At 48.5% G+C, this 283,611-nt stretch overlaps 4 protein-coding genes, 4 non-coding genes and 3 pseudogenes across 11 annotated transcripts in view; 9 read left to right on the top strand and 2 right to left on the bottom strand.

Annotated features, from left to right (window-relative positions):
• The window catches only part of GRK5 (G protein-coupled receptor kinase 5), a 133,582-nt gene extending 44,908 nt beyond the window's left edge, over nt 1-88,674 (bottom strand). Inside the window, exons 1-2 of the mRNA XM_049764467.1 lie at nt 88,494-88,674; nt 14,118-14,213 (exon numbers count right to left, since the gene is read on the bottom strand). Of these exons, the coding sequence (XP_049620424.1) occupies nt 14,118-14,213; nt 88,494-88,545 (148 nt within the window). The 5' untranslated portion in view covers nt 88,546-88,674. The remainder of the gene's footprint in view (nt 1-14,117; nt 14,214-88,493) is intronic.
• On the top strand, nt 79,569-79,687 carry LOC125995154 (5S ribosomal RNA). Its single transcript, XR_007490744.1, has one exon. It is a non-coding gene; the product is annotated as a 5S ribosomal RNA (ribosomal RNA).
• An 18,818-nt stretch (nt 88,675-107,492) lies between the features above and the next one.
• Nucleotides 107,493-120,551, top strand: PRDX3 (peroxiredoxin 3). Its single transcript, XM_049764524.1, has 7 exons — nt 107,493-107,567; nt 109,711-109,846; nt 112,413-112,554; nt 114,200-114,335; nt 116,210-116,313; nt 118,602-118,767; nt 119,710-120,551. The coding sequence occupies exons 1-7, from the start codon at nt 107,523-107,525 to the stop codon at nt 119,761-119,763; spliced, it is 783 nt and encodes a 260-aa protein (XP_049620481.1). The 5' UTR covers nt 107,493-107,522; the 3' UTR covers nt 119,764-120,551.
• A 2,271-nt stretch (nt 120,552-122,822) lies between these two features.
• Nucleotides 122,823-140,125, top strand: SFXN4 (sideroflexin 4). 2 transcript variants are annotated; one of them, XM_049764512.1, is made up of 14 exons: nt 122,823-122,905; nt 123,676-123,741; nt 125,645-125,719; nt 131,317-131,343; nt 131,652-131,706; nt 133,399-133,424; nt 133,768-133,821; nt 133,906-133,962; nt 134,090-134,155; nt 135,567-135,642; nt 136,311-136,426; nt 138,314-138,399; nt 139,079-139,196; nt 139,876-140,125. In XM_049764512.1, the coding sequence occupies exons 1-14, from the start codon at nt 122,867-122,869 to the stop codon at nt 139,951-139,953; spliced, it is 939 nt and encodes a 312-aa protein (XP_049620469.1). In that variant the 5' UTR covers nt 122,823-122,866; the 3' UTR covers nt 139,954-140,125. The 2 variants fall into 2 exon arrangements, with proteins under 2 accessions (XP_049620469.1, XP_049620470.1); XM_049764513.1 differs by lacking the exons at nt 122,823-122,905; nt 123,676-123,741 and having other exon boundaries at nt 125,706-125,801.
• An 11,182-nt stretch (nt 140,126-151,307) lies between these two features.
• On the bottom strand, nt 151,308-257,487 carry DENND10 (DENN domain containing 10). 3 transcript variants are annotated; one of them, XM_049764502.1, is made up of 9 exons: nt 257,426-257,487; nt 168,009-168,205; nt 165,299-165,378; nt 162,146-162,294; nt 160,083-160,194; nt 158,828-158,928; nt 157,543-157,650; nt 153,882-153,976; nt 151,308-151,943 (listed from the first exon to the last, which is right to left on the bottom strand). In XM_049764502.1, the coding sequence occupies exons 1-9, from the start codon at nt 257,481-257,483 to the stop codon at nt 151,767-151,769; spliced, it is 1,077 nt and encodes a 358-aa protein (XP_049620459.1). In that variant the 5' UTR covers nt 257,484-257,487; the 3' UTR covers nt 151,308-151,766. The 3 variants fall into 3 exon arrangements, with proteins under 3 accessions (XP_049620459.1, XP_049620460.1, XP_049620461.1); XM_049764503.1 differs by lacking the exon at nt 257,426-257,487 and adding an exon at nt 171,042-171,099; XM_049764504.1 differs by lacking the exons at nt 165,299-165,378; nt 257,426-257,487 and having other exon boundaries at nt 168,009-168,109.
• Nucleotides 153,016-153,113, top strand: LOC125995439 (uncharacterized; annotated as a pseudogene).
• LOC125995558 (small nucleolar RNA SNORA22) lies at nt 177,864-177,993 on the top strand. The gene has a single exon (XR_007491059.1). It is a non-coding gene; the product is annotated as a small nucleolar RNA SNORA22 (small nucleolar RNA).
• Nucleotides 184,499-184,621, top strand: LOC125995215 (uncharacterized; annotated as a pseudogene).
• LOC125995547 (small nucleolar RNA SNORA19) lies at nt 238,626-238,759 on the top strand. The gene has a single exon (XR_007491049.1). It is a non-coding gene; the product is annotated as a small nucleolar RNA SNORA19 (small nucleolar RNA).
• On the top strand, nt 240,771-240,899 carry LOC125995542 (small nucleolar RNA SNORA19). Its single transcript, XR_007491045.1, has one exon. It is a non-coding gene; the product is annotated as a small nucleolar RNA SNORA19 (small nucleolar RNA).
• Nucleotides 257,488-263,219: 5,732 nt separating the features above from the next.
• LOC125995301 (uncharacterized) lies at nt 263,220-263,345 on the top strand (annotated as a pseudogene).
• Nucleotides 263,346-283,611: the final 20,266 nt, after the last annotated feature.

Below are 283,611 nucleotides of genomic sequence, written 5' to 3'. Positions count from 1 at the left end.
CTACTTCTTATCTTTTCTTCTCTTTGTGAAATGATCAATAAGGAATTTGGTGAAACATTCCCTCAGTTTATCACTTATATATGAACCAAGTCACGGGGATTGTAGGACTTGTTCTTGCAGCCCCTATATGTACCAATAATGCCACTTGGCATTATTCCTTGTTTGTATAAGCACATTAAAATGGTGAAATTCTATATATACAAATAAGTTCTTATCTAATAGAGATGGGAACACACAAACTTGTAGTGCAATTGGACCTTACACCCTGAACATTGACATAATACTTGGCACAGGCCTCAGAAGAATGGGCATTCTCCATTCACCCCTGAACTAGGGAAGCCACCTACAAAACATCCAACATTGTCTGTAACATCACCTGGAAGCAAGCCTCTACCAGAAAAGACCCTACCGCTGCTCTGACATCGACCTACTCAAAATAGACTTCCCTTAACACTGAGAAGACTTAACAACAATAATGTCCTGCTTACTAGACAGGGCTCTCTGCATTGCCCTTTAATTGTGAGGTGAAACTAGAGGATGCTCGACACCAGCCTGACTTCAATGTAGGATATGCAGATTCCAGGATCTTTTGCCAACAACAGAGACTGTTTGAAAAATAAAACTGTATTGGCACTACAAACAAGGACTTGGATTAGACAAACTATTCTGCGGGAACCTAGAGCTGGTCTTATGCCAGGAAACTTCAGGGGTAGGGTCTCCTTGTATTTATGCCCAGGCTTTTCCTTACCAAGTCACCCATATTTTGGTGGGCCTATGCAAACAATAATTGACACTCTAACACCGTTTTTACTTTGCTCCTTTGACTCTAAACCTTAAAAAAAAAAAAAAAAAAGCCTACTTAAACTTTTGAGGTTAACATAAACTAATATGCATATGCATGGAAATGTAAAAAATACTAAGCCTTCAATGTTTCAGGAGTTACACAAATATCATGGCTTTAAATTGCTTTGTGTACCCCTAAGAAATGTTATAATGTATATCTGGAGACTTGAGGGACAAAGTAATTGTACATAGGTTCTGTTTTATTTCTTCTTAATGTTCCTTGACTTTACGTTCAAAATTAAGGTGTCAGCAAGGGGATTTCTTCTGAGAACTCTGTTTATTGGTGATTGTCCTTCCCCGGTAACTTTACCTTGTCCTCTTTCTTTGCATCATTGTTCTCATAATTAAAATAAATAAATAAATAATTAAAAAATAATGCAAAATAAAAAAGAAAAAGAAAAAGAAAGGGGAGCCTGAGAACACAGAGGGGAAAGCCAGGCCCGCCTGGGGGAGGGGAATGGGATGGGGGAAAAAGCCCCCCTCCTCCAACCACACAGAAATCAGCGCCCTGCCTCTGCCACCCTTGTTTCATCCTTCCTCTCAACCAAACTGTCCTGTATTGCAACTAGAGAGAAAATCATCACTTTCTTTGCCTTTGTGTTGGGGCCTCACCAGGCAGTGCTCAGTGGCCCAAACCAAAGCACGTGACCTCCAGCCCACTGAGTTATCTCAGGTCCCTTAATTCTTGGCTGGACCAACTGAACTTTTGGCCCTAAACAGCATCTCCCAAAGTGGGTGATACCACGAGGCGAGGGATTTGGGATGCAATTCGCTTAGGTACAATTTGTGGGGTGCTTTCTGTTTATCGCTGAAAGAAGGGCGATTTCCAGGCAGGCACTGAGTGATTTGATTTGAGTGTTTTCCTGAAAACAAGACGTTAACCAAATTCAAAGCCTCCATTTCTTTTTTTTTTTTTTAAGCCTCCATTTCTTGGAGCACAGTGCTTGAAGAGTTCAGGTTCAGGAGTCTGGCCACACCACTTCCAATCCAGTTCTTCCGTGAGCAAGTCATGTGGCCCTGGGCGTGTCTGTCTTGATCAGTCCCTCTTGCTCCATTCTCTGCTCAAACACCATCTCCCCATTTCTTGAGCTCAGGTGGATGAGATGGCAAAGCTTCCATACCCTACACACAGTTACCATGAGCTTGACTTTCTGGGACTGTGGCTGCAGGCCCGAGACTGAGCATTTCGTAGGTATTTTTCCTGAACTTGGTTTTCCACAGACTCCGCTCTCTCCTCCCCACCACGGCCCAACCCGACTCAGCCTTGCTAAGTGATAACATCTGGGAGCCTAGCATTGGTGCCTGTGGGCTGAGTCCCCAGGAAACTCACAGCATATCCTCACCTGAAAAGTCGTCTAAGTGCTTGGCCCTGTGTGACGTGGCTCCAACGTCAGCAGCACTGATGTCTGATTAGCCCAGCCCTGGGGACGTAAAGGAGGCTGTGCCAAGGGCACGGCCAAATTCCATTCCAGCACATTCCACGGCCTGTCAAAATTCTTCTGCGCTATCAAAAGGCACACACATGCCCGGCAGGCAGCCAGTGGAGGTCTGTGGTCGGTTCATGGGTGTTCCTATGGGTCTGAAACAATGCTTGCTGTCAGGGGACATATCAATGATGTCTTGGCCAGGGAGTAATGTGGAGCCAGGGTTCGAACCTGGGTCAGCTGTGTCCAACCTGCTGTTCTAGCTCTTCGTTTTGTAGTTGTTGTTGTTGCTGTTTGTGGCCACGCTTGACAGTGTTTAAGGCTTACTATTGCCTCTGCATTCAGGAATCACTCCTGGCGGTGCTCAGAGGTCTATGTGGAATGCTGGACATCGAACCTCAGTTGGTAACATGCAAGGCAAGTGCACTCATTAGCCACTGTACTATCTCTCTGGCCCCTAGCGATTTTTGTTTTGTTGTATTGTCTTTTGTTTTTAGGCTATGCCTAATGATGCTCTGAAATTACTCCTGGCTCTTCACTCAGGAATTGCTCTTTAGTACTCAAGGGGCCAGATGCGATGGTGGAGATAGAACCTGAGTTGGCTGTGAGCAAGGCAAGAGCTCTACCCACTATACTGTCTCTCTGGCTCCTAGTGCTAGCTCTTTAGTCCTGAGGAAATAATTCTTGCTTGTTTTGGTTTGGGAGGATGCACCCTGATTTTTAGGGATCATTCCTGGCAGGCTTAAGCTAGAATATGGGATGGGGCCAGAGCGATAGAACAGTGGTAGGGCATTTGCCTTGCACTCTGCTGTTTTTTTAGGACGAATCTTGGTTCAATCCCCCCGTGTCCCATATGGTCCTCGAGCCAGGAGCGATTTCTGAGCACATAGCCAGGAGTAACCCCTGAGCATCACAGGATGTGGACCAAAAAGCAAAAAAATAAGGAAGATAGAATATGGGGGTGCCAGGGGCTCAAACCCAGGTCAACAAATGCCATACCTGCTGTACTATCAGTCTAACCCGCGTTCTGAAGAAAAAGAAGCTAACCCAACATTTCTTCTTTTTTGTTGGTTTTGCCCTTTTTTTTGTGGGGAAACACACTTAGTGATGCTCAGGTCTCACTCCTGGAAGGTCTCAGAAGACCATGTACAGTGCCGCGGATCATACCAGGTCAGTTGTGGACTACAAAGAACCTCACCCCATGACTAACTCTCTGGCTTTTCCTGACCAGATGTCTGTGAGGGACAACTATCCTCAGGCCAAGCCAGAGTGGTGACCTTTTGAAAACACAGGTTCCCAACAGAACAGGTGTGGCGATGAGGGGATGGCCGGCCCCCTGCTGTATCCCAGAAGGCTCTGAATGATGGAAATGTGTTCACAGAAAATGGCAAACTTGGCCAATTCAAAAGCAACTACTGGAAGGATTTCTTGACCTTAACAAAGTGGCTTGATAGGACCAGAGTGGTGGTGCAAGCCATAAGGCGTCTGCCTTGCCTGCGCTAGCCTAGGACAGAATGCTGTTCTATCCCCGGGCATAGCCAGGAGTAACCCCTGAGCGTCACAGGGTGTGGTTCAAAAACAAAACAAAACAAAACAAAAGAAAGTGGCTTGATTTGGCAGATGGTGACCACACAACCTGAAAGGAAACTCATCTCTCCCAGCTCCCCTGCCATGGCCCAGAGGAGTCCTGAGAAAGACACAGGTGGGAGGCCCAAGCTGCTTGGGGCCAAAGCCCCAAAGATTGACACTCAGCTGGGCCTGGAGCTGAAGGGGCTCTGCCAGTTGCCCAGTGGAAGGGCTGGTCCCCCAGCCCTCTGCACGAGTCCTTGCATATCTCCGCACACAGGCAAGGGGATGTAAAATAAATCTTTACACATGAAAATCACCCCACTCACGTATTTCTAGGCAGACAGGTCTGAAAAAGCATGGTAGTGGTGAAGAATTAATAACCAAGACAGTCAGGAAAGAATCATGGAGTCAGTGGCTTTTTACCTCATGGCATCTCTGAGCACACTAAGCTGGCTTTCTCTATTAAACCAATACCCATTCACTATGAAGGGAAGGTTGGGTCATCCAGGTGGGCTTGTACAAATCAAAGGAGAGGCTCAAGGGAAAGAAGATGTGGAATGGCTTTGTTTTGGATTAATAGCTGGATGTCATCTTACAAAGGAACATACTGAGGAAGTCCTGAGAAGCAGCAGAGATATGATCTGGGGCTGAGGGCACCGACACCGACCACACCTGACCCTGTTCAATCCCCGAACCTCACAGCCTTCAATCATGGCTAGGTAGAGACATGGGAGACTCTGAGCACCACCAGGCCAGGCACTACCAGTCCTAAATTCAAATCTGCAGTGGCTTCTGAGAATGAGTCTAGCTGGACAGTATGAGACCAAGGGACCATAAGCAGTAAAGCACTGTGGTACACACACACATTACATGCACACATTAAACACATGGCCACACACATGCACACGGCAGCTCAGCTTTGCAAACCTTACCTGTCACATAATTAAGATCACACCCTACACACACTCTTGGTATCTCTCTCTATTCTCTCTCCCTCTCCCTCTCCCACCCACCCACGCTGCATCCCCAGGCTAGCAGGGAGAGGAAGGAGTGAGGAGGACAGGTACCGAGGTGACAATAGGCCCTCCTGCCCTGAAAACCACGGTGGGCAGTGAAGCTAGCTGTGGCCTGGGCAGCCCATAGGGTCTCAGGTTCCCCTGGGTGTGGAGACATTGAGGGCCAGTACAGCTCCTGTGCTGGGTCTGTCCTAGTCATACAACACACTAGACAGGTGTCCAGGAGAAGGAAATGAATCTCCTCTCACCTGCAGGCCTGACCTCTGGCTCTCTCCTCTCAGATGAGGGTCAGTCAGTAGTGAACATCTGACAAGAGGGCGGGATTGGGTACCACAATGGATGACTCACGCCCACAGTGGAACCCCCAATGAAGTAGAAGCCGCATGCCCCAATCCTGGAGGATTGGGTAGCGCGAATCTAGAAGTAAATGCCAGAGGAAATAATCCACACAGATTAAAGGAAATAAAACAGGTTCAGAGATGGGGCTGGAAAGATAGCACAGTGGTAGGACATTTGCCTTGCATGCAGCCAACCCAGGACAGATGGTGCTTCGATTCCCAGCATCCCATATGATTTCCCAAACCTGTCAGGAGCAATATCTGAGTGCAGAGACAGGAGTAATACCTGAGCTCTGCTGGGTGTGACCCCCCCCCAAAAAAAACAAAAATAAAAACAAAACAAGGGCGGAGAGATAGCACAGCGGTGTTTGCCTTTCAAGCAGCCGATCCAGGACCTAAGGTGGTTGGTTCAAATCCCGGCGTCCCATATAGTCCCCCGTGCCTGCCAGGAGCTATTTCTGACCAGATAGCCAGGAGTAACCCCTGAGCACCGGGGTGTGTGGCCAAACAACAACAACAAAAAACAAAAACAAAAACAAAAAGCAAACAAAAAAACAGGTTCAGGAGGGGCAAGAGATAGCACAGTCGTAGGGCATTTGCCTTGCATGCACGACCAACCCTGGAGACAGTGGTTCGATTCCCAGCATCCCATATAGTTCCCCCAAAGCCTGCCAGGGGCGATTTCTGAGTGCAGAGCCAGGAATAATCCCTGAGTGTCACCACAAGTCTGCCACTCACTTAACAAGAGATACCAGCAGGCACACAAGGACCACCCCCTAGGGTAGAGAATAGGTAGGGGTAAGGGGCCAATCCAGTGTTACTTCTAGCAAGCACAAGCATAGGGATAAGCACAAGCAAAGAATTTATCCTGAATAGAGAGAAAACTAGTTAATCAGCATGGCCTGGCCTAGCCTGACCACTGACCCTGCTGACTGCTCCGCACCATGGTACCTGCAACAGTGCCAGACACATAGCACAGTCATGACTCGGAAACACTGCTGGCTGCATCTGTCTCTCTTTTCTTCAACCTGCTCGACTAGAACCACCCCATTCCCTGCCCCTCCTCAACCCTGGACATCAAGTGACACTCAGGACAGAGGAGGGATGAAAAGGGCTGCCTGCATCACAGGAGACACCCAGCAACATGCCCTGCCTTCTGCGCATCTCTTGGACAGCACATTCCTATCCAGAGGGAGGAAGAGACCAGAGAGATTGGACAGCCAGTAAGACACAAAGTCAAGCAGGGTTTGACTCTCGTGCTCCACAGGGCCCCCAAGCACCACCAAGAGCCAGGAGTCAGCTCTGAGCACAGCTGGGGGTGGGGGTGGGGGGGTGGTGGGTGGTGGTGGTGGTGGTGGCAGCCACAAACAAAAAAACAAAAGAATATGCTGAACAGGAGCTAAAGGCTGGTCTAGTTGTCTTCCACATGTCTGAGCTGGGCCCTCCAGCCTGTGGACAAAGCTCTGGATGAGATGGGTTAGTGGGTTTGGGGGAAGCAGGACCCTCCAGCACTCAGTCGGCTGAGAGTGTTGAGATCTGAGGGTGGAGGCAGCCCAGGGAGGGGACAGCATTTGGGTTATATAAAGGCACTCGCTGTGGCCCAGATCTTGATGCCAGCAGCCACGCCTGAAAGCTCCACCACCTGGCAGCTCCCTAGATTCCTGGCATAGAGCAAATGCTTAACAGATGAATGAACGAATGAATGAACAGATAAACTTAACACCAGCAGGACCTGGCAACGGAAACTGGGGGTGGAGGTGAGGGCAAGACAAAGGTCTGTCTTAAATAGGATTCGGAATCAGGCACCATGATACATGAGCACAGCAGGGATGAGGGATGAGGTGGGAGGAAGAAGGTCTCAAGCCTGGCCAAGCCCATCGGAACCTCTCTCAAGAGCTTGGGGTCGGAGCGATAGCACAGTAGATGGGAAGTTTGCCTTGTACGCATAGTCATGCCCCTCTGACTTTTCCAGTACTCCCTGAGGTCAGTTGGGGTCCAGAAGGGGAGAGAAATGGGGTCTCTGCCCTGGAGTAGACCATGGATTCAGGTAGTGGCTCAGGAAGCTGGCATTTCTGCAGCCAGGCCTGTTGGCCTCTACTTCCCTCTTTTCTTCTGTGTTGTTGGGCCACCTCAGCAGTGCTCAGGATTCAATCCTGGCTCTGCACTCAAGGATCACTCCTGGTGGGACTCAGGGCACCATGTGGAGTGCCAGGGATTGAACCTGGTGGGTCCCCACTGTAGTATAGCTCCAGCCCCCCAACCTCAGTTTACATGTCAGATGCTCTGACTTCTGCGCAGTCAAGGGGTAACGAAGGCAGAACAGGCCCCCGAAGGGTCCCGCATTCCCACAAGTGCACATCTCACTGCTGATATTTTTCCCCTTTGTTACCGATCAGTTCTATCCCAGACATGCCAGCCATGAAGGAGAGTCGATTTTGGAAAGAGAAAAGGAACTAAAGAGAACTAAGAAAGGGGCCGGGCGGTGGCGCTGAAGGTAAGGTGCCTGCCTTGCCTGCGCTAGCCTTGGACGGACCGCGGTTCGATCCCCCGGTGTCCCATATGGTCCCCCAAGCCAGGAGCAACTTCTGAGCACATAGCCAGGTGTAACCCCTGAGCATTACCGGGTGTGGCCCAAAACCCCAAAAAAAAAAAAAAAAAGAAAGTTAATTTCAGAGCAAGGATGTATATGGCAGATGAGAAGAAACAAACAGGAAGTGGAACTTTCTCAAGCTGCTGGGGAAGGCCTGAATCCCACTTCCCAGGGGCTCTTTGGGATACAGCTTGTCTGGCTTCTTTTTTAATTTGGGGGCCACACCTGGAGATGCTCAGGGTGCTGTGCAGTAGCAGGAATCAAACCTGAAGCCTCCTGCATGCTAAGCATGTGCTCCAGCCTTTGAAGCCCTGAACCATTTGTTCAAATGTCTTTGAACAGGGGCCAGAGGGATAGCACAGAGGGGTGGGTGTTTGCCTTGGACACAGCTGACCTGGCTAGATCTCCAGCATCCCATAGGGTCCCCCCAAGCTTGCCAGAGTGATTTCTGAGCAGAGAGCCAGGAGTAACCTCTGAGCACTACTGGGTGTGACCACAAAATCAAAAATAATTTTTTTGGCCACACCCGGAGGCACTCAGAGGTTACTCCTGGCTCTGGACTCAGAAGTTACTGTTGGCAGGAGGAGGACCCTATGGGATGTCAGGATGCCAGGAATTAAACCCAGTTTGGCCGCTTACAAGGTAAACGTCTTACCCATTGTGCTATCGCTCCAGCCCCCCAAAACATTTTAATTTAAACATTTCTATTGGCCCCCGAGTTATCCTTCTACCAAGTCTTTATTCTTTTTTTGTTTGTTTGTTTTTGTTTTTTGTTTTTGTTTTTGTTTTTGGGTCACATTCGACAGTGCTCGGGGCTCACTCCTGGCTCCACACTCAGAAATTGCTCTTGGCAGGCTCAGGGGACCTATGGGATGCTGGGACTTGAACCACTGTCCTTCTGCATGCAAGGCAAATGCCTTACCTCCAAACTATCTCTCCGGTCCCCCAGTCTTTATTCTTAACTGGAGGCTGAAAGAGACAGTGCAAGGAAACCAATTCCTTCCACAGAGACAGTGTGAGGAGGCCAAGACACCCCCACTCCCCAACTCAGATGCTCTCCACAGGGAAGAACACCCCAGGCTCAGCCTCTGAGGCTTCTTTGAGTCCTTGCTGCAACACAAACTGGTTTTTCTGTTTTCAAACAGTCAGAAAAGTCCTTCTTGTGCCTACAGTGCCCTGAAGCACCTGGCCAGGATGGACAACAAGCTCACCAGGTCTCCCTGAGCAATCCAGTCTAGTAGCATCAACAAAGGCCAGCCCAGAGCTAAAGACAGAACAATACAGGACAGAACAGAGGTGGTAAACAACCAAAGGGAAGAAAAAGAAAGGAGGAGAGGGGCAGGCATCCAGGCTTTTCAGGCTCAGCCACACACACCTGTTCTTCAAAATTACAGTGCAACAAAACAAAGCAAAACTAAACTAAACAAAAATACAGTGCATTGGCCCTAGTGCTAACACAGCAGGAGGGCACCTGCCTTGCACGCAGCTGACCTAGGTTTAATCCCCAGCATCTCAAATGGTCCCTGAGCATTGTCAGAAGTGATTCCTAAATATAGAACCAGGAGTAACCCCAGAGCACTGCCAGATGTGCCTCTGCCCACCTTCCCCCCTGCAAAAAAAAGGCAACAACAACAAAGAGAGCCATGTCATAGATTAGGTGTCTCTGTCTGCAGTCCCAGGACACTAAAGCCAGGTGGAGGCCTTGCCAAGTCTCAGACTCTCTGGCCTCGATTACTATGCTGGCCAGAACTGTGGTGGCAGGCACTGAGGAAACCGCAATAGAAGCCCCACCATCCCAGAGTGAGGAAGCCAGACCTGCCCAGATTGGCCACCTTTGCACGCCCTCCTCAAAGGGCAGTGTGGCCTTTGCAGAGCCGGTTCCAGATGGCCGGTGACGTCCCGCTCCATACCCATGCTGAGCGCCGCATGGACAAACCCCCAGCCCAGGGCAGCCAAGCATGTGGCCATGCGGGAGCTCGTGCTGGTCACCAGGGACCTCGTCCTGGCCTGGGCACTTGGCTGCTCTCAGCAAAGGTGACCCCCTGCGTTGCCCAGCCAGGCCCCAACTTGATCCTGTGAGCTCCAGCTGCCACCGGTCAGCTGACAGCCTCACCCTCCTGCTGCTAAATTTATCTCCCTCCAGGCCCGCACCCAAATGTGCCTTATCATGGTGCTGAGTGGCAGAATTCAGCCACCTTATCGCCCCAAGGTCGGGAATGACGCGGGCACCAGGACTCGGTTTCCCTGATGATGGATGCACCATGGGCCAGCTGGGTACTGGGTCACACAGGCCTCAGGCAAGGCAGTATTAATGCATCTACCCAGGAGATCCCCTCTTCTCTAGAGGAGGGAGAGCAGGAAGGGATCAGTTTGTAGCATGGAACAGGTCCTGTGGGTCTCTGGGAGAGATCCCCTGACTCCAGGGACAAGACTATAAAAACAGCCAAGATAGGAGACCCAGCAACCTTGAGTCCCAGCATGACTGCCCCGGCTACTTGCATGCGGCTGACCCGGGTTTGATCCCCAGCATCCCATATGGTCTCCTAAGCCTGTCAGAGGACCTGAGTGCAGTCAGGAGTAACCCCTGAGCATGACCCAAAAGACAAACAAACAAACAAACAAAGATTATATGTTTTCTTCTAGGAATGCCCCAAGGTCCAAAGCTCCTGACCCTGGAAAGAGTTAAGGCTTTGGCAGCCAGTATGCCCGCAAGGCCCACAGGTTTGCCCTAGTCCAGTCTCCACGGTGAGGGGACCCAGACACTGTAGTGGTTCCTTGCTGTCACCCACAATCTTTTGCACGTCAGCCTCACCAGGGGTGGGCAAAAGGCTGGGGTTTATTTTATGGCTTTTGAACGATTCCTACAGAGAGAATGCCAAACTGGGGAAGAATAAACTCTTTCTCTCAAGCCCCCTTCTACTCTTTATTTTTCTCATGAAAGAATAAAGTGTGTAATGAGCCTGAGCTAAATAAATAAAAATGCCACACTTCCCCCCCCCCACAGGACTCCCTGCGTCACTGAGAAATATTTGCAGACCTCAACAATCTTTTATCTTTGCGACGACGACATAGCTTCCTCAGTTGTGAACATGCTGAGAACTTCTTTGATTTGGCCTCTCCAATTATCTCCTTGAACAATTAGCTTATTAACTAATAGCGCTGATGCTGGCAGGCCCCTGGAGAGACTGCGGCAAAGGCCTTCCTGCTCTCACACTCTAGTTCCCTGTCAGGACTTTATCTAGCATCAGGGTTAGTGCCTGCGACTTACTGTGGGAGGAATGTCTGTCTTCACTGGGAAATCACAGGCTGAGAAGAGGGAAGGGAACATTCACTCAGTCACTTTATCCCTCTACCTATCCCCCGATTCATCCCCCTGCCCAGATTCCTACCCTGTCTCCCACTCACCCATCCTTTACATATCTACTCAGCCACTCATCTAACCAGTTATCTACTCACCACCCACCCATCCATCCATCTATCAACTCCATCCATCATAAACTCACCTACCTACCTACCCACCCACCCACCCACCCACCCATCCATCCATCCATCCATCCATCCATCCATCTATTCATCAACTCTAACCATCATGAACTCACCCACTTACCCATCCATTCCATCCATCATTAATTCACCCATTCATCCATTCCATCTATCATCAACTCACCCATCCATCCATCCACTCCTTCCATCAACTCACCAACTCACCCATCCATAAATACACCTTTTATTCATCATCAATTTGCTCCCTCACTCATTCATTTGTACATACATCCCTTTGTCATCAACTGACCCCTCTACTTACACATACACCAACTCACCCACTCATCCATCCATCCACCCATCTATCACCTACCATTATCTACTCAAGTCAACCAGTAACCTACCCACCTATCTGCTCATCCATCATTCATCTATCCACTCACTCATCATCCATCCATCATCCATCATCCACTTACCCAACCCAAACACATCATCCATCCATTTACCTATCCACCCATCACCCACTTGTCTCTGAGTTCATCCACTCACTGTGTCTACCACAAAGACATAGAGAGAGAGACACAGAGAGACAGAGACAGAAAAAGGTATGGCACACACTCTCATGGAAATCATACACAGAAATGCCCTGTATGTGAAAGAGACTAGGAGTGATGCCAACTTCCTCCAGGGACACTCCTGCTGGCTGGAGACCCCACACTGTTCTCCAGCTCAGCAACCTATTCTTCTTCCCCTTTTCTTCCATCCCTTGGGGGACTTTCTGGAATTGTGCCAGTCTTTACTTTTACTGTGCCAGTCTCCTGGGCAAAGCCATGCCTGAGTTCCTGACAAGCAGGAATGAGGTGTGTCTCACGGTGGGGTGAGGTCAATGAAGATGAATGTGTATACCTGTACTTATATGCTAAAGGAAGAAGCACCAGAGAGACAGTCCAGAGGAGGCTAAGGTGCTGGTCTTGCATGAGATTGACCCAGTTCAAACCCTGGCACCACATATGATCCCCAAACACTGCCAGGTGTGTCCCCCAAACACTGTGGGTACATTCTGTCCCACGAACAAAGATGGAGGGAGGAAGCTGGAAGATTTTTCCTTTAAGCACCTAAAGAGACTCTGCTCTGAGAGGAGCCTGAAAAAAAGGGAATGACCCTTTAGAGTAACTCATTCAATGCTGGAAACCAGAGGTAGGGGCTGGAAACCAGACTAGTCACTTCTCTGGGGGCCTCAGTACTGGGGTATGAAGGAAGTGGTTGGTGAGGATGGAGGCCTGGCTGGGAAAAGCTCCTGTCCTTGAGCATGACTCAGAGACCTGGCCAGACAGGAGGTCCCACATCCCTCCCCACTTGGGGGTGGAATGTGGGACCCTTGCGTAAAACTCCCTTGTCTGTGGAGGCCAGATGAGGCCTATGGGAAAAGGGTGCTCCAGTGCTTGGATGGGCCCCTGTGGAGCGACTCCTGAGTCTAAACTATTTTGTTTGGTTTGCTTTTGGTCCATGCCTGGCAGCACTCAGGGGTTACTCCTGGCTTCATATATCTAGGGACTATATGGAGTGCCAGGGACCAGTCCCATGTCAGCTTTGTGCAAGGCAAATGCCTTCTCCTCTGTGCTGTCTCTCTGGCCCCTTTCTAAGCTGCTCTGTTTCTACATCTGAATTGCTGGCTCAGAGTTAGATGTGGGGGTAGCAAGCTCATGTCAGAAATGCTTTAGAAGGGGGTCGGAGATATAGCATGGAGGTAGGGCATTTGCCTTACATACAGAAGGATGATGGTTTGAATCCTGGCATCCCGTATGGTCCCCTGTGCCTGCCAGGGATGATTTCTGAGTGCAGGGCCAGGAGCAACCCCTGAGCGCTGCTGGTGTGACCCAAAAACCAAAAAAAAAAAAAAAATGCTTTAGAAGGACCTTTCTAGCTTGCTTGCTTCCTTCCTTCTTTTTTTTTCTTTTTCCTTCCTTCTGTTCTTCCCTCCTCTCCTTCCTTCCTTCCTTTCATCCATTTTGGTTGTTTTTTTTTGTTTGGGGTTTTTGGGCCACACCCGGTGGTGCTCAGGGGTTACTCCTGGCTCTGTGCTCAGAAATCGCTACTGGCAGGCGTGGAAAACCATATGGGATGCCGGCAATTGAACCTGGCTTCATCCAGGTTCCACCACTGTGCTATCACTCCAGCCCCATTTTTGTTGTTTTGGGGCTACACTCGGCGGTGCTATGAGGTTATAATCTTGACTCAGTGCTCAGGGATCACTACTAGCAGAGACTGAGGGACCACAAGGAATACGAGGCATTGAACCCGTCAGCCATATGCAAGGCAGGCGCCCTACCTACTGAACTATTGCTAGAGAAATCCTTCCTTTCAACACTTCACTCCTTTCCCTTCTTCCTTCACTCTCCAGGCACTGAGCCCTGTTTGTGCCAGTCACAGTTCCCAGAGTGAGCCCCACAAGACACGGGGATTCCAAACATGAGACAGCCAGCTCTAGAGCTCTGAAAAGCAGGTGCCTGTATTTGTGATGGTCGGGGCCATTACTGCTCACAGCAACATGGAACCCCTGAGGAACACATAGAGTGTAGGCTGGGAGAGATGAGGACACATGGTGGGGGAGGAAAGTGACCGGGGCTTGGAGCTGAACCTGTCAACAGCAGGAAATACAGAAAGTGATGTGAAATTGTGCATGACCAGTCACAGAACCACTCGGTGCCTCAGTTTCCCCAGAGAAAAGTGTCACGAGCAGAAGCCTGTGATGACCAAGATTAGCCGCAGTGGCTCTGGCTGGGCCCCACCAATGGACAGGCGGGTGCTGACAGCCCTGTCCCCGCCACCCTCTCGGCCCCATGGTCTCACTCACCAATGGTCCGGCGGAGGTCTTCGCACTGGCTGATGTGTGGGAACTTGAGAATCTCCTTCCACTTCTTGCTTTTGCCCTTGCGTTTCCCTCCGCCCCCTGCAGAGATGGGGAGAATGAAGCAGGTGACTATGTGACGGTATGTGGGGGCCATGTCTACCCCGCCAACTGCCTAGTGGCTTTCTCAGTGGGGACACCCTGTTCCATGTTTGTACCCTGGCGCCTGGCACCGCTGAGCAATGAGGCCCCGGGCTCCCTGCTCCCATCAGTTCCTCCATGTGCTGAGTGGTTCCCAGTGTTGCCCACGGGACCTCCCTTGAGTCCTCTTCTTCCCTCCTCCTGCCAAACCTGATCCCTGAACCCCACAGTCATAGTTAAGTTGGAGGAGGCTATCCTGGCCTCTTGGCTCCCCGTCGGCACAGCTAGCACCAGATCCCATTAGGACAGCCCGCCAATGGGCTGGGATGTGGAAGGCTGTCAGGACCCTTCTGCTATGCCCACCACCATCTTCTGAACTCACTCTGAACCAGGGCCTGTGTGTGGACTCACAGAGGTGGTGCTCAGAGGTAGGGAGAGGAGGTAATGGTTCAGAAGGGCACATGCCCATGGGGGGGGGGGTCTGTGCCACCTGCAGATTCTTTCAACCCCTGGTGCCTACCACTGTGGCACTGCTGCTCCCAGAAATCAAGGTCTGGTCCTTGCCTCCCCAACAGTGAGCAAGATCATGGAGGGTGGAGGTGGGGCTGGGGTCACAGACACCCCAATCCCGTATCCAGAGCCTACAGCCACATAAGCCGAGCACTGAGCTCAAAAGGGAGGAAAGGCTGATTTCTGGGTGTCCCTGACTCAGCCAACACCAGTGGGGTGGGGGTGCCCCAGAAGGCTGGACAGAAAGGGCAAGGAGGTATGGGGAGAGGCCATGAGGGACTGGGTACCCCTGAGGTGCAGAGGCACAGGTGTGGGCACAGCCTCCAGGCAGGAAACTCCCCTGTCCCTCCCCTTCCCCACAGGTACTGCAGCCAGCTCTGGGAAGGCTTATGATGGGGGCTGAGGTGCTTTGGAGAAGCCAGAGGGAATCTCTTTGTTTCTGGGCAGGAACAGAGGTGCCCCCAGAATGACAAAAGCCGTAAATGGGCCGAGGGGAAGTGGGGAACATACCTCAGTCCCAGCTCCGAGCCATCAGGAGTGTGGCCATCAGTGTTTAGTCCCCTAAACCTCAGCCCAGGGTCTGTGGGGCCTGTGGGGCCTGTGGTATCTGTGAGGCCTGTGAGATCTGTGGGGTCTCTGGGGTCTGTGGTATTTGTAGGGTCTGTGGGGCCTGTGGGCTGAGGGCAGGGACAACACCTCTGGCCACACCACAGATGGTTTCCATCCAGGGCAGAGGCCTCAGCTATGACCACCAGGATCCCACAACCTCCAATTAGGAAAACCCAAGCCAGCCCAGGGCCCTGCTGTGGTGACTGGAGGTACCCCCTCACAGGCCCTGTACCCCCAGCTCAGTTCTGTAAGGAGACCTAGGCAGTGTCACTAGAGGGAACCTGGCATGGAGAGAGGGGCGTCTGTGACCCCAGCCCAGCTTAAGCTCTAGAGTTTCTGTCTTCAGAGTTAGACGCTGCCAACTAACCGCATGAGGGAGGAGAGAGGGCTAGTCCAGTGGAGACTTGTACCACACCCCACAGGGCTCCCAAGCCAGGAATGATGCTGATAACAGAGCCAGGAGGAAGCCCAGAGCCCCATCACCGATTATAGGGCAAAGCAGGCAGAGTCGGGGGAGGAGGGCCCTAAATGCTGCCATCATTGCCTCAGGGGCTCTGTCTGAAATTGGGGGACAGAGGCTCACAGGCCCTGTCAAGGCCCCTGCAGGTTCTCTGGCATCTTCACTATGCTTCCTAGCTGGCTCTGCTCGCTCTAAGTTCCCTCTCTCCACCCTCCCCCTGCAGAGTCAGGCATCAACCTAAGGTGTACAGAGGTGGCACGGGGAAATGGGATAGGCTCTAGGAGGGGACCCAATGTGTCTCTGACCCATGCTCTGCTGCCTCAGTCCTCCCCACCGCCCTGACGCACCCATGGCCCTTTTCTTGAGTTGAGCAGGAGAACAGGGTGTGTGTGGGGGGGTAATCTTGGGGCTGAACCCCGGATAACACAGAAAAGAGAAAATGGGCTGGAACCCAAAAACACAGAACTGGGAGGTGGGCTAGACCCCAATAACATGAAACCGAGGGAATGAACTGACCCCAGCAACATGGAATTGGGAGTAGGCTGGACCCCACATGAGCAGCTGCCCTGCCCTTCCCTCTGGCCCGTCTTCTCCCCTGGGCCAAATGCACCCTCAGAGGTAACACCTGCCAGACTTTATGTTTTTCCACAACTTGCTCTAGAAAGTGGTCCCAACCACTTTTACTTTTACTTTCCTAGTAGTTTATTGACACAAAATTCCTTCTACCATTAAACACTTTGGCTAGTTTGGGTTTGGGCCACACCTGGTCGGCCAGCATAGTACTCAGGGAACCGTGGACTATGAGGACAGTTCCGGTCCGCCCTTCCAGAAAACATGAGTGCCAGCGGTTTGAAGGAACATTTCAGGGCTTAGAACAGTCACTGCGGGGCCGGAGAGATAGCGTGGAGGTAAGGCATTTGCCTTGTATGCAGAAGGTCAGTGGTTAGAATCCCATCATCCCATATGGTCCCTTGAGCCTGCCAGGAGCGATTTCTGAGCATAGAGCCAGGAGTAACCCCTGAGCGCTGCTGGGTGTCACCCAAAAAACAAACAAAAAGAACAGTCACAGCACTGTGCTCTGGTTCCCTCTAATTCTAGAACATTCTAATCCCTTCAAAGTGGCCCTTGCTGGTTGCCCTGCACACACACACCCCACCCCTTAACCCATCCCTGAATTTTCTCGGGAGTCTCCACCATCCACATCAGCCCCTGCTCTTGACCACCTGCCCCTCCTCCTCTTTGCTTCTTCCCATCATCAAGAACAGACCTTGCACATAGTAAGTTCTCAATAAACTTTGGATGCAGACTGATGGGAAGGAAAGACCAGGGACATGTGTGTCCAAAGGAACACAAGGTCAGTCCATGGCAGAAATCTTTTCTCTCCAAACACGAGAATCCATCCCCTCCTTCCTGGGAAAGTGCAATGTGGAGCCCCCTCAAATATCTCCTTCCTGTGTAAAGATTCCCACCTGAGGGCAGAGTAGAAGAGCAAGACCCTTAAGCAGAGGAGGGGGGCTTCTATGGGTGCAATCTGAGACCACAAACCATCTCCCCAATGTCTCTGGCCACCACTGACTGACTGACTGACCCCGGCCTTTCCAAGGATCCTCTGGAGTGCTTGGGGAGGGCGTATAGACTCCAGGGTCAGACCCTGGCCCTCCAGCTGGGTCCCACGTTCCTTCATCCTGTGCATCCCCCTTTACTCTATTCTGTGTCTCCCAGGAGTGTTAGGGGTGTTCCCTACTGCTGGGAAGCTGACCACTGAGCCCCACAAATGTTGATGGCCTTCTGGAACTCGCCTTTCCAAGGAACCCCGTTTCCCAGTGTATTTTTGGGTGCTCTGGGTACTGCCCACCTGAGCTTTCACCACTGAGACAGCCTGATCACAGTGATGAACTATTCACAGCAAAGGCCCTTCTCCCAGCAAAGCCCAAAATTGGTCACTATTGTCTTCCAGACATTTGTGGCCTCAGCCATTCAATGGCAGTAAATGTGCTGGATAAATAAACAAGACAAACAGAGCTAACCCTAACCCTTCAGAGGCTGCTCATGACACTGGCATTTCCCGGTGAGCCCTTATTCTGCTCTGGGCACACTCAGAAGTCGGTGACAGGCTAGAAACCCCAGACAAAGCCTACTCAGCACCCGGGGTAGCCAAGCACAGACAATGGCTGCTGGGAGAGCCGTGTGGAGGTCAGGAAGAGCCAGGCGGCCCAAGGTCTGGTTCTGTCATCTCCGTACTCAAGACACCATGACACAGAAGGTTTATCCTGCTGATGAAAGCCCAGAAAGACCAAGTAATGGGATCAAGGTCACAGGAAGTAGTTGGTCTGGGATCCGAATCACTGCTGGTGCTTTTGGAAGGGAGGTCAAGGCGGGCCAGAGTGGGGTTATGGGGGTACAGAAAGCAAATGAACAAACTGAATGAATCCTTGACTTGCTTCGTTTGGGGGTAACACTGCTGTGCACAGGGCTTACTCCTAGCTCTGTGCTCATGGATCCCTCCTGGCGGGTTTCAGGGTGACTATGGTGCTGGAGATGGAACTGGATTGGCTGCGTGTACACTGGTGTCCTGCCCATTGTACTCTCTCTCCAGCTCCAAATCCTCACCTCAGTATGACCAAGAGAATTGGGGCTGAAGCGAAAAGTCCTACTGGCCTTGGAATGGCTAATCCAGGTTCAATTCTCAGCACCCTGGGTGGTTCCCAAAGGCTGCCATGGTGTGGGCCCTCCAGCCCCACATGGATGGGAGGGAGGGAGGGAGGGAGGGAGGGAGGGAGGGAGGGAGGGAAGGAGGGAAGGAGGGAAGGAGGGAAGGAGGGAAGGAGGGAAGGAGGGAAGGAGGGAAGGAGGGAGGGAGGAAGGGAGGGAAAGAGGGAAGGAGGGAAGGAGGGAAGGAGGGAAGGAGGGAGGGAAGGAAGGAAGGAAGGAAGGAAGGAAGGAAGGAAGGAAGGAAGGAAGGAAGGAAGGAAGGAAGGAAGGAAGGAAGGAAGGAAGGAAGGAAGGAAGGAAGGAAGGAAGGAAGGAAGGAAGGAAGGAGGAATCCGGACTCTCCAGTGGTTTATTTTTTTTTATTTATTTATTTTATTATTTTGTTTTGTTTTGTTTTTGGGCCACACCCGGCGGTGCTCAGGGGTTACTCCTGGCTGTCTGCTCAGAAATAACTCCTGGCAGGCAATGGGGACCTTATGGGACACCGGGATTCGAACCAACCACCTTTGGTCCTGGATCAGCTGCTTGCAAGGCAAACACCGCTGTGCTATCTCTCCAGGCCCTATCTTTTTTTTTTTTTTTTTTTTTTTTAATTTTTTTTTTTCATTTTTGGGTCACACCCAGCAGCACTCAGGGGTTACTCCTGCAAGCTTGGGGGACCATATGGAATGCCGGAATTCAAATCGCCGTCCTTCTGCATGCAAGGCAAACGCCCTACTTCCTTGATATCTCTCTGGTCCCTATCTTTTATTTTTTAAAGTCCTGCCTCCCTCCATTGGTGGTTTTATGTGCTGTCACTCCCAAGGGCACCCACTTGCTTGCTCCAGGGCATCTATTTGCTCTGGATGCGGGACCTGAGCCAGCACTGGCACACACGCCCATCACTCTGATGGATGATGAGCCCAAAGCTGGGCAAGCTCACACATGGGGCCACACAGGGCAGAACACATCAGGGGCAGAACTAAGTGTGGATCTGTGATGGGGCCTCACCACTAGACCCATCCCCAACCCACTCAAGGAAAGGCAGGACAAACAGCTGCTTCCCCAACTGTGGGAGTGAGGGAGGCAGGTTGGCTCCTGACAGCTCCAGAGCTGCTCCCACAGGCCTGAGCCTGTGATAATCACAGAAACACGTCACCACAACCTTACAATGCAGGTGGCCCCATCAACCCTACAATAACAGGTGACTCCATCACCCTTACAATGCATGTAACCCCATCACCCCTACAATAACAGGTGGCCCTCATCACCCCAACAACCTCAGGTTCCCTCATCACTCCATACAACATAGGTAACCCATCATCCCTAAAACCACAGACGACCTTGTCACCTCTACAACAACAGATGACGCTGTCACCCCTACAACCACAGACACACACCCACTTGGATACGACTAGAGGCAGCAGATTCCGGCCCTTCCTGTCCAGTCACTACCTGGGGACACGCATGTGCCTCTGCAGAGATGGAAGCGATGAGCCAGGGAGACTTGGCTCCAAGGGCTGAGCACTGGCTGTGCATGCAGAAGCCCCACTGCAGTCCCCAGCACCCTGAGCACTGCTCAAAATATTTTAAGAGAAAAAAATGTACAGCCAGGACAAAAAAAAAAAAAAAAAAAACCTCACTGCCCCAGCACTGGCCAGCCCAGTGGCCAGATTGAGACACTGAGAACGTCCACTGCCTGCTCCAGGCACCCCACAGCTCAAGACATGAAGCCCTGCCCCAAACCCACCCACCAACTTCTGCCACTCTCCTCTGCAGGCCCAGGGCACACCCCCCAGAGTCTCCCAAAACTCCCTACCACCCCAATATTTTTTACAATTAAAAAAATAGAAAACTCCACCACCACCACCACCACAAGAAAAAGAAAAAAAAAAAAATAGAAAACTGAGCATTCTGAAAGGAAAACAGGCTCCCGCCACATAGTTTCTCATGAGGTTAAAAATACAAGTCAGGGGGAGGGTTTGGTGTAAGGTCAGAGGGGAAAAGCCTGGTGTTTTTTTTTTTTGGTTTTTTTGAATCTTGGAAAAAAAACAGTTGCCTCCTGGGAGTTGGGGGGCTCTGTTCAAAGGGAAGATCAGGGGCAGGTCTAAGGCGAGGGGGTCAGGAGCAGGGACACCATGCTCCCCACCTGCCCCCCCCCTCATGGATGGCCAGACTCTCATACGTGTCTATGAGACAGGGAGATGCAAAGGGCCAGACACAGCAAAAGGCCAGGCCTTAGGTGTGCCCAGAGATTGCTCTGTGAGCCAGGCATCCTGGGGGGACAGTGCAGACACCCCGGTGACACCAGCAAGGTTACCCTTTACCTGGGCTATGGACCAACCAACCACAAAGACACCACAGGTTGGGCACAAGGTTGGGTGGGTCCTTTACCAGTCCCTATGTGTTTATTGAGCACTTACTACATGTTAGGGCCACGGCAGCTAGCAGCAAGACAGACAGACCCATATCTGCATGGGGTTTACACTCGGCGCTGGCTGTTCAGAGGCACAGGACTGTCCAGTTTTGTCCTTTGAGGGCTAGAATCAGCCCTGAACTGATCCCTGGGCTCAGAAACTCCTGCTCACCAGAGAAATTGCTGCATCTGTCTGCCTCAGTATCCCCTACAGGGAGACAAGGAGTGTGGGTCTTGGAACACCATTTTCTGGCCCTGAGATGTGAGATTGGTGGTAGCTAATAGTGGATGTTATTTATATGCCTTAAACTATAACAGATTCCATTAATACTGATATCAATATTAGATGCATTTTGGTCATTCTCCCTTTGTCTGCCTTCTTCTTGCCTTCTTCCACAAAGTGAGCCCTTTATCACTAGCAGCCATCAACTGCACTGGACCCAGGGGTGGGCTGAGAAAGTAAACCTGAAGCCAGAAAGATAGTAGAGGGGCCGAGGCACGTGATAGACCTTCTTTCTTCAATCCTGGGTACACACCAGGATTGAACTCTGAGCAGCACTAGGTGTGGCCCCAAACAGAAACAAATGGAAAAAAAATAAAATAAAGTAAATGTAAAATTGAGAAGCCTGTTCCAGAATCAGGAAAATAATAGAGTACACAATGCCGATGCAGACACTGTCCCTGATTACTACGTGGTGTGATCCCTGAACACAGAGCCAGGAGTAAACCCTGAGCTCTGCCGAGGTGTGGTCCAAATACCTACAAAGCAGCATCAGCGCATCCAGAGTCATGCTCTTGCCATGCCAAGAAGCAAATGCCAGCCCAGTTCATGCGCTGACCCCAATCTCTACAGCCACAAGGGAAGAACAGGTCTCGAAAGTGATAGTTCTTTGGGGCCAGAGAGATAGCATGGAGGTATTGCATTTGCCTTGCATGCAGAAGGACGGTGGTTCGAATCCCGGCATCCCATATGGTCCACTGAGCCTGCCAGGAGCGATTTCTGAGTGTAGAGCCAGGAGTAACCTCTGAGCGCTGCTGGGTGTGACCCAAAAAACAAACAAAAAAAAAAAGTGATGGTTTGCGACAGGCACCTGCATGGCAGGGTTGAAATGAAGAAGGGAGTTGAGTCAGCAGAGCTTGAGGAGCTCTCATTATTCCTGCCAGCCCCTCCTGACACCCCATGTAACTAACTATTGAAATCCCCAAACCACCTCCCCATCCTACCTGAAAATTATAGCAAGTTGCAAAGCAGAGGTGAGAGGCAAACTCCTAGGAGATGAAGAAGTTCACGCTTCATCTTCAGGCAGGAGGAGCCATGGGGGTCTCCAGGCTGTCCCCCACACACAATGAGGAGATATGGGGGGGGGCAGATATAAGACACAACAGCGGCCTTCTCTTGTGCAAGGGTCAGCCCCTTCAGAAACCCTTCAGTGTCCTGTGGGTTCACGGACTTCGAGAAGGGAATTGGTGAAAGGGGTTATTATTAAGTGACCTCCAAGTCCCCCTGATGGAAGAATAAGTCATTGAAATGGCACTCAGGGCTCCTGCCACTGGCCTCTCTGCAAGGACGTGAACATTTTCCTGAAGGAAAGTTTGAGAACGCCTGAGAAGAAGACAGGATGTAGAGTGAAAAGAATCTTTAAAATAATACTCCACATAATAGAGGGGCCAATAAAAATCATGATACCTCCATGGATTTATAGTCTGCTTTGCTCTCTCAGGGGCTCCCACATGGGTGACCTCTAATTTCAAACTTCAGGGGTAGAGGGTTTACCGGCCCATTTTGCAGAGGGAAAAGCTGAGGCCCTATCAGACTGGTTCCAGGAATGTCCACTAGGAAACAGAGATGAGGGCTGAACTCACTTCCCCCATCACCCCAATACCAGGACTCACTCCAGGACCCATTCTTCAACTCCTGATACTGAATGTGCCGATGCCAAATCATTGTCTCTAAGTGGAGGAGGCACATCTGGTGATGTTGCTGGGGGTGGGGGCAGGGGTCACTCCAGACAGTGTGCAGAAATCAAGGGGAGCCAGGAATTGAGCCTGGTCCTCCAGCTTGAAATATGGAGGCTCGTCCCCTGGAGCCATGCCCCCTGCCCCATCCTGACTCTTTTTTGTTTTTGTTTTGGGGTCACTCAGTGGCATTCAGGGGTTACTCCTGGCTCTACACTCAGAAATCAGAGTGGTAATGGGTTAAGCTGTTGGGCGGCTGCCTTGCATGTGGCTGACCCAAGACAGACCACGGTTTGAATTTTGACGTCCCATACGGTCCCCCGAGCCTGCCAGGAGCAACCTCTGAGTGCAGATACACTCAGAAATCCCTCCTGACCCCGGAGAGATAGCACAGCAGTGTTTGCCTCGCAAGCAGCCGATCCAGGACCTAAGGTGGTTGGTTCAAATCCCGGTATCCCATATGGTCCCCCGTGCCTGCCGGGAGCTATTTCTGAGCAGACAGCCAGGATATAGCATGCTGGGGCTAAAATCCAGGTCTACTGCATGCAAGGCAAAGGCACTAACCACTGGGCTATCACTCCAGTTCCAAGTCATCTTTACTTTTTGATAATGTGAGAACGGTGGAGTTTTGTGGGTGTTTTTCGTACTCCTCTTTCCACACCAGCATACGGGAATGTCAAGGCTGAACCTCAGACACCCGCAGCATGCAAGTCTAACCCATTCATTCTGTGTCTGGCTGAAGCCTCTGCCTCCCCTCAGCATTCACCTTCTCTTAGATCTTTCCACCACATGCTTGTCTGGCCAGCAGACAGTTCTCTGTCTAACACGTTTCCTGCGGTATGAATCCAACCCTGGTAACGGAACACTTCCCCACCGCTGTCAGCACTCCAAACCCCGACTCACCTTTACGGAAACCTTGTCCGGGCAGAGACTGACCACGATCCCTCCCTCACTCCAAGCCAGGAAGAGTTCTGGGCCCAGAAACTACCTTCTCACACCCTCCCTCCCGTGGCACATCAGGCCAATCCCAGAACATTTGCTGCCTTCCTCTCGGCTCTGCTGAGACCCCTTTTGAGAAAACACAGCAGCCCCGTAGTGTCCCTCTCCTGCCCTGGGCTCTGTCATTTCTTGGCTCCCCTATCCTGGCTTTCTCCAGTCCACAGCCCCAATACAGCACCGTCCAGAGCAGACTGTGATGTGCAGATCTGAGGAGCAACCCCAGTATGGCCAAGACATCGTTATTTGTAGACTCAGAACCTCTTTTATGTCTGAAACCTTCTAACCTTTCCCCAAGAACACACTGTACCTAGTCTGGGCTCCAGGCATTTTGCAACTGCCGCTGGCCAAAAGCAACACAGCTCAAAGCCAGGCACCCACACTGAGTGGAGGTTCACTGCCGCCCCAGGATAAGTGCTGGGATGCTGGAGCCCTTTGGTTCTCCGGGTATCCCTGGCCAACGCTCAGCCGACAAGTAGTTTCAGAAACTGCAGCCCTGCTCAGGCCAGCCACGCTGGCCTTGTACGATTCTCTTCCTCCACTTCCTCCTGCTGCCCTGCGGTCCGTGATCACTCAGTGACCAGCCAAGTGCACCCCAGAGCCCAGGCAGCAGTCCTGGATACAAGTAGTCATTGACATGTGACCTGTGCTGGATGCAATAAACCATAAGAGGGAGTGCATGAGATGGGGAGATTGTACCCAAGCTTGGGCATGTGCTTTGCATGTAGCCAACCTAACTTCAATACCTGGTAGTACTCCAAGCACAGCCAGGAGTGATCCCTAAGCACACAGCCAGGAGTAAGCCTGAGCACCACCAGGTGTTCCCCTCTTCCCACCAAGAATATAAGAAACTAGGGGCTAGAGAGGTGGAGCTAAAGATAAGGTGTCTGCTTTGCAAGCATTAGCCTAGGACAGACCATGATTCAATACCCTGGCGTCCCATATGGTCCCCCCAAGCCAGGGCAATTTCTTTTTCTTTCTTTTTTTTTTTTTTTTTTTGTTTTTGTTTTTGTTTTTGAGTCATACCTGGCAGTGCTCAGGGGTTACTCCTGACTCTACACTCAGAAATCGCTCCTGGCACACTCGGGGGACCATATGGGATGCCGGGATTCGAACCACCGACCTTCTGCATGATGAAAGGCAAATGCCTTACCTCCATGCTATCTCTCCAGCCCCCCCCCCCGGGGGGGGGGGCGATTTCTGAGCGCAGAGTCAGGAGTAATCCCTTAGCGTCAAATGGGTGTAGTCAAACAAAACAAAATTTAAAAAGTATATAAGAAACTCGGGCTAGAATAGCAGTGGAGTTTGCCTTGCACATGGCTGACCAGGGTTCAATCCCTAGCACCACGTATAGTCTCCTGAGCCCACCAAGAGTATTTCTGAGTACAGAGCCAGGAATAACCCCAGAGGACCCCCGGGTGTGATCAAAGAACAAAAACAGAAATGAGAATGCTCACATAGGATACAAAAAGCTTGGGGGGGGGGGAATTTTGCGAGGTGACTCTAGGGATCAGAGAGCTATTTCAGCAGGGAGGGCAGTTTCTCTCACCGTAGTCTCAGGGCAACATTGGGTCACCAGATTTGTGAGGCTTTGGACAGCAAAGTTCAAGGAAAATGGGTGGGGGCTTCTCCAATGAAGTAGGAAAGTGGGCCCGAAGAGATAGCACAGCGGTGTTTGCCCTGCAAGCAGTCGATCCAGGACCTAAGGTGGTTGGTTCGAATCCCGGTGTCCCATGTGGTCCCCCGTGCCTGCCAGGAACTATTTCTGAGCAAATAGCCAGGAGTAACCCCTGAGCACTGCCGGGTGTGGGCCCCCCCCCCAAAAAAAAAAAAAAAAAAAAAAAAAGGAAAGTAGGGAAGTGGCCTAGAGTCCCCTGGAGTAATTCCACCACTCCCCTCCCCAGTCCCAGCACTGCCCAGCACAGCCCCAACGAAAAAGCAAAGACAAAATGTGTTTGTACCATAAGGCGGGGGTGGGGATCACGGCTCTCCACAACGAGGACCCCATCACTACCAGCATGTCCAGAGGAACAGCAGGGGACTCCACTTCTCACATGCTTCCTTCTGCTTCTCTGCACCCCCCAAACCTCATGTGAGCACCCAGGCAAGCCTATACAATACCAAGTGTCAACCCTGAGCATCACCGAGTGTGGCCTCCAAACTCCCCCAAAAGCACAGATGTCCAGGCAGAGGAGGATGGCCCAGCCATGGACTGTCCTTGGTCCATCTCCACAATGATGAGTGAACCTCCACAGCTACTCAAGCTGTTCGTGCTGTATGAATAGCCAGACACCCCCACACACTACCAAACCAGTACTGACTGTGAGTCCATTTATAGAAAGCCAGAAAATGTCAACTCGTCCACGGGGACAGGAGGCAGGGTGGGTGGTTTCCTGGGCTGGGGAGAATGAGGCGGGGGACTATCAAGGGTCAAATGAGAACTTGAGGAGTGACAGATTAAGTTTACAACGTGCTCTGGGGATGCTCTCGCAGGCAAGATGTCCACGCTACCGTTTTATCTGTTAAGGTTTTATTGTTGTTGCTGTTGTGTTAGTGTTTGGGCCTCATACGGTGACTCTCAGTGTTACTTCTGGCTCTGCGCTTCGATTAGTCCTGACAGATTCAGGGGACCATATAGAATGGTGGGGATTGAACCTGGGTTGGTTGCATACAAGAAAAATGCCTTCCCAACTGTGCTATTGCTTCAGTCTCTGTTTTTAAGTTTTGGGGTCACAACCAGTGATGCTCAGAAGTTACTCCTGGCTCTGCATCTGGTGATGCTCATGGGACCATATAAATCCGGGGATTGAACCTGGTTGGCTGCAAGGCAAATGTCCTCCCTGCTGTGCTGTGGCTCCAGCCCAGTCACGGCTCCTTTCCAGGAAAGGCTGAGATTCAAGAAGGACCTACTCAGTCCCAGGCAGGGTTTGGAGCCACACAGAGGCCCCAACTTTCTTGCCACACATAGATACCAGGACCTGTACACAGCTAAGGCCTGGTTGAAGGGACCTCAACATGTCAAGGACCCAGAGACAACATCCAGCAAGATTCCAGCCAGGCCACCTCTGGTCATCTCAGCTCCTTCTGTGCACAGAGCTAGAACCCAGGGCCTCACAGTCCCAAACCTGTCACATCCCCAGTCTTTATGACAAATGACTCCATTCATTTAGCTCAAGGTTACATCCCCCAGAGGAGGCTAAGCCTGGTTCCCAGATCCGGGAGACAAGCCCTGGAATCAGACGTGCTCCCAGGGCACCCAGACAGGCTGGCAACACGACTCAGCTTCGAGTCAACCTCAGCACAGAGAACAACAGTCCATCTCTCGGGATCACAGTTATCGTTGCTCATCCTTTCACCTTCTGGAATAATATCTCTCCTCTCACTCGTGGGCTGCTCAAGTCTAGGTAAAGACAGAAGGAATATACCCAATAATGACCACAGGAGGACTTTTCCGACAAAATTTTCTGGAATATCATGATGGTCACTTTGAAAACCAAAACTCCCGATACACAGGGCAGGGACGTGGGCTCAAAGAGTCAGAGTGGGGCAGTGACAGGCATGGGGGGACATGCACAACAAAGTTCCCAGATGGGAAGCATATTGGCTCTGGACATAGCTAAGACCCTCTTATGCTTCCACACGCCCTCTCCGGGCTCAGCTTTCTCCTCCAGAAAAGGAAGCCTTTCATCCTTGGACTCAAACCCTTACAGACTCACCTTGCATTCTACTGAGCCTTGAAGAAACCCAAAGAGCCCCCAGGACCCACTCACAGGCATACTGGGGTCCAGCAGGAACTGAGGGGGGTGTATGCCTTGCTGCAAAGGCACCATTCCGTGCACAGTTCTGAACTCATGTGCAGGAAGAGATCCTGAAAACCCCAACAGTGAAGGGGCAGTGCTGAGACGGGGTGTCCACACTGGCTCTAACATGGCCAGATGGACCCCAAAGTGTCGCCGCCCTCAGTAAACCCCATTTAGTTACATACACAGTCCTCAGGCCCGCCCCAGTGCCGGCCGCATTTTCATCACCGTGAGTCATTTCTGAAGCCTTCCCAAAGCTGCCGTCCCAAGTTCCTGGCATCACTCTGGGCTGAGGAGCCAGGAAGAGCTGCCGCCAAAAAGCACAGCATGTCGTGACTTTCAAGCTGCCGCCGTGGCTACAGCAACATTCCTTCTGCCTGGGAGAAGCCGGGCCTCAGGCCAGTTCCAAAGGTCAGCGTTTATCACAGGAAATCCAGGCTTCGCCATATGTTTTTCTTCCTCCCTATCAAGTCTCCTTCCCGGAACGTTTAAATAAATGAAACGCAAAATGGAAAGGACGGGCTGTCTCCAGGAAGCAGTCACTCCATCATGGGGCACCAAGTCTGTCCCATTGGCAGAACTCAGGGGACCTCTCCCTGGTCCCCACCCAGTGGGGCTGAGATGCTGAGCACAACCACATCTCACATGAGGTCAGCGCCCTGCTAGGAGAGGCAGATCCAATCCTCTGGGGTCACTGGGTGTCATTAGGCTGACCCTAAGTCCCTCACTCCACTTGCAGAGAGAAGCAGGACAGACATTGGAAGCTCAAGAGTCTAGTAAGCCTCACAATCAGGTGGGATGATGCCACTCGGGGAGGGAGGCCCCAAGTACTAGGGGCTTCTGTGGTGTCTGCCCCATTCCTTCCACACCAGGCCAAGAAAAAGCCATCAGCAGCCCATGGGACAGGTGGGGAAACTGAGCCGCAGAAACCAGCCCAGAACCATGATCCACACCCCAGACCTGCTTCTTTGCTTAGTGTAATTTTGAAAACTGGATTCCCAAAGGACCAGAGCGATAGTTTAACAGTAATTCCCCAGCATCCTACGTGGTCTCCCACGTGCCCTAGGAATGATCCCAGAGTGCAGAGCCAAGAGTAAGCCCTGAGCACCACTGAGTGTTCCTCGAAACAAATAATCATCATCATAAACAAATAACATTTTAAATAAAACTTATTTTTCTCAGAGCTGGATAGTGTAATAAGGAGGGCTTGTACGCAGCTGACCCAGGGTCAATCCCAGCATCCCTATGGTCACCCAAGCATAGTTTGAGTGACTCCTGAGTGTAAAACCAGGAGTAACCCCTGATCATCACCAGATATGGCCTTAAAACAAGAACAACAAAAATGAATTACCAACTAGAGCCAGAGAGAACTGTATATGGCTGGCCCTGATTCCAATCCTGGCACCACACAGGGTCCCTAAGCACTGCCAGGAATCACTCCTGAGCCAAGAATGGCCCCTGAACATTGCAGTGTGTGGCCCCAAAGAGAGAGTGAAGGGAAGATTTCCCCTTGCCTTTCCTTGTTCCAGCTGGGCTGATGGGGCTGGCGGGCGACCACTTCAGGTGGAAAGTTCATATCTCGTCTGCTTGTAGAGCTGGTTGAGGGTCTCATGCCTAGTTTCCAAGCTCACTAGGAGTCGTGCCTCTAAACCGTGATGCCTGCACACACGTGACTGTGCCAGAGGGTAACGGGGAGGGATGGCTGGCATGTGGCTCATATCAGGAGTCTCGCCATCTCCAAATCCCAAACTCTTGTTTTGTTTTGGGGCTACAGCCAGTGGTGCTCAGGGCTTACTCCTGGTTCTATGTTTAGGAATCATTCCTGGAAGGGCTCATGGGTGTCAGGGGCTGAACCCCAGTCGGCCGTGTGCAAGGTAAATGCCTTACCCATGGTAAACTCCTCGGCAATATTGCTTGAGAGATTTCATCTTAAAATGGTCTTTTTGTATTTTTACAGCAACCTCAGAGTCAAGGAGAGGACCCCAGAGTGCCAGATCCCTGAAGTGTCCTGGGGGGGCAGCAGCCTGAACTGCAGAGCACATTCTGAGGTGGTCAGCTGGGTCCAACGATATGAGAGACAGAGAACTCCAAAACTGTCCTTCCTTCCACCCAGTAAAGAAGAAGCCCCCTTCCACTACCCCCAGTCAGAGGAAAGGCACCCTGGTGTCTTCAGAGGGCAGAAATCCCCCAAAAGCAGTGGCCTGGAGAAACCATCCTGTTTCCCAGACTTCAATGGCCAAAAGGTAGTCTCTAGGGCCAGGAGAGATAGCACAGAGGCATTTGCCTTGCAAACAGCCAATCCAGGACCTAAGGTGGTTGGTTTGAATCCCTGTGTCCCATATGGTCCCCCGTGCCTGCCAAGAGCTATTTCTGAGCAGATAGCCAGGAGTAACCCCTGAGTACTGCTGGGTGTGGCCCAAAAAACAAAAACAAAACAAAAAAAAAGGTAGTCTCTAAAGCAGGGGTCTCAAACTCACAGCCCACCGTTTGCGGCCCTCCGTACATTTTGTGGCCCTGCTCTAGAGGAATCTTTTTTGTTTTGTTTTGTTTTGTTTTAGTTGTTTGGGTCAGACACCCCCAATGGTCAAGGCTTACTACTGATTTTGCACTCAAGGATCACCCCAACTTTGCCTCTTGCAGCCCCCAGGTAAATTGAGATCCCTGCCTAAAGCCTGGATACTCACAGAATTTGGCGGAAGAAGGAAGCTCAGCGTTAAGAAGTCAGGAAATCTGAAGGAGACAGTTGTGTCCTGCTGAGATGGCTTCCAGGTCCTCTTTCGGGTTTCCCCCCCGCAGTTTAAAGGGTAGTGACAGCTGGGCATGACCATGGGCCCAGTCACAGACCCTACTGCCCAGTAACAGAACATCTCATAAGTAAGTGCGTCTGTGCTCAGGGATGCCTGGGTGTGCCCAGGTCACGGAGCAGAGGCAGGACCTGGCATCTGCTGGAGCCTGGAGCCCTGCCTGGCAGGCTGGTGAGTTTGGAACTGGTCCCTGAGCAGATGCCAGTGGCTCTCTGAAGCCTGACCCTTGGGATGCCCTCACTCACGATCTCCGCCAGCTCTGGCTTGTGAAGAAAGGAATTCACATCGGCTCCCTGAAAACGTCCAGAGATGGGGGTGATGCCTCAGCAGAGACGGAGATGTTGGAAGGTAACAGAGAAGAGATTTTAGATGAGTTTGGCTTTGGCTATGATATTTTTGTTTTGTTTTGTTTTGTTTTTGGTATTTTGGGTCACACCTGGCAGCGCTCAGGGGTTACTCCTAGCTCTATGCTCAGAAATCATTCCTGGCAGGCTCGGGGGACCATATGGGATGCCAGGATTCAAACCACTGTCCTTCTACATACAAGGCAAACACCCTGGTCCCGACTATGACATTTTTTGTTAATTATGAGGACGGAAGAAGAAAGGAATGGTAATGCCTACTGGTATTCAGGGCTTACTCCTGGCTCTGCGCTCAAGGATCACTCTTAGCGGTGTTCAAAGGGCTATATGGGGTTCAGGGGATGGAATCAGGGTTGACCTTGTGCATGGTAAGTGCCTTAATCTTGTTCTATGTCTCCAGAGCTGCCAATGGCATTTTAATACAATAGCAGAGATGCTGCCCTCAAAGAAATATCAGTAGGCTTAGGGCCAGACACTGTGTAGGGGGCTAAGGCACTAACTGCAGGCTTCTGAGATTGGTTTGATTCCCAGAACCACATGTGACCCCCAAACTCCTTTAGAATTCACACCTGGGGACAGAGCAAGGAGTAGTCCCTAAGAACCTCTGGCTGTGGCCCTAAAACTCAAAAAAAAGGAGGAAAAGAAAAAGGCAAACTATTCCTAAGCTGGACCTGGTTAAAATGATGAACGTTAGGGCTGGAGAGATAGCATGAAGGTAGGGCATTTGCCTTGCATGCAGGATGGTGATGCGAATCTTGGCATCCCATATGGTCCCCCGAGCCTGCCAGGAGCGGTTTCTGAGTATAGAGCCAGGAGCAACCCCTGAGCACTGCCAGGTGTGATACAAAAACAAAAACAAACAAACAAACAAAAAAAAAGACGAACTTTAAGCATTCAAGAGGCAATATCAAATGAGTAAAAAAATGATCCACAGACCAGGCCGAGGTTTGGGGGAGGGGGATGAGTTGCAAAAGTCACATCTCCAGAGCTGTTACCTAAATCAACACAAAAGTAACAACATTCACCAAGAGAGTCACCGGACACAGGCCATAGCCAACCAGGCTCATGCAGGAGGACACAAAAATGGTAACAAACAGGATGCATGCATTGTCCTAAGTCACAGAAAAGCACTGCGGGCTGGAGAGATGGAGAGATGGAGCAAAGAAGAAGATGCTTGCTTGCACGGGACCAACATGGACGCCATTTCAGGCACTATTTGTCTCCCCCGAACACTACCAGGAGTGACCCCAGAACTTGGGGGCTGAGAATAGCCCCTGAGCACTACCAGGTGAAGCACAGAAAACCCTTAAGATTAAATAAAAATAAAATTATCAGGAGAGGCTACGCATCTGCTGGAATAACCAAAATCCAAAACACTGAGCACAGAATACTGGTGAGGACATTGGATCACAGGAACACTGTTGTCATAAAAAACGCTGGCTCGGTGCTGGGGAAGCAGACAGGCTAGGCTGCACCACAGACCTCAGCACACCGACCTCCCCCTCCCATCCATCTAGTAATCACACTCTATTTTTTGTTTGTTTGTTTTTTTGGGCACACCCGGTGACACTCAGGGGTTACTCCTGACTATGAGCTCACAAATTGTTCCTGGTTTGGGGACCATATGGGATGCCAGGGATCAAACCAATGTCTGTCCTGGATCAGCTGTGTGCAAGGCAAACACCCTACCACTGCACTATCGCTCTGGCCCCACAATCACACTTTTTGACATTTACACAAAGGAGCTGAAGCCTGACATCCATGCTATAGTAGGTCAGATAACCTGGAGTATCAGCCAGCATGAAAAATAAGTTATCAGGGGCAGGAGCAATAGTGCAGCAGGTAAGGCACTTGCCTTGTACACAGCTGATCTAGGTTCACTCTTTGGCATCCCATGTGTTCCCTCAAGCACCGCCAGGATTGACTCCTTAGTGCAGAGCCAGGAGTAACCCCTGAGCACTACTGGGTGTGGCCCAAACCCTGATCTAACTCCCAAAACAATTATCAAGCTAGACAGAGAACTCAGCCAGCTAGAGTGCACCCTTTTTTGGGGGAGGGACCACATCCAGCAATGTACAGGGTTTATAGTCCTGGCTCTGCATTCAGAAATTACTCCTGGGGCCGGAGAGATAGCATGGAGGTAAGGCGTTTGCCTTTCATGCAGAAGGTCATCGGTTCAAATCCCGGCATCCCATATGGTCCCACGTGCTTGCCAGGAGTGATTTCTGAGCATGGAGCCAGGAGTAACTCCTGAGCACTGCCGGGTGTGACCCAAAAACCAAAAAAAAAAAAAAAAGAAAGAAAGAAAGAAATTATTACTGGCAGTGCTCAAGGGACCATAATTGGATACCGGGTATCAAATTGGGTTGACCACATGCAAAACATCTTACCCACTGTACTATTATTGCTCTGGCCCCTAGAGTGCATGCTTTTTTCACATGCACAAGACTCAAGGTTTGATCTGCAGCACCTATTGGTCTGTTCTCCCCACCCCAGCAATGAGCCCAGACTTAACCCTGAGCACTATTAGGTGAGGTCCTCCCCACCCAAAAAAAGAAACTATCAAGCCACGGATGGGAGCAGAGGAAATGTAAATGCATATTGCAAGAGAAATGAGGCTGAGCCCTGTCCCATCCAGCTGAAAGCCCTTCTGGAGAAGAAAGAGCCCTGCAGACAAGGGGCCAGGGTTGCAGAGCTCTGAGGCCAGAACCAGGGGACTTTCAAGGCATGAACATGCCCCACATGCAATTGCAGTACTGGCTACATGTCACTGCACAAGCATTGCTGTCCAGTCTCACACAGAGTCCTCTCTGCCAGGGGAAGAGCATCCTCCAAAGTGCTCTCTTAGGTCAGAGCAATAGCAAAATGAGTGAGGGGGTGTTTGCCTTGGTTTTGTTTGGTGGGCTCACACCTGCAGTACTCAGGGGTTACTCCTGGCTCTGTGCTCAGAATTGTTTTGGTGGTGCTCAGGGGTCATATAGGCTTGCAGGGATCAAACTCAGATAAGCTTTGTGCAAAGCAAACATCCTTTCCACTGTCCTATCGCCTGACCCTAAGGCTCTTGCCTTGCCCATGTCTATCTTGGGCACTGCCAAGAGTGATTCCTGAGTGCAGAGCCAGGACCAAGTCCTAAGATCACCAGATATGGCAAGTAAATAAATAAATAAAATAAAACAGGAAAAATAAAAGTGTGATCTCTGTACAACCATGCAGTGTCCATGAGCAAACACTGACAAGGGGTACATTAATAATGGTGGGGTCTGTCTCCAACTCTTCCACTCAACCTTTCTGTCAATTCCAAGCTGGTATAATAAAAAATTGTTCCAGAAGAAAGCACTTTTCCACCAGGAAACAAACCTCAAGACCAGAATCACAAAATGAGGTTTGAGGGCAGAGCAGGGAAGTGGAGCCCCCACCATGGGCAGAGAAGTGGCTTACTCATGACTAGGTCTGAGGTGCCAATAACAGGTACAAAGGGAACCCTGAAACAAACAGGGGACTGAACCCCAGCTTTCATGACCATCACCAAGGATGGCTACTGCATGAATATGTTAAAAATCTTTATTTTTCAGTATTTTTGGTTGTTTGGTTTGAAGACACACGCCCAATGGTACTCAGGGGTTCACACCTACCACAGCCCATATGACCACTGAGTACTGTGTGTGTGTGGGGGGGGTTATGCCCACACTTCTCACATCCAACATGTCACACCACACACACACACACACACACACACACACACACACACACACACACACACACCACATTGTCTCTCTGGCTCTTAAAATCTTTCTTTTTGGGGGCCAGCGCAGTAGCGCTAGAGGTGTCTGCCTTGCCAGCGCTAGCCTAGGACGGACCAAGATTCGATCCCCCGGCGTCCCATAAGGTCCCCCAAGCCAGGAGCGACTTCTGAGCCCATAGCCAGGAGTAACCCCTGAGTGTCACTGGGTGTGGCCCAAAAACCAAAAAAAAATCTTTCTTTTTTTATTTTATTGGTTTGGGCCACACCCGACATTGCTCAGGGGTTATTCCTGGCTCTGGCATCACTCCTGGTGATGCTAGGGAGATCAGATGGGATAGCGGGGATCAAACCTGAGTCAAAGCATGCAAAGTAAATGCCTTCCCTGCTGTGCTCAAGACCACAAAAAAAAAAAAGTATTTTTTTTTTTGTATTAATCTATTGGCCAAAGCCCAGCAGTACTCAGGGCTTACTCCTGGTTCTGTGCTCAGGAATTACTCTTGGTGATGCTCAGGGGACCCTGGGGGATGCCAGGGATTGGCCACTTGCAGGGCAAATGCCCTTCCTGCTGCACTATCACTCTGGCCCTTAAAAATCCTTTGAAAGACTCCTGTGAAATCGACTTCCTGAGGTCATCCATCCCCGAAAATCCCAAGGGACATGGGTGTTCCCCTAACCCCGACAGCCCTGGCATAGGCTGAGTGAGGACAGGCAAGGTATCCTGGCTATATCTCAGAGCCGCTTCCCCAAGAATCCACACTGGAGCCATCGTGTCCACCTCATCTCCCTTCATGGGGTCTGTAGGGCCGGCTTGAGGCCCTGATGACTCCTTGGAGGAGGTGTGGGTGGGAGGAAAAGTGGATGTGTAATACCTGAGGGGACTTAGAAGAGACTCAATGGCTCTATCAACTCGACTCCTGGCCTGGCTCTCCCCGCTCCTGCCAGAACCTGCCCACATGAACTCTGGCCCTTCCAGGCCATCACCCAGCTCTGGGGCCACATACACATGGAGGGGATCAGACCTGGGGACCATGGAGCACTCCTCTAGGACTTCCTGCTGTACACCCCGACTTCTCTAAGACTCAGGGCACTTCCCAGGGCCTTTCTCAGGATCCTGCGTGGCCTCTGCAGGGTCCAAGAGCAACACCTGTGATGAGGTTGCCCCCATCTCCAACCTCCAGGGGGCTCTGGGCCACACACACCTGGACAGCTTGTGACCATGTAACACAGCTGCCTCACGAGCTGAGTCTCAGAGGAGAAACCTGGAGAGTCGCCTGCCGGGGATCATCGAGCTGCTGTGGCAGGGTCACTCCTGTGTCCAGTTCCAGGCATCCCCTGCCAGAGAGAAGATCCTGAACCCTGTCCAGGATGTGTCAGTCCAGAGCATAGAATCCCTTGATCTCATATCCAACTCAGGGCTGTGAGGCAGGGATGGGTCCCGACAGGGTTTTTTGCAGTGCTCAGTGCTTACTCCTGGCTTTGCACTTAGGAATCACTCCTGGTGGACTCAGGGGACCATTTGTAATGCTGGGGATCAAACCTGGGTCTGTCGTGTGCAAGGCAAGTGTCCTACCCACTGTGCTATCACTCCAGCCCAACTCTACAGGGTTTCTTAGGGGTGACCAGGACACAACCGTCAGCATTTCAGGCCCCCAAGTGCAAACTATAAGACGAAACGGCCTAGCCAAGACAACAGACTTCTGTCTTCTCCCCAGAGTCCTCTCTACACAGACACAGGGCTACCCATACCCCCTACACCCTCCACACACACACACACACACACACACACACTGCTGAGCCTCCTTCCTGGTCTGAGCTTCCGTAACCCCAACCTCAGCAATGGGTAGGCCTGGGGTCCTGCAGGTTGTGGGCTAGTAACTGAGGGCCTGGTTTGCTCTTTGTCCAGTGAACACTGACAAGGGGACTCCAGATCTGGGGTCTGTTTACTGTGTCAAACAGGCCTTGAGTCTGTAGGAAACACCTGGCCTCCACAACGACAGGAGAGGTCAGTGGGGCGGCGGGGGGTGGGGGGGGGACGGGGACACGCAAAGGGAGGACAAGAGGCGCTGGCAAGGAGCTTCAGGCCTCCTAGTGGGGGACCAGCACCCACTAGGCATGGAGGATGGAGCCGAATGTGGTGCGAGGCTTCCAGCCAACACTACATCCCTGCCCCGCGTGGGAGCCACATCCGCCCGCCTGACCAGGAGGTACCATTGGCTGCTGGGCCACAGCTAGGCGAGTCCTGCGATGACTCCGAGATAAGATTACGGTTTGACATTTAGAAACCTTCTGCCCTATCGCCCCGTTCCAAGCAAGGGCAGAGTTCAAATTCCACGTGTGTATCACTCTGGGGGCGGGGACACCGTGTACCAGCTCCCCCCAGAAGAGATGGATTTTCCAGAGCCTTCTGGAGAACCAGGGGTAATTTTTTCTTTTGCATCAGTGTTGCCAGCTACAGGGCAGGGAGAGAAACGCCTGCTGTTTCACTTATGCAAACCCTTCTGAGCCCCCCAACTCATACCTCCCAGCAGGAATCTCCAAAGCTTTTAAGAAACACCTCTCCCTTCAATCTAGCTATCACCCAGAGTTCGGAGCCAGGAGGGTGTGCAAATTCTGTTGGGGAGGGGTGAACTGAGGTCTGGGAGGGGCAGGACAGACAAGTGAACCCACAAATGCCTGAACTCTTGGGAGGTCTGGGAGAGGCAGAAAGGAGCAGGGTGTGGTGAGGTTGCAGAGCCTAGGGGTAAAGGTCTCCCCCCTTCTCTGGTCAAAGCTGGTGCCCAAGCCAAGGGTCAGAGAATTGGGGAGAGGCTGCAGTTGTGGAGAACTGCCTCTAGGGAGGCTCCAAAACTAAGGGGATCACAGGTAAAGAGGGGTGGGGCAAATAGCAGGTTTAACAGGCAGGCAGGCCCTCTGCACTCCCACCCCCACCACTTTCAGGATCCACATACAATTCCAGCTCTGAGTTCACAGCCAAAAGGCAGAATGAGGCCGTGCTCTGCACTCAGGATGAGGCCAGAGTCTCAGCCTGGCCTGCCTGTGGGTTTCTGGACACACACACATCCTGGTAGCTCCCAGCACAGAGCGAGCATGAGACTGGCAGGCCCATAAGGAGCCGTGGGCATCAATTAAAGGGAAAACAGAAAACTGTGGGTTGGGGCAACAGTGCAGCATCTAAGGTGCTTGTCATATACATGGGAGACCTGGGTTCGATCCCTGTCCTCCCTTATGGTCTCACAGGCACCACCAAGAGTAATTCCTGAGTAACCAGGAATAATTCCTGAGCATCACAAAAAAAGAGGGGGGAAGGTTACAGGATGTTTCATGAAATCCCTCCTGGGAGTGGGGATTCCCCTCTCTGGACACCCACCTATGTCCATCCTCCGTCTCACGGGAAACTGGCCCTGACTATTGTCCATTGTTCTCCAGCAAGTCAAAGACATAATTTCCCTCTTGTTCCTTTCTAGACTTTTCTGTCAGAAGCCATTAGAAACCTGCCCCAGAGGGCTGGGTTGCCTTGGCCTGTGTCTGGCCTTGTCCACCCAGAAAGGACCTAACCACAATGCCCACCGGGGAGACAGGACTAGGTCCTGCCTCAGCTACCAGGGGAGCCCCCTGGCAGGGCACCCCAGAAGTGCAGAGGCTACCTAGAGATGGGGCAAAACAATGTTCCCCAATGGCTCCAGGGATGCTCACACAGTGGCCCTATCTGCAGGCACAATGACAATGAAAAGAGTCACATTCGGCACACCCTGGCCATGCCCACACTGAGCACTTAACAGGATCCTATGTGAGCCAGTCCAATGGCAGCAGCCTGAGAAGCAGAAGAAAAAAGAAGAATTTTCCCAGGCACCAGAGAAGCAGAAGATTTGTCAAGTCTGCTCTGGATGGGCACCTGGTCCAGGGCAGCTCAGTAGAGACTTCCCAATACTGAGCACAATTCTTGGCACCAGAAAACAGTGCCCAAAAGCCCTAAACCTGTGCTGGATTTTGTGGTGAATCGTCTGATCTCTGCCACCCAATTAACACAAAGCTGTCTGCAGGCTGCTCTGCCAATGTAGCCTCCCCATCTACCCTGTCAGAGTGGGCAGAAGATAGACAGTCAAGTGGGGGGCGGGGGGGAGAGGCATGCATGAGAGGGCTGCAGGTGTCAACAAGGGCTCAGATGAGATACCATCTCCTCACCCCAGTCCCTACAGAGGTTGAGCAAATCTTCGGGAGACACCGTTTTCCTCTGATACAATGATGACAATCTGGGTTGGGTTGGGTTGGGTTGATCTGGGTTTGGGGGCTACACCTTGAGGTGCTGGGCATGTTCTGCCAGCTCAGAGCTCAAGTCTCTCCCAATAGGGCTGGGGACCATGCAGTGCTGAGGCTCAAAACCAATGCCCCCCTCCCCACACACACACACACATACACAGAGCACAAGCCTGACTCTTGGAGCCACATCCCAACCCAGCAACTAGTTTAGGGATGTGAGAGGCAGAGGGGTGGAGCAGACCCCGAGCTCCACCACCACTTATGAAGCTGATCCAGGAGCCTTCCAAGAGGCTTTGCACACTTGGGCTTCCCCACTGCACAAATGACCCTGAGAGCACTGTGACACTCCGAGACTCACACCAACAGTGAGTACTGCGGAGCCTAGTGCCAGGCTGGTCAGAGAAGTGGGTCAGAGTGGCCCTGACAGGAGGAAAGGATGGGCTATTGCAGGGCAGAAACTAGGAGTCCTGCCCCCACATAAGGACTGTCCAGCCATAAGACTCAGAGGCCCCAGCCACTATTCTACATGACCTGTGCCACATGTGGGCACAAAAACCCAGGCAAGGGCTGGAGCAATAGCATAGTAGAGAAGGCATTTGCCTAGCACACAGCCAACCTGGGTTCGATTCTCGGCATCCCATATAGTCCCTGAGCATAACCAGAAAAGACCCGTGCTGAGAGCCAGGAGTAACCTCTGAGTACTGCCAGGTGTGGCCCAAACACAAAAACAAAAAACCCAAAGGAAAGGATCGGTATGTACCACTGGTGGCTCACACACAGCTGTGGTTTGACTGGCACAAACTGCAGAATCAACAGCAGATCCATCTGCTGGGAGTGCACGAATGGGGTCTGTCTCTGTTGGCGCTGGCAGCCATGAAGCACAAACAACAGCTACCTGTCTTCCCTAGTATGAGCAGTGGCAGGAAGAGAGCCAAGGCACAGGGAGGAGCCAGGAAATCAGAGGACCATCACATATGACATCACTGGAGCCCATCGGGACTGAGCTTCCCACATTTGCCAAGGCACAAGGGTGTGTATTTGTTTGGCTTGAGTGAGTTGGCATCGAGTTTTGGGGGGGCTTCTAAAAGTGACATTTCCTGCTGGAATCCAGCACCGTAACAAAATGACACACAAGGACCAACTGAAAACTCCAGGCGGCACCAAGCAGCTCAATTTTCTAACAAACTGAGCCTCATGGGGCATGGGGTGTGGGGCTTTAAGGAAAGCCTAGCAGGGAGCCTCAGTGGGCTGTTTCCCACCATCTCTCAGGGTATGTGGCCCAGGAAAGGGCCCTCCTGATTCATCGAGAACAACCAGGTTTGATCCTGAGTGTGCAAGGTAAGGGGACAAGAAGAAAAGAGTGCATGACAGGAAATGCAGCCTCCTCAGCCGAATGCTCAGACTTGTAAACTAGAAAAGTTAATCATCAGCACTCGATCGTAGAATAGAGCACTTGTCTTGCATGCAGATATCCTGGGTTCAATCCCGTCCATCCCCTATGGCCTCCTGAGCCCTCCAGGAATGATTCTGGAGCACTAGATGCCACCCAAAAAGCATCACAAGTTAGCACTGAACACAGGTTTCAGAGGGGCAGAAGTAGACGCAAGGGGCTACGAGCGACTGTTTTCTGTGAAATGTGGAGTGCAGTGAGAACTCCAGAGAGAACAAGGCTAGTTGCTGCACTGGGAGCAGGTGCTGGGATCTACTTAAAAGGGTGCTTGCATGGATGTGCAGAGAAAATTGTGGGTCTTTGGGTGGGTAGAGTCTGGAGGGGCCAACACCCAGCAGTGTTCAGGGGTTACTCCTGGCTCTACACTCAGGGATCACTCCTGGCACAGCTCAAGGGACCATAAGGGATGCCAAGGATGGGATCCGGGTCGGCCATATGTAAGGAGAAAACACTGCCCCCACTGTGCTTTTGCTCCTACCTCCAAATGGGGTCTTTTTTGGAGAGGCCACACCTGGCAGTGCTCAGGGGTTATTCCTGACTCTACACATAGGAATCATTCCTGGTGGGCTCAGGGGACCATATAGAATGCCAGAGATCAAACCCAGCTTGACTGCATGCAAAGCAAGTGTCCTACTCGCTGTGTTCTCCCTCCGGCCCCCAAATGGGAGGATCTTAAGTTACATCTCAACGGTCACACATGTGCTAATATGAGGCCCTAGACTCCATCCCTAAGTCCCCTGGAATCCCCAATAATAAGATACTTCAAGTCAAGTCTTATTCCCAGAATCACAGCAACAGTCTAAGAGGGGAAGGAAAAGGAGGGGCAGGGCATGGGGGAGGGGAGAGGGGCCCAAAGCCCCATCCCACCCCATAGGCCTTCACCTCAGGCAAGTGTCCCTAAGTCTCCTTTCTACAAAGCTCTGGGACAAGTGGAGGGCAAGGGGTCATGACCTCAGGCTCCAGGGGCCAGGCCCCTGTTTCTTCACCCCTGAAGACTGAAGAACCTGCTGAGCACCTTGAGCCACTAGCCCACTCTCCTGTGACCAGCATTTGTGACAGCAGAGCTGCCCTAGGCTTGGGGACTCCCTGCCTGCCTGCCACCAACAGGGCCAGGGAGCCAGAAACGCTTCAGGACATCAGAACAAACTGCTGTGGGTGATGCACCAGCCACCTTCCTGGCCTAGTCTGCAATTTCCACTTCTTTTCAAGTGAATCAACCATCTGTCTGGCCTAGATAACCTCCCAAAGGCCACTCTCCTTCCCAGATAACCTGAAGGCACTGGGGAAGGAAGGTGGAGCCAGCGGGAACATCAGCAGCCCAGGGCAAACAACTAGGGACTCAGCTGTCAGAGTCATTGAAACTGTTGGAGCATTCGGGGAAGGGGCAGGTTTTCCATCAGGGCCACAAGCTCCATTTTCTCTGCTCTGTGGTGGCTCCTACCCACTTCCACCTATGGCCTGAGAGTGTGAGCTGAGAGCACTCACGCACATATAGAACACACAGCCACATGGGCACACAAGTGCACATATACAAAACACGCACATGTATGCAGCCTACACACACCCTAGGCAGAGACTGCCGAGCCCGGAGCAAACATCTGGATCTCCCCTCCCCACAGAGACATTGAATTCTTAGGAAATTGAATCATTATTCCCAGAGAAGTTCACGTCTGGGCTGGCACCCACTCGCGCCCGAGTCGGGATGCCTAGTGCCGGCAGGAGACATCAGGCTACTCACTCCCCACTCTGCCCAAAGAGTGCTGATTCCGGAGGGTGCAGAGGCTGGCCCCAACCCATGAGCACACAAAGGGGTGAGGTCCTGGGGTTCTGCGTGTGCATCAAGCAGAAGTGCCATATGGAGGCCCCCAAGGTGTCAATTAAAAGTGGATGAGGTCTTGGACCACTGGTTCATAGATGGGGTGCACGGCAGGCTGGAGAAAAGCCTCAGAGCTGGGGTCATGTTTCCTAATGCCAGGTGGGATCTCAGACCCCCCTGATAGCTCCACCTCTCCCACTTTTCCTCAGGTTAGAGAGACCCCCCAAGGTCACTGCCGTCTCTGCTGTCACCAGTCTGTCAGCAGACTCAGAGCCTCAGCAACTCCCTCTACCTGGCAGGCTGACCAAGCAGAACACAATCTCAGGCTAACACCAGGCTGGGACATGAGCGTGAGGGTCAGAGAGAAGCTGGCCCAATCCTTCACCCTGGAGACTGTGGCCTGTTTAGGCCCCAGCTGCACCCTCACTCCAGCCCTCTTTGTTTGGGGCCACATCCCAAATCTGGTGATGCTCAGGTGTTACTCTTGGCTCTGTGCTCACAGGTCCATTTGGGATGCTGGTGATGTTCAGGGGACCACTGGGATGCTGGGGATGGAACCTGGGCTAGATGCGTGCAAGGCAAGTGCCCACCCTGTGCTATCACACCACCTCCAGACCCCTATCCCTGAAAGCTTGAAGCCTCTGGAGGGACTCATGAGCAGTGGAGGGCTGTTCCTTATGATGTGACGAACAAATCTTCCCTTGGACAAATTCTAGATCAAACCATCATCCAGAGCCCCTCCTACAACCTACTCCAGGCAGAGGAAAGTTGTCTGGGGTCTCCTCTAAGACCCTCAAAACACAGAACAAACACCTGGAGTGAGACCCCACCCAGTCCTGCCCCAGTCAGGAGGGCAGGCAAAAAGCACAGCTGGAAGGTCACAGCTTTATCTTTTGGGTGATGCCTGCCTGATCCTCAGGGTGACCCTCGGATGAAGGCAGGAAGTGGCTGGTTCTGGGCACAAGTGAGTTTCACAGGAAATAGAGGCAGGGGAGGCTGCAAGGTGGATGTGGGTGGTGGGTGTGGCTGAAACCACACCCTGCCTTGGGCCAGGCCCAAACCCCAACCCCCAACACACTCGAATGAGTACGTACGTACGCGCGCGCGCGCGCGCGCGCGCGCGCTCACACACACACACACACACACACACACACACACACACACACACACACACACACCTATCTTCCCTTGGGTCCCCAAAGAGCAAACAGGGACAGTCAGCATCCCTCCTGGGCCTAGCCCCAACCCCCAACCCCCAACACACTCGAATGAGTACGTACACACACACACACACACACACACACACACACACACATATCTATCTTCCCTTGGGTCCCCAAAGAGCAAACAGGGACAGTCAGCATCCCTCCTGGGCCTAGCCCCAACCCCCAACCCCCAACACACTCGAATGAGTATGTACACACACACACACACACACACACACATATCTATCTTCCCTTGGGTCCTCAAAGAGCAAGCAGGGAAGTCAGCATCCCTCCTGGGCCTAGCAGCTGCCCACACATCCCCAGAGCAGAGACCAGGTGCTCCGGCCTGCCCCACTACACCCTACACTACACCCTACACTCCAAGCCACAGGCCCTGACACTGACACCAGGAATGGGAGCAGAGTGCAGGAGGGCCACAGAGCAAAGCAGTGAACCCCAGAAGGAAGATAAAGGTCGGGCCCGGAGAGATAGCACAGCGATGTTTGACTTGCAAGCAGCTGATCCAGGACCAAAGGTGGTTGGTTCGAATCCCGAATCCCGGTGTCCCATATGGTCCCCCGTGCCTGCCAGGAGCTATTTCTGAGCAGACAGCCAGAAGTAACTCCTGAGCACCGCTGGGTGTGACCCAAAAACGAAAAAAAGAAAGATAAAGGTCCCAGACCTGAGGCCAAATCAGCCTGAGCCACCCTATAGGGTTCCCATATTGGGGTGTCATAAGGAATGGGGTGCTTCTGGGATCTGGTGAGCAGAGCTGCCAAAACATTCTACACTGCCCAGGACAGGTCAACCCCTCAGAATCACCAGTGACAGAAAGGCTCATAAGGCCCACCTCGGGTCACACCTTCTAGAAAAATATCTCATCTGCTCTGTCCTGCAGACCTCTCCCAGCCTGACTCTGTGAGATAGCAAAGCGTTGGGTTGGGGGGCAGGCAAGGGGGTGTTTGAGCACCCAATGTGCTTAGGGTTTACTACTGGCTTTGTGCTCAAGGACTCCTGGTGGAGCTTAGGGGACCATATGGAGTGTTGGGGGTCAAACCTGAGTCAGCCATGTGCAAGGCCAGCACCTTCCCCTTATCTCTAAAATAACAAGAAACAAGAGGAGAGTCTGATGGTATGAACTGTGAGGGAGTATCTGAGCCTCACAGGGTGGAAACTGGTTTTTCACCCGTTCCGATGGCCATGAAGGATCTGCGGTCAAGATGGCCCATAACTGGCACTGTGAGTTATCAGACTCCACCGGCCCCTCTGAGGATGTCCTGTCCAAATGTACTCACAGGAGTAGTTAGGAGACAGCACAACAGCTAGAGTGCTGGCTTTGGGTGCGACAACAGCAGCTCGATTCAGGGCACCACACCTGAGTACTGCCAGGAGTGATCCCTGAGCACAGAGCCAAGAATAAGGCCTGCATGCTGTTGGATGTAATCCCAAGACCCCAAAATGAAAAAAGTATTTATCATTGACTGTCTTCGATGCCATCAACAATCACACCCAGGCTGTCCTTTTTATTTTTGTTTTGTTTTGTTTTGTTTTTCGGGCTACACCAGCAGTACTCAGGAATCACTCCTGCCTCTACGCTCAGATGTCATTCCTGGTGGTGCTCGGGTGACCATATGGATGCTGAGAATCAAACCCAAGTCAGCCACATGTAAGGCAAATGCTCTATCCACTGAGCTATCTCTCTGGCCTCTCTGTCTGCCCTTTTTGTTTTTTTTTTTTTGGGGGGGGGGGGGCTCCACACCCAGTGACACTCAGGAGTTACTCCTGGCTATGTGCTCAGAAATCACTCCTGGCTTGAGGGACCATATGGGATGCCAGGGGATAGAACCACGGTCTGTCCTAGGCTAGTGTAGGCAAGGCAGATGCCTTATCACTCCATGTCACCGCTCCAGCCCCTCTGGCTGCCCTTTTAATGTAAGAAACTGCCTAAAAGATCTTTCAGAGTTAGTCTAGGGGTTAAGATGCCAAACCCTAGCATTAATTAAGCCACCAGCCTAGTTGACTGAGGATCACCAGAGGGAGAGCCCTGCCCACCCCCTTTAAAATAAGAAAAAGATCTTTGGGCAGAGCCTGTGTTTTGCTTGGACATGGACTCAATCAGGGAACAAGGCATTCCTTGAGGAAGCTGTCAAATGTTTGGCATTCCTCGGCGATAACTACTGCCTATGCAAGAGCCGAGAACCCAAGTTTGAAATTTTGGGGTGAGCCACGTGTGGTTGTTGTTTCTTAAGATCCATGAGCAAGGGGAAGAAAGCGAGGGGAGGAAAGAATGCAGACATTCGTCATCGAGCGCACACACAGAACCAGAAACATTCGTGCTACCCCAAGGTCAGAACTCTCAGGGCAAATCCACAAAGCATCATGGCAGACTCCAGCCGGAGCTCAGGGAGACACCCCAAAAAATGACATTCCCCCAGAGGGGGTCAGCCTGCAAGAATCACATCATCCTCAGCGGGCCTGAGCTGTACTGATGAGGACAGCAGGGCCTGAGAAACAGCAACATGCTCCATTACAAATCCTCTGGCCTGAGACAGAAATGAGTCGGCCAAGACGGCCTCACGCCAACCAAGCACGCCTGTATCCAACTTCATGTCCAAGACACAGACAGGAAGGCAAATAGAGCAAGGTGTCGGCACCTCCTGACTCGTTCCTGGGCCCCGGGGGCCACTGAAGGAGGCCTGCGGCAGAGGGCCGAGAAGAGGGTTTTGTGGGGGTCTCACAGCTGGGACACACCCCATGCTACCCATGGCTGCAGAACTCCAGAAATCTCCCTCACTTCTCAGAGTCCATCTGTTCCTTCATCTGGGCAACAGAGATGGGTGCCCCAACTCCAAGTGACGGGTGGGCTGGTAGTCTTGAATGTCAACACTACACAGGGGTCCCCCAGCCCTGCTAAGAGTGGTCCCTAAACAAAGAGGCAGGAGTGCACTGCAGGGTGAGCCCAGCCCCAAAAAAGGTGAGGGGTCTGAATGGAGGAGCTGGGCTTTCTGGGGTAATGGCCCTGAGGAATGGTCATAAAGGGTCATCATGGGCAGGAAGGGATTATGTGGAGTCCCTGCAGCCCTGGCTCTTCTTTGAATCATGAAATGCAGGAGAGAAAGTGGGCACCATGGGGAGCTGAGAAAGGGGAGAGTCTTTCTGAATGGCAGCAACTGATACTTCACCAACTGCCCCTTGGCATCATGTCCAGGTTAAAGTAAGGCCAGACTCAGTGTTGCTGTGATTATGCAGGTCACTTGCCTGACCCAAGCTAACCTGAACTGGGCTGTAAACATCCCAAGTGTCAGGGTCAGAGCTAAGTACAGTGTGGAGGACACTTGCCTTCTACATAGCTGACCCAGCACCCCAGATGGTCTCCAGAGCCTGCCTGGAGTAATTACTGAGTACAGAGCCAGGAGTAAGTCTTAAACATCACTAAGTGTGGCCCCAAAATAAAAATATGTATTAGGGTCAGGGAAAAAGTACAGGGGTTAGAAGACAAACTTGCCTTGTACATGGTTAACCCAAGTTCAATTGCAAACCACACATAGCACTGCAGGAGTGATCCCCAAGCACTACTAGGTGTAGCCCCAAACCTAACCCCCCCAAAATATATCCAGGAGTTGGGCTGAGGAGATAGCTAGGAAGGCTGAGTATAACCTTAGCCCCATGCTTGAATCCTGCGACCCACATCACATGGTTCCCCAGCACTGCAGGACCCTTTGGGGTCCTGGAAACTCCAAACTCCCAAGTGTTTGACATGAAATATCTCTCTGTGCATTTGCCACAGGGCAGAGAGATGCCAGAGATATGTGTTAAGTAATGACCCAAGTGGTGAGGGAGCTAAGGATGCTGAGCTGGGGATTATAAGCTTTCCCAGGTCAGGGGTCAGCAAATGCTTTCTGGAAAAAGGCAGATGGCAAATACTGTAGCTGGGCCAGATGGTCCATATCCCAACACTATGGCAGAAGCGGGCAAACAAACACGAACACAACAGGGCACACAACAGGCCAACAAATGAGTCTGGCTACAGCCCAGCAACACTTTATTTGGGGGGGGGGGGGTCCTGAAATTTGAAGCTCCTGTATTGCACGTATCAGGAAACATTATTTATCTTTTCTTCAACACCCCCCACAATCTTTTCAAAATAAGAAAAGTGTTCTTGGCTAGAGGACCCTCCAAAAAAAATAAATAATAAAACAGATTTGACTGCCTGAGGTCAGCCATGGCCCTCAAGTTTCTGTTTCGAAACCAGGCAGTCTAGTTCCAGAGGCATATGGGTGATCGATCACATGCGGCCATCACTCCATTTAATAACAAAGAGCAAGCAAGCGTGGAGAGAGAGCTTGACAAACATGTATTCATGACACAGACACTGAATGTTCTGTGAAGAGTTGCAGATCAGTGCACAAATCCTGACCTTATTTGTCATTAATTTTGGGGGAGTTGTTTGTTTTTATTTTGGGCCACACCCTGTTGTGCTCAAGGCTTTCTCCTGGCCCTGCACTCAGGAATCACTCCTGGCAATGCTCAGAGACCATATGTGGTGGCCAGGATTAAACCTGGGTCAGCTGCATGTAAGGGCCCTCCCTGCTGTACTATTGTTCAGGCCCCAATTTGTCAATTAAAAATACAATGAAGGAAGAGGGAAAAATACACAATGGGGGGGGGGAGGGGGAGATCAGAGAAATAGCATAGTGGTAGGGCATTTGCCTTGCTTGCAGCCAATCCAGGAGAGATGGTGGTTCAAATCCCGGCATCCCATATGCCCCCCCACTCATGCCTGCCAGGAGTGATTTCTGAGTGCAGAGCCAGGTGTGATCCAAAAAAACAAAAAAAAAAATACAACTAAGGGAATTTTTCTTCTTCTGGAGAAGCTTGTATTCTCTATTAAACAGGTATCTCTCATTTTCTCACTCTTCTATAACTAGATTTCTTTAAATAAAACCTATTTTGCTTCATTCTAAAGTGTACAACTGGGGGGGGGGGGGCGGAGAGATAAAATGAAAGTAAGGCGTTTGCCTTGCATGCAGAAAGACGGTGGTTAGAATCCCGGCATCCCATATGGTCCCCCGAGCCTCCTGCCAGGAGTGATTTCTGAGCGTAGAGCCAGGAGTAACTCCTGAGTGCTGCCAAGTGTGACCCCAAAACAAAACAAAACAAACAAACAAAAGAGTACACTGGGAGTAGGGGGAAAATTGGGGAGATAGTGCAGCAGATAGAACATGTGTGTTTTGCACACAGCCAACCCAGGTAATAACCCCACTGTCTATGGTCCCAGGAGAGATGCTTGGAGCTTAGAGCAAGGAGTAAGCTCTGAGTCCCACCAACTATGGCCTCAAAACAAAACAAGAATACAGGGCCAGAAGTGCCTGCTTGAGTATGCACAAGTCAGGGTGCATGAACCCCCAAGCACTGAGCCAGAAGTAACCTCTAAGCATACTAGGTGTGGCTTCCAAAATCAAAGAGAATAAAACTTTTCATGTATATACGTGTGTGTGTGTATGTTTACATACTTACTCATGTGCATACATCAGATCACAAAAAGAAACAGGTCTCACAAGAAGAACAAGAAAGCTCAGAGGTCAGAAGAGCAGGGTAGGGGTGGCAGGGAGGCAATTTGGAGCAAAGCCTTTGTTGCACGCTGTTCTGCAATTCTGAACCTTTCCCGAACGCAGCGTTGAATAACCAGAGAAGAAAATGTTGAGGTCCACGCGAAAAGACTCCACTTGCCAACTGACTTTGAACTCACAGAAATTCCATGTAGCCCCGATCTAAACAAAAGCTGGTTGCAATTAATGATGGCTGGACAAAGACATTCTTTCTGGAGAAAGAAACAAATAAGGTGCCTGAACTGCAGTAAATAAACACAAGGACTCCTTTCAGTTCAGCTCTCATCACGATTCTTTTAAGCACATCTGCTCAGACCCTAACCTCCGCAAGACCACATAAGCCTTCAAACCAAGGATGTCAGCTGTAAACAGCCTTCAAGGTTCTCATCAGGGTGACTGATATTCCAGGCGGGGCTTTTTGGTTGGCATAAACATGAATGTATGAAGTTATTTTGGATTGCTCCCCGGGTGTGCTCGTGCTGCAAGGGAAGCAGTGGCTGGGAAAAGAGGTTTCCTTTACTGGCCATGTTTTTTTTTTTTGTTTTTGTTGTTGTTGTTGTTTTGGTTTTGGTTTTGGGCCACAACCGTTTGATGCTCAGGGGTTACTCCTGGCTAAGCGCTCAGAAATTGCCCCTGGTTTGGGGGGACCATATGGGATGCCGGGAGATCGAACCGCGGTCCGTCCTACGCATGCAAGGCAGACACCTTACCTCTAGCGCCACCTCAATGGCCCCTACTGGCCATGTTTAAACCCAGCCCAGGTCAGTTATTCTTCTGGATCTTCCCACAATCACTTTTTTATTTGTTTTATAGCAAAGAACACATTCCCTTTCTGCAAGCCAGGTTGACCATTTTCCATTGCTCTTATTAAAATTCATCTCTGGCTGCTGGAATGTTCTCAAGAGTTTCTGTCTTTCCCCAGCCAGGGTAAGAGAGGCCCAGCACAGAGGTGGGGGAGAGGGGTCCTGCAGACCCCCAAAAGAGAACTCCATCTCCTCACACCCACTGCAAGCGCGAGGCTCCCAAATTCCATTTTCAGACCCATTGTAGATACCCCCATCTCTCTGAACCACCTACACCTCAGCAGCTAGGTGCAAAGGCTCAAAAGGGACAAAGATAAAGCAAGGGTGAGGAGTCTCCTTCCCATGGGAACTTCCCTGCCTGTGCCCATCATGGACCGACACCTTGTGTTTCCAGCCCCAAACTCAAACATAGCTGGCGGCACCCAGAAACCTGGAAACCTTGACTGTGTCTGTGAATCTCAGACACAGCAACCCCCCATTTCGTGACCTAAGAGTCAGCACTGTGGAAACTGGCAGGATAAAATGGGCCTGGGAGCTGGAGTGATAACGCAGGGGACAGGGCATTTGCCTTGCATGCACTGACCTGGGTTCAATCCCTGGCAAGCCATATGATCCCCTGAGCACCACCAGGAGTGATTCCTGAGTACAGAGCAGAAGTAACCCCTGAGCACTGCCAGGTGTGGCCCAAACAAACAAACAAACAAAGATAACACATGGGGGGTAGTTTGGACAAGTCTTCTTGGGGTGACTGATCTTCCATGCTGGACAATCTCCAGGGATGAATATGTGATAGAACTCTCCAGACCCTTGAAAAAGGGTAAATTTAGGCCGAGCGATAGCACAGCAGTAGAATGTTTGCCTTGTACCCAGGACAAACCCAGGCTTCCCATATGGTCCCGGTCCCCCAAGCATGCCAATTTCGGAGCACAGAGCCAGAGTTACCCCAAGAGCTTCGGGGTGTGGCCCAAAACAAAACAAAACGAAAAGATATATTTAGCTTGTCTTTATGAGGGACTCAACTCTGTTTCCTAACTGTCTTCCACCACATTGAAGGGACATTGGAGACCAATATACCCTGCCTGTGGCCAGAGCCTTAGATAATACATTAGGCAGAGTGCTTGCCTTTTGACCTGGGTTCACTCCCTGGTATCCCAAATGGCCTCTCAGGCCCACTAGGAGTGAGTCCTGAGCACAGAGCCCAGGGTAAGCCCAGAGAACAGCTAGCCACCCCCCAAATACTAGAGAGAACCTGTGTGTATGAGATATGAAAGGAACATGCAACCTGCTTGATCAATTCTGAGTGTCCCACATGGTTGATTATCAGAGGCACAAAGGTATGAGCAGAGCCCTAACTTTTCTGCATATGAATACATGAGCCCCATTTCCCTCCTCAGGCCTGGCCTGCCCCACTCACTACCACTCTTTTTTTCTGTTTCTGTGAACTTGACCAAGACAGGTGACCTCAGACCTGTGGAATGGGCAGCAACTGTTGTATTTCCTTAGCATAAAGTCCTGGTGCTGTAGTAAGTGGCCAGATCCCCTTTAAGGTTGAGTAATAAATGTCAGGTGCATGCTTTGACCAGTTTCAGCAAAGTTCTTCCATTCTAGAACATTCCACCTCTCGGCCATTTCAAGACTGCTACGGAGGTAAGTCAGATAAAGCTTCAGGATTCGCTGTTGTTTCTTTTTGGATAAATGCCCACACTGGGATTCTCCCAGTCCTAGGGCAGGTCTAGCTATAGTGTCCTGGGGAGCTTCTACCTCATTTTCCATGATGGATTTACTGAGTATGTTCCTACTCATGGTGCAAAGGGCTTTGTTTTCTGGCTCCAGCATCCCCACAGGTGTGCCTTTCCCTGATACCAGCGAGGCCGCAGCGACTCACCTGTTTATGTTCTTTAAAAATGTTTCTCCAGGGCCCGGAGAGATAGCACAGCGGCGTTTGCCTTGCAAGCAGCCGATCCAGGACCAAAGGTGGTTGGTTCGAATCCCGGTGTCCCATATGGTCCCCCATGCCTGCCAGGAGCTATTTCTGAGCAGACAGCCAGGAGTAACCCCTGAGCACTGCCAGGTGTGGCCCAAAAACAAAAAATGTTTCTCCAGGGGCCGGAGAGATAGCACAGCGGTGTTTGCCTCACAAGCAGCCGATACAGGACAAGGTGGTTGGTTCGAATCCTGGCGTCCCATATGGTCCCGGGTGCCTTCCAGGAGCTATTTCTGAGCAGATAGCCAGGAGTAATCCCTGAGGACCGCCGGGTGTGGCCCAAAAACCACAAAAAAAATTTTTTTTCTCCAAGGGCTGGAGTTATAGCATAGTGGTAGGGCATTTGCCTTGCACCCAGTCAACCCAAAACAGACCTGAGTTCGACCCCTGGCATCTCATAATCCTATATGGTCCCCCTAGCCTGTCAGGAGAGATTTCTGAGCCCAGAGCCAGGAGTAACCCCTGAGCACCACTGAATGTGACCCAAAAACAAACAAACAAAAAATCTCTTCAAGACATTTGTTTTTCAATCAGTTTATCTTCAGGGACCAGGGAGGGGCTTTTTCGTTTGTTCCTTAGTTTTGTCTTTTTTTGGCACCAAGTCTAGGACTTCCTTATACATTTCAGTTATAAACAGTTATAAACACAGGTTTCTTTAGAGTAGTGTCATGTGATCTTTGAAGTAGAAACATTTCAGTCACACCTTTATCACAGGTTAGCGCCTATCTACCAAGTCTACTTCAACAGCCATCATAAAGCTGCATGGAAACGCAGATGGGCCGCAGGGTGATGTCCAGGCTACGGCTGCTTGCAAGCGACCATGGAGAGTTGGGGAGTCACAGCAGAGACCACATGACTCACAGCCTAAAATATTTACTATGTGCCCTAGACAGGAAAAGTTTGCTAAACCCTGATTTATAGGATAAAAGTTTGGAAACATATGCCTACTTTGGCCCCAATCATAAGGTGACAGGAAGGACAATTCTGGGTCAGATTGTTCTGCTTAAAGCATGGTGACATTTGTCAATGCAAACACACTTTAGGGCCAAGTTCCTACTACATGGGCTGGTGACTTATGGGGAAGCGGGTCAGGCTGCTGGTGGAGGAACAGGCTTGCTGGTCTGGCCTCTCCTCTACCTCCTCCCCTCCTGCCCTGTGTTCCCTTCTCTGCTCCCTCTCCCCCTCCCCATTTCCTCCTCCTTCTCTCCTAGATCCCGCCTTCTGTCTTCCACATTCCTCCTCAGTCCCTCCTCCCCTCTCTCTCCCTCTTTCCCCCAGCTCCCTCCTCCCCTCAGTCCTCACCTCCTTCCTCCCCTCAAGTCATTCCTGGTGAACCCCCCCTCTAGCTGCAGTCATAAGGCAGGAAAGTGAAAGTGAGCCCCCAAAGGAGCCTTCCAGATCTTTGCAGCTGGCTTTCAAAGACACTCCTTTTGCTCTGGGATTGCAGGAGTTGCAAAGGGACCTCCTGCCCACCACAGAGATGTCAGGGGAGCCCAGAGGGCTGAGAGATGGGACAGAAAGAGCTCCAAGAACCTTCCCTCCATCCAGCACTGTGTCTGCTCTCCTACAGGGGCCAAGGATTCTCTCTGGTTGACGCTGCCTAGACCAGAGTCTTGCCAGCACCAAGGGTGTCCAAACCCCTCACCTGCCAGCCCACCCAGGTAAGAGTCGACTATTTCTTATGTTCCTACTTCATCTCTTTGGGGGTTTTCTTTTTCTTTTTCTTTTCTTTTTTTTTTTTTTTTTTTTTTTGAGCAGTGTTGTTGAGACCTCTGTCCAGGGCTACCTAAGTGCTACTCCTGGTCTCTGTGTTGGGCAGCAGTGCTTGGGGACCAGGCAGTGCTAGGAGTCAAACAGAAATAGGCTGTGTGCAGGGCAAGTATTTACCCCTGTACTTGCTCCCCATCTTTCTCATTAGGGAGTCTGGAAGCCTTTATCAGGGTTATCCCTCATTCACTCAGCCCAGGACCCCAAAGATCTGCCATTAGGATTGGCAGGTGACTGGGCAGAGCTGGCATAGGACAGGCAGGACAGGGAGGGCCCCACTTTTGGGTCCAAGAGCAAGCCTGACCCTACCAGAGATTACCTGTGTCAGCCCTGGCCCCTTCTTCCCGATTCTTCCCCTTGACCACACAGCATCCTGCTGTCCTCTGTGTCAGAGTATTTGTTCCCTTTTCAAGCTGATTGCAAGTCATAGTATTTGCAGGCTCATGCCTCAGGGAGGCCCAGTTCTAGATCCAAGCCAAAACCAGGTGTGAGTAGCACAGCCACGACCAGGGAAGGGCCCAGTGCCTAGCCCAGCACCTTATCCAGGGTCACTATGCTGGGGAGGATGAATGCCCATCAGGGCATGCCCAATGCCACCATCCAGCCCATAGAACCTGCCTTTTCCCTCACTTCACCTTGGCAAAAGCCCCGTTCCCAGAGCATCCTGTGATCAGCCGTGCAAAGAGCACTCGGGAAAACTGCGAGGAAAGGCAGCTTGGCCATGTGGGCAGTCACACTGCCCACATTAGATGGGCACTGACAGGACCAGGAGAGACCAGAGGCCAACCAACCCCAAGTCCTGAGACCTCAACATGCCAGATATTGTTCCTGAAGATCACCCAGGAGTGTCCTCACGGTGGGAGTGAAAGAGAGGGAGTGGTACAGGTAAATAACACCATTTAGTTGTTTATTTGGGGGGATTTAGGGGCCACAGCCAGTTGTGCTCAGGCTTAAATTGTGTTCTGTGTTCAAGAATCACTCCTGGTGGAGCTCAAGGGACCAACCTAGGGGGTGCCGGGGATCGAACCCGGACCCAGCCATGCACAGGACAAATGTCCTACCTGCTATACTATCACGCCAGCCCCTTTAATATTTCATTTAGTAATTTTAAATGTCGCCCACCAAAAAGGTCACAATAGATCCTGAATGGGGTGGCTTGCATGGGAGCTAGCAGATAGGAGGACACCCCAGTGGACACACTCTTTGATCCCTCACCTGGGCCCAGGCAGACCAGGACAGCAGGAATTTGACCCACGGACATGTAGCGCTGAGGGACCTAAAGAAGTGAAGGGACGGGGGACCGCTAGTACAGGGTAGAGTCCCAGGGACAAGTGGCAGAGAAAGGGTCCCAGCAAGGACTGGGGGTAGGGGGACAGGGCTGCAGGTGCCTATGACCAGGCCATCATGTACTGGTCAAGGCAGACAGCACAGAAATGGGGCCAGGGTCATACTCAGGAGTGGGGGACAGCTGGTGAGGTGCTGTCACAAAAAAAAGGCGCCTTTAGAACACATCTACCTAAATCGCACAATAAGGTTGAACTTCTTGGGCCCCAAGTGTGCATGTATGTCTCACAAGAGCTCAGTGATCAATCCACTGTTGTGTTGTTATTTTGGGGCCCCACTGGCATTGCTCAGAGGTTACTCCTGGCTCAGCACTCAGAAATTACTCTTGGGGGCTGGAATGAGAGCACAGCAATAAGGCATTTGCCTTGCACTCAGTCGACACAGGTTCAATCCCCAGCATCCTAGATGGTCCCCCGAGCCTAGCAGGAGTGATTTTTTTTTTTTTGGTGGGTCACACCTGGCAGCACTCAGGGGCTACTCCTGGCTCTATACTCAGAAATTGCCCCTGACAGGCTCAGGGACCATATGGGATGCCGGGATTCGAACCACCAACCATCCTTCTGCATGCAAGACAAATGCCTTACCTCCATGCTATCTCTCCAGACCAGCAGGAGTGATTTTTGAGTGCAGAGTCAGGAGTAATCTTTGAGTGGCGCCTGGTGTAGCCGCTCTCCCCCCACCTCACCCCCAAAAATAGAGGAATTACTCTTGGCTGGTGCTTGATCAACCATAGAGGGTGCCAGGAACCAAACCTGGGCTGGCTGTGTGCAAGGCAAGTGCTTTCCCCACTGTGCTATTGCTCTGGCCTCAATCCACTTTTGAGGTAACATTGTGATCCCATGGGGGGCCCAGAGCCTAGTCCTTGAAACAAGAGGAACCATCTCAGCTCAGGGGTACCCTCATGCCTCAGGTGGCACCTGCCTGTGTCCTAGAGCAGAGAGTGGTTGTAACCCAAGCCTCGGCCTGGCCCTGAGGGGCTCCTTAACAAAGCCCCACTGACACTCGCAGACACCTCAGAAGAGGCCCAAGGATGACCCCTGTGGGGAGCACTCCTGACCTATCGACCGGCTTGCTTCCGGCCTTCCTGTCTCCGGCGCCAAACCGGAACCCAGTTGGACTCACATCTGAAGGTCTCTTTCAACAGCCTCCGCTCAGCTCCACGCCGTAGTGGCCAGAGCACGGGGTGACTATCAGTCCCTCCTGCCACCCTGAGAGTAAGCACAGACCTTCTGAGCCTCAGTCAGGCCCCCCCCCAGTCTTGGCAGCCCTGACCTGACCTGGTGGAAAGATGGCGGGACCTCCCACTGCTTTCATCTCATGACTCTAGGACTTCTAGAGCTTTCTCAAAAGCAAAACTTCCTTCCTCTTTCCAGCAATAAGACTTATACCCAGGAGGCTGTAGAAGTCACTTAGCCATGAAAAGCAGATTGTAGGCCAGGCGTGAAGACTGTGTGTATACACTGTCCTCTGTGTCACAGTCTTTTTTCCCTTTTCCAGCTAATTTCGAGTCATAGTACTTGCAGGCTAACGCCTTAGGGAGGCCCAGTTCTAGATTCAGACTGAGACCAGGTGTGACCAGCACAGCCACCATCAGAGAGGGGCCCAGTGCCCTTCTTCACACAGACACACACAGATACACACACACATCTACACAGATCTATATGTGGAAAAAAAAAATACAGAGGCTAGCTTCTGGGGTTCTTCCCAGAGTAAAGCTTTCCTCTCTTCTTTTTATGACTGAAACCAAACAACAATCATGCTTGTAATCATGGTGCTTAAATAAAAATATTATTAAAAAAAAAAAAAAAAGAGCTTCCTCTCAGTCTTTTTTTGTTACTCCATGGAAGTATCTTTATTTTCAAATGGGGGCTGGTTTGGGGCCATCCCCAGCTATCTCAGGGCTTACTCTTGGCTTTGTGTATCACTACTGGTGGGGCTCAGCAGGGATTGAACCCACTTTGGCCACAAGCAAGACAAGTGCTTTCCTCGTTGTCTGATCCCTCTGTCTCCACAGACGTTTGGCACAGTCCTAGTGTGGGCCTTTCTAGGGAGGAGAGGAGTACTACCCAGCTAATGCCAGCCAGGAGAGCACCGTTGCAGGAGAATCCGACACTCCAGGCAGCAAACTAACCCAGGGTCTCAACACAGCTTGCCTTGGGGTCAGCAGCCCCCAGACCTGGCCAGCCTTGAACTAAAGATTCTCTTTGCTCCACTCACACCCAAGTCCATGCCAGCTCTGTGCAAATGCCCCAGAAGGTAGTGTGTCCAGTCAGGCCAAGAGCACCCCAAGGATCTTTCGCTACTAATTGATTTAACTCATTGTGCCCAGCTTATCAGGTTGAGACACTCCTCAGGCAGGTGCAAGTTGGGGTGCAGGGCTAGGGTGCAGGGCTCGGATACAGAGTTCAGAACAGAGCTGGTGGGAGAACAGGAGCAGCCCCATCTCCAAGCAGGGTCAAAAGAATCAGAGCCCTGGAATTTGGTTTTCAATCTCAAGAGGAACGCCACCCCACTGCCCCAGCCTGAGCCTGTCCAAAGTTTAATTGAGATCTTCAGGCCAAGCCTCCTCCCTGTGGGGGTTGACTCTGCAGAGCATAAACCCACTTGGGCCCAGGAAATATTCAGAGCATGAAACAGACACAGACACACAGACACAGACACAGACACAGACACAGACACACACACACACACACACACACACATCTATATATATACACACATACATAGGGGCCCAGGAAATATTCAGAGCATAAAACAGACATATGGAATCTACACACACACACCAGGAAATACTCAGAGCATCACACACACACAACATACACACCACACACACACACACACACACACACACACACACACACACACACACACACACACCCTACCTTTGAACCCCTAAGCAGAGTGGAGACAGCGGGCAGAAACCTAGAGGCACTATAGGCAGCCGTGTTCCCCCATTCCAGAACTATTAAGAGCTCACCCCAGAGTTTCCCAGAAGAACAGGGAACCAGCAACCTGAGCTGCCACTCACTCTGTCTAGGAATGTTCCCAGGGGTACAGGAAAGGGCCACTGAATGATCCATCCACCCATCTCCCCTCTTAAGGCACCGAGCCCCCATCCCATCTCCCAGAAGGCCAAGTATTCCCCTGGAATTGAGCATCCCAATTCCAACCTGTGTCACTCATCTTTGGAGGGACCCTCCACTGAGCTCACTGGGTGCTTTCTAAGGGCTCCCTAAATATTCCCACCAGTCCCCCGCCCCTTAAAAGAGCAAAATCAGTAACATACATCAACCTGAAGCCTGAAGAATAGGTAGGCAGAAATTTTGTTTTTTTGTTTTTTTTTGTTTTGTTTTGTTTTTGTTTTTGTTTTTTGGGCCACACCCGGCATTGCTCAGGGGTTACTCCTGGCTGTCTGCTCAGAAATAGCTCCTGGCAGGCACAGGGGGCCATATGGGACACCGGGATTCGAACCAACCACCTTTGGTCCTGGATCGGCTGCTTGCAAGGCAAACGCCACTGTGCTATCTCTCCGGGCCCAGAAATTTTGTTTTTAATGATCTGTTTTTATTTCCCAAGTGGCCCCATTTGCCAGGAAACTGCCATATGAAAAAGAACTGGGGGACACCCTCAAGAGCAGCTGGGGGGGGGGGGTGACATCTGTGTCAAGGGAACTTGGGAGAGAGGCAGGAGCAGGGCACTAGTGAATGTAGGACTCAAGTGTGAACCCTGCTCACCAGCCATCCTCAGATTTGGACTTCCTAAGGGAAACCTTAGTGAGGTACAGGGACAGGTGGGACCCCAGTGACAGATATGCCATTGGGGGGGAGGGATGTCTGCTTGCACACTGAGTGCTGTGATCTCAGCTGCCTGGGAGCCCGAGTTCCAAGAAATTTCCAGGGGCCAAAGATATTGTAAAATGGGTAGAGTTCTTGTCTTGCACATAGCAACCTATACATAAAGTCTCTTCAGCACTGCCAGGAGTAATTTCTGAGCACAGAACCAGGAGTAACTTCTGAGCTTTGCTGGGTGTGATATAAAACCAAAAAGCAAAAAAAAATCCAAAATAAAATTTTGCCTGCAATATGTCCCCCACATACCCCTCGGCCTACAACAGTGAAGGGGGTAAAAGAACGAATGAAAACAATCTGTACTGTTAACATTTTCAGCTCTTTTTCATGAATGAAAAATAATGAGGATTGGTGCTGGAGTGATAGTACAGTGATTAAGATGCTTGCCTTGAATACAGTTGACCCAGGTTTGATCCCCAGCATACTATACGGTACTCAAGCCTGCCAGGAGTGATTCCTGAGTGCAGAGCCAGGAGTAAGCCTTGAGAGTTGCTGGGTGTGACACACACACACACCCCAAATCAAGAGGACCAAACAGTGAGTTGCCCTCAGACTAGATAATCTCTCAGGCTCTGTGATAACCTGTGATAACCTCGGAACTAAGAGTACTAGTGACTGTCCCCAGGCAGGCCCAGAATGAACAAATGAACACAGGACCAACGGCCCATCCAAGACACCTCTCCTGGGAACCCAGGTCGGGGCCCTCTCTGGGACTTTTCCTGGGAATGAGCTTATTTCTTAGGAAGGAAATGAGCAGGAAATAGGATTCATGTGAGTTTATTTGATAGAAATTCACCCTCTAGGGGCAGAGAGATAGCATAGCAGTAAGACATTTGCCTCGCACACAGCCAACCCAGGATGGAAGTGGTTCGAATCCTGGCATCTCATATAGTCCCCTGTGCCTGCCAGGAGTGATTTCTGAATGCAGAGCCAGGAGTAACCCTTGAGCACTGCCAGGTGTGACTAAAAAACCAAAAAATTGAAAATTAAAAAAAAAAAAATTCACCCTCTAGCCAGCTTTGCTGAAACAGACCTGAGAGACCTACTGTGTGGTGCCCTCCCCCCCCCCCCAAGAAAACCAGTAGAGGCCCCTAGTGTGAGGCACCGTGCCCAGCTCACAGGCTCATGTGATTAGTGACCCCAGTACAAAGCCTGCACTGTCCCCATGACTGAATCAAGGTGGCAAGTGGGGACACGGCCTCAGACTAAAAACCAAACCAAAAGCAAAACCAAAAACATAACAACAACAACAAAAAAAAAAACATGTCAATCTCATCTCGGTCTGCGGTTTTGTATAAAGGGGGAAGGGGAAGCCACCACATGTGGGACAAAGCCCCACAGGGATGTCTGTGCACCTCCATGTTCCGCCCTGAGGAATGGGATAAGGCTGCCACAGGGCTGGGCCCCCTGCCAGGGGGAAGGAAATTGTTCCTGGGCACCATGGTTTATAGTTATTTGGGGTCTTGGAGCTTCACTGCCATTAAGTTCACTGGCCCTCACCCTGACCTTCAGATTGTTTGCTGAACAATCTTGAACAGGGATCAAGCTTTCAGAAGTGGTGTTCTCTGGAGGTCCTTTCGTGGTGGTATTCACACACCTGCCTACCCGGGACAGAGGGCCACACACCAGCCTGCAGTGCAACAATGCCAGGGGGTCCCACTAGCAGAGCCACCAACATCACACACTTGGTGCCCATAAGCAGTACAAGAGATCAAATTTGGGGTGTCATATCTGAATTCAGGGACTTCAGCTTCTGAGCCAAATGTCAGATGTGTATACTTTTTGTCTGGTTTTTGGGTCATACCCAGCAGTGCTCAGGGGTTACTCCTGGCTCTGTGCTTCAGAAATCACTCCTGGCAGGCTTGGCTTGGGGGACTATAGGGGATGCTAGAGATTGAACCCAGGTTGGCCGCATGCAAAGCAAACAACCTCCATACTGTGCTATCGCTCCCACCCTAGCAAATCATCCCAAATAGGAAGGGGCTTTGGGACAGCAGGGGAAAACAGAAAGAGCACTGTAAGAATGAAGGTTTTCAAGGCTGAAGCTATGAAGCTAGGGAATGTCCCTCATCCAGGGGAAGAGGAGAATGCAAGTTCACTTGCACAGGGAAGTGTACACAGCAAGGAAGCCCATTTGATGGGGCCCAGGCTAGAGGCTAGAGGAGACCAGAGGGGCCAGAGGGAGGAGACAGGGTCACTGGGGAATGTCATCACTGCACATCTCCACAGTCTGAGAGCAGCCAAGAGCAGAGTCACTGAGACAAGCAGCACCCAGCCAGGCTCTCTCAGCCTTTCAGAATCTTCCACTCCTCCTTTCCTGGTACATTTGAAAGACTTTTATTTTTTCAGGAAGCATTGAATGGGTCTGGGTTCCCAGAGAAAGGACCTCCTGGCTCCCCAGCCCAGAACCCAGGATCTAGGAGTTCAAGGTCCCACCTGGACCTAAAGCAGGCAGACCCTGACTGTGAACTGCATTAAGAAGAGGGCCAGGCTTGGGCAGAATCCAGGCCCATTGCTTTTTTTTTTTTTTTTTTTTTTGCCCATTGCTTTTTATTCCATTCAGAAAGTATTCGCTGAGGACCTACTGTCCCAGACGCCTGACAGAGCAGTAAGCTCTGTGAACCCATCCTTGGAAGCTTCTAGGCCACCAGTCCCCAAGTTTTCTTTTATTTCCAACAGCATATCCTAAATATAACATGTTTTCAAAAAGGAAAGTATCAGAAATTGCTCGAGCCCATGTGCCAGTGCCTTCATACACAAATGATTCATGGCTTTTTGTTATTGAACCAATGCACGAGTTTGGGGGAGTTTGAACACGTCTTCTAAAGGGCCCTCGAAAGGCGGGCTTGGCCTGTACCCTCCTCCCCCTCACAGTGGTGGTGCGTGTCCACATATTTTTTTCTTCTCTGAGGAAGAAACCTCTAGTTCACACAGACTAGATGGGGTGACTTTGTTTTACAATTTACTTTTTGGGGGGAACCACACCAGTGGCACTCAGAGGTTATTCCTGGCTCTGTGCTCAGAAATCACTCCTGGCAGGGCACAAAGTAATAGCACAGCGGTAAGATGTTTGCCTTGTGGGCCCGGAGAGATAGCACAGCCGCGTTTGCCTTGCAAGCAGCTGATCCAGGACCAAAGGTGGTTGGTTCGAATCCCGGTGTCCCATATGGTCCCCCGTGCCTGCCAGGAGCTATTTCTGAGCAGACAGCCAGGAGTAAACCCTGAGCACCGCCGGGTGTGGCCCAAAAACCAAAAAAAAAAAAAAAAAAAAAAAACCTTGCTCTCTACTCTGGGGTGGCCTCAAGGGACTCTATGAGATGCTGGGAATCAAACCCAGGTTGACACATGCAAAGCACATATCCTCCCCACTGTGCTAACAGCACCCACTTTGCCTCATTGTTGTATTTCCAGTTCCCTTCACAAACCCAAGGGGACAGGAAGCCACTGCTAGGCACATCCCTGGTTACAGGACAACAGAGGAACACAGTCTCTTCATCAATGACTCGTGTGTCACATGAGCATTGAAACCCTTTTCTCCAGCCAGCACTGAAGGGTAAGAGAAGGGATCGACAGTGGCACTGTGGAAGCAACCCTCCAGCCTCCCCAAAAACCCACCAGAAATGCTGCCCAAAACCAGGGCACTAGGAAGGACCCAAACTGCTTCCTTCTAGGCCCATCTCCCAAAATTGTTAGTCATAGAGGCTGGCTGCATGCTTCCTGCACCCAACAAGATGATAAACAAACAGACTTTTCCTGAAAACCAAATCATAATTGAATGACAGTTACCATCTGGCAGAGTCTAAAGTGTGTGCTATATCCACCAGGTTTTGTTTGGGATTTGGGGGGGGGGGTTAGTTTTTATTTTATTTTGGTTTTGGGACCACAGCTGGCTCTGCTGTGTGCTATATCCACCAGGTTTTGTTTGGGATTTGGGGGGGGGGGGATTTTAGTTTTTATTTTATTTTGGTTTTGGGACCACAGCTGGCTCTGCTGTGGATCAGGGATCATCACTCCTAGCGGGGCTCAAGACTTTATAGGATCAAGCCTGGGTTGGCATATTTAAGGTAAGTGCCCTACCCACTGTATTATGGCCCCAGCCTCTCCACTGGCTTTTACTCACAGACTCAGCCCAGCTCATCAGCCAATGCCTGTGTTCAAGGAGCAAGTTCAAGGCTAACTTGAGCAAGATGGTTAAGATAATCTGGGGTCAGGGCCGGAGAGATAGCATGGAGGTAAGGCGTTTGCCTTTCATGTAGAAGGATGGTGGTTCAAACCCCGGCATCCCATATGGTCCCCTGTGCCTGCCAGGGATGGTTTCTGAGTGTAGAGCCAGGAGTAACCCCTGAGTGCTGCCGGGTGTGACCCAAAATAAAAAAAAAAAAAAAAAGGATAATCTGGGGTCTTTCACAGACCAAAAAAAGGATAACTCAAGGTGAGCTCCAGTGGGGCTGGCAGGTTTGTTTTCCTAAAGGTTTTATTTCTTTATTAAATGAGCCCACATTTACAAATCATCATTCCTACCCCCCAAATGAAAGTATCTTGAGACTCGAGGAACTACAGATGTACAAGAAGGAACCCAGACCAGCTGTGTGCAAGCAAAGTCAACCCCTGCCCACTGTACTATTGTTGTCATATACCTTTAAAATCACTTTACTGGGACCAAAGAGATGGCGCAGCAACTGACCTAGGATGGGCCTCGGTTCGATCCCCCGGCGTCCCATAGGGTCCCCCAAGCCAGGAGTGATTTCTGAGCATATAGCCAGGAGTAACCCCTGGCTCAAAAAAAAATCAAGATAAATAAATAAATAAATAAAATCATTTTACTTTCCCTTTCACCTTTTCTAAGTTAATTAACACGAGTACCCTTAATTATGTCAATCCTGGCCCTCAGGTGATTCATGTTAAACTCTGGCTAATAAAAGTGGCAGGAAAAGAAGCTTGGCTGATTCAGTAAGATCCAAAACTGCTTGACAACCCCTGGCTGAAAATGCATTCATCCTGTGACTCTGCCTGATTTCTTGTGCAAAACTGCAAGCTGAGACCCCACAGAAATACTGCTCCAGCCCTTCTTGGTTTATCTAAGAAGGATGCACTCTTAGGCACAAAGTTCACATGCTTACTGTTTCTGGTCATCTCTTCAGTAAGAACAAAGACGTGTTGTTGGGCCATGCTTAGGCCATACCCAGTACTACTCCTGGTTCAGTGCTCAGGAATTAGCCCCAACAGAATTGGGGCGTTCAACCCTGGAGTTCCCACAATGAATACTCTTGCCCCCCCACCCCAGCAATCTTTCAGACCCCAGATCTCCTTTACACTTCCATGCTACATGAGTCCTTTATTTCATATGCTAGAATCAGGCTCTCCTGGTGGGCCCTAAAATTGTTTCCAGCTTCTTATTACAAAGACCCTCACTGAACCACATCCAACCTGGCAACTGTTACTGGTTTGGTTTTTTTTTTCCCCTTAAAATGAAACCTTAGGGGAAAATTTTTTTTTAATGAAATGGAATTGTTTTTAATGACATTCCTTAGAAATGGAATTTCAAGGCAAAGGGTTAGACAATTTGGAGACAAAGGAACACTCCTGCTGGTGCTGAGTACCCGACTGTGTTCAGGGAGCACTCCTGGCAGTGCTTGGGACGGAACAGGAGTCAACTGTGTTCAAGGCAGTTAACAGCCCTGTAGAGGGCTACACAATATTAAACATTTTGATGTATTCCAAAACACACACTCACTCTCTCTCTCTCTCTCTCTCTCTCTCTCTCTCTCTCTCTCTCTCTCTCTCTCTCTCTCTCTCTCTCTCTCTCTCTCTCTCTCTCTCTCTCTCTCTCTCTCTCTCTCTCACCTTGTACAGTAGTTGCCAATGGGAATGCAAGATGCCCCCCCACCTCCTGATAGGGATATGTCTCTAGCCCCATGCTCACTAATCTAAGATGCAGCCTCTGGGAGTGATTCTGCCTGTGAGTAGAATGAGAAGCAGCAGATCCTGATGGTCTGCTGGTCTAGTCACATTCCCTTTCCTTCCTTCAACTGCCTCCCTTTTTCCAGTTCCCCCACACCCACTCTCGCCCCTCCAGCTATAACCTGAACTACCTTGTCTATCTAGCCTGAAACCTATGACTCCAACAACTGATGCTTCTCATGGGTTCATCCAGTGACAAGAGGGGACGATTGGAATCATTCTTTGGGTTTGGTTTGGTTTCAAATCAGAACTGGTGGAGAAATACTACATCTCTCTACTGGTGGGCCAAGGAAGGTGGAAGATACCATTTCCCAGATTCTCGAGAAGTGGTGAGAAACAGTGACACAGGTAAGGAAGCCGATGGGAAGCAGAAGCTGGTGGGATTCAAGCTCCGAGCTGCTGGGGTGCTGAGGCCATCTGCTACTTGCACCATCCACCCTTCCTTCCTCCATGACACATCCCAGTATCTCCTCATATTTGCCAAGATTAGTGCAGACCGAATTTCTGTTCCTTGTACTCAGAACAGCACCCACATGGTAATCTAGTTTTTCTTATTATTATCATTCCCTTGTATAAACACCCCTTAGCTCATTTCTCTACCCTCATCTAACCTCTTTTTTCTGGTGAGATTATCTTCAACATTTTAAGATGACAGGGTCAAAGATAGTACAGGGATTAAGGCACTTGCCTTCCGTGCAAGTGAATTACAGCACCTGCTTTCTATGCCTTTGAACCCTGGGCTCAGAGCCCTGGAACTGCAGGGGTCACTCCTGAGCACAGGAACAGGCCCTGAGCCCTCCAGGCCCCACCCCAAACCCAAATTAAGGTTCTTGCCCCAACCAAGCTCTTTGTTGCCACCTCTGTGTCCAAGAATGGTTTCATTCAGTCAGATCTCTCTTTTTCTCATGCTTGTGGACCCAGACTACCCAGAAATATTCACTTAAGGGGCTGGAGAGATAGCACAGCAGTAGGTTGTTTGTCTTGCATGCAGCTGACCGGGGACAAACTTGGGTTCAATCCCTGGCATCCCATATGGTACCCCAAGCCTGCCAGGAGCAATTTCTTTTTTTTGTTGTTTTTGTTTTTGGGCCACCTTGGTGATGCTTAGGGGTTATTCCTGGCGCACTCAGAAACTGCTACTGGTTCGGGTGACCAAAAGGGACACCGGGACCATAAGGGATACCATAAGGGACCCCGGCTCCTCCAGGAGCGATATCTGAGCACAGAGCCAGGAGTTAGCCCTGAGTGCCGCCGCTGGATGTGGCTGGCCCAAAAAAAAAACAAAAGAAAAATTAAAATAAATAAAATTATAAAAAAAGAAAAAAAAAAAGAAAGCAAGAGGCCAGAGAGATAGCGTGGAGGTAGGGCATTTGCCTTGCATGCAGAAGGACGGTGATTCGAATCCCGGTATCCCATATGGTCCCCCCCAGCCTGCCAGAAGCAATTTCTGAGCGCAGAGCCAGGAGTAACCCCTGAGCTTTCCCAAGTGTAACCCCAAAACCAAAAAAAAAAAAAAAGGGCAAAAAATTATTCACTTATATATCTGCAAGAAAAAGTCCCATTACAATTTTTTGTTTTGCTTTGTTTTGTTTTTTGAGGTCACACCCGAAGGTGGTCAGGGGTTACTCCTGGCTCTGCACTCAGAAATCTCTCCTGGCAGGCACAGGGGACCATATGGGATGCCGGGATTCAAACCCGGGTCCTCCCTGGATCGGCTGCATGCAAGGCAAATGCCCTACCGCTGTGCTATCTTTCTGGCCCCCATCAATAAAAATAAATACCATTAATAAAATGTTTACTTAGGGGGCCGGAGAGATAGCATGGAGGTATGGCATTTGCCTTTCATGCAGAAGGTCATCGGTTCGAATCCCGGCGTCCCATAGGGTCCCCTGTGCCTGCCAGGAGCAATTTCTGAGCCTGGAGCCAGGAATAACCCCTGAGCACTGCCGGGTGTGACCCAAAAACCACAAAAAAAAAAAATGTTTACTTGGAATACATTCTAATTATGTACCATTAGGTACATGTTCTAATATGTACCATTAATAAAAAAATTTTATTTATTTTTTTGAGCCACACCCATTGACATTCAGAGGTTACTCCTGGCTATGCGCTCAGAAATCATTCCTGGCTTGGGGGGACCATATGGGACACTGGGGGATGTAACCACGGTCCATTGTAGGCTAATGCTTGCAAGGCAGAGGCCTTACCTCTAGCACCACCGCTCCAGTCCCTTATCACAGTTAGTTTTTTTGTTTTGTTTTTTTGGGGTTACTCAGGGGTTACTCCTGGCTCTACACTCAGAAATCGCTCCTTACAGGCTCGGGGGACCAAATGGGATACAGGAATTCGAATCACCATCCTTCTGCATGCAAGGCAAATGCCCTACCTCCATGCTGTCTCTCCAGCCATCCTCGTTATGTTTGTTTTGGTTTTGGTGTTTGTTTTTTTTTTTTTTTTTTTTTTTTTTTTTTGGTCTTTGGGTCACACCCAGTATCGCTCAGGGGTTACTCCTGGTCTATGTTCAGAAATCACTCCTGGCAGGCTCTGGGAACCATATAGGATGCTGGGATTCAAACCACCGACCTTCTGCATGCAAGGCAAATACATTACCTCCATGCCATCTCTCTGGCCCTTTCTCATTATGTTTTTTTAAATCAAAACCTTCAGTACGTTAAACTTATCATTTACTTTTTATTTTTGTTGTTTGTTTTTGGGCCACACCCAGCAGCGCTCAGAGGTTACTCCTGGGTATCTGCTCAGAAATAGCTCCTGGCAGGCATGGGGGATCATATGGGACACCGGGATTCAAACCAACCACCTTAGGTCCTGGATCGGCTGCTTGCAAGGCAAACACCGCTGTGCTATCTCTCCGGCCCCCTCAACTTATCATTTACTTTTAATGAGTATAAGGTTGGAATCAAAATTACCAAGCTCCCTCAATAGCATATTCCTCATAGTTTCTTTCTATTCCTTCCTTTTTTTCTTTTTTTTTTTTTGGGGGGGGGAGCCACACCCGTTTGATGCTCAGGGGTTACTCCTGGCTAAGCACTCAGAAATTGCCCCTGGCTTGGGGGGACCATATGGGATGCCAGGGGATCGAACCTCGGTCCTTCCTTGGCTAGCGCTTGCAAGGCAGACACCATACCTCTAGCACCACCTCACCGGCCCCATCCTTCTTCTTTTCTTTATCCTTTTCTCTTTCTTTTCTTCTTTTAGGTTTAGGTTACACCCAGTGATCTCAGGGTTCACCCCTGGCTCTTCCATCAGACCACTTTGATAGGGATTTGGGGAGACCATCTGGGGTGCTGGGGGTTGGTTGAACACAGCTGTCTGCTGCAAAGCAGCATCTTAGCAGCTGCACAGCATATTCTAAGTAAACTGACTTGAAAGGCTGACTTCACTGTGATGCCAATCTGACACACACAAGGGTCTGCAGCTGGATTTTGCTGCTCATTCACAATCTTAATTGCATCCCGAGGACAACGAGAGCATCATCTCGGGGTGATGACTGATACATGGGAGGGCTGGAGAGCTAGGATGGGGGTTAAGCAAAAGCACTTGCCTTTCACAAGGCCAACCCTGGTTTAGTCCCTAGCACCACATATAGTCCTCCTGAGCACTTCTGGCAGTGAATCAGAGTATAGAGCCAGGATTGGCTCCTGAGCACCATCGGGTGTGGCCAAAACTCTCCCCTTGGTCAAATAAAAAAAGACACAGGAAGGCAAAATCAAGCCTTGTGGACAGATATAAATCAGAACTCAGATCCCCATTTATTATTTAGATGTGAAGGCCACATTTAGTGATGCTCAGTTACTCCTGTCTCTGCACTTAGGAATCACTCCTGGTGATGCTCGGGGACCATATGGGATGTCGGGGATCAAACCTGGGTGGGCCCTGTGCAAGGCAAATGCCCTCTCTGCTGTGCTATCACTCTGGCCCCACTTCCAGCCCTTTCTTCCAGCTGCATTAACACAGGAAAAACGGAATCCCCATTGCACTGTCTCCCACCTCTGGGGCAGTGAAAGCTCCAGGTTCCCTATGAAATGTGACACCTGCAAAGAGAAAACAGTCCAAAAAGCTGCAAGCGATTGAAGATGTGTGCCAGCCCACAGGCCTGAATCATAAACCAGTCCGAGGGGTGCAGGGTCAGCAGGAGACCATCTCCCACCCTGTGTGGAGTGACTTCCAGCCCTCAGGATCATCTTTCCATCTCTCTTGTGCCGCCATGAAAGTTCATCGTTTTTCTCAACAATATTTAGGTATTGTTTTCTTTCACCAGACAGAGCACTGCATATTTTTAACCTTTTCAGGAAGACTGTCTATTAAGATAATGCCATGCAGAACAATTAAATTGTTTATTTTTGACTTTTGAATTTAATTTTCCTTTCTTTAACACACTAATAAAAATACTAGAACCAGACATTCGCCTTTCTTAGATGGCAGACACTGGCTGGTTCCCCAGGGGTGTTTTAGGTTCTGGTGCTCCCCCACCCCAACCCACCCATTTCTGTCATACATGTAAGCCCTCTTGGCTCTAGTGCTTTATTTATTTATTTATTTTGGGGCCACACCCAGTTGTCCTCAGGGCTCACTCCTGGCTCTGAGTGCAGGAATCATGCCTGACAGGAATTGGGGGACCAAATAGGATGCAGAGGATTGACCTGGGTGGGCTGCGTACAAGACAGGCACCTTCCCTGCTATACTATCTCTCTGGCCCCTGTAATTCTCCTTTTGGAATGACTTTCATTTTCCTGTTTCATCTTTGTTCTTCAAATCCACAGTACATCTTGTTAGGGAATCCCCACCATAGAGTGAGTCTGGGGCAAGGGGAGTCACCACTGAATTCAAGACTTAAAAAAGAGGGGAAGGAGGCCCCTGAGCTCCGAGGCTTACCTGAGCATTTGTGCAGTTCAGTGAGGATGGCTAAATGGCCAGAGAGAGCAGCACAGTGAGAAAAGCACTCGCCTTGCATATGGCCAACCCAGGGTCAATCTCTGGCATCCCTTATCGTTCCCCAAGCCCCATCAGAAATAATTCCTCGAGTGCAGAGCCAGGATTAACCCCTCAGCACTGCTGAGTGTGGCCCCAAAAAATCAAACAAACAGAAAGAGCAGCTTGGCCCTAAGCTCCCCAAATGGGTTATAAGCAGCCACACCCGTGTCAGCCCCGTGTCTGTTCCAGCAGCATGACTGTCGGCTGACAGGCTGTGACCCTGGACCAAGTTTGTTCTGCAACTTGAATGTGCTGCACAAGAAAAAGCAGCAGCTGGGGGGGGGGGGGGGACGACGTTTGGAGGCCAGACCACTGACGTCCCTTTCCCAGTAGGCATCACCAATGGCTGCTAATATTAGAAGAGCCCCCACTGCCAAGTGGGGTAGGCATGAGTTTATTCTGGAAGCATCCTGAGAGCTGAACCAGACCTAAAGGATTAGCACAATTCCTGGGGCCTGACCTGCAGGCTGGAATCCACCATCAGCAGTGGGGAGCCCCAAGGAGCTGGTGCACATCTACAGAAAGCCTTGTTTTATGGGTAAGGAAGTTGTTTCTCTGAGGCCTCTTCTGCACACAGGCATGCATGCGCTTCCTCAGTTGGCCACATCCCTGGCTGAGGGTCCATGAGGACAAAACCTTCCCCCCACCCCCAAGCTGTATGAACCACAGCTACGCAGGCACCTGCTGATTCAACCTGGTACAGTTTCCAAGAGTCCAAGTAGGAATTCGGGAAGGATCAGGAGTCACTCAGGGCTCAGAGGGATCCTCTGGATGATGAGGGTCCCTCTCATGCAAGTTAGTGCCTTATCCTAGTACTATCTGGCCCCCTGGGAAGTTTTGGTTGTAGTTTTTTGGGGGATTTTTTTGGTTTAATTTTGGTTTGGGTCCCCTTCATAGTTTTTATAAGCCAGATTTGCAGGTGCCTCTGATTCAGTGTATCAGGTATGGGGCTTGTGATATGAATTGTCCCCCAGAAAAGTTGCACGTACCCCCTAATCTCTAGAATCTTATACCTGGTGAGTTTGAATGGTGTGCCCCCCCCAATTCGCATTGTGATCACAGATACCACCTGAGGTCAGAGAGCTCAGGCAGCAGGTTAGACTTTGGCCTCCAGGAGAGGGGACATTTCTGGGATCCTAAGGCACCTGCGTTGCAAGACTCTGCTGGATGGTCAGTATAGCCAGTACAGCCAGTTCAGTTTGCGCCGCCAGGAGGCAAATCTAAGGTTTCAAGAGGCAGCCTGGGATCCCCTCGGGTCATGTGCTGAGCTCACAGACTAGATGCACAGACACAAACATGAACACACAAACACATGTATGCAGGCACATAGATATACAGTATGCACAAACACACAAATACATGGTCACATGAATGTGCAGATACACAGACACAATGATGCGTGGACACACAGATTCACTGATTAATGCCTAGACGACAGATGCAAGGACACACAAATAACCACTGGTCCCTGTGGAGCCCGGGGAAGAGCTGATGTACATATCCACTGGGTCATGGGAGGACCTCGATCCTCGAAGCTCAGCAGAAAAGGAAGGTCCCACCCAGTGCCCTGCACCCTATGTCCTGTGCCACATGCCCTGTGCCCCACACCCTATGCCCTGCACCCTGTTTCCTGCACCCTATGCCCTGAACCCTGTACCTGGTGGTCTATATCCTGTGCCATGCACCCCATGCCCTGCACCCAGTTCATCTCTGCAGTGAAGTGAACAGTACCAGGCACTGGTTTGATGCTATTTTTCTCTGGGCTTCTTTTTTTTTTTATCAGTATCTGTCACTTTTATTTATATTTTTATATATAAAATCTTTATTTATTTTTTTTATTTTTACTTTTTTTGGTTTTGGGGCCACACCTGGCGTTGCTCAGAGGTTACTCCTGGCTATCTGCTCAGAAATAGCTCCTGGCAGGCACGGAGGACCATATGGGACACCAGGATTCGAACCAACCACCTTTGGTCCTTGATCGGCTGCTTGTAAAGCAAACGCCTCTGAGCTATCTCTCCGGGCCCCAAAATCTTTATTTAAGCACCATAATTACAAGCATGATTGTAGTTGGGTTTCTCTGGGCCGCTGATTCCCGAGGTGGCATCATAGAAAGCTTCTCTAGAAGTAGCCAGAGCGATAGTACAGCAGTAAGACATTTGCCTTGCACATGGCCAACACAGGATAGATTCCAGTTTGAACCCCGGCATCCCATATGGTCCCCCGAGCCTGCCAGGAACGATTTCTGAGCAAAGAGCCAGGAGTAATCCCTAAGCGTCCCCAGGTGTGACCCTCCCCCAAAAAGGGAAAAAAAAGAAAACTTCTGTAGACAAATCACAAGCAAACGTTTAGTTAAAGTAACCTGAAATGAGCAGCTAAAAGAAAGGGGGCTAGAGAGGAAACTTCATGGAACCAGCAAGGTCCCCACCATCACGTAAGACAGTGGTCGACAACCTGCGACTCGCGAGCCACATGTGGCTCTTTACACTTTTAATTTGGCTCTTCTGTGTGCTGGGCGGCCACTCCAGGAGCGAGGACTCTGCTCCTAGCCTCTGTCAGTGCGCGCCCTATGTGGCTCTCAAAATAAATTTCAATCGTGGTTTTGGCGAGATTTGGCTCAGTTGAAAAAAAAGGTTGCCGACCACTGCCCTAAGAGATTCAGGGTTGGGGGGTCCCCTTCTCCAAGCAATGTCTTGTACAATGCCCAGTATCCAGCCCACGCCCTGAGCCCTGATCTCAACAGTTCCCAGGCAGTCCCAACGCACCGTTTCACCCAGCCTCTGAACAGCAGCTGCATGTCCCACTGTGTGACTGGAGGGGGGGGGGGGAGTTGATGCAGCTCTCTGTATCACAGGTGGATGGCGATAGTGCCACCAGGTCTTCCTCACAGGACACAGGTGGGCCCTGGGTTCCGGCCGGATTCACACATGCAAAACCCAGGCCAGACCAGATCTTTGACTACAGCCTATTTCCCTAATGGAGTTTTGACTATCGGGGAAGTGACTGAGAACAGTCCCTGAGGCTCCAAAAAAGGTCCCCTCACATGGCCTCAGGGGACTCGCTTTGCTTTCTTGTGAGGAAAATGTGCTATGGATACTTTGCCTGCAGGAGGTCGGGGGTCTGACTGCCTACCAGGAATGACCCTCCAGCAGAGAGTGAACCAGAAACAACAACAAACACAAGGTGCTTTGGCAGCTGAAGAAATAGTCCAGGAGTGAAGGCACCTGCCTTGTGTGCAGCCTCCTGGGTTCAGTCAGTTGACACTGCACAGCTCCCCTGAGCACCATGAGGTGTGGCAAAAAGGAAAAAGCAAGCAAGCAGGTTCCGTTCATTCCAGGATTACATGGCCTGGCTTCAGAACAATCACTGCGCTAGAAAGTGAGCTCAATTTTTTTTCTGGGCCTTAAGAGAACAGGACCCCAAAATAATCCCCGGCGGGGGTGGGGGGTGGGGTGGTGAAGCAAAAGTACAAAAGGTAAGGTACCTGCCATAAAAGCAATGGATCTGGGGGCCAGAGAAATAGCATGGAGGTAAGGTGTTTGCCTCGCATGCAGAGGGACGATGGTTCAAATCCCAGCATCCCATATGGTCCCCCGTGCCTGCCAGGAGCATTTTCTGAGCATAGAGCCAGGAGTAACCCCTGAGTGCTACCAAGTGTGACCCAAAAAATAAATAAATAAATAAATAAATAAATAAATAAATAAATAAATAAATAAATAAATAAAAGCAGTGGATCTGGGGTTGAATCCCCAGCAACTCATAAGGTCCCCTGAGCCCATTAGGAGTGATTTCTGAGTGTAGAGCCAGGAGTAACCCCTTAACACTACTGGATGTGACCAAAAAAACAAACCAACAAATAATACTTGGCACTATACAGCCTCCTGAGCATCACTGGATATTGCCTGTCCGAGTGGTCCCTGAGCACCACTGGGATGGCCACAGTACCCCTGACCTATCTCTCAGGCCTATAGAGCCAGGTCTAGGCCTACTAATGCTCTGCCAGAATAAGGCCATGAACACAAATAGCATCCTGCGCCCTGGACTCTGTTCCTTGTACCCTTGTACCTTGTGCCCTGAGCCCTGCCGGATTCCAGACAAGGGAAGGGGCTGTACTTAGGTACTACCCAAACCCCTAGGACTTTGTTGAGGGACCTCACAGAGCTGGGACCTGAGCCAGTTCTCCTGAGCAAGCAAAGCACTGCTCAGCCCCTCAAGCACCTCCCTGGTACCCAGCACTCACTTTGAAGACAGATTTTCAGACACAAAAGCCCACCCCGAGAATGAAATGATTGACTGCCCACTCCAGTATGCTCCTAAACACTTGCCCAAGAACATTTTGTTTCTCCTTTAGTTTTGGGACCACACTTAGAGATGTTGGGGGTTACTCCTGACTCTGGACTCAGTTATCATTCCTGCCAGTGCCCAGAAACCATATGGGATGCTGGAGATCGAACCCGAGTCAATTGCATCCAAGGCAAGTGTCTTAATCTGCTCCACTGCACTATCTCTTTGGCCCTTGCTCAAGAACTTGACTCTGAATTAAACCTTTCAAATCTACAACCCCTCACCATCATTCCTGAAAGCTAACCCCACTCCAAAAAAAAAAAAAGAAAAGAAAAATAATTAAATGCCAACAGCAGCAGCAGGAGCAGAAGCAGAAGCAACACAAATTAGGATACATAGCAGGCCCTGAGATAAAGAGCAGTTACCAGAATATAAGCAGCAACAGAAGTCTCGGCCTCCTCACCTAGCTTCCCCACTGGTCATCGAGGAAATGAGTTTTTTCCTGCTTTAATTTATAGTGTGCTATACGTGAGGGCGAATTAAGCTTTCATTTTAGAAATCCCTCTAATTGGATACCAGGGATGGGAAGGCTTCGGGGGCATTCCTGCCCAAGCCATGCTTAGTGGTTTGCAGAATGAGTGTGTGGTGATTATTATATATCACAGGACTTGGCAACTGCCCCATCATGGCGGCCTCTTCCTCTTCCTAGGGGCTTAGGGGGAACTGAGTGTTTGCGAAGGTTTCCTCTGGGTCCCCATACATTTCCCTGCCCTAATTGGATCCAGTTTCTCTGCCCAGGAGCAGAAAGACCATTTTTCTGGAATGGCTCCTTCTGTCGAAGGCCAGATCATCCATCACTCCCAGGTCAGCAAGTCTCACTGTTGGGGTCCTCCTAGGCAGGAATGGGAATGTGCAGGAAGGTTTTCTGTCCTGCCAGCAAAGGTCTGGGCATTGTCAGCAACTCTCCGACCATCCAGAGTGCTTCCAAAACCAGGCTGTGTGTCCTGAAGCTCCCTTGATGCAAACATTTCTCTCTTCCAAAATAAGTCCAAAATGCCATTTCTAATTGGGAGCTGGGGGTCAGTGGGGGCAAAAGGCATTTTTCTTTTTTTTCTTTTTTTTTTTTGTTTTTGTTTTTGTTTTTGTTTTTGGGTCACACCCGGCAGTGCTGCTCAGGAGTTATTCCTGGCTCCATGCTCAGAAATTGCTCCTGGCAAGCACGGGGGACCATATCTCTCCGGCCCCGGAAGGCATTTTTCACAGCTGAGAGGAATATTCAGAAAACATTTTCCCATGCGTGCCAGTCCCCACACCGAATCCCATCCAAGTCTTAGTCCACCGTCTCCTCTCCTGACTTCACAAGGCTGCTGCAGAGAATCTAACTTTCTCTGAGCACCTCTCCTCAGCCCCAAGTCATGAAGACACCAGATTAGTCAGATGTTTCTGGAACATCTGGCCCACACAGCCTCTATCCCACCCCCCACAACCCCCACCCAGCCCACAGGCCCCTCCCGGATCTGACCCAGCAGCTGTAGCTCCCAGCTTGCTGCCCAGGTCCCTGGCCCTGCCAGGGAAGCGGTTCATCCTGGCTCAGTCCCCAGCACCACAGAACAACTTAAGTGGCACCACAACAACCACAGGAGCCCACAGCCCGATCCCTCTTTGATGAGGCGGGGGTGAAGCCCAGAGTCAGTGGTGCTGGGGGTTCCTCTCAGCTCTGTGCAGGGCCAGGGGTGGAAACAAACTGGGCACTGCTTAACCCCTGTACTGTCTCACCAGGCCCGGCCCAATCCGTGCCCCCTCTCTCCAAGCCTTGGTCCCTTTGGGCGTGGAATTCCCTCTGGGGGTGTAGTGGGGGGACCTCATATCCCAGCGTGCTCCTGCTGAAACTAGGAAAAGATAGAACACAGCTCAGGCCCAGAAAGCTGCTTTTCCAGAACCTTCTGGGGCCCCTTCTCCAGCTTGTTTCTGTTTCATAAGTGGTGCCGTAACCCTGCCAAGACGGAATTCTACTTTTGGATGATGTTTCTCAAGCCCTTCAATCGGACATGCAAGCCCAGGATTCAGTGGGGCGCTCTCTGTCCTTTCAATCTGTCCCCTCCCTGAGAGGTGTCACCTTCTCTGTGGAAGCACAAAAGCAGCCCTGTTGTCCCCTTCAGGCCAGGCACAGGGGCACCAGCACAGCCAAGTTTTACTGTTGCGACCCCAATTAAGATCAGATTCTAGGTGGGGAGGAAAAAAAAAAGATCAGATTCTATGGGGCCAGAGTGATAGCACAGTGGTAGGGCATTTGCCTTGCATGCGGCAGACCAAGGATGGACCCGAATTAGATCCCCAGCATCCCATATGGTCCCCGAGCCTGCCAGGAGCAATTTCTGAGCACAGAGACAAAAGTAACCCCTGAGCACTGCCAGATTTGGCCCAAAAGCCAACAACAAATAATCGAACAAAAAAATCTTGGGGCCAGAGAGATAGCACAATGGTAGGGCATTTGCCTTGCACTCAGTCAATCCAGGACAGACAGTGGTTCAAATCCAGCATCCCATATGGTTCCCCGAGCCCGCCAGGAGCAATTTCTGAGCAGAGTCAGGAGTAACTCCTGACCACTGCCGGCTGTGACTCAAAATCCAAAAATAAAAGCAGGTTCTAGGAATGGTGATCAATTAATACCAATTTACACACACAGAGAGAGGTATCCACCAGTTGATGTGGCTTCAAAACACAAACTTCCACACAAAATGCAAATTTTCACCACTGAAAACATAAAGGGGGGCCAGAGAGATAGCACAGCGGTGTTTGCCTTGCAAGCAGTTGACCCAGGACCTAAGGTGGTTGGTTCAAATCCTGGCATCCCATATGGTCCCCCGTGCCTGCCAGGAGCTATTTCTGAGCAGATAGCCGGGAGTAACCCCTGAGCACTGCCTGGTTTGGCCCAAAACTAAAAAAAAAATAAATAAAAAAATAAAAAAAAATAAAGGGGTCTGGGTTCTTCCTTAGAGCCCTTCTGAGGAGGAAGAAGCTCAACTTTCTCTTGGGAGGGATGGGAACCTTCCTAAACCCCAAGGCAGTCATTCTAGTCTTCTGCTGCAATGCTCCAGCTTCCTCTTTTTCTTTTTTTTCCTTGGTTTTTAGGCCACACCCGGGGTGTTCAGGGGTTAATCCTGGCTCTGCACTCAGAAATCACTCCTGGCAAGCTCGGCGGACCATTATGGGATGTTGGAGATCGATCCCAGGCCATCCCGGGTCAGCTGCCTGCAAGACAAACGTCCTAATGGTGTACAATAGCTCCAGCCCTAGATTTCTCTTTTTTAAAAAAGGTTTTGGGGGTCCGGAGAGATAGCATGGAGATAGGGCATTTGCCTAGCATGCCTAGCATGCAGAAGGTTCGAATCCCGGCATCCTATATGGTCCCCCAAATGAGCCTGCCAGGAGCGATTTCTGTTTGGTTTTTTGGGGTTTTTTTTGGGGGGGGGAGGGTTACTCCTAGCTCTAAGCTCAGAAATCGCTCCTGGCAGGCTCGGGGGACCACATGGGATGCCGGCATCTGAACCACTAACCTTCTGCATGCAAGACAAATGCCTTATCTCCATGCTATCTCTCCAACTCCCCAGGAGCAATTTCTGAGCATAGAGCCAGGAGTAAATCTGAGCACTGCCGGGTGTGACCCAAAAAAAAAATTTTTTTTTGACATTACTCAGGGCTTCGCTTCCTCCTAACTCTGTGCTCTTGTTGATGCTCAGGGTGTGGTGATGTGTGGTGCTAAGGTTGAAATCAGGGTCAGCCACATGCAAAGCAAGAGCCTGACTGGCTGTTCTCTCTGGCCCACCCCTGTTTTTCTTAAATACAGAAAGCCAAAGCTGGAGGGAGAGAACAGGAGATAAGCATGAAGTTTTCTTACCATGACTCAGTTCAGATTTCCTGGTTCCCCAAGTGCTGTCAGGAGTGAACCCTGAGAAGAGTATGGAATAGGGGCCAGAGCGGTGGCGCTAGAGTTAAGGTGTCTGTCTGCCTTGTAAGTGCTAGCCTAGGACGTAACCCCTGAGCATCAATGGGTGTGGCCCCAAAATAGAAGAGTCTGGAATAGTCCCTAAACAGTGTCATGTATGAAACCCCCCCAAAAAAATATATATACATATATATATGCATTAATACATATATATAGCTGGAAATATAGTACCGGAGGGAGGGCATTTGCCTTGCATGTGGCCGACCTAGGCTTAATACCCAACATCACATAGGTCCCCTGAACCCCAATAAGTGTGATCTCTGAGCACATAACCAGGAATAAGCTAGAGCACTGCTGGGTGTGGCCCACAAACAAACAAACAAACAAAAAGTATACAGATGCATTTGAGTTGATTTTTTTAAACCCTATTTTTTGGACCTGAGAGATAGTCAATGTGCTAGAATTCTTGTCAGTTTTTGTTTGTTTTCGGGGAATAGGCCACAATGATGGCAATGCTCAGGGGCTCCTCCTGGCTCAGCACTCAGGAATTACTCCTGGCACTGCTCAGGAGACCATATGGATTGCCTGGGAGCAAACCCAGGATGGCTGCATGAAGGCAAACTCCTTACCTTTGTACTCTCATTCCAGCCCTTTGGGAAATATCTTAAAAAGGGCTTTGGCAGATTGCTTCAGAGCCCTCCAGGATTCAAGTGACCTCTGAATCGCAGCTCTGACCCCTGACTCCCTACTTTCCTCTCCTTTTCCCCCCATCTGCAAAGCCAGTGATTATTCTAATCACTTTCCTAGAGCACAGGGTGAGGTTGAGGACTGGGGGCACCCCTTCTAACCAGGAACAGGGAATGTTTCTGCTTTTCACTGTCTCTTCCTTCTGTTTCCTACAGACCCAGGAGATATCCTGGAAGCAAATTTCATCACTGTCTATGAGAATGACAAGGACACTGTGTGCAGTTCAGAGGCAGGGCAGTCATCGGTGGAGAGTGAGGATGGATCTAGGAGCTGCCAGGCACAAGTATCCCCATGTCCAGCAGAGAAGCACCTCATTGTCCCGGGGCTGAGCTGCTGCTTTCAGCCAGCTCCAAGGGAGGACAGTTATGTTTTCAAAAGCACCGGAAATTGTTTTTAAGTGGCTACAAGAATCCTGCCCCGGGGGGAGGGGTTGCATTTTAATTTTTTCTTTTGGTTTTGGGCCACACCCAGCTGTAGTTGGGAGGTGTTAGTCCTGGACATGCGCTCAGAAATTACTCCTGGCAGGCTCGGGGGACCAATATGAATGCTGGAGATCATTCCTGGGTCAGCCACATGCAAGACAAACACCCTCCCTACTATGCTATCATGCAGTCTCTGGGCTTATTTTTTGTTGTTTAACATCTTTGTGATCTTATTTCACTCTGTCCCCATCATTAGAAACAAAAGCCCTTACCAATGTTTTCTTGTGTTTTGAATAAATGAACCTTTTCGTTTAATTTTGGGGCATGGTTTTAATTTTGCGATTTGGGGGCCACATCTGGTGGTACTTCAGAGTGCCAGAGCAGTAGTAGAGTGGTGGGCATTTGCCTTGCACACTGCCAACCCACATTCGATCCCTGGCATCCCAGATGGTACCCCGAGTGATTCCTAGGTACAGAGCTACGAGTAAGACCTGAACTCGTCACCAGTGTGGCCCTCCTAAAATAAAAGCATGACCTTGTCTATGGCCATACCACCCTGAATGCAGCCGATCTTGTCTGATCTTGGAAGCTAAGCAGGATCGGGCCTGGTTAGTACTTGGATGGAAGACCGCCTGGGAATACCAGGTGCTGTAGGCTTAAAAAAAAAACACACATGTAGGGCCAGAGAGATAGCACAGCCGCGTTTACCTTGCAAGCAGCCGACCAAGGACCTAAGGTGATTGGTTCGAATCCCGGCATCCCATATGGTTCCCCATGCCTGCCAGGAGCTATTTCTGAGCAGAGAGCCAGGAGTAACCCCTGAGCAATGCTGGGTGTGGGCCAAAAACCAAAAAAAAAAAAAAAAAAAGTGACCTTGATGGTGCAGGGAATCAACCAAGCTCTGAGTTTGTATCATAAGCTATAAAGGCAGCTGCCTTATCTATATTCTCTCTGCCCTACTTCTTCGGCAATTCTGGTTCTGGGACACAACTGTACTGCTTGAGGGTCACTCCTGTTGATGTTCAAGGGGAGACTGTGGTGGAAGAGATGAAACCTAGATGATCCACCTGCTGAACATCTCTCAGGCCCAGGACACCTGTACTATCTCCTACTATACTCTCAGGCCCCACCCATACTTAAATATTTTTTTCTTTTAGAGGGGGAATTTGGGAGTTACAACTGGAAGAATTCAAGGGCTCTGAACAATTTCTGGTGCTGGGTATCAAACTGGGGTAAGTCACATGCAAGGTATAACCCACACATGAACTCTTGGATTTGTTCTTATTAGTAATACAATTGCTTTAAGATATCTTTAGAGATGACTGGAGACATAGCACTGTGGGTAGGATGCTTTTCTTATACAAGGTCAACCTAGGTTCAATCCTTGGTACCCCATATGGTACTCAGAGTCCCACCAGGATTAAGTCTTTCTTTTTATATATATATATATATATATATATATATATATATATATATATATATATATATATATATATATATAAATGTTATAAATGCTTTAATTGAATCATTGTGAGATACACAGTTCCCAAGTTGTTTATGATTGAGTTTCATATAGTGCCCAACACTTCACCAGTGTGAATTTCATTTCCTGCCATCAATGTCCAGTTTCTCTCTCTCTTTCTCTCTCTCCCCTCCCTCTCTCTCCCCCCTCTCTCTCCTTCCCCACTATGGTTTGTAATATTGTTACTGAAGTGGTACCATGCATATCACTTTATCTCCTTTCAGCACCCAGTTCTTGTCCAGAGTGATCACTTCCAACTCTCATTTTCACAGTGTTCCCTTCTCTGTCCTAACTACACTTTCCCCTGGCTTTTTGTGACAAACTACCTAATATGGATTGGTCCTCCTGACCCTCTCTCTATTATCATAGATATTATCACCAAATACCTTTTCTATGTATACAGGAATGATTCTTGAGCACAGAGTCAGGAATATATCCTGATCATAATCGCATACAGTCCAAAACAAAAACAAAAATTATTTGGGGCCAAGCAAAATGGCCTTTGCCACCATGTGCAAATAGAATGAGGGAGCCAGGGTGCAGAGAAAGACTGAAAACTCACCCACTTCCTTCCCTGCATGTCCACTGGTTGAACTCATCCTACTGTCCTCAAGTGTCACCTCTGATGCCTCTATCCACTGCAATGATATCGCCTTGTAGCCTTTAAGCTGGAAGCCCTATCCCTGTCCTTGGTGGACTTCCAGCCACTGCCCAGAGGAGTCCAACTTCCATCTTAGACCCTCCACTAGCAACCCCCTGTGCTGAGAAGCAGCCAAAAAGACTTGTTTTTGTGTGTGTGTGTTTTTTTTCTTTAGCCACCTACCTCCTAAAAACTTCCTTAAATTTCCAAAACATCTAGCTCTGAGGCCAGAGAAATAGTATAGGGATTAAGACACTTGCCTTCCATGAGGCCAACCTGGTTTGCTCCCGATGGTCCCCCAGGCACAGCCAGGAGTGATCCCTGAGCACAGAGCCAAGAGTAAGCCCTGAGAACCACCATGTTTCCCAATGTTTCTGTTGCCAATATATTGGCAACAAATATTCACTATTTAAATACCCCCTCAAGTTCTAGGATGCTTTTAAGAGCTGTAACAATTCCCCAATCTGGACTCACCAGCTCCTGTAAAGGCAGATGGCATCATCATGTAAATCATTTCCTCAGTCTCACTCAGGCATTACCCGAGTCAGAGGACCACACCCAGAGGGGAGTATTGGGCAAGTCACTACCAGACCGTCAGCTCCTCCGGACATGGTTCTAACAAGGATTCTCTGGGCCACAGGAAGAATCAAGCTTTGTCGAGTGGAGATTCTGACAGGAGGTAACAAAAGCTACTGCAAGACTCGGGTCTTGTGGACACTTATCTGATGGTGTTTAAAACTGGCTGTTGGATGAATATAAATCATCACTGGAAATCTTTCTGCAAGAAAGCCCAGCCTTCCGGGTGCCAAAGCAATAGTAACGTGGGGAGGGCGCTTGTCTTGCATGCAGCTAACCCAGGTTGGATCCTCAACACCCCACATGGTCCTCCAGGCCCAGCAGGAGTGATCTCTGAGCATAGAGCCAGGAGAACAGCCAAGTGCAGCAAAAAGAAAAAGACACCTTCCCCCCCCAAAAAAGCAAAGCCTCTGAAAGTGCCACTATTGATTTCTCTATCTCTGAGTGTCAGTGCCAAAAAGAAAACCTTGAGAAAACCAAAAGGCAGTTTCAGTTCCACCACCATCAGATTGCCTGAGTTTCAGCACAGGAGGTTGCTGGGGGAGGGGGAGGGGAATAGAATAGGGCAAATAGAAGCTAGACTCATCCTGCAGAGGCTGGAAGTCCACCAAGGACAAGGAAAGGGCTTCCAGCTTAAAGTCAGGCTCATATATGACAATAAAAGACCCCACCTTTATTTGGGCCCTGTAGCGGAAGCTTCATACCCCAATCCCAAAACATTGGAAAGACATGGGTCTAGAAGGAAAGGCCAACTCTGGAATTAATCCACACACCATTAAGGAAATAAAACAGGTTCAGGAACTTCCACACACAAGCCTTCCACTCCTGGGCCGGAGAGATAGCACAGTGGTAGGGCGTTTGCCTTGCAAGCGGCCAACCCAGGACCAACAGTGGTTTGAATCCGAGCATCCCATATGGTCCCCCGTGCCTGCCAGGAATGATTTCTGAGCAAAAAGCCAGGAGTAACCCTTGAGTGTCACCGGGTGTGACCAAAAAAAAGAAAAGAAAAAAAAAAGTCTTCCACTCCAATGAAGCAGATAGCTCATTGTGGAAAATCTAAAACTGAGACCCCAGAGTCTTTCTTAGGAAGCGCCAGACCACATTCTGGGGTGGAGAACAAGTGGTCTAAACCATCAATCCAAAGGATGCTTCCATCCAAAGGTGCTTCTGACCAAGTGTATCCTGAAAGGGTGGAACTCAGTTAACCTAACAGGGCCTCATCGCGTTGACCCTGTACTCAGAAAGGTAGGGAGCCTGGTATTTCAGGCCTACAGTGGAACCTCACCCCATCACCCTGTTTGGTTTCCCAGCAGTCCACTGTCTCTCCTCCCCTTCCCCATGCCAGCCTCTGGTAGCTTACAAGTTACTGGAGCAAATGCTGCTTGTCTATTCTGCTTTTCTGTGCTTGCATATTCTGCTTTCCTGTAAAGGCCGTCTTTCTGGCTTTCTAACTTTTCGGCCTGTTCCTCTGGTATGCTTAGGAAATGAGATCAAAGGCCCCTGGAACCTCTTAATTGATCAGATCTGGCAGCTCTGGCCAGGGAGGAAAGAAAAGGAGGGAAGGGAGGCCCTAGCAAAATTCTTATCGCCACAGGTCACTCAAATGTGCGGAGACAGTCTAGAAAGTCAGAAAACAAAACCCTCGAGAGAAGAGGCAGCAATAAAATAAAACATAGAAAAGTAACATAGAAAAGGCCTTTTGCAAAGCCTCTTTCTCACTGCTCTGACTTCAATACTAGAAGCCTGCCAATTTCTGAGATCCTGAAATGTAAATAGACAGACAGAGTTAGTCTGGAGCTTTTCTTGAAATGCTTAATCACTTAGCTCATTTCCATAAACGACATGAAGTCAATCTCTCTCTCTCTTTTTTATTTGCTTAACTACATTTTAGTGGAGAGTAAATCTAATGTTCCCAAGAGTTATCAAGTTGATGTTTTTTCACAAGACCAGGACAAATAAACAGCCTCCAAAATGCATTTTGGTGGTTCGAAATTTTGAGCCCAGATCACTATCTTTTACTTCAAAACAACTGCCACAAAAGTGCAATTTGCTTTGCTGCTTTCTAATTACTATGAATCACTTTTACTCACACCCACGGATATTTTCTATTTTATTGCTACATTCATGTTTTCCATTACATAGTTTATTATGGTAAGAGTTTGACTTCACAATGAATTTAGCAGCCATCTGCCTCCAAGAATGCATAATAATAACAAAAGATAGGCCCCTCATTCGCTCAGAAACACCGACAACTACAAATTCCTTTGGAGCATTTGCCCAGGGTGTCTGCCTTTCCTCAAGGCCTGTTTCTCAATTGTTTGGGACAAATGTGACTTTTACTTGAAAGCCACATTTTAAATTGTTTACAATGTCGTCCGTTAAGTGAACTAAATTAAATTCCACATTTGCCAATTATATTTCTCATCTGCAACCATTCACAAGAAGCTTCAAGTAAGAATTTTTACACAGTCTAAACCACTCAGGTTTTTAAGGTACTATATACACTTGATGTTAGCTAGATGACTTTCATTTCTAGATTGAAGAAGATCATTATGTGACAAACTTAATTTAGAAGAATGGTTTTCGGAGGCTGGAGAGAGAGCACAGCAGGTAGGGCATTTACCTTGCTCATGGCCTACCCAGGTTCTATCCCAGTACCCCATACTGTCCCCAAGCCTGCCAGGAGCAATTCTGAGCACAGAGCCAGGAGTAACCCCTAAGCGCTGCAGGGTGTGGTACAAAAACAAAACAAAAGAAAAAGGAATTTTTTGTGGGGGAGGGTTACATTTCAATGTAAGAAGGTATGTTTCACATGTAGGGGATTCCCTGGGTTTGGTCCTTGATTCCTATCCCCTTCAAAATTACTTGAAATATCTAAACACCAAGCAGAGAAAAACAAAAATGCTCTTCTCTCTCTCTCCTTTTTTTTTGTTTGTTTTTTGTTTTTGTTTTGTGGGCCACATCCGGTGATGCTCAGGGGTTACTTCTGGCTAAGCACTCAGAAATCGCTCCTGGCATGGGGGACCATATGGGACACCGTGGGATGAAACTGCAGGCCTTCCTAGGTCAGCCATGTGCAAGGCAAATGCCTACCACTGCGCCATCACTCTGGCTCCTTATACAGAAGCTGGAGGGACAGTCCAGCAAGGAGGGCACTTGCCTTACACTCAAGTCAACCCAAGTTCGATACTCAGCATCCATAGGTTTTCGGAACCCACCAGGAGTGACTACTGAGTGCAGAGCAAGGAATAAACTCCGAGCACTACTGAGTATGGGCCCCAAACAAGAAACAAGCTCCCACATAGATCCAAAGATAAATTCAGTAGTAATCCCCTGGATTTCATTCCCAGCACCACCAAAAATAAATTCATACATTTGAATTTATGTGCTCAAATCTTTCATAATAAAGATCCAAAAGAAAAGTGAAAGCATTTCTGGGGTTGGAGAGTTCAGCAGGCTGAGTGCATGTTTTACATGCCTGAGGCCCAGATCTGATCCTCTGCATTGCATGGTCCTCTAGCGGGTGATATAGGATTCCTGTTTTTTCTACCTAAATCACCCTGAACATCACCAGAAATGGCCCCAATCACAGCACTGGAAGTGGCTGTGAGCACTACCAGGTGTGGAGAAAACAACAACAACAACAACAACAAAAGAAAACACTTAAAATCATGGGTTTCCTCTGAACAAATGAAAGAGAAGAAATGCAAATTTCTCAGCCCATATTATCCCCTGAGCCCCATTCCAGGAGTGATCCTTCAGCACAAAGCCAGGAGTAAACCCTGAGCACCACTAGATGTGGCCCTATGGAAAAAAAGAAAAGAAAAAAAGAAATCAGCTTTCCACACAATGATTCCTTTTTCTAGCTTGAATTTGAGTCTCCTTACAGACAAAACCCTCTCCACTCAAAGGCATGGTCCCGGGGCTGGAGAGATAGCATGGAGGTAGGGTGTTTGCCTTGCATGCAGAAGGACAGTGGTTCGAATCCAGGCATCCCATATGGTCCCTCGAGCCTGCCAGGAGCGATTTCTGAGTGTAGAGCCAGGAGTAACCCCTGAGCGCTGGCGGCTCTAACCCAAAAACCAAAAAAAAAAGGCATGGTCCCAAGTTATTTTCTCACTTGGAGAAGACAACCAATCAAAGTCTCAAAGAGAAATGAAAAACCTCGGGCCAAAGCAATCGCACAGTGGGTAGGGCACTTGCCTTATACCATGGTTTGATCCTTGGCATCCCATATGGTCTACTAAACTGACCAGGGGAGTAACCCCTGAGCACTATCAGGTGTGGCCCAAAATAAAAAAAAAATAAATAAAAAAGAGAGAGAGAAAGAAATTAAAAACCTTTAACAGAAAAATAATGCATAAGGCACATTTTTAGACCCTCAATCACAGTGATTGGGCCGTGCCATACCCATCTCCAGAGTACCAGAATATCACTGTCCCCAAAGCTTCTGAGAAAAGGGGAAAAAATAATCTTGTTAATCTAACAAAAATATTATGCAGAAGCGATAATCCACTGGGTAGGGTAGGGTGTTTGTTTGCCTTGCACTTGGTCTACCCGAGTTAGAACCCATCACCCCATATGGGTCCCCTGAACACCGCCAGGAGTAATTCCAGAGCAGAGACACGGAATAACCCCTGAGCACCGCCAGGAGTGACCCAAAAAAAAAAAAAAAAAACCAACAACAACAACAACAAAATTAGGCAGTGCATAGCCGTGCATAAGAACTGGGAGGGAGGGGTTGAAAACATTTTGCCTTCTCTAAGCAAAACATTTTCAAAGAAGCCACGAATGGGGCAGGAAAGAAAAAGCACGCCCCGGGCGAACCAACCAACGGGTAGAGCAACAGATGCTGGGCAAGAGAAACCAGTGAGACTTGCAACGGCGCCAGCACCACCAAATCCAGTGATTTCACAACAAATAATTTCAGAATAGAGGGAGGGAGGGAGGAAGGGAGGGTGAGACCTAGCCCAGGCCCGACCCCTGCGCTGTGCATCCCCGTCCCGCCACTAGGTGGCGGCTGCTCAGGTTTCCAGCCAAAGCGGGGGCCCGGGCTGGGCCCGGGAGGGAGCGGGGTAGGGACTGGGGGTGCGTTTTCTCCACTTCTTTCCCCGCCCGGACGGGCGCTCGCTCTGCCCCCGAGTCCCCGAAAGCCCGTCTACCAGCTCCCTCCCATCTTGGTCCAGTTGGTGCAAAAGTCAGGTTGAGAAAACAGGAAGGGGAAAAAAAATACACAAAACAAAACTCCGGCCTTAGAACCTGAGCTCACCCCGCCTTTCCTGAAAGTGTCCCCCGCCCCGCAGGTTCCACTGGGCTGCGGGTGGGGACCGGACCTGGCGGCAGCTGCTGCGGCAAAGCAGAGCGGCCGGCCACGCGGGGACCCCGGGCCTGTCCCGCCCGCCGCAGGGTCACACCAGGGGGGTCAGGACCGACCCCGAAAGTCGCCCTTCCTGCAGCCGAGCAGGCGAGCGAAGGAAAACTGAGATCAGAAGGGAAACGAGGCACGTCCGCGGGCTGTCCCCCCAAGTGGCCCCGGCCCCGACCGCCTTCCCCTACCTTGGGTGTCAGATAGAGCCTCCGCCCACGAAAGGGGAAAACCACTTCCCCTTTCCTCCGGGGCTGCAAGCCAGAGCTCCAATCTTGGCAAAGGCGACCTTCCATAAATTCCAGGTGTTCCCAAATAGGCGTGTTTACCCGCGCACAACAACAGCAATAGTTTTTTCAAGCAGCATCTGTCCTGTTTCTGGCTTACTTTTTTTTTTTTTTTTTAATCTTTGGGAAGAGTTGATGCTTAAACATAAAAATGGGTAAGCTTTGGCTCAGATCCTTCACATACCTCAACTCTCTACTTGGTTATTTCCTACCAACTTAATGAGTTGCACCCCAAAACAACGCCTGACAACTCCTAGAGTCCAAATGCAACCCTTCAGCCTCCTCTTTCTCTCTCTGTCTTGCTCCCTTTTCAAAGGGGGAAAGAGTAAACCCGCTCCTGAAATGCTGCGTGGTTTTCTCCAGGCGAGCTGTTACCTTCTCTCTCCTCCACCCAGGAGCGGGGTTTTTTTGTTTTTCAAAGGCTCCGTGGGCTCACTGACGGGATTTCCCTAAGAACCAGTTCCAAACCGAAGGTTTCCAGCCAGAGAGCCTCTATCAACTCGGGGCTTGGCGCAGCCCAAGGGTTTCTGCGGATCCCGCCCCACGCAAGACTCTCCTAAGCCCAGAGCTCACACACACACACTCCCAGAACAATAATCCCGGGCTGCCTGGGGAAGAAAAAAAAATAAAAATAAAGCCATTTCCTTTGCAATGTTCACTCATCTCTTTCTTCCCGGAGGAATTGCATTTTTAAAACATTTTTTCCGACTGACCTTTCCACAGCTGCCGAGATGGCACGAAGCGCCAGAGCCGGTGTCTGAGCTGGAAAGCAGACGAGACGTCTCGGGCTGGATGTGCAAGTGTCCGAGACCGTGCAAGCTCGGCGTGTCCCCCCCGCACACACACACTCACACACACACTCACTTGGCCGGCCCGGGGCCCAGAGGTCCGGCTCCCGGCGCCCGCCAGGGCGGAGCAGAAGGAAGAACGCCTGGAGGGGGCACATCTGCAAAGCAGCCAGGGGTGCTTGCAAGGGGGTCTCCGCTCGCCCCCAGCCCGCTCGCTCCCCGCGGGCATCCCGCACACGGCAGCCCCGGCCCGGCCACTCCTCCGCCCGGCCGCCCGCCTCTTACCTTCCCTGGCTTTCAGCAAGACCGTGTTGGCCACGATGTTTTCCAGCTCCATTGACAGGTCAGCGAGGAAGCCGGCCGGCGGGGCTGTCAGCGCCTGCGGGTGCTGCCCTGCTGCTGCCGCCGCTGCAGCCGGAGCCGGAGCCGGGAGCCAGCAGCCCGCGGAGCCTCTACCGCCGCATTATTCCGCTCGGATCCCTCGGAGTTTTCTTCCCCCCGGAGCCCAGAGGAGCCGGAGCCGCCGCCGCCGCCGCCGCGTCTTCCTCCCTCTGTCCCCCTCCCCCCTCCCGCGGCAGTCTCCCCCCCACCCCCCACCCTCCGCGTTTCTCGGTCACTCCATTCTCCTCCCCTCGCGCTCCCTCGGATGCTTCAAGCCTCGGATGCTTCTCTGCCTCCCCTCGCTCCCTCCCGGGGGTGTGGTACTCAGCGGGCTCGGGCGGCCGCACCGCGCAGGCGCGAGGCCCGGCCACGCCCCCGCCTCCGCGCTCGCCGCGCAGGGGCTGCCGGGACTTGTAGTTCCCCGGGGTGGGGGCGGAGGTGGAGATGGTGGTGGGGGGAGAGCCTAGTTGGGACTCGGTGCAGGCGTGCGGGAGTGCGGGAGTCCCAGACCCGCCAGCTCAAGATCGGAGGGTCGCAGAGGGAAGGCGGCTGCGGCCTGAAGGCCCACCGGGGGCTAGTTGCAGCGGCCGGCTGGATCCCAGTGCCCCCTTCCCGTTCCAGATCTCAGACTTGCAGCACGCCCACCGCCCCGGGCTTCCTTGCAACTCGCCCCCCGGGCCGCCCTAGGCAGAGCTGGGATAAGGGACCTGCAGGCCACGGCCCCCGGGCACGCGCTGCCACGGTTTTTCCTCCCGGCTCCGTTGGGGGCTGCAGCCCCCCGGAAAGGCGCCGCGGTGGCGGACAAAGGTGCACTTTGTTCCCTCCCTGGGCGCCCAAGGGGTCCTGCCACCCCGCGCCGCCTGCCACGCAGCCCGAGCGCCACCCGGCGGGCGCTTGCTCGCGGCCCCGAACTCGCCGGGACTCGCGGGCCGGCGGGCGCTGCAGGCGTGGGAAGCTTTGGCCGGCTGGCTGGCTGGTTGGGGATGCTCCTGGCAGTCGGGCACCGGCGACTCGCAGCCCAGCCGCGTCCAGAAAGCCCCATTCCAGATCTGCACCCGCCTGGCTACCAGAAGGGGAAAGAGCCCTGCCCTCCATCCATCTCCAGGGCTTTCGGGGGGATGGGGTGGGGCGGGGTGGGGTGCTCGGGTCCCTAGGAACAATAGGGCCTTGGCCGCCCGCGGTTGGCTCGGCGGATATCCGTTCCGAAGGAGGTTCGGGACCTTCGCAGGGCCTTCGGAGGAAACCTCTGTCCCCAAGGCGGCCAGGAAGTGGTGGGGAGGTGCCGAGAAAAGGGAGAACAATTGCTGCGCATCGGAGAAAATAAAGCCCTGAATAGTTTCTCCAGGCGGGGGGCTGCTGATTGCATCCTGTTTCCTGAAGGAATCTACTCAGCACCTCCATTTCCTACTGCCCACTTGGGTTGGGGGGTCCCCCTGCTCCCGCGCGAGCGATCTTAGCACCTCTGTAAAGGGGCATTGGGCATTAAGAGTTATCTCTGAGGATGCGCCCGGAGAGATAGCACAGCGGCGTTTGACTTGCAAGCAGCCGATCCAGGACCAAAGGTGGTTGGTTCGAATCCCGGTGTCCCATAGGGTCCCCCGTGCCTGCCAGGAGCTATTTCTGAGCAGACAGCCAGGAGTAACCCCTGAGCACCGCCATGTGTGGCCCAAAAACCAAAAACAAAAACAAAAAAAGTTATCTCTGAGGAGGCTGGGGACTGAGCAGAAGATGCTCTTTCACTCCTTTAAAGCAACCGCCAGGCTTGGTCTGGGCTGTCTCTTCAGTGTACCCCAGGCCCAGTGTAGAATTGAGAGTCTCAGAGAGAGAGAGAGACAGACAGACAGACAGACAGACAGACAGACAGAGACAGAGACACAGAGAGAGACACAGTGTAGAATTGAGAGTCTCAGAGAGAGAGAGAGAGAGAGAGACAGAGACAGAGAGAGAGAGACAGAGAGAGAGAGCAGGAGGAAAGGAAGGAAGGCAGGTTCCCCAATTAGAGGTCACCTAACTAGCAGCCTACGATTTGTTGCAGCCAGTCCACACTATAAGCTCGGCAGTTAAATTCGAACCCTAGACTCTCCCTGCTGCCAAGTCGCCTGCCTGTTAGGCTCTTCAATATCTTCTATGACATTTGCATAGTCGGTAACCCTGGAAAATCCTGCCTGCCTCCATCGCTTAACAAAGACCTACCCTCAGAAAGTTAAGTGGATTGGTCCCATGTTCATTCAGTGAGTCAAAGCCCATCCATTCACTCCACTGCGGGCATGTCCGGCCTTCAGAATCAGAGCCGGGAAACATCTGGCCGAGGGAGGAGATGAAGATTTTATGGTGCCAAAAGGGACAGAAAAGGGCTGCATTCCCCCCCGGAAAGCACCTGTGAGTCCTGCCCTGTGCTGTGAAATGTGTTTGCATTCTCTCATCAAGTACAACATCCTGGTGAGATAGAAAACGGTTGTCCCATTTTATAGAAAAAAACAATCAGGCAACCAGTTAGAAATTGTTTGGTTTGGGGCCGGGCGGTGGCGCTGGAGGTAAGGTGCCTGCCTTGCCTGCGCTAGCCTAGGATGGACCGCGGTTCGATCCCCCGGCGTCCCATATGGTCCCCCAAGAAGCCAGGAGCAACTTCTGAGCGCATAGCCAGGAGTAACCCCTGAGCGTCACAGGGTGTGGCCCAAAAAAAACCAAAAAAAAAAAAAAAAAAGAAATTGTTTGGTTTGGGGGCCTGAGCGATGGCGCAAAGGTAGGGCGTCTGCTTTGCACGTGGCTGACTCAGAACAGACTGCGGTTCCATTCCCCAGCGTCCCATATAGTCCCCCAAGCCAGGAGTGATTTCTGAACGCAAAGCCAAGAGTAACCCCTGAGTGTCACCGGGTGTGGCTCAAAAACCAAAAGAAAAGAAGAAGAAGAAGAAGAAGAAGAAGAAGAAGAAGAAGAAGAAGAAGAAGAAGAAGAAGAAGAAGAAGAAGAAGAAGAAGAAGAAGAAGAAGAAGAAGAAGAAGTTGTTTGGTTTTGTGGTCACACCTCGCAGTGCTCACAGCGTACTCCTATCTCAGCTCTCATATGTGGTGCTGGGCATTAAACCCGGGTGTGCTATGTTCAAAACAAGCACCTCACCCTTTGTACTAGCTATCACTCAGGCCCACCAGTTATAAGTTTTATCACTTGCCTAAAAACACGCAAGTAAGATGAAGACCAGGGATGTGAACCAACCAACAGACAAGGAGTCTGGGCATTTGTTTCTGTCTAGTTCAACCTGGCCTGCAAGTAGCACTAATCTTTCCCCAAGGCTCCCAGAGGAACCTTCAGCGGTCTTGTCAGCAGGCAAAGCCTGCAATTGGCCAAATGCTGAAGCTTGAAAGGCTTCATGCCACCCGAGAGTTTCATTCCTCCCCATCAACTGCAGTCAGCACTTGGTCCCTTGCAAAATGGATTTGACTCCAGGATAAGCAAGTGATTAAATCTCATTTGACAAGTGGGGAAATTGCTGCTGGAGAGCAAGAATGGAAATGCACACATAAAGGAGGGGCAGACCAAGAGGTCTGGGAATGTGTCCTTCAGGACTCCTGAGATCCAAATCTACAGTATTGGCCTAGCCAGAAATTCCAGGAAAATGGGGTGATCTCCTTCCTCCTAAGGGCACCTGGATGCCAGCCCTGAACTCGCTCAGTCAGAGTTCAGACCATAAAAAAAAAAAAAAACAAAAAAAAAACCAGCCCTTCTGTAAAGTCACCAATCTAGCTATTATCTCCACCCTAAAACATGGCTCTGGTAGGTCTGAATAACCAAGAGGACATTCTGAATCATGCGGGGGACTGGAGTGAACCCCCTCGCGTGTCTCCCAGCTGTTAAGATCAGCAGGAAACAGCTGGAGAGGGGTTTTCATTCTTCTCTGATTCCCTCCTTCCGCATTTGCACTTGTGATGCCAGTCCCAGAGGGAGCTCTAAGCCGCTTTCTCCCCTGAGAGCAAAAAGCAAACTAGGCAGCCAGCAGCACACAATGGGGCAGGGGCCACCATGGACACCCACACAAAGGGCTTTAGAAACAGTGAGGTCAGGCATCTGGGCATCTTCCAAGAGAAGAAAAGGGGTTGGAGCCTGGAAATCTTAGTGCCATCACCTTTGCCCTCCCAAAGGGAGCCAGCAGATTGGGCAGGAACACCCTTACCCAAAGTCCTCGCTCTTGGATTTCCACTGCATATTTTTCTCTAAAGTAACGCCACTTTCAAACCTCTTACTCATCCCCACCAGTGGTATTTGTGAAATGTGAGTACTAGAAATATCACACTGTGGGAAAAACTCCTTCTCTACCACACGTAGAGCCCGAGCTGCCTTGGGTTTCCAGATGAGCTGGCCGGGCTAGGCCCTGGTGGGGGAGGCCTCCTGCAGACGCTGCTAGATGATGTGACTGAAGCCAGGCCAGGCTCCCAGCGTGGCAACCGGGCTGCCCAGGGTCCTATGTTGGGACCTTTCCTCCAAGCACCAAGAGGCGGATCCTACAGACGATCCTACAAAATCCACAGCCCAGCCAACCTTTGGGCTCTCCTGCTCCAGCTCATGATCCACACAGGACCTGCTGTTGGGAGGTCCCACAAGAGCCCTCATCTGTGATTTTTGGGGGTGGGGTTGGGCCACACCCGGCGGTGGTGCTTAGGGATTACTCCTGGTTCTGTGCTCAGAAATTACTCCGGGACCCGGAGAGATAGCACAATGGCGTTGCCTTGCAAGCAGCCGATCCAGGACCAAAGGTGGTTGGTTCGAATCCCGTTGTCCCATATGGTCCCCCGTGCCTGCCAGGAGCTATTTCTGAGCAGACAGCCAGGAGTAACCCCTGAGCACCGCCGGGTGTGGCCCAAAAAAAAAAAAAGAAAGAAAGAAATTACTCCTGGCAGGCTCGGAGTACCATATGGGATGTTAGGGATCAAACCTGGTTGGCCATGTGCAAGGCAAATGTCACTCCGGTCCTCAGCTTCGATTCTCAGTCCATGCAAGGGCCTGAGGATGTGGTGCTGCCTGGGCCCCACAATACTGGGGAATCAGCCCAGGTGCTGCAGGAACCATGTGTTGCCAGGGACCAAACCAGTGCTGTTCTCTAATACCTAGACTATCTCTTGACCCTAGTCAGCATTTTAAATCCATACCTGGACCTTTTCATTTTTCTTTCTTTCATTTTTTTTTGGAGGGGAGGCTGAGGAATAGCACGCCCAGTGGTACTCAGGATTTACTCCTGGCTCTGTGCTCAGGGATCACTCCTGGCAGATTCAGGAAGACTATATGGGGTGCAGAAAATCAAACAGAGGTCTGCAGTCTGCAAGGCAAGCACTCTACCCACTGTCTTATAACTCTGATTCCACACCCAGCTCCTTTATCCAATTTCCTCCCTTTCCCTGTACTCAGAACTCCATTCCTCCCCTGCTCTGAAAGGCAGCACCTGTTTAGACACGCAGCCTTGTGGAGGATGAAGGCTGGTGCCAGGGTCAACTGGCAAGGGCATGGCCAGGCTCGTCCTTTAGGAAAGTCTCTTCTCTTCACTACTGGAAGTCCGGAAATGTGTCTTTCAGCTTTCAGTCCCACCCCTAGAGGTCCCAGGAGGGCCTTACACTTTGCAAGCCTTACACCACACTGCAAAAATTTAGCAATGGCTGCTAACTCACAGAAGAGAGGGCATGACTCAGCCCCCCTGAGACTGCTGCCTTCTTCCATACCACTCAGCTAGCAGAAGTCCCACATTCAGGGTCAAGACTGGGCTCAGTGGAAGGGCATTTGCCTGTTGTGTGAAGCACTGAGTTCTATCCCCATCTTCACAAAATACCAAACAGTACAAACATTCTACCATAATCAAAGATTTTGCTTTATTTATTTTTTGGGTCACACCCGGTGACTCTCAGGGATTATTCCTGGCTCTGTGCTCAGAAATCACTCTTGAGGGCCAGAGAGATAGCATGGAAGTAAGGCGTTTGCCTTGCATGCAGAAGGATGGTGGTTTGAATCCCAGCATCCCATATGGTCCTCGGAGCCTGCCAGGAGTGATTTCTGAGCGTAGAACCAGGAATAACCCTTGAGCACTGCCGGGTGTGACCAAAAAAAAAAAAAAAAAGAAAAGAAATCACTCCTGACAGGCTCAAAAAAAACATATGGGATGCTGGGATTAAACCTGGTCTGCCACATGCAAGGCAAAAGTCCTCCCTGCTGTGCTATTGCTCTGTCCTCACAATCAAATATTGTAAAAGATGGTTGGGCCTGAGCAATAGCACAGAGCACCCCTGGGTATGGCTCAAAGACATAAATAAACAATCATACAAGCAAATAAATTAAAAGGTGGTGGTAGTGTGGGAATAGAGAGATAATACAGTTCTTGTCTTGCCAACAGAGGATTTGTTTTTTTGTTTGTTTATTTTTTGGGCCACACCCGGCGATGCTCAGGGGTTACTCCAAGCTGTCTGCTCAGAAATAGCTCCTGGCAGGCATGGGGGACCATATGGGACTCCGGGATTCAAACCAACCACCTTTGGTCCTGGATCGGCTGCCTGCAAGACAAACGCCACTGTGCTATCTCTCCGGGCCCGCCAACAGAGGATTTGGGTTCTGTCTCTGGCATCTCATACAGTCCCCCAAGTCCTGCCAAGAGCGATCCCTGCTGCAGAGCCAGGAGTCAGCCCAGAGCACAGACAGGTGTGTGTGGCCAAACAAAACAAACTACCCACAGAAAATATTAAAAGGGAAGGTAGGAAGTATGCATGAGGGTGTCAGAATCTGCATCACAGAGAACCTACAAGCATTTGCAGCTTCTGGAACCTCCCGCTCTCCACAGCACACCCTGCCCTCAAATCTTCCCACCTGCTATCAGCCCAGAACTAAACACAGTTTGGGGTTATTTTTCCCCTTCTCTTCCCTTCCTTGCCCTTCTTTTGTTCATTTGTTTTGCTTTGGTTTGGGTGGCACCCAGCAGTGCTCAGGGCTTACTTCTGGCTCTGCATTCAAGAATTACTCCTGGGGCCGGGCGGTGGCGCTGGAGGTAAGGTGCCTGCCTTGCCTGCGCTAGCCTAGGACGGACCGAGGTTCGATCCCCCGGCGTACCATATGGTCCCCCAAGAAGCCAGGAGCAACTTCTGAGCACATAGCCAGGAGTAACCCCTGAGCGTCACAGGGTGTGGCCCAAAAACCAAAAAAAAAAAAAAAAAAAAAAAAAAAAAAGAATTACTCCTGGTAGTACTCAAAAAACCATATGGGATGCCGGAGATCAAACCTACCAATCCTTCCCACTGTACTATCACTCCGGTCCCTTGTTGTCCTTCTTGTTGCAAGGCCCCGGGCATCACAAACTCTTGGTTCATCTTTAGTTCTGATGCTGTCAGGTCAGCCCTCTGTTAGTTGCAATATTCCAGAACATTCTGGGTCACACTCCTGGCCACTGTGCCTCCCAGAGCTGTCAGTTCTGGGAAACTTTTAGCTGTTTCTCTCACCTTTAATTGTAGTGCGTGCTTACATTTGCAACAGAGGTGTCACATTCTGTGGCCATGCTGGGCAGGATGGGGGATAGGGACCAGGGCTGTGATCCAGCTCCCAGGACCTGGCTCAGGACCCTCAGCTTGCAGAGCAGGTGCTGTTGATTTCTGAGTCATCCTGTGGGCCGCTAACTCTGTGAGAAAGGAAACCCACAGAAGCATTTCACATCAGTTTCAGATCCAGTCTACAGCACAAGATATTTACATTGCCTGGAAATCACGCAAGGAGATATTGAGATATTGGGTGTGCCGGGTTTGACTCAGTGTTGAGCAATTGGACAGATTTAAATGAAGGTAAGATGTTCAGACTGTAAGGAAATGACACTGCAAAGTATACAAATTAATTTTGCTCTTTAGGAGGCAGAGGAAAGACGGTCCCATCTTGGTAATCTCCATAAAAGTCAATGATTTCCCGTTAATCGGGAGAAGAGAAGGCCCAAACCATCTCTTAGAGCCTTTTATGACCCGCATCGATCAGGAGATACATTTCCTAGGCCTGTTCCATTTGCTCAAGCAGAGCAGCCTGCGATGTAAATCTGGATAGGGTCTTAATAGCAAAGGTCAAATTGATTCTACAGGAGGAAGGAGAGGTGAGCTGAACTGAAAGGCACACATGGGGAGTGGCCTTTGAGGCAGATGACTCAGAGAAGCCAGAGTGGAGAGTGCCTTCCGCCTTATGGCCTCAATCACACACTTTCCCTGGGAGACTCTGGACCTCATTATCTCTAAGATATTAGTACGGGGAGGAAGGGATCCCTCCATAGACTGGAGTGCAGGAACCTAGATTCAGTCTCTGACCCCAAATGATTTCCCTAAGTACCACCAAGAGTGACCACTGAGCACAGAGCCAAGAGCAGTTAGTCTCTGAGCACTGCTGGCCATGAACTCAGTGCAAAAAATTAAAATAAGATGGGTAGAGCCGGAGAGATAGCATGGAGGTAGGGTGTTTGCCTTGCATGCAGAAGGACGGTGGTTTGAATCCCGGCATTCCCTATGGTCCTCCGAACCTGCCAGGAGTGATTTCTGAGCGTAGAGCTAGAAGTAACCCCTGAGCGCTGCCAGGTGTGACCCAAAAAAACAAAAACAAAAAAACAAAAACAAAAAGGTGGATAAGTGGGGACTGGAGTGATAGCACAGCCGGGTTTTTTGCCTTGCACACAGCCAACCCGGATTTGATTCACAGCATCCTATATGTTCCCCCGACTCTAGCAGGAGTGATTTCTGAGTGCAGAGCCAGAAGTGATGCCTGAGGGCCATCAGATATGGCCTCTACCACAAACCCCCCAAAAAGTGGGTAGGGAGCTTGCCTTGTATCCAGCTGACCAGGTTCGACCCCTAGCATCCCATAGGGCCTCCCAAGCCTGCCAAAATAATTCTTCAGTGCAAAGCAAGGAGTAACTTTTGAACAATGCTGGATGTGGACCTTTGAGCAATGCTGGATGACCCAAAACCAACCAACAAACAAAAACAAAACAAAGGGCCAGAGCGATAGCACAGCGGTAAGGTGTTTACCTTGCACGCGGCCGACTCGGATGTGACCCAAAAACCAAAAGAAGGGCCGGGAAGGTGGCGCTAGAGGTAAGGTGTCTGCCTTACAAGCGCTAGCCAAGGAACGGACCGCGGTTCGATCCCCCGGCGTCCCATATGGTCCCCCCAAGCCAGGGGCAATTTCTGACCGCATAGCCAGGAGTAATCCCTGAGCGTCAAACGGGTGTGGCCCAAAAACAAAAACAAAACAAAACAAAAAAAAACCAAAAGAAAATAAAACAATAACAATAACAAATTCAGTAAGAAGGTTTTGTTTATTTGCTTATGTGACATGCTGGAGCTTCAACTTTGAACCCAAGGCCTCGCCCGTCAAGGCAAGCTCTGCTGCAAGCTACATCCCTAAGCCCATGAAGCTGGAACTGTCCACAGCAAGGCCACGGGTGAATGTGACTGTGACTGTGACTGTTCCCTTGACCTAATAGAAGGAGGCGGTCTCGCCCTCAGCTAGAATTCAGCCAGCTCATCACATGCCAAATGGAATCTAACCCCTCCTCTGAGTTTTGAAAGCGTCACGCTCCACGCAGATTGCTTTGATGACAAACACCTAAGAGGGAATAGAGTGTCTCATCTGCCCAATGGATTTGGGGCCACTTAGTTCCCTCCTGTCGAGGCCGAGGTGAGGGTTACAGACCTTGCCAAGGAAAAATGAGCTTGGGCAGAAGCCAGCAGGCTGGCAGGTCTCTGACAGGTCTTCATTCTTCTCCACAGAGCAAGGACGCCACCTAGCCTGACGCTGAGGAATTGCAGGCATTTCCCCAGCTCGGGAGCGGGTCAGCTTGTACTCTGTAGCCTACGCTAAACAGGGCAGGTGCCCTAAGAGGCCCAGGCTGCACAGGGAACTCAGCTCAGTCAGTATTTCCCCTTACTTCGAGCCCAAGCACTACACTCTATGTGCACTCAGGAATCCATCTTGGGGCTTCTGGGGAAGCTTCTTTTCATCAGGCTGACCCTGTTTTGGAATGGGAAACCCAGAGTACTGGACACAGATCAAAAAGCATCACTGGGGTCAGGGAACACCCCAGAGGCAGTGTCCCCCCCATCTTCCCTTCCACACAGATCATCAGAGACCATTTTCTTCTCTGTGTGTCACTCCAGAGCTAGACCTGCCCACCCCCTAACTGGTGCCTTGTCCATCCTTTGTAGACACGGATGGAAGGAGCACAGCCTGGAACACAATCTAGAACATAGTCCGAGCATAGCCTGGAGCACAGTCTGGAAGTGTCTGGCTTCCCACAAGACAGCTTTGCAGAACTGGCACCTGCCCTGAGTGCAAGATGCCCATTCCCTGTGGTCAGACCAACATTTATCGGTTCCATCCAGTAATTCTCATTTTCCCTCCACTGTCTTTCATTACAATGAAACAAGGGACTTTTTTTTATTTCCTGAGTCCCATGGAACTACAGCCCCAGGTCAGGAGAATAGATTGTGGAGAAAGGGAAGAACCAAATCCAGGGGTTCTTGGGGGCTTTTCCTGACTTTGCCTAGAAGTGATCCCTGGCTGTGTTTGGGGGACCATATGTGATGTCAAGGATTTGAATCAGGGTTTTGGCCTGATGCAACTACATGCAAAGCAAGTACCTCCTAGATCTCCTAGGTCTTCGGTCCAATATCATCTAATTTTAAAGAATGAATGAACACATACTTTTTCTATTTATCTTATTCATTTCCATGAAGAAAACTAATATTCCTGCCTATGGGGGTGAGTTCTATGGGTGTAGACAAATGCATGTACCATGTCATCTCAGAATACTCCCAAACATAATAGTTCTATCACCTCTGATTTCTCTTTTTTCTTTCCTTAAAAATAATATGAGGGGCCAGAGTGATAGTACTGTGGTAGAACCTGCAGTCAACCCAGGTTCAATTCTTGCCATCCCATATGGTCTCCCAAACCTACCAGAAGGGGTTTCTGAGCTGCAGAGGCAGAAGTAACCCCTAATCATTGCAGAATTTTGGCCCAAAAAACAAAGGAACGAAACACAAGGTTGAGGAATCTCAAAACATTTTGCTAAGTGAAAGAAGTCAAATAGAAAAGGATTTATTACAATCCCATCTGTGTAAGCTACACAGTCACATTTTTTCTTTTGGTTCATACTCAGCAGTGTTCAGGGATCACTCCTGGCAGGTCTTGAGGAACCATCTGAGATGCTGAGGATTAAACCTGAGTCTACTGTGTGCAAGGAAAGCATCCTACCCACTGTACTATCTCCCAAGATATGCAGTGGTTTCAGAGTCCAGAGTGCTAATCATTACATGATGGAACCACCACTCTTTAGTAGTTTTGTAGAGACAAATGTTTCTGGGCTTGGGGGGGATTTGGGGTTCACTCCAAATGTTCTAAGGGTTTCATGGAAATGTATGTAAGAAAAGACTGAACTACTTGCATACTTGGACTGGTATGGCTCTAGGTGTTGGAGAGATGATGTGACAGTCATTTTTGTTTTGTTTATTTGTTTTGTTTTGGGCCACACTTTTTGGTGCATAAAGGTTATTTCTGGCTCTGCATTCAGAAATTATTTCTGGGGCCCGGAGAGATAGCACAGCGGCGTTTGCCTTGCAAGCAGCCGATCCAGAACCAAAGGTGGTTGGTTCGAATCCCGGTGTCCCATATGGTCCCCCGTGCCTGCCAGGAGCTATTTCTGAGCAGACAGCCAGGAGTAACCCCTGAGCACCGCCGGGTGTGGACCAAAAAAAAAAACAGAAATTATTTCTGGCAGGCTCAGGGGACCATATGGGATGTCAGGGATAGAACCCCAGTCAGCTGTATGCAAGGCAAATGCCATCCCTACTGTACTATGTTTCTGTCAGCCCAGGACATGACAGGAACTGCCACCATAGTAATTCACTTTTTTTTTTTTTTTTTTGGTTTTTGGGTCACACCCGGCAGTGCTCAGGGGTTACTCCTGGCTCTACTCTCAGAAATCGCCCCTGTCAGGCACAGGGGACCATATGGGATGCCTGGATTTGAACCACCATCTTTCTGCATGTAAGGCAACTGCTTTACCTCCATTCTATCTCTCCAGCCCCATTATTCATCTTTTGATTCATCTTTTGGTCACATCTTTGCTCAATGAATGCCCTTAAATAGGAAGTGGCCCCAATAAGACACACAGTGTCCTTTATGTTTGCTTTGGAGCCACACTCTAAGATGCTGGCAGGCACTTGGTTCTATAGCTGGAAAGTGGTTCTGGGAATTATTTCAGGCCAGGGATCAAAGCGGGGGTCTCTTGTCTACAAAACTCATACTCAAAAGTCTGAGAGAGAATAGTATGGGTGAGGCACTTGTCCTGCATATGGCAGGCCAGGATTCAATCCCCTGCACTCTATATGGTCCCCCAGGCTACTCCAGGAGTAACCACTGAGCACAGCCAGGGGTGGCCCACACATATCCTGGCTCCAGCAGAAGAAACATGTTCTCAATTCATGGTGCTATGGCTTAGGCCCAGTCCAGTCCTCAGATGGCTTCTACTCACCAGGACCAACCAGTCGCATGTATGAAAAACAGACTCATGAGCCAGAGAACGTGAGAGGCACAGATGGCTCAGAGTAGACACTTGACAGTCTGGATGCAGGTTTCAAGGAACCACTAGAAACTGCCACTTCCTCTCACTATGGAACGAGCATAAGCCAGCACAGCTTGTCTGGAAGGCAATTTGGTAAAATGCATCAAAAATCATAAAATAGGGGCTGAAGTGGTTGTGCAAGCAATAAGGTATCTGCCTTGCCCGTGCTAGCCTAGGACAAACTGAGGTTGATCCACCAGCGTCCCATATGGTCCCCCAAACCAAGAGCAATTTCTGAGAGCATAGCAAGGAGTAATCCCTGAGCATCACTGGGTGTAGCCCCCCAAAAATCATAAAATAATAGGGCAGGAGTGATAGTACAGAAGGTAAGGCTCTTGCGTCGCACACAGCCACCTGGTTTTCATCCTCGGCATTCCATGTTGTCCCGTGAGCCCTGCCAGGATGATCCCTGAGTGAAAAGCCAAGAGTAAGTCTGTCCTGAGCATTATCAAGTGTAACTACCATCTCCAAATCATAAAATACAATTAGTCCTTGGTCTGAAGGGACAGTACAAGGGGTAGGGTGCTTGCCAAGCTTGCAAGAAGTGATACCTGAATGCAGGAGTAAGTCCTGAGTGCCATGATGTGTGGCCCCAAAACAGACAAACAAATAAAATCACACACAGAGCCCTTAAAGATCAACACTTTGGGGCCAGAGTGATAGCACAGAGACTTACACACTGCCAACCAGGTTTGATTCCTGGCATACCATCTGGTCTCCCGAGTCTACCAGGAGCAAGTCTGAGTGCAGAGCCAGGAGTAGCCCCTGAGTACCACTGAGTATGGCCCTAAAACAAACAAATATTTAACAAAATAACAACATCACTTCTGGAAAAATATCCCCAAACAATAGATGATTTACATGCAAATATTCAGCTAAAGGGGTGTATAAAGTTCACAATAATGGTTATAATAGAGCAACTTTTTTTTTTGTTTTTTTTGTTTTTTGTTTTTGTTTTTAGTTTTTGGGCCACACCCAGTAACACTCAGGGGTTACTCCTGGCTATGCGCTCAGAAATTGCTCCTGGCTTGGGGGACCATATGGGACACCGGGGGATCGAACCGAGGTCCATCCAAGGCTAGCGCAGGCAAGGCAGGCACCTTACCTTTAGCGCCACCGCCCGGCCCAATAGAGCAACTTTTGAAACAACTCAGTTTTCCACCCATAGTAGGTTGGTGAGGTAGATTATGGGAAAGAAGGAAGGAAAGAAAGAAAGAAAGAAAGAAAGAAAGAAAGGAAGGAAGGAAGGAAGGCAGGAAGGAAGGAAGGAAGGAAGGAGGAAGGAAGAAAGAAAGAAAGAAAAGAAAGAAGAAAAGAAAGAAAGAAAGAAAGAAAAGAAAGAAAGAGAAGAAAGAAAGAAAGAAAGAAAGATAAGAAAGAAAGAAAAAGAAAGAACAGAAGAAAGAAAGAAAGAGAGAGAGAGAGAGAGAAAGAAGGAAAGGAAGGAAGGAAGGAAGGAAGGAAGGAAGAAAGAAGAAAGGAAGAAAGAAGGAAAGAAAGGAAAGAAGAAAGAAAGAAAGAAAGAAAGAAAGAAAGAAAGAAAGAAAGAAAAGAAGAAGAAAGGAAAGAAAGAAAGAAAGAAAGAAAAGAAGAAAGAAAGAAGAAAGAAAGATAAAGAAAGAAGAAAGAAAGAAGAAAGAGAAAGAAAGAAGAAAGAGAAGAAGGAAGGAAGGAAGGAAGGAAGGAAGGAAGGAAGGAAGGAAGGAAGGAAGGAAGGAAGGAAGGAAGAAGGAAGAAAGAAAGAAAGAAAGAAAGAAAGAAAGAAAGAAAGAAAGAAAGAAAGAAAGAAAGAAAGAAAGAAAGAAAGAAAGAAAGAAAGAAAGAAAGAAAGAAAGAAAGAAAGAAAGAAAGAAAGAAAAAGGAAGGTTCTTACATATTGGAGAATTTAAGTGAAGTTATTCACTTAAATAACTGCAAAACAGGAAAGTCGTCAGAAATGACTAAGAAACCAAACATGATTTAAGCAAGAGTTCAAGGTAATAGAAGATTAGTTCTAAAACACAAAAGAACTCGGAGAGGATAAGTATCAGGGGCATTTAAGAAAAGGAGGCTGGTGGCCGGGCGGTGGCGCTAAAGGTAAGGTGCCTGCCTTGCCTGCGCTAGCCTTGGACGGACCTCGGTTCGATCCCCCGGTGTCCCATATGGTCCCCCAAGCCAGGAGCAACTTCTGAGCGCATAGCCAGGAGTAACCCCTGAGCGTTACCGGGTGTGGCCCAAAAAACCAAAAAAAAAAAAAGAAGAAGAAAAGGAGGCTGCCAGGGTGGGGGAGGGACAGGGCTGCAGATCTAGAACCTCTGTCCTAAAACTTTTGTTTGGTTTTGCTTTTTTGGGACACACTCAGCAGCATGCAAGGGTTCTCCTGGCTCTGGTTCAGAAATCACTCCTGGCAGGCTTGGGGGACCATTTGGGATCCTGAGATTTGAACCCAGGTTAGCTGTGTATAAAGCAAAGGCTCTACCTGCTGTGCTATCACTCTGGCCCTAGGGTCCTGCTTTCTTTTTTGTTTCTTTGTTTTTGTTTTTATTGGGTCACACCCGACAGTACTCAGGGGTTACTCCTGGCTCTGTGCTCAGAAATCACTCCTGGCAGGCACGGGGTACCATATGGGATGACTGGATTTGAACCATCATTTATCCTGTTCGGTTGCATGCAAGGCAAATGCCCTACTGCTGTGTTATCTCTTGGATAACACAGGGCCCTGCTTTCTTGAGTTTGAAACCGCTGAAGTCTAAGGGGGATATAAGAGCTTCAAAATTGCAATTAGTTTTGATAACTTGGGAGCTGGGGCAGACAGAAGAAACACAATGGTCAGGAGAGAGCTCAGGAGAAGCCAGGGGGTTGTGCGTGTAAGGGGGGAGGTGAGGATCCATGGATGAAAAGGAGCACCTTGGAGCTAGGGCCTACTGGGTCACTCCAGCTTCACAGAGGGTCTAGGAGACCTCAAGAGATGGGCCAGTCCTGGAGTGGGGTTGTTTGAACCTAAGATCAGCCAGTCCTTTCTTCCTCTTTGTGGGCTTTATGCATTAAGCATGAGCTCATTTAGCGGGGTGCTAAGGAGTGTCTAGGAGACAATGATGGGAGCTGTAGCTCACCTTTGAGACTCCTTTTTCACTAACACAATGAGAGCCTAATGGGGGTTAGTGGGAAAAGAAGTGGGAAATAAAAAGGAATGTCCTTTTTTTCTTTTTTCTTTTCTTTTCTTTTTTTTTTTTTTTTTTTTTTTTGGTTTTTGGGCCACACCCAGCGGTGCTCAGGGGTTACTCTTGCTGTCTGCTCAGAAATAGCTCCTGGCAGGCACAGGGGACCATATGGGACAATGGGATTCGAACCAACCACCTTTGGTCCTGGATCGGCTGCTTGCAAGGCAAACGCCACTGTGCTATCTCTCTGGGCCCCGGAATGTCCTTTCTTTTGGTTTTGGTTTTTCGACCACACGCGATGATACACGGGTTACTCCTGACTATGCGCTCAGAAATCGCTCCTGACTTGGGGGACCAAACTGCGGTCTGTCCTAGGCTAGTGCGTGCAAGGCAGCTGCCTCACCACTTGAGCCACTGCTCTGGCTCCAAAGGAATGTCCTTTAAAAAAATATTAAATTACAGTGAGATACAGAGTGAAATAATTAAGGAAGGATGTTGAAAGGAGATAAAGAGATATGTGTGCTACCTCTTCAGTAAAAATATTGCAAACCATGGTGTTTAAAAGAAAAAAAGCGGGGGGGGGCGAGAGAGAGAGAGAGAGAGAGAGAGAGAGAAAGAGAGAGAGAGAATGTCTGTTCCAGAGGCAGGCAGGGCAGAATAGAGAATAGAGGGCTGACAAGAGAGAGTGGTGGGGGAAGGGAAACTGGGGACATTAGTGACAGGAAATGTGCACTGGGGGCAGAGAGATAACACAGCAGTAGGGCATTTGCCTCGCATGAGATGAACTAGGTTCCATTCCTGGCATCCTATATATTCCCCCGAGCTGCCAGGGGCAATTTCTGAGTGCAGAGCCAGGAGTAACCCAAGTTCTGCTGGGTGTGGCCCAAAAACCAAAAAAAAAGAATGGTGTTAAACATTCTATGATAGGGGCCGGGAAGGTGGCGCTAGAGGTAAGGTGTCTGCCTTACAAGCGCTAGCCAAGAACGGACCGCGGTTCGATCCCCCGGCGTCCCATATGGTCCCCCCAAGCCAGGGGCGATTTCTGAGCACATAGCCAGGAGTAACCCCTGAGCGTCAAACGGGTGTGGCCCAAAAACCAAAAAAAAAAAAAAAAAAAAACATTCTATGATTAAAACACAATCATGAACAACTTTGTAATTGTGCAAAACAAAAACTAACTCTACTGTGAACAACCTTGGAACCACAGTGTTTAAATAAAGCAAATTATTTTTGTTTTTTTAGGCCACATCCAGAAGCGCTCAGAAATCGCTCCTGGTTAGGCATGGGGGTGGCATATGGGATGCCAGGATTTGAACCATCGTTGGTCATGAGTTGGCAACTTACAAGGCAAACACCCTACTGCTGTCCTATCTCTCCGGCCCCAATAAAGCAATTTTAGGAAAAAGTTAAGGAAGGAGCCAGAGCACTAGTACAGCAAGTAGGGCATTTGCCTTGCATCAGCCAAGTCAGTTCAGTCCTGAGCATTCCATATGGTCCCCTGAGCCCAGCAGGAGTGATTCCTGAGCTCAGAGCAAAGAGCAATCCCTGACCACTCCCGACTGTGGCCCCAAAACAAAACAAGTTAAGGAATGTCTTTTGCCATGGGAAGGAAGAACACAGCAGAAGCCAGACTAACTAACGCTGACCACCCTAATTGTAGCCCAGGTATCAGGATGTGTGTGGACTTATGGCTTCTGGGAGGTATTTCCGCATCATAAAAAGGTACAGGGATCTTTTCAGTTGCTTTATTTTCAACTCAGTCCAAAGCTTTTCCCCCCAAACTCAGGAAGGAGAATATCAGTTGTTGTTTTCTAGCCTTTGGGGCAGGAGACAAGGTCAGCTTGTCCTTTTTCCTTTAGTGGAATATGCTGTGACATGCTCCTTGCTGTGACAGCTAGAGAAAGCTGAAGAGGAAGATAGGGTTTTTCCAGCGCATGCATGGAAAGAACAGCCTGGCTCCGGGTCAGCCGCAGCTTATTCGCTCACTTGACAATCTTTTCTGAGCCGTTGTTGTGAGCCAGGCCTCTGGCCTCACTGCTGGAACCACAGAGATGAGTAAGGCAGGAACTAGATCTCGCTTCACAAGAGAGTTAAGACTTGAGGAAAGCTGTGAAAGTTTCCAGGCTGAGCAGAAGAGCGTGATGAATGGGGAATAGGCCAATGTGGACTAATCTCAAAGAGATGCTGCTGTTAGTCATCCCAGGTGGTCTGGTCTTGGGGCTGAGATCTCTGGCTCTTTCTTGGGATGGGTAAGGCTGAGCTCCTATCCTACTAGGAAGCCCGGTGCCCGCCCCCCCCCCCCATCATCTGACACCTTTAGGGCCCAGCTCCACAGCTCTAAGATATACCAAACTGCTGAAATGTCCCAGTTCCACAGCCATACCTTAGGAGAGACACCTCCTAATTTCACAGGTTTTTTTATTTATTTTATTTATTTTATTTTTGGACCACACCCGGCAGTGCTCAGGGGTTACTCCTGACTGTCTGCTCAGAAATAGCTCCTGGCAGGCCCGGGGGACTATATGGGACACCCGGATTCGAAACAACCACCTTAGGGCCTGGATCGGCTACTTGCAAGGCAAACACCGCTGTGCTATCTCTTCGGCCCCATCCAGGAATGATTCTTGAGAGCAGAGACAGAAGGAAGCCCTGAGCATTGCAAAAAAAAAAAAGTGGGGGGCAAGAATGGGACCGGAGCGCTAGCACAGGGGGAAGGAAGGGCGTTTGCCTTAGCATGCAAGGCGACCTGGGTTTGATCCTCAGCATCCCATCTGGTCCCCAAAGCTTGCCAGGAGTGATTCCTGAACGCGGAGTCAAGAGTAAACCTTGAGGGGCCGGCGCGGTGGCGCTAGAGGTGAGGTGCCTGCCTTGGCTGCGCTAGCCTAGGACGGACCAAGGTTCGATCCTCCGGCGTCCCACAGGGTCGCCAAAACAAATCAGAGTAAACCTTGAGCATTGGGTAGAAAGGAAAGACTTCCTTGGGCAGCTGGCTCTGGCCCCGCCCACACCAGCCCACGACCCCGCCCACCGGCTCATCCCCGCCCATCGATTCATTCCGCCCCTGCCCCCGCCCACACCAGGCCCCACCCAGCCTGGCTGGACAGCGCTTCTGGCCCCGCCCACCCGGGCTCAACCTCACGCCTGGCCCCGCCCCTCCCAGTTGCCCGCGGTCCGCGCATGTGGAAGATGGCGGCGTCCATGGGAAGGTTACTCCGGGCTTCGGTGAGTGGCTGTGGCTGCTGCCTCTGGCGTGGAGACGCTGCTATGACTCCCGACGGTGCTTCCCAGGCACCGGCCGCCTGCACCCAGGGGTCCTTCCGCCCCACCTTGGAGGACGCCGGCGGGTAACGGACCCTGAGGCCGCCTGGTCTTGGGGAGGCCCCACGCGCGTGCGCAGAAGCGCCTCCTGCTCTCCCTCTGTGCGTCTCCCCAAATCTTTCTCCTCTCCTCCCTTGCACGGTGCACCTAATCTTGGGGTGCAGGCTATTTGGCATCTTTAGTTTTAGGTCTGTCGCTGACTCCTAGAGTCCCTGGACCAGCGACTGACTTCCTTTCCGCACCTTAGTTTTACCTTCCCCACTTTAGAGTGCTGGGCGTGAGCATTTAAAGAGTTAAAGCAGGGGCCGGAGAGATAGCATGGAGGTAAGGCGTTTACCTTTCATGCAGGAGGTCATCGGTTCGAATCCCGGCATCCCATATGGTCCCCCGTGCCTGCTAGGAGCAATTTCTGAGCACGGAGCCAGGAAAAACCCCTGAGCACTGCCGGGTGTGACCCAAAAACCACAAAATAAATAAATAAATAAATAAAGAGTTAAAGCAGCCTGCGTGCAAAAAGGCTCTTTGCTCTCTCCCACCCGCAGTTGGTCTTTGGAATTTCTGCGCGTTGCCCCCCTCCCCCGACATAGTTCAAGACCCTCTTGGCGTCCCCTGCTTTCTCTCGAGGGGGTTCTCTGCGGAATCTTCTTGACGCCTACTGGACCCTGGAGTTGAGCAAGCATTCCCCTTGAGCCGCTTCTAAACTTGCCCAAAGGCCAACTTTGCACCACTTGTTTACGTATCTGTGGGCCTTGGTTTTAACTTTTTTCATAAGTAAAAAATTAGTTGACTCCCGGAACATGCCCAGGAGGTCATGTTGGTGGCAAAGGGCTTAAATCTGCAGAATCTGGCCATGTGCCTGTTGTTTTATGAGTCCCGTGTGTTGCTCACTTTGGTTTTGTCTTGTTTGGGGGCCACACTTGGAGGTGCCGAAGCTATGAAGGGCCTGGGAAGGGTCCAGGCCTCTTGCATGCCAATCCTTTGAGCCATCCCCCAACCCTCTTGGTTGGTCCGAGTGAGGAGTTTTTGTTTTGGTGTCACACTCAGCAGTGCTTAAGGGTTCCTCCTGGCTTTCCACTCACGAATTACTTCTGGCACTGTTCAGGGGAACACATAGGTTGCCAAGGGTTGAGCCCGAGTTAGCAGTATGCAAAACAATCACCCTGTTTTCTGCATTTTGGCTCAGGCCCCTAGAGTGTGGTGTTTTTATATTCTGTTATTCCCCATAGTATCATCTTTCTGATTTTTTTAAACACTCTTTCATACTTGCTTTTTTAAAATAAGCATATTTGGTAATAAGGGGTTACTCCTGGCGCTGCACTCAGAAATCTCCCCCTTTCATACTTTTATCCGTCCTTCTGCATCTAAGGCAAATCCCTTACCGCTGTGCTATCTCTCTGACCCCCCCCCCCTTCATACTCTTAAAATAAAATTTGTATTAAGAGATACTACAGGGACCCCAGCGATACGGCGTTTGCCTTGCATGCGGCTGACCCGGGACACACACATTTCGATTCCTGGCATCCCATATGGTCTCCTGAGCTTACCAGAAGTGACTTCTGACCACAGAGCCAGGAGTAATCCCTGAGTATCGCAAGGTGTGGCCCCAAAATCAATCAATTAATAAATTGTCGAAAAATAAAGATTCCTACAGTGCCACTTTGTAAACTGTTTTGGTGTCTGTGCCTGAAGTACTAACTCTATCACTAGCCCTAACCCTGTTCCTAAAACTGACCCCTAACCCTAACAATAACCCCTAGCCCCAACCCTAAAACTTACCTTAAACTGTCTCTATTGCTAAACTTGATCTGTTTCGCTTTATTTGCTAGGATTAGATCCTTGACTGCAACTTTGTATTTTTATAAGTGTATATACTATTACTTTGTATCTTCTAACTAATGCCTCCTCTCTAGGCTCTCAAGGCAGAGAAATGGAGATTGGAATTTGGATGCAGTATTTGGTTCACTGGAAAACACAGGGTCTGCCTGGTCATTGGTCCACCCTTTGCCATCATTGTGGGAATACTGTCACAAAGCATTTCTCTTTCCAGGTTGCCCGACATCTGAGCGCCTTCCCATGGGGTATTTCTTCGTCAGCAGCCCTGAGGCCAGCTGTCTCTGGAAGAACTTGCTTGAGAAACGCATTGTGTTCTGGTTCCTGGCAAGCCAAGTGTGCCTTTAGCACCAGTAAGTACGCCATGGTGGGACCCAGACCAGAGAAATGGGTCCTCATCCCCAAGGTCTGGCTGCAAAGTCCATCACCTGCAAACTTCCGTTCCTATTTTGTTCTGTTGCTTTTATTTTGGAGATATATCCAGAGTGCTCAGGCTGATTTCTGGCTCTGTTCTCAGGAATCTCTTCTAGCTCGGGGTACCACATGGGGTGCCCTAGCCGTGGTAGGTGTCCCTTTCTCTGCTCTCACTGGGATGATTTAAACACATGTCACTGCCCCCAGACGTATGAAATCTGTCACTAGGCCAAGACCAAGGCTTCATATTTTTTAATATTTCACCTTGAGATTCTCTGGCATAAACCACTTTGTGTCCTATTTCCTGGGTAGTTGCCAGAGACTTTATCTTTTGTGCTGAGGCACTTGGGGGTGGGCCATGGAGGGGCCATCTGGGCAGCCTTCTGGGCCTGTGAGTGAAGAAGAGTTAGATAACAGGAGTGAGAGATAACAGTAGTATGAAGTGAAATGCCCTCATAGCCTGAGGAAGACATCTTTCTTTCTCGAGAATTACACTCCAAGAAAGAGGGCTCTGTTGAGATCAGCCTTGGGTATTGAGAGACCCTTGAAAATCCCTCATTTATATTTGCCCCACCTTTTTGGAGAACTTGGGGTGGGGATGGCATTGGGTGTTCCTTGGCAGTGCTGGAAGCTACACCAGCTAGTGCTTGGGTCGTGGCACGGGGCTTTGGATTGAACTCGGGATGTGTGTCAGGCATGTGCTCATGCCCTTTGAGCTGTCTCCCTGGATCCTAGGCCACCCTTTTAAAAACCTTTATGGGGTGGGGCTGGGGACATTAGTGGAGGGATGGGTACTTGAACATTATATGACTGAAATACATTTTTGGTTTTTTTTTTTGAGTCACACCTGGCGGCGCTCAGGGGTTACTCCTGGCTTTGCGCTCAGAAGTCACTCCTGGCAGGCTGTGAGGACCATATGGGATGCCAGGAATCAATCCACCGTCCATCCTGTGTTGGTCACATGCAAGGCAACCGCCTTACTGCTGTGCTATTGCTCCCACCCAATGACCGAAAATAAACCATGAATATATATATATTTTTTTGTGGTTTTTGGGTCACACCTGGCAGTGCTTAGGGGTTACTTCTGGCTCCATGCTCAGAAATTGCTCCTGGCAGGCATGGGGGACCATATGGGATGTCAGGATTCAAACCAATGACCTGCATGGAAGGCAAACACCTCCATGCTATCTCTCCTGCATGAATAATTTTTTTTATTTGTTTTTGTTTTGGGGCCATACCCAGAGATGATCAGTTATTACTCCTGGCTCTGTACTTTGGATGACTCCTGGCAGGCTTGGGGGACCATCTATGATGCTGGAGATTGAACTCAGGGTTGGTCATGTGCAAGGCAAATGTCTTACCTATTGCTCCACCCTATAGGTTAATTTTTTTTTAAGCTTTTGTAGGTGGAATACTGTAAAAATACTGTAAAAAGTTCTACAGGGATGGGGTCAGAGAGACCCCTGCCAGGAGTGCAGAGCCAGGAGTAACCCCTGAACACCATCGGGTGTGGCCCAAAAACCAAAAAAAAAAAAAAAAGTTCTACAGTGTTGTTGCCTGGAATTCAAAAGAGTTTTATTATTTTTTTTTATTTTTTTATTATTATTTTTTTTCTGGGGGAGCCACATCCAGCAGTGCTCAGCCTCACTCCTGGCCTGTGTAGGGACCATATGCTGTGACCGGGTTTCAGACTGGGCTTGTTGGCCATGTGCAAGGCAAATTCCCTTACCTCCTGTATTATCTCTCCAGCTCTTCTGTAAAGAATTGCAGGCTTTTGGTGGGGTTGAAGCGATAGCACAGCGGGTAGGGCGTTTGCCTTGTACATAGCTGATCTCTGTTCAAGCTCCAACATCCCATATCATCCCCTGAGCCTGACTTGAGTGATTTCTGAGTGCAGAGCCAAGAATAACCACTGAGCACCACCAGGTGTGGACCCTCAAAACAGAAAAAAACCTTAACCAAACAAAAAAAAGAATTGCAGGTCCTGCCTGACCGTTCTTGGAGACTCATCCCAGCACATCTCAGGGGGCATACAATGCTCTACACATCTGGGCCTCCTACAGTTGAAGTGTGCACAGCCCTGAGCTCTCTCTCTAGCCTTGAAACAGATCGGGAATCTGTGTCTCACTGCGAGTCTTCCGTAGTACCAAGGAATTCATACCTTCTCTAGCCTCTTGGTATTTGGTGGGGGGAGGGACACACCCAGCGATGCTCAGGGGTTACTTCTGGCCCTGTCTCAGGAATCACTCCTGACTTTACTTGGGGGACAATCTGGCGTACTGGGTATTGAACCCTGGTCAGCCATGTACAAGGCATACACTCTCTCTCCAGCCTTGTTCTCTTGAGTTTGGCTAGTTTTCACTCCACTGTTCAGTTTCAACTGCAGAGTATCGCTCACCTGAGATGTGTAGTTGGGCCGGACCCTTAACTAGCTTCTGCTGCTACTTAGCTCGTAAGACGAGTTCAGCACTGGTGTCAGTAGTCCCCTCCTCTGTGCTTCTCCAGGCTCCTTGTTCCAAGCTCCTGCTGTCACTCAGCACGCGCCCTACTTTAAGGGCACAGCCGTGGTCGATGGCGAGTTCAAGGAAATCAGCCTCGATGACTTTAAAGGCAAATACTTGGTGCTGTTCTTCTACCCTTTGGACTTGTAAGTACCGGTCCCTCGCTTTCTTTATTTAAAGAAAATATGTTCTTCATTAAAACTGCTCTCTGTTCCAAAGTTTTGGTAAAATTATTTTTCTCGTTTTTTTGTTTTTTTTTTTTTTTGTTTGTTTTTGGCCCACACCCAGTGATTTTTCAGGATCACTCCTGGCAGGGCCTGGGGGATCACCTGGGGTGTCAAGGATTGAACCTGGCATCCTACCCACTGGACTATCTATCACTCTGGCCCCTTTGACTCCTTTTTTGGAGGATTAAGGCCAAACCTGACAGTGCTCAGGGTTGATTCCTAAAGGCTTAGGGGTCACGTCTAGTGGTATTCAGTCCTGGATTGGTCACATACAAGAGGAGGGCCTTCACTCTGTGTTATTTCTCCAGCCTATGGTTTCAGAAGGTGATCCAGTTTTGTCTTTTACCTTTTTTCATTGAGGTGTGTGTGTGTGTGTGTGTGTGTGTGTGTGTGTGTGTGTGTGTTTAGAATTTTTTGGTTTTGGACCACACCTAGTTAAGACTTTCTCCTATTTCTGTGCTCAGGGCTCATTCCCAGTGGAGCTTGAAACCATATGGGATAGAAAACATTGAAGTATGGTCTGCTGCTTGCAAGGCAGATGCCCTACCTGCTGACCTATGTCCCAGAACTATTTTATTTTTTTGGTTTTTGGGTAAGAACCAGCAGTTGTCAGGAGTTACTCCTGGCTCTGCACTCAGAAGTCACTCCTGGCAGGCTCAGGAGACCATATAGGATTTGAATCAGGATCTATCTTGTGTTGGCCGCATGCAAGGCAAACGCCTTACCATTGTGCTATTGCTCCAGCCCCAGAACTATTTTATTTTGCAAAATAATTTTATTTAGGAAATAGGAGAGTAATGAGAGTGCCCTAAAGGAAGAAAAAAATATGCAGCCCAAGATGTGCTGCATAAGCTTCCAGAATGGCTCCAGAATATGAGCAAAAGGGGCCAAAGAGATAGCATGGAAGTAGAGCATTTGCCTTGTATGCAGAAAGACAGTGGTTTGAATCCCGGCATCCCATATGGTTCCCTGAGCCTGCCAGGAGCAGTTTCTGAGTGTAGAGTAACCCCTGAGTGCTGCCGGTGTGACACCCCCCCAAAAAAAAAAAACAACAATATGAGCAAAAGTGACACCTGCACTTTTCCATTTGCTCCTGTTCTTTAATTTATTGTGGCTGTGCTCGGGTCACTCCTGATTCTGGGCTCAGGATTATTTCTTATGGGCTTGGGGAAAGAATATCAGATGCCCGGGGTTGAACTCTGCTCAGCTGCATGACGGAAAATTACCCGCTGTGCTCTTGCTCCAGCCCCTCAGTCCTATTCAGTTGGGTTGTGGGTTTTGGGTGCCCCTGATGGGATGGTCAGGGGTTGTTCTTGGTGGGGACTTGAAGGTTCTAGGGATTGAGTAGGTCTCCCGCCTGCAAATCATGTCCTTGGCCTTTTGAGCTCTTCCGCAGCAGCTCCTGTTACTGGTTTTGAAGTTGAATTTCTTCATGATGCTGTATTGCCCCCAGCTTTCCACCCTCCTGCTCTGAGCTGCATCCCCGGCCCACATTGAGCTGTTTGCAGAGCAGCCACTGTTGCATTTGAACCCTCTGATGAATGTCTCTCTGCCTTTCTCTTAGTACCTTCGTGTGTCCGACAGAGATTGTGGCTTTCAGTGACAAAGCCAATGAGTTTCATGACGCGAACTGTGAGGTAGTTGCTGTGTCTGTGGACTCGCACTTCAGCCACCTGGCCTGGATAAACACACCTCGGAAGGTACCATACCACTGTCCCTGCTGGGCTTGGGGCAGCCAGCAGACCAACCTAGAAGCTGGCAAACCAGCTGTAGTGTAGACACCCTCACTCTGAGCATACGTGTCTACCCACCTCACACCATGTATTTCTTGTGCAAGCATGGAGGACCCAGTCGCCTCCTCTCTCTCCTGTAACTTGGATACCCTCAGACTTTCCTCAAAAGGACCTCAGGGCCAGCTACTCTGATTCCACAGTGGTGCAGGGCCAGTGTTCTTTTTCATGTTCCTTTTGTGGAGGGCCATACTCAGCCTGCTGAGGGCTGACTCCTGGATCTGTGCTCAGGGGTTACTCTGGGGCCCATATGCAGTGTCAGGGCTTGAACCCAGGTTGGCCATATGCGAGGCGGACACCCTTCCTACCCTTTGGCTCCATTGGGATAAGCAAAATTGTGTGTTCCACTTCTGATGAATCATTTCATTTTCAAAGAATTTTTTCTTATGACTGATGTTTGTACATCAAAAACTAATTTTAAACAAGGCCAGAGAAATAGTACAACAGTAGGGCATTTGCCTTGCACATGGCTGATCCGGGACTAACCTGTGTTCGAACTCTTAGTATCCCTGAGCCTGCCAGGAGCGATTTCTGAGTGCAGAGCCAGGAGTAACTCTCCTGAGTGCTGTGGGGTGTGTCCCAACCCCCAATTAATCTTAAATTAAAAGAATACTCTTGGGGCCGGAGAAATAGCATGGAGGTAAGACGTTTGCCTTTCATGCAGAAGGTCATCGGTTTGAATCCCGGCGTCCCATATGGTCCCCCGTGCCTGCCAGGAGCAATTTCTGAGCATGGAGCCAGGAGTAACCCCTGAGCACTGTCGGGTGTGACCCAAAAACCACACACACACACACACACACACACACACACACACACACGATTACTACACACACTCACACACACACACACACACACACACACGATTACTACACACACTCACACACACACACACACACACACGATACTACACACACGATACTACACACACACACACACACACACACACACACACACACACACACACACACACACACACACACACACACACACACACACACGAGATACTCCAGAACTACCAGGATTGATTTCTGAGCCCAGAGCCAGGAAGAATCCCTGCATATTGCCAGACATGGCCCAAAATTAAAAAAAAAAAGAGAAAAAAAAAAAAAGAATACTCTTAAGAATTGTGGGGAGGATGGGGGGGCGGAGAGATAACATGGAGGTAGGGTGTTTGCCTTGCATGCACAAGGATGGTGGTTCGAATCCCTCATCCCCCGATATGGTCCCCCGAGCCTGCCAGGAGTGATTTCTGAGTGTAGAGCCAAGAGTAACCCCTGAGCGTTTCTGGGTGTGACCTCCCAAAAAAAAAAATTGTGGGGAGGAGATTAGGGGCTGAGCAGTAGTGTGGGGAGGGTATTTGCCTTTGATGGAGTTGACCTGGGTTCAATCCCCAGCATCTCAGATATTCCCCTGAGCACCACCAGCAGTGATTCTGGAGCCAGGCAGAGTTAGGAATCAACCCTGAACACTGCAGATGGAAACAGGATTGAGGGGAAAGGCCTCTCATGTTAGCAGGGTATAATGTCTTTCTGGCACGTTCTAGAGAAAACTGCTTCCTTGCATTTTTGTGTGAACATCAGTTTCCTCCACTGTGTGATTGATGGTACTTGGACTTCTTCCTGGGTGGTAGGGAGGAAGAAGGGGGTTGATAGATGTGTAGCCCATTGTTGATGCTCACACCCTATTAGGGGTCGATACCAGTTGGGTCTCAGATATCTTGCTGCCTAGCAGGCACATTGGGAAAATGCCCAGGGTCACCGCCAACTCCATTGGTGTATTTCTAGAGCGGCGGTTTGGGCCACATGAACATCATGCTGCTGTCAGACCTGACCAAGCAGATCTCACGGGACTACGGCGTACTGCTGGAGGAGGCCGGCCTTGCTCTGAGGTGACTCCCTGTTTCCTGGGGTGGGGTGACTTCGGCTTCGGCCCTGTGAATCTTCTTCCCGCACCAGAATTGGGCTTCATAAGATAGTCTGTAAAGCATCTGGAAAACCAAAGATACTTCATTTTCAGCTCTTATTTAAAATAAAAACTCCCCCCCCTCAATTTATGAGGCAGAACAGGATGATTCAAGTTATGTGGTTCTGTTTGAAGGAAAACAAAACAGAAAGGGATGGGGCAGAAATCAAACAAAAAACCAGGAGGAGTCTATCTAGAAGTTATAAATATCAGTTTAAGAGAAGAGAGGGGGGCCGGGCGGTGGCGCTAGAGGTAAGGTGCCTGCCTTGCCTGCGCTAGCCTTGGATGGACCGCGGTTCGATCCCCCGGTGTCCCATATGGTCCCCCTCGCCAGGAGCGACTTCTGAGCGCATAGCCAGGAGTAACCCCTGAGCGTCACTGGGTGTGGCCCAAAAACCAAAAAAAAAAAAAAAAAAAAAGAGAAGAGAGGGAGGGCCCGGAGAGATAGCACAGTGGCGTTTGCCTTGCAAGCAGCTGATCCAGGACCAAAGGTGGTTGGTTCGAATCCCGGTGTCCCATATGGTCCCCTGTGCCTGTCAGGAGCTATTTCTGAGCAGACAGCCAGGAGTAACCCCTGAGCATCGCCGGGTGTGGCCCAAAAACCAAAAAAAAAAAAAAAAAAAGAGAGAGAGAAGAGAGGGAAAAAGGAAGAAAAAAATAACAAAAATGTCAACTATAAACTGTCTCCGCTAAGGGCTGGCAGTCTCTCAGAAGAGAGGATGTGAGTGCACCCTGATCTCAGGCCTCTTGGAGTGGGGTGGGAGTTCACTCCCAGACTGGGGAGAGGTCCTAGCATGTTCTCGGAGAGTGAGGATCTGAGAGGTTTCCCATCAGCCAGATGGAATTGGGTTGGTTGGTTTGAATCTCTTATTTAGCTTTTGCCTATCTTTGATTTGGAGCAAGGTATTTGGCCTTATTGAGGCCCAAGGTCCCCGTCACTGGAGCCATAGGACATATGCTTCCCAGTCTGGTTGAAAGAGGCAAGGAAGGAGGCAGCTGCAGCTGTTAGTCCAGGGCTGATAACTGTTCCAGAAGGGAGGGCCTTTGCTCTAGGCCTAGACATATTTCTAATAGACCCATGGTCCAATGCAGCCTTTCTTTTTCTGGCGGGGGAGGGACACCTGGCAATGCTCAGGGCTTAACTCCTGGCTCTGTGCTCAGGGACCCATATGGGATGCCAGGGATCCAACATCAAACCCAGGTCTGTTGTATACAAGGCAAGGAAGAAGAAGAGACCCCTTAGGTCACTGGCTTGTAAGGTAGTTTTTTTCATTGGAAGCCAGTGGCTCCTTCCACCTGCCCCCATGCCTACAGGTGGAGTTTGGCCATGCCACCCCAGCAGTTACTGTAGACCTGCCCCACTCCAGAGCTTGCACCCTTCAGTCAGGCCTCCCAAGTCCAGCCTGAGGCCAGCCCAGGAAGCACTTTCTGGATTTTTCTCTGATTTACCCTTTCTCTGAGCCCTGGTCCTCTGGTGTCTGAGAGTAGCCAGGTCAAGTCTGCAGGTCAGCAACAGCCTGTAGGCAGGAAGAGAGCCCGGGCAGGGCCTCAGTAGCCCAATGACAAACAGGGGCACCTGGCTTTGTGTTTGGATTTTCCCAGAAGATCCCCCCCTTTCCCGTTTGCCTTTGCAGCCACCCAGTTCCCAGTATTTATGGATATAGTCAAGGGTCTCAAACTCAATATACCTGGGGGACGCAGGAGGCAAAGTCAGGGTGATCCTTGAGTGCAAAGTCAGTAGTAAGCCTTGAACATTGGGGGGTGTGACCCAAACAACTAAAACAAAAAAGGATTCCTCTAGGGCAGGGCCACAAAATGTTGTATGTAGGGCCGCAAATGGCCTGCGGGCCTCGAGTTTGAGACCCCTGAATATGGCCCTGCCCCTCCCCGTGGCCTGTGGTTTCTTGCCAAGATTCAGCCCAGCAGCCCAAAGAAACATTTGCTTATCACCAAAGAGTCTCTGCCCTCTGCAGCTCTGGGCCTCAGGAATACTGTGAGACATTGGAGTCAGTCTGTTTCTAGAGCCTTTGCAAAGCATCTTATCAGTCAGGCAGTAGAGCCTTTGTGTGAAAAAGGAAAAGCTCATTCTTGAACAAGTGAGAGTACTTAGTATGTTTTGTTAAGGACAATTATGGGTGTGTGTGTATGTGCATGCTCATATCTGCATATGTGTTGACACTGTTGTGGCACTGATGAGAATAAATTCCCATGCAGGGGTCTCTTCATCATCGACCCCAATGGAGTCATTAAGCATCTGAGCATCAATGACCTCCCAGTGGGCCGCAGTGTGGAGGAGACGCTGCGCCTGCTGAAGGCCTTCCAGTTCGTGGAGAGCCACGGCGAGGTCTGCCCCGCCAACTGGACACCTGACTCGCCCACGGTGAGGCGCTTTTCCCGAAGCACAGAGGCTGCCTTGGCAGTGGGTCCTGGGTCCCAGTTGGCAAGGGGGCTGCTGACTGGAGATGTGGATGGGAGGAGCCCCACTGGGGGCCAGGTGGGAGCTGGAACTAGGTTGGACCACTTACATGCAGAACATGTGGCTTGTCTTTTTTGTTTTGTTTCTGGCCCACACCCAGCTCTGCACTTAGGAATCTCTCCTGGCAGTGCTCAGAGGACCATATGGGATGCCAGAAATCGAACCCAGGTCGGCCACATGTAAAACAAACACCTTCTGTGCTGTGCTACCACTTTGGCCCCACATTTGACTGTGGGCCCTACATTTTGACACTCTCTCTGGCTGCCTTATCCCTGTTTTTATTTTTGTTTTGTTTTGGGGTCACACCTGGTGGTGCTCAGGAGTTACTCCAGGCTCTGTGCTCAGAAATCGCTCCTGGCAGGCTCAGGAGACCATATGAAATCCTGGGATCTGAACCAAGATTCTTCCTGTGTTGGCCTTGTGCAAGGCAAAAGAAACAGACTGGGCTTTTCAAACGTGAAGAGGGCTTGGGCCAAAATGATAGCACAGTGGTAGGGCATTTGCCTTGCACATGGCCAACCTGGACCCGGATTCTATCCCCAGCATCCCATATGGTCCCCTGAGTCTGCCAGAAGCGATTCCTGAACATAGAACCCAGAGTAACTCCTGAGCACCACTGATGTGGCCCAAAAACAAACAAACAAACAAACAAAGTGAAGAGAGCTGGAAAAATAGCTCCAAGATCTCAGATATGTGCTCTACCTGTGAGAGGCAGGTGTGGGTCACTCCCCTGTGCTGCGCAGGTCCGAACTCTGGGAAAACCTTTCGGTAAAGCTGCTGAGTTTTCGGCTCACCTTGAGATTTGCATCCTTTCGGTTTTCCAATGAGCCAGTTTTGTCTTTTCAGATCAAGCCGCATCCGACAGATTCCAAAGAATATTTTGAGAAGGTGAACCAATAGATCCCGTGTCCCAGCCGCTTCCCGCACCGGAAAAGAACCAGTTGGGACTCATGCTCAGCTTTCTAGATGGTTTATACATGGCAAATCCCCATGGCGCTTCCCTCCAGAAACCACGATATGTTTTTATAATTTTTATTGGCCAAGATGTTTTGTTTTCCCTTCTGGGGATTGATCCTAGGTCTCCTGCTTGCCAGGCATTTGCTTTACCACCGAGCTCCATCCCCGGCCAGATGAAGGCTTTTGAATCACAGCTAGTTACTGACATAATGCTGGTAATTTGATGGTCGCTCACAAGCCTGGTTCTTATATTTCTTGGATCACGTCGTCAGTGGGAAAGGACAATGCTCTTAGTCTACTTTGAGTCTGAGCATCACAGCAATATAGCATCAAATGCTTCTGATCAAGTTCTAAAATTTTCTTGAATTTTTTTCTTTGCATAAAGCTAGATTTTTTTCTTTCAAAGTAGCCAAGATTGTAGTTATATGTTAGCATCAATAATTTAGCTCTTGCAATGGATGTAATAAGTGAACAAAACAAATGTGAATCATGTTTTTTGAAAAAAGCTACAGTGGCAAAGTGACTCTACTGATCATGCATGTTCCCTATCCCTGAAAGTTTATATACTTATTTTACTTATTTTGTCAACTTAGGACAACATGTATTTCTAGTTATTATTGATCAAGGATAATTACCGAGATATTTATTGAATCCATTTTGAATCATTGTAATTATTTTCTCTGCTGAAATATTCAATTAAAGTACATAGCAAAAAATAAACGTATTTTAAAATATTACTCTTCTCTATTTTCTTTTTTTTTGGGGGGGGTTGGTTTTTGGGTCACACCCGGCGGTGCTCAGGGCTTACTCCTGGCTGTCTGCTCAGAAATAGCTCCTGGCAGGCACGGGGGACCATATGGGACACCAGGATTCGAACCAACCACCTTTGGTCCTGTATCGGCTGCTTGCAAGGCAAACACCACTGTGCTATCTCTCCGGGCCCTTCTTCTCTATTTTCTTCTTGTTTGGGGGCCATACCCAGCTTTGCTTAGGACTTACTCCCAGCTCTGTGCTCAGGTATCACTTCTGGTGGTGCTCAGAAACTATCTGCAGTGTCCGGGATCAAACCTAGGTCGGCAGCGTTTTAACTCCTATGTTATCTCTCTGATTTCTTTTTTCTTTCTTTTGGTTTTGGGTCACACCCAGTGGCACTTAGGGGTTCCTCCTGGCTCTGCACTCAGAAATCGCTCCTGGCAGACATGGGGGACCATATGGGATGCTGGGACTCGAACCACCATCTGTCCTGAATCGACTGTGTGCAAGTCAAATGCCCTGCCACTATGCTATCTTTCCAGCCGCATGATTTTTTTTTTTTTTTTTTGGTTTTTGGGTCACACCTGGCAGTGCTCAGGGGTTACTCCTGGCTCTACGCTCAGAAATCACTCCTGGCAGGCTCAGGACAATATGGGATGCCGGGATTCAAACCATCCTACATGCAAGGCAAGCACCTTACCTCCATGCTATCTCTCCAGCTCCGCATGATTTTTTTTTAAATGGGTTTTTAATCATACCCAGTGTTGCTTGGGGGCTACTGTGAGTCCTCCTCGAAGCTTTTTGTTTGTTTTAGTTTTTGGACCATTGCTGGCTCTGTGCTCTGTGGGGTGTTTGCCTTGCATGCAGCTGATTCAGGACTGACTGTGATTCCAATCTCAGCATTCTATATGGTCTCCCGTGTTTTCCGGGAGCGATTTCTGAGTGCAGAGCCAGGAATAATCCCTGAGCGCCACCGGGTGCGACCCAAAAACCAAAAAGGAAGAAAATCTTGACAGGCCCAGGGGACCATATGGGATGCATGGGATTGAACCTGGGGCGGCCTTGTGCTAAGCAAACACCCTTCCCGCTGTGCTATCATCGCTCCAGCCCCCGATATATATATATATATATATGTTTTTGGGCCACACCCGGCGGTGCTCAGGGGTGAATCCTGGCTGTCTGCTCAGAAATAGCTCCTGGCAGGCATGGGGGACCATATGGGACACCGGGATTCAAACCAACCTTAGGTCCTGGATGGGCTGCTTGCAAGGCAAATGCCGCTGTGCTATCTCTCCGCGCCCCTCCTCCCCGGTATTTTTTTTTTGGGGGGGGCCACACACGATGACACTCCGGGGTTACTCCTAGCTCTGCACTCAGAAATCGCTCCTGGCTTGGGAAACCATATGGACGCCGGAGGATCGAACGGCGGTGCTAGGTCCTAGGTCAGCCGCGTGCAAAGCAAATGCCCTACCCCTATGCCACCGCTCCAGTCCCCTTGACCCTGATATATATATTCGTTTTTGGGTCACACCCGGCCCCGCTCAGGAGTCGAATCACCGTCCTTCTGCATGCAAGGTGAATGCCTTGTCTCCATGCAATCTCTCCGGCCCCAGTCCCTGATATTTTTTAATTTTTGTTTTTGCTCGGGGGTGAGTCCTGGCTTTGTGCTCAGGGATCACTCCTCACTGGGCTCAGGGGACCATATATGTTGCTGCTAAGCTGCTCCCAGGGCACATCCATAGCACAGTCTGGCCCAAAGGATGTGCTCCAACGACCAGGGAAACTGAAGAGCCAGAACCCCACTCAGCTCCGGGCTGACAGCCAGGGCAGGCCCCAGGCAGAGCAGAGAACCTGAGAGCAAGGGTAGAGAGAGCCGGGGCTGGGCCCAAGAGGCCGCACACGCTCGAGGCCCTGGAGCGAACCTTGTGCTGCCTCGAGCTCGGGAGGGAACAGTAGATCGATCGGGCCGGCTGGGTGGGTGCTGGCGCCCGAGAGAGGGGCGACTGTGCCCATTTGCAGGCGAGAAAATGGGCAATGAAAGCTGGCACGGGGCGGCTCTTGATACCCACATGTCCACTGCCCAAGGCTCCGGAGAAGCCCAGGGCTGCTGCAGGCAGCCTCCGGCCCAGCAACGGGCGGGACTCGCTCCTCCTCCTCCGGCGCCTGCTCCTCCTCCTCCGGCCTCTGCTCCTCCTCCTCCTCCTCCTCCTCGGGCCCTCCAGCCGCTCCTCCTCCCCGCGCCGGCCAGCGGGCTCCGCCGGAAGGGGAGCGGGAGGCGAAGGCGGCCGCCCGCATGGAGCCCAACGTGCGCTTCGGGATCGTCGGACACCAAGTACGCCCGGGCCGGGAGGGCGCCCGCGGTGTGGACCCGGCACCCCGGGTCACCTTGAGCGCCCACGTGGTCGCTGCCCTCCCGGAGCCCTGCAGGGGACACGAAACGGCCGCCGGTCGGACGTCCTTGGCTGTCACCCAGGCGTCCCTGGGTCCCCAGGGGCCTCCGGGAGCAGCCGCTTGGGCGCCCGGAGCTTTAAGCCCCGTTGCGGGGGTCCCTGCGGGCTTTTAGTAGAACCCGCCTCCCTGGGCAGCACCCCGCACCCCCAAGCAGCACCCTTGCAGCTCCTGTCCCGGGCCCACCGCTACCTGCGTCACCCGGGCCCGCCTCCCACCTGCCCAGTGGAAACAGGACCGGAGCCCAATTGGGCCAACAGAATGACATTCAACCCCCGAGAAACTGCGCGCCTTCGCTTTCCCATTGAATTGTCCCCATGAGTTTATTAGATGTTAGCAGAAAATGGACATGCCCACATTGTTATCACCTACCCTAACCAATGGTGTTAGAATAATTAATAGCAGAAAGAGCCATTTCCAGGGTGGAATATCTCTTTTTTTTTTTTCGTGAACCCTTATGACTCCAGTTTCCCCCCTGCCTGTCAGGGTTACTGTAGTGAAGAACCCAGGATGTCCCGAGGGTATAAAAAAAAATAAGGCCAAGCTTGACTAGGCCCCATTAGCTTCTCCGAAGGGCAGTTTTTTACCATCAGGAAGTACCAGAGATCTTTTGGTTTGGCTGCCTGCCACTGACTGCTCCTCTTCTTTCTAAAGTCTTTTTTCCAGAGGCTTCTTCAGTGGACAGAACTCTTGGATCCTACAAATCTGGTTCTCTCAATTGTAAGTATGTTCTTCTTGTTTTCAAAAAGAGTGAATTTGGGGAGCCAGAGCACTAATACAAAGAGCAAGCTTGCCTTGCACATAGTGGACCTGGGTTTGACTCTCAGCATCCCATTTGTTCCCCCTAAGCACCAGCATGAGTGATTTCTGAGTGCAGAGCTAGGAGTCAGCCCTGGACATTACCAGGTGCGGCTCCCAAACCAAAGCAAAGTGAATTTTACATTTTATTCTGAAGGATCCTAAAGGCAGGAAGTGACAAATCCTGCAGAGAGGCCTGTGAGCAGAGCCCAGTGCTGGAGGTTCATCATTCAGTGCCAATGTGGAGGGCTGGGCAGGTGGAAAGGGCCTGTGTGCTTTCAGAGTGTGTAGCCTGGCTGCAGGGAAGTGGTAAGGTTTGCTTCTGCAGCAGTGTGGCCTGTGACCAGAGGGGACTCTGCCATGACCAGAGTCATGTTAATAAGTGGCTTAACTGTCCAGGGAAGAAAATAGATCTTGTTTTTCTTTCTTTCTTTTTTTCTTTTTTTTTTTTTTTTTTTTTGGTTTTTGATTGTTGTTTTGGACCACACCCAGGAATTATTCTTGGAAGGCTTGGATCAGTGATCCTTCAGGACAGATCACTTCCTTGTGAGTGTCCCTTAGGAAGAACAAGAAACAGCTCAATGGCCCCTTAGGAAGGAAATAGAGAAGTAGAAGGTGGAGGAGGCATTTAGGGGAGTATGGATGAGCGCTTCTAAGGGACCAGTGGTACCAGAGAGATAGTAGAGTGTTTCTCCAAGCAGGATGCAGCTGACTCAGGGGTTTGTTACTGGAACCCTATATGGTCCCCTCAAGCACACCAGGAGTGATTCCTACCTGAGCAATCTCAGGTACAGTTCCAAAACAAAAAAGGGCCAGAGCAATAGCACTGTGGGAAAGGCATTGCCTTGCACTTGAAAGACCCAGGTTCGATCTCTGGCATCTTATATGGTCCCCTGAGCATGACAGAAGTGATTTCTTTACTTGATCTTAACCAAAAGGCTGAGAAGCGATGACAGACGTGATTTTTTTTTTTTTTTTTTTTTTTTTTTTGGTTTTTGGGTCACACCTGGCCGCACTTAGGGGTTACTCCTGGCTCTATGCTCAGAAATCGCTCCTGGCAGGCTCGGGGGACCATATGGGATGCCAGGATTCAAACTGATGACCTTCTGCATGAAAGACAAACGCCTTACCTCCATACTATCTCTCCAGCCCTGGCAGATGTGATTTTTTTTTTTTTTTTTTGGTTTTTGGGCCACACCCGGTAACGCTCAGGGGTTACTCCTGGCTATGTGCTCAGAAGTTGCTCCTGGCTTGGGGGACCATATGGGACACCGGGGGATCGAACCGTGGTCCATCCAAGGCTAGCGCAGGCAAGGCAGGCACCTTACCTTTAGCGCCACTGCCCGGCCCCAGACGTGATTTTTGAGCACAGAGTCAAGAGTAATGCCTGAGCACTGCTGGGTCTAGCCCCAAAACATACAACAAAGGGGAAAAAAAAAGATGAGAAGTTTTTTACCTTGAACTCATAAAAAGGAATAATTGGGAAGGAAAATGAAATTACAATGTCTTTTTTTGAGTGATTATTGTGAATTTTGAGTGAGGGTCTTTATTGTATTTTTAAATTTTTCCCCTCAAATTAATAAAGAAGAGGAAATAACTGGGTGACTGTGGCCAATAGGACATCAGACTCTCTGACTTGGCCACCAGGCAGATTGAGGGGGCCCACGAGGCAGGAACAGGGCCTACTGGTGTGTGTGGGGGAGAGTGTCTGGCTGCAGATGTGGCTATACAAAACTGTGGTATTCGGGACAGGGTAGTCTCCTGTGAGTGAACATGGCCTTCTTCTATCCGGAAAGCTGAATATTGATTCTTTCCTTATCTGTAGGAAAAAATAGAAAAATCCCGACAGATACTGTTGACAAATGAGGACGCTTTCAGATTTGACTCGGAGGACCCCAGGGTACGTGCTGGCTCAATGCTGAATGTGGGTGTGCCTGTCCTTTGGTCCAAAATGATCTAAACTAAGGTGGGATCGTGACATGGTAAGCACTTTCTGGGGACTAGAGCAATAACACAGCAGGGAGGGTGCTTGCATTACTTGAAGCTGATTTGAGAGTTGATCCCTGGCATCCCATATGGTCCACTAGTACTATAAGGAGTGATCCCATGGTGCAGAGCCAAGAATAACCTTTGAACATCTCCAGATGTGCACTGTAGCATGAAATAATTAACGATGGGGCTGGATGGCGATGGATGGAGGCCTTTGTGCTTAGGCCCCAGCCACGTGGCTTCATCCTCCATGCAGCCGGCGGGTCCCAGGCCCAGGTGATCGGCGAAATTACTCACTCACATGCAGGCATTAGGAAGCATTATTTTTATTCATGCCCTGACCACCACAGGTGTGTGGCCTATCTCATAACCTTTCAAGCATTCGGCCATTCTTAGCCCTGCATCTTATAATTCAGTTATCTTCCTCCGAGAGCCCAGCAGGGCCAAAAGGCAAAGACCCTTAATCCCCTGGCTTCCGGGTTTATCTACCTATTTCAAAACCCTCCCAGGAATGGGCCGGGTCTTGCAGGTAAGGTTACACCTATTATCCGGTTCCCAAGACCCCTCCCAGAAATGGGTGGGTCTCAGATAGGTACCCTACAGTGCACCCCTCAAAAAAATAAATAGAAAAACTTTTCAGGGATCAGCTTTTGAACCTTGGCTTGAGTGAGTGCTTTTGGTTTTGGTTGGTTGGGGATCACACCCAGTGGTGCTCAGGATCTGGGATTGCTTATCTTGGGGCCATCATGCAGTTTCTACTCTGGCCCTTTCAACTGTCTCCCCCTGCCCTCATTTGTATTTCTTTTGAGGGGGGGATTTGGGCTTTCCCCACTGGTTCTAGGACTGTTCCTGACTCTGGTGCTCAGGAATGACCCCTGGCAGTGCTCAGGTAACTATATGTTGTGCTGCTGATGTGAACCAGAGTCATAGCTGCAGACTTCCCTCATCTGCTTTCTCTCTGGCCAACTTTTCATCATGCTTCTCACAAACTTTTTTTTTTAGGAATCAACTTCCTTTATTTTTATTTTTTTATTTTATTTATTTTGAAGAGGGGGGTTTGCAACCAACGGCGCTCAGGGGTTACTCCTGGCCCTGTGCTCAGAAATTGCTCCTGCCAAGCTCGGGGGACCATATGGGATGCTGGTAATCGAACCAGGCTCCCTCCAGTATTGGCCACATGCAAGGCAAATGCTCTACTGCTGTGTATCACTCCTGCTTCGCTCACATTTTTTTTTTTTTTTGGGCCACACCCGTTTGACGCTCAGGGGTTACTCCTGGCTATGCGCTCAGAAATCGCCCCTGGCTTGGGGGGACCATATGGGACGCCGGGGGATCGAACCACGGTCCGTCCTACACTAGCGCTTGCAAGGCAGACACCTTACCTCTAGCGCCACCTTCCCGGCCCCTTCTTTTTTTTGGGGGGGGGGCCACACCCATTTGATGCTCAGGGGTTACTCCTGGCTAAGCGCTCAGAAATTGCCCCTGGCTTGGGGGGGACCATATGGGACGCAGGGGGGGAGGGGATCGAACCTCGGTCCTTCCTTGGCTAGCGCTTGCAAGGCAGACACCTTATCTCTAGCGCCACCTTGCCGGTCCCGCTCACAAATTTTTGAGGCTTGGTTTGGGATTATTCACATTGTCTCAGGGGCCTAGCAGACTGGACTTAACCCTGGACTCAGAGAGTTAGGGCTTGGCTATGTTCTGGCCTTTCAGTTAGGTGATGCTCAGGGCTTGCTCCTGGCTCTGTGCTCCGGGCTTACTTCTGATAGTCCCCAAGGTGGTGCTGGGAGTTGAATTGTGGTGGACTTTGTGAAAGGCAAGTTGTTGTTGATGCTGTGCTTTTTGTGTGTGTTTGTTAGCTTTGTTTTTGGGCTACATCTGGTGGTGCTTAGGGGTGAGGCGCTTACTCTGCACTCAGAAATTACTCTTGGCAGGCTTGGGTGACCACATGGGATGCTGGAGATTGAATCTGGGTTGGCCACGTGCAAGGCAAATGCCTTACCCTGTACTATCACTTTGGCCCCTGAACTTTTTCTTACTGTGCTCATTTCTGGATGAGTGTATTTTGGTGGTTTTTTTTTTTTTTTTGGGGGGTGGCCACACCTGACAGTAGGCAGGGGATACTCCTGGCTCTGCTCTCGGGAATCGCTACTGGCAGGTTTAGGGGACCAAATGAGATGCCAGGATTGAACCCAGGTGGGCTGCATGCAAGACAAACGCCCTCCCACTGTGCTATCACTCCAGCCCATGGACAAGTGTCATGTAACTCGCTGAATTAAGATCATATGTGGAGCATATCCTGCTGGCCATGACAGTGTGTGGGGCCAGAGATGTGAGGAAACGATTGGCTACCTAGCTATCTGTACTGGCCTGTAAGTTTGTTTTTCTTTTTTCACATTAGTCTGTCTTTATTAATGTTGATGTGAAGTGAGGTGCAGTGTAGATGAAGCATGGGCAGAGCCTGTCCCCAGCCTCTTCTGAGCCCTCAGGCACCAAGGGGGCCAGTAGTCTGGAACTGGAAAAGGGATCACAGCCAGTCAGTGCACCAAACTCACTCATTGTAATGCAAGGCAGGGTTCTTGGGCACACTCCCTCACACACTCCCTTCACCAGGGCCAGGGTTGGTTGGTGGGGTGGACAGTGGGCTTCTTGAAGGGGATGTTAGATTTAGCCAGGACCCCTGTGCTGTGCTGGATTGGCCTGCTCTGGGGAGAGGGGGTATTTGTCTTGCTTTCTCTGGACCACCAAGGATACTTCTTCCTGCCAAAAACTTCCCTTCCCTCTCTCCCTATCCTGTCCTGCCACTCACTGCTTGGGCAGCTGCCATCTTCTTGAGCCTTCCCAGGGAACTCCTGCGCACAAGTGGGTGAGTGTGTGGATGTTTGGATGTGAAGTATGACTGTATATGAATGTGTATGTGGGAAGGGAAGCTCTGAACACCCAGACAGGGCCACAGTGATGCGTCAGCACCTTCACACACTCCTCAAACTCAGGCTGCCTCTAGCCTTGTCCTTGGTGGCAGCACTTACCAGGCTCTGGCCCTGTGTCTCCCAAAGCCCTATCGGTCAGGAGTGACCCAGCCCACAGGCTTCACCTTCTTTGGAAAGTCCATTTGAGTTGCTACTGGTCCTGCTGAGATCACATATGGCTCTGGCCACCCAAGCTGTGGGGTCCACCAAGGCCACACAAGCCACAGAGTCCACTAAGGTCACCAATTTGCTGCATCTGCTGAGGTCACCCAAGCCACAGCATACAACAAGGCCACCCAAGCCTCTGGTTTCATCGAGGCCACTCTGCCACTTGACCCACTGAGACCACTAGAACTGCCAAAACCTCCAAGGGCACTGGACCCTCTGAGGCCACTGAAGTTTTGGGTCTGCCAAGGCCAACCAAGCCGCTGGGTCTAACAAGACCACCCGTGCTGCTGGGTCCACTGGATCTGCTGAGGCCACCCAAGCCACTGGGTCCTCCAAGGCCACCCAAGCCGCTGGGTCCACTAAGGTTATCTATGACACTGGGTCTGCTGGACTGCCATGACCACCCAAGCCACTGGATCCTCCAAGACCACTGAAGCCGGTGTATACATCAAGGGCAGCCAAGCCACTGGGTCTTCTGTTTTACTGAGGCCACCCAAGCCACTCAGTCATCTGGGTTTGCCAAGGTCACCCAACCCGCTGGCTCCGCTAAGACCACATTGGCCGCTTGACCCACCGAGACCACTGATGCTACTGGTCCCACTGAGAGCACTGATGGTTGTGGACATGCTGAGACTACTAAAGCTGGTGTCCTTGTTGAGACCAATGCTGATGCTGGGGCCAACATCTGTGGAGGACAGGGAAGAGTGGCAAATTTTGGTCACATTTGGTTATTCTCTGGCAGCAAATAGGCATTAAGTGCCACCTGGCCATGAGGACCGGTATAGCAGTTCTTGTATGGACCTGCCAGCCAGACTGACAATGGACCTGGCCACACCTTTAGGCACTTTTACCTCAGTGCTGCAGTTGGACTCTCAGGGACATGATTGGGTGCTGAGGAACGATGTGGGATGAGGCTGAAGGAGTTCAGAGTAATGAAAGTTGAGAGGGACAGAGCAAGAGGGCCTGAGCAGTATGGTGCCTGCATGGACTAGTCTCACGGGGTTGTGAGGCTACCAGGGTTTACAGTCCTGGAAGGACTCTGGTGCTCCAAGGAGAAAGACACACAAGTACTCTTGGGAGTGCATAGCAGTTCAGAAGGTAGGGAAAAGCAAAGCACTGCATGGACTGTGTCTGTCTGGGCTGGCCACAGTGGTCATGGAGTGAAGATGGACTGGGGTACAGAATGGCCACACATGTCCAGTTCCTGTGGAGAGGGAAAGGTGAGGCTAGGGATCCAGAACACATGTCTGTGTATGTGTGTGATTGTATGTCTATGCACAGTCTGGGTCTGACTATGTCTGTATCTATGTAAATATTCCTATGTCTAATCAGATGGGTCTGTGTGTGACTGTATATGCATTTGTGGCTGTGTGTCTTCACATGAAGTCTGTGTGCTTGTGTGTCTGTCTCCTGTATGTATGTATATTTCTTTTTCTCCCTGCTACCCACTCAGCACACAGGAGCTGAACTCACTGGCATTGCTGGTGCCCAAGTTTTGGTTCCTGGTGAGACAGGGAAGGTATGTGGGGTGTCAACCTTGTGCCAGGAACAGAGGTGCCCAGGAAGAACAGGGCATGGCCATGGCCATGGAGCAGAGAGCTCTCCAGCAAGAAGGTGTGACATGGGCGCCCATGAGCCCCATGGGTTGTGAAACTTTGAATGGGCTTCGTATTCAGGAGGAAGACTATGGAACTCTGAGTCCTGGGAAATGCCCAGGTGACAGCAGGGCCTAGAATGACCTGAGTCCTGGGGCTAGTGCTGGGCACTGGTGTCCATTGAGAGCCTCCCTCTGAGGTGGTCTGGTGGGAAAATGGAGAAGGCCAGGGTGCTCTGCTCTTTCCTCTGGAGCAGAGAACTGGGGAGCGATTCCTCTCTGGCACTATCTTCCATTCTGGGAGCGGAAAGCATCCACAGTAGAACAGAAGAATGAGCTGCACCACAAGTTTTTGTTGTTGTTGTTGTTGATTTGTTTGGTGTGATTCGAACACCGTCCTTCTGCATGCAAGCAAACCGCCTTACCTCCATGCTATCTCTCTGGCCCTTATGACAGGTTTATATTTCAACTCAAACACCTCTATCAGGAACTACTCTTTCTGTTTCACACACAGAAACTCATATGGCTCCTCACACCTCAAGACAAGGAGACCAGAAGGTCCCTGCTCTGAGGTCACCCTGTGATGTCATGAATGCCAATGAAGGGCAGGGCATGCTGGTGAGGCCTGCCAGATCACATATGCCCTTCCATGAGAGCTGCCTTGATTATCTGGTCCTTTTTCATTTCCTCTGGGACAGCCCCCCATGGACCCCATTCAGGAGTTCCCCACTTCAAGGCTATGAGCTATCTAAGCTGTTGCTTGTGTTTTCTTTTTAGATCATGGAAGCTTGGAAGAGAAGTCTTGTAAGTGTCAGCCCTTCCTTTTTCTTTCTTTCTTTCTTTCTTTCTTTCTTTCTTTCTTTCTTTCTTTCTTTCTTTCTTTCTTTCTTTCTTTCTTTCTTTCTTTCTTTCTTTCTTTCTTTCTTTCTTTCTTTCTTTCTTTCTTTCTTTCTTTTCTTTCTTTTCTTTCTTCTTTCTTTCTTTCTCTCTCTCTCTCTCTCTCTCTCTCTCTCTCTCTCTCTCTCTCTCTCTCTCTCTCTCTCTCTCTTTCTTTTTTTTTTAGCCCTTCCTAATTATTTCCCTAAAATAAAGCCAAATGTCACCTTTTGAAGTCTACAGTGCACCCGGACAACAGCAGACTCATCCCTGTTCCCTTCAGGCCAGCAGGTGAGTTGATTCCTGTGCTCAGAAGTAGGCTCAGAAAGTGTCTCTGAAAAACTTGGCTGCTGTTTTATTTCAGCTCTGCTGGCTTGGGAGTTACATCCAGTGGTGCTCAGGGGCTGTTCTCAGACCAGTGCTCTAGCCAGTGCTAGGAGGCCACGTGTGTGGTGCCAGGATTGAATGTGGCAATTATGCAGTCAACCCCAGTAGCTAACTTCTGAGCCCCTATTGAATACATATAGCTCAGAAGAAGTTTTTGGTTTGCTTGTGGCTATACACTGAGCAATGCTCATGAGTTGCTTCCAACCCTATTCCCAGGAATTACTCCCGATGGTGCTCAGGGAAACCATGTGGGATGGCAGGGATCAAACCTGGGTTGATTGCATGTAAGGCAAGCGCCCTCCCTGCTGTGCTATCACTGCCCAGACACTGCAAGTCCAATTGGGACCTAGTAGCCAGCCTTCCAAAAAGAAGTTCTGCCAAGACTGTGCTCAGCTAAATCGGGTAGCACTCCAGGGGAAGGTGTGTTTGTCACTGAGCTTCCCTCCAGGTCCCTCAAAGGATTGTTTGAACAGTCTTGGGTGGATAATGGAGAAGAGAAGGTTCAAGGCCCCAAGCTGTGTCCGACTCTTTGGGAAAAACTGGGACTTTGAAAGCTTCACTAATGAGGGTTCAGAATCCCATCCTGCTTCATCAAGCCCCTCAAGAATATAATTAGTGGGGCCGGAGAGGTAGCATGGAGGTAAGGCGTTTGCCTTTCATGCAGGAGGTCATCGGTTCGAATCCCGGCGCCCCATATGGTCCCCTGTGCCTGCCAGGAGCAATTTCTGAGCCTGGAGCCAGGAATAACCCCTGAGCACTGCCAGGTGTGACCCAAAAAAACCAAAAAAAAAAAAAAAAAAATTAAAAGAATATAATTAGTGATGCTTCCAGAATCTTTGCTCAGAAATACAAGCATTCTAAGGGCCAGAGAGATAGCACAGCAGTAGGGCATTTGCCTTAGACGCAGAAGGACAGTGGTTTGAATCCCGGCATCCCATATGGTCCCCTGAGCCTGCCAGGAGTGATTTCTGAGCATAGAGCCAGGAGTAATCCCTGAGTGCTGCTGGTGTGACCCAAATCAAAAAAAAAAATAAAGACAAGCATTCAGCATTGAGGGGTTTTTACTTTTTTTTTTTTTTTTTTTTGCTTTTTTTTGCCACACCCAATGACACTCTGGGATTACTCCTGGCTATGTGCTCAGAAATCACTCCTGGCTTGGGGGACCATATGGGACACTGGGGGTTCGAACCTTGGTCTATCCTAGGTTAGCACGTGCAAGGCAAATACCCTACCAGTTGTGCTACTGCTCCGGCCCCACCAGCATTGAGTTTGATGTTTGATCCTTCATGTCTAAAGCACAAAAAGGGAATTAAAATCTGTTTTGGGGGGCCAGGCATGCACCCAATCTGGGTTCCATGGGGGAGTGGGGAGCCCAGGGACCATTCCCACTAAGCAGGTTGGTGCTACTATTGGATCAGTGGTATTGGGGAGCTCAGGGGGACCATATAGTAACAGGTCAAACTCAGACCTCCAGCTTTGCACAATTTTCCCAACCCCCAGGGGATTATTTCTAGTAGAAAATGAATGACAGGGAGGTGCTGGGGCTGGGAGGAGGTTGGGCTCAGCGCCTCCCTCACTTTGCTCTGTTTCTTGCAGCCTTCCTGCCCTTCACAGTGCCCATGGTGAGTGAGGCCCCCCCCCACAGACATCCTACCTGAGTCCCCAAGTAATGCTCAGAGAACCTTTTGAACGCTTTGTCACAGTGCATAGGGGAAAGGAGGAGTCGGGGTTCAATGGGTGCCCTGAGTAGCCATGTCCCTCCCTCTCCCTCGGAACTAGGGTGCACTGCCTCTGCTGGCCTTGGAAGTGGATCACTGTTTGAACCTTCAGGCCTGTAAGGGGTGATGTATCCATCATCTCTGGCACCTGACAGGCAACCTGGCCTCCTGGGGACCCCCTTGCTATCTCTGAGTTGGCTATTTCTATAAGCCCGCCCAAGACACTTAAAACTTTCTTTTTTTAAAGGTCTTTCTGTCACTGCTGCCAACAAAAACACTCAAGTCCATGATTCTGCCTCAGGTAGTAGCCATGAGTGTGCCGTGTGTCCTAACTCCTGAATTTGGGGTGTGGTTGTATGACCTGTGACCTCTGCCCTTTCTGCAGGTCTCCCTGTATACCTACAGCACTGCCTTCACCATGGTCAATGGCAATGCCAGCTATGTGAGTACTGAGACCCCGGAGGTGGTGCTGCCACCTGACCAACACTTGGGGCCCCCACCCACACCCCAAAAAGGTGAGACAACATAAACCTGGTGTTTGCTAACTATGCACTTTTATTTCTTCCCAGAACCGTGGCCCGGTTGAAAGTCTGTTGCTGGGGGCCAGTGTCACTGCTTCTTCGACCTTCTTTGCCGTAGGTCTTTGAGCAATGCTTGGATGTTTTTCCTTAAAACCTAGAACCCTTTGTTGGGCCTGGGAAATTCTGGAAGAGCTGAGTTGCAGCTTTGCATGTGGCAGCCCCAGGTTTTATCCCATCACTGCAGAATCTGTCAAGCACCCCTTGCTGTAGCCTAGAAACCAGACCAAAGTTTATTTCTTAGGATTGCACATTAACTTCCCCTCAAAACACTTTTCCTGGGGCCCGGAGAGATAGCTCAGCGGCGTTTGCCTTGCAAGCAGCCAATCCAGGACCAAAGGTGGTTGGTTCGAATCCCGGTGTCCCATATGGTCCCCCGTGCCTGCCAGGAGCTATTTCTGAGCAGACAGCCAGGAGTAACCCCTGAGCACCGCCGGGTGTGGCCCAAAAACCAAAAAAAAAAAAAAAAAAAAAAAAAACACTTTTCCTTGATATGTTGGACAGTTAGGACAATGGGTAAAGCATTTGCCTTGCGCATGGCTGGCCCTGAGAAAATCTCCATCATCCCACATAGTCTGAGCACTGCCATGAGTGATCCCTAAATGCAAAACCAGGGGTAACCCCTGAACACCACTGGATGAGGCCCAAAATCCAGAAAGAAAAGAAGTTTTGTTCTTACTGACCTATAGTCTATTTCAAGTACAATGTTATCACAGCCTAGTATGTGAATACATAATGTATGAGTGATCATACAGCAGGGAGGACATGTACCTTGCACATAGCTGACCCAGGTTTGATCTCCAGCATCCCATATGATCTCTTGAGCCTGCCAGGAGTAATTTCTGAGCACAAAGCCAGGAGTAACTCCTAAGCACTCCTGGGTATGACCAAAAACAAAACAAAACAACAACAAAAAAAAACGGGCCGGTGAGGTGGCACTAGAGGTAAGGTGTCTGCCTTGCAAGCGCTAGCCAAGGAAGGACCGTGGTTCTATCCCCTGGTGTCCCATATGGTCCCCCCAAGCCAGGGGCAATTTCTGAGCACTTAGCCAGGAGTAACCCTTGAGCATCAAATGGGTGTGGCCCAAAAACACAAAACAAAACAAAGATGGTGTCTCACAAGCATTTCGCATGGCTGCGTAGGGTACACCAGCCCGACTTCAATTCTGGATTTGCTTCTCAACACCTCAAGCTCCAATACTTAAAGAACCCATAAGTCAGCGACCTAATTTCAGGCATATTGTAGCTGAGTTGAGAAGCCCTTGGCTGTTGGCTGACCTGATCCTTGAATGGGCTGTACTGCTAGTGCTGACAGATTCTGGAGGTTCAAGGAAATGGGGCACAGCTGCTTGCTCCAAGGGTCAAGGACATGAGGACGGGCAGAGCCGAGCTGCAGTGTAGCAGGGTAGACTCATCCCTGGTGGGTTGATTTGGCTCCAGACCAAGAAGGTTTTTCTCTTCCTTTGCAGCTGGCCCCACGCTGGTTGTTGAATGCCCCACTACAAAATGTCCTGCTGAGGAAGTCCTTGCCTGTTTTCCTCATGGGTAAGCCAAGTGGGCACCCAAGCTCTGTACACTGCAGGGGTCCCATGTACTGCCAGGTTGAGGCCCAAGTTCTGTCTTTGGCTCCTAAGGCCACTTCTGCCTCGTGGCCGCCCCATTAGCTATTGTGAGGACAGCCACTATGACCCCTCGGCAGGTAACAGTTCAAGACTCCCAGGTAGGTTGGCACCACTGCTCTCCCCTCTTACAGATGGGACACTGAGGCCAGGGAAGTTAGGCCCCCATACAAGCCAGGTTGGGGAGTCCTGCCCATTTTTCAGACCCCAGATATTGACTGGACCACGGAGTGACTTGGTGGGACAATTTGGATACGACAATAGGACAGTCTAGGAATCTGCTCAGACCAGTTTTAGCAGAGCTGGGGGTGAGTGGGGTTGGTGGAGAGGGTGTATTTTCAGGGTTCTGGGGTTTCTGGAATCTGGTTCTGGGTTCTGGAGGTGCTGGTACATCAAGCAATAGCGTTTTCTCTCCCCACCCTAGAAGCTCCCTGGGTGGGTGACACAGGGAAGAAAGCCTGAGAGGGACTGGAAGGTCTCAAGGGAGCTCAGGGTCCATTGTGTGGCCTGTATGCTGGCTGAATGCCCCTGATAAAAGAAGACATTAGCCCTGTTGGGCCCAGACTCAGTGCCCCCCTCTGGTCTGTCCATCAGCTCACATCGGTGGACTCAATGTGGTCGCATCCCGCAGCTTGGAGCCCATTCGAGGAATTGAGGTCATGGACGGAAACGGCAACATCATAGGGTACTCCCGGAAGGCGGGGACCAAGGTGGGGAGACAGCACTGCAGCTGCCTGTGGGCCTGCTCTCCTCCCTTCAACTTTCCTCCCTCCCTACCTCCCATCCTCCCATCCTTCCATCCTTCCTTCCTTCCTTCCTTCCTTCCTTCCTTCCTTCCTTCCTTCCTTCCTTCCTTCCTTCCTTCCTTCCTTCCTTCCTTCCTTCCTGCCTTCCTTCCTGCCTTCCTTCCTGCCTTCCTTCCTTCCTTCCTTCCTTCCTGCCTGCCTGCCTTCCTGCCTTCCTTCCTTCTTTTTCTTTTCTTTTCTTTTTTTTTTTTTTTGATTTTTGGGCCACACCCGGTAATGCTCAGGGGTTACTCCTGACTATGTGCTCAGAAGTTGCTCCTGGCTTGGGGGACCATATGGGACACCGGGGGATCGAACCCCGGTCTGTCCAAGGCTAGCGCAGGCAAAGCAGGCACCTTACCTTTAGCGCCACCGCCCGGCCCCCCCTTCTTTTTCTTCCTTCTTCCCCCCCATTCCTTCCTTCCCTCCCATACTGGTGTCACTCCCAGCGGTCCTGGCCCAGACTGCATCACTTCAGAGATAGGACTGATAGAGCTGTGGTAATGGGGAGCAAACCCAGCTTTCTGAAACTGAGACCTGCATGTTGATTCCTAGCACCTCCTGCCAGCCAGGCCAAGGGCTCAAGCACTGCATCTCAACTTTTTCTTTCTGTGCCTTTCTTGCTAGCTTCCCCAAGGTTTCTAGGTAATTTAGTTCACCTCATCAGGAGACATTCCATCTATTTTATTGTTGTCTTTTGTTGTGGGGAGATCAATTTAGGATAAATTTTCTGGTTTTATTTATAAAGAAAAAAACAAACAAGGAACAAGTTTTTCAAGAAGATGTGTCTTCTTGACACATGGTGTGTGCTGGGCCTGGAACAGGAACATAGTGGTTAAGGCACAGCTGACCCAAGTTTGATCCCCAGCATCCCATATGGTCTATTGAGCACACCAGGAGTAATTTCTGAGCATAGGGGTTACAGAAGTAACCCCCTGAGCATCTTCAGCTTGCTCAAAAACAACAAAAAAATTTTAGGGGCTGGAGCAATAGCACAGCGGTAGGGCATTTGCCTTGCACATGGCTGTCCAGGATGGACCTGGGTTCGATCCCCAGTGTCCCATGTGGTTCCTCAAGCCAGGAGAGATTTCTGAGCACATAGCCAAGAGTAACCCCTGAGCATCACCGGGTGTGGCTCAAAACAAAAACAAAAAAAGTTTACTTTAATTGATTATAAATGATGTGAGGCCAGAGAGATAGCATGGAGGTAAGGCATTTGCCTCTCATGCAGAAGGACAGTGGTTTGAATCCCAGCATCCCATATGGTCCCCTGAGCCTGCCAGGGGCGATTTCTGAGCATAGAGCCAGGAGTAACCCCTGAGCGCTGCTGGGTGTGACCTAAAAACCAAAAAATATAAAATAAAATAAAAAAATAAATGATGTGTTTATGCCAAATAAAATTTCATAGCAAACTTTATCACATAAATCAAATATGAAGGCATGGGATAACCTGGTGCTTGTTATATATGGAAATTGCCTGGCCAGGCCCTTTGAGCTGGGCTTTTGTTGGGGGGGTGGTCTGCTCCTGGGGAGAGGCCTGACTGCTGGGGGACCTCGGTGACCACTCAGCTTGCTCTTTGGCTTCCCGAAGGATCTCACTGTGAACTTTCCATCCAGATGCCTTTGCTTGTACTGGTTGGTTTGGGGCCACAAAGACTCTGATGGAAATGGGAGGTGAATTTTGTGCCTCAGACCCTCCTATGCATGACGTGTGTGAAGCAAGAGCTGCGTGTATTGGGTGTGGGCTCCAGGCAGGATGCAGGGTGCTGTCTTGTTTACAGTTCAGCTGCCCATACTCCCCTTTCCTGCCAGGCTGTGAAGGACACGGCCATGTCCAGGGTGCTACTCTTCGGGACCTCAGCACTCATCCCTGAAGTCTTTTCCTTCTACCTGAAACGGTGAGAGGCAGCTGGGGCCACAGTACAGTGGTGGGGTGGAGGGAAATTGGAGGGAAACCTACCTCGGTTTGAATCCCAGCGCCATAGATTGTCCATTGAGACCACAAGGAGTGATCTCTGAGTGCAAAGCAGGGGGTAAATCCTGAGCGACTTACTCTGAGGATTTATGTAGTTCCAAAACTAAAATTGAGGGCTGGAGAGATAGTATGGAAGTAGGGCGTTTGCCTTGCATGCAGATGCAGAAGGATGGTGGTTCGAATCCCGGCATCCCATATGGTCCCCCAAGCCTGCCAGGAGCGATTTCTGAGCGTAGAGCCAGGAGTAACCCCTGAGCGCTGCCAGGTGTGACCTCCCCCTCCCAAAAAAAAAAGCTAAACTAAAAATGGACCAGAGCCATAGTGCAGCATGGACAGCATTTGCCTTGCACACAGCCAACCAGGGATCAGTCCTTGGCATCCCATAGAGTCCTCTGAGCACTACCAGGAAAGACCAATGAACACAGAGCCAGGAGTAACTAACCCCTGAACATTGCCTGGTGTGGCCCTAAAATAAAACAGCAAATAAATAAATAAATAAAACAGACTACAGAGAGCTCAGGTGAGGGGAGAGCCTAAGGGAGGGGTGAGCCAAAATAAGCATAAAGAGTGAACCCAAATAAGCATAGCCACTGCCCTTACAGGTCGCAGTTCTTCATGCGATTCCCATGGTCACTCTGGACCTTGAAGCTGTCCTGCACGGTGCTGGTGATGGGGCTGATGGTGCCAATGTCCTTTAGCATGTACCCACAGATCGGACGGGTAAGGATCCCCCAGCCACCCTCTCTCCAAATGAAACATTCCCTTTTGGTGTGAGTCAGTGGTTTTTCTTCCCATGCGGACCGAGGGGCCGAAGAGATATCGTGGAGGTGGTGCGTTTGCCTTTCATGCAGAAGGTCATTGGTTCGAATCCCGGCATCCCATATGGTCCTCCGAGCCTGCCAGGAGCGATTTCTGAACATGGAGCCAGGAGTAGCCCCTGAGCGCTGCCGGGTGTGACCCCAAAAAAAATAATAAATAAATAAATTGCGGACCGAGAGAGCAGGTTAGGGCTTGTGCTTTGGATGCAGTTATGCCGGTTTGGTTCAGAGTCCCTCTAGAAGTGATCCCCAAGCTAAGACAGGAGTGATCCTTGAGTTGAACCTGAGCATTGCCACGTATTGGCCCCAAAATAAGAAAAGTGAAATAAGAATTCCCGTGTAAGGACCGGGCGGTGGCGCTGGAGGTAAGGTGCCTGCCTTACCTGCGCTAGCCTAGGAGACGGACCGCGGTTCGATCCCCCGGCGTCCCATATGGTCCCCCAAGCCAGGAGCGACTTCTGAGCGCATAGCCAGGAGTAACCCCTGAGCGTTACCGGGTGTGGCCCAAAAACCAAAAAAAAAAAAAAAAAAAAGAATTCCCGTGTAAGGACCACTGACAGTGCTGCCTGATTTTGTTTCAGATCCCCAGCAGCCTTCTGGAGGAGGAGATCCAGGCAGCCACGGAGGAAACAGAGCTCTTCTACAACAGAGGGGTGTAGCCTCCTGGAGTGCTGCTCAGCTCCCCTAAAATCTTCCTCACTCTGTGAAGTCTGCAGAGCACTGTCGGGTCTGTGGAGCTCCTGGATCCGCGCCCACGGGACATTTGCACCCTTCTGAGGCTGCTGCCCTGGAGCGATCCAGCCTCTGTGGAAGGAGAGACTGTGTTCTCCCCCAGGGCTGCTGAAGGTCCCTTGCTGAGTGTCCTTTGGCCTCTGAAAGGATCCCAGGAAGTGACAATTAAACTTGTCTGAGTGCAGTATTTGCATGAATAAAGCGGCCTTCCAGGCCCTGTCCAGGGCAGTGTGAGCTGGGCTGTGCCCTGCCTCCCAACCCCCGGCACTTGTGCCTTCACTTAGTCCTGTCCTCACCTGCTGCTCAAAATGCCACCAGCCCTGGTTCCTTCAATGCCAAGTCAAAGGGTCCTGGCTGCCCCGATGAATCTGCCCCTCCCACAAACACAGGAGCACACACAAGCACACACATTGCTCCTTCCTGGCCCTGAGCTCTTCCTTTCCTCCTCTCAAACCTTGCTCTGGAGCCTGCATACCTGTAGCAGCAGTGAAACAGCTTGAAACACGACCTCATTAAAAAGCACAAAATAGGGCCCGGAGAGATAGCACACCGGCGTTTGCCTTGCAAGCAGCCGATCCAGGACCAAAGGTGATTGGTTCGAATCTCGGTGTCCCATATGGTCCCCCGTGTTTGCCAGGAGCTATTTCTGAGCAGACAGCCAGGAGTAACCCCTGAGCAATGCCGGGTGTGGCACAAAAACAAAACAAACAAACAAGCACAAAATAGGGGCCGAAGAGATAGCATGGAGGTATGGTGTTTGCCTTGCATGCAGAAGGATGGGGGTTCGAATCCCAGAATCCCATATGGTCCCCTGAGCCTGCCAGGAATGATTTTTTTTAATTATCTTTATTTAAACACTGTGATTATAAATATAATTGTACTTGTATGATTACAGTCATGGGAAGAACACCCCCCTTCACCAGTGCAGGATTCCCACCACCAATTTCCCAGATCTACCTACTCCCCACCCCACCCACACCTATACTTGAGACACACTTTCTTTTTCCCTCATTCATTCACATTGTTATGATAGTTTTCAGTGCAGTTATTTCTCTAACTGCACTCATCACTCTATGTGGTGAGCTTCATGTCATTAGCTGCACCTACATGGGAGGATAGGGGGAAGTAAGGGTTGGGACTGAGGCAGTAAAATATTAGAAATAAGCTTTGTAGGGCAGTATCAAGGTCCCAATATATGATGGATATTCTGGATATATAGAATATATGCACACAATAATATCAATATGAAAAAAAAATTTTTTCACTGACTGTCCCAATATAAACCAGTGCTAGAACAGCCTGCCCTCCTCCCAGAGTGCATTCCCATTAGTGTAAGGAGAGATAGGGGGAAAGCCTGTTGACCCCTATAGTGTCCACCTAGACCGGTGTCCAGGGAAAGACTGAAGTCCAGGGGAGAAAAACCCTAAACCTGGCAAGGGCTGGTCTCCAGAATCAAGGACGAAATCGGAAGCCAGATGTCTACCCGCCCTCCTCCCCATGCACCTCCCCTCTGGAGTACGGAGGGAAGGGGGAACCTGAGGACCACTAAGAGTCCATCTGGGGGCCGGGAAGGTGGCGCTAGAGGTAAGGTGTCTACCTTGCAAGCGCTAGTGTAGGACGGACAACGGTTCGATCCCCCGGCGTCCCATATGGTCCCCCCAAGCCAGGGGCGATTTCTGAGCGCATAGCGAGGAGTAACCCCTGAGCGTCAAACAGGTGTGGCCCAAAAACCAAAATAAAAAAAAAAAAGAAATAAATCTTAATGGGGCCGGGCGGTGGCGCTGGAGGTAAGGTGCCTGCCTTGCCTGCGCTAGCCTAGGATGGACCGCGGTTCGATCCCCCGGCGTCCCATATGGTCCCCCAAGCCAGGAGCGACTTCTGAGCGCATAGCCAGGAGTAACCCCTGAGCGTCAAATGGGTGTGGCCCAAAAACCAAAAAAAAAAAAAAAAAAGAGTCCATCTGAACCCACTTCTGGCTATCTGAGCTGGCACCCAGGGAAGGCCTGGAGTCAGGGGAAAAAGACAAGGACAGCTGGGGACCTGCCAAGCCTCCCAGCACTCGCCAGGCTAGGGAGAAAAGTTCTGGTATGGGACTTCCCCAAACCCTATACCTGGCAAGAGCTGGTCTCCAGAATCAAAGAGGAAACCGGAAGCCAGATGTCTGCCTGCCCTCCTCCCCATGCACCTCCCCCTTGAGTACAGAGGGAGGGGGGAACCTGAGGACTACTAAGAGTCCACCTGAACCCACTTCTGGCCATCTGGGCTGGCACCCAGGGAAGGCCTGGAGTCAGGGGAAAAAGACAAGGACGGTTGGGGGCCTGCCAAGCCTCCCAGCACTCCTCAAGCTAGGAATAAGGGTCCTGGTAAGCTCAGTTTTTCTGATCTGTTAGTTCAATGTGAAAATTTCTAATTTCAGTTGACAAAACTTTTTTTTTTTTTTTTTTTTTTTTTTTTTGTGGTTTTTGGGTCACACCCGGCAGTGCTCAGGGGTTACTCCTGGCTTCATGCTCAGAAATTGCTCCTGGCAGGCACGGGGGACCATATGGGACGCCGGGATTCGAACCGATGACCTTCTGCATGAAAGGCAAACGCCTTACCTCCATGCTATCTCTCCGTCGCCCGACAAAACTTCTTGATACTTAATTTTGCTCCAGTCAAGTTTATCGATGTGTTTGTTGTTTTTTTTTTTTTTTTGTTTTGTTTTTTGAGCTCCCTGAACATTCTCCCTAATTCTACTCTAAACTTCTTGAGAGGATACCTATTTGTTTCCTACTTTTTAGATTATTAGAGGAGCCATCTTGATTTCTGTAAATATGAGGGTGTACTGCAAAATTACTCCCTTGGCAAGGCTGTAGATTTCTTCTTAAAATGTACAGAAATGGAATTCAGGGGTTACAAGATAAGCGCGGCCGCGAAGCGAAGCAGAGCGGCCGCATTTCGGGTGTGGGTCCTGAAAAGGCTATAGTCCTTGGATGTAGGCAGGCTCAGCAGAGAAAAGGTAGAGAGCAAAGCCGCTGTGCTTTAAAAGTCTCTGGGTACCCAATCACGGCAGGAATTGGCCCCACGTGCGTTGGGTGGGGACATCTTACCGGGATGGGTCCTGAAGAGGCTATAGTCCTTGGATGTAGGCAGGCTCAGCAGAGAAAAGGAGGAATGATTTCTGAGCATAGAGCCAGGAGTAACTCCTGAGCACTGCCGGGTGTGACCCAAAAACAAAACAAAAAAAACAAAAAACAAAAATGGAGACTGGAGCATTTGCAGAGTAGGTAGGGTGCTTGCCTGGCATAAGGCTAAGCTGGGTTCTATTCCCAGCATACAATATGGTCCCCTGAGCCTGTCAAGATTGATTCCTGGTTGCAGAGTCAGGAGTAATTCCTGAGTGCCACTGGTGAGGCCCCAAAACAAAACAAAAAGTGAGGGTGGCTGGAGAGATAGCATGGAGGTGGGGCATTTGCCTTGCATGCAAAAGGATGGTGGTTCGAATCCCAGCATCCCATGTGGTCCCCCGAGATTGCCAGGAGCGATTTCTGAGCATTGTGCCAGGAGTAGCCCCTGAGCGTTGCCCGGTGTGACCCAAAAACCAAAAACAAAATAGGGGGTCCATGTAATAATACAGTGGGTCAGGGACTTGCCTTGCATATGGTCAACCTGAGTTCAGTCCCGGCACCCTGTATGGTCCCCTGAGATGAGCGCAGAGCCAGAGGTAAGTACTGAGCAACACGACGTGACTCAAAAACCAAAAAAGTGGGGCCAGTGAAGTGGCGCTAGAGGTAAGGTGTCTGCCTTGTAAGCGCTAGCCAAGGAAGGACCTCGGTTCAACCCCCAGGCGCCCCATATGGTCCCCCCAAGCCAGGGGCATTTCTGAGCACTTAGCCAGGAGTAACCCCTGAGCATCAAATGGGTGTGGCCCCAAAAACCAAAAAAAAAAAAAAACAACTTTGTAAGGCTCTTTGCACACTGTTGATCTGGGCTCGGACTCCAACATCACATATGGTACCCTGAGTGATCCCTGATAATCACCAGGAGTAATCCTGAATATAGAGCCAGAAGCATTGCTGAATGGGATCCCAAAACAACAAAAATATTAGAAGGGGGGGTTCAGAGTGGTAGAGCAAGGGGTAAGATGTCTGCCTTGCCCATGCTAGCCTAGGACGGACCGCAGTTCGATCACCCGGCGACCCATATGGTCCCCCAAGCCAGGGATGATTTCTGAGCACATGCATAGCCAGGAGAAGCGTCACTGGGTGTGGCCCAAAAACAAAACAAAACAAAAAAATCCCAAAACCATTAGGAGGGGGATTAGGCTGGAGCATAGTACAGAAAAGTGTGTGCCTTACAGCTGCCCCTCTCCCCGTCCAATCAGAGCTTCATGGTACCCTGAGCACAGAGATGGGAGTAGCCTTCAAGCACAGCAAGGTGTGATGCCCAACACCCCCACCTACACACACACACACACAAAAAATGTATAGCTGGGACCAAAGCAATAGCATTTGCCTTGCATGTGGCCAGCCCGGTTTGATTCCTAGCATGACATATGGTCCTCCAAGCCTACCAGGAGTAACTCCTGAGCACAGAGCCAAGAGTAACTTCTGAGCACCTCCAGGTATGCCCCCCAATTTAAACAGCAATACCCCCTCAATAGGGGCCGGAGCGATAGCATGAGGCTGATGAGGTTCGATCCTCAGCATTCCATATAGTCCTCCAAGCCTGCCAGGACAAGCCTGCCTGAGTGATTTCTTTTTTTTTTTTTTTTTGGTTTTTGGGTCACACCTGGCAGTGCTCAGGGATTACTCCTGGCTGTCTGCTCAGAAATAGCTCCTGGCAGGCACGGGGGACCATATCGGACACCGGGATTCAAACCAACCACCTTTGGTCCTGGATCAGCAGCTTGCAAGGCAAATGCCGCTGTGCTATCTCTCCGGGCCCTGCCTGAGTGATTTCTTTTTTTTTTTGTTTTGTTTTTGTTTTTGGGCCACACCCGGTGACGCTCAGGGGTTACTCCTGGCTATGCGCTCAGAAGTCGCTCCTGGCTTGGGGGACCATATGGGACACTGGGGGATCGAACCGCGGTCCGTCCTAGGCTAGCGCAGGCAAGGCAGGCACCTTACCTCTAGCGCCACCGCACGGCCCCTTGCCTGAGTGATTTCTAAGCGGAGTCAAGAGTAACCCTTGAGCGACTGATCCCAAAACCGAACATACAAAAGAAAGCCCCTCATTACCAAATCTTTAATTTATTTTGTGGCCACACCCAGCAGGGCCTATGGGGCTACTTCCAGCTCAATGCTCAGGGGCTGTCAATGATGCTGGGAATCGACCCCAGGCTTCCTACACCAAAACATGTTCCAGTCTGAGTTCTCTGGGCCCAGCCAGCCCACTGCAGCTGCTCACTGCCCTGAGCACACAGGTGCCCTGCCCTTCACCACTCTTGTCTACTGAGGACCATCTTACCCCACCCCCAGTCTCAGACCAGGCCCACGCCTCCTATAGGACTGAGGGCTTCACTCCTGCCACCCTCCTTCCCCTTCATGGACCCCGAGATCCAGGCTCCATACACAGTTCCAGGGACCACTGCTATAGCCCAGCTCTGTCCAACAGCATGCCCGCTGCTGCTGCTCATTCTCTGCAGCACTGTTCTTGTAAATGGCAGGTGTGTTTAGAATCAACCCTGGAGAGTTTGAAAACCACGGTTGTGGCTATCAGAGCGATAGCACAGCGGTAAGGTGTTTGCCTTGCACGCACCCATTACAGTACGGACCCTGATTCGAATCCCAGCATTCCATATGGTACCCTGAGTATGCCAGGAATGACCTCTGAGCACAGAGCCAGGAGTAACCCCAGAGCATCTCCAGGTGTGACACCCCCCCCCAAAAAAAAAGCAGAAAGCCACAGGGGGCCGGAGAGATAGCACAGCGGTGCTATCTTTTGAATACCTGGAATGCAGTTGATCTAGGATGGAAGGTGGTTGGAATCCCGGCATCCCATATATTCCCCCAAGCCTGCCAGGAGCGATTTCTAGCGCAGTGCCAGGAGTAATCCCTGAGTGCTGCCAGGTGTGACCAAAACAAAACAAACAAAAAAAACAAGCAAACAGATGTTGATAACATCTGGCAGTACTCAAATTGCTCTGGCTCTGCACTCAGGGATCGCTCCAGACAGGGTTCAGGAGAATATATGGGGATTGAACAGTTTTCCCATGTATAAAGCAAGAATCTACTGTACTTTCAGCCTCCATGAAAGCCAGTTTATTTTGTTCTTGGTTTTTGGGTCACACTCTATGTTGCTCAGGGTTTACTCCTGGCTCTGCACTAAGGAATGACTCCTGGTGGGCTCAGGGGACCATATGGGATGCCAGGGATTGAACCTAGGTAACCTGCATACAAGATAAACACCCTCCTCACTCCTGTCCCAGCTACCATTGGTTTGTTTTTGTTATTTTGGGCTACACTCAGGGATCTGCAGTGCTGGTGGGACTCAATAGTCCATAAGGAATACAAGGGACCTTGGTAGGCCACATGCAAGGCAAGTGCCCTACCCTTGTATATCACTTTGGCCTGAAAATCACTGTTCTTAGAACCATACTTGCCTTAAGCCTTTGTTTCTGGGGTGGGGCTGGAAAGAGTACTGAGGTTCAGTTCCTGGCATCCTACATCGTTCCCCTAAACCCACCAGGATTAATTCCTGAGTGCAGAGCCAAGAATAACCCCTAATCAGAAACCAAAACAACATGTTACCCAAGGTTACCAGTCTAGCCCAAATTCCTTGTGTCTGTTATAGGGTTTTGTTGGTCTTTTGGGGGGCTTTTTGGGCTATAACGAGTGATGCTCAGGGGTTACTCCTAGCTCTGCACTCAGGAATCATGCCTGGCAGTGTTCTGGGGATAATATGTAGTACCAGGGATCAAAGCCAGGTTGACTTACGCAAGGCAAGCACTGTCTGGTGGCCCCTCACTCTGACTCGCCCTCCTTCTGGACCACCCAGGAGTCTCTGGGCCTCAACATCCACTGTTCCCTTTGTTCCAGCTTTGGTCTCATCCTGGACTTAACTATCAACCACTTTTCCAGGAAGCCTTCCAGGAGTCATTGTCTGAACAAGGTTCCCACCCAAGTACTCTTTTTTTTTTTTTTTTTTTTGGTTTTTGGTTTTTGGGTTACACCCAGCGGTGCTCAGGGGTTACTCCTGGCTGTCTGCTCAGAAATAGCTCCTGGCAGGCACGGGGGACCATATGGGACACCGGGATTCGAACCAACCACCTTTGGTCCTGTATCGGCTGCTTGCAAGGCAAACACTGCTGTGCTATCTCTCCGGGCCCGTACTCTTTTTTTTTTTGTTTTTGTTTTTGGGCCACACCCAGCAGTGCTCAGGGGTTACTGGCTGTCTGCTCAGAAATAGCTCCTGGCAGGCACGGGGGCCCATATGGGACACCGGAATTAGAACCAACCACCTTTGGTCCTGGATCAGCTGCTTGCAAGGCAAACGCTGTGCTATCTCTCCGGGCCCCCAAGTACTCTTTTATACACATCTCCAGATGTGGGTCTGTCACTACCCGCAAAAGGAAGCACGTACCAGACATGGCTTTTGGCTTTCCTGGTGCAGTGCCTAATTTTCCCTCCCAAGAAATATCTGCCAGAAGGCCCGTTTAGAGAAGTCAATCATTGACCCTTTGTGTGGATTACTGGCTATAATTCTGACATGGCTGTGACATTACATTTTCTCTTTTCCTTTTGATTTTTGTCTCCTCTTCTACTATAGAAATTCAGCCTTAGCCTTTCTTTTCTTTTTTTTTTTTTTTTGGTTTTTGGGCCACACCCATTTGACGCTCAGGGGTTACTCCTGGCTATACGCTCAGAAATTGCCCCTGGCTTGGGGGGACCATATGGGACGCCGGGGGATCGGGGATCGAACCGCTGTCCGTCCTATGGTAGCGCTTGCAAGGCAGACACCTTACCTCTAGCGCCACCTTCCCGGCCCCAGCCTTAGCTTTTCTACACTCACAAAGGAAATTCCGTACCAAAGACTGCCAAAAGCTCCCCTCTGGCTAGTTTATTTGTGACTCTTACTTCAAGTATAACCTGGCACCAGCAGCTTATTTTTCTCGGTCTATCTCTATGATAGTAAACATTTCCGTCCCCCCAAAAACTATTTTCCGGCAACTACATAAACATCTCTCTTAAAGCTGTCTTTCCCCACCTGGTTTCTTGAAAAACCTGCCTTTTACTAAACCAAAAACATCTTCAGCTCAAGTTTCACATTACCTCTAACAGGGCTCTTCCTCACCTACATCGAGTAGTTATTTGATATGTAGATTCTAAGGTCTGGTCTCATTGGGAAGATCCTCTGCTCTTTTTCCCTGAAAACACCTTGCATACCAGAGTTGGTGCTTAAAATGTCATCAGCTGAACAGTAAAATTTACCTCTCCTCCCATGGATGTGGTTCCCCATACAGTGCATTTTGTGTGGTCTCATTTATTTCATTTTCATATTCGTCCGCTTGTGCTCCCACTTATTCCCAGTGAGGATTTACGGACCCCACTAAGGTCTTGCTGTGGACGAAGCACCCCCACAGCATGGGTTGTTGCCCTGTTCCCTATAGATGTCCCTGGGGTCTTTTGTGTCAAGTTGGCTCCAATTCAGCATAAGGAGCACCCAGAATGGTGCTCACTGTTGTGGCCTAGAAGAACCTTTCTCACGCCCTCAACCCACCATCAGACAATGTGTCTGGGTTGTTTCTTGAGGCGAGGCCATCATGATGGTCAGAGATTCACAAGACCTGGGGCATATGTTTGCACTGGTTCCCTGAGCACTGCCAGGTTTGCACCCTGGCCCCCAAAATGGGTTCACAAGGGCTGAAGGGGTGGCATCAGAAAGTGTCCCCTAGATGGCCCCACATAAACAAGATGTGTCCAGGATTCAGGCACTGCCTGGCCTTTCAGGGGGCACAGGAAAGTGAGGCCATGCTGAACGCAGGTCAGCTGAGGAAAGTAGGGGCAGGAGCCAGCCAGGGGCAAAGAAGCCTGATCAGGACTTAACTTTCTGCCTTATTGAGCCATGAAATATTTCCATTTTATTTCTGCATCAGGTTTGTCGTGACAGTGATCATTATCTAATACAAAAAATGAGATAGAAAAGTGTTAGTTGTCCTTTTCATAAAGTGCAGGTTTAATTTTCAGTGCTTGCTAAGGCAGCCATGTTATTCCAGATCCTCCCCTGGCCCCAAGGAAGTTCCCAAGGAAGGAGCTGTGCTCTTTTGTTTTTTATTTATTTATTTAGGGCCACACCCAGTGACATTCAGGGGTTACTCCTGGCTATGGACTCAGGAATCACTCCTGGCATGGCAGGCTCAGGGGACCATATGGGATGGTGGGGATAGAACCCAGTTCTGCACGTGCAAGATAAGTGTCCTCCCCACTGTGCTATGGCTCCAGCCCGACATTCTCTGGGAACTTTTATTGTGGTCATGAAGACTGTAGCTGCTACCCAGATAGTACATGCTCTGAAGCTGACACTTCTCCAAGGCAGCGGCTGTTACAGCCTCTCTTTTCTCCAGAACATTTGGCCATTTGGATGATTGTTCTGAAAGTGGAGTACAAATCGCTGATGAGGAAATTCATCTGGTTTCACTCGGACCTGACCAGCAAAAAACAGTGAATCCTCACTTTGACAGTGGTGCCTCAATGGGACCTGCTGAACACGTTGGACTTGTGTGGTGTGATCCCACTGTTTATGGATGACTCTTAACCCCACTCCAAGCCAGGGTAAGTACTCGCTCACCAGAGCTTTGGGCTGGGAAACTCTTGAACATGAGTGCGAGCTAAAAGGGACTGTGTTAGGTCTGGAGAAGAAACACCACCAGCATATTTTCTGTGAACGGCAGCATCCCAAGCTAAGGTCCTGCATCTTGGGTGAGGTAGGCTCTTCTATTTTTGAGACCACACCCAGCAGTACTCAGGGATTACTCCTGCTCTGTGCTCAGGAATAAACTCCTGGTGGGGCTCTGAAGACCATATAGGGTGTTGAGGATCAAACACAGATTGGCTGTGTGCAAGGCAAGCATGCTACTCACTGTACTACCCCTCTGGCCTCACAAGGGCTCTTTAAAGTTTTCACCAAGAAGGGCTGGAGTGATAGTACAGCAGGGAGCTTGCTTTGTACACAGCTAATCCGGGTTCAATTTCTGGCATCCCATATAGTTCCTTAATCCTGCCAGGAACAATTTCTGAATGCTGAGCCAGGAATAAGCCCTGAGCAACACTGGGTGTGGTCCCCAAACAAACAAACAAACAAACAAAAAAAAAAAGCATTATTCATCTGAAAGTGGAATATATATCGCTATGCTTTGCGTGCCAGCGGCCCAGGTTTGATCCCTGGCACTACATGGTCCCCTGAGCACTGTCAGGTATGACCCCAAAGTTAAAGGAGAAGAAAAACAAATATCTAATGTCAAGAATAAATGAAGGCCTGATAGACAAAACAATTGTACAGAGGTTTTTCTGGGTGAGATTTTAAGGACAACAGGAGTTAAAGAGAAAATGATTTTGCCAAGGACAGGAAGAACTCAGGTTCTGCACGCAAGAGCCCAGGGCCAATTCCCCGGGCCTTGGGGTCCCCCAAGCAACTGCCAGGAGCAAGCCCTGAGCATTTGGCAGGGAAAAGCCTGAGTACCATGAGTGTGGTCCAAAACCCAAATCATCTTTTCTGCTATCACTGTATGAGAGACCTAGACTCTTTTAACTCTTTCGTCTGCAGCCAAGAATGGTTCAGATGAGTCACGTCATGGCCAGATTACTTTGACGACAGTAATTTGAAAATTTTCTCCAATTTGATCATGCAAGAATTATTTGTCAGGGACCTTTCTTATCCAAACAGGCTTATTTACTCTGCCGTGTAAGGACAGAAATATTTTGTTCTTTCTTTTGTTTTTGTTTTTGTTTTTTTTGGGAGGATCTGTTTGGACCACACTTGGAGACGCTCAGAGGTTACTCCTGGCTCTGCACTCAGAATTGCTCCTGGTAGGCTCAGAGGACCATGTGGGTTGCTGGGGATCGAACTGGGTTGGCCGCATGCAAGGCAAATGCCTACCAGCTGTGTTATCGCTCTGGCCCTGTGGACACCCTTTTTTCAAAAGAATATTGCTAGTAATAGGGTTAAACTACAGCACAGGAATGGCTCAAGTACTTGCCAATTGCTTTCCTGTGCACAATATAAATATGGATTATTAAAGTTGTCTACTCAAGTAGAAAAATCTATGCAAAACCCTCCTAGGCAAAAATATTCAAAGGCCAAGAAAAAAAAAAAAGTCTTCTTTTGCAAGAAAGTGCGGTGGCAGGGACTCTTGTCTGGCTCAGAGAGAAGAGTTCCTTGCGCAGAATTCAAGTTCTTTCTAGAAGACCAAGCAACATTTCAGGCAGCTTTCTTGGAATGAACCAGTTTGTGGAACTGGGAACTTAGGAGCAATGAAGGCTTTTCAGGTCTGTGACGATTTGCACAGGGCAAATGCCATGTGCCAGGGCCCTGGGAACTTTGGCCACTGTACAAAGTGGCAGTGCCTTGTTCCACCTGGCAGGATACAGGACTCAAAGAGAGTCAAGAATGTTTATATTGTGTTTCAGTGCTTTTTTTTCTTTCCCCAGTCAAATCGTGATTCCTTCCAACAGATCATGAGAGACAGGACACTCTGGTGTGACTTTACATCACACAGTCTCAGGAGCACAATAAGCCCGAGGCACAGGACCAGCCATAACTGTCATATTTTCAGCATCTGTTCGGCTGCGGCGAGGAGGTAAAGGAAGTTCTCTGTGGCTGAGGGAAACCGTCGCTGCTTTAGGGCTTCGAGGTTGAGCACCTGCTTTCCTCCATCCCCTGGGGCTTCCAAAAATGGCATCAAGATGCTGAGGATTTCTCTGGTTTTTTGGGAAATATCCTTTAAGAGAGCAAAAGAATGGAGCCTGTTAGTATCAAACCAGCATAGACAGCTGTGGCATTTCGATTGAACTCTTCTTCCTCTCATTTACATTCAATCGGTCTAACTTTATATATTAAGAAATTGGTGCTGGGCCGGAGAGGTGGCGCTAGAGATAAGGTGTCTGCCTTGCAAGCGCTAGCCAAGGAAGGACAGCGGTTCGATCCCCCAGTGTCCCATATGGTCCCCCCAAGCCAGGGGCAATTTCTGAGCGCTTAGTCAGGAGTAACCCCTGAGCATCAAACGGGTGTGGCCCCCCCCAAAAAAAAGAAATTGGTGCTCTGCCACTGGGAGCCCTGCACCCAAGGGTGCATTTCTAGCCCACAGCAGCCTAGTGTGTGAGCCTAGGTGGTGGGCTACTGGCAGAGCAATGACAAAGAAGAGAAGGGGGTAATCTAGGAACAAACTTAAATATTAACAACCAGGGCTGGAGAGATAGCATGGAAGTAAGGCGTTTGCCTTTCATGCAAAAGGTCATTGGTTCAAATCCCGGCATCCCATATGGTCCCTGGAGCCTGCCAGGAGCGATTTATGAGTGTGAAGCCAGGAGTAAACCCTGAGCGTTGCTGGATGTGACCCAAAAACAAAACAAAACAAAACAAAAAAATTAACAACCATTAGGGCCCTTAGATAGCTAACTAGCACAGTGGGTAGGGCATTTGCCTTGTATATGTGGCTGACCCTGTTCAATCCCCAGCATCCCATATGGAACCCAAGTATCACTAGGAATAATTCCTGAGTGCTGAGCCAGGAATAATCCCCGAGTACCACCAGTGTGGCCCCAAAAAAAAAAAAAAAAAAAAAAACCCGAACAGGAAAAAAAAAATGCAAGAGACATTTAAATTAAAAAAAAAAAAGTGGGGCTGGAGCGGTGGCGCAGCAGTATGGCGTTTGTCTTGCACGCAGCTGACCCAGAACGGACCTCGGTTCGATCTTCGGCATTCCATGTGGTCCCCGAGACCAGTAGCACATAGCCAGGAGTGACCCCTGAGTGTCACTGGGTGTGGCCCCAAAACAAAACAAAACAACAAGGGCTTGCTTTGGCAGTATACATACTTAGAACAATACAGAGAAGATTAGCATGGCCCCTGTACAAGGATGACACAAATTGGTGAAGCGTTCCATATGTTTAGAATTAAAACACAAAACAAAACAAAACAAAACAATAACAAGAAAAACATACAACATCCAGAGAGAAAATCTCACTGGGCCAGAGGGATTAACACCATGGAAGGCACCTGCCAATGCAGGATCAGCCCTGAGCTCTGCAAGGAGCGATCCCTGTGCCAGTGTTTGCTTTGTATTTCTCTTTTCTTTTTTTGGTTTTTGGGCCACACCCGGCGATGCTCAGGGCTTACTCCTGGCTGGCTGCTCAGAAATAGCTCCTGGCAGGCACAGGGGACCATATGGGACACCGGGATTCGAACCAACCACCTTTGGTCCTGGATCGGATGCTTGCAAGGCAAATGCCACTGTGCTATCTCTCCGGGCCCCTGCTTTGTATTTCTAAGGTCCAGGGTTTGATCTCTGTCACCAAACAAACCAAGCTCAAATTATCAAACCAAAACATCATGGAATCTGGCCAGGGAAGGGAGAGGGTAGCAGCTGCCTCAAACCCTGGGAACCCACATTAGAGCTCCACGGAGCCCTTCAAGACAAGGTCTCTGTATAAGGTCCTCATTTGTCTGGGAAATTTAAAATGAGAGATGCCCAGTCGCCAGGGCCCAGACTGTGAGATGGTGTGGCTATGCGCCCATCTGTGGATGTCAAGGTCAGGTAGGACCACTACAATGTCTAGCCCAAAAACGTGCCCTGTGTGTTGCTCCAGCCTCTCCCAACACTTCCTTTGAGCAAGAGCCCAAGACTGCCCACTCAGGACTCAGGACTGGCCAGCCGTACCTGGATGACTTGGCTGTCTGATTTCTCTGGGTCTTCTGCAGACTGGATGATCCGCTGACCCATTTCCTTGTGCAGTTTGCCCATTGTCATGGCCTCTATGAGATCAAGCGGAAAGTGCTGCATAAACAGTTTGGAATTTAGGTAAAGAATAATTATGTGGGGCCGGAGAGAAAGCATGGAGGTAGGGCATTTGTCTTGCATGCAGAAGGACAGTGATTCAAGTCCTGGCATCCCATATGGTTCCCTGAGCCTGCCAGGAGCAATTTCTGAGCATAGAGCCAGGAGTAACCCCCGAGTACTGCTGGGTGTGACCCAAAAACTGAAAATAAATAAATAAAAGAATAATTATGTACAACATTTTACAGAGGGAATGTCCACAAAGCCATGGACACCACCCCACATTTCCATTTTGGTTCTGACCTCGACTCCTCCAGCATGGTAGAAAATGATGCATGCACATGATTTCCATGTCCTGCTCCAAATTAGAACACAATCCCAAATAAAGAAAAAAAATATTTTTTAAAGAAAAAAAATTAAAACATCCCAGACACTAATGTCCACCCTCATAACTGAGAGATAGACCTTTCTACTTCCCTCATCAGTTAGAACGGGGCATGAGTCACACTTGGTGGTACTCAGGAGACCATAGATGGTGTGAGAGATTGAACTGGGGTTGACAGTATACAAAGCATGAGACTTATCTCTCCTATTATCTCCCTGCCCCTATTTATCTTTCTGAAACAAAACTTAATGAGAATAGCAATATATTTTTACAATTACAAGTTCTAATTTGGAGGGGAAGCCCCATACATAAAATTTTTTTTAATTTAATTATTTTTTTCACTGGTGATCGTGGTTTACTCATAGCTCTACATTCAAGAATCAATCATGGCAGGCTCAGGGGACCATATAGGATGTCAGGGATTAAATCCAGGTTGGCTGCATACAAGAAAAACACTGCCCACTATACAATTGCTCTGTCCCCCCAAGTTCTAATATTTAAACTCTGGGTTTTTTTTTGTTTTTTTTTTTTTTGGCTTTTGGGCCACACCTGGCGATGCTCAGGGGTGACTTCTGGCTGTCTGCTCAGAAATAGCTCCTGGCAGGCACGGGGGACCATATGGGACACCGGGATTCAAACCAACCACCTTTGGTCCTGGATCGGCTGCTTGCAAGGCAAACACCACTGTGCTTTCTCTCCGGGACCTAATATTTAAACTCTGGCCTTTACTTAAAAATAATTGGGGGGCCGGAGCAATAGCACAGAGGTAAGGCGTTTGCCTTGCATGTGGTGAACACAGAATGGACCCTGATTCGAATCCCGGTGTCTCATATGATTCCACGAGCCTACAAGGAGCGACTTGCAGAGACAAGAATAAACCCCTGGGGCCGGGCAGTGGCGCTGAAGGTAAGGTGCCTGCCTTGCCTGCGCTAGCCTTGGACGGGCCGCAGTTCGATCCCCCGGTGTCCCATATGGTCCCCCAAGCCAGGAGCAACTTCTGAGCACATAGCCAGGAGTAACCCCTGAGCGTTACCGGGTGTGGCCCAAACCCCCCCCCAAAAAAAAAAAAAAAAAAAGAATAAACCCCTACACGCCAATAGGTGTAACCCAAAACAAACAAACAAAAGAACAATTGGGGATGAGGGCCAGAGTCATAGTACAGCAAGGTAGGATTCTTGCCTTGAAGGTAGCCAACCTGCCTAAGAGAGAGTTTAGTGGTAGGGCATTTGCCTAGTGCACCACTGATTCAGGACAGATGGTGGTTTGAATCCCGACATCCCATATGGTCCTCCATGCTTGCCAGAAGCGATTTCTGAGCACAGACCTAGGAATAACCCTGAGCGCCACCCAATGTGACCACCCTTCCCTCAAAAAAAAGTCTTGGCTAAATGACTTTTAGTGGCTGAAGCGATAGCACAGTGGTAAGGCGTTTGACTTGCTCACAGCCAGTACAGGACGGAGCCCGGTTTAAATCCCAGCACCCCATATGGTCCCTTGAGCCTGCCAGGAGCGACTTCTGAATGCAGAGCCAGGTGTGACCCAGAAACCAAAACCAAAAAAAAAGAAAGTGGCAACCTGGATTTGATCCTTGGCATCCCATATGATCCAGAGCAACGCTAGGAGTGATTCCTGAGCATAAGCCAAGAGTAACCCATGGGCATCACCAGAAAGCAAATTCAAGAGCCAGAACAGAGAGTCAAGAGTTGAGGTGCCCGCCTCATATGCAGTCCTCTCTGATCCGCAGCACCACATATGACCCCTCACAAGACCATTATACTCATTCCTGAGCATACACACAGGAATAGCTCACAGCAGCACAGAGTGTGACCCAATAATTCAACACCACCACTTCCCCTATTTCCTAGACTCAGCAAAAGGAGGGAAATGCCTCCCCGCTTTCTGCCCTAACCCTGTGGCTCATATAGTGGTTTCTGTTACATTGGTTTCACCAAAGGGAGCACCTCTGAAAAATTAGATCCATGTTTTAAATGCCTTGCAGTCAGTATGTACTACTGCTCACTTAAATCAAATTAAGTGGGAAGGGGGCTTGCCTTGCATGCAGTCAAGGCAAACCTAGGTTTGATCCCCAGCACCCCCGCGAGTAACTCCTGAGTGCAGAGCCAGGAGTAACTCCTGAGCATCACCGGGTGTGACCCAAAAAACAAAAAATGCAAACTAAAAAGAGAGTAAAAGGGAATGAGAAGGAAGCTGGCACTAGTGGTAAGGTCAATGTTAGAACATTACATACCTGAAACTCAACTGAGTAACTCTGTAAGTCACAGTACCTTAATCTATTTAAAGAAAAAAAAAATTTTTTTTTTGTTTTTTGGGTAACACCTGGCAGCACTCAGGGATTACTCCTGGCTCTATGCTCAGAAATAACTTCTGGCAGGCTCGGGGACCATATGGGATGCCGTGATTTCAAACTACCATCTTTCTGCATACAAGGCAAATGCCCTACCTCCATGCTATCTCTCCGGCCCCAAGAAAAATATTTTTGGTTTGGTTTTGGGCCATACCTGGCAGTGCTCAGAGCTGACTCCTAGGTCTGTGCTCAGAGATCACTCCTGGTGGTGTTGGGCATCAAATCTGGGTTAGCCACACGCAAGGCAAGCACCTTGCATGTTGTCTTATCTCTCAATGCCTCCCTCCCACCATGTTTTTTTGTTTAATTTTTGGGCCACACCCAGTGGTTCTAAGGGGTTATTCCTGGACTGTGCTCAGAAATTGCTCCTGGTAGGCTCAGGGGACCCTATGGGATGCCGAAGAATGAACCCAGGTCGATAACATGCAAGGCAAATGTCCTCTCTGATGAGCTACTGCTCCAGCCCCACAATGTTTTTAAATAGAAAAGAACAGAGAGAGGTTCAGTGATTAATGTGTGAGGATGTGAATTCAATCCCTAGAATCATCACTTACATATCCACATATCCGCTTGATACTATAGCTCTGTTCTCTGTGATCCCAAAGCCCCAAACAACTCCTGGCTGAACCTGGAGTCATGTAGCCTAGCATGAGAAAATATCCCAGTAAAGGCTGTCACCTGTGTGTGTCAGAAACTACACCAGGGCCTGCAAGCTGACCCTGCTCATGATGAGGTCAGCAGAGGTGCCAGAATGGGGTAGAGGCACAAGAACATGCAAAGGTGCCAACACTCACCTTTGGCTAGTGGAGCAATGGTGATCTCGCTGTCTGCAAGGTTCACGAATACATCATAGAGGTCTGGCCGGTTGCTCACCTCTGGATCCACAAAGCCAGCCACGTAACCTGCAGCAGACATGGACACACAGGGTGGAGAGGGCGACATGAATGGGAGTCAAAGTGGGTCTGCAATGTGTGGTGGTGGCTCTGGCCTTCTTGGCTGATGAGGCAGGAGCAGAGCAGAGAGCTTCCAAGGCCAGGGTCTTGGCAGAAACCCCCACTACTGCCTCCAGACAAAGGGGCTCGCTCTGGAAGCCTGGCAGGAATTCTTTTCTTCCTTCTTATGTTCTGAGACCAAACCTGGCTCTGCTCAAGAGCCAGGAGTAACCCCTGGGCGTCGCTGGGTGTGCCCCCACTCAAAAAAAAAAACCTGGTTCTGCTCAGGGTTTACTCCTGACTGCACTCAGGGACCACACCTGGTGGGGCTCAGGGGACCATCAAGTGTGCAAGGGATGGAACCTGGGTGGATTGAGTGCAGAGCAAATTCCCTGTCTAATACGCTCCCTCTCCTGGCCTGTTAGGGAATTTAAACGAGAATTTGACAAGCTAAATAAGCTGCTGTGTGACAGAGATAGTGCAGCAGCCTAAGCACATGAACTGAATATGAGTCTGTAGTTTGATCCCTGGGGTTCCCTAAGCACTTCTAGCACCACGAGTGATCCCTGAGCATTGAGTTCCTAAACACCCCCACGTGTAGACCTCAAACACCAACATTAACACAACCACTGGGGACGGAGATGCGGCATAAGTCAGAGCATAGCCCGTGCGCAATGAATGGAGGTCCTGGAGTTGAACCAGGCATCACAGGTCCCACAGCATTGCCAGGCAGAGCACTAACAATACCCCAAACACTGCTGGACCCACACTCTAACCTGAGTGTCGTAGGGCGGGTCCCCAGCACTTGTTGTACGTAACACTGCAACAAGTATCTCCCCAGATGAAGAAAGTTTATCTTAAGAGTTGGGATAGCTCAGTGGAAAAGTATTTGCTTTGCTTCTGACAAAGAAATGAATGATCAGGGGCTAAAGCGATAGTACAGCAGGCAGGGTGCTTGCCTTCATGCCTTCACACAGCAGACCTAGGACTGATCCCTGTTATCCCATATGGTCCTAGAGCACTGTCAGAAGTGATTCCTGAGTGCAGAGTCAGGAGTAAGCCCTAGGTCACCCACACATGCACATCTGCAGCTCACATATATTTCCAGGTATATCACTCACACACACATACACACTCACAAACTCACCTGTGCACACCTGCAGGGCTTCCAGCTCATCCACCTGAAGGTGCACAAAAGGGTGGAGGATGGTCCAGTCCTGTCGGTGCCATACCAGGGCAGGCAAAGTCCTGTGGAGTCAAGTGCCAGCTCAGATGGAGGTGGGTGCCCCCGACTGACCTGCAGAGCCAGCAGAGCAGGGCAGCCCTATATGTGCCAGCGCCTCCAGACTGTCAATACAAGCAAGGAACAGCACAGGGACATCACTGCTAAGACCTCCTTCGGGAACAGGACACAGAGTTCAAGGGCGGAGCACCAAGGGGTTCCATGCTTGGAACAAGTACCCAGAGCACTGCTGGGAGCAGCCCGAGTACAGAGCTAGAGGAATCCCTCCTGACAGCCTCCAAAGTTTTCTCCAACCCCAGGTGTATTGCCATGAAGAGGAGGCAGAAATGATCCAGGCAAGATTCTTGAAGCTCCAAAAAGTTCCTAATTTAGGGGCCAGAGAGAGAGACCATGGAGGTAGGTCATTTGCCTCATATGCAAAAGGATGGTGGTTCGAATCCCAGCATCCCATATGGTCCCCCGAGCCTTCCAGGAGCGATTTCTGAGTGTAGAGCCAGGAGTAACCCTTGAGTGCTGCCAAGTGTGACCAAACCCCCCCCCCCAAAAAAAAAAGCTCCTAGTTTAGATTCAACGTTCTGGCCCAAGGACCAGAGCCATAGTCCAGCAGGTAGGGTGTTCACCTTGAACTTAGCTGAAGTGGATACTTAGCATCCCATATGATTGATCCCCTAGCACCACCAGGCATAACAACTGAGCTTGGAGCCAGGAACATCTCCTGAGTATTGCCTGGTAAGGGCCCCCAAACATAAAGGTGTTGGAGATATTGCATAATGGAGAGGGCACTTCCCTTGCACACAGTTGACCCAGGTTCAAAACCCGGTAGCCCATATGGTCTCCTGAGCCCTAACAGGAGTGATTCCTGAGTGCAGAGGCAGGAATAACGCCTGAACATCACCAGGTGAGGCCCAAGAATGAAACAAAACCAAAACCAAACCCATAAAAAAATAAAGTTCAAGTCCAGGGGCTGGTGAGAAAGTACCTGCTAGCACTACTTCTGACCCCCAGAGACCCACGAGGAGGAAATCCCAGCACACAGAGCCAGGAGTAAGCTTGGAGCAGGGCCACATGGCCCCCAGACTCCTGCCTCACATTTAGAACCGAACCTGGCACTAGTCCCACCAGCCCCCGCAATGGACGATGTAAGGTTTGGATCCCAGACCTTGTAAACTCCTGGACAGCTTCTATTTTGGGGTGATAGACAACAATCCGTTTCTTGAGCATCAGGGCAGTGTATAGGATGATAGTCTCCATTCCAAACTGGGACACGACGTCTTAAAAGGAAAGAGATGACGATGTTATTACATCTGGCTAAAGAAATGGGACTTCCTACTCCAGAATTCTTTTTTTTTTTTTTTTTTGGTTTTTGGATTTTGGGCCACACCCGGCAGTGTTCAGGGGTTACTGCTGGTTCTGCACTCAGAAATCGCTCCTGGTAGCCTAAGCGGACCATATAGGATGCTGGGAATCGAACCCTGGTCTGTTCCAATTTGGCCTTGCACAAGGCAAATGCCCTACAACTGTGCTTAATCTCTCTGTCCCCAGAATTCTTTTTTTTTTTTTTTTTTGGCACACCCGGTGGTGCTCAGGGGTTACTCCTGTCTCTGCACTCAGAAGTCACTCCTGGCAACTTGGGGTCTCTATGAGATACTGGGGATTAAACCTGGGTTGGCACTTGCAAGGCAAACACTCTACACATTGTGCTGTTGCTCTGAGCCTCACACTGGAATTCTTGCAGTTTAGGCACAAAGTGGTTCTTCCTTATGGTGAATGTTAGCATGTAACTCAAAATCCAGGTGACAGCACCTGAACCCATCAGCAGGACAGTCTGGAGACACATAGCGAAGCGACTGGGAGTCAGTCAAGAGCAAAGACAAGAATAATGAGAGCATCTCTGCCCATTCACCTGCTGAAATCCAGCTGCACTAGTGGCCTGTCCTTGGGCTGTCCCTGGCATTTGGATATTTTTTTTTTGGTTTTTGGGCCACACCCGGTGACGCTCAGGGGTCGCTCCTGGCTTGGGGGACCATATGGGACGCCGGGGGATAGAACCGAGGTCCGTCCTAGGCTAGCGCTGGCAAGGCAGATACCTTACCTCTAGCGCCACCACGCCGGCAGCATTTGGATTTCTTAGTGAGAAAAGAAGAGAGGAGAGTGGAGGGGCTAGAGGTACAGCCCTGGATTAAGGCACTTCTTGACCCCAAAATTTTCGATTCAGGCCAGGAAATCATCTAGTCCCCTCGGCGATGCAGGGAGCGATCTTGGATCAGCATTGGGCAATTCGCTGAAAACAGAGGCAGGAGTAGCCCTCTTATTGCTGGGGGTGACCCGATCCCCAACCCACTAAAAAAAAAAAAAAAAGTAGGGAGTTGAATCTGTCACTTTGGGTCAGATCCTTGAGCTCTTCGACGATCTAAGGAAAACAACACTAAAAGTCAATGGAGATCCAGATCCCAAGGGATCAGATGGCTGGAGACAGAGTACAGCGGGCAGGACTTGCTGTGCCCGTGCCGACCTGGGTTCAATCCCTGGCATCTTATAGGTTCCACTGAGAACCACGAGGCATGATCCCTGAGTGCAAAGCTAGGAGTAACCAACCTCTGAGCATTGGCAGGTATGGCCCAAAAAATCATAACGCCCCACATACAAAACGTGAAAATTAGGGCCTGGAGAGATAGCACAGCAGTGTTTGCCTTGCAAGCAGCTGATCCAGGACCTAAGGTGGTTGGTTCGAATCCCGATGTCCCATATGGTCTCCCGTGCCTGCCAGGAGCTATTTCTGAGCAGACAGCCAAGAGTAACCCCTGAGCACCGCTGGGTGTGGCCCAAAAACCAAAAAATAAAAAAAATAAAAAAAGTGAAAATTATAAAAGAGCATTAGAGGGGCCAGAGTGATAGCACAGTGGTAGAGTATTTGCCATGGAAGCAGCCAACCCTGAACAGACCCGGGTTTGATCCCTGGTATCCCATATGGTCCCCTGCAAAGGTGGCCCCAAAACCAAAAAAAAAAAAAAAAAAAAAAAGACATCTGAACTCCTCTCCAGCCTGCCTGCTCAGTAAACAAGAATTCCTAAGATACCAAGATGGCACTGGAAGATAGGCCCACAGGAATGATGGTGACTGTCCTGGGCTTGGCGAGTGGGGAATTGAATACTCAGGAATGCTTTTGGTGGACTTTCTCCTTTCACGGTGCCATGACAATACTCTTGGCTTTGGTTATCTCACCTTTGATGGAGCCGGCGAGGTAAGCCTTTCGCACATCGAAGTCCTTGCTGAGAAAGGAACCATTCTCTTCGCTCTGGCACATGCCTTTTGTGAGTACTGCAATGTAGCTCTCCATCATCCGGATCGGGCTGCCATACTTCACATACATTCTGGAAGGGAGAACAACAGGCCATCGTGCTTGCGTTGCCTGAGACCCACATAGGGAAAGCGTAGGCCTAGGCTGGGTCCTATGTTCTTCTAGGTCCTAGGTCCTGCTGCAAGGATCTCAAGTCTATGTTGCACTGAGCAAAGGGACCCTTGGAAAAGGGGGATAATTCTTTGCAGTCAGACCTTTTGATTCTGGGGAACCTGAGGCGGGCGCTTAGGAAGGAGGGGAAGCACCTCTGTGGCTTCCTTTTGCCAAAGTCATCCCTTGCTTCCTTTCCTGCTTCCTGCTCCAAGGTAGAATATTCTGACTACAAAGACCTACAGGACTACAAAGTTCTGACTGCAAAGACACTTCCGCCCCATTCACCAGGAAGTCAATGGCTCAGTGACAGCCTAGACTCGCTGTACCTCTGGGTTCCCAGAGGTGCTAAGTTTAAGGAATTAATGAGTGGAAGTTGTAGGGGACTGATGAGTGACAACCTTGGGCCACAAGATACAACAAGGAGGGGCTGGAGGGATGACACAACGGTGGGGCATTTGCCTTGCAGGCAGCTGACCCGAGAAGGACCCGGTTTGATTCCTGGCATCCCATGTGACCCCCAGCCTGCAAGGGGCGATTTCTGGGTGCAGAGTCAGGAGTGACCCCTGAGTACCATCAATAAATAAAGTTAAAAAATTAAAAAAATGGGCCCGGAGAGATAGCACAGCGGCGTTTGCCTTGCAAACAGCTGATCCAGGACCAAAGGTGGTTGGTTCGAATCCCAGTGTCCCATATGGTCCCCCGTGCCTGCCAGGAGCTATTTCTGAACAGACAGCCAGGAGTAACCCCTGAGCAATGCTGGGTGTGGCCCAAAAACATAAAAAAAATAATAATAATAATAATTAAAAAAAAAAAAGCGGGCCCAGAGAGAAAGCACAGCGGCGTTGGCCTTGCAAGCAGCCGATCCAGGACCAAAGGTGGTTGGTTCGAATCCTGGTATCCCATATGGTCCCCTGTGCCTGCCAGGAGCTATTTCTGAGCAGACAGTCAGGAGTAACCCCTGAGCAATGCTGGGTGTGGCCCCCCCCCAAAAATAAAATAAAATAAAAAAGCTACAACAAGGAGTAGTTCACACCCCTATACCACTAGGTCAGCACAATGGGCCCCTTGCTGAAGGGGTGAAGGCAGCCAAAGGGATCTCCCTCCTCCCTTCCCTGCCCCCACAGCTGCTTTTCTTTCTAGAATTGGAAGACGAAGCATCACCACACTGGGGATTTGCCTTGTGGTTATTGAGGAGTAGGGACCAACCCTGGAGGGACTCAAGGAACCCTACAGTGCTGGGCATTGAACCCAGGACTCCGGCATACCAAACCTGTGTGGCAGCCCGCCAAGCTCATCCCAAGGCAGAGAGTGTTTGTTTACATTTATGAGCATGTACGCTGATGTGGGCGGGCCAGCGGTAAGAACACCCTTGGGTGCAGACATGTAGGGTGAACGCCAGAACCCAGTAAGAAGGAGCAGAGGAGGTGGAGGCCATGAGAAATCCTCCTTTCCCCTGCACTGCAACCTCAGAAAACAATAATGCAGAAGCAGAGGCCCCACCCCTGCTCCCTCCACTGGCCTTCCTCATGGGCAAGAAGTGAGGTCCACAACAACCCTGACTTCTGTGCCTCAGGATAGTTTGCAAGAGTCCAACTGAGTAACCCAACCTGGCTCAGGGCAATGGAAGGGGTCGACTGTGTGTTCACAGACACCTGTGCGGAATTCTCAAATTCTGGCCTGGGGAGAACAGAGTATCTCCATGATCAGTGGACTGCACCCCACTATCCATGATGTGATGATGGGCAGCCCTCTGCCTCAGGGTCACACAGCAGCTATGACCACGCTTAGGAAGCAGTGTCTGTGAGCTGGCTGCAAAATCAGTAAGCCTTGGGGCCAGAGAAAGAGCACAGTGAGTAGGGCACTTGTCTTGCACATGGGCAACATGGGTTCAATCCCCGGCACCCCACATACCGAGCAGAATCAGGTCTAAGCCCTGAGCACTGCCAGGTGTGGACCAAAAGCCAAAAAAAAAAAAGAGGGGCTGAAGCCATAGCACTGCAGGTAGGGCATTTGTTTGCATATGGTCAACCCAGGTTCAATCCCGGCATCCTATATAATCTCCAAGCCTGCCAGGAGCAATTTCTGAGTGTAGAGCCAAAAGTAACCCCTGAGCAACACCAACTGTGGCCCTAAAAGAAACCAAAACAAAAAAAAAAAAAAGGTTTTCCTATTTATTTCTAGGAAAAGTTCTAGCTTGGAAGTAAACATACGTAACAAACCAAAAATATATAACAACCAAAATCTAAAATATAGGGGCCGGAGAAATAGCACAGCAGCAGGGCATTTGCCTTTGCAAGCAGCTGACTCAGGATGGAACCGGGTTCGACTGAAGATGGAAATGGGTTCGGTCCCCAGCATCCTATATGGTCCCCAAGCCTGCCAGCAGTGATTTCTGAACGTAGAGCCAGGAATAACTCCCTGAGCACTGCTGGGTGTGACCCCAAAACCAAAATAAATAAATAGATAAATAAAATTTAAAGGGGCCAGAGCAGTGGCGCAAATGGTAGGGCATTTGCATTGCAAGTGCTAACCTAGGATGAATTGCGGTTCGATCCCCCAGCATCCCATATGGTCCCTGAGCCTGCTAGGAGTAATTTCTGAGCGCATAACCAGGAGTAACTCCTAAGCATCACCGGGTGTGGCCCAAAAAGCAAAAATAAATAAATAAATAAATAAATAAATTTAATTAAATTTAATTAGGAGAATAAATTCAAAGTACACAGCAACTGCATTAATTGTGCAAAAAACACTACACTAAGCAGAAGAGAAAGTTCCTCTTTCTAAAACAGTCTCTGGAAGGCCACTGGATCTTAAACTGGGAGATAGGCTGACATGTGCTTCCTCAGTATAGACACGGGCCCTGAAACCACTGAGTCTGAGCTTCACTTTGCTGTGTTAGTGTTGAATCCAGTTTTCATACAGACCTACACAATATCCTAGTGAAGGCAGCATATTTCTCTGGGTTAAAATCTTTGGCAGTCAGAACAATAGAAAAATGAGTCACCTGTGTAAAAGAGACAAAAAAGAACAGCTTTAAAAAGAAAGTTTTATAATAATAATGTAAACAAACCTAGTACACAAGACATGGCAACATTAAAAGGAAAAGAACAAGGCTGGAGCAATAGCACAGTGAGGAAGATGCTTGCATGGCACACTGCTGACCCAGCTTCGATCCCTGGCACCCCATATGGTCCCCCAAGGTCTCCAAGAGGGATACCATAAGCACAGAACCCTGAGCATGCCGGGTGCATCCTCCCATCCCCCCAAATAAGTGAGTTGTGAGCAGGAAAGAGAGCTCAATGGGCTGAGTACTTACTGTGCACACAGGAAACCCAGTTTCTGTCCCTAACTCCAGCACTGCATATGGTTCTCTGAGCACCAGTGGGAACATTCCCTGAGCACTGACCCCCAAACAAAAACAAGTTGTTTTCTTTTTGGTTTGTTTTTGTTTGGGGGCCACACCTGCCCATGTTCAGGGATTATTCTTGGCTCTAAATTCAGGAATCACTCTAGCAATGCTCGGGGACCATGTGGAATGCTGGGGATGGACCCTAGATTGGCCACGTGCAAGGCAAGTGGCCTAACTGCCGTATTCTTGCTCTATTGCCCCAAACAAGTGCATTTTTATGTCCTCAAAGCCAATTGAATATATATCAAATGGCTGAATTAGCCTGTAGGAGCCTCTGTTTAAATCCCAGCACCATATTAGCACCCAGAGCTGAGTCAGAAGTAACCCCGGAGCATTACCATGTATAACATACAAAAATAAAATCTAAGTCCCTGATGGTAGTTTATATTGAGTCCACATATAGTTCCTCAAGTACTATTGGAGTGAATTCTGAGTACAGATACAAAAGCACAGCCGGATGTAGCCCCCAAAATAAACAAACAAACAAACATGAAGCTTGAGGCCAGAGAGGTAGTAAAGCACTTGCCCTGGTTTGATCTCTGCATTCCATATAGTCCCCTGAGCGCTACCAGAAGTGATCTCCTGAACATTGTTGAATGTTGTCCAAAACGAACACCACCTCCCAAAAAACAGAAAGTTCCCAAAACTCACTAAAATAAAACTCAGATTGTAAGTATCAGAGCTTCCCACTTAGCAACTATTTTCATAAATAAAATGAAAGATGGGGAAAAAAAAACTCAAAGCTTTCCAGTAAAATTCCTATCGTGAAAATCATCCAGTTCCTGCAATAATTCTCTACAGAGTGCTATAAAATATAAAAATCCCTAAAAGCTTACCAACAAAGTTCACTTATTTATGTTAATATAGCCTCTATGATGATAGGTGCAATTCCTGATAATCACATCTAGTATTCCCATGCAGGAGACACAATTCAAAACTTTCTAAGAAATAAAGCATTTATGGGGCTGAAGAGATAGCATGGAGGTAAGGCATTTGCCTCGCGTGCAGAAGGTCGGTGGTTCAAATCCCGGCATCCATATAGTCCCCTGAGCCTGCCAGGAGCGATTTCTGAGCGTAGAGCCAGGAGTGACCCCTGAGTGCTGCTGGGTGTGACCCAAAAACCAAAAAAAAAAGAAATAAAGCATTTAATTACATTGTCAGAAGCCTAGGAAGATGGCTCCATGGCAGGCATTTGCAAGCTTACAGCCACAAGTATGATGCCTGGCATTGCTCTAGCAGGGGTCCTCAAACTTTTTAAACAGGGGGCCAGTTACTGTCCCTCAGACCATTGGAGGGTCTGACTATAGTAAAAACAAAACTTATGAACGAATTCTTCTGCACACTGCATATATCTTATTTTGCAATGAAGAAACAAAACAGATACAAATACAATATGTGGCCCGCGGGCCATAGTTTGAGGACCACTGGCTCTAGGCTTTGTTTTTGTTTTCTATTTTGTTTATTGCGTCACACCAGGAGGCACTCAGGGGTTACTCCTGGCTCTGCACTCAGAAATTGCTCCTGGCAGGCTCAGGGGACCATATTGGGTACCGAGAATTGAACCCAGGTTTGACCTAGGTTGGCCATGTGGCAAGGCAAATGCCTTACCACTGTGGTAAGAGTACTGCTCTATGCCAAGAGCAAGCCAGGCAGCTTTGCCGTTTAGTCCCCTGGCACCACACTAAGTGTGTTGTGGGCTTCAGAACACTGTAACCAGCCTGCATGGGCACTACAAAAAGTGCAATGGGGCTGGAGAGATAGCACCATGGGTGGGTCGATTACCTTACACACCTGACCTGGGTTCCATCCCCAGCACAAATATGGACACTCAAGCATACCAGTATATATCCCTGAGTTCAGAGCCAGGAGTAAGCCCTGAGCACAGATAGCAAAGAAAGTATATTGTTGGGGCTGAGGAAGAAGGCTCAGACATAGAACACTTGCCTTGCATGTGTGAAGACCTGGGTTCAATTCCTTGCATAACCTCCCCCAAAAAAGGTTTTGTAAATGCTGAAGCCTAAAGTTCAACATTACAGAAAAGAGGAGTCGGGAAGGAGCGTGGAAGTTGTACCTTGCCTTGCACGAATCCGGCCTGGGTTTAAAGGACCATTCAGTGCCAGGAATAAAACCAGGCTTGCTATACACCCAGCACATGCCCAACTCCTGCAGCCAGCTCCCCTACCCCACCGGAAGTATGTCTGGCTCCTGGCCAACCACAGATGTACCTTTTTCAAAACGGAAGAATCTGGCACTTCAGCTGTGGTGATATAAAACCACATTCTGCGGTGCTGCCCAAAGACAAAGGGGTGGAGGAGCTGGTTCTCGGCTGTCAGGCAGCATTTCCTCAGCAGTAGAGCCCTGGTGCTGGCTGTGGTGGAGGGGTAACACCAGGCCCACAGAACTTCCCCGTTCGTGTCCTTTTCTGCAGTGGAAAGATGGTCATTGAGAGAACGTCAATGAGCAGCAGGGACGCGAATGAATTGGTTACTCGAAAGCATGGCAGGGAGTTGGTCTAACATCCCACTTCACACAGCAATAGGAAGCAGGGGAGACCAAATTCCCACCCACCTCTCCGGGACCAAGGATCTAGTGCTCAGGATCAAGTTTTAGGTGATGGGGCCGGAGAGATAGCACGGAAGTAAGGCATTTGCCGACGGTGGTTTGAATCCCAGCATCCCATCATCCCAGAAGGTCCCCGAGCCTGCCAGGAGTGATTTCTGAGTGCAAAGCCAGGAGTAACCCCTGGACGCTGCTGGGTATGACCCAAAAAAGAAAACAAAAAAAATAAAAGTTTTAGGTTATCTGTGTAAAAAGCTTTGCAACATATCATGAAGGACAATGCTAAGCATCTGGGGCCAGAGAGACAGCATGGAGGTAGGGTGTTTGCCTTGCATGCAGTGATTCAAATCCCAGCAACCCATATGGTCCCTCAGCCTGCCAGGAGCAATTTCTGAGCATAGAGCCAGGAGTAAACCCTGAGAGCTGGCGGGTATGACCCAAAAACAAAAAACAAAAGAAAAGAAAAAAAGACAATGCTAAACCTCCAGGTTCTACATATCTGATCCGTCTCTGTCCACAGAAATTCTCTCAGAAGTTATTGTTTATTTTCTGTGTGGTTTTTTTTTTTTTTTTTTTTTTTTTTTGGTTTTTGGGCCACACCCGGTAATGCTCAGGGGTTACTCCTGGCTATGCGCTCAGAAGTCGCTCATGGCTTGGGGGACCATATGGGACACCGGGGGATCGAACCGCAGTCCATCCAAGGCTAGCGCAGGCAAGGCAGGTACCTTACCTCTAGCGCCACCGCCCGGCCCTGTTGTTTTTTTTTTAATTTTGGTTGGAGGGCCGGAGAGATAGCATGCAGAAGGATGGTGGTTCGAATCCCAGCAACCCATATGGTCCCTGGAGCATAAGGCCAGGAGTAACCCCTGAGCGCTGCCGGGTGTGACCCTAAAGCAAAAAACAAAACAAAACAAAACAACAACAACAAAAGTCTGGTTGGAAAGATATTCTACAAGTATATTTTTGGGTGTTTGGGCCACACCCAGTTAACTCAGGGGCTACTGCTGGTTTTGCAGTCAGAAAATACTTCAGCACAGCTCAGAAGTAACCCGAAAACAATTTTTTGTTGTTGTTGTTGTTTTTTTGGGCCACACCCAGCAGCGATCAAGGTTTACTTCTGGCTCTGCACTGAGAAATCACTCCTTGCAGGCTTGTGGACCATATGGGATGCCCAATTCAAACCACCAGGGATCCTGGATTGGCTGCATGCAAGGCAAACGCCCTACTACTGTGCTATCCACTCCGACCCCAACAACAACACCAATTTTTCTTTTTTTTTTTTTTTTTTTTTTTTTTGGTTGGTTTTTGGGTCACACCCGGCGGTGCTCAGGGGTTACTCCTGGCTGTCTGCTCAGAAATAGCTCCTGGCGAGCACGGGGGACCATATGGGACACCGGGATTCGAACCAGCCACCTTTGGTCCTGGATCGGCTCTTGCAAGGCAAACACCGCTGTGCTATCTCTCCGGGCCCCACCAATTTTTCTTAAATCAAGGCTTGGGTTTGGAAGGAAGGCACATAGGGGATGTCTAGGTTCAATCTCAGTATCCCAAGCCCACCATGAGTGATTCCTGAGCACAGAGCCAGGAGTAAGCCCTGAGCACAGCTGGTGTGGCACCAAAATAAAAATAGGTAATAATAATAATAATAATAATAATAATAATAATAATAATAATAATAATAATAATAATAAAAGGGCCTGGAGAGATAGCACAGCGGCGTTTGCCTTGCAAGCAGCCGATCCAGGACCAAAGGTGGTTGATTCGAATCCCAGTGTCCCATATGGTTCCCGTGCCTGCCAGGAGCTATTTCTGAGCAGACAGCCAGGAGTAACCCCTGAGAACCGCCGGGTGCGGCCCAAAAACCAAATAATAATAATAATAATAATAATAATAATAATAATAATAATAATAATAATAGGGGTCGGAGTGATAGCACAGTGGGTAGGGTGTTTGTTTGCCTTGCATGCGGCCAACCCAGGACCAACACAGGTTCGATCCCCCACATCCCATACAGCCCTGCGTGTGGCCCAAAAACCATAATACTAATGATGATGGTGACACTTTGCTACTTTGATCACACGACAGTGCACAGAGCTTAGGGACACAGAGGTGGCCTGTGAGAATAACACTTTTCCAAATGACCGAGGCTGAGCGCTAGGAGCCAGACCTCGTCCAGCCCGGGACCTGCGGTGCCTAGGCAGAGGACATCCGAGCACGGGCTGCCCAAGGTCCCGCATACTCGCTGGGCCGCGGACGCCCCAGTAGTCCACAGTGCGGGCGCCGGGGGCAGGACAGGGACAGGACAGGGCCCTAGGACAGGCGAGACCCCGGGACGCCTCTGCCGGCGGGCGGCGGAGCGGAGGGGACGGTCCGGTCGGCAGCGCGCGCATCACATGACCCGGCGGCCGGCGCCGGACGGACAGTCACGCGCGGCTCCCACGCCCCGGGACCCCGGCCCCGCCGCCCGCCCGCCCGCCACGTCCCGCGCCAGCCGCGGCAGTCGGGCGGGGGCCGGAGCAGCTCCGCCGCGGGGCATGTGCGCGGCTCCGGGATCTTCTGCAGCCGCCGGACCGCAGCTCCCGCGCAGGCCGAGACTACTACAGGAGGCCGCAGGGGGCGCCGGGGGGCGCGGGAGCGGGGCTGGCCCCGGGCCCCGGCGGAGGGGGAGTGCGGCTTGGGCGGGGCGCCGGCGTCCTCACCGATCAGCGCGACTCCGAGCATCAGCTGAGGGGCCGCCGCCGCCTCCGCCGCAGCCATCTTCCGCCGCTGCCGCCGCCGCCGCCGCCCGCTTCTCTCAGGCGCGGGCCACGCCCTCCGCTGCACCCGCCCACCAAGGACCCGCCCACCTCTGCTTCCATTGGCTAGGCCCTACCCGCCATCCAATCCGCAGGCCACGCCCTCTCTCCGGCCCCTCCTTCTCCTGGGCCGGCCCTACGAGGCTCCGCCCACTACAGGTTCCATTTCCTGGGTCCGCCAGTCAATTCACAGACCACGCCCTCCTCCGGCCCAGCCTTCTATTGGGCAGGTCTTCCAAGGCCCCGCCCGCCACAGCTCCCATTTCCTGGGCCCGCCAGCCAATCCGTAGGCCACACCTTCCTCTGGCCTCGTCTTTCTATTGGGCCCGCCCTCCAAGGCCCCGCCCACGCCAGGTTTCATTTGCTAGGCCCGCCGTTCAATCCGCAGGCCACGCCCTCCTCGAGCCCCACTTCTACTTCCACCCTCTCAGGTCCCGCCCACCTCAGGTTTTATTTGCTAGACCCGCCGTCCAATGCACAGGCCACGCCCTCCGTAGCCCCCCCCGCCCGGCTTCTACTGGGCCGGCCCTAGCAGGCCCCGCCCACTTTACTTCAGGCCACATCTTCTATTGGGTCTGCCCTCGGAAGAGCCCGCCCTCTACTGGCACATCTTATACTTCCTCGTCCTGCACAGGCCACGCCCCCACAGGCCCCGCCCGCCGACCGGCTCCGACGTCCATTTAGCTCCTCCCTCCCCGCGCTCTTCAAGCCCGGAAGCTCGCTCTGTCTCTGCTCTGCGAAGTTCTTCCTTCTCTCCTTCGATTCTGCTTTTCTTCCATCTTCTCGCTTTCCACACTTCTTTGACACAAGAAGAGGAGGCGGGCTTTCCATTCATTAACCATCCAGCCACGGGCCCGGGACTGATAGTATAGTCAGTGGGTAGGCGGACCCCAGGTTCGATCCCTTACAATCCCATATGATCCCCGAGTCCCACCCAGGGTAATTCCTGAGTGCAAAGCCTGAAGTAAACCCGGTGCATCGCTGGATGTGGTCCGAAACAAAACACATAAATTATTCTGCTAGCCTGGCAAAATGTCAGCCAAGAGAGAGAGACTGGCAGAGATGTTCACTCAAAGGTACAGTTCACACTAAGACGATCCTGTAATAGACCCATTGCAAAAATGAGCCAAAGATGATTACAAGAGGACTTCAGGACAGTTTGTCCTCATTCCCCCAAGTCTCACATTACTTTCCAGGTTAGCAGACAAAACAATGTGTCATCCCCACCCCACCCCCCATTCCAGACCTGATGAGAACTGTTTTTTTATGCAGGGGGCCAAACCTGGTCACACTCAGGGGTTACTCCTGGCTCTGCCCTCAGGAATCATTCCTGGCAGGCTCAAGGGACCATATGGGATGCCGGGGATGGAACCCCAGTAGGCCACGTGCAAGGCAAACACCTGCCCTCCTCGCTGTGCAAAGGCTCCAGCCTTTAGAAGAACGTTGTTTGTTATATGCAAACCTAAGCAAAGTAAAGGCAAGGCTTCAGGACTGACCAAATAAGGAAAACTACTCTTTTGTTTGTTTTGGGGTCACACCTGGCAGTGCTCAGGTGTTATTCCTGGCTCTGTGCTCAGAAGTCGCTCCTGGCAGGCATGGCACGAGGGACCATAAGGGGTGCCAGGATTTGAAATTTGAATTGAAAAGCCAATCGGTCCTGGATCAGCCACTTGCAAGGCAAATGCCCTACCGCTGTGCTATTTCTCTGGCAGGAAAACTACTCTTATCTTTAAGTAGTTAGATAAAGACAGTTGTCCTGTCTAGTACAGTTCTCATTTCACTATAATTTTTTTTTAATTTTTGGGCCACACCCGGTGGCACTCAGGGGTTACTCCTGGCTATGCGCTCAGAAATCGCTCCTGGCAGGGCCGGCGCGGTGGCGCTAGAGGTAAGGTGCCTGCCTTGCCTGCGCTATCCTAGGACCTACCGCAGTTCGATCCCCCAGCGTCCCATATGGTCCCAAGCGAGGAGCGACTTCTGAGAGCATAGCCAGGAGTAACCCTGAGCATCACCGGGTGTGGCCCCTGAAAGAAAGAAAGAAAGAAAGAAGGAAGGAAGGAAGGAAGGAAGGAAGGAAGGAAGGAAGGAAGGAAGGAAGGAAGGAAGGAAGGAAGGAAGGAAGGAAAGGAAAGGAAAGGAAAGGAAAGGAAAGGAAAGGAAAGGAGGAAGGAAGGAAGGAAGGAAGGAAGGAAGGAAGGAAGGAAGGAAGGAAGAAAGAAAGAAAGAAAGAAAGAAAGAAAGAAAGAAAGAAAGAAAGAAAGAAAGAAAGAAAGAAAGAAAAAGAAAAGGGGCCGGGCGGTGGCGCTAAAGGTAAGGTGTGCCTGCCTTGCCTGCGCTAGCCTTGGACGGACCGCGGTTCGATCCCCCGGTGTCCCATATGGTCCCCCAAGCCAGGAGCAACTTCTGAGCACATAGCCAGGAGTAACCCCTGAGCGTTACCGGGTGTGGCCCAAAAACCAAAAAAAAAAAAAAAAAAAAAAGAAAGAAAGAAAGAAAGTCACTCCTGGCTCAGGGAACCATATGGGACATCGGGGATCAAACCAGGTCCATTCAGGATCTGTGCGTTTAAGGCAAATGCCCTATTGCTGTGCTATCGCTCCGGGCCCTCACTATCTTTATTTATTTATTTATTTATTTATTTATTTATTTATTTATTTATTTATTTTTGGTTTTTGGGTCACACCCGGCAGCGCTCAGGGGTTACTTCTGGTTCTATCCTCAGAAATCGCTCCTGGCAGGCTCGGGGGACCATATGGGATTCCGGATTCGAACCACCATCCTTCTGCATGCAAGGCAAACACCCTACCTCCACGCTATATCTCCACCCCCACTATCATTTTCCTAAAAGACTTCACATTCCCTCTCTTGAGAAGTCCTTTTTAAGATCCCCAGTTTGCAGGTAAGAAACATGAGAGATTGCATGGTATCACACTGCTTTCAGATGTGTGCCCACAATTAAGGGTTCCAGCCATGTTCAGATTACAATTACACATACCCCTCCCATTGGGCAATAAACTGTTTGGATTTATTTGTGAGTTGTTCTTTATGAGTTTTGAGGGTGGTTTTTTCCTCTTTTTTTTGGTTTTGGGTCGCACTCAGCGGCGCTGGAGATACTCCTGGCTCTGCGCTCAGAAATCACTCCTGGTAAGCTTGGGGAACCAGATAGGATGCCAAAGATCAAATCCGGGTCTGTTACAGGTCGGCCACATGCGAGGCAAACGCCTTACTGCTGTGCTATATCTCCAGCCCCTGTTTCATTTTGTTTCTTTAAAATTTCAAAGTTATGGAGCGGGAGAGATAGCATGGAGGTAGGGAGTTTGCCTTTCATGCAGACCTGAGCCTGCCAAGAGCTATTTCTGAGCATAGAGCCAGGAGTAACCCCTGAGTGTTGCCGGGTGTGACCAAAAAATTTTTTTTCAAAGTTATTTGAAAAGTTATTTGGCTGTATATAGCACTTACTCCTATCTCTTCTCAGGAATCATTCCTGACAATCCTGGGAAAACCCTATTGGCTGTTGAGTAATTGAATCCAAGTAGAGGGCCTTACCCACTGAACTATCTTTCAGGCCCTTGATTTTGTTTCTTCTTGGGGATTGAGCTGTAGTATAGTGGCTAGAGCACATGTCTTGCATGTGGCCAACCCAGATTTGTTATTTAACATCCCATATTGTTGGGGACTGTGACTTGTTTGAGGCCATTTTGCTGTTCTTTCTGCCATAATCCAGCCTTTCACCTAAAGGCTACATGCAGTCTTGCTGTAAGTTCTTGGGCCAAAGAGAAAGGAAAATGCAGCTGCAGGGGATAATTAATCTTGTAGCCCGGAGGAGAGCAACACGGCCCAGTACCATTCCCAGAAATGAGGCCTTACTCCCTTAACCATATCCCTGAGTTAACAAGGCAGTTATTATGTGTATATGTTACATTGTCTGTACAAAATTATTTCTGTAAGAACATTGCCCCCACCTTATATCTGTTAAAAGTTTAGGAATGCAGCTAGAAGGACACTAGAAATTTCCATGGAAACAGCACGTTCATCATAACTTGAAGGTCATCCAGCCCCTAGCCCACTGCCCACTTCCTTATTTAGAGAATGATTTACTTTCTTTGTTCCTTGTAACCTGATATGTATTCTTGCCTTGTATGGACCTTCGCACCAAAAGTGTGATTGACATTATCTTTGTACTGCCCCCTTCTCCTTCACTATATAAGAAGGAGCTGTAGTCAAATAAAGTTGCCTTTGAGCAGTGAGATATTGCCTTAGGTCTTTATTATTAACCTCTCTCAGATTTTTTACAGGTGTGGTTGCTCTTCTACTCAGCAAAATAGGAGTGCGGTTGTCTGAGAAGCCTTCCCAGCTAATTCCTGCTGGCCGGGTCCCCCCTGGGGGGGCTTCAGGACCCCGCATTTTGGCGCCCAACGCTGGGCTCGAAGACCACCGCCACACCCCGAACGACTATGGGTCGGCGAGTCCGGAGCTGTTTCATAAATCGCAGGAATACCCCATCCGGGTAAGCGTTGAAACGAGTTAGCCTTAATCAAAAATTTAAACTGCAGTTTTTTCAGTCGTTCTGATCACCGCCCCTGATTGGCTCTTGGGGCTTCGCCCGTTGGCTTCACTTCCATGGGTGTTTCGTTGAGTACTGAACTTAAATTCATTAAATATATACAGTCTGAGTTGAAAGCCAGACATATAGAGGTTACCAAAAAAGATATTTGTAATTTTTTAATGTTTGTTCATGATGTTTGCCAAAAATCTAGTGTTCCTGGGCTCCCTCTCGCTCTGACTCTGTCTCTCAGTTTCCTTCCTCTTCTGACCCTTCATCTTTACTTCTGCCACTGCACCCTCTGTGCAAAATCCTAAACAGCCCTTCACTTCCCTAGCTTCAGCTCCGTCCCTGTTCCACCAAAACCTTTACTCCCCTCACCACCCTCCCCTCCTTAGCCAGCAATTGCAACAATACAAAGCCTTTAATTGGAAAAGCCTCAAAGAGCCGTTTCAAGCCGTAACCTCCTATGGCCCCCAAGCCCCTTACACGCTCTCCTGCTTAGAATCTAATAGCTGAACTCTTTGTCTCTTGGGAAGTTAACTTTTTTTTCCGCTGCAAAGCCCTTGCAGATAGGCAGGAATCCTGATCTCTAAGCTCTTATAGCTGGCCTCGCCTCTTTTCATACCTTAAAGGTACAGCACACACTTTCCAGGTCCCAGCTTGCCAACATGGCTCTTGCTGCCCTCTATGCCTGGAAGTCGCTCCCCAGAGCCAGCATTCCAGCAGCTCCCCCACACGCGGCAACAAACTGTTGCTGCTTTCTTCCCCCCCCCCCCTTTCTGACTTGAGTTCCCAACTCACCACAATTACATCCATGGTGTCTCACCTTTCTAACAAACTTGATAATGCTCTTAGCTCAAAAATCAGTGCTACTACCTTTCCTGTCTTTCTCCCTAATGGAAAAAGTCTTCCCCCCCCCCCCCGCCTGCTCAGCAGCCTCCGCAGCTACCTTCTCAAACGCCTCCCACTGATCCCCCGCACCCCAGGGGAAAAATTCTAAATGCCCAAGACGTTCAGTCCCTAACCATGGCAGATTCCCTCCTCTCACCGCTCCCCCTCTTAAAGCTATAGATATGAAACTACTTGGCCAAATTGAAAATCTTAAACAAATCTTAAGCCTTCAAAAACAGGCTGCTTCTCTTAATTCACAGGTTTCTGCCCTTCAGGCGTTTCCCCCCCCTCCTAAATCTATAGTTGTCTGTCCTCTGCCCACTGAATTCTACGGCCAGGCCCCCCCTCTTGAGAATTCAAAGGAACAAACTAATAAAAGTCAGGCTGAGTGCCATAAAACAGAAACTGCTGCAGTGCCTACAAAAAATTCTAAGGGCACAGTGAGCAGGATAATTACAAAGTATCATCTGCTAAGCCATAAAACCTTGCGATATCTACACTTTGCTGTTAAAACTTCTGAGCCTAATGTACCTTTTACTCAGTACATTTTGCTCAAACCAGCCCTCAGCCTCCTTCAGCCTCTTTCCTGCCAGCCTTGGGAAACAGCCAGCTCAGGCCCTGCCACTCCCACTTTAAGCCTTCCAATTCACCTTGAAATACCCAATCTTCGTTATTCAAAATAAATCTGAAAAGTGGCATCTCTTGCATATTCTCAAATCAATTAATAAAACCATGATCCCCATGGTACTTTTGCAACCCAGACTCCCCTCTTCAGTTGCCATTCCCTCTAATTCCAATAAATTAGTAATTAATCTTAAAAGATTGCTTTTTTTTTTCTCTATATCATTACACCCTGCAGACTGTAAATAATTTGCCTCTAGCCTTCCTGCTGTTAACTGTGCTGGCCCCTCCCCGAGTTATCAGTGAAAGACTCTGCTTCACCTTGTTAGCCCTACACTTTGTCAGATATGTGTTATTAGGTTTAGTGCATTAAGTGGTGTAAAGTAATTATTAAAACATTAAATAGCAACAGGAAGATAAGGGCAATAAACTTTTTTTTTTCATGCCTCTCAGAAAATTTTAGAGCAAGGTCATGATTCTGTCACTTTACAGATAACAAAATGTTGGTAAAAGAAAAACTTCTTTGTGTTTTAAAATCCAAACGAACATAAAAGTGTTAAATTTAAGTCTTATATTTCTATTAAAAGTTTTATTTTAATTTTTAAAGTATTTACAAAATTATGTCAAAAATAATGTAGTTAGCCTTTTTAAACAATATAGTTAATTTAATGCACAGTGAACACCTAGGTGTGCTTTATAGTACCCTTAGTTTTAACTTTGTGCTACAGCAATGGTTTTTCTTTATTTCTGCATTGAAAGAACTATTATTTTAAGTGCATTCAAAATATCAGCACATTATACAAATCTGTATATTTGTGTCGCAGTGAAAAAATAATATAAATGAAAAATATATTATATATAATTTTATAAGTAATATATAAAAGTAACTAAACTTTATAAGCAAATTAACTAGTATTAAATATAATTTTAGTCTTAAGTTCTAGGTGTGTAAATGCATCAGATGTCTTTAACTATATTTTATAATAATCTAAGCATTTAGTTAATTTGGTATATAATATTTTTTACAAATTATTCACTTAAAGTCTTCATAGTAAAAACAGTTGTTTGTTTTTTAAAATCAGTTTTTATACCTTTAATAATCATAGTTCATGCTATTGTGTTTAATCATAAAAATTTTAACACTTTATTGCAGCTGTCTTACTGTTCTACTGCAAAACCAATTTAAAGAAAACCTATTCATTTACAGCAAATCATTTCATACTTCCAAGTAAAGACTCCTTCTACAGTGCTCATTAACCATTTTACTTAATGTTTTAAACTTCAAATTAAAATTGTTTTAAAAATGTTTTGTGTTAAATCTAAACCTTAAAATTTATTTTCAGCAAAGTTCCACTCCATCTACATTAAGTACTTCTCAAAACTAAAAAAGTTTTTCTACAAAAATTTTTTTTTTCTTCTCACAAACATGCTAGCTAAATATTTAAAAGCGCTTGTCAATTTTTTATAAATAAGTCTTAAATCAATCCTTTTGTCTGTTTATGTGTCTGTTGTGATGAATGAAAGTGGCCACAAGTGTAAAATGTTGTGTTTAGTGTTGTTTTGTTTTGTCTGTTTATTTGTTATCTCTACATTTTATAATAATACAATTTTTAAAGCCTTATCCATTTTTCAAATTTCAATTAATTTTTTCAACCTGGTTCAGTCTGGTCAGTTCACAAACTGGCATGTTGCAACTAAAAATCATGTGTTAAAAATTATGTATTAAGCTAGCTTTGTCCTTCTAAGAACATGGCGGAAGGTGTGGGAGATGGCAAACCCCAGATTTCTCAATGGCCATCGGGGATAACTTTTCCCTGGAGAATTTCTGGACTTTGCAGTCACCCGGCTTTCCTGTTATGTGTAAGTTCAGGCCTATAGAATATGTATTTATGGCTAAAAAATAGCATCCAGCTTTAACATAATAACTAGAAGTTTAAGAAAAATCCTTTATATTCAGTTTAAAAAAATTTTTTTTAATTAGCAATTGTTAATTATAAATTTTCTTTTATGCCAAAGTCTAACAGAGGTCAAATAACATTCCCGTGGTATTCAAAAATAACTAGTGTAATGTAAATTTCTAATGTTTTCTGCCTGTAAACCCAAGACAAAAAACTAAGTAAATTCTTAATTTTTATATGAAGTAACCATTTTGCCTCCTGCCAAGCTGTTTTCTTATAAACCTCCTGCTAGCCGCCATTCCTGCAAACCTGTTTCTAACTGACTCCACCTTTGACAATGCTGAATTGAGCACTCTGCCTAGCTGCCTTGATGCCCACCATTGCCACCAACAACCTCCATTGCAAACAAGTCACGGTCGTGGAACTTTGCTTACTCAAACCATATATGTGCCCCCCTGTTCAACAATCAGACATTTGCAATCAAACCATTATTGTTAACAACTCTTCCATCTTCATTGAAGCCCCCAACTCCACTTATTTTGTTTGCTCCACTAAATTTTCTCCCCATATTGTTACTGAAATGTTTCTTGCTTATCATGATTATTATGTTTTAGCTTTGTTAATGCCTAAAATAACCATCAAACCTGTTGGTCCGGTTTCCACCTTTATCCTCATCCTGCAAATGGTCAATGCCTCTGCCCAGGCACTCTCTAACACCAGCTATGAACACTGTTGAATCTGCAATTCACCAGTTTCGCCGTTTTATGAAAGCATCACAACGTTTGAACCTCCTATCTACACCACTGACTCTGAACTTCTTCTCTGGAAAATTCAGCCTCAGCGTCATTAACTCACTGTTGTGCAGGTTGTGAGCTACAAACTCTGCCTTCTGGCCCATCCTCCTCCTCTAAAGTTATTTTAAATCTTATAAATGCCTCTGCTCTAGCCCTCACAGACCCAGATTATGAACGCTGTTAGCTTAGCTTCTCTCCTCAACCCCTACTCTTATCCTTCCATCTTTCAACGACGTCGCGAGCCCTTTACAACTGTCACCCTTGCAGTCCTCCTTGCTGTTGGCGCCACTACTAGTGCTGGCATAGAAATTTACTCCCTTGTTTCCACTCAGTCCAATCTTCGCATTCTCACTCAGGCTGTAAAACGAAACATTAATGAAATCAAACATAGCTTACAATTTCTCACCGATACTGTTAGTTCCCTTGCTAATATAGTTCTTCAAAATCGTCGTGCTCTATATTTTGCCCTTATGTAAGAGGGGGGAGTCTGTGTAGCCCTTAAGGAACAATGTTGTATTTTCAAAGACAAAACTGGATTAGTTAGGAATAGCGTTCAACACATTGGTGACGGTATAAAAGACTTCCAAAAATATTTCGATGAAGAACAAGGTTGGTAACAGGGTTGGTTTTTCTCTTCTCCTTGGATACATACATTACTGTCCACTATTTTGGGCCCTCTTATTAGCCTCATGCTGCTCCTTTCCTTTGACCCATGGGCTTTCCGCAAACTTACTGCCCTTGTTAAAAACCAGGTAGATGAGACGGCAAAAACCTCTGTTCAAGTTCACTACCAACAGTTAACCCAACGTGACTCCTGTGAAAACTTGGCTTTTGTCACCAAGCCGCCCTTCCAGCCACTAAGTTTCCAGGAGATAGAGCGCATAGCTAACAAACGGAGCTCGCTCCGGTACTTGTGCTCTCGGCTGTGGAGACACCTACGACGGGATTAGCAAGGCCCCAGTTAGGACACGGCCCTAAAAGGCTACAACGCATAATTCAAATCTCTGTGCACACCCACAGCGCCTGTAGCCATCTTTTAAATGCGGCTTTGGCCGTGTCCGACCTGGTCAAACCTTGTAGCCTAAGACACGGTTCTTCCACCCGTTCACGACTTTCCTTCTTTTATTAGAAGAGAAAGGGGGAGATGTTGGGGACTGTGACTTGTTTGAGGCCATTTTGCTGTTCTTTCTGCCATAATCCAGCCTTTCACCTAAAGGCTACATGCAGTCTTGCTGTAAGTTCTTGGGCCAAAGAGAAAGGAAAATGCAGCTGCAGGGGATAATTAATCTTGTAGCCCGGAGGAGAGCAACACGGCCCAGTACCATTCCCAGAAATGAGGCCTTACTCCCTTAACCATATCCCTGAGTTAACAAGGCAGTTATTATGTGTATATGTTACATTGTCTGTACAAAATTATTTCTGTAAGAACATTGCCCCCACCTTATATCTGTTAAAAGTTTAGGAATGCAGCTAGAAGGACACTAGAAATTTCCATGGAAACAGCACGTTCATCATAACTTGAAGGTCATCCAGCCCCTAGCCCACTGCCCACTTCCTTATTTAGAGAATGATTTACTTTCTTTGTTCCTTGTAACCTGATATGTATTCTTGCCTTGTATGGACCTTCGCACCAAAAGTGTGATTGACATTATCTTTGTACTGCCCCCTTCTCCTTCACTATATAAGAAGGAGCTGTAGTCAAATAAAGTTGCCTTTGAGCAGTGAGATATTGCCTTAGGTCTTTATTATTAACCTCTCTCAGATTTTTTACAGGTGTGGTTGCTCTTCTACTCAGCAAAATAGGAGTGCGGTTGTCTGAGAAGCCTTCCCAGCTAATTCCTGCTGGCCGGGTCCCCCCTGGGGGGGCTTCAGGACCCCGCACCATATGGTCACTCAAAGAGGGATGCAGGGGGCCGGGCGGTGGCGCTGGAGGTAAGGTGCCTGCCTTGCCTGCGCTAGCCTAGGACGGACCGCGGTTCGATCCCCCGGCGTCCCATATGGTCCCCTAAGAAGCCAGGAGCAACTTCTGAGCGCATAGCCAGGAGTAACCCCTGAGCGTCACAGGGTGTGGCCCAAAAACCAAAAAAAAAAAAAAAAGAGGGATGCCCTAAGCTCAGAGCCAGAAGTAATCTCTGAGCACTGCTGGGTGCAACCCAAAACCAAAAGAGAACAATAATCTTGTTTCTTCTTAAAATGATTTAAAATATTGGGGCCGGGCCGTGGCGCAAGAGGTAAGGTGCCTGCCTTGCCTGCACTAGCCTTGGACGGACCACAGTTCGATCCCCCGGCATCCCATATGGTCCCCCAAGCCAGGAGCAACTTCTGAACACATAGCCAGGAGTAACCCCTGAGCGTTACCGGGTGTGGCCCAAAAACCAAAAAAAAAAAAATTATTTAAAATATTTATCTGGACTAGAGAGAAAACAGTGGGCAGGATGCTTGTCTTGCATAAAATTGACCCAGGGTTTTTTTTTTTTTTTTGGTGGGGGGCACATTCATTTGATGCTCAGGGGTTACTCCTGGCTAAGTGCTCAGAAATTGCTCCTGGCTTGTGACCCAGGTTTGATCCCAGCAGCATTTAAGGTCCCCAAGGCCCACCAGGGGTGACCCTGAGTGAAAAGCCTGGAGTTGTAAGCCTTGAATACAGCCTGAAGTGCCCTCAAAACTAATGAGGAAGGGGCTAGACTAGAGCGAAAGCACAGCACTAGGTCGTTTTCCTTGCTTGCGGCAGACCCGGACAGATCCAGCATACCATAAGGTCCCTTGAGCCAGTCAGTGACTTATTGTGCCACCGTGAAAAGGCGATATTTGCATTGTAATCTTATAAGCACTAAATTTGGGCCCTGTTTTTTCTTCCGTCAGCACTGTGCTGTAGATGGTTTGGACACTTCCAGAGCATGGTAGAGGAAGTACCAGCTATAGGGAGAGTGTTGCATTTCTCCTAATCAGCCAACTTGGTCCCCAGGGAAAAGTGAGGGTGGGGTCAGAATTGGTGCCCTGAAGGCCCTGCATTTACTCCTGTAGCAATAGCTCATGTTTCCAGCTCTTCCAGAAAATGTAAAGGCTCTCGGGGCTGGTACAGGTTCAGATTCAGTTTCGAAGCCTCTTGGAACACTATCACCCCATTTGTGCCACATTTCATAGATCTTGGTATATCTGGTATATAGATCAAGAATTTAAAAAATTGGGGCCGGAGAGATAGCATGGAGGTAAGGCGTTTGCCTTTCATGCAGGAGGTCATCGGTTCGAATCCCGGCGCCCCATATGGTCCCCTGTGCCTGCCAGGAGCAATTTCTGAGCCTGGAGCCAGGAATAACCCCTGAGCACTGCCAGGTGTGACCCAAAAACCAAAAAAAAAAAAAAAAAAAAGAATTTAAAAAATTGGGGCCGGGCGGTGGCGCTGGAGGTAAGGTGCCTGCCTTGCCTGCGCTAGCCTTGGACGGACCACAGTTCGATCCCCCGGCGTCCCATATGGTCCCCCAAGCCAGGAGCAACTTCTGAGCGCATAGCCAGGAGTAACCCCTGAGCATTACCGGGTGTGGCCCAAAAACCAAAAAAAAAAAAAAAAAAAAAAAAAAAGAATTTAAAAAATTGGGGCCGGGCGGTGGCGCTGGAGGTAAGGTGCCTGCCTTGACTGCGCTAGCCTAGGATGGACCGCGGTTCGATCCCCCGGTGTCCCATATGGTCCCACAAGAAGCCAGGAGCAACTTCTGAGCGCATAGCCAGGAGTAACCCCTGAGCGTCCCAGGGTGTGGCCCAAAAACCAAAAAAAAAAAAAAAAGAATTTAAGAAATTGGGGCTGGAGTGATAGACAGTGGTAGGGTGTTTGCCTTTCACGCAATGACCCAGGACAGACCTCCCTGGATAACCATATGGTCCTCCAAGCCTGCCAGGAGCAATTTCTAAGTGCAGAGCCCAGGAGTAACCCCTGAGTGCTGCCAGATGTGCCACACCCAAAAAAAGAATTTACAGGAGCAACAATTTACAGGACTATTAGGGTTCGAGTTGACACCTGGCCCTGAGAGTCTGCTACCACCTCCAGTAATGTAAGGCGCAAAAGGGAGTTTATTTGCCAAAGTTTGAGCCTCATCCCACTAGGGGAGCCTTGGCAGGGACCCAGAGTCAAATCTTCAAGTAGTTTATATAGAAATTACAAGCATTAACAGAACATTAACAATATAATCATTTCATTGTATAAATGTCTTAATCACTGGCTCAACCTTGTTTGTCTAGGGATACTCTGATTCAAACCTTGTTCATCAAGGAATATTCTGATTCGAATCCTGGTTGTCAAGGGATATTCTGATTCAAACTTTTGGTTTTTAAGGGAGCCTTTTTCCAAACTCACTCAATCTCTAGTTCCTTATTCCTGGAGGGTACCAATTTCAGTGTTTTTTTTTTTGTTGTTGTTGTTGTTTGTTTTTGGGTCACACCCAGCAGTGCTCAGGGGTTACTCCTGGCTCTATGCTCAGCAATCACCCCTGGCAGGCACAGGGGACCATATGGGATGCCGGGGATTTGAACCAATGACCTTCTGCATGAAAGGCAAATGCCCCACCTCCATGCTATCTCTCTGCCCTTGGTTTTATTTCTGAGTTATCTCTTTCTCTGGTCTATGGCCATACCACCCTGAATGCGCCCGATCTCATCTGATCTTGGAAGCTAAGCAGGGTCGGGCCTGGTTAGTACTTACTTGGATGGGAGACTGCCTGGGAATACTGGGTACTGTAGGCTTAAAAACAACAACAACAACAAAACAACAACAATAACTCCCTCTGCCCTCAGCCAGGAGTGGAAAAGTACACTTTACTAAGGTTTGGGTTTGTTTTAGTCTAGAATTCCTTATCATGGACTTAGGGTGGGGGATCTTGGTTCTTACAAGACAAGGAGAACAGTTCCTCTTGTGCATCCTATCAGTTACCTCAACAAGACATTCAATTGTATCTCAAGTACTTGCTTCCACTGAAAAGCATTATCCTCAATCTAATCTCTGAGGGTAATCACATATCAAACATATATCAAATCCGAATGCAGGGGCCTAGTGTGATAGCACAAGGTTGGGCATCTGCCTTGCATGCAGTTGTTAAGTCCTGGAGAATGATGCACTGTTCAAAGACATCAAGACCACAGTCTCATGCAAAAGCAGGGGGTTTATTTTCTTACAAGCATATGCAGGGGCTGTGCTAGAATCCAGCATAAGCCAGAAACTGCCAGCCCTGAGCCATGAGCTTACAAGCTATATATAGTATTTTAAACAATAGAAAGGTACAGTAGATTGATTTGCTTTAGGAAGTACATGACATCTCGCATTTTCCCACAATTGTGAAGGGGGGGTGAGTGATCAGGGCAGTCAGGAAACTCAGGGTAAACTTAAGTTCCCAGAATTGTCATGGATGCCTGTACGACCCCAGTGTTTTTTTTTTGTTTTTTTTTTTGGGGGGGGGGGTTTTGGGCCACACCCGGTAACGCTCAGGGGTTACTCCTGGCTATGCGCTCAGAAGTTGCTCCTGGCTTGGGGGACCATATGGGACACTGGGGGATCGAACCGCGGTCCGTCCAAGGTTAGCGCAGGCAAGGTAGGCACCTTACCTTTAGCACCACCGCCCGGCCCGACCCCAGTGTTTTTGAGGGCCACGCATAGCCCACTTTCCTGTTCTTGCCTGACAGCTGTTTCAAGCTTCCTTTACATCCCCCCCTTTTCTTTTGTTTGATCTCTAATCCTAGAGATCTTGGGTTGTTTGATTAAGTGCCTTAAATTGCTGCCTAATAATCATAAGGTTCTATAGTCAGTAATAGCAGCAGGAGTACAAGTGGGCCTGTAATGGCAGACATTAGAGTTGTTAGCCAGGGGGACAACTTGAACCAGGACTGAAACCAATTGTTTTGAACCCGGGATTTTTGTTCCCTTTTGTCTAGCCTTTCTTGAAGGGGGGGTGGGTGATTACTGATTTGATCGGCCCCCCTTAAGAGCACAGTTAATTAGCACACAATAATGGGAGGCCAAAGTAAAAACTTCAAGGGCAATGCAAGGCATTTCTCTTGCCTGACCCCTTCCCCAGCTGCTCTTCAAAAAGTGTGATTCACTACTAATCTGATGATTACGATTCAGTCCCAACTGGAAGGGAGCTTCCAGTATGCCTGACTGGTGGTTTTACAGTCCCATGCTGTCATCTGGTACAGTAGGTGATCTTTATTTTGCCCAGGTCCAGGAAGTTGAGTTAGATGGATATGCTGGGGGGGGTCCTTTGAGGTCACCAGATAGTCTGTCCAGGCCACTGACCACCCGAGCTGCGGGATTCTGAGAAGTATCTGAAAAAGACTTATGAAGAGGTTCCCGGGGGGGTTTCTCACTTGTTCTGTATCTAAGGTCTTTTACACCTAGTGTGTAACAATTAATGATAACACAAGTTAAACAACAGAAATCAAAGCATTATAGCATTATTAACAAACAGCTCTGAATTATTTTTAGTTAGACTAATGCTTACATTTATAATTTATGATCTGTTCCAGTACAATTAATGAAAAATGCTTTCACACCTAGGTTACTTTACTTTAATTATAAAAATTATTTTTCTTTTCACCTCCACCTTGCACCTTACCAGATATTTGAAAAAATTTTGGCTCTTTTCTTTGCATAAATACAATATTACTGGAGAAATCTCCATTTGGGGCACTCCCAATACTCACAGAGAATTTTTGAGGATAGGGTGGGGACACAGCACGTTTGTCATGTCACAGTTACTTAGGCTAGGCTGATGTAAGAACGAGTTGGTTCTCGGATGGCTGTTGTCTTCTCACCCACTGCAGGATTTTCCTAGAGGTAGCCTGTTCCACTCCTCTTCAGGGTTGGAAGAGACTCTGACCTCAAGTCCTTTCTTGAGACTGAGGGTGAGGGTGAGAGTGGCTGTGGCCAGTTAGTGCAGGTTCAGAAATCTTCCATTTCCTTTTTCAGGCCATTCATCTTGATGTCTTCCTGGTTTTGTTAGCCAGATGCCTAAAGGTGCCTGCTCATCACACCACCTCAAGCCTGATTATTTCCCCAAAAGAGGGCTTTGGGGTTCCCTTACTAATTTTAAGATTTCCTGTTTGCACGGGGATTACTCCTCATGCAGAGAGGAAATTTACCTGTTTGTATTTCATGCAAAGCAAACTGATGCCATGACATAAAAATGATATTAAAAGGTACTAGGAAGAGAGAAAAAGCAAATGTTACTTAATTTTGCACAGAAAATTCTAAACCTGATTATTGTCTGGAGGCTTTTACAATAAGATTTTTCATATTTTTAATTCTTTAAACCATGACCATATTCACAAAGTTCCTTGTGATACACTTATTAATATTCTTGGCAGCAAATAAATTTACATACAGAGAGTAGAAGTTTGCTTATTCTTCTGGACTCAGCTTAAAGCAGAAAACATATTAGACACCAGCAATTTATATTTTACAAAATTTTCTGGCAGACTTTAGACTTTTTTTTTTTTTGGTTTTTGGGTCACGCCCGGCAATGCCCAGGGGTTACTCCTGGCTCCACGCTAAGAAATCGCTCCTGGCAGGCACGGGGGGGGGGGGGGGGGGGGGGGGGGACGGACACGACCATATGGGATGCCGGGATTTGAACCAATGACCTTCTGCATGAAAGGCAAACGCCTTACCTCCATGCTATCTCTCCGGCCCCCAGACTTTAGACTTTTTTTTAAAAAAATTTACAATTAACAATTACTATATTTTTAAACACCTTTAAACTGAACCTCAATATTTTAAATTCTTGATTATTTCCTTTTAAAACCTTTATATATATATTTTAGGTGTTTATAATACCTCATTATTATTTCATTTTTACCCAACAACATATGAACACTATAACATGGTTTAAAACATTCAAAATTATTTTGCACAAAACATTGGCTAATTCCTGAGTTAGAGGCATTTTAATCATCATCATCATCATCATCATCATCATTATTATCCGACTTAATCTGATAGTTTCTTTTTTAGTACACCTCCTTAGTTCCTTTTACACATTTTTTAAATTATTCCTTTCTAAATTCACTTTACAAATTTTCTTCACTTTTACCAACTGGCTACTTTTTTTCAGAGTTTTTTTTTTTTTTAGTATTGAATTAATATTTTTTCATTTTGCATAACCACATATTCTTCTACATAAATAATATTTGATATGACTTTTAATTAAAACATTGAACAAATTTTAAAAGCTATGCTTTATATGTATTTCATGTTAAAATTCCTATATGCCAAATTTGACAAAATTTTTAGACCAAAGCAAAACATAAATTTTCTTAAAAGTATTTCAAATTTGGGGCCGGGCGGTGGCGCTAAAGGTAAGGTGCCTGCCTTGCCTGCGCTAACCTTGGACGGACCGCGGTTCGATCCCCCGGTGTCCCATATGGTCCCCCAAGCCAGGAGCAACTTCTGAGCACATAGCCAGGAGTAACCCCTGAGCGTTACTGGGTGTGGCCCAAAAACAAAAAAAAAAAAAAAAAAAAAAAAAAAAAAAAGTATTTCAAATTTGGGCCGGGCGGTGGCGCTGGAGGTAAGGTGCCTGCCTTACCTGCGCTAGCCTTGGACAGACCGAGGTTCGATCCCCCGGCGTCCCATATGGTCCCCCAAGCCAGGAGCGAGTTCTGAGCGCATAGCCAGGAGTAACCCCTGAGCGTTGCCGGGTGTGGCCCAAAAACCAAAAAAAAAAAAAAAAAAAAAAAAAAGTATTTCAAATTTACAATCTAGAGGAGTTATAGTTCTTAAAGTCTGATTTTTCCACTCAATTTTAATTGCTTTATTTTTCTGAACAACTTAGTACATTATTCAAAATGGCCTTTTATCTTTAACTATTTTCAGACATAACATTTTGCAGTTTCTAAAAATTTGTTTTACAATTTTTTACTGCTCTATAACTTATCATTGGCCCAAATGAGTTTACTGTAAATATACCCTGTGTATTGATTAAAATGCCAAATTTATGACAGTGTTCAGAACATATATCTTAAATTCCAGTTACCAAGCTACTTAGGCTTTACAAGAAGCAACTTCAGCAAATGAGAGGTAGGTATTGTAACCATTCAAGCACTACAGCATAACTTAAGTTATAAAAACCTTAGAGATATTAAATATGACTAATATCGGGGCCGGGCGGTGGCGCTGGAGGTAAGGTGCCTGCCTTGCCTGCGCTAGCCTAGGACGGACCGAGGTTCGATCCCCGGCGTCCCATATGGTCCCCCAAGAAGCCAGGAGCAACTTCTGAGCGCATAGCCAGGAGTAACCCCTGAGCGTCACAGGGTGTGGCCCAAAAACCAAAAAAAAAAAAATATGACTAATATTACTTCAATTTTAAAAGGTCTGCACTTTATACAAATACCTAAAACTTTTTTTTTTTTTATTTTTCCCAATTAGAAAACTAATTGCTAGAATTACTTTTATCTGACAGGACCAAGTTTTCTTTGTTACACTTAGTAAAGACAATCTAGGCATTTTTACATTAAGACCTTAAAACCACATTAAATTTCATATTGTTATTTAGATTTAGTTATTTTAACAATATTAAGCGTTTACAAGATTAACAATATTATCAAAATGCTAACCACAACATTTTTTACACAGTTTTGGCCTCTTAAAATTAATACTATTTTTAACAGAAATAGAAATATAAAAATTTGTATTATTCCCACATTACAATGCTGTTGGAACCTGTCTCTGAATTGATTGATAATTTTCTTAGAGTTGGTGAAATTTCTTATGGCAGGTGGCATTTTTCAGTCTGTATTAGAACTCAGTTGCATCAGAAAAGTTAATTACAATAATTTGCAACATTTCCCACCAAATTATTTATTCTAAGAAACCTTTATGTTAGAGGAATTTCTCAAAAAGAGATTTAAAGATCCAATTTTTTCTTCTAGACTCCCAGCCACTTCCAATTTTTTTTCTTTGATATGTAAACCAGGGGGGAGTTGGGTAAGTTTCCCTTTCTTGGATAAGCTCCAGTAAAGAATTTTTTTAACTGACTAATTTCTTAGCTTCCCAGCCAGAAGCAACAAGACGGCAGCTCTCAAGATTTTTCTGATTTTCACCTTTTGGCTGAGGTGTTTAGTCACAAAGTCCAGCCCCTCTAGGACAAATTTAAGTCCTGCTGGCCAGCAAAGAGGCAGAGTTTGTGACCACCACCTTGCCCTGTCCCGAACAGAGCCTGCCTTGAAATACAAAAACACAACGAAACAGAAAATAACAAGGAAGTATAGAAATTGCCACTTAACACCAATTTTTGCACCTCTGGGAAGTTCGCCAGCAAGAGACCTTAGACTGAGCAGTCTGAGCCTGCTCCATGGTTGACTGAGAAAAGGCAATAGATAATAACAGTCAAGAAATCAGTTATCACACAAATTCCCCACACATTCTGCCAAGCACTTCACCACTCACACTGACCGGTCTTCACTCTCACTTTAAATTTTTACAAATTTCTTTTGCTCTTTGGGCCATGCCCAATGAACTTCACACCTCTCCACGACTGGGAGGGGTTTTTCCCTCACTGAGTAACTTCCAGTTTTGAAGAGAAAGAGACAGGAGAAAATGAACCAGAGAAGTGGAAAGCCAGAAAAAAAATAAATAAATAAAACCAAAACTAAAAATGAGATCAAAATGAAATCAAACCAAACCTGAAGGATCTGCGAAGGGCTCACGCCCACTTTGGAAAGCCCGGCCAGGACTTGCATTGATCCTTGGAGCTCAGTGGAGTTTCCTTTATTGGAGCCAAGATTTCTGTTCCCTGCTGAGGAGGCCTCACCCAACCTCCTCCCTGATGAGAAGGGCCCCTCTGGCCACTTCTCCCTAGGGCTCCTCAATAAAACCAAGTCACACAGGACAAGGAGAAACAACTCACACAAAACAGTAACAGACAGACAGTCAAACAGAATCTGACCTAAGTCCAGATACTTGGGCAGTTTACAAATGTATACCCCACTAAGGGTCATACATACAGAAGGGCTCCCGAGCGTCCTCAGGATCCCCAAACCTCACTGAGGCGTCCCTTAGATCTGTGACCTGCAGCCCTCTAGACACGTCTGTCAGCCGCCACCGAGAACCCTCACGGGCTCGTACGGCAGTCACACTGCCCACACCAAGTGCAAATTTTACCTCCTAGGCGCCGGTGTCCTCAGGACCCCGAGGTGAGGCGTTGATGTCCCTGAACAGGCGGGAATATCTCGCTGGGGCCTCCAATGTTAAGTCCTGGAGAATGATGCGCCGTTCAAAGACATCAAGACCACAGTCTCATGCAAAAGCAGGGGGTTTATTTTCTTACAAGCATATGCAGGGGCTGTGCTAGAATCCAGCATAAGCCAGAAACTGCCAGCCCTGAGCCATGAGCTTACAAGCTATATATAGTATTTTAAACAATAGAAAGGTACAGTAGATTGATTTGCTTTAGGAAGTACATGACATCTCGCATTTTCCCACAATTGTAAGGGGTGGGTGGGTGATCAGGGCAGTCAGGAAACTCAGGGTAAACTTAAGATCCCAGAATTGTCATGGATGCCTGTACGACCCCAGTGTTTTTGAGGGCCACGCATAGCCCACTTTCCTGTTCTTGCCTGACAGCTGTTTCTTTTTTTTTTTTTTTTTTTTTTTTGGGTTTTTGGGCCACACCCGGTAACGCTCAGGGGTTACTCCTGTCTATGTGCTCAGAAGTTGCTCCTGGCTTGGGGGACCATATGGGACACCGGGGGATCGAACCGCGGTCCGTCCAAGGCTAGCGCAGGCAAGGCAGGCACCTTACCTTCAGCGCCACCGCCCGGCCCATTGACAGCTGTTTCAAGCTTCCTTTACACAGTGACCAGGATGGACCTGGGTCTGATTTGTTTTGGGGCTAAACCTGGCAGTGTATGGGGTTACTCCTGGCTCTGTGCTCAGAAATCACTCTTGGCAGGCTCAGGGGACTATATGGGATGCCAGGATTTGAACCACCGTTAGTCCTGGGTTAGCCACTTGCAAGGCAAATGCCCTACTGCTGTGCTATCTTTCCGGCCCCCCTGGGTCTAATGGGGTCATATGGTCCCCCAAACCTGCCAGGAGTATTGTCTAAGGGCAGAGCCAAGAGTAACCCCTGGGTGTGGCCCAAAAACCAAAAAGAAAAAAATCCTAACACAGCCCCCTCACACACCTCTGAAACGGCTCAATAGGCTAGAGTGCCTGAGTTTTTTTGTTTGTTTTATGGTTTTGGCTTTTTTTTGGGGGGGCACACCCTATAGTGCTCAGGGGTTACTCCTAGCTCTGTTCTCCAAAATCACTCCTGGCTTGAGGGACCATATGGGATGCTGGGGATTGAATCCGGTCAGTTGGTCTCATGCAAGGCAAATGCCCTACCAGCTGTGATATCACTCCAGCCCCTAGAGCCCTTGTTTTACATGCAGAAGGCCTGGGTTCAATCCCTATCACTGTAGTATTCCCTAAGTTCTGAGCCATGAAGAACCCCTCAGCATTGCCAGGGCTGACCTCCCCAAGCCTTCCTCCCCAACAAAAAAAGAAAAGAAAAGAAAAAGAAATAGGGCCCAGAGAGATAGCACAGTGGCGTTTGCCTTGCAAGCAGCCGATCCAGGACCTAAGGTGGTTGGTTTGAATCCCGGTGTCCCATATGGTCCACCGTGCCTGCCAGGAGCTATTTCTGAGCAGACAGCCAGGAGTAACCCCTGAGCAATGCCGGGTGTGGCCCAAAAAAAAAAAAAAAAGAAATATATATAATGCCAACATGTTTCAGATGTTGCTCTGGATTGGAAAAACTCAGGGACATATAACCCTCCAGAACTTCTGAATGTGAGTTTATATAGAAACGGGGGCTTTGACGCATCAAATGAAGTAAAAACGTGCCCATTTCAGCAAATCCAACCTGACTAGGGTCCTGATAAGTAATAGGAAGAAATGTGAAGACTAGAGAAATTTAGAGGCTCGGTGGACTGCAGCAAGTGCTTTGCAAGCAGGGAAGACCCAGATTCAGATCAGATCCTGAACACTTTGGGAGTGACCCCCCTACAGAGCCCGGAGTAATCCCCAAATGCCACAGGCAGGTGTGCCTCGCCCTGCCCCTACACCCCCATCGAGAGTCAGTTGAGATTTTCCAGGAGACTCCAGAGATGAGCTCAAACAGAGAAAAAGTCACCTGCACGCCAAAGGGAGGCCTCAAAAGGTCGGTCGCAAGATCTTGGGCTTCTTACCTCCAGCACTGTGTGAGGATGATAAATGCCTGTTAACAGCCTAGCCCGGCTATACCAGCATACCGACAAATTGAGAAACCGGAGCAGAACTGGCCTGTAGGGGGAAGCTCTCGAGCATTCTCCCCACTCTCCATTCTTTTCAGCTGAAGGATTCAATTTTTTCTTTGGTGACCTGGTTTACCTGTGGTTCTTTAATCATTCGGTTCGGTTCTGGGCCGGGGAGATAGCACAGCTGTGCGTTGTTTGCCTTGCACACTTCTGCTGACGCAGGACTGACCCGGGTTCGATCCCCAGGATCCCATGCAGTCCCCAGAGCCTGCCAGGAGCAGCTCCTGAGCACTGCTGGGTGTGCCCCCCCCAAAAAAAAAATTTCAGTAGTTCTGCAGCCTCGACAGGGCCAAATTGTCGATGAGTGTCAGGTCAGGAAAGAGATTTAGGAAAGAGCTAGAACTAAAGGAATAGCATAGAGGTGAAAGATCTTGCCTTGCCAATCCCAGTTGGTTGGCCAGCAAAGCATATGGTATCCCAACACCACTGAGGGTAGCTTGCAGTAGCCCCTCCGATCACTACCAAGTGTGATCCCAACCCTCCCCCATAAAGAAAAGAAAAAGGGGCCGGGTAGGTGGCGCTGGAGGTAAGGTAAGCAAGCGCTAGCCAAGGAAGGACCGCGGTTCAATCCCCCGGCGTCCCATATGGTCCCCCCAAGCCAGGGGCGATTTCTGAGCACATAGCCAGGAGTAACCCCTGAGCGTCAAACGGGTGTGGCCCAAAAACCAAAAAAAAAAAAAGGAGTTTTATTGGAACACATTGGCAGGTTGAAAAATTATGATGGGGGGACGGAATGATAGATAACACAGCGGTAGGGCATTTGCCTTGCAAGGGGCTTACCTGGACGAACCTATTTCTATTTCAGGCATCTGATATTGTTTCCTGAGCCTGCCAGGAGAGACTTCTGAGCAAAGAGCTGGGAGTTATCCCTCAGCACCGCACGGTGTGGCCCCAAAACAACAACAACAAAATTATAATAGGTGTGTCCCCAAGATAATTACCTTGTCTGCACCTTCACAAGAGTTTTTTTTGGGTTCGACTGAAAGATAGTACAGCGAGTAGGGCACTTACTTTGCAACAGCCAACTGACCAGGTTTGATCCTCAGCATCCCATATGGTTCCTGGAGCATTGCCAGGCGTGATTCCTGAGTACAGAGCCAGGAGTAACCCCTGACACTGCCAAGTGTGGCTTCCAAAATAAACAAAAGTAAACAAAAAGGGAGAAAACAAATGGGAGAAAGGATGGGCTGCAGGCCCTTGGCTCCAAGAAAGAAGAATGGAAAATGCCCTCCAGGCTGGTTCCCTGGGTCTTCTCTTATATCTGCCTGAAACCAAGTTGGCAGGAGGAGGTGGAGTGCTGAAAGGGGAAGAAGATCCCAAAGGAGCCACTGGCTTGACCTTCAGGATTTGGGGTCAGGACAATATTATTGATCACTGGCCCAATTTCAGGTCTGCTGTGGCTTGAATTTCCCAAGTTGCCCTTCATCTGTCATTGCAGAATAAACCTATTTTGCTGGTAAAATAATGGGTTTATTTTTTAATTTGTTTTTGGTTTTTGGGCCACACCCGGCAGTGCTCAGGGGTTACTCCTGGCTGTCTGCTCAGAAATAGCTCCTGGCAGGCACGGGGGACCATATGGGACACCGGGATTTGAAACAACCACCTTTGGTCCTGGATTGGCTGCTTGCAAGGCAAACGCCGCTGTGCTATCTCTCCAGGCCCCAATGGGTTTATATTTTAAGTAATGAAGACAATTCTGAAGACAGTTCGATTCAACTTGGAAGCCAGGCCCATTGGGCTGAAGAGACAGCATGGAGGTAGGCTGTTTGCCATGCATGCAGGAGGGTGATTCAAATCCCGGCATTCCATATGGTCCCCCGAGCCTGCCAGGAGCGATTTTTTTTTTTCTTTCCAGGAGTGATTTCTGAGTGTAGAGCCAGGAACACTGTCAGGTGTGACCACCCCCCCCCAAAAAAAAAAAAGCAAACAAACAAACCAAAAGAAAACTCAGAGAAATAGATTGGACCTGGCTTCTTTTTTTTTTGAGGGCGTCACATCCAGCAGCGTTCAGACTTTCTGATTTGGTGGTGTTTAAAGGGATTCTCCTGGCTCTACACTGAGTCATTCCTTGCGGGCTTGGAGGACAATATGAGAGGCTGGGGTTTGAACCCGGGTTGACTGTGTACAAGATAAATGCTCTCCCTCCTGTACTATTGCTCTGGCACCCATAAATAAATAAATTTTTTTAAATGGAGTGATTCCTGGGACTGGAGCGATAGCACAGCAGTAGAGTGTTTGCCTTGCATGTGACCAACATAGGATGGATGGTGGTTCGAATCCTGGCCTCCCATATGGTTCCCCCCACCCATGCCTGCCAGTCACAGAGCCAGGAGTAACATGAGTGCCACCCAGTATGAACTCCCCCCCAAAAAAAACCCAACAATAAATAAATGGAGTGATTCCCTGAGCACAGAGCCTGGAATATGTCCTGAATACTGCCAGGTGTGACTCAATACTATCTCTTTTCCTTAAAAAAAAAAAAGTAAGGGGCCGGGCGGTGGCGCTGGAGGTAAGGTGCCTGCCTTACCTGCGCTAGCCTTGGACGGACCGCGGTTCGATCCCCCGGCGCCCCATATGGTCCCCCAAGCCAGGAGCGACTTCTGAGCGCATAGCCAGGAGTAACCTCTGAGCGTCAATGGGTGTGGCCAAAAAAAAAAAGTAAGAAAGAAATGGGTTACATATATATTTATTAATGAAGGAACTAAAAATTATATATTTCATATTGTAAAGCTATGAAATTACTAAGGAGAATGAGGTAGACATATATGTATAAACTTACTCTCATCCTCTGTAAAGTCCATGTAGATATGAGTCTGTATATAGAATTAATTGATTAAAGGAGTAGCAAAAGCAGTAGCAAAATCAACTGCTGACAGCAGCAATCGCTTCAGATAAGGGTTTCAGGGGGACCGGAGAGATAGCAAAGTGGTAGGGCTTTTGCCTTGCAAGCAGCTGATCCAGGAGGACGATGGTTCAAATCCCAACGTTCCATATGGTCCCTGTGCCTGCTAGGATCAATTTCTGAGTGTAGAGCCAGGAGTAACACCTGTGTGAAGCCTACTGTGACCCCAAAACAAAAACAAAAACAAAACAAAACAAAAAGGGTTTCAGGGCCGGAGTGATAGCATAATGGTAGGGCATTGCCAACCCCAAACAGACCCTGGTTCGATTTCTGGCATCTCACTTGGTCCCCTGAACCTGCCAGGGGTGATTTCTAAGTGCCACCTGGTGTGATCCAACTCCTCACGTCCCCCCCCCCCAAAAAAAAAAAAAGAAAAAGAAAAAGAAAAAAGAAATGGGCTTCACAGGGCCGGCGAGTTGGTGCTAGAGGTAAGGTGTCTTGCCTTGCAAGCGCTAGCCAAGGAAAGACCGTGGTTCGATCCCCCTGTGTCCCAAGCCAGGGGCAATTTCTGAGCGCTTAGCCAGGAGTAACTCCTAAGCATCAAATGGGTGTGGCCTGAAAAACCAAAAAAAAAAAAGAAATGGGCTTCAGGACAAGATGTGAAGGGAGGTTTGCTCAGTGAAGGAGGTTGGGAGCAGACCCAGGACCCAGTGTATCAACCTTTTCTGACACACAGTAGGCATTCAGAAAACAAAGAGGAGGAAGCAAAAGTTGAATAGACACCAAAAAGGGGTGGCTTTGGGGTGATGGAGGTATAGAGAGGGCAGGAAAATAAGGCTGTGGCCATTCACTATGAAGCAGGGCACAGGGCAGAGTCCCTCTGGAGTTGACTGTCCTCCTCCCACCCTCCCAATTTACTCTGGTTTCAGGCTGAGTGAATATGGGTCAGACTGGTTCATCAGAGTGAGGGTGGGGGCTGGGGGCCTTCCTGACTTTTGACTCAGTTTGCTGTGTGTGCAAACCCAGTTTCAACCCCATAATGCCACAGTGGCTGCAAAAGCTTCCCACATTGCGTAATTTCTCTGTTCAGCTTCTCTGTTACCTCAGGGAGACTTTGTGCCTCTCTCCTGGTCTGGATGAAACCAAAATCTTTCTGTTTATTTATTGGTGTGTTGGGGTAGGGTGTTTGTTTCCAAGATCTGCCACAGATTCAGGTGTTAGGGGACCTGGGAGTCAGGATGTAACTGGCTTGTCCTCATGGCTGTAACCAATCAAACCACACCCCAGATGGGCTTTGCAGCACCCAGAAAAGTCATATAGCAGATGCTTATTCTTTATTTTAGTTGTGCTTGGGATCATACCAGGAGATGCTGGATGTGGGTGTGGGTAAGGAAGGTCACTCCTGGGCCCAGAGCCATATTATAGCAGGTAGGGCACTTGCCTATCATGCCACCAATTTAGGGTTTAATCCCTGGCATCCCATGTGGCCCCCAAGCACCACTGGGAGTCATTCTGGATTGCAAAACCAGGAGTAACCTCTGAGCATAACCAAGGGTAGCCCCCAAAGGAAAAAATACTGGGGATCAGAGACTGCTTGTTCCATGTCCTACTGTGGCTGATGGCAAACTGAGGTTTGAAGCTTCCCCTCTGTCTCCAGCACTATGGCATGCACATAGTATAAAATGGGTGTCTTTATAACCTCAACTCCATATAATGAACTATACTCCAGTTGTTTTTCTGGAGGGGCCCACACCCAGTGGTGCTCAGAGCTTAACTTCTGGATCTGTGCTAGGCAAGCTCCCTACCAACTACACTATCTCCCTGGCCCCAATGCCCCAGTTCTGAGAACAACAGTTCTGAGTACAAAAGCATGTTCAGCCTCTGAAGCCTCGGTGAGGGGTCTCTGCTCCAACAGTCTGAGCCCGTGTGGTTAATTTTTTTTATTTTTGCACTCCTCCCACCCCTGGCACTTTTGTGTGTGGTTAAATTTTACACAATCTGGGGCCGGGCGGTGGCGCTGGAGGTAAGGTGCCTGCCTTGCCTGCGCTAGCCTAGGAGACGGACCGCGGTTCGATCCCCCGGCGTCCCATATGGTCCCCCAAGCCAGGAGCGACTTCTGAGCGCATAGCCAGGAGTAACCCTGAGTGTCACAGGTGTGGCCCAAAAACCAAAAAAAAAAAAATTTTTTTACACAATCTTGTCCTTTCCATTTGCTATATATACTTCCTTCTGTTCATTTATCTTTTGGGGAGGAACATTTGGCTATATTCAGGGGTTTCTCCTGGCTCTGCACTCAGAAATCATTCCTGGTAGGCTCGGGGGACCGTATGAGCTACCGGGGATTGAACCGAACCCTGGGTCAACTGCATAAAAGGCATACGGCCTCCCCTCTGTACCATCGCTCCGGTTCCTCTTTCCTGTTCATTTTATGCAAAGCAGGCTTCTAGAAAACAGCCATGGCCTTAGTTTTTGATTCTTCTTTCTTTTTTTTTTTTTTTTTTTTTTGGTTTTTCGGGCCACACCCATCTGATGCTCAGGGGTTACTCCTGGCTAAGGGTTCAGAAATTGCCCCTGGCTTGGGGGGACCATATGGGACGCCGGGGGATCGAACCACGGTCGCGATCTTTCCTGGGCTAGCGCTTGCAAGGCAGATACCTTACCTCAAGCACCACTTCGCCGGCCCCTTGATTCTTCTTTCTGTGACTTAACACAGAGCAAAGTGCTAAGGTTTCTGGAGTAGAGTTGTTATCCTTCAAAAAAATTTTTTTTTGTTTTTGTTTTTGGGTCACACCCAGCAATGCTCAGGGGTTACTCCTGGCTCTACACTCAGAAATCACTCCTGGCAGGCTCAGGGGACTATATGGGATGCTGGGATTTGAACCACCGACCTTCTGCATGAGAGGCAAATGCCTTACCTCCATGCTATCTCTCCAGCCCATCCTTCAAATTTTTATGTCCCAAATATTTAGCCGCTGTGTGCTTAGGAAGCTCCTTCATATTAGCTCAGAATTCTGTAAACCAGGGGTACAGAGACAGCAGGACTGTTTTCTTGATGAGAAGCTGACCCAACTGTATTTTTTCTGGAGGCCTCTCAGGAGAAAAGTGCTTAAATTCCGGAAGGAGGCAGCCCTGGGCATAGTGTGGGCAGAGGCTGCTATCAACAAAAAATGCTTCTTGCAGGTTACTTTTTTTTTGGGGGGGTGTTGGGCCAACCTTGGCAGTACTCAAGGGTTACTCCTGGCTCTGCACTCAGAAATCACTCCTGGCAGGCTTGGGGGACCATATCGGATGCTGGGAATAGAACCCCACGCGCCATATCTCCAACCGCAGGAGAAACAAATCTGAATTAGGGTCATGCATGAAATAATTCAAACCAGGCTTGGGTGAAACACTTGTAGTCTGGCAATTTTCTACCTTATACAGGGCATGAGCTGCCTGCCAGAACTGTCATTTTATTTTGTTGTTGTTTTGTTTTGTTTTGGGGTCACACGGTGGCAATTGCTGGTTACTCCTGGCTTTGCTCAGAAATTGTCTCCTGGCAGGTTCGGAAGACCATATTCAATGCTGGGGATCAAACCTGGGTCTGTCGTAGGTCGTACAAGGCAAATGCCCTACCACTATGCTATTGCTCTGGCCCCAGAACTGTCATTTTTATTGAGTAGAAAGACCACCCCCAGTTGGGGCAGTAAGGACAGATAGCTCAGGCTCTCCTGCCCAGCCCAGGTTTACCTGCAAGACAATCTTTGTTTGGGGTGAGGTTTTTTTTTTTTTGGGGGGGGGGTTGGGTTACACCAGGCGGCACTCAAGGTTGGTTATTCCTGGCTCTGCGCTCAGAAATCACTCCTGGCAGGCACAGGGGACCATATGGGATGCTGGGATTCGAACAGGCCTTTATCCTGGATATGCTGCGTGCAAGGCAAATGCCCTACCACTGTGCTATCTCTCTGGCTTTGTTTTGGGTGAAACCAAGTTGTAAACAAACAGATACAAAGGAACCAGGGATGATCTTTGTTTTGGGTAAAACAAGGTATAATCTAATAGTCAGCATGTAAGGCAAGTGCCCTACCTGCTGTGCTATTGCTCTAGTCTTACCTTCCTGCAGTTTCTTGCCATGTGGCTCTCTCCATCTGGCTTCATGTTGAAACTCTCATCTGCTTCCTCTGCCCAAGACCTGGCTCAGGAGCGAAGGGCCTCACTTCAAGATTAGGCCTCCTCCCTATTCCTCTCTCCCCTCAGTACAGCTGATTTCAACATATGACCAGATCCCAGTAGTACCTGCCCTGCTCCCAGCCTAAAGGGTTTTTGTTTGGCGGGGAGGGTTGGGCTACATCCAGTGACGCTCAGGGTTTACTCCTGGCTCATCACTCAGAAATCGCTCCTGGCTTGGGGGGCCATGTGGGATGCTGGGGATCGAACCAAAGTCCATCCTGGATAGGTGGCATGCAAGGCAAACACCTTACTGCTTTGCTATCGCTCTGTCGTTCCCCCCCCCCCCCAGTCTCAGGTTTGACACAGGTGCATACCCTGGGGCCTGGGTGTTAAGGCCACAATTTCCTTCTAACATCCCCTATTGTATAGGACCTATACCATGTGTCAGGCATGGTCAGAGACCATGGAAATAAAAAGATAAGCTAGGCTCCTTTGAACCATCTCAGCCAGTGATGCTGATAGTAACCAAGGAAGCAAAGAAAACCACCTAACCCTAACCCTAGAGTTTCCTAAATATTCCAAGGAGGGCATCTTTCCATTTAGGATTAGATTCGGGGCATCAGAAAAGAGATCTCAGCAGAGTCATTGAAGCTATTCCAGGAGAAGATCCTACAGTGAATAGGCACAGTATCTACACTCCCAGACGATAAGCTAACACCCTGTGTTCAGGCTTCTAATCATGTTTACACCTATCAAACCATACCCCAAATAGCTATGCACAGCCTAATGCAGACTTCTAGGTCCCAATTGGTCTGTGCAGCTGGGGGCCAAACTCTTACACCCCCAAGCAGCAGTAGGACAGTGGACGTGACAATAAGAGAATGTGTGCCAGTTTCCAAAAATATCACTCTTGCCTTTAGCTAAGCTTCTCAGGGAGCCTGTCAGAATTTTTCTGTTGTTGATTCTGGGCCACATCTGGCAGCACTCAGGTCTTACTTCTGGCTCTGTGCTCTTGAGGACCATATAGGGTGCTGGGGATCAAACATCTTTTTTTTTTTTTGGTTTTTGGGCCACACCCGGTGATGCTCAGGGCTGGCTGTCTGCTCAGAAATAGCTCCTGGCAGGTACGGGGGACCATATGGGATACCGGGATTTGAACCAACCACCTTAGGTCCTGGATCGGCTGCTTGCAAGGCAAAACACCGCTGTGCTATCTCTCCGGGCCCCAAAGCAAACATCTTTTCCTCTTTGGTATCGCTCTGGCCCCAAGTCTGGCAGAATTTTTTTTGTTTGTTTGTTTGTTTTTGTTTTTGGGCCACACCCGGCGGTGCTCAGGGGTTACTCCTGGCTATCTGCTCAGAAATAGCTCCTGGCAGGCACGGGGGACCATATGGGACACCGGGATTCAAACCAACCACCTTTGGTCCTGGATCGGCTGCTTGCAAGGCAAACGCCGCTGTGCTATCTCTGCGGGCCCAGTCTGGCAGAATTTTAAGCACAAAAACTTTTGAGTGCCAGAGGCATTTTGTGCAATGAAAATACAAATATTGTTGGGCTTTTTTGTTTGTTTATGGACTATACCCAGCAGTGCTCAGAGCATACACTTGGCTCTGTGTTCAGGGGTTGTACCTGGTAGGCTTCAGGGAACCCTATGGGGTGCCTGGGACTGAACCTGTGTTGGCCACATGCAAGGCAAGCACCCTACAACTGTATAGTTACTCTGATCCCTGTTTCAGTTGGGGCCAGAGAGATAGCATGGAGGTAGCACATTTGCCTTGCATGCAGAAGAAAGGTGATTTGAATAACGGCATCCCATTTGGTCCCCTGAGCCTGCCAGGAGCGATTTCTGAGGGCAGAACCAGGAGTAACCCCTGAGCGCTGCCAGGTGTGAACCAACCCTCCCCCCCTCCCACCATAGACCCAGCTGAATCTACATTTCAATTTTCCTGCTTTATATTTGCAGATTCCAAAGATTGAGTCTGGCTCAGGCATTTTGTGCCATCATTTGAATGCTTTCACATTCCAATGGAGCATTTTCACAGTTAGGAACATGAAATTGAACTTTCAGATTTTGCCACACAATTGGAACCATCCACTGACACTGAACAAACACGCCCTGAGCACTGCCAGGCACTGCACAACACAAAGATAAGAGGGCCTGCCTGGGGAGATTACTCAGTGGGCCTGCAACACAAGCTTTGCATGTGGAAGTCCTGGGATCTATCCTAGGCACTGCATAGACTCCCCTCTCCCCCTTCCCCATACTGGTGGGAGTAGAGTATCACGTATCACATCACTAGGCGCGTTCCCTAAAACAACAATGGAACCAAAAATCTGCGGAGTTGTCAGAGGCAGTCAGGAAATTTCGAAAGCGTGATCCTGGAGATAATGCAGAATGAGGACAACAGGAGCCACTATGAGTGACAGCAGCTGAAGGTCCATGCAGGGACACAGGCTATGGAAAGAGAGATGGAGGTCAGGAGATAGAGTCTTTAAGTACAGAAACAGGAGACAGACTGAGGTTCTCTTCTGGCTGTTCCATTGGGGCTGCTGCTGCTGAATGAGGCCATCAGCCTAGAGTCCAGGATTGGAGAAAGAAAAATGCCTGAAAGTCTTCTGGGTGAGAGGGAACTGGCTTAGAGAAGGGCAGTAGGAGGGCCAAGATATCACAAGATGCTTATTGAGTTTTGTGGCTTCCAATCAGCCCTTGTCAGCATTTCAGGGACACCAGAGGACTCAGGAACACCAGGGAAGTGGTGGAATCAATAGTGACCAAAGGGTAGCTCTGTCTGTTCTGACTTTCCTGGCCAGCAGGAAAGGTTTTGCAGCCAGGGCTGGAATTATGAGTAGGTGTTAGGTAAAGGGAGGAGTGGGAGAAAAGTGGGGCACGAGGAAAGCACATTCTTGAACACTGACTTCCAGAAATTGACAGTGAATGCAGACATTCAGAACTGGTGCAATTAGGAGCCTTGGTTACTTCTTTTTTCATCCTTGTGTGTGATGAGGCTTTAGCGCTTTGCAGATGGTGAACATGCTAGAATTAAAGAAGTTGCATATCTTTGCTTTTTTTTTTGGTTTTTGGGCCACACCCGCACACCCGTTTGACACTCAGGGGTTACTCCTGGCTATGCGCTCAGAAATTGCTCTTGGCTTGGGGGGGACCATATGGGATGCCGGGGGACCGAACCACTGTCCTTCCTTGGCTAGTGCTTGCAAGGCAGACACCTTACCTCTAGCGCCACCTTCCCGGCCCCATGCATTTTCACATTTTTCTTCAAGTAGAGTTATACACTAATGTAGATGTTGTACACCAGTGTTCAAATGGGCAGAGGCACATGCTTCTTTCTGCAATTTTGAGACCATCTCATGTTGGTAGCATTTGGTTTGTTTAGGCATGCAGAATCCAGCAATACCCTAAGCCAATAGGGATATTCTCTCTAGGCTCAGTCTGCTCAGAACTACAGTTGCTTCAGGCTTATCCACAGTTCTGCTTTTTTAGATTTGCTTCCTGCTCCAAGATTAAAAAAAAAAAATCATGGGGCCGGGCGGTGGCGCTGGAGGTAAGGTGCCTGCGCTAGCCTAGGACGGATCACGGTTCGATCCCCCGGCGTCCCATATGGTCCCCCAAGAAGCCAGGAGCAACTTCTGAGCGCATAGCCAGGAGTAACCCCTGAGCATCACAGGGTGTGGCCCAAAAACCAAAAAAAAAAAAAAAAAAAATCATGTCCAGGGGTCAGAGAAATAGTACTGCAGGTAGGGTTCTTGCATTGCATGTGGCAGATTCAGATTTGATCCCTGGCACCACATACGATCTGCTGAGCACCATTAGGCATGATCTTTGAGGGGCCAGAGAGATAGCAAAGCGATTGGGTGGTTGCCTTGCACATGGCCAACCCATGACGGACGGTGGTTCTATTCCCGGCATCCCATATGGCCCCCTGAGCCTGCCAGGAGCGCGTTTTCTGAGTGTAGAGCCAGGAGTGACCTCTGAGAGCTGTTAAGTCCTGGAGAATGATGCGCCGTTCAAAGACACCAAGACCACATCTCATGCAAAAACAAGGGGTTTATTTGCTTACAAGCATATGCAGGGGCTGTACTAGAATCCAGCATTAGCCAGAAACTGCCAGCCCTGAACCATGAGCTTACAAGCTATATATAGTATTTTAAACAATAGAAAGGTACAGTAGATTGATTTGCTTTAGGAAGTACATGACATCTGGCATTTTCCCACAATTGTGAAGGGGGGTAGGTGATCAGGGCAGTCAGGAAACTCCCAGAATTGTCATGGATGCCTGTACGACCCCAGTGTTTTTGAGGGCCACGTCTAGCCCACTTTCCTGTCCTTGCCTGACGGCTGTTTCAAGCTTCCTTTACATTCCCCCCTTTTCTTTTGTTTTGCGGGTTCCTGTGAGCCCCCAGGAGGGGCCCGGCCAGCGGGGAAGCGGCTGGGAGGCTCTTGGACGTCCGCACCTTTATTTTGCTGGGTTAAAAGAACAACCACACCTGTAAAAAATCTGAGAGAGGTTAGTAATAATGACCTCAGGCGAATAACCGGTCAGAGGCACCTTTATTGGGTCCAGCATCTCTTATATAGAGGAGGAGAAATGGGCAGGTAAAAAGACATGTCAATCATACTTTTTGGCGCGAAGGCTATGGAACAAAGACAGTAAAACAAGTTTACAATCATTCCCAAGACAGCAGCTTTCAAAGGATTGCCGTATGTCTCCAAAGTGGGGTCTGCAGCTCGCTTATCTGGAGCTAACAGCAGTCTGTGAAGGGGCAAGTTTTTGAAGCGTAGCCATTAACTCCGGAAAGAAGCTAAAGGGAGTAGCCTAAATCTGGAACTGGCATTGGGGTGTTTACTTTTCTCTTTGGCTTCAAAGAAAATCTCCTTCAGCTGCGAAATACCTTTCCTGTTAGCTCCATGAATATGGCAGAAACTACACGTAGGCATCATAAAGACAGAAGACAGAAAATTTATCTCTGACAGGACACTGTCTCCAACATTGTTTGATCTCTAATCCTAGAGATCTGGGTTGTTTGATTAAGTGCCTTATATTGCTGCCTAATAATCGTTAGGTTCTATAGTCAGTAATAGCAGCAGGAGCACAAGTGGGCCTGTAATGGCAGACATTAGAGTTGTTAGCCAGGGGGACTACTTGAACCAGGACTGAAACCAATTGTTTTGAACCCGGAATTTTTGTTCTAGCCTTTCTTGAAGGGGGGGTGGGTGATTACTGATTTGATTGGCCCCCCTTAAGAGTGCAGTTAATTAGCACACAATAATGGAAGGCCAAATTAAAAACTTCAAGGGCAATGCAAGGCATTTCTCTTGCCTGACCCCTTCCTCAGCTGCTTTTCAAAAAGTGTGATTTACTACTAATCTGGTTATTACGATTCAGTTCCAACTGGAAGGGAGCTTCCAGTATGCCTGACCGGTGGTTTTACAGTCCCATGCTGTCATCTGGTACAGTAGGTGATCTTCATTTTGCCCCGGTTCAGGAAGTTGAGTCAGATGGATATGCAGGGGGGGGGGTCCTTTGTAGTCTGTCCAGGCCACTGACCATCCAAGCTGCGGGATTCTGAGAAGTATCTGAAAAAGACTTATGAAGAGGTTTCCCGGGGGGTTTCTTACTTGTTCTGTATCTAAGGTTTTTTACACCTAGTGTGTAACAATTAATGATAACACAAGTTAAACAACAGAAATTAAAGCATTATAGCATTATTAACAAACAGCTCTGAATTATTTTTAGTTAGACTAATGCTTACATTTATAATTTATGATCTGTTCCAGTACAATTAATGAAAAATGCTTTCACACCTAGGTTACTTTACTTTAATTATAAAAATTATTTTTTTCTTCACCTTCACCTTGCACCTTACTAGATATTTGAAAAAATTTTGGCTCCTTCCTTTGCATAAACACAATATTACTGGAGAAATCTCCATTTGGGGCACTCCCAATACTCACAGAGAATTTTTGAGGATAGGGTGGGGACACAGCAGGTTTGTCACGTTACAGTCACTTAGGCTAGGCTGATGTAAGAATGAGTTGGTTTTCGGATGGCTGTTGTCTTCTCACCCACTGCAGGATTTTCCTAGAGGTAGCCTGTTCCACTCCTCTTCAGGGTTGGAAGAGACTCTGACCTCAAGTCCTTTCTTGAGACTGAGGGTGAGGGTGAGAGTGGCCATGGCCAGTTAGTGCAGGTTCAGAAATTTCCCATTTCCTTTTTCAGGCCATTCATTTTGATGTCTTCCTGGTTTTGTTAGCCAGATGCCTAAAGGTGCCTGCTTGTCACACCACCTTAAGCCTGATTATTTCCCCAAAAGAGGGCTTTGGGGTCCCCTTACTAATTTTAAGATTTCTTGTTTGCACGGGGATTACTCCTCATGCAGAGAGGAAATTTACCTGTTTGTATTTCATGCAAAGCAAACTGATGCCATGACATAAAAATGATATTAAAAGGTGCTAGGACAAGAGAAAAAGCAAATGTTACTTAATTTTGCACAGAAAATTCTAAACCTGATTATTGTTTGGAGGCTTTAACAATAAGATTTACAAAGTTCCTTGTGATACACTTATTAATATTTTTGGCAGCAAATAAATTTACATACAGAGAATAGAAGTTTGCTTATTCTTTTGGACTCAGCTTAAAGCAGAAAACATATTAGACACAAGCAATTTATATTTTACAAAACTTTCTGGCAGACGTTAGACCTTTTTTTTAAAAAAATTTACAATTAACAATTACTATATTTTTAAACACCTTTAAACTGAACCTCAGTATTTTAAATTTTTTGATTATTTTCTTTTAAAACCTTTATATATATTTTAGGTATTTATAATACCTCATTATTATTTTATTTTCACCCAACAACATATGAACACTATAACATGGTTTAAAACATTTAAAATTATTTTGCACAAAACATTGGCTAATTCCTGATTTAGAGGCATTTTAATAATACTAATAATAATAATTATTATTATCATAATTATCTGGCCACTTTTTTTTAGAGTTTTTTTTTTTAGTATTAAATTCATATTTTTTCATTTTGCATAACCACATATTTTTCTACATAAATAATATTTGATAAGACTTTTAATTAAAACGTACAAATTTTTAAAAGCTATGCTTTATATGTATTTCATGTTAAAATTTCTATATGCCAAATTTGACAAAATTTTTAGACCAAAGCAAAACATAAATTTTTTTAAAAGTATCTCAAATTTACAATTTAGAGGAGTTATAGTTTTTAAATTCTGATTTTTTTTCACTCAATCTTAATTACTTTATTTTTCTGAACAACTTAGTACATTATTCAAAATGGTCTTTTGTCTTTAACTATTTTCAGACATAGCATTTTGTGAAGGAACTTTCTCAGGGAGAACTTCGCTCCAGGCTCAGGATATGCGTGCACCTACAGAGACCCGGAGACCAAACTTGCTGTAATAACACGAGGGATTTAATACTTCAGCATGCAGGGACCGAATCTTATACCTCAGAGTCTAGTAGAGGAGATTCGGCCCCCCTCCAGAATTCAGCAAAGCTTTTGTAGACCATACAAATCATGAAACACACCTGCCAGGAAGGAGGCATCTTGTTTACCATGTGTAACAGATGGGGCAGTGTCTGCCCCTGGGGTCATGTGCGTATTTTTGTCCTTCCCCTGACAGCATGTGTGTATCTAAAGTGAGTTAGGGGTTTTCCGAGAATTGTTGCTTTGGTTAGTTCAAAGGAAGGGGAGATTTCAGGGAGTGGGGGAGTGGAAAGTTTCCCAGGGAGTTCTTCTATTTGTTATTTTCCAGTTCTTACTTATTAATTTTTATTATTTTTTTTACACCTTTTTATTTTGCAGTTTCTAAAAATTTATTTTACAATTTTTACTGCTTTATAACTTATTATAGGTCCAAATGAGTTTACTGCAAATACACCCTGTTTATTGATTAAAATGCCAAATTTATGACAGTGTTCAGAACTTATTATATTTTTTTTTTTTTTTTTTTTTTTTTTTTTTTTGTGGTTTTTGGGTCACACCCGGCAGTGCTCAGGGTTACTCCTGGCTCCATGCTCAGAAATTGCTCCTGGCAGGCACGGGGGACCATATGGGACGCTGGGATTCGAACCGATGACCTCTTGCATGAAAGGCAAACGCCTTACCTCCATGCTATCTCTCCAGCCCCAGAACTTATTATATTTTAAATTCCAGTTACCAAGTTACTTAGGCTTTACAAGATGCAACTTCAGCAAATGAGAGGTAGGTATTGTAACCATTCAAGCACTACAGCATAACTTAAGTTATAAAAACCTTAGAGATATTAAATATGACTAATATTACTTCAATTTTAAAAGGTCTGCACTTTATACAAATACCTAAAGCTTTTATTTATTTTTATTTTTTCCAATTAGAAAACTAATTGCTAGAATTACTTTTATTTGACAGGACCAAGTTTTCTTTGTTACACTTAGTAAAGACAATTTAGGCATTTTTACTTAATTAAGACCTTAAAACCACATTAAATTTCATATTGTTATTTAGATTTAGTCATTTCAACAATATTAAGCATTTACAAGATTAACAATATTATCAAAACGCTAACCACAACATTTTTACACAGTTTTGGCCTTTTAAAATTAATACTATTTTTAACAGAAATAGAAATATAAAAATTTGTATTATTTCCACATTACAATGCTGTTGGAACCTGTCTCTGAATTGACTGATAATTTCTTAGAGTTGGTGAAATTTTTTATGGCAGGTGGCATTTTTTAGTCTGTATTAGAACTCAGTTGCATCAGAAAAGTTAATTACAATAATTTGCAACATTTTCCACCAAATTATTTATTCTAAGAAACCTCTAAGTTAGAGGAATTTCTCAAAAAAAAAAAAGGATTTAAAGACCCAATTTTTTCTTCTGGACTTCCAGCCGCTTTCATTTTTTTTCTTTGATATGTAAACTAGGGGGGGAGTTGGGTAAGTTTCCCTTTCTTGGATAAGCTTCAGTAAAGAATTTTTTTAACTGACTAATTTCTTAGCTTCCCAGCCAGAAGCAACAAGACGGTAGCTCTCAAGATTTTTCTGATTTTCACCTTTTGGCTGAGGTGTTTAGTCACAAAGTCCAGCCCCTCCAGGACAAATTTAAGTCCTGCTGGCCAGCAAAGAGGCAGAGTTTGCGACCACCACCTTGCCCTGTCCCGAACAGAGCCTGCATTGAAATACAAAAACACAACGAAACAGAAAATAACAAGGAAGTATAGAAATTGCCACTTAACACCAATTTTTGCACCTCTGGGAAGTTCGCCAGCAAGAGACCTTAGACTGAGCAGTCTGAGCCTCTCCATGGTTGACTGAGAAAAGGCAATAAACAATAACAGTTAAGAAATCAGTTATCACACAAATTCCCCACACATTCTGCCAAGCACTTCACCACTCACACTGACCGGTCTTCACTCTCACTTTAAACTTTTACAAATTTCTTTTGCTCTTTGGGCCATGCCCAATGAACTTCACACCTCTCCACGACTGGGAGGGATTTTTCCCTCACTGAGTAACTTCCAGTTTTGAAGAGAAAGAGACAGGAGAAAATGAACCAGAGAAGTGAAAAGCCAAAAAATAAAACCAAAACTAAAAAATGAGATCAAAATGAAATCAAACCAACCTGAAGGATCTGCAAAGGGCTCACGCCCAGTTTGGAAAGCCCTGCCGGGACTTACACTGATCCCCTGCCGAGGAGGCCTCACCCGACCTCCTCCCTGATGAGAAGGGCTCCTCTGGCCACTTCACCCTAGGGCTCCTCAATAAAAGCAGGTCACACAAGACAAAGAGAAACAACTCACACAAAACAGTAACAGACAGACAGACAAAGTCTGACCTAGGTTCTAATTCTTGGGCAGTTTACAGATGTATACCACACTTACTTACAGAAGGGTATACTTACAGAGGGGGCTTCCGAGCGTCCTCGGAATCCCCAAACCTCACTGAGGCGTCCCTCAGATCAGTGAGTGACCTGCGGCCCTCTAGACACGTCTGTCAGCCGCCACCGAGAACCCTCACGGGCCCTTACGGCAGTCACAATGCCCACACCAAGTGCAAATTTTACCTCCTAGGCGCCGCCGGTGTTCTCAGAACCCCGAGGTGAGGCTTTGATGTCCCTGAACAGGCGTGAATATCTCGCTGGGGCCTCCAATGTTAAGTCCTGGAGAATGATGCGCCGTTCAAAGACACCAAGATCACATCTCATGCAAAAACAAGGGGTTTATTTGCTTACAAGCATATGCAGGGGCTGTACTAGAATCCAGCATTAGCCAGAAACTGCCAGCCCTGAACCATGAGCTTACAAGCTATATATAGTATTTTAAACAATAGAAAGGTACAGTAGATTGATTTGCTTTAGGAAGTACATGACATCTGGCATTTTCCCACAATTGTGAAGGGGGGTAGGTGATCAGGAAACTCCCAGAATTGTCATGGATGCCTGTACGACCCCAGTGTTTTTGAGGGCCACGTCTAGCCCACTTTCCTGTCCTTGCCTGACGGCTGTTTCAAGATTCCTTTACAGTACACCAGTGTTCAAATGGACAGAGGCACATGCTTCTTCCTGCAATTTTGAGAGCATCTCATGTTGGTAGCATGTGGTTTGTTTAGGCATGCAGAATCCAGCAATACCCTAAGCCAATAGGGATATTTTCTCTAGGCTCAGTCTGCTCAGAACTACAGTTGCTTCAGGCTTATCCACAGTTCTGCTTTTTTAGATTTGCTTCCTGCTCCAAGATTAAAAAAAAAAATCATGTCCAGGGGTCAGAGAAATAGTACTGCAGGTAGGGTTCTTGCATTGCATGTGGCAGATTCAGATTTGATCCCTGGCACCACATACGATCTGCTGAGCACCATTAGGCATGATCTTTGAGGGGCCAGAGAGATAGCAAAGCGATTGGGTGGTTGCCTTGCACATGGCCAACCCATGACGGACGGTGGTTCTATTCCCGGCATCCCATATGGCCCCCTGAGCCTGCCAGGAGCGGGTTTTCTGAGTGTAGAGCCAGGAGTGACCTCTGAGAGCTGCCGGGTGTGACCAAAAAAAAAAAAAAAAGGAAAAGGAATGATCTCTGGGAGCAGAACCAGGAATCAGCTCCCTTAGTATCACTGGGTGTGGCATTAAAACAGAAGGGTCAGGCCGGAGAGATAGCATGAAGGTAGGGCATTTGCCTTGCATGCAGAAGGACGGTGGTTGGAATCCCAGCATCTCATATGGTCCCCTGTGCCTGACAGGAGCGATTTCTGAGCGCAGAGCCAGGAGTAACCCTTGAGCACTGCCGGGTGTAAAATTCCTCAAATTCTTTTTTTTTCTTTTTTTGGATTTTGGGTTACACCCGGCAGTGCTCAGGAGTTACTCCTGGTTCTGCACTCAGAAATCGCTCCTGCCAGGCATGGGGGACCATATGGGATGTCGGATTCCTCCACCATCTGTCCGCCTTACCGCTGTGCTATCTCTCCTGCCCCTATAAAACACATTTTTTCCTTTGGGTTCACTTCCAGTGGTGTTCGGGGCTCACTCACAGAGGGGCACAGGACTCTGAATGTGTGAGGTTGGGGACTGAACCTACATCAGCTGCAGCAAGGCAAGCACCTTCCTGGCTGTACTGGGGCCCTGATGCTGGACGTTCAGTCTGGAGGAGAAATTGGCTGTTGATGGTCTGGAGAGAGTTCAGGAGTTAAGGAGCATATGGTTGACTTTGGTTGATCCCCGGCATTGCATCCAGCCAGGCCCAGTGTGCCACCAGGAGCGAGCCCTGAGCAGAGGGGCTGGTAGAAGAGAGAGGGGCCTGTTTCAGTCTCTGAAACCCGCAGAAATCGAGTGGGTGGAAGGCCATTAGGGCTGACAGGCAGCGCTTCGCTCCCAGGACACCGAGCTCTTCCTCTTCCTGCTTGCAGTTCCTAAAGTTCAGGCAAGCCTGCATTACCCCGGCTTGAGGGAGTCAATTTGCCTGAGCTATAGATAGGGACTACTTATTAGTCTAACTACCTTCATTACTGCGTTCTTGTAAAATAAAATCCAGAACACATTTGAAGTTGTAAAACATGTTTCTTTTGCTTTTTGGTCACATCTGGTTGTGGGTATTCCTGCCCTAACTTCTTGTTTATCCCACCTGAATGACCAGGACCGTCCACTTCTGGAATGGGCAGGCAGAGAAGTCTACCTGGGTGAGAGAGGGGATAAGAAAGAGTTAGAGGGGCCGGAGATAGTACAGCGGGAGGGCTTTTGCTTTGCATACACTGATTCAGGACGGACAAGGTTCAAATCCCTGCATCCCTTACGGTCCCCCGAGCCTGCCAGAAGTGATTTCTTCCTTCCTTCCTTGTTTTGTTTTTGGGTCACACCCAGCAAGCAGCGCCTCAGGGGTTACTCCAGGCTCCTTGCTTAGAAATCGCTCCTGGGTTGGGCCCGGAGAGATAGCACAGCAGCGTTTGCCTTGCAAGCAGCCGATCCAGGACCTAACATGATTGGTTCGAATCCCGGTTTCCCATATGGTCCCCTGTGCCTGCCAGGAGCTATTACTGAGCAGATAGCCAGGAGTAACCCCTGAGCGCTGGCCGGTGTGGCCCCCAAACCAAACCAAACCAAACCAAACCAAAAAAGAACTAACAAATAATGAGTAATAAATAGAGGCCATTCAACCATGGAACCACTTTCCTGGCAATGTGAGGGTGCTGGGAAGATTTTTCATCTATTTAGGCCAGGTTCCCTTTTTTTAATCGTTACATTACTCCACGACCTATCTAACTAGTTTCCTATCTCCGGTACTTAAAAGCTTATTTGTTTTCATTTAGCTCGTAATTCTGTCTTAATTACTACATGCATAAAAGCGTCTCTTTTTTTTTTTTTTTTTTTGGTTTTTGGGCCACAGCCGTTTGACGCTCAGGGGTTACTCCTGGCAATGTGCTCAGAAATCGCCCCTGGCTTGGGGGGACCACATGGGACGCCGGGGGATCGAACCGTGGTCCGTTCCTTGGCTAGCGCTTGTAAGGCAGACCTTACCTCCAGCGCCACCTTCCCGGCCCCATAAAATCGTCTCTTGATCCTGCCTATAAAACAGTTCCTACAGCTTCTTAGGGCTTGTGACCCATCCCTGTCTGGTACTTTTTTTTTTTTTTTGTCACACCCGGCTGTGCTCAGGGGTGACTCCTGGCTGTCTGCTCAGAAATAGCTCCTGGCAGGCACGGGGGACCAGATGGGACACCGGGATTCGAACCAACCACCTTTGGTCCTGGCTCGGCTGCTTGCAAGGCAAACACTGCTGTGCTATCTCTCCGGGCCCCCTGTGTGGCTCTTACTTCAGAGGCATTAAGTTCAGATACACAGAGAAGTCTAGGCGACTTTCAGAAAGTGAACTCTCTGATATTACTTTTACAACAAACTTCCTTAGAAGTTGTGGTTTGGGAGAGGGTGTCTGTATTTGCATTTCCAATTTTTTCTTTTCTTTTCTGGTCATATTTAGAAGTGTTGAAGAATCACTCCTACTAAAGCTCAGGGGACCACATGTGATGCCTGATCTGAACCCTCATTAACTGTGTTCAAGGCAAGTATCCTGGTCCCTGTACTATCTCTCCCACCACCCCAATTTCCTTTTGATATATTAATTTTAATTTGGGGTTTTGGGCCACATCTCATGGTACCCAGGGACTACTCAAAGCATCCCAGCTCTGGGAGGTAGTTTTGACCATGTGGTGCCAGGGATGAACCAGGCTTCTCTCCTAAATTACTAATTTTTTTTCGGGCCACACCCGATGCTCAGGGGTTACTCCTGGCTAAGCACTCAGAAATTGCCCCTGGCTTGGGGGGACCATATGGAACGCCAGGGATCAAACCGCAGTCCTTCCTTGGCTAGTGCTTGCAAGGCAGATACCTTACCTCTGGCGCCACCTCGCTGGCCCCAAAATTGCTAAATTTAAGTAGAAAAATCTGATTTGGGTGGGGAGGTAGCTAAGTGAAGGAAATCATTCATGGGGTATGTTAAGTTTGCCCACGGCGCTGCAGGGTTACTCCTGGCTCTGCGCTTAGAAATTACCCTGGTAAAATCAGGAGACCATATGGGATACCAGGGATCGAATGTAAGTCAGCTACCTTCAAAGGCAAATGCCCTCACCCTTGTGCTATCGTTCTCGCTCTATCCTACTGTGAAACTTTTTATTTTGGGCCACACTCAGCTGTGCTCAGGGGTTACTCCTGTTCTGCGCTCAGAAATTACTCCTGGTAGGCTCAGGGGACCATATGGGAGGTCAGAAATTGAACTTAGGTCTGTCCTGGGTGGGCTGCGTGCAAGGCAAACGCCCTACTGCTGTGCTATGTCTCTGGCCCCCATCTTACTGTGAAACTTTTAATTCACATATTTCATCCAGCATTTTCAAGTTGTAATACGTCTGCAAAAACATTTTTTTCCAGTGTTGTTGGCTGGATTCCTCCTAAGTTCACCTTCATTGCAGACCCACGACTTAAGTAATCCGTTTTGGCTCACTTAGCTTTCAACTTCTAAGTTTAATTAATCTTTTGATTATTAATTAATTATTAATTATTTAATTAATCTTTTGATTAATCAGAAAAGACTGGGTCTGAGGCTTAGCGTTACAACGTTTGCCTTCCCCTGCAGAAAAACCTCTCCTCCCCCCGCAGAAGGCCTGCAGCAAAGGTGAATGTTCCTTTACATTTTCCCCCACTATCACTCTTCTTCCCAACGTTGCTTTAAATCTTTGCCCGTGGGAAAGGCGAGTGCAAGCCTTTTCTATAGGCTTTTTGCAATGGGATGCAACAAGTCTGTCGTGCTGCGGGGCCTTTTGCTCTCAGGCAGACTTGTGGTGGCCACCCTGTGGGGTTCATGTTTCCAAAAGCGCTTTCTCCGGGGACCCCAGGACCCCCACGCAATTTCCGAGTTTGCTTTCTCACTCTTAGCCCAGTCAGGAGGAAGTAAGATGGTTTTCGGATCCTGGCCTGCACATTGCCCGCCTAGCCCCACATGTCACTGGCCCTCCTTCAAGACCTCGGGCCACTTTGGTCTGCACATAAATTAGGTCTTCTCTTGGACCCTCGCCGGGGTCCTGCTTCCAAAAAGGGCAGAAAGAACCAGAAGCAAAAGTGCATGTGCGCAGACCCCAGATTCCTCTTTGCAGAAGGAAGCTCGGGAGGAGACGCGACGATAGGCCTAGGGCACCGTCTATCTCCCCGCCGCGTTCCGGGCCTTCCGTCCGCCGCCGCGCGCGCCGCCGCGGGGGGCGGGGCGTAGGCGAGACCCCGCCCCCTACACCCGAGGCCTGGGCGGTGGCCGAGCCGCCGGGCGCGCGCGGTCACGTGGGCCCTTCCTTTCCGTCTCTGGCCGGCTGGGCGCTGGCGTCTGCTGCTAGGCGCGGGGAGGGAGCCCCGCGCCTGGCCGCCTCGTCCCCTTCCCGGCCCGGGCCCCGAGGAGAGAGATCGCCGACGCCGGCTGAGCCGAGCCTGCCGCCAAGATGGAGGCCTACTTCCAGAGGCTGGAGAACGCCCTCGAGCGCGCCAACGGTGAGCCTCCGCGGAGGTGGAGGCCGGGAGGGCCGGCGGGGGACGGGGCCTGCCATGCGGCCTGTGGCCCGGGCCGCGCCTCGGCTGCCGGGCAGCCCCCTCGCCCGGCCCCGTCGCCCCGGGAGCGTGTCGGGCCGCGGCCCGGGCGCCCGTCCACGCCTGGGCTGGGCGCCGCCGCCATCTGGGAGCGCCGGGCGGAAGGAAGGACGGAAGCCAGGACGCCAGGAAGAACATGGCTCCCGCCCGGCGCTCCCGGGCACAATGCGCGAGGCCGCGGCTCCTCCTCCCGCCGGCCGGCTGCCCGGGCCTCGGGGCTGCGCGCTTGGGGCTTCGCGGCCGCCCCCGCCCGGCTCACCTGTGGCTGCGCCTGCTCGGGTCCCAGAGCACGGTGCACGGCCTCTCCGGGCTTGAGAGCGCGCAAGCACTTGGTGGTTGGAAAGTTTTATTTTTTTTTTATTTAATACAGCTTTTTTTTTTTTTTTTTAATAGGGATGCCCGTTGTCTCGTCTTGCAACTTTTAGCGACAGCTTTCCCAAATCTTGCCCACCCAGCGTTTATTCCTTGAGGCCCCCAGAGCCGCTGGGGATGGGTTTTCGGGTTTTCGCGCTTTTTGGTTTTGGGTTTTTGCCCCCCAAACCTCAGAGAGCTCTTTGATGGGCTCAGCGCTGCTGCGAGATAGATTCGGGTGTTGGGGTGTTGGTTCGGATCTTGTCTGGTCTCATCCCGGCTCCTCCTCCTCCTCCTGCTCCTCTTTGGGAAACTTGAGCGTTCGTGTTTCGACAACTTGAAAAGAATCGAGCTATAAATATGATGCAACAGCTCTTGCCTCTTTCGCGGCTTCCCCCGATGATGAAATAGATAAATTTGATTCTTGGAGAGGGAATAACCTGAAATGAAAGTAGGCAAGAGGAGAGTAAAGGTGTTTGTAAGGGGGGCATTTTGTTTTGTCTTTTCTGTCCCCCCCCACTTTGTACTCTCAGGTGGTGCTTGCTCCAGTCCTTAAGCCCTGTTGCACCAGTATTTCCGTCTTGAACAAAGTAGTCAGGGTAAAAACTTCCGTACCTCTGAGCGTGGAATGAGATCCAGTCCCCTCCCTAATCAGGTGAACTGACACAGGACCCTGATAAGGAAATTTATGCACATGGAATGATAGAAGGACTTTTCCTTCACTGGGAAAATACATTTTACCTACATTTTCACTGAAACTCTTGTGATCCTGAGTACTTGTTAAAAAAAGTAGCAAAGATTAAAGTAGGAGAGCCTTGAACTTTGGAAACCAGGGAGACTGTGGAGGAAATTAATTTTCCAGATTATTGGTAGGTATGCCAAATTAATTGCTTCTGACTCAAAAACAGCCCCTTAAACTATAGAACCAATGGCTTCAAGTTGTTAGTAAGCCCATAAATTATGTAACATAATAGTAACTGAAGCATCTAGCTAGATTTTGTCTTTGGAACTAGACAGGATTTCCTTCATTGTGCTCAGAGGTACTCAGAAAGGCCACATTCGAGAAACAGGTGGTAATTTCAGATTTTCATGTCAAAAGTACCAATCTAGAAACCGGTTTTTATTGCAACAGGAGTGTTCGTGTGCTAGTTCTATCAGCCCTATAAACTCCCCGCTTACTATAAATCATAGGAATTGAATCTTGTGTGTTAGGGTAAAGAAATGTTCCCAATCACTATCATGTTAATATTGATCACTATTTTTTCTTTTTTTTGTGATTTTGATCACTAATTTTTTTTTTTTGGGCCACACCCTGTGACGCTCAGGGGTTACTCCTGGCTATGCGCTCAGAAGTTGCTCCTGGCTTCTTGGGGGACCATATGGGACGCCGGGGGATCCGTCCTAGGCTAGCTCAGGCAAGGCAGGCACCTTACCTCCAGCGCCACCGCCCGGCCCCGATCACTATTTTTTTTTTTTTTTTTTTTTTTTTTTTGGTTTTTTGGGTCACACCCGGCGGTGCTCAGGGGTTACTCCTGGCTGTCTGCTCAGAAATAGCTCCTGGCAGGCTCAGGGGACCATATGGGACACCGGGATTCGAACCAACCACCTTTGGTCCTGGATCGGCTGCTTGCAAGGCAAACACCGCTGTGCTATCTCTCCGGGCCCCCCGATCACTATTTTTTAAACAAAATTGTTCATGGTTTTATTTTGTCCTTGGTCCTGGTAGGATGTCTAGACAACATTTTTTTTTGTTTGTTTTTTTGGGCCACAGGAGTTACTCCTGGCTATGCGCTCCTGGCTTGAGGGACCATATGGGACCGCAGGGGATCGAACCTTGGTCTGTCCTAGGCTATAGCTTGCAAAGTAGACGCCTTAACTCTAGCGCCACCGATCTGGCCCCTAGACATTTTTGTCAAGAATCCGTTTATGTGCTTAGACTTGATGGGACATGCTATTTTAGAGTTTGAACGTATGTTCCTTGGAATCAGACATATGATTGGCTGTTGAGGAAGTGAGAAATACTTCAGTTCTTGGAACAGTTTTTTTTTTTTTCTTAGCGTGATATTAAGAAACCATGTTCTTCCTTTTGAAATAAGGGATTGGAAAAGTGAGTTATTTTTAGACAGTTTAGCAATTTTTTTTAGCAATTTTTTTTTTTTATCATTTTGGTTGGGATGAGCTTTGTGTCTGTCCTTGTTTATAAGCACATTGATGGTGCTTATCTATAGTGGTGTAAATTCTCATCAGAGTCTTGGCAACTAGAAGATGTAAGAAGTCACTTTGGTGCTGGTATGACTTTTTATGTTTTGTTTGTTTTTGGGTCACACCCGTGGCATTCAGACACTCAGGGCTCTGTGCTCAGAAATCACTCCTGGCAGGCTCGGATGACCATATGTGTCCATTCTGTGTTGGCCAGGTGCAAGGCAAATGCCCTACCGCTGTACTATGGCTCCTGTGCTATTGCTCTGGCCTCGGTGCTGGTATAGCTGTATTTTGGCTGAGGGATTTATTATTTGACAGTGCTCCCTGGTATTGCTCAGGGACCAGAAAACAGAATTAGGTTGGTGTTTTTGTATTTCTGCTAAATAAACATCACTAAAGTGATGTTCTTAATGTGATAAACTTAAAAGCACCCGCCCCCATTTTTGGTTGATACTTTTTTTTTTGCATAGTTGTGAAAAATACATAAAATGTTCAGATATAGGGGCCGGGCGGTGGCGCTGGAGGTAAGGAGCCTGCCTTGCCTGCGCTAGCCTAGGACGGACCACGGTTCGATCCCCCGGCAGGCTTGGGAGACCATATAGAATGCTGGGATTTGAACCACTATCCTTCTGCATGCAAGGCAAATGCCCTACCTCCATGCTATTTCCTGTCCCATGTTCAGATATTTTAATTTGGGGGGGGGTCACACCTGCCAGTGCTCAGGGGTTACTCCTGGTTCCACGCTCAGAAATCCCTCCTGGCAGGCTTGGGGGACCATATGGGATGCCGGGATTCAAGCCACTGTCCCTCTGCATGCAAGGCAAATGCCCTGCCTACATGCTATCTCTCCGGCCCCAGATATTTTAAATATTTTTTGGAGGGGGTCACACCCGTTAGCGTTCAGGGGTTACTCCTGGCTCTAGGCTCAGAAATCGCTCCTGGCAGGCTTGGGGGACCATATAGGATGCCAGGATTCGAACCACCGACCTTCTGTTTGCAAGGCAAACGCCTTACCTCCATGCCACATCTCTGGCTCCAGATATTTTAATTTTTACTATAAAATTTTTTTAATAAGAATTTTTTGAGTCACACCTGTTCCTGTTTTTAATTTGCTTAATCCTGGCCCTGTTTTTAATTTTACTTAAGGTAGTGCACTTTCAGTTTTGTTGACATTTCTGGCCTCCTCACTCCCACCAAATTGCCCAAGACCTCCCACTGCATTATTGGGTTTTAGAAAGTCACATTTTCTGTGGAGGGGAACCAGGCACATTCTCTTCCAAGGAGGATCATACACTTAATTCTGGTGATGTTTATTTTTTTACATCTATGCTTTATTAGTAGCTTTTGTCAGGTCTTTGAGTCACACAGACAGTGAGTGGTGCTCAGGGCTTGCTCCTGGTTGTGCTCAGGGACCACTCTGGCAGGACAGAGGACCATATGGGATGCCTGGAATCTAACCTGTGTTGGCCATTAATAGGCAAGTTGCACAAGCAGCAGAAGGCGAGTGCAAGTACTATCACCCTGGCTCTTAGTAACTTTCTTTTTTTTTTTTGGTTTTTGGGTCACACCTGGCAGTGCTCAGGGGATACTCCTGGCTCCATGCTCAGAAATTGTTCCTGGCAGGCATGGGGGACCATATAGGACTCCGGAATTCGAACTGGTGACCTTCTGCATGAAAGGCAAACGCCTTACCTCCATGCTATCTCTCAGGCCCAGTAACTTTCTTTATAATGATAAAATTGAATCAACTGGAAATATATTTGTACTATAAAGCAGAGATTAATACAGTCATCTGGCAGGCTCAGAGGACCATATGGGATGCCAGGATTCAAACCAGGGCTCCATCCTGTGTTGGCATCGGGCAAGGTAAATGTACGCTGTGCTGTCACTTAGGCCTCAGTACAGAGACTATTGATTTGAAAAATTCAAGTGTGGGGTCGGAGATATAGCATGGAGGGTAAGGCATTGCCTTTCATGCAGAAGGTCCGTGGTTTGAATCCTGGCATCCCATATGGACTCCTGAGCACTGTCGGGTGTGACCCAAAAACAAAACAAAACAAAACAGAAAAATTAAAGAGTAAGCCTGAGCATTGCCTGATGTGTGTCTCCCTGTCTCCCCCCCTCCCCCCCAAGTTGCTGCTAGAGAATTATAGTCTGATGCTATTAGGACCCTCCCAAGAAAGGACCTATCTGCCTCTTGTGTGCTGAGCATACGATTACAAGGAAGATAGTGTTATATGTTGCTGTTGGTTTTTGGGCCACACCCGGTGACGGTCAGGGGATACTCCTGTCTATGCGCTCAGAAGTCTCTCCTGGCTTGGGGGACCATATTGGATGCCGGGGGATTGAACTGCGGTCCGTCCTAGGCTAGCGCTGGCAAGGCAGACACCTTACCTCTAGCGCCACTGGGCCAGCCCCTAAAAGTTATCTTTTTTTTTTTTTTTTTTTTTTTTTGGTTTTTGGGCCACACCTGGTAACGCTCAGGGGTTACTCCTGGCTATGCGCTCAGAAGTTGCTCCTGGCTTGGGGGACCATATGGGATGCCGGGGGATCGAACTGTGGTCCGTCCAAGGCTAGCGCAGGCAAGGCAGGCGCCTTACCTCTTGTGCCACCGCCCGGCCCCTAAAAGTTATCTTTAACTATGATTTACAAAGTTATTAATAGTTGCATTTTAGGTACATGTGTAAAAATAAGTGCCTTTTTTGTTGTAGGGCTTACATCCAGCAGTGCTCAGCATTTATTCTGGGCTCTGTTCAGGGATCACTCCTGGGGGCTTGGGAATGCCCTGCTGAGGACTGATCCTGAGTGTGCTCTGAACTAGGAAAGCACCTTACTTGCTGAACTAGCTCCTGCCTTAAATAGAAGATTTGGTTTTCTTTTAGGGAGGTCGTCAATAGATATTTTTCTTTTCCTTTTCTTTTGGGGGGTGCACACCGGTGACACTCAGGAGTTACTCCTGGCTTGGAGACTATATGGGATGTCAGGGGGATCGAATATCCAAGTACAAGGCAAATGCCCTACTGCTGCGCCACCACTCGGCCCCAGATATTTCCCTCCTTCCCTCCCTCCCTTCCTTCTTTCCTGTTTTTCGGCAACACACAGTGATGCTCAGGATTTACTCCTGGCTATGGGCTCAGAAATCCCTCCTGACTTCGGGGACCATATGGGATGCTGGAGGATAAAACTTCCTACTGCTTGTGCCACCATTCCAGCCCCATAAAAAATCTTTCTAGGAGAAAAATAATTAAAATAAAATGGAGGACCTGGAGAGATAGAACAGTGAGTGGTAATGCATGTCGCCTGCCCATGTTTAATTCCTGCCACCTCATCTAAGTGTGTACAGTAGTGATCCCTGAGCACAGAACCAGGAGTAAATCTTTTTTTTTTGTTTTATTTTGTTTTGTTTTGTTTTTGGGTCACACCCAGCAGCTCAAGGGTTACTCCTGGCTTTATGCTCAGAAAATTGCCCCTGGCAGGCATGGGGACCATATGGGATGCCGGGAATCGAACCACTGTCCTTCTGCATGGAAGGCAAGCGCCTTACCTCCATGCTATCTCTCTTACCCCAGGAGTAAGTCTTGATCAGAGTGCCAAAATAAAAAACTGCCCCCCTAAAAAAGGGGAAAGTAACCAAACAAAATAAAAGGAAGATATAGTGTTTCTTAGAAATTTTTATAGTTTTTATAGATTTTACAGATATTTATAGTTTCCTCGCTCCTCCTATTTTTCAGATATTAGGTAGGAAGTCTTTTTGTTACGGCATTTGGCAGCTATTGAAAAAATTATTTTTTGATCCATACCCTGTTATGCTCTGGGACTACTACTGGCTCCTTGCTGGTCTACCATGTCTTGTCGAGATACGAGGCTTTCCAAAGTGTGGAACCTTTGATTTCTCTTGGGCCCCAGTTTCTGTACTTGAAGTTGAACAGAACTATATGACTTGGAGTAAATAGATCAAAGAATGGTCGATTTTTGTCAAACTGGGTCAAGCTAGAACTAAGAATAAAAATCTGAGTACCTCAAGATCTTGTGCTGGGGGGCTGGAGAGATAGGACGGAGGTAAGGCATTTGCCTTGCATGCCGAAGGACAGTAGTTCGAAATCCGGCATCCATATGGGTCCCTGAGCCTGCCAGGAGTTATTTCTGAGCAGAGCCACACACCTGAGCTCTGCCAGGTATGACCCAAAAACCCAAAAAAAAAAGAAAAGAAAAGAAAAAAAAGATGATCTGCAGTTGGGTGTGGTCCCTCCAAAAGTAATTTTTGGTGTTTGGGGAGCTCTAGAATTAGCTACTTGTAGCTTTGTGTTCAAGTGTGTTGCTCAGGGCAGTGCATTTGGAATTTTCTGTTGGCAAATGAACTGAGGTCAGTCACTTGTTAAGACTAGTGCGTTAGGGCCCGGAGAGATAGATAGCACTGCGGCATTTGCCTTGCAAGCAGCCGATCCAGGACCAAAGGTGGTTGGTTCGAATCCCGGTGTCCCATATGGTCCCCTGTGCCCGCCAGGAGCTATTTCTGAGCAGACAACCAGGAGAAACCCCTGAGCACCACCGGGTGTGGCCCAACAAAAACCAAAAAAAAAAAAAAAAAAAGACTAGTGCTTTTATCCTTATGTAGTATCTGTTCCGAAAAGGTAAAAAAAAAATCTGATAGGGGATGTAAAATCTAAGATAAACTAGTTAAATTTTTTTGTTATAAAACTTAAAATAAAAATTAAGAAGCCACTGTAGGGCCCGGAGAGATAGCACAGTGGCGTTTGCCTTGCAAGCAGCCGATCCAGGACCTAAGGTGGTTGGTTCGAATCCCAGAGTCCCATATGGTCCCCTGTGCCTGCCAGGAGCTATTTCTGAGCAGACAGCCAGGAGTAACCCCTGAGCACTGCTGGGTGTGGCCCAAAGACCAAAAAAAAAAAAAAAAAAGAAGCCACTGTATTTGAAGTTATTGATAGTTTTAGGCATGTAATAAATGAACAGCAATCTTAGCACTTCAACTTCCCATTTTCCAGTCTTCCTCTTCCCTTTGACAGGCACCAGCTTAGACCTCATGTTTGCGTTGTTGCCTCTGTGATGGAATATCCAGCTATGTTATCCTTCCGTCTCTTCAGTATAATAGAGATCCCTGATTACTGCCCTTTCTCATCATCTTCCATTCTCTCTGATTTCTCTATCTTTGTCTTCCCTAGACTCTTGGGTCAAGGGTGATCTAGACACCCCTATTTACTACACTATATTTCTTCATACAAGTGCATAAATCATTCTGAGTTTGTCTTTTTCTGGCTCACTTCACTTAAAATAGTATCTTCAGTTCCAGGGGCTGGAATGATAGTATAGTGGTGGGACATTTGCCTTGCACATGATGGGCCTAGGTTTGATTTCCAGCATCCCATATGATCCTCTGAAACTGCCAGGGGTGATTTTTGAGCACAGAGCCAGGAAGAACCTCTGAGCACTACTGGGCTTGACCTAAAAAGAAACAAACAAAAAACTTTAGTTCTAGCCAGGTTGAAGCAGATTGCATGATTTCTTCATTCATTGCAGCTTCATAGTATTCTGTTGTGTGTATATACCAGTGATGGCTAACCTTTTTGAGTCTGAGTGCCCAAACTGCTGCACAAAACCAAAGAATTTTCTCAAAAGTGCCAGCATATCAATTAAACCTTAATAAGATTTTAGTACCTAAAAACTATGCGACATGCACCGCATATCTTAATTGTGGACCTTCTCGCATGCCACAGGTTCACCATCGCGGGTATATACCATAGAAGATAAACTAGTTTTAAAATACTGTCAGGTTTTATTGGTAGTAAATTAAGAAATGGTATAGTTTTCATGCCAGGGCAGTAGCACTACAGGTAGGGCATTTGCCTTCCATGTGGCCAACCGCGGTCCATCCAAGGCTAGCACAGGCAAGGCAGGCAAGGCAGGCACCTTACCTCTAGCACTGCAATTCTTTTTTTTTTTTTTTTTTTGGTGGTTTTTGGGCCACACCCGGCAGTGCTCAGGGGTTACTCCTGGCTCCATGCTCAGAAATTGCTCCTGGCAGGCACCAGGGACCATATGAGATGCCGGGATTCGAACCGATGACTTTCTGCATGAGAGGCAAACGCTTACCTCCATGCTATCTCTCCGGCCCCAGCTGTAATTCTTTTTTTTTTTTTTTTTTTTGGTTTTTGGGCCACACCCGTTTGACGCTCAGGGGTTACTCCTGGCTATGTGCTCAGAAATCGCCCCTGGCTTGGGGGGACCATATGGGACGCCGGGGTATCGAACCACGGTCCTTCCTTGGCTAGCGCTTGCAAGGCAGACACCTTACCTCCAGCGCCACCTACCCGGCCCTAGTAAGTTTTTTTTTTTTTTTTTTTGGTTTTGTAATTTTTTTTTTTTTGGTTTTTGTTTTTTTGTTTTTTGGGTCACACCCTGTAACACTCAGGGGTTACTCCTGGCTATGTGCTCAGAAGTTGCTCCTGGCTTGGGGGACCATATGGGACACCGGGGGATCGAACCTCGGTCTGTCCTAGGCTAGTGCAGCAAGGCAGGCACCTTATGTTTAGCGCCACCGCCCGCCCCAGTTTTGTAATTCTTTTTTTTTTTTTTTTTTTTTGGTTTTTGGGCCACACCCGGTGACGCTCAGGGGTTACTCCTGGCTATGTGCTCAGAAGTCGCTCCTGGCTTGGGGGACCATATGGGATGCCGGGGGATCTAACCGCAGTCCGTCCTAGGCTAGCGCAGGCAAGGCAGGCACCTTACCTCCAGCGCCACCGCCAGGCCCCTGTAATTCTTATGTTTGGATAGAGATCCAAAATTCATGCTCCAGGATTAAAACGCTGAATGTTAAGTTTCTCCGGAAAAAAAAAAAAGTTTTTCCGAAATTTTAGCTACTTTGATTCCAATGAAATTTTCAGCGAACTATTTTCTTAGATATTGCATGCCAATTCTAAGCTATATTAATCTCTGGAAGCTAAAAGACAATGTGGTAATAATGAAGAACCAGTTTCAATTTCACACTGCCTGACTTTAAGGCATTGTCGGTGGGGTAGTAGTGAAAGATTAAGGTACCTGGATTTCTGAAGAAGGTGTCCAGCTAGAGACCCTTGACAGGCCAGTGCAGGTCTATTTCAAGGAGCAAAGGAGATGGGATTTTGGGGTGATGAAGCATGAATTTTCTTTGGCCCAACTGTTCAAGTCGGATTGAACTTACTGTTTGTGAGGGGAAGATACCTGTTCTCATTGCTTCAGTATTACAACTTCAGTCTCATTTTGACATTTTATTATTATTATTATTTTGGTTTTTGGGCCACACCCGTTTGACACTCAGGGGTTACTCCTGGCTATGCGCTCAGAAATCGCCTCTGGCTTGGGGGGACCATATGGGACACCGGGGCGTGCGGTGCGGTCCTTCCTACGCTAGCGCTTGCTTACCTCTAGCGCCACCTTCCCGGCCCCTTATTATTTTTCCTTAGGTAATTTTGGTATGGCCTTAGAAGTTAAAAATAAATGCGACCGGGCCCGGAGAGATAGCAGAGAGGCGTTTGCCTTGCAAGCAGCCGATCCAGGACCAAAGGTGGTTGGTTCGAATCCCGGTGTCCCATATGGTCCCCCGTGCCTGCCAGGAGCTATTTCTGAGCAGACAGCCAGGAGTAACCCCTGAGCACCGCCGGGTGTGACCCAAAAACTAAAAAACTAAAAAAAAAAAAAATGCGACCTAGAAATGCTTAAGTCCATAAATTATAAAACAAGCAATTAAAAAAGGGAAGATTTGGACTTTTGATTGTTATTCATAATTAACTGGTTTCAATTCTTTTCCAGAATTTCTTGAGGTTGGCAAAAAGCAACCTGCTTTGGATGTTCTTTATGATGTTATGAAAAGTAAGAAACACAGAACATGGCAGAAGATACACGAGCCAATTATGTTGAAATACTTGGAGCTATGTGTGGATCTTCGCAAGAGCCACCTGGCTAAGGAAGGTTTATACCAGTACAAGAACATCTGCCAACAGGTATGAGCAGGACCAAAGTTTACGTTTTGAATGGGTGCTTTTGCTAATAGATCTTTATTAAGCAGTTAATAAAATTTGCTTTTAAGCTACTTTATGGCTTTTTGGAAAAAGTTTTAAGTTTTTGTTTTGTTATTGGGGGGTTTAGGTAAACATCAAATCTCTAGAGGATGTTGTTAGGGCATATCTGAAGTTGGCAGAGGAAAAAACTGAAGCGGCTAAAGAAGAATCCCAGCAGATGGTCTTAGACATAGAAGATCTTGATAATATTCACACTCCTGAGAGGTATGTGAGTTTGGATGCTAGGAAAGGACTTTCTTTTAAAGTACCATTGTCTTAGTTTGAATCAAATACTTATAAACATCTGATCTGGAATGGCTTATCTTTGAAATGTTAAATGTATAATCAAAATATATTAAAATTTATAAAAGTGGGAAATTACAACTTATAGATTGGAATGTAAGTATAAAGTTTGGGAATGAAAACTAACATTAAGTGCTCACACTCTGAGAAGTTGAGGTTATAACTTGCAGTTTTAAGATTGTCTTTTTTTTTTAATATATGAATTAGGAAAGCATGTCCAAAACTTAAAACACATTTTGTTTTTTGTTTTGCAGTGTTCTCTTAAGTGCCATGAGTGGTGAAGACACTCAGGATCGTACTGATAGATTACTTTTAACTCTCTGGGTTAAGTTCCTGTGGGAATCCTATAGGCAGTGCTTGGACCTTCTCAGAAACAATTCGACAGTAGAGCGTCTTTACCATGACATCGCCCAGCAAGGTAAAATAACAACTGGTTTGAAGAGTTGACTTAAGGGGTTGAGTGATAGCACAGAAGGGGAGGGCATTTCTTTTGCAGGTGACTGACTGTGGTTCTATCCCCAGTGTCTCAGATAGTTCCCTGAGCATTAACAAGATTGTAACCCCTGAGCACTGATGAGTGTCCAGGTGTGATCCAAAACACCCCCCAACCCTCCCCCCCCAAAGAAAAGGGTTGACTTGATGTTTTGCAATTAGTACATTTAACAGCATTTCTAATAGTTTTTACTCTTAGGAAATTTGGTATTGAACCAAATTGAGTCTTGACTTAAGCATTTGAGGATGTGTTGGGTTTGGACCACATCTGAAGGTGCGCAAGAATTACTCCTGGTTCTGCTCAGGAGTGACTCAGCATTGTTTGTGGTACCCTTTGCAGTGGTAGGGATCACACTGGGTTGACCACTTGGAAGACCAAGCACCTTACTTCTATTTACTCTTCTGGCCCCTAAACACTTTGTTTTAATAGAGCAGTTTGCTATCAAGTATATTCCATTTTTTAGCTAAAAGACTTTTGGTTGGAGGGGTACACCTGGAGAGGCTAGAGGTTATTCCTGGCTCTGCATTCAGGAATTACTACTAGTAGTATTCATAGGACCAAATGGAATCTAACCCCAGGGACCCCAATGAGCTGTGTGAAAGGTAGATGCCCTACATACTGTACTGTCTCTCTAGCCCCACTTTATTTATTTATTTATTTATTTATTTATGTTTTTGGGTCACACCCGGCAGTGCTCAGGGGTTATTCCTGGCTCCAGGCTCAGAAATTGCTCCTGGCAGGCACGGGGGACCATATGGGACGCTGGGATTTGAACCGATGACCTCCTGCATGAAAGGCAAACGCCTTACCTCCATGCTATCTCTCCGGCCCCCCCACTTTATTTTTTTAAAAATTGGGCCACAACCAGTCATGTTCAGGGGCTACTCTTTTTTTTTTTTTTTTTTTTGGTTTTTGGGCCACATTGGGTGACGCTGAGGGATTACTCCTGCTGTGTGCTTAGAAATCACTCCTGGCTTGGGGGACCATATGGGATGCTGGGGGATTGAACCGAGGTCCATCCTAGGCTAGTGCGCGCAAAGCAGACACCTTACCGCCTGTGCCACTGCTCCAGCCCCTGGTTACTCCTAATTTTGTATTCAAAAATCACTCCTGCAATTGCTTGGCTACTGTATTGGATGTTGGAGAGTAATCCCTGAGCCCCGCTTGGTGTTCAATTAATAAGTAGTCTTAAAAAATAGCTTACCTGGGCCCGGAGAGATAGCACAGTGGTGCTTGCCTTGCAAGCAGCCAATCCAGAACCTAAGGTGGTTGGTTCGAATCCCGGTGTCCCATATGGTCCCCCGTGCCTGCCAGGAGCTATTTCTGAGCAGACAGCCAGGAGTAACCCCTGAGCACCGCTGGGTGTGGCCCAAAAACCAAAAACAAAAAAAAAAAAAATTAAAAAAAAAATAGCTTACCTGGGCCGGGCGGTGGCGCTAAAGGTAAGGTGCCTGCCTTGCCTGCGCTAGCCTTGGACGGACCGAGGTTCGATCCCCGGTGTCCCATATGATCCCCCAAGCCAGGAGCAACTTCTGAGCACATAGCCAGGAGTAACCCCTGAGCGTTACCAGGTGTGGCCCAAAAAACCAAAAAAAAAAAAAAATAGCTTACCTTAACATATATGGAATAATATCTGTTCAAATATTGCGGTAGGTGGTAGAAAGTATGTAATGTATTTTATAATTTACTTCCAGCTTTCAAATTCTGCCTCCAGTATACCCGAAAGGCTGAATTACGTAAACTGTGCGACAATCTCAGAATGCACTTGTCACAAATTCAACGCCACCATAACCAAAGCACTGCGATCAACCTCAACAATCCAGAGAGCCAGTCCATGCATTTGGAAACCAGGCTCGTTCAGTTGGACAGTGCTATCAGCATGGAGTTGTGGCAGGTACGTGGTCAGCTCCTGGTTTACCTTTGTGATCATTGACTCTTCCCCCTTCAATTGAATATTTGAGGTTTTTTTCCCTTGTTCCCCCTCCCCCCCAGCAGTAGTATCATGGGAAGCTTTTGTCTTTTTACCCTTTTGGTTTTGTTTTTGGGTCACGCCTGATGGCAGTCAGGGGTTAACTCCTGGCTCTGTGCTTCGAAATTATTGCTGGCAGGCATGGGGGACCCTACCGTATGCGGCAGTCCTGGATTGGCTGCCTGTAAGGCAAAAGCTCTCCCACTGTGCTATCTCTCTGGCCCATTTTTTTACTCTTGATACAGCAGCAATAAATACTTCCTTGTTTCTTTTCTTTTTTTAGAAAAATAAAATTTTAAAATAAGTGTTCTGGTATTGGGGGATTGAACCCAGGACTTACTCAGGAATGCTTTTTTACCACTGAGTCACATCCTACCCCATAGCTACATTTTATTATTCGGTTTCTGGGACATATCCGTGGCCACATCATTTTTTTTTTCTTTTATACATCATTTCTTTTTTTTTTTTTTTTTTTTTTTGGTTTTTGGGCCACACCCTGTGACGCTCAGGGGTTACTCCTGGCTATGCACTCAGAAGTTGCTCCTGGCTTCTTGGGGGACCATATGGGACGCCAGGGGATCGAACCGCGGTCCGTCCTTGGCTAGCGCAGGCAAGGCAGGCACCTTACCTCCAGCGCCACCGCCCGGCCCCTATACATCATTTCTATTTTACTTTTCTAGTTTGTTTTTTGTTTTTTGCTCTTTTTGGACCATACCTAGAGATGTTCAGGGGATACTCTTAGTTTTGCACTTAGGAATCACTCCTGGTGGTGCTGGGGAGGTCATATGGGGTGTTGGCTGCATGCAGGTCACCTGTGTGCTATGCAAACACCTTATCTCTGGCTCTCCAGGCTCAATTTTACAGATTTTTTTTTTGTTTTTGGAAAAGTCTTGGAATGAAAGTTTAGAAATGGGGCTCGAGAGATAGGATGGAGGTGTAAGATGTTTGCCTCGCATGCAGAAGGTTGGTGGTTCAAATCCTGGCATCCCGTATGGTCCCCTAAGCACTGCTGAGTGTGACCCAAAAACCAAAAACCAAAAAAAAAAAGTTTAAAAATGGGGGGAAAACACAAATTCTCTTGACCTCAGCTAGTTGGAGAAAACTGCAGTGGGTTCTTGTTTGGAATGCTTATCATTCATTGCCCCAGGTAAAACATGTATGAGGTGATATGTGGCATTGGAGAGAGCGTAGAGGCATTTGAGGATTTTAAAAAAGGTTTGGCTTTTTTTCCTAATTCTGTGAAGTCATGTCCACATGTGACTTAATACTTGATACTGCCATTTGGAATTAACACTGAAAGTCTTTTTTTTTTTTGGTTTTTGGGTCACACCCGGCAGTGCTCAGGGGTTACTCCTGGCTGTCTGCTCAGAAATAGCTCCTGGCAGGCACGGGGGACCATATGGGACACCGGGATTTGAACCAACCACCTTTGGTTCTGGATCGGCTGCTTGCAAGGCAAATGCCGCTGTGCTATCTCTCCAGGCCCCAACACTGAAAGTCTTAAAAATACTGGTAAGCGAGGGGCCGGAGAGATAGCACAGCGGTGTTTGCCTTGCAAGCAGCCGATCCAAGACCTAAGGTGTTTGGTTCGAATCGCTGCGTCCCTTATGGTCCCCCATGCCTGCCAGGAGCTATTTCTGAGCAGATAGCCAGGAGTAACCTATGAGAACCATCGGGTGTGGCCCAAAAACTTAAAAAAAAAAAAAATACCGGTAAGTGGACGTCTGTTTAGTATCTTGCTCCTTACACTTTTCTGTCAAGAGACTTGAAATTCAAATATTGAAGAATCAAAGGGAAAAAAGTCACAAGCAGATCAGGCTTTTTTATAGGAAAAAAAAAAGTGTTTGTTTTTGGACCACACCCAGTGGTGCTCAGGGATTACCTGGCACTGTGTTCAGAAATCACTCCTGGCAGGCTTGGGGACCAACCAAATGGATGCCAGGGATCGAACCTTGGCCCATCCTAGGTCAGCTGCATACAAGGCGTTAAACTCCCTACCACTGTGCTATTTCTCCTACCCAATAAAAAGATGAGTAAAGATATTTTTCTACCACTGGGGACCAAATTCAACCCAGGGTCTCATGTGCAAGGCAACATCTATTCAAGCCAAGCCACATCTTCAGTTGTATCCTTAGTCAAGCCAAGTTTGTTTTGGGTTTTGGGCCACACTGGGCAATGTTCAGGACTTATTCCTAGTTCTGTGTGCATGGATTACTCCTGGTGGGCTATGTACTGCCCTTCAGCCCCCTTCTCTTTTTAGGATATGGCTTTCAGATACAAAATAATTTGATTTGTGCTCAATTAATTGCTTATAATTAATACTGTTGATTTCAGGAAGCATTCAAAGCTGTGGAAGATATACATGGGCTGTTCTCCTTTTCTATAAAGCCACCTAAACCTCAGTTGATGGAAAATTACTATAATAAAGTTTCAACTGTGTTTTGGAAATCGGGAAACGCTCTTTTCCATGCCTCTACCCTTCATCGTCTATACCATTTGTCTAGGGAAATGAGAAAAAATCTTACACAAGAAGAGATGCAGAGGTAAGAATGTAGGAGAGTTGAAGGTAGGAAATGTTATTTTCTATTAAATGATACTGGTAATAAATTCTTGCGAAGGGCTCTCGACTTGCACTTGATAGTGTGAAGAAAGGAGAGACAAGACTAACCTTGCTCTTAGGGGACCATATGCAAGGCAAATAGCATCCAAGCCCTTAACTGGACTGTGGACCTCATTATATTGGTTTTTTTTTTTTTTTGGGGGGGTGTCTTTGGTGTTTGGGCCACACCTGGCAGCTGCACTCAGAAAGCACTCCTGGCAGGCTCGGGGACCATATGGGATGCCAGGAATTGACTGGGTCTGTTCTGGGTCTGCAGCATGGTCTTTGCGATCAAGGCAAAATGCCTTACACTGTGCTATTGTTTCAGTCCCTGGTTTTATTGTTGGGTTTTTTTTTTCTCCCCCCTTTTTGGCCCACACCCTGTGATGCTCGGTTACTCCTGGCTATGTGCTCAGAAATTGTTCCTGGCTTGGGGGATCATATGGGACGCTGGGGATCGAACCAAGGTCTGTCCTGGATCAGCTACGTGCAAGGCAAATGCCCCACCGCTCTGCTATCTCTCCAGCCTCTAAAAATATTTTGTAAAAAAATTTTCTTGACTTTGGGGCTGGAGCGATAACAGTGGTATGGCATTGCCTTGCATGTGGCAGACCCGGTTGAACCTGTTTTCTTCCTTTTTTCCTTATTTACTTTTGGTTTTTGGGCCACACCCATTTGACGCTCAGGGGTTTACTCCTGGCTATGCGTTCAGAAATCGCCCTGGCTTGGGGGGGGGCCATATGGGATGCCGAGGGATCCAACGCTTGCGCTTGCAAGCAGACACCTTACCTCTAGCGCCACCTTCCCGGCCCCAAGAAAACAAATCTAACCCCATCAAAAAATGGGGAGAAGAGATGAACAGACATTTCCTCAAAGAAAAAATACAAATGGCCAAAAGGCACATGAAAAAATGTTCCACATCACTAATCAGGGAGATAGAAATCAAAAATTTGGTACCATTCATGCCATAGAGACTGGCACAAATTACAAAGAGTAGGAACAATCAGTGCTGGCGGGGATGTGGGGAAAAAGAAACTCATTCACTGTTGGGATTGCTGTTTAGTCCAGCCTTTATGGAAACAATATGGAGATTGCTCATAAACCTGGAAATTGAGCTCCCATATGGTCTAGCTATACCACTCATAGGGATATTTTCTAGGAACACAAAAGCACAATACAAAAATGCCTTCTGCACACCTATATTCATTGCAGTGCTACTTATAGCCAGAATCTGGAAATAAACCAGATGCCTGACAACAGATGAGTGGCTGTGGTATATATACACAATGGAATACTATGAAGCCGTCAGGAAAAAGAAGTAATAACATTTTCCTATACATGGACAGACACGGAAACTATTAAACTGTTCTTCTGAGTGAAATAATTCAGAGTGAGAGAGACACAAAATAGTCTCATCTATGGGTTTTAAGCAAAATAAAGACGGGGCCGGAGAGATAGCATGGAGGTAAGGCGTTTCCTTTTCATGCAGAAGGTCATTGGTTCAAATCCCGGCATCCCATATCGTCCCCCGTGCCTGCGAGGAGCAATTTCTGAGCCTGGAGCCAGGAGTAACCCCTGAGCACTGCCGGGTGTGACCCAAAAACCACACACACAAAAAAAAAAATTATTGTAATAATGCCCAGAGACAATAGAGATGGGCTTTAAGGACTGGCCCACTATATGAAGCTTACCACAGAGTGGTGAGTGCAGTTAGAGAAACAGCTACACTAACAACTATTATGACAGTGGTAATTAGAGAAGTAGAATGCCTGTTTCAATACAGGCAGAGGGTGAGGGGCATTAGTGGTCGAATTGTTGCACTGGTGAAGGTAGGTGTTGTTTCTCTCTTCTTTTTTTTTTTTTTTTTTTTTTTGGTTTTGGGGTCACACCCGGCAGTGCTCAGGGGTTACTCCTGGCTCTACACTCAGAAATCACTCCCGGCATGCTTAGGGGATCATATGGGATGCCGGGATTTGTACCAATGACCTTCTGCATGAAAGGTAAACGCCTTACCTCCATGCTATCTCTCTGGCCCCTGGTGTTCTTTATGACTGAGACACAACTACAAACTGTTTGTAATCATGGTGCTTAAATATACTATTTTAAAAACGAAATCATGGAGAGGACATAAAATATTAAAATATTTCTTTTTGGGCCGGGCGGTGGCGCTGGAGGTAAGGAGCCTGCCTTACTTGCGCTAGCCTTGGACAGACCGCGGTTCGATCCCCCGGCGTCCCATATGGTCCCCCAAGCCAGGAGCGACTTCTGAGCGCATAGCCAGGAGTAACCCCTGAGCGTCACTGGGTGTGGCCCAAAAACCAAAAAATAAAAAATAAATATTTCTTTTTGGGGGGCTACACCTGCCAGTGCTCAGGGTTTATTTACTCTTGGCTCTGTACTCACGAATCATTCATTCCCAGCAGGCACCGGGGACCATATGGGATGCCTGAGATTGGATCCTGGTCTCCCTGCATGTAAGGCAGGTGCCCTACGCACTGTAATCTCTTCCACACTTAAAAATATTTCAGTAGATGTAAGCATTCTTTTTTTCTCTCTGTAATGAGTTTTAGGTACCATTTTTTTCTTTTTTTGCCTTTAGTAGAAGTATGTACACTAGGTTGTCTTAAGTCTACAGAAATAGATGAGGTCAACTCAGTGACACTTGTTTTGAGGCCACACCTCATCATACTTCTTGCAAGTCTCCACTTGTTTCTTGGTACATAAAGTGCTGGGTATTGGAATTTGGGTCTCCATCATTTGTTCCACACCTTTTACCCATCTCTCTGGTCCCTGCTACTAAATTCTAAGTTATTTTCTTTGAGTCTTTGAGGACTCTTTCCTTTTTTTTTTTTTTTTTTTTTTTTTTTTTTGTGGTTATTTTGGGTCACACCCGGAAGTGCTCAGGGATTATTCCTGGCTCCAGGCTCAGAAATTGCTCCTGGCAGGCACGGGGGACCATATGGGACACCGGAATTCGAACCGATGACCTCCTGCATGAAAGGCAAACGTCTTACCTCCATGCTATCTCTCCGGCCCCGAGGACTCTTTCCTTTAATACCCCTTTTTCCCCCTTTAAAAAGTGGGGTGGGGGACATTATACTAGGCAGTACTCGGCCTATACCTGGCATGGCTGTTGAACCATATGGTGCTTGGGGATTGAATCTGGGCCTTCCATATGTGAAGCATTTTCTTAGCTGCTCATTCTCTTGATTGTCACTTATGAACCTTTGCTAGGCGTGAGGAAAACCTTTTTTTTTTCCTTTTTTTTTTTTGGTTTTTGGGCCACACCCGGCGGTGCTCAGGGGTTACTCCTGGCTGTCTGCTCAAAAATAGCTCCTGGCAGGCACGGGGGAGAAAACCTTTTCTTAAAGGCACTTTTTTGGGGGTTTCTTTCTTTTTTCTTTTTTTGGCTGAGGGAGAATCCATGGGGCTTGGACCTGCACTCATGGATTGTTCCTGATTGGGACTGGGGGACCCTCTGTGGTGCCAGGTATGGAATCTGACTTGGTAGCTGCCAGGCAAACTACATCTGTACTTTTGCTTCAGTCCAGTACCTATTTTCTGTACTCAGCAATAAGCACTATATTTCTTAGCTGTGTATTTATTACTATTTTATTGTTACAATAGCCTTTTTGATTATAATGTACTAAAGTGCTTACTCTGCCATTGATTCCATAGCTTGAGCACATTGACTATAAGTGGAAGGGTGAAATTGTCTTGCTTTGTCAGTGTTTAGGCAATGTCATGGTTTCAGTCTGGGCTGTGATGATGCTGGGACAGTTGATTCTGATATGCCAGTCTTAAAGCAGCACATCTTTGTCTCCTTAAGAATGTCTACAAGAGTCCTCTTGGCTACTCTTTCCATCCCTATCACTCCTGAGCGGACCGACATCGCCCGACTCCTGGACATGGATGGCATCATAGTCGAAAAGCAGTGTCACCTTGCAACGCTTCTGGGTCTTCAGGCTCCACCAACACGAATTGGTCTTATTAATGATATGGTTGGTATAAATTTGAACTTTATATTTTTCAGGTGTTTATTATGGGGAGGCATAGCTGGCAGTGCTCAAGAGCTACTCTTGGATCTTTGCTCAAGGATTGCTTTGGCAGTGCTCAGGGCAACCATACAGTCCAGGGGTCAAAGCCTGTAGAAAGGCTGGGTTCAGCTACTGGACTATCTCTGTAATTTCAGGATAGCTTTAGACATGAATGTTTGGTCAGGTTGTACAAAGCACTGAGAATCCTGATGCATTGCTGAGGGAGTTTGATTTATGCATAAGTTTGAGAACCAGGTTTGAATCAGCAGTGTTTAGGTGAATTGTTTATGTTTGAGAGCTGGTGATATTGGAGATAAAAGACATTATTAGCAGAGCCAGGTATATAGTATAGGGGTTATAAATAAGGCCCAGTCCTTGGTAAATTCCAGCCATACACGGCCTTACCTTGCTGGGCAGCTCTAATGTTCCTGAGTCCACACCTTTGGGCAGAATTGCTCCTGGGTTTCTGTCTCCATGTTTTCATTCTACCATTGCTCACAAAAATTTAGCTTTGCAAACTAGAATTTTGTGGAACTACATTCTGATTAGGGATAGTAAAACAATGGAACTGTGGACTGGAGAGAGCACAGTGGTAGTGCGTTTGCCTTGCAGCTGATCCAGGATGGATGGTGGTTCGAATCCTGGCATCCATATGGTCCTCCGTGCCTGCCAGGAGTGATTTCTGAGTGCAGAGCCAGGAGTAACCCTTAGTGCTGTTGGATGTGGACCCCCCCAAAAAAAAAAAAAAACAACCCAGAAAACCAACCCCAAAACCCACAATGGAATTGTATTTAGGAAGAGGTCTTATACTAGTTATTATGTTTGTTTGTTTTTGGCTTTTGGCTCTGCTCAGAAATCTCTCCTTGAGGCCAGAGAGATAGCATGGAGGTAGGGCGTTTGCTTTGCATGCAGTAGAACAGTGTTTCGAATCCTGGCATCCCATATGGTTCCCTAAACCTGCCAGGAGCGATTACTGAGTGAAGAATCAGGAGTAACCCCTGAGCGCTGCCTAGTGTGACCCCAAAACCAAAAACCAAACCAACACAAAAACAACAGAAATCCTGGCAGGCATTGGGGTAGATGCTGGGATTCGGACCACCATTTGTCCTGGGACAGTACTTGCAAGGCAAACGCCCTACTGATGTGCTATCTCTCTGGCCCCTCAGGGTTGTATGTTTTTTAACATAATGTGAAACATTTGAAATATAATCTTATTGTTTGCCGATAAAAGTTTCACATACTTTTTTTGTTTTGTTTTGTTTGGGCCACACCTGGTGATGCTCAGGGGTTACTCCTGGCTCTGCTCTCAGGAAATATTCCTGGCAATGCCAGGAAATCATGGGATGCTGGGGATTAAACCCCATCATGCAAGGCAAACCTTATCGATTGCATGTAAGACAAATGCCCTACCTGCTACACTATGGCCCCTGTGAGGTTTTTGAGTAACTTTTATTAACCTGTGTGTGTATGTATGTCCCCCCTACTTATTTTTGGTCACACCCGTTGGCACTCCCAGCGGTCACACCTGGAGGTCCTGGCTCTGCACTCAGAAATCACCCCTGGCTGGCTCAGGGGACCATCTATATCGGATGTCGGGAATCTAACCACCGTCTGTCCTGGATTGGCTGTGTGCCAGGCAAACGCCCTACTGGTATCTCTCTGGCCCCCAACCTTTATATATATTAAATGTATCTTAGTTTATAATTATATTTTTCTATTGTGGGCTTATTATAATCAGTGTTACAATAATTTTTACCTAATAGTTAACTTGTAAAGACTGATATTTTACTCAGTAAGCTGTTGTCTGTAAAATCACCCCACACTCTGTATCTCCAAGCCCATTTGAACCGAGATCACCCCTGGGGTAGGGGGAGTAAACCCACTCAGATTTACAAGTAAGACAATCTTTGGGTGAAACCAAGTTGTAAACAAACAGAATCAAAGAAACCAGGGATGAACTTTTTTGTTTTAGGTAAAATGAGGTATAACCCAATAGTTGTCCACGTTTTTTTTATTATTTTTGTATTCTGTTGAGTTAGTTTTAATTTTCTGAATTCCTGTGGATCTTGTCATTGTAGATAGTTGTATAGTATTAGATAGCTAAAGAAATCCCTTAAAGTCCTCTGCATTAAATGGGTAAAATTTAAAGGTATTTGAATTCAGAAAACCTGCAGTTTTCCAGTTGTTGTTGGTTTTTTTTTTTTGGGGGGTGTGTGTTTTTTTTTGGGTTATACCCATTGGTGCTTTTGTTACTCCAGGCTCTTCGCTCATATTGCACCTGGCAGGCTCAGGGGATCATATGGGATGCGAAGAATTGAACCCAGGTTCTGGTTCAGCCACATGCAAGGCAAATGTTCTATCTTAGTACTATTGTTCCGTTCCTTCATGCACTGTATTAAGGGGTTACTCTTGGCAGTACTTGGGGATCATATTTGTTTCTAGTGATTGAGCCAGGGTCAGCTGTATACAGGTAAGCACCTTATCTGCTGTACTATCCCACACTACTATATCTTATATTAATTTCTATTTTGTTTCACTTAATTTCACTTAATACATATCTTTTAGCAATTCACCTCTTTTTGCTCTTTGTAGGTCAGATTTAATGTATTGCAATATGTGGTCCCGGAAGTGAAAGAACTGTACAATTGGCTGGAGGTAGAGTTTAACCCTCTGAAACTCTGTGAGAGAGTCACAAAGGTAAATCTTTGTTCATGGTTAGAATTTTATTACCATGTAACCAGAATTAATGTTGCTTTGGTTGCATTTTTATTTACTAGTGCACATTTCATTGTCTTTTTTTCTTTACATCAGGGAAAAAAGATATTTCTGATGTGCTAAATTAACCTTTGGAGGTAAATTAGCAGCATGACTTGTTTATTAGCCATTGTTGTCAGTCATCTTCAGACAAATAGTTGCTTCAGTACATTTATACTTCTTGGCATGTTTGATGTCTTTGTAATTAGAAATCTGGAGAGCTTTTCAGATATTTCAGTATCTGCACATAAGTAATTTTTCTCAACTTAATGGATTTTATAGGTTCTAAATTGGGTTAGGGAGCAGCCTGAAAAAGAACCAGAATTGCAACAGTATGTTCCCCAACTGCAGAATAACACCATACTTCGACTCCTGCAACAGGTAAACATTAAAAATGAACGTTTTGTGTGTGTGTTTGGTTTTGAACATCCCTTGTTGGTGCTCAGGGAACCATGTAATGCTGGCTGTTGACCTGGGGCTCTAGTTTGGAATTGTCCCTTAGCCCACGATGCATGCTTTCTATTAAGAGCTGGATCTCTTTTTGTCTCATTTCTTACATTTTTTTTTACTATTTATTAAGGTACTGTGCTTTATAGTTATTCATAACAGGACTAGGCACACATTGTTACAGTACCAATCCTGCCACTAGTGTGGAGTTTTGCATAATAGTAATCAAAATCAACTACCTTTACCATTCTTTTTGGAGGGTGACCACACCCTGTAGTGCTCAGGTGGCCAGGGATTGAAATATCCAGGTTGTATGCTTGCCAGGCAAATGCCCTACTCTGTCCTCTATCACAGCTAATCTTGACATTTATCTCTTGATTACTTGATTGTTTTATCTTCTTGAATATTCACCTTCATATTTGTACCTGATTTAAAAACAGGATTTTTTTTTTTAATTTTGGGTCACACCCGGCAGCGTTCAGGGATTACTCCTGGCTCTACCTCAGAAATCGCTCCTGGCAGACTCAGAGGCCCATGTGGGATGCCGGGATTCAAACCACCATCCTTCTGCATGTAAGGCAAATGCCTTACCTCCATGCTATCTCTCCAGCACTGAAAACAGTATTATTTAGGATACGTTCCCCGATTTTTTTTTTTTTATCCATATTTTGTGCATTTGACCATAACCCATAAATTTTTTTTTTTTGGCTACACCCAGCGGTGCTCAGTAGTTACTCCTGATTTTGTGCTCAGAAATTGCTCTTGGTAGGCTTGGGGGATCATATAGGATGCCTGGGCTGTGTAGGCAAACGTCCAACTGCTGTATTATTGCTCGGCCCCAACTTGTATGTTTTCCACTGTCTTTCAGGACTATTAAAATGAGTATATGTAGGTTTTTTCTTTTTTTAGAAATTTATTTATTTATTTAAATATGTATTTGGTATTTGGGCTACACCCGGCAGCACTTGGGTTACTCCTGGCTCTGCTCAGAAGTTGCTCTTGACAGGCTTGCGGGACCATACAGGATGCTGGGGATTGAACCCAGGTTAGTCCTATGTCAACAGTGTGCAAGGCTAATGCCTTACCGCTGTGCTATGGCTCCGACCCACTGAAGGTTTTCTGTTCTTAGAAAATTATGCAGCAGTAAGCACCCTTTCTGCATTTGTCATTGCATTTGTCCATGATTTTTGGTATAGCACAAGAAGGGAATTCCACAGACTTGGATATTCAAGCTTTCTTACATTTCTGTAGCTTCTCAGGGCATTATGTTCATGGGTCTCTTTACTAATAATGAATGCTCAATCTTTTTTCCTTTTTTTTTTTTTTTTTTTTATGTTTGGTTTTTGGGTCACACCCAGCAGAGGCTACTCCTGGCTCTATGCTCAGAAATCCCTCCTGGCAGGCTCAGGGGACCATATGGGATGTCGGGATTCAAACCACTGACTTTCTGCATGCTTTACCTCCGTCTATCTCTCCGGTTCAGAAAGACTCAATCTTATGAACATTACCAGAAGGGCTTTTTTTTTTTTGGGGGGGGAGAGAGTCACATTATTCAAGTATTTTAGTCCTGGGTCTGTGCTCAGAAGTCACTCCAGGCAGGCTTGGGGGCCTATCAGATATCAGGGATTGAACCTGGTTTGGCTGTGTGCAAGGCAAATGCCCTGTTCACTGCTATTTCTCCGGTCTTAGAAGGGCTTTTCTTAAATCTGTTAACTTGAGTGTGCACATTTCATTGACCTGCTTTCTTCTGTTCATGTGAGCAGTGTTATTTCTCATGGGCTATATAATAGTTGAAGGCTAATTAGCAGTATGACTCCATAGTGATACTGCCAGTCTCCTTCAGACAGTTCTGTCAGATTGCCTGGGCGAATTACAAATCAGAATGTTACCAGCACCTGGTTGGTCATTTACTATTTCTTGTTAAAGAGTCTAGGGTTTAAAAGATTGTATATTTGAGGAACATAGGTAATTCTCTTGTCACTAGTTGAAACCATAGGATTGGGGTTGATAGTTTTGGATTGGACTTCTAGCTCCATATTGTACATGTTCTGAATCATCTCTCCCCCCTTCCCATGAAAAATGGTTGTCCATGCGTGTGTGTGTGTGATCCTCTGTCCCCAAATGGGCCTATTTTTATTTCTCATGGTTGACTTTATACTATTATCTCATCAGAAGTACCGAATAAATACCATTATGACTGACCTTGTGTTCTATGCAGGTGGCACAAATTTATCAGAGAATTGAGTTTTCTCATTTGACTTCTCTGGTTCCTTTTGTTGATGCTTTCCAACTGGAATGGGCCATAGTAGATGTGGCCAGGCATTGTGACGTACAGGTATGTGTGTAAGGGGGAGGCAAAGTCTTCAGTGAAATGAGCACACCATTGGGCCTCTTTTTTGGTACTGAGGTGCAAGATTATGTCTCCTGAACACCCCTACTCTCATTTAGAAGTGTTGGTATAATGGCTTCATGTTCATTTTTATTTCATTCTCCAAGGTTCGGATTGATCACACCTCTCGGACCCTTAGTTTTGGATCGGATTTGAATTATGCTACTCGTGAGGATGCCCCGATTGGCCCACATTTACAGAGTATGCCTTCAGAGCAGATACGGAACCAGCTCACTGCCATGTCCTCAGTTCTTGCCAAAGCACTTGAAGTCATTAAGCCTGCTCATATACTGGTATGTATATATGGAGGGGGCAGAGGAAAAGACAGATTTTGTTTGTTTTGGGTCACACCCAGTGCTCAGGGCTTAATTCCTGTGCTGTACTCAGGGATCACTCCTGACAGAAGTTGGGATCATATAGGATTCTGGGGAAAGGCTGTGTGCAAGGCAAGTGCCTTACCCACTGTACTCACTCCTCTGTCCCCCAGATTCTCACCTGGTTGTATTCAGTGATCATTCCTGGTGGGTTTTGGGGGAATCATTTGGGGTATCAGTATCAGATCAAACCTGGCTAGGCTGGGGCCGGAGCGATAGCACAGCGAGTAAGTTGTTTGCCTTGCACGCAACCAACACAGGATGGACCCTGGTTCTAATCCTGGCATCCCACATAGTTCCCTGAGCCTGCCAGAAGTAACCAGAGTGCCATCAGGTATGACAGGTAAGACCCAAAAGCGAAAAACAAAACAACAGCAACATCAGAAATCCTGGGTAGCCTGCATGCAAAACAGGCATCATCTTGTAGTTCCTGGGATTGAATCTTTTTTTTTTTGGGTTGTTGTTGTATGCAGGGCCAGTGCCCTACCCCTGTGTTACTCACTCCTGTTTTAACTTCTTGTTTCCGGTTGTTAGTGTTAGTGTGACAGTGTGGCTTCTTGGGTAACATGACAGTGTGGCTTCTAGGGTAACACACACTGGAAAGTAGATTTGTTACAGATAGAAGAGACCTAGCCAGTGAAGACTTTCAGGAGCACCATCATTATGATTTAATAATTTTCTAGATTTTTGGGGAGGGGAGTTTGGGTCACACCCGGCTCTATGCTCAGAAATCGCTCCTGGCAGGCTCTGAGGACCATATGGGATGCCAGGATTCAAACCAATGACCTTATGCATAAAAGGCAAACACCCTACCTCCATGTTATCTCTCCGGCCCATTTTTTTTTGGGGGGGTGGCCACACCCGGCGTTGCTCAGGGGTTATCCTGGCTGTCTGCTCAGAAATAACTCCTGGCAGGCACGGGGGACCATATGGGACACCGGGATTCGAACCAACCACCTTTGGTCCTGGATTGGCTGCTTGCAAGGCAAAAGTCACTGTGCTATCTCTCCGGGCCCTTTTAATTTTTTTTTTTAATTTTTAATTTTTTGGAGGCCACACCGAGCCATGCTCAGGACTCACTCCTGGCTTTGTGCTCAGGGATAATGACTGCTTAGGGGGGACCATGTGGGGTATAGGGTATTGAATCTTGGTCAGTTGTGTGCAAGGCAAGTACCTTACCCACTGTAATATCTCTGCCCAAAGGGAGCTAGTAATTTAAAAAAGTTCTTTATTATTAAACAGAAACACTAAGAAGGTACTGCACCAGAACTACTTAGTGATATTTTAATACCTTACTGCTATCACACTTTGTAAAAAATATGCATTTATCTTTGCAGCAAGAGAAAGAAGAACAGCACCAATTGGCTGTGAATGCATACCTTAAAAATTCACGGAAAGAGCATCAGCGTATCCTGGCTCGCAGGCAAACTATTGAGGAGAGGAAGGAACGCCTGGAGAGCCTGAATATTCAGCGTGAGAAAGAGGAACTGGAGCAGAGGGAAGCTGAGCTGCAGAAAGTTTGGAAGGCTGAGGAAGAGAGACTGCGGCAAGAGGCAAGAGAGCGAGAGAAAGCGCATCTTTTTTGTTTGTTTGTTTGTTTGTTTTGTTTTTTTGTTTTTTTGATTTTGGGTCACACCCAGCGATGCTCAGGGTTACTCCTGGCTGTCTGCTCAGAAATAGCTCCTGGCAGGCAAGGTGGACCATATGGGACACCGGGATTCGAACCAACCACCTTTGGTCCTGGATTGGCTGTTTGCAAGGTAAACACCGCTGTGCTATCTTTCCAGGCCGAGAAAACGCATCTTACAGGAGCACAAACAAATCAAGAAGAAAACAGTCCGCGAGCGTTTAGAACAGATCAAGAAAACGGAGCTGGGGCCAAAGCGTTCAAGGATATTGACATTGAAGTAGGTAGAATGTGCATCAGCTCTGTTTGTGTAGTCTATTGGAAGTGCTTATTACAACATCCTTTAGCTTTTTTGGGGGGTATTAGTCCTGGGCGCCCCCCACCCCCGATTCTAGTTTAGCTTGCTTGTCACAGTTACTAGGGTTAAGAATTTTCCTTTTTTGTTTTGTTATTTTGTTTTTTGTTTTTGGGTTACACCCGGCAGTGCTCAGGAGTTATTCCTGGCTCTATGCTCAGAAATCGCCCTTGGCAGGCACAGGGGACCATATGGGATGCCGGGATTTGAACCATCGACCTTCTGCATGAAAGGCAAATGCCTTACCTCCATGCTATCTCTCCGGCCCCAGAATTTTCCTTTTTTGTTTCCTGGGTGGGGCACTGTTGCTCAGAGATTTTTAGTTCTCTGGCTCTTCCCTCAGGGATCATTCCTGGTGGGTTTAAGGTAACCATCATGGGTATTGGGATTGAGTCCAGGCGGCCATATACTAGACATGCTGTCTTAATTGCTTTTGCCCTCAAATTCTTTGTAGTTCTTTTTTTTTTTTTTTGGTTTTTTGGGCCACACCCGGTGACGCTCAGTGGTTACTCCTGGCTATGCACTCAGAAGTCGCTCCTGGCTTGGGGGACCATATGGGATGCCGGGGGATCGAACCGCGGTCCGTCCTAGGCCAGCGCAGGCAAGGCAGGCACCTTACCTCCAGCGCCACCGCCCGGCCCCTTCTTTGTAGTTCTTAAGATTGTAACCTACAGTCAAGTAGAAAATGTGCTATTATAAAAGATTTTTGGGAGGGTATGTTTTTGGGTTACACCCAGTAATGCTCAGGGCTCACTGTACTATTTTTTATTTTATTTTTTTACTGTACTATTCTTAGCTGCTGTATCATTCCTATCCCTGTGAAACAGTTGTTCGCTGTCTCAACTAACTGTTCACTTTTATAAGAAAAACTAGGATTTAAATTTAGAAAATAGTATTCCAAGTTGACTTTTAAAATAGCTGTTAAAAATATATGGGGCCGGTGGGGCCGGGAAGGTGGCGCTAGAGATAAGGTGTCTGCCTTGTAAGCGCTACCAAGGAACGGACCGCGGTTCGATCCCCCGGCGTCCCATATGGTCCCCCCAAGCCAGGGGCGATTTCTGAGCACATAGCCAGGAGTAACCCCTGAGCATCAAACGGGTGTGGCCCAAAAACCAAAAAAAAAAAAAATATATATATATATATATATGGGGCCGGGAAGGTGGCGCTAGAGGTAAGGTGTCTGCCTTACAAGCGCTAGCGTAGGACGGACCGCGGTTCGATCCCCCTGCGTCCCATATGGTCTCCCCAAGCCAGGGGCGATTTCTGAGCTCATACCAGGAGTAACCCCTGAGCATCAAATGGGTGTGGTCCAAAAACAAAACAAAACAAAAAAAAGACATCACTGGGGGCCAGAGAGGTAGTATGTGTGTGTGTATGTATGTATGTGTATGTATGTATGTACGTATCACTGACAATGCATTTGCCTTATTTTCAGGATCTTGAGGAATTGGATCCCGATTTTATCATAGCAAAACAGGTTGAACAACTGGAGAAAGAAAGAAGGAACTTAAAAAAAAAAAGAAAAAGAAAGAAGGAACTTCAGGAACGCCTGAAGAATCAAGAGAAGAAGGTATATGAAGGGACAAATGATTTTTTTTGTGTGTGATGGAACCTAGTGCCTTACATGAGCAAGGGGCTTGTGCTTTACACAAAGCCACCCTGACCCGTGTTAGACATGTTTTTTTTGTTTTTTGTTTTTAAATTTAAAAAGGGTGTGTCGAGGGCACAGAGATAACATGGAGGTAAGGCATATGCCTTTCATGCAGAAGCATGGTGGTTCGAATCCTGGCATCCCATTTGGTCCCCTGTGCCTCCTAGTGGCGATTTCTGAGCCTGGAGCTAGGAGTAACCCCTGAGCACTGTCAGGTGTGACCCAAAAACAAAAAAGGAATTGGAGCCAGAGCATTTGCCTTGCATTCATTAGATCCAGGATGGAAGTGGTTCGAATCCCAGCATCCCATATGGTCCCCCGAGCCTGCCAGGAGCAATTTCTGAGCGTAGAGCCAGGAGTAACCCCTGAATGCTGACAGGTGTGACCCTAAAACCAAAAAAAAAAAAAAACCACATGGGTTTTGAAAATTTTCATTTTGGGGGGGTCTCATCTGGCAATGCTGAGGGCTTATTACTGGCTATGCATTCAGAAATCACTCCTGGTAGTGCTGGAAAGCCACATGGGGGAAGCTGGGGATCAACCATTGACTACTGGGAGATTCACTTACAGGACCCTGTGCTCAGGAAAGGAACTTAACCTTGGAAGCAAATCATAATGCTCTGGGCTTGGGAATTGTCTCCAGATCAATAGAGTTGGGAAAAATTTTGTAAAGAAAATTCAGACACCATGAAATGAAGTAATTATGATTAAGTTCTTTTTTTGTGTGTGTGTGGGTCACACTCTGAAGTGTTCAGGGGTCACACTCTGAAGTGTTCAGGGGTGTTTATTTTTGCTCTATGCTCATAAATCACTCCTGGGAGGCTCAGGGGACCAGATGGGATGCCAGGATGAATCACCGACCTTCTGCATTAAGTGCAAACGCTTTACCTCCATGCTATCTCTCCAGCCCCATGATTAAGTTCTTTTTTTTTTTTTTTTTTTTTTTTTTTTTGGTTTTTGGGCCACACCCTGTGACGCTCAGAGGTTACTCCTGGCTATGCGCTCAGAAGTCGCTCCTGGCTTGGGGGACCATATGGGACGCGGGGGGATCGAACCGCAGTTCATCCAAGGCTAGCACAGGTTAAGGCAGGCACCTTACCTCCAGCGCCACCACCTGGCCCCATGATTAAGTTCTTAAACAGTATTTAAACACCAGTCTCTTCACCAGTGGGGGTAGGGGGAGAGATGGATGGGGCATTTGCCTTCCACCCACCAGTCTGCTAGGAGAGACTATTAGCTGTTGCGAGCAGGAAATAGGCCCTACACCCTGTAATATAACTCTGGTCTCCTAGTGGCATTTTTTTGGTAGAAGGAGAGCCCCTATCTGGAAGCGACTCGGTGCTTAACCCTGGCTCAGAGACCTTAAGGGATGCTGGGATTCACACCCGGGTCTGCCTCATGTAAGGCAAATGCCCAACCCACTGTACTATATTGCTCCTGATTTGAAAAGCACTTTCTTTTAAGCTCTTATTTTTTAAACTATTCATTGATTAATTGGGGGCTACACCCAGCATTACTCAGAGGTCACTTTTGGTTCTGCACTCAGAAATCACCCCTGGCAGGCTAGGGGACCATATGGGATGCTAGGAATCTAACTGGGTCCCTCCCAGGTCGGTCACATGCAAGGCAAACTCCCCACCACTGTGCTATCTCTCTGAGCCCCTGAAAAGCACTTTTAAAAATAAAAAAAAAATGTTTTTATACTGTGGTTATAGTTGTTTTGCTGATAGGATTTCATTCATAATTCTTTAACACATTTCATTGACACCTTCCATTTGAATATAGACAATGCCCCTCCCTGTCATTTCCCCATCACTTTCATGTGACTTCTTTATTAAAGTAGTTTATTAATGATTGGTTTTAGGGTCAAATCCAGTGATGCTCAGGGTTTACTCCTGACTGCTCAGAAATGTTCCTGGCAAGCTTCGTATGAGTTGCCAGGAATCCACCGCTGTGCTCTCTCCAGCCCTTCATGTGACATGTTTTCTACAGAAAACCAGTAGGGCTGGATTTGCATGTCGTAAAATACTTAGGTATTGTGTTTTTTTTTTTTTTTTTTTTTTCGGTTTTTGTGTCACACCTGGCAATGCTCAAGCATCAGACCTGACTCTAGGCTCAGAAATCGCCCGGCAGGCACAGGAGACCATATGGGATGCTGGGATTTAAATCACCGTCCTTCTGCATGAAATGCAAACGCCTTACCTCCATGCTATCTCTCCGGCCCCAAGAAAAAATATTTTTGGTTTGGTTTTGGGCCATACCTGGCAGTGCTCAGAACTGACTCCTAGGTCTGTGCTCAGATCACTCCTGGTGGTGTTGGGCATCAAATCTGGGTTAGCCACACGCAAGGCAAGCACCTTGCATGTTGTCTTATCTCTCAATGCCTCCCTCCCACCATGTTTTTTTGTTTAATTTTTGGCCCAGTCGTTCTAAGGGGTTATTCCTGGACTGTGCTCAGAAATTGCTCCTGGTAGGCTCAGGGGACCCTATGGGATGCCGAAGAATGAACCCGGGTCGATAACATGCAAGGCAAATGTCCTCTCTGATGAGCTACTGCTCCAGCCCCACAATGTTTTTAAATAGAAAAGAACAGAGAGGGCCCGGAGGGATAGCACAGCGGTGTTTGCCTTGCAAGCAGCCGATCCAGGACCAAAGGTGGTTGGTTCAAATCCCGGGGTCAACCAAAGGTGGTTGGTTCAAATCCCGGTGTCCCATATGGTCCCCTGTGCCTGCCAGGAGCTATTTCTGAGCAGACAGCCAGGAGTAACCCCTGAGTACTGCTGGGTGTGGCCCAAAAACCCAAAAAAAAAAAAAAAAAAGAAAAGAAAAGAACAGAGAGAGGTTCAGTGATTAATGTGTGAGGATGTGAATTCAATCCCTAGAATCATCACATATATATCCACATATTCGCTTGATACTATAGCTCTGTTCTCTGTGATCCCAAAGCCCCAAACAACTCCTGGCTGAACCTGGAGTCATGTAGCCTAGCATGAGAAAATATCCCAGTAAAGGCTGTCACCTGTGTGTGTCAGAAACTACACCAGGGCCTGCAAGCTGACCCTGCTCATGATGAGGTCAGCAGAGGTGCCAGAATGGGGTAGAGGCACAAGAACATGCAAAGGTGCCAACACTCACCTTTGGCTAGTGGAGCAATGGTGATCTCGCTGTCTGCAAGGTTCACGAATACATCATAGAGGTCTGGCCGGTTGCTCACCTCTGGATCCACAAAGCCAGCCACGTAACCTGCAGCAGACATGGACACACAGGGTGGAGAGGGCGACATGAATGGGACCCAAGGTGGGTCTGCAATGTGTGGTGGTGGCTCTGGCCTTCTTGGCTGATGAGGCAGGAGCAGAGCAGAGAGCTTCCAAGGCCAGGGTCTTGGCAGAAACCCCCACTAGTGCCTCCAGACAAAGGGGCTCGCTCTGGAAGCCTGGCATTCTTTTCTTCCTTCTTGTTCTGAGACCAAACCTGGCTCTGCTCAACAGCCAGGAGTAACCCCTGGGCGTCGCTGGGTGTGCCCCCACTCAAAAAAAAACCTGGTGGGGCTCGGGGACCATCAAGTGTGCAAAGGATGGATTGAGTGCAGAGCAAATTCCCTGTCTAATAGGCTCTCTCTCCCGGCCTGTTAGGGAATTTAAACGAGAATTTGATAAGCTAAATAAGCTGCTGTGTGACAGATATGCAGCAGCCTAAGCACATATGCAGCAGCCTAAGCACATGAACTGAATATGAGTCTGTAGTTTGATCCCTGGGGTTCCCTAAGCACTTCTAGCACCACGAGTGATCCCTGAGCATTGAGTCCCTAAACACCCCCATGTGTAGACCACAAACACCAACATTAACACAACCACTGGGGACGGAGATGCGGCATAAGTCAGAGCATAGCCCGTGCACAATGAATGGAGGTCCTGGAGTTGAACCAGGCATCACAGGTCCCACAGCATTGCCAGGCGGAGCGCTAACAATACCCCAAACACTGCTGGACACACACTCTAACCTGAGTGGCGTAGGGCGGGTCCCCAGCACTTGTACGTAACACTGCAACAAGTATTTCACCAGATGAAGAAAATTTATCTTAAGAGTTGGAATAGCTCAGTGGAAAAGTTATTTGCTTTGCTTCTGACAAAGAAATGAATGATCAGGGGCTAAAGCGATAGTATATCAGGCAGGGTGCTTGCCTTCATGCCTTCACACAGCAGACCTAGGACTGATCCGTTATCCCATATGGTCCTAGAGCACCGTCAGAAGTGATTCCTGAGTGCAGTCAAGAGTAAGCCCTAGGTCACCCACACATGCACATCTGCAGCTCACATATATTTCCAGGTATATCACTCACACACACTACACACAAACTCACCTGTGCACACCTGCAGGGCTTCCAGCTCATCCACCTGAAGGTGCACAAAAGGGTGGAGGATGGTCCAGTCCTGTCAGTGCCATACCAGGGCAGGCAAAGTCCTGTGGAGTCAAGTGCCAGCTCAGATGGAGGTGGGTGCCCCCGACTGACCTGCAGAGCCAGCAGAGCAGGGCAGCCCTATATGTGCCAGCGCTTCCAGACTGTCAGTACAAGCAAGGAACAGCACAGGGACATCACTGCTAAGACCTCCTTCGGGAACAGGACACATAGTTCAAGGGCGGAGCACCAAGGGGTTCCATGCTTGGAACAAGTACCCAGAGCACTGCTGGGAGCAGCCCGAGTACAGAGCTAGAGGAATCCTTCCTGACAGCCTCCAAAGTTTTTTCCAACCCCAGGTATATTGCCACGAAGAGGCAGAAATAATCCTGGCAAGAAGATTCTTGGAAGCTCCAAAAAGTTCCTAATTTAGGGGCCGGAGAGAGAGACTGTGGAGGTAAGGCATTTGCCTCGTATGCAGAAAGACGGTGGTTCGAATCCCAGCATCCCATATGGTCCCCCGAGCCTGCCATGAGGGTTTCTAAGTGTAGAGCCAGGAGTAACCCCTGAGTGCTGCCAAGTGTGACCAAAAAAAAAAAAAAAAAAAACAAAAAAAAGCTCCTAGTTTAGATTCAACGTTCTGGCCCAAGGACCAGAGCCATAGTCCACCAGGGCAATGGAAGGGGTCGACTGTGTGTTCACAGACACCTGTGCGGAATTCTCAAATTCTGGCCTGGGGAGAACAGAGTATCTCCATGATCAGTGGACTGCGCCCCACTATCCATGATGTGATGATGGGCAGCCCTCTGCCTCAGGGTCACACAGCAGCTATGACCACGTTTAGGAAGCAGTGTCTGTGAGCTGGCTGCAAAATCAGTAAGCCTTGGGGCCAGAGAAAGAGCACAGTGAGTAGGGCACTTGTCTTGCACATGGGCAACATGGGTTCAACCCCCGGCACTCCACATACTGAGCAGAATCAGGTCTAAGCCCTGAGCACCGCCAGGTGTGGACCAAAAAGTCAAAAAAGAAAAAGAGGGGCTGAAGCAATAGCACTGCAGGTAGGGCATTAGTTTGCATATGGTCAACCCAGGTTCAATCCGCGGCATCCTATATAATCTCCAAGCCTGCCAGGAGCAATTTCTGAGTGTAGAGCCAAAATAACCCCTGAGCAACACCAACTGTGGCCCTAAAATAAAACAAAAAAAAAAAAAAACTTTTCCTATTCATTCCTAGAAAAAGTTCTAGCTTGGAAGCAAATATACGTAACAAACCAAAAATACGTAACAACCAAAATCTAAAATATAGGGGCCGGAGAAATAGCACAGCAGCAGGGCATTTGCCTTTGCAAGCAGCCGACTCAGGATGGAACCGGGTTTGACTCAGGATGGAAATGGGTTCGGTCCCCAGCATCCTATATGGTCCCCAAGCCTGCCAGCAGTGATTTCTGAACGTAGAGCCAGGAATAACTCCCTGAGCACTGCTGGGTGTGACCCCAAAACCAAAATAAATAAACAGATAAATAAAATTTAAAGGGGCCATGCAGAGGCGCAAATGGTAGGGCATTTGCATTGCAAGTGCTAACTTAGGATGAATTGCAGTTCGATCCCCCAGCATCCCATATGGTCCTTGAGCCTGCTAGGAGTGATTTCTGAGCACATAACCAGGAGTAACTCCTAAGCATCACCGGATGTGGCCCAAAAAGCAAAAATAAATAAATAAATAAATAAATAAATTTAATTAGGAGAATAAATTCAAAGTACACAGCAACTGCATTAATTGTGCAAAAAACACTACACTAAGCAGAAGAGAAAGTTCCTCTTTCTAAAACAGTCTCTGGAAGGCCACTGGATCTTAAACTGGGAGATAGGCTGACATGTGCTTCCTCAGTATAGACACGGGCCCTGAAACCACTGAGTCTGAGCTTCACTTTGCTGTGTTAGTGTTGAATCCAGTTTTCATACAGACCTACACCATATCCTAGTGAAGGCAGCATATTTCTCTGGGTTAAAATCTTTGGCAGTCAGAACAATAGAAAAATGAGTCACCTGTGTAAAAGAGACAAAAAAGAACAGCTTTAAAAAAAAAGTTTTATTTCTTTTTTTTTTTTTTTTTTTTGGTTTTTGGGCCACACGCATTTGATGCTCAGGGGTTACTCCTGGCTATGCGCTCAGAAATCGCCCCTGGCTTGGGGGACCATATGGGACGCCGGGGGATCGAACCGCGGTCCTTCCTTGGCTAGCCCTTGCAAGGCAGACACCTTACCTCCAGCGCCACCTACCTGGCCCCCCAAAAAAAAAAGTTTTATAATAATAATGTAAACAAACCTAGTACACAAGACATGGCAACATTAAAAGGAAAAGAACAAGGCTGGAGGGGCCGGGAAGGTGGCGCTAGAGGTAAGGTGTCTGCCTTACAAGCGCTAGCATAGGACGGACCGCGGTTCGATCCCCCGGCGTCCCATATGGTCTCCCCAAGCCAGGTGCGATTTCTGAGCTCATAGCCAGGAGTAACCCATGAGCGTCAAACGGGTGTGGCCCAAAAACCAAAAAAAAAAAAGAACAAGGGTGGAGCAATAGCACAGTGAGGAAGATGCTTGCATGGCACACTGCTGACCCAGCTTCGATCCCTGGCACCCCATATGGTCCCCCAAGGTCTCCAAGAGGGATACCATAAGCACAGAACCCTGAGCATGCCGGGTGCATCCTCCCATCCCCCCAAATAAGTGAGTTTTGAGCAGGAAAGAGAGCTCAATGGGCTGAGTACTTACTGTGCACACAGGAAACCCAGTTTCTGTCCCTAACTCCAGCACTGCATATGGTTCTCTGAGCACCAGTGGGAACATTCCCTGAGCACTGACCCCCAAACAAAAACAAGTTGTTTTCTTTTTGGTTTGTTTTTGTTTGGGGGCCACACCTGCCCATGTTCAGGGATTATTCTTGGCTCTAAATTCAGGAATCACTCTAGCAATGCTCGGGGACCATGTGGAATGCCGGGGATGGACCCTAGATTGGCCACGTGCAAGGCAAGTAGCCTAACTGCCGTATTGCTCTATTGCCCCAAACAAGTGCATTTTTATGTCCTCAAAGCCAATTGAATATATATCAAATGGCTGAATTAGCCTGTAGGAGCCTCTGTTTAAATCCCAGCACCATATTAGCACCCAGAGCTGAGTCAGAAGTAACCCCGGAGCATTACCATGTATAACATACAAAAATAAAATCTAAGTCCCTGATGGTAGTTTATATTGAGTCCACATATAGTTCCTCAAGTACTATTGGAGTGAATTCTGAGTACAGATACAAAAGCACAGCCGGATGTAGCCCCCAAAATAAACAAACAAACAAACATGAAGTTTGAGGCCAGAGGTAGTAAAGCACTTGCCCTGGTTTGATCTCTGCATTCCATATAGTCCCCTGAGCGCTACCAGAAGTGATCTCCTGAACATTGTTGAATGTTGTCCAAAACGAACCCCACCTCCCAAAAAACAGAAAGTTCCCAAAACTCACTAAAATAAAACTCAGATTGTAAGTATCAGAGCTTCCCACTTAGCAACTATTTTCATAAATAAAATGAAAGATGGGGAAAAAAAAACTCAAAGCTTTCCAGTAAAATTCCTATCGTGAAAATCATCCAGTTCCTGCAATAATTCTCTACAGAGTGCTATAAAATATAAAAATCCCTAAAAGCTTACCAATAAAGTTCACTTATTTATGTTAATATAGCCTCTATGATGATAGGTGCAATTCCTGATAATCACATCTAGTATTCCCATGCAGGAGACACAATTCAAAACTTTCTAAGAAATAAAGCATTTATGGGGCTGAAGAGATAGCATGGAGGTAAGGCATTTGCCTCGCGTGCAGAAGGTCGGTGGTTCAAATCCCGGCATCCATATAGTCCCCTGAGCCTGCCAGGAGCGATTTCTGAGCGTAGAGCCAGGAGTGACCCCTGAGTGCTGCTGGGTGTGACCCAAAAACCAAAAAAAAAAGAAATAAAGCATTTAATTACATTGTCAGAAGCCTAGGAAGATGGCTCCATGGCAGGCATTTGCAAGCTTACAGCCACAAGTATGATGCCTGGCATTGCTCTAGCAGGGGTCCTCAAACTTTTTAAACAGGGGGCCAGTTACTGTCCCTCAGACCATTGGAGGGTCTGACTATAGTAAAAACAAAACTTATGAACGAATTCTTCTGCACACTGCATATATCTTATTTTGCAATGAAGAAACAAAACAGATACAAATACAATATGTGGCCCGCGGGCCATAGTTTGAGGACCACTGGCTCTAGGCTTTGTTTTTGTTTTCTATTTTGTTTATTGCGTCACACCAGGAGGCACTCAGGGGTTACTCCTGGCTCTGCACTCAGAAATTGCTCCTGGCAGGCTCAGGGGACCATATTGGGTACCGAGAATTGAACCCAGGTTTGACCTAGGTTGGCCATGTGGCAAGGCAAATGCCTTACCACTGTGGTAAGAGTACTGCTCTATGCCAAGAGCAAGCCAGGCAGCTTTGCCGTTTAGTCCCCTGGCACCACACTAAGTGTGTTGTGGGCTTCAGAACACTGTAACCAGCCTGCATGGGCACTACAAAAAGTGCAATGGGGCTGGAGAGATAGCACCATGGGTGGGTCGATTACCTTACACACCTGACCCGGGTTCCATCCCCAGCACAAATATGGACACTCAAGCATACCAGTATATATCCCTGAGTTCAGAGCCAGGAGTAAGCCCTGAGCACAGATAGCAAAGAAAGTATATTGTTGGGGCTGAGGAAGAAGGCTCAGACATAGAACACTTGCCTTACATGTGTGAAGTCCTGGGTTCAATTCCTTGCATAACCTCCCCCCAAAAAGGTATTGTAAATGCTGAAGCCTAAAGTTCAACATTACAGAAAAGAGGAGTCGGGAAGGAGTGTGGAAGTTGGACCTTGCCTTGCAGGAATCCGGCCTGGGTTTAGAGGACCATTCAGTGCCAGGAATAAAACCAGACTTGCTATACACCCAGCACATGCCTAACTCCTGCAGCCAGCTCCCCTACCCCACCGGAAGTATGTCTGGCTCCTGGCCAACCACAGATGTACCTTTTTCAAAACGGAAGAATCTGGCACTTCAGCTGTGGTGATATAAATCCACATTCTGTCGTGCTGCCCAAAGACAAAGGGGTGGAGGAGCTGGTTCTCGGCTGTCAGGCAGCATTTCCTCAGCAGTAGAGCCCTGGTGCTGGCTGTGGTGGAGGGGTAACACCAGGCCCACAGAACTTCCCCGTTCGTGTCTTTTTCTGCAGTGGAAAGATGGTCATTGAGAGAACGTCAATGAGCAGCAGGGATGCTAATGGACTGGTTACTCGAAAGCATGGCAGGGAGTTGGTCTAACATCCCACTTCACACAGCAATAGGAAGCAGGGGAGACCAAATTCCCACCCACCTCTCCGGGACCAAGGATCTAGTGCTCAGGATCAAGTTTAGGTGATGGGGCCAGAGAGATAGCACGGAAGTAATGCATTTGCGGACGGTGGTTTGAATCCCGGCATCCCATCATCCGATAAGGTCCCCGAGCCTGCCGGGAGTGATTTGTGAGTAACCCCTGGGTGCTGCAGGGTATGACCCAAAAAAGAATACAAAAAAATAAAAGTTTTAGGCTATCTGTGTAAAAAGCTTTGCAACATATCATGAAGGACAATGCTAAGCATCCCGGGCCAGAGAGAAAACATGGAGGTAGGGTGTTTGCCTTGCATGCACTGATTCAAATGCCAGCAACCCATATGGTCCCTCAGCCTGCCAGGAGCAATTTCTGAGCATTAGAGCCAGGAGTAAACAGAGAGCTGGCGGGTATGACCCAAAAACAAAAAACAAAAGAAAAGAAAAAAGACAACCTCCAGGTTCTACATATATGATCCGTCTCTGTCCACAGAAATTCTCTCAGAAGTTATTGTTTATTTTCTGGTTTGTTGTTTTTTTAAATTCTGGTTGGAGGGCCGGAGAGATAGCATGCAGAAGGATGGTGGTTCGAATCCCAGCAACCCATATGGTCCCTTGAGCATAAGGCCAGGAGTAACACCTGAGCGCTGCCAGATGTGACCCAAAAGTAACAAAACAAAACAACAACAAAAGTCTGGTTGGAAAGATATTCTGCAAGTATATTTTTGGGTGTTTGGGCCACACCCAATTAACTCAGGGGCTACTCCAGGTTTTGTAGTCAGAAAATACTTCAGGCACAGCTCAGAAGTAACCTGAAAACAATTTTTTGTTGTTGTTGTTGCTTTTTTGGGCCACACCCAGCAGCGCTCAAGGTTTACTCCTGGCTCTGCACTCAGAAATCACTCCTTGCAGGCTTGTAGGACCATATGGGATGCCCGACTCAAACCACCACGGATCCTGGATTGACTGCGTGCAAGGCAAATGCCCTACTTCTGTGCTATCCACTCGGACCCCAACAACAACAAATTTTTTTCTTAAATCAAGGCTTGGGGTTGGAAGGAAGGCACATAGGGGATGTCTAGGTTCGATCTCAGTATCCCATATGGTCCCCCAAGCCCACCATGAGTGATTCCTGAGCACAGAGCCAGGAGTAAGCCCTGAGCACAGCTGGTGTGGCACCAAAATAAAAATAGGTAATAATAATAATAAAAGGGCCCGGAGAGATAGCACAGCGGCGTTTGCCTTGCAAGCAGCCGATCCAGGACCAAAGGTGGTTGGTTCGAATCTCGGTGTCCCATATGGTCCCCCGTGCCAGTCAGGAGCTGTTTCTGAGCAGACAGCCAGGAGTAACCCCTGAGCACTGCCGGGTCTGGCCCAAAAACCAAATAATTAATAATAATAATAATAAGGGTTGGAGTGATAGCACAGTGGGTAGGGTGTTTGTTTGCTTTGCATGAGGCCAACCCAGGACCAAAACAAGTTCGATCCCCCGCATCCCATGCAGCCCTGCGTGTGGCCCAAAAACCATAATAATAATGATGATGACACTTTGCTACTTTGATCTCACGACAGTGCCCGGAGCTTAGGGACACAGAGGTGGCCGTTGAGAATAACACTTCCAAAGGACCCAAAGGATCGAGGCTGAGCGCTAGGAGCCAGACCTCGTCCAGCCCGGGACCTGCGGTGCCTAGGCAGAGGACATCCGAGCACGGGCTGCCCAAGGTCCCGCACGCTTGCTGGGCGCCGGGGCAGGACAGGGACAGGGACAGGATGGGCCCTAGGACAGGCGAGACCCCGGGACGCCTCTGCCGGCGGGCGGCGGAGCGGAGGGGACGGTCCGGTCGGCAGCGCGCGCATCACATGACCCGGCGGCCGGCGCCTGACGGACAGTCACGCGCGGCTCCCACGCCCCGGGACCCCGGCCCCGCCGCCCGCCCGCCCGCCACGTCCCGCGCCAGCCGCGGCAGTCGGGCGGGGGCCGGAGCAGCTCCGCCGCGGGGCATGTGCGCGGCTCCGGGATCTTCTGCAGCCGCCGGACCGCAGCTCCCGCGCAGGCCGAGACTACTACAGGAGGCCGCAGGGGGCGCCGGGGGGCGCGGGAGCGGGGCTGGCCCCGGGCCCGGGCGGAGGGGGAGTGCGGCTTGGGCGGGGGCGCCGGCGTCCTCACCGATCAGCGCGACTCCGAGCATCAGCTGAGGGTCCGCCGCCGCCTCCGCCGCAGCCATCTTCCGCCGCTGCCGCCGCCGCCGCCGCCCGCTTCTCTCAGGCGCGGGCCACGCCCTCCGCTGCACCCGCCCACCAAGGACCCGCCCACCTCTGCTTCCATTGGCTAGGCCCTACCCGCCGTCCAATCCGCAGGCCACGCCCTCTCTCCGGCCCCTCCTTCTCCTGGGCCGACCCTACGAGGCTCCGCCCACTACAGGTTCCATTTCCTGGGTCCGCCAGTCAATTCACAGACCACGCCCTCCTCCGGCCCAGCCTTCTATTGGGCAGGTCTTCCAAGGCCCCGCCCGCCACAGCTCCCATTTCCTGGGCCCGCCAGCCAATCCGTAGGCCACACCTTCCTCTGGCCTCGTCTTTCTATTGGGCCCGCCCTCCAAGGCCCCGCCCACGCCAGGTTTCATTTGCTAGGCCCGCCGTTCAATCCGCAGGCCACGCCCTCCTCGAGCCCCACTTCTACTTCCACCCTCTCAGGTCCCGCCCACCTCAGGTTTCATTTGCTAGACCCGCCGTCCAATGCACCGGCCACGCCCTCCGTAGCCCCCCCCCGGCTTCTACTGGGCCGGCCCTAGCAGGCCCCGCCCACTCCACTTCAGGCCACATCTTCTATTGGGTCTGCCCTCGGAAGAGCCCGCCCTCTACTGGCACATCTTATACTTCCTCGTCCTGCACAGGCCACGCCCCCACTGGCCACGCTTGCGGACCGGCTTCGACGTTCATTTAGCTCCTCCCTCCCCGCGCTCTTCAAGCCCGGAAGCTCGCTCTGTCTCTGCTCTGCGAAGTTCTTCCTTCTCTCCTTCGATTCTGCTTTTCTTCCATCTTCTCGCTTTCCACACTTCTTTGACACAAGAAGAGGAGGCAGGCTTTCCATTCATTAACCATCCAGCCACGGGCCCGGGACTGATAGTATAGTCAGTGGGTAGGCGGACCCCAGGTTCGATCCCTTACAATCCCATATGATCCCCCGAGTCCCACCCAGGGTAATTCCTGAGTGCAAAGCCAGAAGTAAACCCTGTGCATCGCTGGATGTGGTCCGAAACAAAACACATAAATTATTCTGCTAGCTTGGCAAAATGTCAGCCAAGAGAGAGAGACGGGCAGAGATGTTCACTCAAAGGTACAGTTCACACTAAGACGATCCTGTAATAGACCCATTGCAAAAATGAGCCAAAGATGATTACAAGAGGACTTCAGGACAGTTTGTCCTCATTCCCCCAAGTTTCACATTACTTCCCAGGTTAGCAGACAAAACAATGTGTCATCCCCACCCACCCCCCATCCCAGACCTGATGAGAACTGTTTTTTTATGCAGGGGGCCAAACCTGGTCACACTCAGGGGTTACTCCTGGCTATGCCCTCAGGAATCATTCCTGGCAGGCTCAAGGGACCATATGGGATGCCGGGGAAGGAACCCCAGTAGGCCACGTGCAAGGCAAACACCTGCCCTCCTCGCTGTGCAAAGGCTCCAGCCTTTAGAAGAACGTTGTTTGTTATATGCAAACCTAAGCAAAATAAAGGCAAGGCTTCAGGACTGACCAAATAAGGAAAACTACTCTTTTGTTTGTTTTGGGGTCACACCTGGCAGTGCTCAGGTGTTATTCCTGGCTCTGTGCTCAGAAGTCGCTCCTGGCAGGCATGGCACGAGGGACCATAAGGGGTGCCAGGATTTGAAATTTGAATTGAAAAGCCAATTGGTCCTGGATCAGCCACTTGCAAGGCAAATGCCCTACCGCTGTGCTATTTCTCTGGCAGGAAAACTACTCTTATCTTTAAGTAGTTAGATAAAGACAGTTGTCCTGTCTAGTACAGTTCTCATTTCACTATAATTTTTTTTTAATTTTTGGGCCACACCCGGTGTCACTCAGGGGTTACTCCTGGCTATGCGCTTCAGAAATCGTTCCTGGCAGGGCCGGCGCGGTGGCGCTAGAGGTAAGGTGCCTGCCTTGCCTGCGCTATCCTAGGACCTACCGCAGTTCGATCCCCCAGCGTCCCATATGGTCCCAAGCCAGGAGCGACTTCTGAGAGCATAGCCAGGAGAAACCCTGAGCATCACCGGGTGTGGCCCCGAAAGAAAGAAAGAAAGAAAGGAAGGAAGGAAGGAAGGAAGGAAGGAAGGAAGGAAGGAAGGAAGGAAGGAAGGAAGGAAGGAAGGAAGGAAGGAAGGAAGGAAGGAAGGAAGGAAGGAAGGAAGGAAGGAAAGAAAGAAAGAAAGAAAGAAAGAAAGAAAGAAAGAAAGAAAGAAAGAAAGAAAGAAAGAAAGAAAGAAAGAAAGAAAGGAAAGTCACTCCTGGCTCAGGGAACCATATGGGACATCGGGGATCAAACCAGGTCCATTCAGGATCTGTGTGTTTAAGGCAAATGCCCTATTGCTGTGCTATCGCTCCGGGCCCTCACTATCTTTATTTATTTATTTATTTATTTTTGGTTTTTGGGTCACACCCGGCAGCGCTCAGGGGTTACTTCTGGTTCTATCCTCAGAAATCGCTCCTGGCAGGCTCAGGGGACCATATGGGATTCGGGATTCGAACCACCATCCTTCTGCATGCAAGGCAAACACCCTACCTCCTCGCTATCTCTCCACCCCCACTATCATTTTCCTAAAAGACTTCACATTCCCTCTCTTGAGAAGTCCTTTTTAAGATCCCCAGTTTGCAGGTAAGAAACATGAGAGATTGCATGGTATCACACTGCTTTCAGATGTGTGCCCACAATTAAGGGTTCCAGCCATGTTCAGATTACAATTACACATACCCCTCCCATTGGGCAATAAACTGTTTGGATTTATTTGTGAGTTGTTCTTTATGAGTTTTGAGGGTGGTTTTTTCCTCTTTTTTTCGGTTTTGGGTCGCACTCAGCGGCGCTGGAGATACTCCTGGCTCTGCGCTCAGAAATCACTCCTGGTAAGCTTGGGGAACCAGATAGGATGCCAAAGATCAAATCCGGGTCTGTTACAGGTCGGCCACATGCGAGGCAAACGCCTTACTGCTGTGCTATATCTCCAGCCCCTGTTTCATTTTGTTTCTTTAAAATTTCAAAGTTATGGAGCGGGAGAGATAGCATGGAGGTAGGGAGTTTGCCTTTCATGCAGACCTGAGCCTGCCAAGAGCTATTTCTGAGCATAGAGCCAGGAGTAACCCCTGAGTGTTGCCGGGTGTGACCAAAAATTTTTTTTTCAAAGTTATTTGAAAAGTTATTTGGCTGTATATAGCACTTACTCCTACCTCTTCTCAGGAATCATTCCTGACAATCCTGGGAAAACCCTATTGGCTGTTGAGTAATTGAACCCAAGTAGAGGGCCTTACCCACTGAACTATCTTTCAGGCCCTTGATTTTGTTTCTTCTTGGGGATTGAGCTGTAGTATAGTGGCTAGAGCACATGTCTTGCATGTGGCCAACCCAGATTTGTTATTTAACATCCCATATGGTCACTCAAAGAGGGATCCCCTAAGCACAGAGCCAGAAGTAATCTCTGAGCACTGCTGGGTGCAACCCAAAACCAAAAGAGAACAATAATCTGTTTCTTCTTAAAATTATTTAAAATATTGGGGCCGGGCCTTGGCGCAAGAGGTAAGGTGCCTGCCTTGCCTGCACTAGCCTTGGACGGACCACAGTTCGATCCCCCGGCGTCCCATATGGTCCCCCAAGCCAGGAGCAACTTCTGAGCACATAGCCAGGAGTAACCCCTGAGCGTTACCGGGTGTGGCCCAAAAACCAAAAAAAAAAAAAAATTATTTAAAATATTTATCTGGACTAGAGAGAAAACAGTGGGCAGGATGCTTGTCTTGCATAAAATTGACCCAGGTTTTTTTTTTTTTTTTTTTTTTGGTGGGGGGCACATCCATTTGATGCTCAGGGGTTACTCCTGGCTAAGTGCTCAGAAATTGCTCCTGGCTTGTGACCCAGGTTTGATCCCAGCAGCATTTAAGGTCCCCAAGGCCCACCAGGGGTGACCCTGAGTGAAAAGCCTGGAGTTGTAAGCCTTGAATACAGCCTGAAGTGCCCTCAAAACTAATGAGGAAGGGGCTAGACTAGAGCGAAAGCACAGCACTAGGTCGTTTTCCTTGCTTGCGGCAGACCCGGACAGATCCAGCATACCATAAGGTCCCTTGAGCCAGTCAGTGACTTATTGTGCCACCGTGAAAAGGCGATATTTGCATTGTAATCTGATAAGCACTAAATTTGGGCCCTGTTTTTTCTTCAGTCAGCACTGTGCTGTAGATGGTTTGGACACTTCCTGAGCATGGTAGAGGAAGTACCAGCTATAGGGAGAGTGTTGCATTTCTCCTAATCAGCCATCTTGGTCCCCAGGGAAAAGTGAGGGTGGGGTCAGAATTGGTGCCCTGAAGGCCCTGCATTTACTCCTGTAGCAATAGCTCATGTTTCCAGCTCTTCCAGAAAATGTAAAGGCTCTCGGGGCTGGTACAGGTTCAGAATCAGTTTGGAAGCCTCTTGGAACACTTATCACCCCATTTGTGCCACATTTCATAGGAGGTCTTGGTATATCACTCAAGAATTTAAGAAATTGGGGCTGGAGTGATAGACAGTGGTAGGGTGTTTGCCTTTCATGCGATGACCCAGGACAGACCTCCCTGGATAACCATATGGTCCCCCAAGCCTGCCAGTTGCAATTTCTAAGTGCAGAGCCCAGGAGTAACCCCTGAGTGCTGCCAGATGTGCCACACCCAAAAAAAATTTACAGGAACAACAATTTACAGGACTATTAGGGTTTGAGTTGACACCTTGCCCTGAGAATCTGAGACCACCTCCGGTAATGTAAGGCGCAAAAGGGAGTTTATTTGCTTAACCAAAGTCTGAGCCTCATCCCACTAGGGGAGTCTTGGCAAGGACCCCGAGTCAAATCTTCAAGTAGTTTATGTGGTGTACCCCAAGACCCACCCATATCTGGGAGGAGTTTTGGGAACCGGATAATAGGTGTAACTACCTGCAAGACCTCCCATTTCTGGGAGGGGTCTGGAAAAGGATAGATAAACCTCTGAGCCAGGGGATTCGGGCCTGGCGCCCTTTTGCCGTTTCTCTTTTGGCCCGGCTTGGCTTCCTGGCTTTTGGATCTTTGGGCCGCATGGAGCCCAAAGGGAAGATGGCTAACAGGAGATAAGATGCAGGGCTAGCAAAATATAGCTGAATGCTTAAAAGGTTGACATAGGCCACACACCTGTGGTGGCTAGGGCATAAATAAAGATGATTCTTCCTGAAGCCTGCCTGTGAGTGATTTTACCTGGGCCTGGAACTTGCCAGCTGGATGGGGAATGAAGCCACGTGGCTGGGGCCTAAGCACAAAGGCCTCCATCCACCGCCATCCAGCCCCATCGTTAATTATTTTATGCTACAGTTTATATAGAAATTACAAGCATTAACAGAATATTAACAATATAATGTCTTTTTTTTTTCTTTTTTTTTTCTTTTTTTTTGGGCCACACCCAAAAAGGGAGCCTTTTTCCAAACTCACTCAATCTCTAGTTCCTTATTTCTGGAGGGTACCAACTTTGGTGTTTTTTGTTTTTTCTTTTTTTTTTTTCTTTTTTTTTGTTTTTTGTTTTTGGGTCACACCCAGCAGTGCTCAGGGGTTACTCCTGGCTCTATGCTCAGAAATCGCCCCTGGCAGGCACAGGGGACCATATGGGATGCCGGGATTCCAATGACCTTCTGCATGAAAGGCAAACGCCCCACCTCCATGCTATCTCTTCGCCCTTGGTTTTATTTCTGAGTTAACTCTTTCTCTGGTCTATGGCCTACCACCCTGAATGCGCCCGATCTCATCTGATCTTGGAAGCTAAGCAGGGTCGGGCCTGGTTAGTACTTACTTGGATGGGACACCCACTGCCTGGGAATACTGGGTGCTGTAGGCTTAAAAACAACAACAACAACAACAACTCTGCCTTCAGCCAGGAGTGGAAAAGTACACTTTACTAAGGTTTGGGCTTGTTTTAGTCTAGAGTTCCTTATCATGGACTTAGGGTGGGGGATCTTGGTTCTTACAAGACAAGGAGAACAGTTCCTCTTGTGCATCCTATCAGTTACCTCAACAAGACATTCAATTGTATCTCAAGTACTTGCTTCCACTGAAAAGCATTATCCTCAATCTAATCTGAGGGTAATCATATATCAAACATATATCAAATCCGAATGCAGGGGCCCAGAGTGATAGCATAGGGTTGGGCATTTGCCTTGCATGCAGTGACCACGATGGACCTGGGTTTGATTTGTTTTTGGGTTAAACCTGGCAGCATACGGGTTTACTCCTGGCTCTGTGCTCAGAAATCACTCTTGGCAGGCTCGGGGGACTATATGGGATGCCAGGATTTGAACCACCTTTAGTCCTGGGTTAGCCGCTTCAAAGGCAAACACCCTACTGCTGTGCTATCTTTCCGGCCCCCCTGGGTCTAATTTCTGGCATCCCATATGGTCCCCCAAACCTGCCAGGAGTGATGTCTAAGGGCAGAGCCAGGAGTAACCCCTGGGTGTGGCCCAAAAACCAAAAAGAAAAAAAATCCTAACACAGCCCCCTCACACACCTCTGAAATGGCTCAATAGCCTAGAGTGCCTGAGTTTTTTTGTTTGTTTTATGGTTTTGGCTTTTTTTTTTGGTGGGGGGAACACCCTATAGTGCTCAGGGTTACTCCTGGCTCTGTACTCCAAAATTACTCCTGGCTTGAGGGACCATATGGGATGCTGGGGATCGAATCCGGTCAGTTGGTCTCATGCAAGGCAAATGCCCTTCCAGCTCTGCTATCACTCTAGCCCCTAGAGCACTTGTTTTACATGCAGAAGGCCTGGGTTCAATCCCTATCACTGTAGCATTCCCTAAATTCAGAGCCATGAAGAACCCCTCAGCATTGCCAGGGCTGACCTCCCCAAGCCTTCCCCACAAAAAAAGAAAGAAAGAAAGAAAGAAAGAAAGAAAGAAAGAAAGAAAGAAAGAAAGAAAGAAAGAAAGAAAGAAAGGAAGGAAGGAAGGAAGGAAGGAAGGAAGGAAGGAAGGAAGGAAGGAAGGAAGGAAGGAAAGAAAGAAAGAAAGAAAGAGAAAGAAAGAAAGAAAAAAGAAAGAAAGAAAGAAAAAAGAAAGAAAGAGGGGCCGGAGAGATAGCATGGAGGTAAGGCGTTTGCCTCTCATGCAGGAGGTCATCGGTTCGAATCCCGGCGTCCCATATATGGTCCTCCCGTGCCTGCCAGGAGCAATTTCTGAGCCTGGAGCCAGGAATAACCCCTGAGCACTGCCGGGTGTGACCCAAAAACCACAAAAAAAAAAAAAAAAAAAAAAAAGAAAGAAAGAAAGAAAGAGAAAGAAAGAAAGAAATATATATATAATGCCAACATGTTTCAGATGTTGCTCTGGATTGGAAATACCCAGGGACATATAACCCTCCAGAACTTCCGAATGTGAGTTTGTATAGAAACGGGGGCTTTGACGCATCAAATGAAGTAAAAACGTGCCCATTACAGCAAATCCAACCTGACTAGGGTCCTGATAAGTAATAGGAAGAAATGTGAAGACTAGAGAAATTTAGAGGCTCGGTGGACTGCAGCAAGTGCTTTGCAAACAGGGAAGACCCAGATTCAGTTCAGATCCTGAACACTTTGGGAGTGACCCCCATACAGAGCCCGGAGTAATCCCCAAATGCCACAGGCAGGTGTGCCTCGCCCTGCCCCTACACTCCATCGAGAGTCAGTTGAGATTTTCCAGGAGACTCCAGAGATGAGCTCAAACAGAGAAAAAGTCACCTGTACGCCACAGGGAGGCCTCAAAAAGTCGGTCGCAAGATCTTGGGCTTCTTACCTCCAGCATTGTGTGACGATGATAAATGCCTGTTAACAGCCTATTCCGGCTGTACCAGCATACCGACAAATTGAGAAACTGGAGCAGAACTGGCCTGTAGGGGGAAGCTCTCGAGCATTCTCCCCACTCTCCATTCTTTTCAGCTGAAGAATTCAATTTTTTCTTTGGTGACCTGGTTTACCTGTGGTTTTTTAATCATAAAAGTTCGGTTCTGGGCCGGGGAGATAGCACAGCCGTGGGGTGTTTGCCTTGCACACTTCTGCTGACCCAGGACTGACCCGGGTTCGATTCCCAGGATCTCATGCAGTCCCCCGAGCCTGCCAGGCGCAGCTCCTGAGCACTGCTGGGTGTCCCCCCCCCCAAAAAAAAATAATTCAGTAGTTCTGCAGCCTCACCAGGGCCAAATTGTCGATGAGTATCAGGTCAGGAAAGAAATTTAGGAAAGAGCTAGAACTAAAGTAATAGCATAGAGGTGAAAGATCTTGCCTTGCCTGCAGCCAATCCCAGTTGGTTGGCCAGCAAAGCATATGGTAGGTATCCCAACACCACTGAGGGTAGTTTGCAGTAGCCCCTGATCACTACCAAGTGTGATCCCAACCCTCCCCCATAAAGAAAAGAAAAGGAGCATTGGAACACATTGGCAGGTTGAAAAATTATTATGGGGGGACGGAATGATAGATAACACAGCGGTAGGGCATTTGCCTTGCAAGGGGCTGACCTGGGACGAACAGGGTTCTATTTCAGGCATCCGATATTGTTCCCTGAGCCCGCCAGGAGCGACTTCTGAGCACAGAGCTGGGACTTATCCCTCAGCACCACACGGTGTGGCCCCAAAACAACAACAACAAAATTATAACAGGTGTGTCCCCAAGATAATCACCTTGTCTGCACCTTCACAAGAGTTTTTTTTGGGGGCCGGAGAGATAGCATGGAGGTAAGGCGTTTGCCTTTCATGCAGGAGGTCATTGGTTCGAATCCTGGCGCCCCATATGGTCCCCCGTGCCTGCCTGGAGCAATTTCTGAGCCTGGAGCCAGGAATAACCCCTGAGCACTCCCGGGTGTGACCCAAAAACCACCAAAAAAAAAAAAAGAGTTTTTTTTGGGTTCGACTGAAAGATAGTACAGTGGGTAGGGCACTTGCTTTGCAACAGCCAACTGACCAGGTTTGATCCTCAGCATCCCATATGGTTCCTGGAGCACTGCCAGGAGTGATTCCTGAGTACAGAGCCAGGAGTAACCCCTGACACTGCCAAGTGTGGCCTCCAAAATAAACAAAAGTAAACAAAAAGGGAGAAAACAAATGGGAGAAAGGATGGGCTGCAGGCCCTTGGCTCCAAGAAAGAAGGATGGGAAATGCCCTCCAGGCTGGTTCCCTTAGTTCTCCTCTAATATCTGCCTGAAACCAAGTTGGCGGGTTGGAGTGCTGAAAGGGGAAGAAGATCCCAAAGGAGCCACTGGCTTGACCTTCAGGATTTGGGGTCAGGACAATATTATTGATCACTGGCCCAATTTCAGGTCTGCTGTAGCTTGAATTTCGCAAGTTGCCCTTCATCTGTCATTGCAGACTAAACCTATTTTGCTGGTAAAATAATGGGTTTATATTTTAAGTAATGAAGACAATTCTAAAGACAGTTTGATTCAACTTGAAAGCCAGGCCCATCGGGCTGAAGAGATAGCATGGAGGTAGGGCGTTTGCCATGCATGCAGGAGGATGGTTCAAATCCCGGCATCCCATATGGTCCCCTGAGCTTGCCAGGAGTGATTTTTTTTTTTTTTTTTTGCCAGGAGCGATTTCTGAGTGTAGAGCCAGGAACACTGTCAGGTGTGACACCACCCCCCCCAAAAAAAAAGCAAACAAACAAACCAAAAGAAAACTCAGAGAAATACATTATACCTGGCTTCTTTTTTTTTGGAGGGGGTCACATCCAGCAGCGTTCAGACTTTCTGATTTGGTGGTGTTTAAAGGGATACTCCTGGCTCTACACTAAGAGTCATTCCTTGCGGGCTTGGAGGACAATATGAGAGGCTGGGGATTGAACCCGGGTTGACTGTGTACAAGATAAATGCTCTCCCTCCTGTACTATTGCTCTGGCACCCATAAATAAATCATTTATTTATTTATTTATTTATTTTTGGTTTTTGGGCCACACCCGGCGGTGCTCAGGGGTTACTCTTGGCTGTCTGCTCAGAAATACCTCCTGGCAGGCACGGGGGACCATATGGGACACCGGGATTCGAACCAACAACCCTTGGTCCTGGATTGGCTGCTTGCAAGCCGCTGTGCTATCTCTCCGGGCCCAAATAATTTTTTTTAAATGGAGTGATTCCTGGGACTGGAGCGATAGCACAGCAGTAGAGTGTTTGCCTTGCATGTGACCAACATAGGATGAATGGTGGTTCGAATCCTGGCCTCCCATATGATTCCCCCCACTCATACCTGCCAGTCACAGAGCCAGGAGTAATATGAGTGCCACCCAGTGTGAACTCCCCCCCAAAAAAAATCCAACAATAAATAAATGGAGTGATTCCCTGAGCACAGAGCCTGGAATATGTCCTGAATACTGCCAGGTGTGACTCAATACTATCTCTTTTCCTTAAAAAAAAAAAAAAGTAAGAAAGAAATGGGTTACATATATATTTATTAATGAAGAAACTAAAAATTATATATTTCATATTGTAAAGCTATGAAATTACTAAGGAGAATGAGGTAGACATATATGTATAAACTTACTCTCATCCTCTGTAAATTCCATGTAGATATGAGTCTGTATATAGAATTAATTGATTAAAAGAGTAGCAAAAGCAGTAGCAAAATCAACTGCTGACAGCAGCGATCTCCGCAGATAAGGGTTTCAGGGGGGCCGGAGAGATAGCAAAGCGGTAGGGCTTTTGCCTTGCAAGCAGCTGATCCAGGAGGTCGATGGTTCAAATCCCAGCATTCCATATGGTCCCTGTGCCTGCTAGGAGCAATTTCTGAGTGTAGAGCCAGGAGTAACCCCTGTGTGTGGCCGCGTGTGACCCCAAAACAAAAACAAAAACAAAACAAAACAAAAAGGGTTTCAGGGCTGGAGTGATAGCATAGTGGTAGGGCATAGCCAACCCCAGACAGACCCTGGTTCGATTTCCGGCATCCCACTTGGTCCCCCGAACCTGCCAGGGGTTATTTCTAAGTGCCACCTGGTGTGACCCAACTCCTCCCACCCACCCCCCAAAAAAAAAGAAAAAAGAAATGGGCTTCAGGGGGCACGCGAGGTGGCACTAGAGGTAAGGTGTCTGCCTTGCAAGCGCTAGCCAAGGAAGGACCGCGGTTGAAACCCCCGGCGTTCCATATGGTCACCCCAAGCCAGGGGCAATTTCTGAGCGCTTAGCCAGGAGTAACCCCTGAGCATCAAATGGGTGTGGCCCAAAAAAACAAAAAAGAAAAAAAAGAAAGAAAGAAAGAGAGAGAGAGAGAGAGAGAGAGAGAGAGAGAGAGAGAGAAAGAAAGAAAGAAAGAAAGAAAGAAAGAAAGAAAGAAAGAAAGAAAGAAAGAAAGAAAGAAAGAAAGAAAGAAAGAAAGAAAGAAAGAAAGAAAGAAAGAAAGAAAGAAAGAAAGAAAGAAAGAAAGAAAGAAAGAAAGAAAGAAAGAAAGAAAAAGAAATGGGTTTCAGGACAAGATGTGAAGGGAGGTTTGCTCAGTGAAGGAGGTTGGGAGCAGACCCAGGACCCAGTGTATCAACCTTTTCTGACACACAGTAGGCATTCAGAAAACAAAGAGGAGGAAGCAAAAGATGAACAGACACCAAAAAGAGGTGACTTTGGGGTGATGGAGGTATAGAGAGGGCAGGGTAATAAGGTTGTGACCATTCACCATGAAGCAGGGCACAGGGCAGAGTCCCTCTGGGTGGGGGGAGGTTGGAGTTGACTGTCCTCCTCCCACCCTCCCATTTTACTCTGGTTTCAGGCTGAGCGAATGTGGGTCAGACTGGCCAGACTGGTTCATCAGAGTGAAGGTGGGGGCTGGGGGCCTTCCTGACTTTTTTTTGTTTGTTTGTTTTTGGTTTTTGGTTTTTGGGCCACACCTGGCAGTGCTCAGGGGTTACTCCTGGCTGTCTGCTCAGAAATAGCTCCTGGCAGGCACAGGGGACCATATGGGACACCAGGATTCGAACCAACCACCTTTGGTCCTGGATCGGCTGCTTGCAAGGCAAACGCCACTGTGCTATCTCTCCGGGCCCCTTCCTGACTTTTGACTCAGTTTGCTGTGTGTGCAAACCCAGTTTCAATCCCCATAATGCCACGGTGGCTGCAAAAGCTTCCCACATTGCGTAATTTCTCTGTTCAGCTTCTCTGTTACCTCAGGGAGACTTTGTGCCTCTCTCCTGGTCTGGATGAAACCAAAATCTTTCTGTTTATTTATTTGTGTGTTGGGGTGGGGTGTTTGTTTCCAAGATCTGCCACAGATTCAGGTGTTAGGGGACCTGGGAGTCAGGATGTAACTGGCTTGTCCTCATGGCTGTAACCAATCAAACCACACCCCAGATGGGCTTTGCAGCACCCAGAAAAGTCATATAGCAGGTGCTTATTCTTTATTTTAGTTGTGCTTGGGATCATACCAGGAGATGCTGGGTGTGGGTGTGGGTAAGGAAGGTCACTCCTGGGCCCAGAGCCATATTATAGCAGGTAGGGCACTTGCCTATCATGCCACCAATTTAGGGTTTAATCCCTGGCATCCCATGTGGCCCCCAAGCACCACTGGGAGTCATTCTGGATTGCAAAACCAGGAGTAACCTCTGAGCATAACCAAGGGTAGCCCCCAAAGGAAAAAATACTGGGGATCAGAGACTGCTTGTTCCATGTCCTACTGTGGCCGATGGCAAACTGAGGTTTGAAGCTTCCCCTCTGTCTCCAGCACTATGGCATGCACATAGTATAAAATGGGTGTCTTAATAACCTCAACTCCATATAATGAACTATACTCCAGTTGTTTTTCTGGAGGGGCCCACACCCAGTGGTGCTCAGAGCTTAACTTCTGGATCTGTGCTAGGCAAGCTCCCTACCAACTGCACTATCTCCCTGGCCCCAATGCCCCAGTTCTGAGAACAACAGTTCTGAGTACAAAAGCGTGTTCAGCCTCTGAAGCCTCAGTGAGGGGTCTCTACTCCAACAGTCTGAGCCTGTGTGGTTAATTTTTTTTCACTCCTCCCACCCCTGGCACTTTTGTGTGTGGTTAAATTTTACACAATCTTGTCCTTTCCATTTGCTATACTTCCTTCTGTTCATTTATCTTTTGGGGAGGAACATTTGGCTATATTCAGGGGTTTCTCCTGGCTCTGCACTCAGAAATCATTCCTGGTAGGCTGGGGGACCATATGAGCTACCGGGGATTGAACCGAACCCCGGGTCAACTGCATAAAAGGCATACGGCCTCCCCTCTGTACCATCGCTCCGGTTCCTCTTTCCTGTTCATTTTATGCAAAGCAGGGTTCTAGAAAACAGCCATGGCCTTACTTTTTGATTCTTCTTTCTGTGACTTAACACAGAGCAAAGTGCTAAGGTTTCTGGAGTAGAATTGTTATCCTTCAAAATTTTCTTTTTTGTTTTTGTTTTTGGGTCACACCCAGCAGTGCTCAGGGGTTACTCCTAGCTCTATGCTTAGAAATCACTCCTGGCAGGCTCAGGGGACCATATGGGATGCCGGGATTTGAACCACTGACCTTCTGCATGAGAAGCAAATGCCTTACCTCCATGCTATCTCTCCGGGGCATCCTTCAAATTTTTTGTTGTTGTTGTTTTTGTTTTTGTTTTTGGGCCACACCCGGCAGTGCTCAGGGGTTACTCCTGGCTGTCTGCTCAGAAATAGCTCCTGGCAGGCACAGGGGACCATATGGGACACCGGGATTCGAACCAACCACCTTTGGTCCTGGATCAGCTGCTTGCAAGGCAAACACCGCTGTGCTATCTCTCCGGGCCCGCATCCTTCAAATTTTTATGTCCCAAATCTTTAGCAGCTGTGTGCTTTGAGGGAGCTCCTTCATATTAGCTCAGAATTCTATAAACCTGGGGTACAGAGACAGCAGGACTGCTTTCTTGATGAGAGGCTGACCAAACTGTATTTTTTCTGGAGGCCTTTCAGGAGGAAAGTGCTTGAATCCAGGAAGGAGGCAGCCCTGGGCATAGTGTGGGCAGAGGCTGCTATCAACAAAAAATGCTTCTTGCAGGTTACTTTTTTGGGGGGGTTGGGAGGGGGTTTGGGCCACCCATGGCAGTACTCAAGGGTTACTCCTGGCTCTGCACTCAGAAATCACTCCTGGCAGGCTTCCGGGACCATATCGGATGCTGGGAATAGAACCCCACACGCCATATCTCCAACCGCAGGTGAACAAATCTGAATTAGGGTCATGCATGAAATAATTCAAACCAGGCTGTGGGTGAAACACTTGTAGTCTGGCAATTTTCTACCTTATACAGGGCACGAGCTGCCTACCAGAACTGTCGTTTTATTTTGTTGTTGTTGTTTTGGGGTCACACGGTGGCACTCAGTGGTTACTCCTGGCTCTGCTCAGAAATCATCTCCTGGCAGGTTTGGGAGACCATATTTGATGCTGGGGATCAAACCTGGGTCTGCGTGGGTCGTACACTGGCAAATGCCCTACCACTATGCTATTGCTCTGGCCCCAGAACTGTCCTTTTTATTGAGTAGAGAGACCACCCCCAATTGGGGCAGTAAGGACAGATAGCTCAGGCTCTCCTGCCCAGCCCAGGTTTACATGTAAGACAATCTTGGTTTGGGGTGAGGTTTTTTTTTGGGGGGGGGGGAGGGGTTGGGTCACACCAGGCGGCACTCAGGGTTGGTTATTCCTTTTTTTTTTTTTTTTTTTTGGTTTTTGGGCCACACCCGTTTGACGCTCAGGGGTTACTCCTGTCTATGTGCTCAGAAATCGCCCCTGGCTTGGGGGGACCATATGGGACGCCGGGGGATCGAACCGCGGTCCGTTCCTTGGTAGCGCTTACAAGGCAGACACCTTATCTCTAGCGCCACCTTCCCGGCCCCAGGGTTGGTTATTCCTGGCTCTGCGCTCAGAAATCACTCCTGGCAGGCACAGGGGGCCATATGGGATGCTGGGATTCGAACAGGCCTTTATCCTGGATATGCTGCGTGCAAGGCAAATGCCCTACCACTGTGCTATCTCTCTGGCTTTGTTTTGGGTGAAACCAAGTTGTAAACAAACAGATTCAAAGGAACCAGGGACGATCTTTGTTTTGGGTAAAACAAGGTATAATCTAATAGGCAGCATGTAAGGCAAGTGCCCTACCTGCTGTGCTATTGCTCCAGTCTTAACTTCCTGCAGTTTCTTGCCATGTGGCTCTCTCCATCTGGCTTCATGCTGAAACTCTCATCTGCTTCCCCTGCCCAAGACTTGGCTCAGGGGTGAAGGGCCTCACTTCAAGATTAGGCCTCCTCCCTACACCTCTCTCCCCTCAGTACAGCTGATTTCAACATATGATCAGATCCCAGTAGTACCTGCCCTGCTCCCAGCCTAAGGGGTTTTTGTTAGGCGGGGAGGGTTAGGCTACATCCAGTGATGCTCAGGGTTTACTCCTGGCTCTGCACTCAGAAATCACTCCTGGCTTGGGGGGCCATATGGGATGCTGGGGATCGAACCAAAGTCCATCCTGGATAGGCGGCATGCAAGGCAAACACCTTACTGCTGTGCTATAGCTCTGCCCCTCCCCCCAGTCTCAGGTTTGACACAGGTGCTTACCCGGGGGGCCTGGGTGTTAAGGCCACAATTTCCTTCTAACATCCCCTAGTGTATAGGACCTATACCATGTGTCAGGCATCTTTCTGGAGCTGCAGAGACCACGGAAATAAAAAGATAAGCTAGGCTCCTTTGAACCATCTCAGCCAGTGATGCTGATAGTAACCAAGGAAGCAAAGAAAACCACCTAACCCTAACCCTAGAGTTTCCTAAATATTCCAAGGAGGGCATCTTTCCATTTAGGGTTAGATTCGGGGTATCAGAAAAGAGATCTCAGCAGAGTCATAGAAGCTATTCCAGGAGAAGATCCTACAGTGAATAGGCACAGTATCTACACTCCCAGATGATAAGCTAACACCCTGTGTTCAGGCTTCTAATCATGTTTACACCTATCAAACCATACCCCAAATAGCTATGCACAGTCTAATGCAGACTTCTAGGTCCCAATTGGTCTGTGCAGCTGGGGGCCAAACTCTTACACCCCTAGCAGCAGCAGGACAATGGACGTGACAATAAGAGAATGTGTGCCAGTTTCCAAAAATATCACTCACTCTTGCCTTTAGCTAAGCTTCTCAGGGAGCCTGTCAGAATTTTTCTGTTGTTGATTCTGGGCCACATCTGGCAGCACTCAGGTCTTACTTCTGGTTCTGTGCTCTTGAGGACCATATAGGGTGCTGGGGATCAAACCTGGATTGGTTTCATACAAAGCAAACATCTTTTCCTCTGTGGTATCGGTCTGGCCCAAGTCTGGCAGAATTTTAAGCACAAAAACTCTTGAGTGCCAGAGGCATTTTGTGCAACGAAAACACAAATATTGTTGGGCCTTTTTGTTTGTTTATGCACTATACCCAGCAGTGCTCAGAGCATACTCTTGGCTCTGTGCTCAGGGGTCGTACCTGGTAGACTTCAGGGAACCGTATGGGGTGTCTGGGACTGAACCTGTGTTGGCCACATGTAAGGCAAGCACCCTACAACTGTATAGTTACTCTGATCCCTGTTTCAGTTAAAAATAAACTCAGCTGGGGCCAGAGAGATAGCATGGAGGTAGCACATTTGCCTTGCATGCAGAAGAAAGGTGGTTTGAATACCGGTATCCCATATGGTCCCCTGAGCCTGCCAGGAGCGATTTCTGAGGGCAGAACCAGGAGTAACCCCTGAGGGATGCCAGGTGTGAACCAACCCTCCCCCCATCCCACCATAGACTCAGCTGAATCTACATTTCAATTTTCCTGCTTTATATTTGCAGATTCCAAAGATTGAGTCTGGCTCAGGCATTGTGTGCCATCATTTGAATGCTTTCCCATTCCAATGGAGCATTTTCACAGTTAGGAACATGAAATTGAACTTTCAGATTTTGCCACGCAATTGGAACCATCCAATTGCCCTGAACAGACACTGAACAAACATGCCCTGAGCACTGCCAGGCACTGCACAACACAAAGATTAGAGGGCCTGCCTGGGGAGATTGCTCAGTGGGCCTGCAACACCAGCTTTGCATGTGGAAGTCCTGGGATCTATCCTAGGCACTGCATAGACTCCCCTCTCCCCCTTCCCCATACTGGTGGGAGTAGAGTATCACATATCACATCACTAGGCAAGGTTCCCTAAAACAACAATGAACCAAAGCGAGGAGTCAGGGAAATAGCTCAAAGGGTTTAAGCTCAGACTTGTATGCTCTGGGCCCTGGTTCACTCATTGGCATTGTATGGTATGGTCTCTCGAGCTAGGGTAGTCTTTTTTTTTTTTTGTTTTTGTTTTTGGGTCACACCCAGCAGTGCTCAGGGATTACTCCTGGCTCCATGCTCAGAAATCGCTCCTGGCAGGCTCGAGGGACCATATGGGATGCCGGGATTCGAACCACCGTCCTTCTTTTTTTTTTTTTTTTTTTTTTTTTTTTTTTGGTTTTTTGGGCCACACCCGGTAACGCTCAGGGGTTACTCCTGGCTATGCGCTCAGAAGTTGCTCCTGGCCTGGCTTGGGGGACCATATGGGACACCGGGGGATCGAACCGCGGTCCGTCCAAGGCTAGCGCAGGCAAGGCAGGTACCTTACATTTAGCGCCACCACCCGGCCCCCCACCGTCTTTCTACACACAAGGCAAAGGCTCTACTTACATGCTATCTCTCCGGTCCCCAAGCTGGGGTAGTCTTGGTGGCCCTCAGGAGTGCTGGTGAAGCCGCCTTTCCCCAAGAAAAACTAAAGCAAAAAAGCTTCAGGTTTAATTCCTGACACTGTGACACTAATCACACCATGAGGTGTGAGCTTAAACACAAATGGAACACAAAAGTCAAGTGTGGTGGTTGTTACTGTCCTGCACTTTCTGTCCCACAGGGGAGAATCCAGGCTTCAGACTTCAGTCAACTCTCAGCAAAAGATCAATGAGAGCTGAGTCATGCCTTGTTCCTAGATCCCCAACACTGCATACTATTCCCTGAGTACTGCCAGGACTGACAACCATGCACAGAGCTGGTAGTAGCTTCTAAGCACGTCCCCAAAAGAAAAAATTTAGGGGCTAGGTCAATAAGTACAGGGGGTTGCCCGGAGAGATAAATAGTGTGGCCCAATAACCAATAAATAACCAAAAAGTATAGGGGGTAGAGCACTTACTTGCCTTGCATGCAGCGAACCAGTTTCAATCCTCAGCATTTTATATGGTCCCCTGAGCACCACTGTAAAAGCAGCACTAGGAGTGACCCCTGAGCATTTTTAGATGTGGCCCCCAATCAAGCTAACAAAAAAAGTTAGAGAAATTAGACAATGCACTCCAAAAAGTCTGCGGAGTTGTCAGAGGCAGTCGGGAAATTTGGAAAGTGTGATCCTGGGGTTAATGCAGAATGAGGACAACAGGAGCCATCATGAGTGACAGCAGCTGGAGGTCCATGCAGGGACACAGGCTATGGAAAGAGAGATGGAGGTCAGGAGATAGAGTCTCTAAGCACAGAAACAGGAGACAGATTGAGGTTCTCTTCTGGCTGTTCCATTGGGGCTGCTGCTGCTGAATGAGGCCATCAGCCTAGAGTCCAGGATTGGAGAAAGAAAAATGCCTGAAAGTCTCCTGGGTGAGAGGGAACTGGCTTAGTGAAGGGCAGTGGGAGGGCTGAGATACCACAAGATGCTTATTGAGTTTTGTGGCTTCCAATCAGCCCTTGTCAGCATTTCAGGGACACCAGAGGACTCAGGAACACCAGGGAAGTGGTGGAATCAATAGTGACCAAAGGCTAGCTCTGTCTGTTCTGACTTTCCTGGCCAGTAGGAAAGGTTTTGCAGCCAGGGCTGGAATTATGAGTAGGTGTTAGGTAAAGGGAGGAGTGGGAGGAAAGTGGGGCTTGAGGAAAGCACATTCTTGCACACTGACTTCCAGAAATTGACAGTGAATGCAGACATTCAGAACTGGTGCAATTAGGAGCCTTGGTTACTTCTTTTTTCTTTCTTTTTTTTTTTTTTTGGTTTTTGGGCCACACCCTGTGACGCTCAGGGGTTACTCCTGGCTATGCGCTCAGAAGTCGCTCCTGGCTTCTTGGGGGACCATATGGGACGCCGGGGGATCGAACCGTGGTCCGTCCTAGGCTAGCGCAGGCAAGGCAGGCACCTTACCTCCAGCGCCACCGCCCGGCCCCCGGTTACTTCTTTTTTCATCCTTGTGTGTGATGAGGCTTTAGTGCTTTGCAGATGGTGAACATGCTAGAATTAAAGAAGTTGCATATTTTTGCATTTTCTTTTTTTCTTTTTTTTTTTTTTTTGGTTTTTGGGCCACACCTGCACACCCGTTTGACACTCAGGGGTTACTCCTGGCTATGCACTCAGAAATTGCTCTTGGCTTGGGGGGACCATATGGGATGCCGGGGGATCGAACCACCGTCCTTCCTTGGCTAGTGCTTGCAAGGCAGACACCTTACCTCTAGCGCCACCTTCCCGGCCCCATGCATTTTCACATTTTTCTTCAAGTAGAGTTATACACTAATGTAGATGTTGTACACCAGTGTTCAAATGGACAGAGGCACATGCTTCTTCCTGCAATTTTGAGAGCATCTCATGTTGGTAGCATGTGGTTTGTTTAGGCATGCAGAATCCAGCAATACCCTAAGCCAATAGGGATATTCTCTCTAGGCTCAGTCTGCTCAGAACTACAGTTGCTTCAGGCTTATCCACAGTTCTGCTTTTTTAGATTTGCTTCCTGCTCCAAGATTAAAAAAAAAATCATGTCCAGGGGTCAGAGAAATAGTACTGCAGGTAGGGTTCTTTTTTTTTTTTTTTTTTTTTTTTTGGTTTTTGGGCCACACCCGGCATCGCTCAGGGGTTACTCCTGGCTATCTGCTCAGTAGTAGCTCCTGGCAGGCACAGGGGACCATATGGGACGCCGGGATTTGAACCGATGACCTTCTGCATGAAAGGCAAACGCCTTACCTCCATGCTATCTCTCCGGCCCCAGGTAGGGTTCTTGCATTGCATGTGGCAGATTCAGATTTGATCCCTGGCACCACATATGATCTGCTGAGCACCATTAGGCATGATCTTTGAGGGGCCGGAGAGATAGCAAAGCGATTGGGTGGTTGCCTTGCACATGGCCAACCCATGACGGATGGTGGTTCTATTCCCGGCATCCCATATGGCCCCCTGAGCCTGCCAGGAGCGCGTTTTCTGAGTGTAGAGCCAGGAGTGACCTCTGAGAGCTGCCAGGTGTGACCAAAAAAAAAAAAAAAAAAAAAGGAAAAGGAATGATCTCTGGGAGCAGAACCAGGAATCAGCTCCCTTAGTATCACTGTGTGTGGCATTAAAACAGAAGGGTCAGGCCGGAGAGATAGCATGAAGGTAGGGCATTTGCCTTGCATGCAGAAGGACGGTGGTTGGAATCCCAGCATCTCATATGGTCCCCTGTGCCTGACAGGAGCGATTTCTGAGCGCAGAGCCAGGAGTAACCCTTGAGCACTGCCGGGTGTAAAATTCCTCAAATTCTTTTTTTTTTCTTTTTTTTGATTTTGGGTTACACCCGGCAGTGCTCAGGAGTTACTCCTGGTTCTGCACTCAGAAATCGCTCCTGTCAGGCACGTGGGACCATATGGGATGTCGGGATTCCAACCACCATCTGTCGGCCTTACCGCTGTGATATCTCTCCAGCCCCTATAAAACACATTTTTTCCTTTGGGTTCACTTCCAGTGGTGTTCGGGGCTCTCTCACAGAGGGGCACAGGACTCTGAATGTGTGAGGTTGGGGACTGAACCTACATCAGCTGCAGCAAGGCAAGCACCTTCCTGGCTGTACTAGGGCCCTGATGCTGGACGTTCAGTCTGGAGGCGAAATAGGCTGTTGATGGTCTGGAGAGAGTTCAGGAGTTAAGGAGCATATGGCTGACTTTGGTTGATCCCCGGCATTGCATCTAGCCAGGCCCAGTGTGCCACCAGGAGTGAGCCCTGAGCAGAGGGGCTGGTAGAAGGGAGAGGGGCCTGTTTCAGTCTCTGAAACCCGCAGAAATCGAGTGGGTGGAAGGCCATTAGGGCTGACAGGCAGCGCTTCACTCCCAGGACACCGAGCTCTTCCTCTTCCTGCTTGCAGTTCCTGAAGTTCAGGCAAGCCTGCATTACCCGGGCTTGAGGGAGTCAATTTGCCTGAGCTATAGATAGGGACTACTTATTAGTCTAACTACCTTCATTACTGCGTTCTTGAAAAATAAATGCCAGAACACATTTGAAATTGTAAAACATGTTTCTTTTGCTTTTTGGTCACATCTGGTTGTAGGTATTCCCTGCCCCAACTTCTTGTTTATCCCACCTGAATGACCAGGACCGTCCACTTCTGGAATGGGCAGGTAGAGAAGTCTACCTGGGGGAGAGAGGGGATAAGAAAGAGTTAGAGGGGCCGGAGATAGTACAGCAGGAGGGCGTTTGCTTTGCACGCACTGATTCAGGACGGACATGGTTCAAATCCCTGCATCCCTTATGGTCCCCTGAGACTGCCAGAAGTGATTTCTTCCTTCCTTTCTTGTTTTGTTTTTGAGTCACACCCAGCAGCGCTCAGGGGTTACTCCTGGCTCCGTGCTTAGAAATCACTCCTGGCAGGCTCAAAGGACCATATGGGATGTTGGGATTCGAACCACCATCTGTCCTGGATTGGCTGTGTACAAAGCTCCTTAAGGTTTTCTTTTGGGGGAGGCACACCCCACAGCATACGGAGGATACTCCTTGCTCTGAACTCAGAAATTACTCCTGGCAGGCTGGGAGGACCATATGGGATGCCGGATATTGAACCTTGATCGGCCACATGCAAGGCAAATGCCCTACCCATGGTGCTATCTGGGGATGGAGTGAGGGGGCACTTTAGTTTTTAAACTGCAAGATATTATGTTGAAAACGTAATTTTTGTTCTTGTTGTTGTTGTTGATTTTGGGTCACACTTGGCAGCTCAGGGGTTACTCCTGGCTCTACGCTCAGAAATTGCTCCTGGGGCCGGGCGGTGGCACTAAAGGTCAGGTGCCTGCCTTGCCTGCGCTAGCCTTGGACGGACCGTGGTTCGATCCCCTGGTGTCCCATATGGTCCCCCAAGCCAGGAGCAACTTCTTTTTTTTTTTTTTTTTGGTTTTTGGGCCACACCCGCTTGACGCTCAGGGGTTACTCCTGGCTATGTGCTCAGAAATCGCCCCTGGCTTGGGGGGACCATATGGGACGCCGGGGGATCGAACCGCGGTCCTTCCGCGGTCCTTCCTTGGCTAGCGCTTGCAAGGCAGACACCTTACCTCCAGCGCCACCTACCCGGCCCCCAGGAGCAACTTCTGATCACATAGCCAGGAGTAACCCCTGAGTGTTACTGGGTGTGGCCCAAAAACAAAAAAAAAAAAAAAAAAGAAATTGCTCCTGGCAAGCTCAAGGGAACATATGGGATATTGGGATTCGAACCACTGTCCTTCTGCATGCAAGGCAAACTCCTTATCTCCATGCTATCTCTCAGCCCTGCAAATGTACATTCCTTGTATTCCTAACTACTGTTGTTTTCTTAAAAGTATCTCTTTATTCTGTTCAGTGTGGAACTGGATACTGTTGTAGAGATGGTGGTGGAAAATACTGTTATCAGAGAAATCTTAGTTATGTTTGCACAGAAGTGTCTGGATCAAAAAACAAACCAGAAAACAAATTATCAGTCTAATCTCTAAATTCATTTCTAGCATACTGATTGTGTGTTTCTATTAAGAATACATTAATCAACAGCATTAATTAGGCCTTTCTCTGGGTGCAGAATAGATAGTATCTTACCTGTTTATTGTGTGCACATCTGTCCTCACCAGTGAGTCATCTACTCCTTGAAAGTAGACAGATTCCATTTTTTTAATTCCCAGTATTGAATATTTAGGGCTCACTGGTTCTCTGCTCAGTGCTCACTCCTGGAGGGGCTCAGGAGACCATAACTAGTGATGAATATCTGTTGTTTGAATTTATTTATTTGTCTGGTTTTGGGTCATAACTGGCAGCGCTCAGGGGTTACTCTTTGCTCTGTGCTCAGAAGTTATTCCTGGCAGGCTCAGGGGACCATATGGGATGCTGAGGATTAAACCTGAATCTGCTGCGTGCAAGGAAAAATGCCCTACCTGCTGTGCTATCACTCTGGTCCCTTTAGTTTTGTTTTTAGTTCTACCCAGCTGTACTCTGGAATTACTCCTGAGTCTGTGCTCAGGGATCACTCCTAGTGGGGTTTGGAGAACCCTCTGAAGTCCCAGGGATTGAACCTGGGTAGGCTGCATGGAAGGAAAATGCCTTATTATATTATCTATCTGGATCTGAATAGGTAAATTTATCTGGAAGTGACATTACACTTTTATTTATAAAGGTGGTACTGCACTCCTAAATATTTGGATTTTTGCAATTAATGGTCTTTGGCTATTTTTTTGTTTTGTTTTGTTTTGTTTTTTGGTTTTTGGGCCACACCCGGTGACGCTCAGGGGTTACTCCTGGCTATGCGCTCAGAAGTCGCTCCTGGCTTGGGGGACCATATGGGACGCCGGGGGATCGAACCGCGGTCCGTCTCCTAGGCTAGCGCAGGTAAGGCAGGCACCTTACCTCCAGCGCCACCGCCCGGCCCTCTTTGGCTATTTTTACCAAGTGTTTCGTGTACTTTAACTCCAAAGGAAAAGAATCAAGATGTAGACAATTTCACTTTTCCTTCAGTGTTTACAAGTCTAAGAAAAAAGCGACCCAAAGAAACAAACCAAAAAATGGCTGGGAACTAGCCCAAGAATCGGAGCACAAGCTTTACAAGCTGGGGTCCAGGATCTATCCCAGTACCCCAATATTCCAACACTGCCAGTAGTAGTCCCAGAGTACTTCTAGGTCCAGCCCCCAAAGCTAAATAAACACCAAGTTATGTAGAACTAACAAATAATGATGGGCCGGGAGAGATAGCACAGCGGTGTTTGTTTGCCTTTCAAGCAGCCGATCCGGGACCTAACGTGATTGGTTTGAATCCCGGTGTCCCATATGGTCCCCCGTGCCTGCCAGGAGCTATTTCTGAGCAGATAGCCATGAGTAACCCCTGAGCAATGCCGGGTGTGGCCCAAAAAACAAAAAACAAAACAAAACAAAAAAAAAGAGTAATAAATAGAGGCCATTCAACGTTCCTGGCAATGTGAGGGTGCTGGGAAGATTTTTCATCTATTTAGGCCAGGTTCCCTTTTTTAATCATTACATCACTCCACGACCTACTAACTAGTTTCCTATCTCCAGTACTTAAAAGCTTATTTGCTTTTATTTAGCTCGTAATTCTGTCTTAATTACTACATGCATAAAAGCGTCTCTTGATCCTGCCTATAAAACAGTTCCTACAGCTTCTTAGGGCTTGTGACCCATCCCTGTCTGGCTCTTACTTCAGAGGCATTAAGTTCAGATATACAGAGAAGTCTAGGCGACTTTCAGAAAGTGAACTCTCTGACATTACTTTTACAACAAAGTTCCTTAGAAGTTGTGGTTTGGGAAAGGGTGTCTGTATTTGCATTTCCAACTTTTTCTTTTCTTTTCTGGTCATATTTAGAAGTGTTGAAGAATCACTCCTTTTTTTTTTTTTTTTTTTTGGTTTTGGGGCCACACCCGGTGACGCTCAGAGGTTACTCCTGGCTATGCGCTCAGAAGTCGCTCCTGGCTTGGGGTACCATATGGGACGCCGGGCGATCGAACCGCGGTCCTTCCAAGGCTAGCGCAGGTAAAGCAGGCACCTTACCTCCAGCGCCACCGCTCGGCCCCGAAGAATCACTCCTAATAAAGCTCAGGGGACCACATGTGATGCCTGGTCTGAAGCCTCATTAACTGTGTTCAAGGCAAGTATCCTGGTCCCTGTACTATCTCTCCCACCACCCCAATTTCCTTTTGATATATTAATTTTAATTTGGGGTTTTGGGCCACATCCCATGGTACCCAGGGACTACTCAAAGCAACCCAGCTCTGGGAGGTACTTTTGACCATGTGGTGCCAGGGATGAACCAGGCTTCTTTCCTAAATTGCTAATTTTTTTTTCGGGCCACACCCATTTGATGCTCAGGGGTTACTCCTGGCTAAGCGCTCAGAAATTGCCCCTGGCTTGGGGGGACCATATGGGATGCCGGGGTTCGAATCGCAGTCCTTCCTTGGCAAGCGCTTGCAAGGCAGACAGTTTACCTCTGGCGCCACCTTGCCAGCCCCAAAATTGCTAAATTTAAGTAGAAAAATCTTCGTTTGGATGGGGAGGTAGCTAAATGAAGGAAATCATTCATGGGGTATGTTAAGTTTGCCCATGGCGCTGCAGGGTTACTCCTGGCTCTGCGCTTAGAAATTACTCCTGGTAAAATCAGGAGACCATATGGGATGCCAAGGATCGAATGTAAGTCAGCTACCTTCAAAGGCAAATGCCCTCACCCTTGTGCTATCTTTCTCGCTCTATCCTACTGTGAAACTTTTTATTTTGGGCCACACCCAGCTGTGCTCAGGGGTTACTCCTGTTCTGAGCTCAGAAATTACTCCTGGTAGGCTCAGGGGACCATATGGGAGGCCAGGAATGGAACTTAGGTCTGTCCTGGGTGGGCCGCGTGCAAGGCAAACGCCCTACTGCTGTGCTATGTCTCTGGCCCCCATCCTACGGTGAAACTTTTTTTTTTTTTTTGGGCCACACCCAGTGATGCTCAGGGGTTACTCCTGGCTGTCTGCTCAGAAATAGCTCCTGGCAGGCACGGGGGACCATATGGGACACCGGGATTCGAACCAACCACCTTTGGTCCTGGATTGGCTGCTTGCAAGGCAAACGCCGCTGTGCTATCTCTCCGGGCCCTTTTTTTTTTTTAATAATTTTTTTATTTTGAATTATGAGAACAAAAGATGCAAAGAAAGAGGATAAGGTAAAGTTACAGTGGAAGGACAATCACCCATAACATAATTATCAGAAGTCCCCTTGCTGATATCTTAACTTTGAACTTTCAGCCAAAGAAAGTTAAGATAAATAAAACAGAATCCATGTGCAATTACTTTGTCCCTCAAGTTCCCAGATTGTAGCACATTATATTTCTTAACAGCACACAAGGCAATCTAAAGCCATCAAACTTACATAACTCCTTAAACATTAGAGGCCTAGTATTTTTTACATTTCCATGT

Source organism: Suncus etruscus, chromosome 17, assembly GCF_024139225.1.
Source record: "Suncus etruscus isolate mSunEtr1 chromosome 17, mSunEtr1.pri.cur, whole genome shotgun sequence".
NCBI lineage: Eukaryota > Metazoa > Chordata > Mammalia > Eulipotyphla > Soricidae > Suncus > Suncus etruscus.
This window is presented reverse-complemented; position numbering and strand designations above follow the sequence as displayed.

Coding starts and splice junctions, on each gene's coding strand:
- SFXN4 (XM_049764512.1), top strand. CDS start 122,867: ATGGAGCCCAACGTGCGCTTCGGGATCGTCGGACACCAA. Junction 133,822..133,905: donor AGTCCATGATTCTGCCTCAG/GTAGTAGCCATG, acceptor CCCTTTCTGCAG/GTCTCCCTGTATACCTACAG. Junction 138,400..139,078: donor TTTTCCTTCTACCTGAAACG/GTGAGAGGCAGC, acceptor CTGCCCTTACAG/GTCGCAGTTCTTCATGCGAT.
- PRDX3 (XM_049764524.1), top strand. CDS start 107,523: ATGTGGAAGATGGCGGCGTCCATGGGAAGGTTACTCCGGGCTTCG. Junction 107,568..109,710: donor GAAGGTTACTCCGGGCTTCG/GTGAGTGGCTGT, acceptor TTCTCTTTCCAG/GTTGCCCGACATCTGAGCGC. Junction 114,336..116,209: donor GGATAAACACACCTCGGAAG/GTACCATACCAC, acceptor GTGTATTTCTAG/AGCGGCGGTTTGGGCCACAT.
- DENND10 (XM_049764502.1), bottom strand. CDS start 257,483: ATGGCTGCGGCGGAGGCGGCGGCGGACCCTCAGCTGATGCTCGGAGTC. Junction 168,206..257,425: donor GCTCGGAGTCGCGCTGATCG/GTGAGGACGCCG, acceptor TTTCCACTGCAG/AAAAGGACACGAACGGGGAA. Junction 157,651..158,827: donor AGCCCTGCAGGTGTGCACAG/GTGAGTTTGTGA, acceptor TGTCTGCTGCAG/GTTACGTGGCTGGCTTTGTG.